This window comes from Sceloporus occidentalis, unplaced genomic scaffold (assembly GCF_023333645.1).
Source record: "Sceloporus occidentalis isolate IW3139 unplaced genomic scaffold, rSceOcc1.0.p SCAF_2, whole genome shotgun sequence".
Taxonomy (NCBI): Eukaryota; Metazoa; Chordata; class Lepidosauria; order Squamata; family Phrynosomatidae; genus Sceloporus; species Sceloporus occidentalis.
The window spans coordinates 270,397,399-270,650,159 of record NW_028316982.1 but is presented as its reverse complement, the minus strand read 5'-3'; the positions used below and the strand labels follow the sequence as shown (position 1 = coordinate 270,650,159).

Genomic DNA, 252,761 nt, shown 5'->3' with positions numbered 1-252,761 from the left:
GAGCTGGAAGAGACCCCAAGGGCTATCCAGTCCAACCCCATTCTGCCATAAAGCATCCCTGACAGATGGCCATCCAGCCTCTGTTTAAAGACATCCAAAGCAGGAGACTCCACTATACTCCAAGGGATTGTGTTCCACTGTTGAACAGCTCTTACTGTCAGGAAGGCCTTCCTAATGTTGAGCTGGAATCTCTTTTCCTCTAGTTTGAATCCATTACTCCAGGTCCTATTCTGTGGTGCAGCAGAAACAAGCTTGCTCCATCCTCAACATGACAACTTTTCAAATAGTCTCTCTAAACAGGGCTATCATATCACCTCTTAACCTTCTCTTCTCCAGGCTAAACATACCCAGCTCTTTAAGTCGGGCGTCATAGGGCATAGTTTTCACACACACACACACACACACACACACACACATATATATATGAGCCAGCATGATGTAGCGGTTTGGGTGTTGGACAATGACTCTGTAGACCAGAACAGGGTTTGAATCCTGGTAAATCTTGGGCAAGTCGCACTTTCTCAGCTTCAGAGGATTGCAATGGCAAACTCCTTCTGAAGAAATGTGCCAAGAAAACCCTTCACGTTAGGGTCAACATAACGGAAATGACTTGATAGCACACAACAACGACAACAGCATATACATATATATATTGCTGCAGTTGTATGGCATATAAGAGGCCATTTACCCGACAGGAGTTTGTAAACACGCTCCCCCACTGAATGCTTATGTACCTTAGAAATGAACCCTCCAGTCGGATTATTTATAGTTAATCAAAACCTTGCTCGATAATAAAGCTGTTTAATAACCACTTGGCAACCCTTAAATACTTAAGCCCTCTATTCCGGCCAGTAGCCTTGCTATCTAAAGCTTCTCTCCCCACTCCCTGCTTCTTGTCATGCTGCGCAGGGCTGGCGTTGGCAAGACAAATCATCAGAAGGAATTAGATTAACCCAGCGACATGCCAGTTGATGACCGGGGGGGGGGGGACATTGTGGCTGCAAGGAGGAGGGGCTGTTATCCCTTCCTAAACAATCCAGCCTTGTGCTATATATACAAATGCCTGGTTTGGCATTAAGCGCTGGCCCTGCTCCTCCTCATCCTTAAAATGAATCTGTAATAATGATCATAATTAATGTTGCTCCCACAGGCAAGGAAGACTGAAGTGTGAGCAGGAATTTTCATCCGCTCCAGGCGATCGGCTAAGTATTTGCTCAGAAGGCATCAGGGCAATGTATGTTTCTGCAGAGGAGTCTAATTATTCTCACATTTTCCCACTCCTTTGGCTATTGCAAGATTTGCCAGTGGTCCAGTATCTCTGCAAACCTGACATTGGTTTTGTCTACAAGAATCCAATCCTACCAGATTTTCTCAGGTGTCAAAAGCCACGGTGGACCACTGGTTGGTTTGGGTTGGTTGCTGGAGAAAGAAACATCCTTTGAAAGAGAGAAGGCACTAAGTGTGTTCCAAGACAAAGATGTAATAAAGTCACCAAGAAATGAATTTATGGTTTTAAAAGCAATCACGAAGGTTTTAGAGCTTGGAAATGTTTTGTTAAAAATGCATTTGTTGCCCTGGTAATTTGTTAAATTGTTACACTTGTAATAAATTTGAGATAAAAAATTCCATAGCAGTAATAACAGAGGGCCCTCTGTAGCTGCTGGGCTTTGGCACCAAGACTGCCATGGATACCAAAATCTGTGGATGCTTAAGTCCCATTGTAGACAACGGGGTAGTCAAATGCCGTCCCTTATATAAAATGGCAAAATCAAGGTTTGTTTTTTGGAATTAAAAAAATATATATTTTCAAGCTGTGGATAGATGAATCTATGGATGCCGAACAAGTGTATATAGAGGGCCAACAGCAGTTTCTTAACAGTTCCTCAAGTTCTTTTCAAACCTTTAATTATATTAGCATTATTAAATATCTTTCCCCTTGCATTTTAGGCACCCTTTAAACACATAACTTGAATGCACTGATGGGGATAAATATAACATAGATACTGCAACTTCCTACTACCCATATTTCCATTTATCCAATCTATACAGTTTTATCTTATTACTAATCTGTCTGCAATATCCATAATTTATTCTAAAAGTGTAAATCTTAATTCAATTAATGCACTATACCTTCCTTATTATATGTGTTCAGTAAACAAAAAATGTACACCTTTACTCAGTTCAAGACATTAGCAATTATTAATTTTCTCTTATAAATTTGTACCTTAAATCTTTTTTTTTTTTTTACTTTAAGATTATGGCATCCTTCCAATATTTTCCTATGAAGTCATGAAATAAACACCAGTCCTTTAGTATGGACTCCTCAGTTTTCCCCTTCACCAAGCATGACATTTTGTCAGGTCCTGGCATTTCATAAGATTTTATTAACCATTAAGAATACTGAGCTATTGTTGGGGTTGTGTCTGTCTTCCACTTCTGTGCAAACACTATCCTTGCACAAGTCAGTAAGTAGAAGAGCAACTTTCCATGGCTTTCCCCCCTGCTTCCCTGTCAATCCTTCCCAACAGATAAATCTCTGGTGCAAAAGATAGTTTTATATTGAGATCTAGCGTTAGAATTTTATGGATATCTAACCAATTTTTTTTTCTTTAAGGATTTAAAGGACATAAGGCTTTTGATGTAGGGCCTGCAGACAATTTGTTAGGCAAACCACCTTTGCCCAAACAGCACTGCTAGTCTAGTCATTTCTGGCATTTTTCTACATGTGAATATTTTCAAGCCCTGGATGGTTGAATCTGCAGATTAAAAAAATCTGTGGATACAAGGACAGTGTGAAGCTGAGAAATACCCAGAAAACCATGTGAGTCCCCTCTGCTCCAGCTATTAATTGGAGATAATAATAATAATAATAATAATAATAATAATAATTATTATTATTATTTCTATCCCACCTCTTTAACAAGATCGAGGCGGCTTACATCAGTAAAAAAACATATAATACAATAAAATAAATCCCACTGTATTCTCCCTCCTTAAAACAAATTGACATAACAATTATAACTTAATAATAACTATAGTAAAATACAGTTAAAATAATTAAAACAGTCACAACAAGAACAGGACATTGTGAGATAAGGTAAAGGCACATTGGGAGTAGAGGTGAGGATCGTGCAGTTTTGCAGATATTGGAGGCATCATCATCATCATCATCATCATCATCATCATCATCATCATCATCAATGTTTATTTATATAGCGCCATAAATTTGCATGGCACTTTACAGGCATCATCAGAACAGCATGTAACCTGCAAATGGCATACAATCTAAAAGTCAGAGAATAAAAATAATACAAAATTAAGCAAGTTTTGCAGTTAACATACAAACTATAAAAACAACTACTACATATAATCAAATGTAACATTATAAAACAAGATTAAAATGCAGTCCCAAATGCTTTAGAGAACAAGAAAGTCTTTAATTTGGATTTCAAACGATGTTCAGCGAGGCAGTTGCAGGTGTACGGTGCAGCATGTGAAAAATGGACACAGTCAGACACTCACGCAAACACATGTAAATAAAACACACACATCCCTACACCATTGTTAACTGAGGCTGCATCCACATTACAAAAATAACCCAGTTTGAGACCATTTTAACTGCCGTGGTGCAATGTTTCAGAGGTCTCAAATGCGAAGGAATTTTCAGAATTGTAGTTTTGTGAGACATTTAGACTTCTCTGCCAGTTTGGCCATGAAACCCACTGGATGACTTGAGCAAGTCACATACCCACTGCCTCAGAGGAAGGCAATGGCAAATCTCCTCTGGACAAATCTTGCAAAACAACAACAACAACAACAACCCCAAAACCCTCTGATAGCATTTGCCTTAGGGTTGCCATAAGTCGGAAATGAATTGGAGGCGCACAATAACAACAAAGCAGCATATACCAGGACTATGCAACCTCTGCGCAGAATGGAAACATTGGACAACAGCATGTCAATGACTAGGTGCCATTTCATGATGCTCAATGTGTAACTGTAATATGCAGTGTGCAACTGCAGTGTGCAGGGTGCAACCACAACAAGCGCTCCCTCAGCAGTCAGCAGAATACCTCCATGGCATAATGGTGAATAATTCACCCACAGGCATAGTGCCACTTATTCATGCATATGTCACTAATAGGATGAGAGCTTTTGTCTGAACTGAAGAGCCAGCAGGCGCCATCCTTCTCTGTCTGTCAGGCCTGTAATTTCCTTAATAAATACTATTACTTCAGACGGTCTTTGATGAGTGACGTCAAGCTTCCAGCTTCCACACAAAGCCCCCAGCCCAATGCAAAACACTTTTAAAGACATTTCCTGGAAATGCTGTGGGCGTTCTGAACCTATGTCTCAAAAATGTTTTGGAAGGGACTGTCAGCTTTATGTGCAAGCTGGAAGCTCAAGATTAGCAGCAGACCGAAAAATACCCCAGCTCCCATCTTCAAAAGATCATAGAATCATAGAATAATAGAGCTGGAAGGGACCCCAAAGGTCATCCAACCTCATTCTGCCATGCAGGAATACACAATCAACGCCCTCCTGACAAATGGCCATCCAGCCTTTGTTTGAAAACCTCCAAAGAAGGAGACTCCACCAAAATCTCCAAGGAGTGTGTTCCACTGTTGAACAGCTCTTACTGTCAGAAATTTCTTCCTAATGTTGAGGTGGAATCTCTTTTCCTGGAGCTTGCATCCATTGTTCCAAGTCTTATTATCTGGAGCAGCGGAAAACAAGCTTGCTCCATCCTCAATATGACATCCCTTCAAGTATTTAAACAGGGCTACCATCTCATTCCTTAAGCTTCTTTTCTCCAGGCTAGACATACCCAGCTCCCCAAGTTACTCCTCATAGGACTTGGTGGTTTCTAAACCTTTTCCCATTTTGGTTGCCCTCCTTGGGACATGTTCCATCTTCTCAACACCCTTTTTGAATTGTGATGGCCAAATTGGACACAGGATTGTTCCAGGTGAGGCCTCTCCAAAGCAGAATAGAGTGGCATTATTACATCCCTCGATCTACACACTAGACTCCTATTGATGCAGCTTAGAAGTTCACTACACTGTTCTTCTGAGCTTAACCTAATGTTAAATTTCATAGAATCATAGAGTTGGAAGAGACCACAAGGACCATCCAGTCCAACCTCTTGCCATACAGAAGCATTTAACAGTGTTGATTCTGTGATCTCATTTGACATTTAACTTGGCATCAGTCCCTGTTATCTATCTCATTATTTGTTCATCATACAATTATTGCATTGGATTTCTTAGCTGCTGCACCATCACTATTGACTCATGTTCAGCCTGTGGTCAACTAAGACTCGTAGATCCCTTGCACATGTACTGCCATCAAGCCAGATGTCACTCATTCCATATCTGTGCACATCATTTTTACTGTCCAAGTGTAGTACCCTACATCTCTCCCACTTGAAAGATCATTTGGCTGGTGGTGCCATGTAGATGTCTAAAGACGTGGAGGATAAGATGGATGCTTGAGGCTCCCTATAAGCCAAGAGCCATAGAGTGGAGTCCAGTGCCTCCCAGTGGCTTCCTTAGCAGGGCAGCTGTGAATTGCCACCACTTCCTAGCTGAGATGTTAAAAGAGCTGTCCTAGGTGCTGAGCCTAATGCCACAAATAGGTTCAGCACATTGAATAGCTCATTTTGGGCTGAAAGCTGGAGTGGGCTCACTGCTCCACTAACATGGAAGCCATCAGCTACCACCAGTGGAAAGCCATCCTCCGTCCGAACCCATCTTCTGTATCTCTTTTGGGAAGACTGCAGCCACATTAACACTGTGGCCACAGTGTCACATTGGGGTTCTGTAGCATAAATCCCCCCCCATGTGAAGACATTGTCTTTTTTTAAATCTATTATTCCAAGTATTGCCATACAAGTACTACAGTTTGTACCTTTCATATAATACATTCTATAAAAAGTACTGTTAAGCTATACGTATAAGGTATATACAAAACATAAATGATTTTGTGTTAGACTTGGGTTCCATCTCCAAGATATCTCAGTATGTTTGTCTCCGACTTATGGTGACCCTATAAGGGGTTTTCTTGGTGAGATTTGTTCATGGAAGGCGTGTTATTGCCTTCTCCTGAGGCTGAGAGTAATATGTGCAAATGCAGATACTCCATAATCTAATTTTTAATAATAATAATAATAATAATAATAATAATAAAAAAGCTGACATCTCAAACACTTCTGGTCCCAAGCATATTGCATAAGGGAGATTCCCTTCACTTGCTCCAGTCAACACCAGAGAATTTACTGGTGATCCCTCAGCCTTTAAGAAATTCTGGCAGATACTGTCCAGCAGGTCATTCTATAATTGAACCATTTACTACCAAACTCGGAGCTAACTTCCAAAATCCTCATACAATATATACTTTTTAAAATGCTTTTCCCCCTCTCCCACTAACCCCCCAGAAAATAGTCTACAGTGGACCCTCCATATTTGCTGGCATTAGGGATACAGGACCCCCCCATGAAGGTGGGAAAACCTCAAATAACCCTGCTCATACACACACACACACACACACACACACACACACACACACAGAGCTAGAGATTCCTAGACTGTTGTTCTCTCTCATAGGTTCTCCAGGTCAAATCTATGGCCAAGATCTTCCAGAGGTTGAAGCCGCAAATGTGGAGGGTCTACTGTATTTATTTATTGTAATTTCCTTTACCTTTCATATGGAGTATCCTTTTAGTAGTCCTGTTCACATCCTTGTTCACATCACATCTCTTTTATATTCTCAGCCAATATCATCCAGTTTCTAAACCTAACTTCTTCCTTCAATTGCCCCATATAAACCACTCTTTTTTCTACTAAATAGTCCAACACATATATTCTGAGATATAATACTGCCATTTACTAAGGTCCCATCTTTCCTTTTACACATGGAAACTGAATGGATCTTGGGGTTTTCTTGGCAAGATTTGTTCAGAGGGGGTTTGCCTTTGACTTCCTCTGGGGCTGAGAGAGTGTGACCGAGTGGGTTTCCATGGTCGAGTGGGGATTTGAACCTTGGTCTCCCAGTGTCCTGGTCCAACGCTCAAACCACTACGTCATGCTGTCTCTCTGTGGATTCCACCTCCAATAAAACCTGGAGGGGTTCAGAGATGGAAGATTTCTTTTGCATGGACCTAATTAAATCAAGTATTTCATGTTTTATCCCCTTGAGAAAATCACATTTCCAAGATGGGTATTTTCACAATGAAGCTACTAAGAGTTTAGACCTGCACTGAGTAGGGGGTGAAACTCGATGGCCGAAGGCGACCTTTCTAGCACTATGATTTTACTGAAATCAAGAGCATTGTTCTTCCTGATATATGGAAATGCTTCTCTCACTTTAGTTTCTTGTGAAATTTCCATCTGTATTTGATGGGTTTTCAAGCTAGCAGTTATTTATCTATCGTGGCTTTTTAGAGCAGGCAGATAGCAACCGGCTCAGTCAGAAGAGCCCAAAATATATTCTGGAGACAATTAGCACAGGAAGGAAGGTACGAAGATGGCAACACTTCACATTGCCTTTGCAACCTGCCACTTAATAAAACATGATTGGGAGATTGCATGAGAAAAAACCAAAAGGAGGGAGGGAGAGAAAGGAAAGACATGTATGCACAACCGAGAGCCCTGCTTAGTTGCTGCATTTATTTTTTGTTGAGTCTGTAGGCTTGGCATGCCTGGCATACATCCTCAGTAATGTTAGTATATCCTGCATACCCCACACTGTACTGTGGGGTCTCCATATTTTCATATCTCATATCTGGAGACAGCAGGTTATTGAGACATCAGTGACATTTCAGGAGGCTCAGTGGTTAAGATGCTGACTCTGAGGATTGCAAGATCAGCAGGGTGGCCGTTCGAGGCCCAGTTTGAAAGCATGTAAAAGTGCAAGTAGAGAAATAGTTGTTCTTGTTCCCAACTTATGGCGACTCATTCTCGACTTATGGCGACTCTAAGGTGAACCTATCATGGGGTTTTCATTCATGGGGTTTGTTCAGAGGAGGTTTGCCATTGCCTTCCCTTGAGGCTGAGAGATGTGACTTGTCCAAGGTCCCCTGGTGGGTTTCGTGGCCGAGCTGGGAATCGAACCCTGGTCTCCAGAGTTGTAGCCCAACACACAAACCACTAGGCCACACTGACCCTCAGAACCTTGGATAGTTACCTTTAAAGAGAGCAAAAACCTGGAATGGAGTCACCGCTCCATTGACATGGCAGTCAAGAGTTGTCACTGGCCAGTGAGAGTCTGGGAGATGTAGTCGAAACACCTCCCATTGCCAAGCTTTGATTTTGTTGTGATCTTTCAAATTTTCCCTTTCTGATTTGAAGACCAAAATGGTATTTATCAAAATGGTGTTTAGTGCACAGCCCAGCATCCAATGTGCGGCGGGTGGCACCTTCTCTCCTCCCTCCTTTCCCTGTTCTTGAGTCGGAGTAACAGATGTTTGTACCCAAGTTGAACTCGGTGTGTTCTTGTTTCGTTCGCTGCGCGACGGATCCTCAAGGGCTGTATTTAAATATTTCATGGCTGTTGCTTTATTAAAAATTCACAGCAAGGGGTGCGATGCTTTCTTGGAGGCTACAAGCTGCAAATGACTGCGGTTCTTATTCAGTGCTTTTGCCAAAAGGAGAAAGGAGTGAGACTGTGGCTGATTTATTTGGCGGATCCAGCAGCTAAATTTATTTGGGGTAAATATTTTATTGGGAGAAAGGCCTTCAGTGTACATCACCCCTCTTCTGTTGTGCCAGATCTGTGTGTCGCAATGTGTTGTGGACCAAATGGGGCGTCCGGATATTCAACCCCAATTTGTGGTAGGAAAGGCATCCACCTTCAGTCCATGAGCTGGTTGCTTGGGGCAATATGACTATGGTCCAAAACAAACTGCAGAAATAATCCAGTTTGAGACCACTTTAACTGCTCTGGCTCAATGCTAGGGATTTCTGAGAACTGTAGTTTTGTGAGACATTTAGCCTTCGCTGTCAGAGAACTCTAGTACCACAATAAACTACAATTCCCAGGATTCCCTAGCACTGAGCCAGGGCAGTGAAAGCACTCTGAAACTGGATTATTTCTGCAGTGTGTTTTGGACCTGAGCCATCAATTCTATTTTTAGTGCCAAATGCATCTCAGAAAGTAGACTTTAGGCTGCATCCGCACTGCAGAAATAACCCAGTCTGACACCATTTTAAATGCAATGGCTCAATTCACCTGAAGGTTACTACCTGCATTCCTCTATTCCAGCAACCTCTGTATAAAAATGGGAAACAATTCCAAGAGGGTTCTTGCAGGAGACCCAATGCATTGAGCTAATTAAAATCCTCCCTAGAAGGACCCATTGCTACACTATGGAATCCTGGGAATTGTAGCTTGTTTTGGCCCCAGAGCTCTCTGGCAGAGAAGGCTAAATGTCTCACAGAACTAAAAATCAATCCCAAAATTCCATAGCATGGCAGTTAAAGTGGTGTCAAACTGCAGTGTGTTCTCTCTAGGTCCTTCAGTGCGACTTTTGGTTAAAGTTGACCATAGAGTTGCGCTGGAGGACCTAGATATTCCTAGAGAGAACATACTAATACAACCAGTGAATAATCAAATCCGCAAAAGCCAAATCCGCAAATGTGGAGGGACAACATTTATATATATATATATATATGTATGTGTATATATATATATATATATATATATATATATATGTAATATTTTCAAGCTTTGGATGCTTGAATAAAAAAGATCAGTGGCTACAGAGGGCTGGCTGCAGTCAAACCTGCAAAAGTCAAAACTCACAAACTGTTCAATAAAGAAATTGAAATTAGGCATGACTCGAGTCCAACAAGTTTTCATTTTTGTTTGAACGTCAAGCAAAGTAGGTGATGCAAAACTGATCCCTGGCTGCAAGACGAAGTCCCCAGTAAAGGAGAAAGGACCCAAGATAGGTATAGGCATGCTGCAGATCTTCCTCCCAAATGCTGAGGATGCTGAAGGCCTTTGCTGCTGCTTTTGGGGCCAGCTGCTGCTCTCTGCTGCCCCCTCGAGGACGGCTGAGGAAAGCGCCCAAATAGGGAACTACAGCTCCCAGCATTTTAAGTTGTGCTAGGAATAGGAGAGAGGAAAAAAGAGGGGCAGCAAGAGCAGTGACCTCTATGGGACTTTGTGTCCCGCATGTTCAGGAACATAGAATCAGAGAATCGTAGAATCATAGAGTTTGAAGGGACCCCCAAGGGACACCCAGTCCAACCCTCTTCTGCCATTCAGGAATACTCTTCCCCCCAGTTTCTGTGAAATCACAAAAGGTGCAACATTTTTGTAAATGCAGCGAACGCACACTCGCTTTTTGCAAATACTCTTCTCCCCCAGAGAGTGTTCAATTTCTCAGAAATCGCAAAATGCGGATCCAGTTTTCGCAGATGTGCTCAATGCACATCGTTTTTGCAAACGCACCAAACGCGCACCCACTTTTTGCAAATACTGTCCCCCCTCCAGAGCTTATCCAGTTCCTACGAAATCACAAAATGCGCATTGTTTTCGCAAATGCGCTAAATTCGCATTCAAACATCCCCTCAAGAGTGCATCCTGTTTCTGCGAAATCACAAAATGCGCATCCAGTTTTTGCAAATGCACCAAATGCGCATTCATTTTTTGCAAATGTGTGTGTGTGTGTGTGTGTGTGTGTATTAGTGCTGAAACAGAGGCACTTTTTGCAAATATCCCCCCAAGAGTGCAGCCAGTTTCTGCAAATGCACTCAATGGGCATCCACTTTTTGCACACACACACACACACATATAAATATTTAATGCTGAAACAGATGCACATGGTTATGCCTTTGTATATTATGCACCATGTAGTAGGCTGTGGGCATGCAAGTCTACATTATATCTAGTTTCTAAGGCAAGGTAACCCTTTGTTACTACAATTCCCACAATCCCTCACTTCCAGCCATGCTTGCAGGGGCTGATGGGAGTCTCCAGCAGAACTGGGCAGTTTTACAGTGCTTTCAAAAGATAAAGAAAAAAAACCTACAACTCCCAGAATACCTCAGCTCCTGCTTTGTCACAAATATATATATATATATATATATATTAGAAAGTAACTGTTCATTTTAAAATAGAAAAAATTAAAAATAAATGATATTTTATTATTATACTTCTGTTGTAATCCGCCTTGATTCCCCAAGGAAAAGTCAGAATATAAATACATTATTATTATTATTATTATTATTAAATTTAAATAATATTAAATTTAATTAAAAACAAATTTTTAAATTTTTAAATTTTAAACAATAAAATAAAAAATTAAATTTAAAACATTCAAATAATAAAATAAATTTTAAAATTTTAAATAAAATAAAATAAAATAAAATTTTCTGCCCTTTGCAGCATTAATGCCAGTTTGACACCACTTTAAACTCCCAATGGCTGAATGCTGTGTAACATTTGGGTTTTCTTCACAGTCTGGTGCCACAGAAAACTACAAATCCCAGGATTCAATAGCATGGGGCCCTGGCAGTATCAAAGTGGATTATTTCTGCTTTGGTCCTTTTTTGGACTCCATCTCCCAAAAGCCTTAGCCATGTTGGCCAGAGGTCAGGAATCATGGGAGACGAAGTCCCAAAGCCTTGGAGGACCAAAAAACCCATTCTTATCCTCACTCTCCCAGCATGCACCTGGCGCGCCCACTTCCTGGCAGAGGAGAAAAAAGAAAATGGCGGCGAGGAGGAGAAGCAAGAGGGACTACATCCCCCATGGGGCCCTTCGCCCCACCCACCGCCCGTCGAGGTGGCTCTAACGGCGCGGGGCGTCTCGGGAGCTGTAGTCCGTGTGACAGTCGGAGCGGTAGCAGCTGCTGCTGGCGAGCGGCGGTATCGACGGCGGAGGCGCGTTCAGTCCCTTCATCCGAGCGAGAGAAGGGTCGGCCGGCGGGGCTTCTTCCCTTTCCCCCGCAGAAGGAGCCAAGGCTGCCTCCGTTCCCCGAGGCCTGCGCCGCCTCCCCCTCGGCTCTGAGGCCGGGAGCAGGTTGCCTCCGGAGGAGAGACCCAGGTCTGTGTGTAGGAAGAGTGGGGACGGGTTTGTGTGTCTCTGTGTGTGTTTGTGTATGTAGGTGTGTGTATTAATGTATGTGCTTTTTGTGTGTGTGTGAGTCTGTGTGTGAATATATGGTGGCGTGTTTGTGTGTATGTAGATGTGTGTTTGTGTGTGTAGATATCTGTGTATAGGTAATATATGGGTGTGAGAGAGAGAGAGTGTGTTTGTATGAATACATGCTTGTGTGTTTGTGTATGTAGGTGTGTGTGCATGGATATATGTTTGTGTGTGTGTGAGTGAGTGTGTATGGATATGTTTGCCTGTGTGTTTGTGTGTGTGTTTGTGGATGTAGATGCGTGTGTGTATGAATATATAGAACCATAGAACTGGAAGATGTTTGTGTGTGTGAGACAGAGTGTGTGTGTTTGTATATGAATATATGCTTGTGTGCTTATGTCTGCATTTGTGTGTGTGTGTTAATATGTTTATTTGTGTGTTTGTGTTGTGTTTGTCTGTGTGTTTGTGTATGTAGACGCCTGTGTATGAATATGTGCTTGTGTGTTTGTGTGTGCATTTGTGTGTGTGAGAGAGGGAGTGTGTCTTTGAATGTGTGTGTGTATACATATTTGTGTGCCTGTTTGTGCATGTAGATGTCTGTGTAGGAATAGATAGCATCATAGAGTTGGAATACGTTTGTGTGTGAGAGAGTGTGTGTGTATGAATATATGCTTGTGTGTGTTTGTGTGTGCATTTGTGTGTATGAATATATGTTTGTGGTGTTTGTGTGAGAGAGAATGTGTGTGTGTGTGTATATATATCCTTGTGTGTTTGTGTGTGCATTTGTGTATGTAGATGTGCATTTATGTGTGTGTATTTATGTAGATGTGTGTGTGAGAGAGTGTGTGTATGAATGTGTAGATGTGTGTGTATGAATATATGTGTGTGTGACAGAGAGTGCGTGTATGAATATCTGTATTTGTGTTGTGTTTGTGTACGTAGATGTGAGTGTGAGAGGGAGTGTATGTATGTGTATGTATATGTGTGTGTATGAATATATGTGTGTGAGAGAGAGTGTGTGTGTATGAATGTATGCTTATGTGTTTGTATGTGCATTTGTGTGTTTGTGTATGTAGATGTGTACGTGAGAGGTAGTGTGTGTATGTGTGTAGATGTGAGTGTCTGTATAGATATTTGTGTGTCTGTATGTAGATATGTGTGTGTGTGTGTGAGAGAGAGTGTGTATGAATGTGTGTTTGTGTGTGCATTTGTGTGTGTGTTTGTGCATGTGTCTATGAATAGATGTTTGTGTGTGTGAGTGTGTGTGTGTATATGGATATAAATTTGTCTGTGTGTGTGTGTAAAGAGAAAATGTGTGTGTGTGTGTGTTTGAATATATGCTTGTCTCTGTGTGTATTTGTGTCTGTTTATATATGTAGATATGTGCATATATGAATATATGCTTACCCTTTTGTGTGTATTTGTGTGTGTGCTTGTGTATGCAGATGTGAGTGAGAGTGTGTGTATGAATATATGCTTATCTGTGTATTTGTGTGTGTGTGTGTTGATGTACATAAATGTGTGTGTATGAATGTGTGTCTGGATATATATGTGTGTGAGAGAGTATATGCGCTTATATGTGTAGATGTGTGTGTGTGTATTTATGTATGTACATTTGTATCTTTAGATGCGTATGTAGATGTGTCTGTATGTGTATTTATGTCTGTATATTTGAGCGTGTCTTTGTGTATGTGTCAATTTGTGTATGTAGATGTGTTTGTGTATGTGTGTCAGCATGTGCATGTATATGTGTTTATTTATTTGTGTGTGTGTGTGTGTATTTGTGTATCTGTATGTGTTCCTCTCCCCTCCCAGAGCTTTTTTTTATGGATGGGGTGAATTAATATGTGTCTTTTGGGGGGGGGGGTTGTGGTGTGTGACACTGTTTTGTGTGGTTTTGGGGGAAGAGCAGTGGGGCAATTTTGGGGAAGGTTGGAAGAGAAGGATTTTGGGGGCTGGTCTTTGGCACTTTGCAGGGCTGGTGTGGTTGTGCGTTCACCAGTGGGGATTGTGCAGAGAGACAGTACTGATAGGCCAACCTGTGTGTATACACATAGACACACTACATGTGTATGGCACTCTGTGTGTGTGTGAGAGAGATTTTGCATTTGGGTGCGTGCATCTAGCCATCTCTGAGCAATTAAAGGGAATATATGGATATTGTAGCTTGACATTTCGGCTTCTCCCTTCTTCAGGTGCTCTGAAATACCTATATCTACAAACACACACACACAAGGATTTATAACAGTTGTGGGGGAAGAAAGCAACAACACTGTTTTCCTGATACAACCTGCCTCTCTGAAGGATGCTTTGACATTTGAAATTGGTAACACAACATTTGATCAAATGATGGGGAAAACGGGTTTATTTCAAAGCATCAGATGTCTCAGCTGCTGCCTTCCTTGGTTATTTCCAATGGATACACAGCAGTTTGTAAAGCCAAAGTGTTTAGTTAATATATTTAAATCTTTCTGTTTGTGACTCTTATGGGTGTGCGTGTGGTGTTGTGTATTGCACTGCTTACAATATTTTACTTGCCCTGCTTATAATATTGTGATATATCTATATATATCTGACTTATGGTGACCCTAAGATGAAGCTATCCTGGGGTTTTCTTGGCAAGATTTGTTCAGAGGAGGTATGCAATTGCCTTCCCTTGAGGCTGAGAGAGTGTGACTTGCCCAACAGTGCCCAGTGGGTTTAACCTTGCCAAGCTGGGAATCGAATCCTGCTCTCCAGAGTCCAACACTCAAACCATATCTATGTCTATGTTTTAATTTGGGACTAAATGACCATTAGGACCCCCACCACACTTGTCACACATGTATATCACACTGCATTGTGATCTGTATGTGTGTGACAAGTGTGGTGAAGGCTCTGAAGGCATTTGGCCCCAAATATAGCAATGGGGGTTGCAAGGACCTCTGGGATTTCACAGCCACTCTCGATGGTGGTGTGTGTGTGTATGTGTGTGTGTGTGTGTGTGTGGACAGGGCTCATTGTGTTTATTCTATTAAAAGAGCAATTGTTAAAGGAAACAAAAAGAGTAATGCAGATGTACAGTGGGCCCTTGTTATATACTGGGGTTTGGTTCCAGGACCCTCCATGGGTACCAAAATCCGTGAATGCTCAAGTCCCATTATATACGTTGGCACAGTAAAATGGTGTCCCTTATATAAAATAGCAAAATCAAGATAGGCTTTTTGGAATGTATATTTTTAAAAAAATATTTTCAAGCCATGGATGATGGATAAGGAATTCGTAGATACAGAGGGCTGCCTGTATCAGGTATTTGGAGGATTGTTGCTGATGAGAGACAGATGACAGGGATGGAAAGAAAAGCAAGCAGTGTGGAGATGGAGAGAGGATTTGGGATGGGATGTTCACTATATCACAGTGTCTGTGGTGGGGCTCCTCCTCCAGGTTGTAGCGAAGAGCTTTTGAAGGAATGATTGGGAAGAGTGGCATGTATGGTAAGACAGCACTGAGAAGATAAAAATACAGGAGTGACTGACTGTGAATGGTGAGTGTCAAGAGCGCAAAACCAGCTGGAGGTGATATCTGCGAGGGCACTGTTTCAGTGTAAATCTGTCTGTGCCAGCTCAAAATCAAGTTGCCTTGAGTTCATTGGGACTTCCTCCCAGGTGAGTGTGCATAGGTTTTGTTGCCAAAAGGTATGCCTCCTCAGCTGGGCTTCTGTCACAATCTTTGTTTCATCTGGAAATCTTGTGTGCTGTGCTCCATGCAGAGTATTGGCATTCAGGCAGCTGGCAACAGGGTTTCCTAGGGATTATGCACTAGTGGGCAATAAGATGCTCTAGGAGTGATGTACACATCTAGGATAGGGGAGATGCACCTGGCAAGAGTGTGGAGAAGGTAAGAAAGCGGATTCCAATTTGACCTCTTCCCATTTTTCTCCTAGGAGGAGAATTTTAAGCTCACGAGGACTTGCTTAGGACCACTTTTTACAAACCCATCGGAGATTTGCATAGGGCCGCTCTCAGATGTGACTTGGGATGTGTGGAAATATTAATTTTAGACAAAGCGAGGGTTGTATCTGTCCTCTAAGATGCATGGGATGTTGAGTGGGTGATGGAGAATGCAGCATATAAAATAAAGTATTTCTAGTTTGCATGCATGCATTAGAGCAGAAGCTAGGGTAGAGGCATCCAGAGCCTCCGTGGACTCTATTAAACTGGATCAGTTTGAGTTGGTCAGTACCGATGATGTGGACAAGATCCTTGGAAGTGTTCGGAAGACAACCTGCTCTCTCGATCCCTGTCCCTCATGGCTAGCGGCTCAGGGGGGACCGGCTGTAACCTTGTTGTTACACCGGATTATAAATACATCACTGAGGGATGGGCAATTTCCAACCAGCTTGAAATTGGCCACCATAAAACCGCTGCTGAAAAAGCCCTCCCTCGACCCCCTGGTACATAGTAATTATCGGCCAGTCTCACTGCTGCCATTTTTGGGGAAGGTGATCGAGAGGGCGGTTGCAATCCAGCTTCGATCGATCTTGGATGAAACGGATTATCTGGACCCATTTCAAACTGGCTTTCGGGCGGGCTACGGGGTTGAGACGGCCATGGTCGCCTTGGTCGATGATCTCCGTCTGGGCATCGACAGGGGAAGCGTGTCCCTGCTGGTGCTCTTGGACATCTCAGCGGCTTTCGAAACCATAGACCATGGTATCCTTCTGGAGCGCCTGGCAGAGGTGGGAATCGGGGGCACTGCGCTCCAGTGGTTCCGGTCCTACCTCTCTGGGAGGTCCCAGATGGTGCAGCTGGGAGACGTGTGCTCCGATGAGAGGGCCCTTAAAACAGGGGTCCCTCAAGGAGCCATTCTGTCTCCCATGCTATTTAACATTTACATGAAACCGCTGGGAGAGATCATCTGGAGACATGGGGCACGGGGTTGTCAGTACGCTGATGACACCCAAATAGTTTTCTCTATGTCTCCGACTGATGCAGTGACTGAGGATGGCGTCTCTCCTCTCGTGGCCTGTCTGGAGTCGGTAATGGGCTGGATGAGGGAAAACTGACTCAGTCTGAATCCAGAGAAAACGGAGGTACTTGTGATAGGTTCCCCTGGTCCAGGAATGGCGGTGGTTCCACCTGTCCTGAACGGGATCACGCTTCCTGTGAAGGACTCCGTGCGCAGTCTGGGGGTGCTTCTTGACTCGTCGCTCCACCTTACAGCTCAGGTGGATGCGACGGTCAGGAGTACCTGTTATCAGCTTCGGCTTATTCGCCAGCTGCGCCCATACCTGGCCCAGGGAGACCTTGAGACGGTGGTACATGCTCTGGTAACCTCTCGATTGGATTTCTGCAACGCGCTCTACATGGGGCAACTCTTATACCATACCCGGAAGCTACAGATGGTACAGAATATGGCAGCCAGACTGGTCACTGGTACTTCCAGGGCCAGTCATATTACACCTATACTCAAAGATCTGCATTGGCTGCCCATCCGCTTCCGGGCACAGTACAAGGTGTTGGTGATAACCTATAAAGCCCTATATGGCTTGGGCCCAGGATACCTGAAGGACCGCCTCTCTCCATACATTCCGCCCCGCACCCTCAGAACTTCTGGGCAGCAACTACTGAGGGTCCCAGGGGCTAGACTAACCTCCACAACGAGGAGGTCATATTCCATCGTCGCCCCGGCCCTCTGGAATACGCTGCCCATAGAGCTCCGCTCGGCCACCTCCCTGGCCCAGTTTAAGAAGGAACTAAAAACCTTCTTATTTCAATCTGCATTCCCCGAATGAAGTTCCAACTGGTCTCCCCCCCCCCCCAATGACAATGGTGATTGGCTGATGGTGTTTTAATTTTGTTTTTAATATGACTATTGTATTTTTATGGTGTTTCTGTATTGTTATTGTGTTGTTCACCGCCCTGATCAATGGAAGGGCGGTATACAAATAAAATTTATTATTATTATTATTATGCTTAAAATGCATCTAGGGTTATGCATGTATGAACTGGGAGTACACAAATGCATTGATTGGTGTTGTGTAAGATGAGGCGGTAGGGAAAGAGCGATTTGTGTGGTCCTCCTCTCCCGATCACTGGAAATTGGGTTTTAAGATGACTAGGATTTTGATGTGATTGAAAATGTCATCATGCAACCTTTGTGGTCTGAAAGCAGATATACTGCAAGCCTGAGAAATGTTCAGCGGCATTAATTTTCTATCACGAATGCAGGTGGGGGGACGGATGGGGGTAAAGGTTTTTTCCCTATTCAAAAGGATTGCTTTAAGAGTTCATTTATTGGGACTGCAATAATAAGGGCAATTAAGTTTATTATTATACTGTGGATTAATAGTGTCAGGTAGGAAGTAATCCTGAATTCATTCTTCAGTGTAAATAGAGAGGTTGTGAAACATGGTAATACAATAACCATCTCATTGCTGAAAGGCAGGGTAGCTTTTTTTGTTCTAGCTGTTCCCCCCCCCCCCCCTTTCTCCTTACCCTGTTTGGTGATAAGCATTCAGGTTATAGCTTGTATTTCCCGTTGATTGAATTTCATCCAGAATGACTTCAGTTTGTGCTGAAAACTGTCAAATGTGACAAAATGAGCAAGTTGAGTTTTCCCTCTCTTTTCTCTCCTTCCCATTCTTTAGACAAAGGCATGTTGTGTTAAGCAAAAGGGAGAAAATGCACTTGGTTGCATTTATGTTTTTAATCAAAATGTAACTTTAGATTTATTCGTGCTCAAAACTTGCGATGGAGAAAAGCAGGACTCTTTTGTTTTTGAGGAATGCACATGATGGAAGCATTTTGAAGGAAAGATTTTTCTGAGGCTGTTTGAATCCACAGCGTTGTTTAGCAAAATATTGGCAGTGAAGAGGCTGATGAATAGAGCATGGTCCTGGTAGAGAAAGAAGGAAGGATGATGAGAAATCATGCTGCTAAAAGAGATCATGCCTGCTTTAATTTTTCAGATTTTGTGCTCCCCTGTGCAACAAAATCTGCCTGGTCTACTGAATTATATACAATAACCACATAAAGGTTTTGAATCTTTTACTTCATGTTTTGAGGCTTTCACAGCAGTATTAATTGTGATGTTTAAATACAGTTTTCATTTGCACAACTGAGCTTCATCAGTCTGCTTAAATTATGATGGGTACCAGGTAACCCAAATGCAGTGGATCCTTGGTACACAAAATGGCTCAAAAGACATTTTAAAACAATACAAATGTTTGGATATATGTATAGTGGTCCCTTAGTATCCACTTGGTTTTGGTTCCAGAACCCCCCTGTTGATACCAAAATCCATGCATGCTCAAGTCCCATTAGATACAGTGGATAGTAAAACGGTGTCCCTTGTGTAAAATGCCAAAATCAAGACTTGCTTTTTGGAATTTATATATTTTTTCTATTTTTTCAAGCTGTGGATGCTTGAATCTATACATAAAAAAGCATTAGTGGATACAGAGGGACAACTGTAATAATGTGTATCAATTAGGAGACTTCCCCCTCCTAATGCATACAGCTTGTCTTGTAAAGATGAAGATGGAAGAAAATTCTTTTGGTAAAGAGCACACAAGGTGGTATTATTGGACTGCAACCTCCAGTAGTCTGAACCAGCCATTGGTGAGGGATGCTGCGAGTTGCAATTCAGCAACATCTGGAGGCATGCACTTTGCCCATGCCTCTCCTAGAACTTGGAGCCAAAATAATTAATCAGGTAGTGAGTTCATTTTATACCTGAAAACAATTCATTTATTCCTGATAGTGATTAAGCTTTTCCTGTTGAGCCAACAGCTAAGATATCTGGGCTTTAGCTGTTTAGGTGTCTGGTTTTCAGATAGTGGGATACAGAAGACTCTCCTTTGTTGGAGATTGGGTGGCTATCTTTTGGGGTTGTTTTTATCTGTGGATTTCTTCATGGCAGGGAGCTGGACTGGGAAGTCCATTCTTTACAACATTATGATTCTATGAGTCTTCTGTTATCATGTTTTCTGGACTCACTGCTCGGAGCTTCAGCTGTTCTTAGTCCTTGTTATAGCAGCCCACCTTGGTCTTTGATGTAGCACTTTTGGGATGGAGGTAAATGATCTGAATCTACTTGAAAGCTTCTCCCTTCAAAGCTTCTCCCTACTTGTTGGTTACAGAAGGACTTCTCTTTCTGGGCCCTGGGCCTTTTGTACCTGGGACTTTCTGATTAGCCTCCTCTTGCATTATTCCTCCTAATGTTTCACCTGCAAGGATGTCTGTGTGCTGGCCTCAGAATAACTGCAATGTCTAACTGACCATGGTGACCTTGTGAATGAGACATCTCCAAGACCTGCTGTCCTGGTCAAGTCCCATAGAGTCAATCCCTTGACTTCCCTGATGGAGTCTAGCCATCAGGCATGTGGTCTTCCTCTCTTTCTGCTACCTTCTACCTTTCTGCTACCTTTCCACTACCTTCTATCAGCTGTCATTATCTTTTCTAGTGAATCATGTCTTCTCATGATGTAGTCAAAGCATGACAGCCTCCATCTGATCATCTTGGCTTCCAGAGAGAATTCAGGCTTGACCTGTTCATGGACCCATTTGATTGTCCTTTTGGCCATCTATGACAGTGTTTCCCAAACTTTAGGACTTTAGCTCCCAGAATTCCTTACAGTTGGCTAGCCTAGCCAGGGCCTTTGGGAATCACAGAATCATAGCTTTGGAAGAGACCACAAGGGCCATCCAGTCTAACCTCCTGCCATGCAGGAACTCTCAATCACAGCATCCCTGACAGATGGCCATCCAGCCTCTGTTGAAAGACCTCCAGGGAAGGAGACTCCACTACACTCTGAGGAAGTGTGTTCCACTGTCGAACAGCCCTTACTGTCAGGAGGTTCCTCCTAACGTTGAGGTGGAATCTCTTTTCCTGCAGTTTGCATCCATTGTTCCGCGTTCTAGTCTCTGGAGCAGCAGAAAACAAGCTTGCTCCCTCCTCAGTATGACATCCCTTAAAGTATTTAAACAGGGCTATCATATCACCTCTGAACCTTCTCTTCTCCAGGCTAAACATCCCCAGCTCCCTAAGTCCTTCCTCATAGGGCATGGTTTCCAGACCCTTCACCATTTTAGTCGCCCTCCTTTGGACACGCTCCAGTTTCTCAACATCCTTTTAAAATTGTGGTGGCCAGAACTGGACACAATATTCCAGGTGGGGCCTGACCAGAGCAGAATATAGTGGCACTATTACTTCCCTTGATCTAGACCAGGGGTAGGCAACCTTTTTGAGGGTTGCTGTCCTTCAGACAACTGGGGGGCCGAAGCTGGGGGTGGAGCTTCCACCCTCCGGGGCCGCATGCTCCACCCCCGGAGTGATAATAATAATAATAGTTTCAAGCATGGAAACTACTACAAAGAAGAAAGCATGCACACTGTCTCAACCCAGAAAGGCACAAGGTGCTGAGAGGGGATTTTGCACAGAGAACACCAAGGGCTCCTTCCCGGCTTCTGAGGGGCCTCGAGGCCCTCAGAGGACCTGGAAGGAGGAGGGGGACACCTGCGCGGATGCGGCCTGCGGGCCGGGGGTTGCCGACCCCTGATCTACACACTATACTTCTATTGATGCAGCCTAAAATTGCATTGGCCTTTTTAGCTGCAGCATCACACTGTTGACTCATGGTCAACTTGTGGTCCACTTGGACTCCTAGATCCTTTTCACATGTAGTTTCATTCAGCCAGGTGTCCCCCATCCTATATCTGTGCATTTTATTTTTCCGCCCTAAGTGCAGTACCTTACATTTCTCCACGTTGAATTTCATTTTGTCAGCTTTGGCCCAGCTTTCTAGTCTATTCAGGTCATTTTGAATTTTGATCCTGTCCTCTGGAGTATTAGCTATTCCTCCTAATTTGGTTTTATCTGAAAATTTGATAAATATGCCCCCAATTTTGTCATCCAAGTCATTGATAAAGATGTTGAATAACACTTGGCCCAGGACAGAGCCCTGTGGGACTCCACTGGTCACTTCTCTCCAGAGTGAAAAAGTGCACTTGTTGAGCAACCTTTGGCTTCGGCTGGTCAACCAGTTACAAATCCATGTAGCAGTTGCCTTGTCTAACCCACATTTTACAAGCCTGTTTGCAAGAATGTCATGGGAAACCTTGTCAAACGCCTTACTGAAATCAAGATACACTCGTCCCCCGGGTTACGAAATTAATTCGTTCCGGCGCCATTTTCGTAACCCGGGGGACTTTCGTTAGCCGAATCCCCATAGGCGCTAATGGGGAAAAGCCGCGGCTCCGCCGCGGCTCCATTTAAAACAGCGCCGGCTTTTTTTCGCAAGCCGGGGAAACCTTCGTAACCCGGAAATAATTAATTAATTTTTTTTTTTTCGTATCCCGGGATTTTCGTATCGCGGCGCGTTCGTATCCCGGGGTACCAGTGTATACTATATTCACAACATTCCCTTCAGCTACCAAGCTAGTAATTTTATCAAAGAAAGAGATTAGATTTGTCTGGCATGACTTGTTTCTCTGAAAACCATGTTGACTCTTTGTGATTATGACATTGCCTTCTAGATGTTCACAGACTCTGTTTAATGATCTGCTCCAGAATTTTTCCTGGTATTGATGTCAGACTAACTGGACGATAATTGTTGGGATCCTCTTTTTTTCCTGTTTTGAAGATGGGAACAATGTCTGCCCTCCTCCAGTCTGCGGGGATTTCTCCTGTTCTCCAGCAGTTCTCAAAGATTATTGCCAATGGTTCTGATATTTGCTGGTTCTTTTAATACCCTTGGATGTAGTTTATCTGGTCCTGGAGACATATTCTTTTAGGTTAACCAGGCATTCCTGTACTATCTCTTTACTTATTCGGTGCTGAAATTCCCCTATTCTGTCCTCAGCTCCATTATCCTCAGGTTGAGCACCCTTTGCATTTTCTGAGAAGACTGAGGCAAAAAAGGTGTTGAGTAATTCTGCCTTTTCTCTGTCCCCTGTTAGCATTTTGCCATTTTCTGCACTCAGCGGCCTTACCGTTTCTTTCTTCTTCCTTTTGCTGCGGACATATCCAAAAAAGCCCTTTTTATTGTTCTTAACCTCTCTAGCAAGCCTAAGTTCATCTGTGCTTTAGCTTTACCCTTACATGTGCTTGCTATTTGTTTGAATTCCTCTTTGAAGGAATTTCCCCATTTTTCCATTTCTTATACATGTCCTATTTAGGGGACATTGATCTATGGTATCCTCAGCACTCTTCTTCAGCCCTACATCTCAAATGAGTTGATGTTATTTTTGTCCTCTTTTCCCCCACTGTCCAGCTCTCACATCCATACAGACTGATGGGGAACACCATGGATGGTTCCAACTTTAGTGCTCAGTTATATATCTTTACTCTTTAGGATCTTTTCTAGTTCGTTCATAGCCACACCAAAAGGTGTGTTGTTTTGGATTAAAATTCATTGTATGAGAGACCTGAATGAGAGAATGAGGAACCACATTGTGTTTGGTCTTTTTAGGCTGACAAAAGTGGCTTTGCTATCTCCTGTCCACTCTTCCCCTTGATACACCAAAGGATTACCTTGGTCAGGCTTGATGCATCTTGGATATTGTATTTTAAAAAATGAACCAAGCATATCCGAAGGGTAGGAGCACTTTATTAGACGAGTACTTATTAATTTGCCATGAAATATTGCTCTGGAACAGCTCAAATCTGCAAAGTGCAGTACCCCCATAATTATTTTACTCTAGTGAAGCTGGAATAATGCAGTTGTCAGTTTCTTTGTTCAGATGTTGCTTTGCCAGTTGTCAAACTGAGCAGTAGCTGAAGAACATCCAAAGAGAGAAACTGACTGTAAAGCAAGATTTTGTTTGCATGTGCAAAATACTTAACGGTTCATATGCACACACTATCACTATAACACCGAAGGCCTTCTGTGCCTATCCAACATGGAGAAAGCCAAATGAGAAATAATTGTGGCTCTCTGAGAACACAAGATATCTCTTAGGCAACAGGCTAGGATGTATCAGAAAACGGTCCCCTTTCTGTCTCCCCATGGTATGCCATCTGAAGCATAGCTAAATTTCATCCACTTTAATCAGTCTTGGAAGTCCAGGTAAGCCCTAAAATGGCCAGAATTGCAGAGGCACCCTGCTTAGGCATGCTGAGTGTATGCTTCAGCCTAACAGCCATTTCTGACTCATTTTAAAGCATGGCAATCATGGCTGGATTTTTGATCTTCTTTCATAAAATGCTGGCTGGCTGGAGATGATGAGCTTGTTAAAAAAGAAATGCTGTTTCTGAGCCTTCTCTCCCCGTGTTCTCTGTCTGCCCTTCAGTCCAGTTTATGATCTTCATTTGTCTTCACTTAATGCCTTTCAGGCTTGATTATATCTGCTGACGCTTTTGATTCTCCTTTCCAGCACTTTCGGTGCTTCCCTGTTTTCTCTTTAATTTGGAGATATTGCTCTACCACATAAGGTCCTTTGTGTTGCTCTAGAAGAGTGCTTCGTTTTATTGGCTGTTTGCAGGCTAAAGGTTTTGTGGGCTTTGTGAAACTAGGCCCTAATTAGGATCCAAGTGATAAATAAGAACAATATTGTGGCCTGGTTGCAGATTTTTTACGTGGAGATTGAGGAAGAAGGAAAAAAACCCTTGTAAAATGTTTTGCTGTTTATAACTTCTAAAATGTCTAGCCAATAAAACAGAGGACCAAATGTAAAGCCGTATGTTTGATCATAAGCATAACGAATGAAATACAGGTAGCAGAATCAAAGCATAACTGTACAAGATAACAGGAAGATACATTACAGTGACTGTTAAATAATAAATCTGTATAAAAATGCATTCTGCCACACTGCAGCCTAAGTAAGAAACAGTGTGGGGATGAGGTGCAAAGAACTGCTCATGTGAACAGACTTGATTCTCAGTGTTTGGGTTCACCAGGAACAGGAGCAGATCTAGGACTCATTCACACCATACACAGTTAAAGTGCTTTGAATGCACATTAACTGCCATGACAACATCCTATAGACTTCTGAGATTTGCAGTTTTTGTTGTTCCATGGCTTCAGGTTCTTTCCAACTTAATGGCAATCCTAAATGAACCTATCATGGATTTTTGGGGGGCTAAGATTTGTTCAGAGAAGAGGTGTCACTACCTCTCTCTGAGGCTAAGAGAATGTGGTTTGCTGAAGACTACCCATTAGATTTCTATGGCTGAACAGGGATTCAAATCCTGGACATTTAGAGTTCTAGTTCAACACTCAGACTACAACACCATGATTTGCACTTTAGGGAGGAGTGTTCATAATTTTCAGGCCTTGTCTACATTGGCTAAACACCCTGTTTACACAATACAGGCTCAAAACCATGAATCGGGTCCAGACCCAGTTCAGTATTTACACCCCCTAACCCACATTTACTTAACACATGTTTTGCTACAGGTTTTCCAATCTCTTCATGGTGATAATGGCGGCTGTCTTCACTAGCGCAGTTCTGAGCTGTTTGCCACCTCAGGCACATCATTCTGAGTAAGAACAAGGTGTTCAGTGTTGTTAACAAATGGGTGGTCACCTTGCTTTGGTCTCAGAGCGACAGCCTACAAGAGCAGCAAGCAGCTAGGGGCTGTGCAAGTGCTGCCGTTCCTTGCTGCAAAGAGACCTGAGCTGTCACCACCGCCACTGCAGGTGCATTGCTCTGAGATCAGAACAAGGTGCCCAGGTGGGTGGGCATCTTGTTCTGGCCTCAGAGTGACATAGCCACAGCAACGGAGGTGACTGGCGGCTTGGAACTGCTAAAGTGAAGGTAGCGTAAAGCAGGTAAAGGGGAAATTTGGGGCCAGAATACTCTGGGGACACCTTAGAGCAGGGGTAGGCAATCTTTTTGAGCCAGGGGCCGGGTTGCTGTCCCTCAGACAACTGGGGGGCCGAAGCCAAAAAATAAATAATTAAATATTTTTAAAAAAACTTAAATATATAAATAAACCAGGACAAATGTAGGACAAAATTTTCAAATGGAAGACACTTTTTTTTAAAAAATGGAGGACACGTGAAAAAAATTGCTGATTTTTTAAAAAATGTTAATATAAATGCATGTTTCTGAAGCTTCTATAGACAATTGCCCCCCAAAGGCCCCGGCGGCAATCGGCGGCAGGACCAGGCTGGGGCTGGTCCCAAGGCCTCGCCGGGCCGCAGGTTGCCTACCCCTGCCTTAGAGTATTCTGGAATGTGTAGGCAAGCCCTCAGCAAGCTCTAGTTCCGCAGCAAGCTACAAATCCTAGGATTTCATAGGATGCAATCATGGCAGGTAAAATGGAACTGTAGTGCTCTAAGTGTACACTGGGCCTTTGGTATCTCCTGGGATTTGGTTCCAGGACCCCCTGTGGATACCCAGATCTGTGGATACTCAAGTCTCATTAAATACAGTGGGATAGCAAAATGGTGCCCCTTATGGAAAAGGACAAAATCAAGCTTTGCTTTTTGGAATTTATATATTTTTTGAATATTTTGAAGCCATGGATGCTTGAATCTATGGTTAAAGAATCCACGGATATGGAGGTCTGATTGTACATTGTGACAGGGATGTCCAAATGGTTGCCATTCATTCATACTGGGAAAAAGCAAAGTGTTTTGAACAGAGTTGCTCAAAGACAAGTCTGGCTTCCTAATCTAATAGAAAGTGGTGTGGTCTACATGTATCGCACATGTTGAGCACCTACCCTCTGTTTAATAAATAAAACTTCTCCCCCACAGATTAGTTAGAATGTGAAAAGCACAGAGGAAGAGCAGACTTTAAATTAGTGCTTTGTAATTGGAGTTGGCGCCTAGGTTGGCTAGGAACATCTAACACTCCTGCACAGAAATATTAACAATGGGGATATTCAGTGTTTTGAGTGATCATTTGCCCTCGAAGCCAGGTAGTCTGTTTAGTGTGAAAAGTTTAGGATTGTGTGTGTCTCTGTGTTTCAGAAAAACAATTCTTACAATGCAGATAGCAGGATTCTAATTAACAACATTTTTCCTTCACAAAGCATGTCGATAGCAAGAGCAATGTAGGTAACCTTTGCAGTGACCTTTATTGCCCACAGCATTGTATAGGTTGTTTGAGTGTTGGATGGCAACTCTGGAGACAGGATTCAATTCTCTCTCGGCCATGAAATCTACTGGGTGACTTTGGGCAAATCACATGTTCTCAACCTCAGAGGAAGGCAATGGCAAACCTCCTCTGAACAACTCTTGCCAAGAAACCCCCTTAATAAGTTCACATCAGGGTTGCCTGAAGTCGGAAGTAACTTGAAGGCACAGAGCAAGGCACCCTAGTTTGAAAGGCACCCCAGTTTGAAATCAGGTGAAGTCTTTAAGTGGGGAGTTCATATTCAGAGCTTCTTTCCCCCTCACTTGCTCAGCAGTTGCTTCTCCTGCTGGAAATGGAGCCCCTATTCCAGGAGAGGCAATATGGCTTGAAAGAAGGTTGTGGCCATCCTTGGTGATGTGTAGATTGGACCAGATGGGCATTTTTAAGGGGAGCATCTTGCTGCTTCAAATCACAGCATAACCTCTACTGTGTCTTCTAAGTAAAGAGCCAATAAACTTTTGAGATGATCACACTAACCTTTGTTTTGACATATGCTGGTGTATGTCTCCCCTCTTTGAATCGCTGCGATAACAAAGATGTATTAGAAGTGTCCTCTAGAGAGCTGTGAATAAACAGCTAGCATATCTTAGCGTCTAGCAGCATTTCAAAGTGGGAACAGTGGAGGACGTCTGGGACAAATGGCTTGAAAGTGGGATCAGTGGACTCTATTTTTTGTTCCATATCCATCCTGACGAGTAGGCATTCTTTTCAGAGTACTGAGGGTACCTTTATTGGGGGGAAATGCCTCTAATCAGCTCTTTATTTAAATAAATAAGAATTGAAACCTACGTATGTGCAAACTATAACTTAGTAACTTGACGTGTTAAGGGTCTTGTTGACTCTCGGCTGGGTAGGACTTCACATTCTTACTAGGATGTCTTAATAAGCTCTCTATTTTTGTCTTGTGGTTCCTGGATGGTATAGTCATATAATGCCACAAGCCAGTTAATTGATTCACAATCCAGTTAAGAAAGCATGCTTAAATGTACACAAAAGTTTACATTTAATGGTCTGATTCTAAGGCTTACAGGGATTCTCAAGCTGAATTGTTATTGGACTATACAGGACTACTACCATGCATGCCACATTTGTTGAGCCATTTGTGTTGTGTAATGAGTTACAGCAGTGATTCCCAAACTTTGGTCCTCCAGCTGTTTTGGACTTCCACTCCCAGAAGCCCTAGCCAGTTTGACCAACACTCAGTAATTCTGGAACTGAAGTCCAAAACACCTCTAAGACCAAGGTTTGAGAACCACTGAGTTACAGTATACAATCCTCCTTCCCCAAACAACAATTATATTACAGGCAACAGTCGGGGGTAGACGTGTTGGTCATATAGCAAAAATAGCATTAATGTAAAAAATTCACCAAACAGTTATACCTTTATTGGGCCAACCAAAATGCACAATATGTGTGTGTGTGTGTGTATTGCAACATGTTTATTGTGCGTTTTGGTTGTCCCAATAAAGGTATCATTGTTTGGTGGATTCCTGAAGTTATTATATTACAGGTAGTAACTCTCTCTCTCTCATATATATATATATATATATATATATATATATGAGAGAGAGAATGTTCAGAATAGTTTGTATTGGATCCAGGTAATAGAAATTATCCTTATGAATTATGTTGCATTGGTTTTAACAATACAGTATCTACAACCATTATACCATGCATCTGGGGATATGTCTTCTTGCACAGAAACCTACGTTGTCCCATCTAGAAGCTCATTGTTTTTTATCAATGCGACTACAGTGGGCCCTTTGTATCTGCTGGGGTTTGGTTCCCGGACCCCCTGTGGATACCAAAATTTGTAGATGTTCAAGTCCCATTATATATAACAGGGTAGTAAAATAATTTTATCTTATATAACATGGCAAAATCATGGCTTGCATTCTAGAATATTTTGGCGGGAATATTTTCAAGCCATGGATGGTGGAATCTGTGGATGCAGAATCTGTGAATAAAGAGGGCTGACTGTACAACCTCAGATTAGCAGACATTTTAAAGATGAATAGACCGACTTCAGGGGACATTTTGATGCACTTTTTGTTATGCTGTGATAGGAGTTTTTGACAAGTGCTATGGTGATGTGATGTGACTAGAAAGGTTACATGGTGAAGAAGGCTTTAGTGTAGAAGAAAGGGATTTGGCAGTGTTTGATGAAGCATTCTGTGGTGTGAGTCAACTCCCCTCCCAGGCCAGCAAGGAGTATAATAGATTGAGAGAACTAATAGTTTCACTCTGTTCTGCTTTGGTCAGGGCTTACCTGGAATAGTGTGTCCAGTTCTGGGCATCAAAGTTCAAAAAGGATGTGGACAGTGGTGAAGAGTCTGGAAACCATGCCTTATGAGGAGCAACATAGGGAGCTAGAGATGTTTAGCCTGGAAAATAATATATATATATATATATATATATATATATATCCCTCCTCTCCCTATGGCTTGAGGCAGGATTACAATAAGAAGTAAAAATACATAGTACAACATCAGCAATATAACACAATCCCCCTAAACCCTTCACCGTACGTAAGAATAACAATCAATTACTGTTTAAAATAATAAATCCTAAAAATTATTTAAGACCCGCAGAATGAGAAGAGAACAACCAGGGGTTATCCTTTATGGGAGGTCAGTCCGGGAAGGCCTGTTGGAAGAGATCTATCTTGAGAAGAGATGGTTAAGAAGTGATATGACAGCCCTGTTTAAATATTTGAAGGGGTGTCACATTGAGGATGGAGCAAGCTTGTTTTCTGATGCTCCAGAGACTAGAACATAAAACAATGGATGCAAGCTACAGGAAAAGTGATTCCACCTCAACATTAGGAAGAACATCCTGAGGGTAAGAGCTGTTTGGCAGTGGAAGATGCTGCCTCAGAGTCTGGTGGATTTGCCTTCTCTGCAAGCTTTTAATTAGAGACTGAAATGCCATCTGGCTTTCATTGTGTCTTCCAACATGGCAGGGGGTTGGCCCTTGAGGTCTCTTCCAACTCTGTGATTCTGTGATTCTATGATTCTCCTGCTGTAAATCTCTAGTCCATGAATATGTGATAGCTGAGTGCTATCAGTGTCCCTTTAGGCTCTGCACACATGAGAGGTCATGCTACCAGCCAATATGGAGCCCTGGTGGCGCAGTGGTTAAATGCCTGTACTGCAGCCATTCACTCGAAACCACAAGGTTGCGAGTTCAAGACCAGCAAAAGGGCCCAAGCTTGACTCAGGCTTGCATCCTTCCGAGGTCGCTAAAATGAGTACCCAGATTGTTGGGGGCAAATTGGCTTACTTGCTAATTAGCTTACTTGCTGTTCACCGCTATGATCTTTGGAATAGCGGTATATAAATAAAACAAATTATTATTATTATTATTATTAATATGGGCCCTAGGACACTGTTGTATTTTGGTGCACTGAAAGTGACCCCACACCACTTCCATCTGCCATTTTGGATGGTTTTTAAAGTTACTGGGCAAATCTTTGAGGCTGCGAGACCATAACCACCACATTTGTGACTTGTCTTGATGGATTTAGGATTGGTTTGGTTGAAAAAATAGGGGATGTAGGCTTTGGAGGAAGCAAAAATGGAGTTTGGGATTTGCGTGTAGTTCCCCTGTCCTAAATCTTTGGAGCTGCAAAATTATGGTGGCCAGGGATGGGTGAAAAATTTGTCTCAATTATTTTACCAAAAATAGCAACATTTGAATGTGGGAGGGAGTTAAATGGATAGATTTGCCCATCCCTAGTAGTGCCTTGGAGAAAAGCAAACATGGATTTTGTTGTTGTTGTTAACTGCCCTTGAGTCGATCTTGAGCCATGGTGATGAACACACAATAGGAGGGTTTCACAACAAACACAGAAAGAATAGCAGGGAGAAACTGACAATGTAATGAACTATATCACAACAATGTACCAAAGGAATAAAACCACAACTCTAACATATGTACAATGATCATACATTTATATGTAGTAACCATATTGCAGTAATACTGCAAAATACAGAATACACAATCCAAAGTGCTGTAGAGAACTATATGTCCCAAACTATGTCCGTGTGCTTCCTCTTGTCCTGACAGCCTCTGTTCCAGTAAAATTATTTCCACAAGCAGTAGATGGCAAAATGTTCCAACAAATTGATTTCCACAAATGGTAGATAGGTAGCAGACGAAAATGGAATGTGCTCTCTCAGATCTTCACAACCTCTGATTCAGAAATATTATTCATGGACAATAGTCCACAACATTAATGGTTGTAGCAATACAGCAAACAGGTTGTAGCAATTGTAGACAGTGATGAATAGCAATGATAGCAGAAAGATGACAACCTCCAGAGTTTTTAAAAGCCATTTTGATACCTTTTCATCAGTAGTAATAAACTGGATATTCCAGATAAGTATCGACTCCAAAAATCAATATCCAAGGTGCAGTTTTTCCAAAAACGTTCCAACAAACTTTCTCTTGGAAACAAGCTGTTCCCCATTGGATATAATAAGACTTTGTTTGCATTGTGGTCCCTAGTGCCTCTTCCTTTCTTGAACCCCTACTTGGACCTCTGGGATCTCTCTCTCCATGTATGGTTGCAGTCTCTGTTGAGGAATTTTGAGCATGATTTTGCTTGCATGGGAGATTAGTGCTATGATCCTATAGTTGTTGCAGTCTTATGTGTCTCCTTTTTTTGTGGATGGGCATGTACTGTATATTGATAGTTTCTGGCCATCATTTCCCCCCCTGCCCCCTCTACCTGTTGACATGTTGGTTAGCACTAGAGTTGATTCTGTCAATGTGGACTGCAGCAGTTAAATTGGAATATTGTCCTGATGATTTTTTTCTTTTGCTTTTCCTCTTATGGTAGCTTCCACCTCACTTTGCAGAATTTGGGGCTTCCAGGTTCCTAAATGGAGATGTGGTCCTCATACCCTGAAGGATCCTGGGCTGGAAAACAGCTGGGCTTTCCTGTCAGTTCCTGCTAGCTCAGATCCCCTCTCCCTTTGTCAGATGCCTACAAAGCAACTGGGATCAGACTAAATATGTCCCTTTGTACTTACCAAACATATTTTAAAAGTTTTAATAGCTATAACTCCACTTCTATATTCATCTTAAACTGTGTGGGCTGCATGGGCTTCTTGCACTAGGCTTTGTTCTGTAGCGTTGCTATTCATTTTGGGATCTGTATCACACCATTAGTGTCACGTCGTGGTACATTAGCAAATCAGAGCAGAACTAAGCCCAAGGAAACAAGATGATAATTGTTCTCAAGTGTGAGCAAGTGATTCCTCCAACCCTTCTTATCGGAGATAATAATACCTCCTAGCAATGTCCAACAGCAAATTGAGTTAATATCTTGCATCTTGGGTTAGAAGACTAGAAATAGTAGACTTCAGCACATTATTATGTAGAGCTGATAATAGAATAAAGAACATTTCCACTGAATTTGGACTGGAGTTTTAGTTTCCCAAATCGTTTATCTGTGATGCTGCTTTTTAAGAACATAAGAAGGTCCCTGATGGGTTCAGCCAAAGACACAACTAGTCCTGGAGTCTGTTTTCTCCAGTAGCCATTCTGATGCTGCTGGGAAGGCCACAAGCAGGACACCAACTCAGCAGAAAATTAAGGAAATGACTTAAAATACAATTGCCAATATTGAATCACTTCTACACCAGCCCTCAAAATATTCCATCAAGTTCCTACCTTGCTAATAATAATAATAAAATTTATTTATATCCCACCCCATCTGCACTCAGTCAGTCGGGGCGGCCTACAGCATTCAAAATTATACAAGTCATATCCTCCAACCCTCCCTCCCTTAAAATAGAATTAAACATTTTATACTTCGAAACATGTTAAAAGATAAATAACAATTTAAACAATAGTTAAAATCAAACAAACAACAATAGACAAGCAAACAGTAAGTGGGATCGATCCATTACTTTCTCTCTTTGGTGGCTCAGTGTCTATTCAGGAAAGGCCTGCTGGAAGAGATCCGTCTTAATGGCTTTTTAAAAGCTGTCTAAGGTGGTTATATGACGGATATCATCCAGAAGGCCATTCCATAGTCTCGGAGCGATAGCCGAAAAGATCCTCTGGGCAGTTGTTGATACCCTGGTTTTTATTGGTTGTAGCAGATTTCTCCCAGAGGACCTAAGTGTGAGGGGTGGATTATACGGAAGGAGGTGGTTCCAGAGATATTTTGGACCCAAGCCATTTAGGGCTTTAAAGGTAATAACTAATACCTTATATCGGGACTGGGAACTGATGGGCAGCCAGTGAAGAGATCTTAAAAATGGTGTAATATGGTCTTTTCTAGATGTACCCGAGACGAGTCTGGCTGCCATATTCTGTACTAGTTGAAGTTTCCAGACCAAGCACAAGGGTAGCCCCATGTAGAGTGCAGAACAGAAATCCAGACGTGAGGTTACCAGCGTGTGTACTATGGTTTTAAGATCCTTGACTTCTAGGAAAGGGCGCAGCTGGCGTATCAGTTGGAGCTGATAGCAGGCACTCTTGCTAGGGGTTGGTAGAGGAAGAACATTTGGGCACAGCATGGAGAAAGTTCAAAATATTCTATCCTTCTCACTTGACTGCATGCAGTTTTTGGGTTGCTTGTAAAGGGAAGGGTGCTTTATACAAATTACTGTAAGATTGCACTTGGAAATACTGTGTGTAGGTCTGGTCACCCCACTTCAAAAAAGGCTATTGCACAGTCGGAAGAATTGTAGAAGAGGAAAACCAGAATGCTCAAGGAGCTTGACCTAATTTGCTATGATGTAAGGCTTAGAGGATGTAGGATTCAATAACATCCAAACCTTTATTCTGTTTCTGGTCATGATAGAATTGCACAAAGCTATGCAAATTATGGAGCAAGTAGACAGAGGCTGCATCTGCATAGCAGAAAGTAATCCAGCTTGACACCACTTTAACTGCCATGGCTCACTGCTAGGGAATTCTGAGAATTTGTGAGACATTCTCTGTCAGAGAGCTCTGGTGCCACAGCAAACTATAATTCCCAGAATTCTATAGCATGGAGCCATGGCAGCTAAAGTGGTGTCAAACTGGGTCATTTCTGCTGTGTGGATATAGCCAGGGAGATTTTTCCTGCTCTCGTTGCACTAAACGCAGTACTTCTCTGAGCTCAGTTTAGAAGTATCTAAACTTTTGACAGAGAAAGACAGCTTGAAGAGTTTGAGTCCTCATCCATGTAATGTTTTAGCATTGAATTAGAGGGTGGGAATATGACCAAGTGTGGAGTTTTCCTGGAAACAGACTTTCTTCCAAACAGTGTCTTCAGTAGGCAATCCTGCGAGTCTTTTGTCTGCCATTTGGAAGAGAAATGATCATAAAGTTGGTGGGGAAAAAGCTTTGTTTGGAAGCACTCTTAGTTGGGAAATACATCTTGAGGAGAATATTTTCAAATACTCTCATCATCTCTCTTATGAAGATTGAATAAATTAGGGTATTTTTCTCTTGTCTCTTTAACGCTGTTGTGTACCTTCAAGTCATTTCTGACACAGGATTTTCTTGGCAAGATTTGTTCAGAAGAGATTCAGCATTGTCATCCTTTTAGGCTGAGAGATTGTGGCTTGTCCAATGTCAGCCAGTAGGTTTCCATGGCTGAGCAGGGATTTGAAACCTGGTCTTTGGAGTCATGGTCCAACATTCAAATCATTCTGTTACGCTGGCTCTCCGTTTTGATACAGCCTTCATCAAGTGTAGTCGTTATTTAATGGATTCTTTTAGTTAGTTTTCAGGATGAATTACCTTCTCAGGAGGTTACGATAGTCAGTAAAACAATATAAGATTACAGGGACAACATTAATATAGTAGTGGCAGCGCATAAACTGGATCAAACAGTCGGATAAAAATGTCAGAAGGAGTTAAAGCAACAAAAATAAAACAGCAGTGGCAGATAAAACAGTTAAGGAACTACAGTTTAAGAAGTTTATAGGTCTTGCAAAAGGCTGGTTAGGAGAAATCCAGATTGGTTTCAATATACCTGAACAATACCACAAAAGGCCCCAGTCCCTAGTTGTTTTAATTTTTTCTTTCTGTCGAAGCAATGTATAAATAGTTTTTTATGGGTTTTTTGGGCTGTGTGGCCATGTTCTAGTACAGCTTATTCCTGACATTTTGCCAGCATTGTGGCTGGTGAAACATCAGGAATAAACTCTTCTAGAACATGGCCACACAGCCCAAAAAACCCACAAAAAACTAGAGATGCCAGCCATGAAAGCCTTCAACTTCACAATGTCTAAATACTTTAAATAAATAATAATAATAATATCTGCCAGTTGTGATGCCAGTTGGATCAGAGAACAGGGTCTTGGATGCTGCCATTGAAGGTTCAGGCAGATATGGATTAATGGAGGGAGTTCCTTCATTTGTTTCGTCCCAAACCACTTAGAGTTCTGAAGGTTAATGCAAGCATCTTAAACTGGGCTTGGAAACAAACAGGCAGCCAGTATTCACTTTGAAATTTTGTGTAATGAAAATGCTGGTATTGATGTAGTAGAGTTAAGTCCTTACTGTTGCAGATGCTGAGACATAAGAGACTCGTTCATGTATGCTGCTGTGTGCATTTTCCCTCTTTTTTCCCAGGGACTTTCCCTGCATATCACAAAGGGAGTAATAAGATGGAGGCCTGAACTGCAATTGCCTAGAAATTGCTCCTTCTGGTAAATGATCACTCAGTCTCAACCTCTCTGCAGCATTGGATGGAACAATAAATACAGTAATGTTCCTTTATTGTATAAGAGTTGCTTAAATGGGTTGTTTGTTTTTTAATGATGGTATGATCTGCAAGACTCATAAATGCCTGCGATTTTATTCTCACTGAAATAGCTCTCTGTATTTTGACTCAAAGGTCTCCTGTTGCGATTAATTTATGTAATATGCATGCTAATCTACTTCTTTTTTTATCCTCTGCAGATATAGTCTAGTGTTTCCCATATGGCTGGATGATTAGCCCAGTACATAGCCAATTCTTTCTGGCTTTGGGCTGCCAGGTGGTTACTAGGTAATTTGAAGGTCTTCCTAAGCATGAATTCATAATAAAAAAATTCCATTGGCAGTACTTTAAAATCTTTATTACAGTGTTGTTAGGAAGGCATTAAAGATTGTCTAGTGCATGTGTATGCATCGGGATTAGTTGTGGATGTCCTGACCTGTAGTGTTGTAGCTTCTTTGCACAATGTAGATGTTCCATAGGTTCCGAAAAGGAATTGATAGGGCTCGTGCCCATCTTTATCCCAGCATCGCTCAAGCAGTGAGAAATGTACTTGGGCAGCAAAAATGACAGGCACAGATACAGGGTGGGTGACACTGGGCTTGCCAGCAGTGCATGCAAAAGGGATCTTGGAGTCATAGTGGACCACAAACTGAACATGAGTCAACAGTGTGATGTGGCAGCTAAAAAAGCCAATGCGATTCTAAGCTGCATAAATAGGAGTCTGATGTCTAGATCGAGGGAAGCAATAGTACCACTCTATTTTGCTTTCTGATCAGATTTCACCTGGTATACTGTGTCCAGTTCTGGGCACCACAATTCAAGAAGTATGTGGACAAGCTGAAATGTTTCTAGAGAAGGGCAACCAAATTGGTGATAGGTCTGGAAATCATATCTTACGATCAGTGGCTTACAGAGCTGGATATGTTTAGCCTGGGGAAGAGAAGGTTAATGGGTGACATGATAGCCCTGTTTAAATATTTGAAGGGGTGTCTTATTGAGGATTGAGCAAGCTTGTTTTCTAATGCTTCAGAGAATAGGATACAGAGCAGTTGGTTCAAACTACAGGAAAAGAGATTCCACCTCAACATTAGGAAGATCTTGCTGATGGTGAGAGTTGTTTGATAGTGAAAGATGCTGCCTTGGAGTGTGGTGGAGCTGCCTTCATTTGAGGTTTTCAAGCAGAGGCTGGGTGGCCATCTGTTGGGAATCCTTTGGTTGTTTATTCTTTGCCTGGCATTGTGTTGGACTGGATGGCCCTTGGGGGTCTCTTCCAACTCTGTAGTTCTACGATAAGCATTCTATATTTAAGATGGCCTTTCCACCTGAACCCATCTATTGATGGATGAAGCCTGAGCTTTGGCACAATGTTCTGGGTCATTATCTAGGTTGCTTGGATCTTTCTCAGTTTCTATAAAGTGAAAGGTGGACATTCAGAAGCAGACTGTACACTTAGCATGTCGAAATTCTCAGGTGCAGTCTTAGCCATCTGGTATTAACATAATGGATTTGAACAACTTAGAGCTGCCTCCCCAAACTTGATGTTTTTCAAATGAAGTGTTTTGCCCTATGATCATCAATCTGTATCTAGCTAGTGTTTCTTAGAACGTATAATTTTGGTCACCTGTGCACCCAAGATTGTGAGCAACAGTATTGTGTAGTAGGCAGAGCATAAAATGCATCAAATAACGGGTGTTACTGATTGGAGTTGTTTAGATTCTATCCAAGAATCTAGGAATCAATGAGGTACTGTCATAAAATGTGGCATATTCCAAGCAGTGTTGCTTTTCTTAATTGTGATGTTGTGCTCCTATCTGTGGCAATTTCATGCAGATATATTGTTGGTCCATTTGGAATTATTCCCTGAGCACCACTCTCTATTGAAATAGCTGTTGTTTGCTTTTCCCTGAAGCACTGAATCTCAATTTGTAGGTCTTGCTATTTCATAAGCTTTCCTCTCTCTTTTTCTTCAGTTCTGCTGACCCCTGGAATTGCCACACCTGTAAACAAAGCTTTCTTTTTCTCAACCACAGTTATGTTTGGCATATTATGCTCTAATTGTTGGTCATTTTGAAATCTTAAAGTCCTAGTTGCTTGTTTTAATACTTCTTTCAGACTGAAAAAAAAATCTTGGACTTGGTGTATTTGCCACCATAAATTAAGATTACTTGGTATTTTATTGATTGACCTGTAATTTGGATTCCATTTGGATAAAAACCAACCAATCTATAAAGTCCATTGTTCTTCCAGTGAGCAAATTGTGCAAATAAAAAATAAAATAAAATAAAATAAAATGATAAAATTAAATCTTAAAGTCCCACAGGTCACCATTTTAAACATCTTTTTCAGGTTTATGTTGTCACATATTCTTTGTGGCTGGCCACTTTATCACAGCATTTTTTTATATTCAGTCTGTGTGACTTTGCTGCGCAAACTGATAAGGTCAACAGTTTTATCTTTTTCTTTGCAACGGCATTTATTATTTTTATTCCTTCAGTTTATTTTTGATGCTGTTTGTCAGGAGTGCCTGTTCTTGAGATGAAAATACAGGTTTTTATTTTCTAGATTTATATTGTTCTGGATATTGAATCCTATTGTGGGAGAAACACAGGATATAAATCCTTGAAATAAATAAATAAAAATAAATATTTTTTCATATTTTAGATGTTGTTGTTGGCAAATCAAAATGGATTTCCCATGACAATGTCGACGACCTTCAGATATTGTTGGATTATCCTAACCAGTATATCCAGTCATAAGGGATGTTAGGAGTTACAGTTCATCTGGAGGGCCATTCAGGTCCTTCCCTTCCCTTGAACTAATAAACAGGGGCAGGCAAGTGAGCTGGACCTGGAACTTCACATGCTCCAAGACAAAAAAATGAAAAGTGGCCAGGAATCTAGTTCTGGTTTTGGATAATGGTAATTTTTAAAACGTATGTGTGTGTATGTGATTTTCAGTGAGGCCAACAACTTATTTAAAAGCTGAATTGCCACTCTTGGAGGCTTCCAGGAGAGCAGTTAACATTTTAATCCCCAAAGGGACAGTCCAGGGTATTTGAAGGGCTTGAGGGCTACAAAAACAGCTTTCGGGGAAGCCACATGTGGCTCTACGATCAGCACTTTGCTGTCCTTTGGCTTCAATTCTTGTCATTGTGTGACATAATGGTTTGAGTGTTGGACTGTGACTCTGGAGACCAGGGTCTGATTCCCAGTTAGGCCATGAAACCCACTGGGCGACCATAAACCAGGGGCTGTATTCCACAAAGACCTATGCTTTTATATTATGTCTACTATTAATAAAAAGCAATTTAATAATCCTCAGTGCATCTTGCAGTCCAGCACACAGCTCTAATAGTGATCGGGGGCAACTACCAATACCTACTAGGCAAGTAGTTTGTCAATTTTCCATTCTCAGAATGCCTTGAATTTGTTTTTTGTTTTCTTACTATTCAAGAGAGTTAGTTTTATCATCTGTGTAAAATTAAAACTACATGAACTGTATCATCAGTATTTCAGTGTCATGGCTGAAGAATGGTGTGTATGTGTTTGGTAAAGCTGATAGTTTTGCATTAAGTTCTTCCCGTCACTCATTTAATTGCTAAACATTATTGAGAAAAATGCATGCCTCTCAACTGAATTGCCTTTCCAGACTGCTGCTTTTTTGTAATAGTTAATTGTGTGATAGCTTGAGTGCTTTTAAGGAGGAATAAAACTCCCCTGCGCTACCTTGGGATTTGTCTGAGGATGCACATATGGGAAGGCTGGCTGAAGACTTTCCTTATCAATTAGAAGTGCTGCTCAGGGGCCATTATTTAATTGGGAGCCACAAGCACTTGATGCCATTATGTCATGCTCTTAATTCAGGGCAGGGGAGATATAGCCCAATGGCAGAGCATTTGTTTTCCATTCAGAAGATTCCTGGGGCAGTCCTCAGCATATTTACTTTAGAATCACAGAATCATAGAATTTGAAGAGACCACAAGGGCCATCCAGACTAACCCCCTGCCATGCAGGAACTCTTAATCAAAGCATCCCTGACAGATAGCCATCCAGCCTCCGTTTGTAGACCTCTGTTTGAAGAAGGCGACTCCACCACTGTCTGAGGGAGTGTGTTTCACTGTCAAACAACTCTTATTCCTCCTAATGTTGAGGTGGAATCTCATTTCCTGCAGCTTGCACCCATTGTTCCGGGTCTGTTCTCTGGAGCAGCAGAAAACAAGCTTGCTCCCTCCTCAATATGACACCCCTTCTAATACAGTATTTAAACAGGGCTATCATATCACCTCTTAACCTTCTCTTCTCCAGGCTAAACATCCCAAGCTCCCTAAATCGTTCCTCATAGGGCATGGTTTCCAAACCCTTCACCATTTTAGTCGCCCTTCTTTGGGCATGCTCCAGTTTCTTAATGTCCTTTTTTAATTGTGTTGCCCAGAACTGGACACAATATTCCAGGTGAGGTCTGACCAATGCAGAACAGATTGGCACTATTACTTCCCTTGATCTAGACACTATACTTCTATTGATGCAGCCTAAAATTGCATTGGCCTTGTTAGCTGCCGCATCACACTGTTGACTCATGTTCAATTTGTGGTCTACTTGGATTCCTAGATCCCGTTCACATGTAGTCTCATTTGGCCAGGGTATATATGTGCATTTCATTTTTCCACCCTAAGTGCAGTACCTAATAATAATATTAATATTAATAATAATAATAATATTTATATCCTACCTCTCTGTCACATACAACTGTGGCGGCTTACAGTCCCAAATCCCAGTATCCCACCCTCCCCTAAAATAACAATTAAACAATTAACAGTTTAACATACCTTAAATACCATAAACAAGTCAGGTAGTGGGTATAGCAGATTTCTCCGTGTTGAATTTTCATTTTGTTAGCTTTGGCCCAGCTTTCCAATCTTTTCAGGATATTTTGAATGTTGATCCTGTCCTCTGGAGTATTAGCTATTCCCCCTAATTTGGTGTCATCTGCAAATTTGATAAGAATGCTCCCAATTCTGTCATCCAGGTCATTGATAAAGATGTTGAATAACACTGGGCCCAGGACAGAGCCCTGTGGGACCCCACTGGTCACTTTAATTTTTTTTTAAAAGCCTTTTTCAGGTACTAAGGCTGGGAAAGATTTCTGGTAAACTGCTACTAGCCAGAAGAGACAGGATTGGACTCAAAGGATGTATCAGTGGTAGAATATACAAGTTGGGGGAAAATGGATTCTAGAAGGGTTCATTAACCGCCGATAAAAAAAGTTCTGGGCCAAAAGACATTTGGCAATGCAAATATATATATATATATATATATATATATATATATATATATATAAAAAATATCCTTTCTGGCCAGAGTTATACCTCCTCAGTATGACATCTGAGCTCCATACAGATGATGAAAACAAATATTGGAGGATTATTTTATATTTAATTACAGTGGCAAGATTAACACTGGCAAAAATCTCCTTTAATAGATGAATAGATGCTGGAAGTTAGTGGCATGCGGCTGACGTTTCTATTGAACAAAAAAATTAACCAGATCGCCAGACAATTGACCAGGCAAGGTAGAAAAAGGACTGACTACCATATATTGAATATTGGGAGGCCAGTTGGGGCATCAAACAAGTATTTCTTTTGAATTATTAGAGGTCTGTTTAGATAACAATGATCCATTGTAATATAAGTGTAATAAATATACAATAATAAAGATTCCCAGCTCAGTCATGACAAGTCACATGCTCTCAGCCTCATGGGAAGGCAATGGCAAACCTCCTCTGAACAAATCTTGCCAAGAAAAAACCCATGATAGGTTCACCTTAGGGTTGCCATTAGCCAGAAGTGACTTGAAGGCACACAACACCACCAACAAACTGCCCACCATGCTGTCTTCCCATCTTCATGCCCAAAATGGTTTCAGGAAGGGTGTTCCAATACCTTTGGAAGATTGATTTTCAGTGTTTCAAGATTCACGTTGAAGCCACTTTACGGGGACCAGCTTAGGATTTTATGGCCATCACAACAACCATGGAACTTTCTCAATATATTTAACAGGGCATATTTTAGAACCAGTGTTTTAACCACTTCCTAATAAAACCCTCTTTGTACAGTACCTGGCTAATGTGAACAACTAGCACCTACTTGCAAAAATCCCCTTTTAGGACAAGAGTTTGGAGAGTATGATGGCAATGCAGCTCCATACATTTTGTGGTTTAGTGAATTTTCTACATCCATTTCAATCTGATTTAGGCCTGTGTTTGCCTGTGAAGTAGCTTTGGTTGCCCTTATAGCTAACTTTTGCTGGGAGAGAGAGAGCAATCCTGTTCAAAATGTCTTGACATCTTCAGGGTTTTTGGCACCATTGGTCTCTTCGTGGATTCGTGTTGCAGCTTGGTTTTGGGCAGCATGATGGTGCAGTGTCAACGAACACAGATGATTTCTCTCACAATCATTTCATATAATCCAAATGCAGTTTATATGATCCGATGGCAGAGAACATCCTCCCCAGGGGTATGTGATTGACACTGACATCATACTCTTTTTGCATGAGGCCAAAATCAATTTGTTTGCCCAGGCATTTTGAGTTGGGTAATGTGAGTTGTCTATTGTACATATTTGATGCCCTTAATTGTTATATTTTGATGTTTGATATGTTATTGTACAATATTTGGATTATTGCTACATATATTTTTGTCTAAAGCCTTGATATCAGTGAATGAATGGCAATATAAAGCATGTTAGGTTCTGGGGAAATCCACATAAAATATACAAGTCTTGTTTAAGGCAATTCACATTACCATTCTACCAATGATGGCAAATTACATTTGTTACTGGATCTTATGTGATCTAACACACTGATTTGGGATTGAGAGCTGTGGGCCAGCATGGCATAGTGATTTGAGCATTGGATGACTGGAGACCAGGGTTCGATTCCCAGCTCAGCCATGAAACCCACTGGGTGACCTTGGATAAGCCGCATGCTCTCAGTGTCAGGGGAAGGCAGTGGCATGGATCTCCATAGGGTTGTCGTAGTTCAGAAATGACTTGAAGGCACACAACAATGATGGACTGGATCTTTTGTGATCTGATGCAGTGACTTATGATTGAGAGTTGTGGTACAGACTCTCATAAGTACAGTGGTGCCTCCTTATCGACAGGCTTGTCATCCACGGATTTAAGCAAGACTCCGTTGTCTGCAATGGCGGTGCACATGTTGGGCTGCCATTATGGAGAACGGGACTCAAGGTCCTGTGTTTTTCGGTATCCGTGGAAGGGTCTGGAACAGATCCTGCGCGGATACCAAGGTCCCACTGTATAAACCTTGCATTGGCCATGAACTTTATGCATGGCTTTAGCAAGCTCTTCATTTTTTGTTTTGTTTTGTTTATTTAATTTATATCCCACCTTTCTCCTTGCACAGGACCCATGGTGGCTTATAGCCAATTCAAAACAAGCTACAGCTTAAAAAGGTTAAAAAGATAAAATAAAAACACTGCTGTATTAAAAACACACAAGCTTAAAACATGTTAAAACTCATTTGAAACATAATAGAAAAGATAAAGGCATAGCAGCTACATTAAAAGCTCACAGGGCCACATGAGTTATAACCCAGAGGTCCAAGTTACTGACTTTTCCCGGCCTCTAATCCTTTCTGTATTCTCATAAGACAAGAATAATAGTATTGACCCAAATTTAGAGGGCTGTAAAGTGTGGAGGTGTGTGAAATGTTAGCGCACCCTTTCTGAGCCTGTTGAGTTCCAAATGTATTGGGCTGTGATTCACGTTAACACCAGTCAGCTTGGCCATCCTGGTGGTGGATGATGGGAGCTGTGTTGATCTCAAGGGCACTGAGTTGTTATTTTTCCACCATTGATGGGAGCCATCAGTCTTCCTGACATTTTTGTACTCCCTTCTCTCACACATCTTAAAAGACGGCTAATCCTCTTTGTGTAAATCTTTATAAATCCAGGGTATTTCTCCCTATTTAAAATTTTTGAAGAAGAGGAAGATAGTTTCCTTGGGCTGCAGCCACTAATTATGGTTTCATGAGGTTTCACAGTTACATGAGGAAAAGAAATGTCATGAAGCTTTGCAGTTATTGAGAGAAATAGAAAAAGGTTGTTAACAAGTGTATTATGGAGATATCAATATGTCATGTTAAATAACAAAGAGCATCTGCTTTGCAGTTTGTCTTGGGATTTCAGGAAGAGAGGTTGATGAGGAATTTTGCAGCTTAAAACTTCTGCATACTTTAAAAAATCAGGAATGTGCAATTTTGTCTTCTCTTTCCAGGAAGAAATATTTGCAAGGGATAATCGTTGCCCCGCTGTGACTGATTTGTGCCACACAAAGCCCCATTATTGCTCAGAGGTACTCTGTGAAAAATACCAGCATTGGACTGATAAGAATGCTGTACATTAATATAAATAACATTAATGTCGACATAACAATATGCACACATAATATCATTACTTTGATAAAACCAAATTGTGAGCAGCCCTAGAAGTAATTTTATCTGGCCATCAGAGGGATTTTAGATGGTAGACCTGCATGTGAATAATGCTTTTTGTTCATTTTGAGACCTTTACCCCACCCCGGAAAAGAAATAATGCATTCAGTGGGAAAGCTCTCTGCATAGCTATCATGAAATGTATGTCTTGGATCTTGAGCTATCTGGCTACAGCAGCCCTCCTTCCTGTAGAGATCTAGTTTCTTGTGAGCTACAGCTCAGCAGAAGCTTCTTTAGGCCAATGATATAAGAGTAGAAGATGGAGAACAGATTCACCTATTTCACAGATCTGCCATTGATACACAAAACATTTTATATTTATTCATTTGTATTCATGTTCAGTGGACCCTTGATGTCTTCTGGGGTTTGGTTCCTGGACCCCCCATGGATACCAAAATCCATGGATGTTCAAGTCCCATTATATACAATGGCATAGGAAATTGGCGTCCCTTATATACAATACCAAATCAAGGTTGGCTTTTTGGGACTTAGATAATTTTGGAATATATTTCAAGCTGTGGATAGTTGAATCCATGGATAAAGACTCTGAGGATATGATAGCCTGTGTGGTATAGTGTTGGCACGTTGGCCTAGGACTCTGGGGACCAGGGTTCGAATCCCTGCTTGGCCATGGAAATCCACTGGGTGATCTTTGGTGAGCCACACCCTCTCGGCCTCAGAGAAGGACAAAAGGAAAACCCCTCTGAACAAATTTTGCCAATAATACATGATAGGTTTGCCTTACGGTTTCTGTAAGTTGCAAATGACTTGAAGACACACAACAACAGTAGCAAAACTTTTTTTGTTAAATGTTTATCCTGCCATTATCAGTGTTAGACAACATGAGCCATTACAAAAGATGATAATTTTGTGGAAGGTGGAAGGCAGTAGGATCGCATTTACAGGTGTCTAAGGCCACGGTTGCCCTGACTTTGCAAGACCAGAGCAGGGCTGTTCATAACAGGATCTCTTGGAAAATTCATTGGGTCACCATAGGTTGAAGCCAATTTGATGGCAAACAACAAATATGCAAAATGAATAAAACTAATAATAATTACTGTTATATATTTATTTGTTTCGAAATGTTTATCCACCCCCCCACCCTCCTGGTGCTCAGGGTGACTAACAGCAATTGAAAATTGCTGCTAATTATGATATTAATAATTAGTAATAATTCCTGAACAGCAATAATATATAAAAAGAAATTAAACAATTTTTTTTTGATAAAAAACCTTCCCATCCTGTATATCAATGCCTATCCTCACAAGAAAATTGCCATTTTGAATAATCAGTATTGGATTCTTATTGTTGTTATTATTATTAACCTTTATTTATAAAGCGCTGTAAATTTACACAGCGCTGTACATACAGTCTTTTTAATTGGAGGGTTCCCTGCCCTCAGGCTTACAATCTAAAAAGACATGACACAAAAGGAGAAGGGAGTGTTGGTGGGGAAGGGGCCTCTCTAGTAGGATAATACATATAAAATACATAGCAGTATAGGAAATGATTCAATAAAACAGGCAACAAAAGAACATCAAATAGCAAGTGACAGTTATGCAATGCCTGGGAACGCTGCCCTGAACAGGATGGTCTTCAACTCCGTTTTGAAGCTGGTTAAAGAAGTGATGGCCCTTGTGTCTCGCGGGGGAAGAAGGTTCCAGGCGTGAGGGGCAGCGAGTGAAAAGGGGTTGAATCCGAGATGGGGCAGAGGAAATCCTGGGCTGAGACAGGAACCCTTGACTACCAGAACGGAGGGCCCTAGTGGGAAGGTGAGGAGAAAGAAGGTCTGATAAATAAGGAGGGGCCAGTCCATGGAGGGCTTTAAATGTCGACAGCAGGAGCTTGTACTGAATATGGAAAGGGAGGGGGAGCCAGTGAAGGGATGCCAACACAGGAGAGATGTGGGCAGAGCGGTGGGTGGAAGTGATAATGCGTGCAGCTGAATGCTGGACAGAGATTAAAGGATGGAGGTGAGAAAGAGGAAGCCCAGCCAGGAGGATGTTACAGTAATCAAATTGTGAGACCACTAGGGCATGAACCAGGATCTTGGCAGTAGAGGAGGAGAGATATGGTCGGATTTTGGCAATATTGTATAAAAAGAATCTACAAGCCTTGGCTGTGGTCTGGATCTGAGGGATACAGTATTGGATGGAATTTGTCATGTTGAAAAGGATTTTCTTCAGCTTTATTGTTTCTGAGAGGTTTTCTAATTTTTCACATTTTCCTACACTCTTGGCCTCCTCCTGCAGGGGCCCAACACTGAGATTTCCTGTCTGCATCCTTGCCCTCTGTTTTTATTCTTAATTACATCCCCGCCATATTATCTGCTCATGCTTTCCATGTTCAGGTGTTCATATGGGCTTGTGTCCTCTGGCAAAACCATCCTAGCTTCTCTGTCACCTTTCATAGAATAGAAGTATAGAGTTGAAAGATAGCTCAAGAGCCATCCAGTCCAATTCCTCTTGTGCCATAGAAGAAGACACAATGAAAGCACCCCTGACAGATGGCCATCCAGCTTCTGCTTAAATACCTCCATAGAAGGAAACTCCACCACCTTCTGAGGCATCAGTATCTTCCACTGTCGAACAGCCCTTACTGTCAGGAAGTTCCTCCTAATGTTCAGGTGGAATCTCTTTTCCTGTAGTTTGAATCCACTACTCTGTGTCCTGTTCTTTGGAGCAGCAGAAAACAAGCTTGCTCCCTCTTCACTCTGACATCCTCTTTAAATACTTACATAGGGTTATCATATCATCTTTTAACCTTCTCTTCTCCAGGCTAAACATACCCAGCTCCCTAAGTCCTTCCTCATAAGGCATGGTTTCCAGACCCTTCACCATTTTAGTTGCCCTCCTCTGGACACACTCCAGCTTCTCAACATCCTTTTTGAATTGTGGTGCCCAGAACTGGACACAGTATTATTCCAGGTGAGGCCTGACCAAAGAAGAATAGAGTGGCACTATTACTTCCCTTGATCTAGACACTATACTTCTATTAATGCAGTCTAGAAGTTCACTATGCTGTTCTTCTGACCTTAGCTATAGCAACTGTGAGACATTTTAACCTACTGTTAAATTTAACAGTGCTGATTCCGTGACCTCATTTGACATTTAACTTGGCATCAGACCCTGTTATCTAACTCATTATTTGTTCATCATACAATTATAATGGTCATGGAAGGTTTATGTTCAAGGAGCATAATTGATTGTAGCGCTTCTGCTGGACTATACTTCTTTTTGGAAAATCAGAGAAGTACTATGTGGTAACAGTATCTTCTAGATACAAAATAATCAGTGTGTTTGAAATCTCTGTTTTGTGCGTTATGAGCAGCAATAGATAATTCATTTAATAGAATCAGAGAGTTGGATGAGACCAGAAAGACTCTAAGTTCCGCACATTGATATCTAGACTATCTAAAAATGTCTAATTTGAGTTGAATTTTTATAATTACGCGTGGTGTAATTTTTGTGAGCTTGGTAATCTTATAAGATTGCTACATTTTTAGACTGAGAGAGAAAAATTGTAAGAAAGTATATTGCCTAAAGCAGCAAATAGCAGTTCACCAAGAATCTGAGTAGAACCACATGTGAGAAACATTCAGGAACTCAATGAGGTTCTCATTAAGCCAAGAGGCTTAATGAGTTGCTGTCTGCTATGCATGGCACACTTTTTCCCCTCTTTCTGCACCATAAACTTTAGGACTAGAAATGTCAGTAAGGTAGAAAATTCCTTCAGATTTCAGTCTGGAACAGCGGAAATGGCTACAGGTTTGGTTAAAAAAAAATCAGAATTGTTAAAAACATGGAATGTTTTTTGGCATCGGTTGTACTCCCATTCCCTTAGAAGTGAAATGCATATCTATAAATAATGGGCAGCATCCCTCTCCCTTTTTACTTTAAGGTTACAAATAATAGAATAATTCCTAATTTTTAAGGTGTTGGATATTATCAGTTGGGAGCCATTGTGGGAGCAAGTGCGGTATAGTGGTTTGAATGTTGGACTCTGGGAGACCAGGTTTGAATCTTGGTCATGAAAACCTAGTAGATGATCTCGAGTATGTCACTATCTCAGCCTCAGAGGAAAGCAATAACAACCCCCCTCTGAACAGGTCTTGGCAAGATACCCCCACCATATGTTTGGCTTAGGGTCTCCATAAGTTGGAAATGACTTGAAGGCACCCAACCACCACCATCAGCACAACAGAAGCTGTTGCAGAAACGTGTTGTGAGACCTTAGTTGTTGATATGAATTCATGGCTGTGCTAGCACAAAATGCCATGCTATGGTTCAGCATTACAAGTGTGAACCTCAGGTTTGTCCAGCCTCCTTTCAATCTTTCTGAAGAGGTTTGAACCTTTATTTTCTATGAACAGCCTATCCTGACATTATTATTATTAACCTTTATTTATAAAGCGCTGTAAATTTACACAGCGCTGTACATACAATCTTTTTAATTGGACGGTTCCCTGCCCTCAGGCTTACAATCTAAAAAGACACGACACAGAAGGAGAAGGGAGTGGTGGTGGGGAAGGGGCCTGTCTAGTAAGATAATACATATAAAATACATAGCAATACAGGAAATGATTCAATAAAACAGACAACAAAAGAACATCAAATAGCAAGTGACAATTATGCAATGCCTGGGAACGCTTCTCTGAACAGGAGACACCTAGTCCCTGAGGGACAGGAACATCTGACCCCAGGCACACTACAGTTAGTCCAAATGACATATTGCCATGTAAAACTCTAAATAACTTGAACATGAGTATTTGAGAGGTGTCTTCCTACCTTACAGATTGATTCATTTTTTTGAGGTCATCAGGAGTGGCCCTCCTGGTGGTGCCATATGTTCCTCAGGTGCACTCTGTGGTTTTTTTGAAGCATGGCATTTAACACTGTGATGCGGAAATATGTGGAATACCATCCCCTAAGAAAATTGAGATGCTCCAAGTATTGGTTTTTTAGGCGCATGTTGAACATAAGCCAGTTTATGCAAACTTTCCCTCTGTAGTCTAATCATGGACCACATAAATTGTTCTAGTAGTAGTGTACTTTCAAGTCAACTCCAGCTTGCAGTGATCTTGTCATTGGGTTATCTTGCCCAGATTGATTCAGAAGACTGATTCTTGTCCAGATTGATTCAGGTTCATTCCCCTTCACTAAGGCTGAGAACATGTGATGTACCTAAGGTCTCCAGTGGGTTTCCAGGGCAGGGCGAGGATAAATACTATATTATGAAAAATATTGTATGTTAATTTGTGTGTTGTATAGATTTTATGTTTGGTTATAGCTGTATGCTGCTTTTTAGATCTTTTTAGATTGATAAATCCTCATCAATTAAAAACAAATCTGCTTGTAATTAAAGGTTTCCAATTCTGTAGTAGTGTAAGGAATTCAAAACATAATATGCTGATTATTTCACTATGTAGCTTTATTTTACCAGAAAAAAAGTACGGGTAAATAGGAGTAGAAATACAGTGGATTGGTTCTTCTGTTGTGGCTTTTGAAGGTTTGTTAATACATCAAATGCTCACGAGAACTCATAAATCTGTCTGCATAGTAAATCTGAAATAAATTGATTTCATATGAAATACAAATGCTGTTTCAGTGCAGATCAGGAACAATGCTTCATGTTAATGAAGTGCTCATTTTTGAAGGGAGGGGGGTTGAAGTAGTGAAGAAATATAAATATTATATACCAGATAGAGTGAGGCAGTGGATAAATTTTTGATCTGTGTGTGGTGGGGTGGAGGGAAGAGAGAGATCTGTAGATTTGGCTCTGGAGTGTGTGTGTATATCTGCTTGAATGAGAAAGAGTTATGCTCCATTTCTTTCAGAGGTCTGGCATGTGATATCAGATTATACTTTTTAAACCGGTTAGCTTTCTGAAGGTGACAGAGAAGTCAGCTTGCCTCATGGCCTCATATTTTAGGAGGAGGCTTTATCCCTTTATCTCTATCTGTTTGAAAAATATTTAATTTATATCCTGTCTTTCTCCCAGTATGGGACCCAGTATGGGAATTCTCTCCAGAACCTGGCGAATGGTGTCTTTCCCCCTAATTTGAACAAAAAGCAGGTTTTCTTTGGCATCTCACAGATTTGCACCAATCGACCTCTGACTACTATGACCTGCAGGGTGAAAACAGACATATAATAAATACCATATATATCTACAGATGTGATGGAGACACCTAGTCCCTGAAGGACAGGAACAAAATACACAACGTGTAGTTAGTTTTTCTTTATTTTAAACTCCAAAGCGCTGGCAAATTTGGAAAGTAGCCTCCAGCCTGGAGGCCCTTTGCTGACTGCCTGACATGATTGTCCTCCATCCTGAAGTTTCTTTGGGTTCAGTGGAGAGGGTTTTCGTAAAACCCTTTCCACTTTTGGTACCTTCTAATATAGCTAAGTAAGATTTTTGGTGGCAGCTCTGCCCACCTTCAGCTCTGTCCCTCAATGTTCCCACTCCTTTGCCTCAGTCCCTTATCATTTGCCACATGCACAGCATCTAGACCTTTGCTAGTGTTTTCTTTTTCTAACAGTTTGATTTGGCATGTTTACAACATTTCTCCTCTAAATCCCTCAGCTTGGTTGGTCTTTGCAGCTCTTCTAGTTTATCATTTTGATCTGTAATAGCTTTTTCTTCTTCATGTTCCCTTTGGTTAAGAGTCTCGCTTGAAGGCTTTATTCCAGCGAGTTGCATTCCAGGACCCACCCAACCCATATAGCAAAATCTGTGGTTGTTCAAGTCCCATTAAATATAATGGCTTATTAAAAGGGCGTCCCTTTTACCTGCGTCATACATGGCTTTTAGCTTACATTGAAGGCAGTATGCTGGAAGAGGCAATGGCGTGCCACGCCACGTGCACGAGCCCCATTTCTTTCAATGGGGCTCAAGCATACGCAGTATTTCCCTTACATGGGGGAGGGGGTGGAACGGATTCCTTGCGTAAGTGAAGGGGGCACTATATATAATGGCAAAATCAAGGCTTGCATTTGGGAATTTATATATTTTTTTGAATTAGCCTTGGATGGTTGAATCCGTTGACAAAGAATCCGTGGATACAGAGGGCCAACTGTATATGAACAGGCCCTGAACCTTTAGCTGCCAACGGTGACTTTCTCCACTTTACCCAGAGACACTCCTGGGCTGATGCCTGGTCAAAAGCTGACAAAATGCCAACTTGAACCATGGAACCATAGAATCATAGAGTTGGAAGAGACCACAAGAGCCATTAATCGAACTCTCTGCCATGCAGGAATACAGAATCAAAGCACCCAGGCAGATGGCCATCCAGCCTGTATAAAAACCTCCAAAGAAGGAGACTCCACCACTCTCTGAGGGAGTGTGTTCCACTGTCAAACAGCTTTTACTGTCAGGATGTTCTTTGTAATGTTGAGGTAGAATCTCTTTTCCTGTAGTTTGAATCCATTGCTCCATGTCCTATTCTCTGCCACAGCAGAAAACAAGCTTGCTCTAACCTGAATGTGATCCCCCTTCAAATATTATGTTTAAATATTAACATGGCTATCATCACATCACCTCTTAATCTTGTCTTCTCCAGCTAAACCTACCCAGATCCTAAAGTTCTATGAACTTTGCTTGCATCTTTAATCTGTTGTCACCGTTATCATAATCATCTAATAAGATTTTAAAGTTGGACGATGACATGATCAAAAAAATCAAATATTGAGCCAAATCATAATTTGACTGACTTAGGGATGGGCTTTTTAGTTGTGGATAGCCTCCTCCACTCTGTCTCATTTCATCATTTCTGGTGAATATAGTTTGTCATTGTGTCCGACTTGAACATATGATGGTAACTGCTAACATAGTGATCTGTTCTAGGGCCAATTTGTTTGGCGTTTTGGCTGTCCACAGTATCCTCAGCACTCTTCTTCAGCACCACATCTCAAATGAATTGATTTTCTCTGATCCGCTTTCTTCACTGTTCAGCTCTCACATTCATACATAGTGATGGAAATACAGTGGCTTGGATGATTCTAACTTCAGTGTTCGCTTGTACATCTTTACTCTTTAGGACCTTTTCTAGTGCTACATAGCTATAATGTAACCTGTATATTTTTGGCATCTGAATGTTTATCAACAAAGATTTTTAAATCTACACTTTGAAATCATGGTTCTCGGTGTAAATGTTTCATCTGTTTGTTTGATATGAAGGAGATGGACAGATTAACCTTTTTGCTGAATCAAAAAGATATTGAAAAAATAGAGGAAGAATGGTTTCCTATATCAACATTTTGTAGAAAAAGATGGCAGTAACAATTCAAGTACTTTAAAGAGAGAAGGATATTTAGTTTGTATTTAGAAATGAGAATAAGAGATTTGACAAACTCAAGTTGAAAAAACTTTTTATTTATGAATTATAAACAAATTAATGACAGAAAGAATATATACTTTGATAAAATAGAGGGTTTTTAATGCTAGGAGAACATTGGAAATAAGGTGAGAAATTATTACTACTGCTAGTAGTTTTGTATTGGAGTTTGGATGCTATTCTGACCTGCAAGGTCTAGCATTGCTTTATATAGTCTTGGTCAGCAAGTCATCTCTCAGTTACTCACATCCTTGCTTAACTTTGTGTGTTGTTTGCATTTGCCCAGTACTGAAAATTAAGCTTCTAGCTGTGCTGGGATTCAACATGCCTGCACCATGTGCTTCTGCATAGAAAGATCTAATATTACTTTCTGTAAAATTAAATAAGGGCTTTATCTCTGTTAATGTGTCCCTAGGGGTGTGCAGCCTTTGTCCTTCTCTATGGTAATTTCTTCTCCTTCTTATGTATGCTCTCCTCCGACCCCTACCCACCCCCTCAACAAATCTCTTTTCATTGTCTCCAAAGTGCCAGCTTGCTTCTACCACTTGTAAATCTAGCCAGGCGGCATCTGTGGGAAAAGTACACATTTCAGGCTGGGCCAGTAGTTGTGTTCCCAGCCTGTGTGTCAAGAAAGAATTTCATTAAGTTGCAGATTCTTTTAGAAGGCATAGGTGAAGAAGCATAACCAGATCAAATGTATGTTTTGTGTCCATCAAATATTCTTCCAGTAAGCAAAGTTTAGTGCTGGAAAAGTGGGGTTCTGTGAAACAATTTGCTTTCAGCAAATTTATCCTACATTCAAATTTTCCATGTTTAAAAAAATAAAAGGAGGGCTGAAAAACAGAACTTGGATTTAAGAGTCAATTGCAACTTTCATGCACCACAAAATGCACACAGAGTACATCTCCTGAAAACCGGGTAAGGAAAATGCTGATAAAAGGGGAGAAACTAAGTTACTGTCACACATTTCTAATAGTAAATGTTCACGGGCAAATAATCTCCGGATGTCTTAAGGTTGCCTTAACAGCCATACCACTGGAAATGCTCTTCCTTTCTCCTTATAGCTGATGAGTAAACCTCTAGAATTGTATAGCCTTAGAATTAACAGGAGCCCTGGCATTCTGTTCTCGCTGATTCAGAATAGCTTCTTTAACAACCCGGTTGTGATGACAGCAGGTTTGTTAATTAAGGAGCAACCTGACAATCTGGATACATAATCAGGACTTTTAATTTATACGTAGGGATCTAAGATAATTGTTTCTTCACTGAGTCTTGGGGACTGAATGCGTGGGCCAAAAGGCCTATGATCCCACTGGCCGGGTGTCGTTCTATATGGACAACGCAGGTCAATAGCCCTGGGCTTGGATCGTCCAGTCCATATGCTGATCTGGCGGTTCTGGACCAATCCTGACCCAAAAGGCCATTGTCCCAGTCTTTTAGAGACCAGGTGTTTGCAGTGGAGTTTCCTGTTAGCTGTGACAGCTGGCAGACGGCATGGCCCCTTACCTGTCACCGCCATTGCATTCTTTCTTCAGGCCCGAGTGGAAGGGAGCACCTGTCCATGCAGTTGAAGCCGTGTGCCCTGTTTCTACACTTATGGGCCGTGGTAGGGCACTACAAGTTGATGGGATGGCAGCAGCAGCTGAGGGACGCGTGGTGGTAGTGGTTCCACAGTATGGTGGCATACATGCATATGAACACTGTCCATCAGTGTCTTAGCCCAGGGCTGGGCCATAGCTGCGGGTAAGATGCCATGGGGTTGGCCCATGGTATTTTGTCCATCTGTATGGGCCCTTGGTTGTTAGAAGCATGGCTTTATGACAAACCTTTCTGCAAGCAGAAGTCAAGGGTAGATGACAGTGGTCAGCTCCTGTGCTACCCTAACCCACTTCACAGGGTTGTTTGTGAGGATAAAATGTGAATGGGCAGGCAGAGCCACATAGAGGACTTTGAGCTCCTTGTAGGAAAGGGGTAAATGTATCAGATAAGTAGTCTTCTTCCATCTCTGTATTGCATCAGTAGGATGCAGATATAACTGTTGTCTCACCAGGAGGGAAAAATATTTTAACAAGGACTGGGAGGGTTTTATGTATCCTAGCCTCAGCCTTCACCTTGAGTTATGGGATAGTCAGACAGTCCTCCATTTTGGCTCATATTTTTCTAAGCTCTGAAAAAAGATTCCCTTCTTCACTGTGCCTGCAGCGAGCCTTATTTCCATAAGGAAGATGTAAGAGAGTCTGAAAATCATTTCACTGTCATCCATCAGCATACAAAGCACAGCTATTGACTGGCACTGCAGTCCTCTGAGGAGGGTTTCTAAGGAGAGCTTCATTAAGTGAGTGGAAGGTATAGCTGCTGGGCCTTTCTTACTGATGGGAGAAGCTGCTTCACAGGAAAAGGCTTTCCAAGTAACTAGGACCAAGAATGCACCTTGGCTCATTAATGCCGCATCACCTGTTCTTAGGCTATTTCCATCTGCCCTCATCACTGTAATATCTGAGATCTTTCTGCTTTGATGGGATTGACATGTCCATGAAAGGTTAGTGATGGCATGTTCTCTCTCTCTCTCTCTCTCTCTCTCTCTAAGGTTCTCCGATAACTTTCTTGTAGAAAACTTTTGCCATGTTACCAGTGGACCACTTTATCCTTTACAAAGTGAAAGAAGCTGAACACGGCTGAGCCTTGTTTGCAAAGTCCAGCCTTCTCTGTTCTCAGTTTTATTTTCATGAAGACTAATCTTCTGCAACGTGACACTCCTCCAGATATGCTGGAGTCCACCTTTCATCATTCCCAACCAGTACAGCCACGGATAATGGGACTTGGAGTCCTCCAAATATAGAGGGCTTGGGATGGAGGAAGACTGTAAGCTGAAGAGCAAAGGCTCTTTGTGGTTACAATATTATTACTCTTAAAATATTTATATTCCACCATATCTTATGACCTTATCTATAGTCAGCTTATAGTAAAGTCAGATTTCCCAATAAGGCACATGAAGACTCCCTGGGAGGTTCTTTCTCTTTGCAACACAGTAATTTAGGGCAATAAATGCAGTGATGCTAGTGGCAGTGCCTCAAGCTGATGTGCATGATGGGATGGTTTGCTTAGGCTCAGGCTAGCAATGCTGTTAGGGCAGAGGTAGTTTGCCTCATAAACTGTATACAGGAGCTGTGCTGTTCTGCTCTTGCACCTGTTTATTCTGATTTATCCTCATCAGTGCATTCAAGTTAGGCATTCAAAGGATGCCTAAAGTACAAGGGGAAAAATATCTATAAATAATGCTCATATAATCAAAGGTTTGAAAAGAACATGAGGAATAGTTAAGAAAATACTGTTGGCCCTCCATATCCATGGATTCTGCATCCACAGATTCAACCATCTAATGTTAACAATATATTTTTTAAAAATTCCAAAAAGCAAACCTTGAATTTCCCATCTTATATAAGGGACACCATTATATTACACCATTGTATATCATGGAACTTGAACATCCATGGATTTTAGTATCCATGGGGGGTCCTGGAACCAAACACCAGTGGATATCAAGGTCTCATTGTATTTTTCCAATCCTGTCTAATGTTGGAACATGCCTGGGATTGTCCACATCTCTGGGCATTACACAGAACATGGTTACGAAACCAAACTGAATTCAAGAACTAGAAGGCATACCTGTTCCATCTTCTTTTTCTCTGATAAGCCACTACAGAGCTCCTACTATTGTTGTTGCACTGTGCCTTCATTTGACTCTCCTTCCTTGATGCTATGTTTGTTGTTCATGTTGGTGCTCTTCCCACCTAATTTTCCACAACTTCTTCTGTACAACTTCATCAGACAGTTTTCATCTTACTTTCCTCTTGGATTGCCAGATGAGAACACCCTGCTTGGGCTCTCCAGTGCAACTTCTGGTGCGTCCTGAGATGGAGTACAGATGAGGGGAGGATTGAAGAACTGGTGTTTTCCTCTGTTGAACTGAAGTGGCAACACCTGTGCTTCAATTTATAGTACGGAATGGTACATCTTGCACTTCTGAGTGGTGCAAATGTGACATAACAATTACATTTGTGCATGGTATTAAGCTATACAAGTTGAGTCTCCCTTATCTGAAATTATGAAATTTGAAATGCTCCCAAAGACCAAAACATTTTAATGGATGGCAGAGATAGTGACATCTTAGCTTTTTGATGGTTCATTGTACACAAACTTTGTTTCATGCATAAAATTATTAAAAATAATGGCCTTCAGGCTATCTGCATAAGGTGTAAATGACACACAAATGAATTTTTGCAAGGGTAAGTATGTTAGCCATTTAGCAAATTCAAACAAAAATCCACCAAACAGTGATATCTTTATTGGCCAACAGAAATGCACAATATACCACCAAAGGCATCACTGTTTGGTGGATTTTTGTTTACAAATGAATTTTGTCTGTAGACTTGGGTCCAGTCTCCAGAAAGTATCTTATTATGTACATGTATACAGATACAGGTGTTCCTAAACCCCAAAAAGTCAAAAACACTTCAGGTCCCAAGCATTTTGGATGAGAGTGACTCAATCTACATTATCCTGAGTATGCCGACACACTAGGACTTCGAATTATATTTCATTTTTTAAAAAATAATTTACTATGTATCATTTGTTTTTTAAAAAGTATGACCCCCCTTTTAGGGTAAACCTTGTGTACAATAGTGGCTTAAAAGGAAATTGAAAATCAGAAAACATAGTGCAAGGAATAACAAACAGTCTGGCCATCTGGGAAGTTAATTGATATCCATTGACAAATCCAGTTTTGCTACTGCACTATCTTTCTTATCCTTTCTCATGTACTGTAAAATAAAGTCTCTTTATATTTATATATTTTGGGAATATTTTCAAGCTGAGGATCTGTGGATAAAAAATCTGTAGGTATGGATGGCTGACTTTATATGCACTGTTGCTCACTTCTGTAGCCATAATCTATCTTGAGTAGTTGGGATTGGTTGGGCCTAGATTTATGTAAACTTTAAACTGTAAAATGCTTAGAGGGAGTGACTGGGCATACCATTGCTCCATAATCATTTGGAGTATATCCTCTCCTCTGACTCCCTTGGGATTTGATGGACTCTTTTTCCTTGACCTAGAAAATGGCTTTATCCATCCTTGTGTTTATTGCTGTTCTTTCAAATTCAGGCAGTTTGTTCCGAAGGTCTTGGAAGCCAGCCTGCTTCCCCAATTGCCTTGACAAATAGCTGTGTGAATTTCGGAAACAGAGTTAATAAAATGAATTATATCAGATGGCTTTCTGGTAATTAGGGATGTAACTTGGAACAAGGGAGGTGCCCAAAGGGGAAGGCGCTGAGGGATTGTGGCAGTTGATGCGTTGGTGGTTGCCCAGTTTACAGCATGTGCTTTATCGTTCTTTTTCAAAATACTTTTTTCAGAATGCTGTACTGCTTTAGGTTTTGAGAGGTCTCTGAGCTTTCAACGAAACACCAATATAAGCAAGGACCTTCTGAGAGCATCCTGCTTGTTATAAAATAGACAAATGGAGCTGTTATTGGCTTTTCTCCCTTTCTTATACTTCTAGCAGTGCACTTTCCCCCTGAATCCTTTTAATCATAAGGGTTTCCAGACTCCAATGATTCATAAGAATCTCTCCCTTCCCATTGCCAAGCATTGCCTGTTTCTGAAGTACCAAGGGGTAATGGAAGTTGGGGTGCTATGCTTCAGAGACACTTCTCTTCTGTTTCTGTGGTGCTTTTTTATTCTTGCTATGTGCCTTCAAATCATTTCTCACTTATGGCAACTTTAAGATGAACCTGACACAGGGTTTTCTTAGCAAGTTTCTTCAGGGAGGGTACCATTTCCATCCTCTGAGGCCGAGAGACTGTGACTTGCCCTAGTTCACAGGGCAATGGGATTCAAACCCTACTCTCCAGAGTCATGGTCCAGTGCTCAAACCACTACACCACACTGGCTTTGTTTCTCTAGTAAGAATGAAAAGTTTACAGCTCTTCCGCACTGCAGAAATAAAGTGGTTTGATACCATTTTCACTGTCCTGGCGCCATTCTGTGGAAGCCTGGGATTTATAGTTTGGTGAGGTATTTAGCCTGGTCTGCCAGCGAAATCTGGTGTCTTGCCAAACTGCAACTCTCAGGATTTTGTTGGATAGAATCATAGCAGCTAAAGTGGTGCCAAACTGCTCTATTTCTATAGTGCTGATACATCCTTTATAGTCTCTGTGAGTTTCTCCTTTTATATACATTAAACTCTTTCTCCATGAACACTGTGAATGCTTCTCTAAACTATTATGATTTTTAATTGAAAAAAATAATCTGACAATAATTTTCCAAATGAAAACTTTGAAGAAAATTATGGAAAATAATTAAAGTATTCTATTAAAAGAAATTCTGCAATCAAAACAAACGCTGTTGGTTCTCCTACCCTTGAATGTGCTGTTGCCTAAAGGAAACCTTTTATTTTTATAAACGTAGAAGCTTCTATGTATTTAGGGGTTTCACACTGAGAATTGTGAGTGATCATTCTGTGATAAAGCTGTCTCTTCCCTTAGCTTGCTAGATCTGGTTCAGACTTGTGTGATAGTTTGGCTTAGAAGTCAGATGTCACGAAACATCTGATCTTCAGCCTACTCCTGGATCTGAATTTTATCACCTTTGCGCTACGGTCAGTCTCACAGCTATAACCTTATTTTAGTAGGTGCTTACAGTTCCTTTGTAAGTAAACCCTAATGTTACAGAAGAGACAGCCAAACCACAGAAGTGCGGAGGGCAGACCTATTAGGTTATGCAGAAAACAAGATGGAGTAATGTTAGCCATAGGCAATTGAATAGCTGCATAACCAGCAAGAAATTCTGCATGGGGTTGTTTCTCCCACTTGCAGTCAAGGAGAAAGTTATCTCCTGTGGGTTACACAACTGTTATAAGGGCAGAAGCCTTGCCAGGCAAAATGATGGTGAGCCTAAGATTAAGGCTGCCAAGGCAAACTATTCCCATCAGATGGTATTAGTTATGTTGCCACCCTGGTTTCTAGCCAAGGCTCTGGTTTTACATTGTTACGTTGCTTTTTTTCTGTTTCTAGAGCCAACGTGACATGGTAGCTTGAATGTTGGACTACGACTCTGTAGACCAGGGTTCGATTCCCAACTCAGCCATGAAACCCACTGGGTGATTTTGGGCAAGTCACATGCTCTCAGCCTCAGGAGAAAGCAATGGAAATCTCCTCTGAACAATGCTTGCCAAGAAGATCCTATGATAGGTTCGTGTGAGGGTCTTCATAAGTTGGAAGTGAATTGAAGGAACACAATGATAACTTATGCTTGCCTGTAATTTCTTTAAAAACAGAAATAGCATTCTGTTTGTTTGTTGCTTAGTTACTTACAACTTCATCTTTGTTTGTCATTCTAGAAACTGTGGAATGCTGTGAAGACCCCAGAGACCCCACAATCATAGTCAGAATACGTTTGGGACTATTTTCTGCGGAAGGCTATACTTCATCTGTCAAAGGTACCAAATCCATGTACATTATCCTGCTGTTAAATTTTTCCAGTTCTGTTTTGAAATACAAACATTGTTAGAAATGGGGACTGCAGTCAGGAAATCAGAAGAGGATTAAGAATGGGCAGGGTTGCTATAAAAGAACTAAAAAAGATTCTAAAATGCAAAGATATACAACTGAGCGCAAAAGTTAGAATCATACAAGCCATTGTCTTCTCTATTACCATGTATGGATGTGAGAGCTGAAAGATGATAGGAAGAAAATCAACGTATTTGAGATGTGGGGCTGGAGAAGAGTGCTGAGGATCCTATGGACAGCCAAAAGGACAAACAAATGGGTCCTAGAGCAGATCAAGCCGAAAATTGCCCTTGAAGCCAGGATGACCAAGTAGAGGCTGCCGTACTTTGGACACATCATGAGAAGGACGGACTCATTGGAAAAGACAATAATGCTGGGACAGGTGGAGGAAAGTGATGGAAATTCATTTTTCATGACATAAAAAGTAAATGATGATTTTTTAAAAACATTTGTTTTGCAAAATGTAAGTTCTCTGTGTATAGCTGGTGGGGGAGGGGGAGAAGAGTACTGCCCATGGATCCTAATGGATCCCACAACCCCTTTTCTGAAATACCCAACCTATTAGACTCCCCCTTTAATATTTTTAGAGCAGAAACTGTTGTCTGAATTGTCCCCAAACCTTCATTGACCCCATTGATCAGTGATTTCTGTGTCCCATGAACCACAAGCCGCCAGTTTTAAAAAATGGCTAAAATCACAAGAAATTGTTGTTGGTCCAAAATGCATTGCAGAAATAATCCAGACAGTTTTAGCTGCCCTGGTTCAGTGCTAGGGAATCCTGGGAATTGTAGTTTATTGTGGCACCAGAGCTATCTGACAGAGAAGGCTAAACATCACACATAGCTACAGTTCCCAGAATTCCTTGGCATTCAGCCAGGGCAGTTAAAGCAGTCTCAGACTGAATTATTTCTGTAGAATGTTTTGGATCATTGTTGTTGTTAACTTTAATTCCATCCTATTTCCTACCTTCCCCAACCAGGACTCAAGGCAGATTAAAACAGTGTATTTTAAAAGGTACAAATAGATAATTGAACTATCAGTGTTGCCAAAACCAATGTAAAACATACTGTTAAAGTAACAAAAATCAGCTCAACACCCTGTTAAAACCACTTGCTTTAAAAATATTCCGTTCTTGACTTTGAAAAAGTATTTATCTTTACTGAAGAGGACTGCAAAGACTGAATAATTAATAATCTCCCTAAGAAGAGAGTTCTGGAGCCTGGGAGCAGCCACTGAGGAGGCCTTGTCTTGTGTTCCCACCAGATACACCTGCCAAGGTGATGGGACTGAGGGAGGGGCCTCTTCTGAGGATCTCAGGGCCTGGGCAGGCTTGCATCAGGGGATGTGATCTGTCTGTGTGCCTTCAAGTTCCCTGTCAACTTATGGTGACCCTGGGGATTTCATAGACAAGGAATATTTTGGCCAGCTCCTTCCTTTGAAATATAGCCTACTGCACCTGGTATTCCTTGGTGGTCTTCCATCCATGAAATAACCAGGGTTGACCCTGCTTAGCGTCCAAGGTCAGACACAATCTGGTGCCTTTAGGGTATTTAGGCAGAAGCTGTATAGGGCTTTGTACGTCATAACCATTGCTTTGAATTGTGCCAGGAAGTTGACCGGCAATCCGTGAAGTCACCTTGAATCTCCTTTTGTAAGTTGCTGTACCAAAGAAGTCGTATGGTCCCTGTAATCGGCAACAGTCAACAATACAGCTGCAGATCTTTGGACCTCCTGGTGTTTATTGTTCAAGGACAGTCTCTTGCAGAATGTGTTATGGCAATCCAAGCAGAATATAATTTAGGTATTCGTCACCATAGGATTCACTTCCCAGTTACATTTTCTGTCACATTCCCCTTGAAAGTACAGTGCAACTTTGGTATCTGCTGGGGTTTCGTTCCAGCCCCTAGCCCCCATGAATACTAAAATCTGTGGATGCTCAAGTTCCATTAAAAACAGTGGCATAGTAAAATGGTGTCCCTTATTTAAAATGGTAGAGTAGAGGTTTGCTTTTTGGAATTTATTTATTTATTTTAAGTATTTTCAAGCCATGAATGGATTAATCCTTGAATATGGAATCTGTGGGTATGGAGGGCCAACTGTATAGTGATGCGTCCCCTTCCACAGGAGATGGGGAAATAATTGTTCCTCACCCCACCACAGTTGCCCACTTCTGTTGTGCCAACTAACCAGGCAGCTGATTGCCACTTTCTAAATTTATCTGTGTAACTATGTGGATAAAACTAGATGTATTCAAACAGGCTGGTTTCTTAAATATAACTCCAACCACTGTAGGCAGCTCAGTAGAATCATTTCCCATGAGGTTGCTGGGGAGGGTGGAGGGTGTAATCCAGCACATCTGCAGGGCTTTGGAGCTGGAGAAACTGAAGTAAATTTTGAGTTCTGGTAAGGGAAATGGTTTGTGTGTGTGTGTGTGTGTGTGTGTGTGTGTGTTATTAAAATGACCTGTGTTCTAAGGCACATTGAAAGAAAAGAGAGAGCACAAGCAAGGGTTTGGGACTGGTAGGGGGAAGAGACTCAATTGAGACAGAAAAGGTGGCCTATAAAAAGTGTTCTTCCAGAAAGTGTAGCCCACCCTCTCTATACAGGCTCGCTGTCTTCCTGCCCTTTCTCAGTTCCTTTTGTCCGCCACATGAGCAGCACAGAGAACCTCACTTGGTATTCGCTCCTTCCTTCATTTTCACTTTTGACCACGTTTTGGCTTTGACTTCTCTTTGGATAGTGATTTGGACTTGGTTTGGACTCTGATCAATGGTATTTTTCAGCTTGACCGTTCTCTCATCTTCTCCTTCGGCTTTTGACGATGTCCTCGCACTCTTTCAAGAGGTGCACCGAGTGCAGAGGAAGGCTTCCCAGCCAGGATGGCCACTCTGTGTGCCTCCTTTGTCTGGGCGAGGGTCACAATGTCTCTACGTGCCCTCACTGCAAGGCCTTTACACCCCAGGCCAGGAAAAACCAGGAGATGTGACTTCGTTCTTTGCTGTACACACAAATCCTCAAGCCTCCTGCTCCTTCTAAGGTCACTGCCAAGGCTCCTTCTGCCGAGGGCATACCCACCGCTGAGGTTCCGCATTTTCCTCCTCTGGAGAAATGCAGGGCAACCGATGATCAGGGGTCCCGGTAGCAGCCCTCCCCTAAGCGGAAAAAATATTGAGACAGCTCTATGTCTGATAAAAAAGAAGCATAAGCCTTCTAAGGGCAAGGGCAGAGAGTCCTCTCATCACAAGGACAGAAAGTATCGCTCTTCGACATTTTCAGATGCCAATCGTCGGTCCCGTACCGAACAGCCCTTGCCTCTTATCGATATGGACTCGGTGCCATGTGGTCAGCTCCTCGAGATGGTCTCCAGCAGAGCCTTCAAAATGTTAGCGTTGCAGAAGACCCTGAAGCCTTTCGAAACCTTGCTTCGAAATCAGGTGGTCTTACTCATCACCGACAATATGATGGTGATGTATAATAATAATATAATAATAATAATAATAAGTTTTATTTCTACCCCGCCTTTCCAAAAAATGATCAAGGTGGCTTACAAAAGTTAAAAGCAATTACAATACAAAGTAAAACAATTACAATATAAAAGTTAAAACATTACTGCATAAAATGGGAACAGGAATCAGGAGAAAATACACATGTCAAGGGCAAAAACAATCAAATCATAATAGTCCGGGGTCAGAAAAAGAAAAGCAAGGGGCAGAGGAAAAACAGTTAACTAAAGTGGGAAGGCCAGCTGAAATAGGTATGTTTTTAAATTCTTTTTAAAAGAATCTAATGAGGCGGCAGAGCGGAGCTCTACAGGGAGCTTATTCCAAGAAAATGGGGCAGCGATGGCAAAAGCCCTCTGAGAGGTCCTCACAAGGTGTGATCTAGGAACCTCTAACAAGTTAGTCCCGGATGTTCGAAGAGTGCGGGGCGGACTATATGGGGAGAGGCGGTCCTCCAAGTACCCTGGGCCCAAGCCATTTAGGGCTTTATAGGTCAAAACCAACACCTTGTATTGAGCTCGGAAGCGAATAGGCAGCTAACAAGCAAGGAGGCACCAGATCTTCCACCCTCCTCGATCTCACCCTCCAGATTTGGAACTGGTGTGTCCCCAGGCACTGGTTCTACAAGCCATCCACCTCCCAGGGGAGGAGAATGAGCTTGCAGACAGACTGAGCAGAGCTCCAGACACCTGTCATGAGTGGCAACTCAATCTTCACGTTGTGCGCCATTTGTTCTCCTGAGGAACTCCAGACATCAACCTGTTTGCCTCTCACCTGAACTTCCAATGCAGTCAGTTCTTCTCCAAGTCTCCATCCGACCAGTCATTAGGAGATGCCTTCCTCTTCCACTGGTCGGACAAAATGGTCTATGCATTTCCTCCCTTCCCTCTCATCACAAGAGTGATAGCCAAGCTCTGAACAGACCGCTCGGACGCGATCCTTGTCACCCCTTGGGGCCCGAGACAGCCATGGTTCACTCCTCTTCCCCACCTCTCCAACAAACTGTTTCGGTCTTTGCCTCTTTGTCCCAACTTTCTGACCATTCAGAACGGTCAGGTTCGTCACCCGGACGTCAAGACTCTCCGTCTCGTGGCTTGGAGGATTCTCCCTTGAACTGTCTCTCAGCTCCGGTTCGAAAAGTCATCTTGGCCTCTCATAAGCCTTCCACATAGCATTCCTACTCCCTCAAATGGAACAAATTTCTTTCCTTTTTGACTGATAGGGGACTATCCTCCTCGGAGGTTGATGTCCCCATTGTTCTTGAGTTTCTCAACTCCCTCTCCAGATCCGGCCTTTCCATCTCTTTATTGAGATGCTACCTCACAGCAATTTGTGCCCACTTTCAGTTTTCTGGCTGCCCCTTTTTTGCCGATCCTCTGATAAAGAAATTTTTCAAGGGCCTCACCGATCTCAAGCCTCCAACTGCCGCCCAGCTTGGGACCTTCAAGCCCTGTCTACGGCTCCCTTTGAACCTCTCACTTTCTGTGACCTCAGGCTTCTCACCTGGAAGATGACATTTCTGGTCACATTGACCTCTGCATTCTGGGCCAGTGAAATCTGTGCCCTCCATACTGACTCTCCCTACCTCAAATTTTTCAAAGATAAGGTCGTCCGTAGACGGACATTTCCTTTTTGCAGAAGACAGCTTCTATCTTCCATCTCAATCAAGACATCGTTATCCCAACACTTGCCCTGAACCTGACCACCGACACCAAGTGTTGACTCCACTCTCTTGATGTCAGATGGGCTTTGGCTTTGTACCTCGATAGGACTTTGGTCACAAGGCATTCCCAACAGCTTTTCGTCTGTTACTCCATCCCTAAACTGGGATTGCCTGTCACCCCACAACGTTTCTCCATGTGGGTAACCTCCACTATCCACCTTTGTTACAAACTTCTTGAGAAGACTCCCTTTGTTCGAATTTGAGCCCATTCAACCAGGGCGGTAGCCACTTCCTCTGCCTTCTTGTCCGGCATCTCCTTGGAGGACATTTGCAAGGCTGCAGTCTGGTCACAACCACTGACTTTTATCAAGCATTACAGACTTGATACCAGACACCGCCGTGAGGCAGCCTTCGGCAGACCTGTACTTCTTTTTGCAATTCACTAAGGTTAGTTGACAACTGTTAATGTCACACACACACACACACTGTTTTCCTGGTTTAATATCTTTATTTATTGCCAGGACATGCCCTCCTCTGGGAGCCATTCAGCTTGTCTGTCTAACCCATTTGTGTGTTTTGCAGAGACCACAAAGAAGAAGGACAGGTTGCTTACCTGTAACTGTAGTTCTTCGAGTGGTCATCTGCGAATCCACACAAATTCCACCCATCCTCCCCTCTGTTGTGTCCTGCACTTTCTTCCTTGTCTGCTCTTTTGGCGGACTATTTGAACTGAGAAAGGGCAGGAAGACTCCGAGCCTATATAGAGGGTGGGTGGAGCTACTGCCAAAAAGTCTTCCCTAGCGATTCCAGTAGGATCTGGAAATGCTGCGCAGGTGCAGAATAACCCATTTATGTGGATTTGCAGATGACCACTCGAAGAACTAAAGTTACAGGTAAACAACCTGTCCTTACCCTCCTCTCCCCATGGAACAAGGCAGGGAACAACAACAAATCAACAGTTAACAACATCAGTTAAAACACATTTATTAAAACAGGCAACAGTTTAAAAGGACAAATAAGACATACACATTTTAAAACAATCTGCATTTAAAATTAAACGTTCACTATTTAAAATCATCTGGATAAGTTTGCTGGAAGTGATGGGTCTTCAGTGCTGTTTTAAATTTGGACAGCATATTCAGCTTTCGAATCTCTTCCAGCAGGTCATTCCACAGTCTAGGGTGGCCAAAGAAGAAAGGGAATGTCCCATTGGGGACAGACATTCTGATTTTGAAGGTGATATAGAAAGTTACAGAGAGCTATTGGAGCAGAACCAAGATAACCAGTCTCTATTTAGTGAGCTGAAGATCGACTGGTTTGAAATAGCACTGTGTTTGAAACCAAGACCCCCAAAGCGTTGTAGTTGAAATCTTACTGTATGTCTTTCAGTCAATGTGCTTTATAATGTTTCCTCATACTTTTTTTTTTTGGGGGGGGGGGGGAATTTTCTGATGAGTATTGGAAGGATTGGGAGAAGGGGGGCCAAATCTAAGTTGAGGGCTACCACAATAACTTCTCAAATCTAATGCAAAATGGAAATGCTTAAAAGGTTTTGTTGGTAGATGCCCAATCTTAGTAAAAAAAAATTCTGAAAAATTACACAAACTTTCTCAGCACTAGCCAATCTTTAAATGGATGGGATGAGCTTAGAAATAATGATTTGCTCACTTGTACCTACATTTTCATGGTGCTCTCCTACTGAGCATGTCCTACATAGCTCTGCCTTCAAAAGCCTGGCTGGAAGTATGGGCTCTCACTTCTGATGTATAATTTAATGCTTTTTTCCTGGTGCGCCAGCCTTGTTTGTATTGGTAAGTGCATGTTTCTGTGTACAGCCTGCCGACAGTTTTGTAAGCTGAACATGCTGTGCAGAATATACCTGGGTTTCTGTGGAGTGCTTTTCAATTAAAAGCTTAGTTAATCAGCTAGCTTCTCTTGACTGTTAAAGACTGCCCCCTGGGTTTACTTTTTCAATAGATAGAAAGGTTGCAAGTGTGGTTTACTTGAAAATAATCTCTCACGCATTGGATGTGACACCATTTCTATGATAAAACATTTGGCAACTGTTATTGAATAAAAAACATAAGTAAGTCATCCTTGCAACAGGATTTGGGGGTGCCTGGTATTCCTCATGTCAATCTTTTTTTTTTTTAAATGTCATGCTGTCACAAAATATGAATGTTTCCTAGCCCCTGCAAATTATTATGATTAAGTGCCTCCTCCAGACATGCCCCAGAAAAGCAGTAGGTCAAAGAAACATGCTTTTGTATTTTATTAAGGGGCAAATTAAGACTTCAGCTTTCTTGGCAAGTCTTAATTTAAATTTTAGACAGCTTATGTGGGCGAGCTATTGGAGATGCAGTGCCTGGGGGAGGCAACTGAATGCTGGAGCCGGAAAGACCTTTAAGGCAAGTCAAGGTGAAGCATTAAATAAATCTTGTGCAGAAGAAAGTATTAAATGAGAAAACACAGATGTGCACAACCCTTTCTGATTTCTATACAGAGGATTGACAGGGTTGGCGAACTGTTCCCTATACCTTTTGTGCCAGTTTGGCACATACTCCTGAAGATGAGATTAAGATTGTGGTTCTAGTTCCTATTCAGTCATAAAGGTCATGGACTACTTTTTCCAATCTTACAAGTTCACAGCCTCCCTCACTAACAGCAGGGGTGGGGAAAATGCTGTGCACCATTTTATGGCCTCTGAAGCCTCTCAAAGCCCCCAGGGTTTAATAGCAACAACAACTAGTATTTCTCTCTGGCCTCTCCTCAAAGCTCAGGGCAGGGTTCAGCATGTTAAAATACAGAACATGATTAAAAACACAATTGCCAATTTAAATAAATGGTGATTTATTTACTTTTTGCTCCAAAAGGACCAAAACTAGATCAAACAGATTGGGAAATATGTTTTGGTTTTGTTTTTCTTTTTGCCCTCTAAACACTCACTTTGATAGAATCCTCCTGCACCTGACAAAAGTTAAACTGGAAGTGACATCACTTCCAATAGTGTCAGCTGTGCTTCTGTGGGTCCCTGGGAGGTGTGGGGTAAACAAAAATGCCAATCCTGTCCTCTTCACAATTGCCCACCTTTGCATTACAGGATAGATGTCAAGCTAAAATGGGTAGGGGAGAACCAGAGCTTGAGGCACCTTGTAGCACTGTCGAGACTAACTCAGATACATCTGAGGAAGTAGACTCAAGTCTACGAAAGATCATGCTACCAAGTTCTCTCTTTCAGTTAGTCTCAAAGGCGCTACAAGGTCCCTTTGCAGACTCATTTTCCAGACTAACATGGCTGTGTCTTTGAATTCAACCAGAGCTTGAAAAGTTATTTTTCTAGTTTTTTGTGGGTTTTTTGGACTATGTGGCCACAAAAAACTTTGGAGGCCGGCCATGAAAGCCTTCAACTTAGAATTGTTTTCTGTTACTCAACACAGTGATCACCATAAGAACCATAGAGTTGGAAGAGATCACAGGGGCCATCTAGTCCAACCCCCTGCCATGCAGGAAGATGTACAATCGAAGCATTTCCAACAGATGGTAATCCAGCCTCTGTTTGAAAACCTCCAAAGAAAGAGACTCCACCACCCTCCCAGGCAGCAGCATATCACACTGCCAAAAAGCTCTTACTGACAAGAAGTTCTTCTTCCTAATGCTTAGGTGGAATCTCTTTGTTGCCTTGTAGGGAACTTTGATAGCACAGTGGTTAAATACTGGGACTGCAGCCACAACAATTGGAGTTCCCAGGGCTCTAAGATTGACTCAGCCATCCATCCTTTTGTAAAATGAGTACCAAAAAGGTGCTGAGGCAAGTAGTAGATCCACAACTCAAAAATGAAAATGATATCTGGAGTAGCACTACACATATAATAGGAACATGGAATGTGGGAAGCAGGAGCCAAGAAAATCTGAACATAGTAAAAATAGAAATGGAATGCATGAACTCCCAGTAGTGGGAGTAAGCAAGTTAAAATGGACAGGGATTGGCTGCAATGAATCAGACAACTACACAGTGTTCTACTCAGGGAAAGACACATAAGAAATGAGATGGCCTTCATACTAAGGAGAGACACTGCAAAAGAAGTCAAGGCGTGGATGCAATACAGAATCAGATCGAATAATCTCAATAAGGCTCCATGGAAAATCTGTGAATATGACCATAATCCAAGTGCCTGCACCAACCACATAGGCAGAAGAGGAAGAAATTGACAGATCTTATGAAAGGAAGAAATTGACAACACACCAACCCAGGACATCAAGCTGATCCTAGGTGACTGGAACGCCGAAGTTGAAAGCAAAGAAGAATAAAAAAGAAATGAAGCAGGTGAGTGTCTGATAGATTTTTGTGAGGCCAACAATCTATTCATTGCAAATACCTTTTTCATACAACCAGAAAGAAGGCTATACATATGGACATCACCAGATGGTCAACACATAAACCAAACAAATTATATAATTAGAAGCAAAAGACGGAGAAGCTCCAGGAGCCCTGGTGGCACAGTGGTTAAATGCCTGTACTGCAGCCATTCACTCGAAACCACAAGGTTGCGAGTTCAAGACCAGCAAAAGGGCCCAAGCTCGACTCAGGCTTGCATCCTTCCGAGGAGGGAGCTAAAATGAGTACCCAGACTGTTGGGGGCAAATTAGCTTACTTGCTCATTAGCTTACTTGCTGTTCACCGCTATGATCTTTGGAATAGCGGTATATAAATAAAACAAATTGTTGTTGTTGTTGTTATTATTATTATTATTATTTTGGTGATCAAGACCAGACCAGGTGTTGACTGTGGCACAGATCACAAATTGCTTATTTCAAAAATAAGAGTAAAACTGAAGTGTACCCAGCTTTTGGGGAGCAATTGGCTTACAGAATGTAAACTGCTCAAGGGTGCTGAGTTCACTATGAGGCAGTATAGAAATGTAAATGCTAAATGCTAATGTTGAAAAAAGCCACTTTTTCCATTACTGTTGCAATCTAGGCCTCTTATCCAATTTGATAAGGAAATAGCATCGAAATTGAAAAATTCCTTGTGAATTCATATTTGAAAATAACTAGAAATAGTTACTTTTTGATACCAGTAGAGCAGGCTCAGTCTTGCACCTTACATTGCTTTCAGCATGTAACTTTGTTAAGTCCTTGTTACTCCCAAAGTACCGTAACCAGTTTTACAGGTAGCTACATTACTTGTAACTTATTACTTCCAAACTCTAGGGAGAACTGTGTATTATGACCCTGAACATCTTGGCAGTAGGAAAGCATTAAAGTGAGACATCTCAAAATAATTATTATCGATGGCAATTCCAGATTGTAAAAGTAGTTCAGTATTGGGGCTAGTATTGGCTCCCTGACCAAAATGCCTTAACTGATCATTTGATGGAGAATGAAATCAAAGAGGCATCCAGAAGAGAATTTGTAGTAATTGGTAGGTTCAGTTGAACTTATCTATACTGGGTTAATTTGTGCTTGAAAACAAAGAGGAAACAAGTCTGGATGCTCAAAATGACTTTGCTTTTGAATGGTCATGGTCTGACCAGAGGAAAAGAGACACAGGACTTAGAATTGTAAGTGTGACTGGTACCTAGTGAAAGATGTAAATTTGAACCAATTGCAAACGATAATCACTGTACTATCAAATGCAATTTATATGTAAATAGGAAAGTACTGGGGAACTCCAGCAGAGCAATATTTGACTTCAAAAGTGTGAAATGTCTTTAAAATACAGGAAGTGGTAAAAAGAAGTTTCAGTGGAAAAGTCAAGGAGGTCAATACAGATTTTTTTTAGGAATTAAACAAAAGCAAAATAACGGGAACTCAGCTGGAATGTATACTACAGGTCAGGAAAGGTAGCACAAAGTTCAGTAGTTCACCGGTGTGGTTAATGAACAGTGTCAAGGAAGCTATTGGAGATTAGAAGGCTTTTTCCAGAAATGAGGCATCTTGCATAAAGAGGAAGAGGAAAAATGTGTGCAGATATGTGCTGAAGAAATGCAAACATACATGATGATAATAATAATAATAATAATTTGTTTTATTTATATACCGCTATTCCAAAGATCATAGCAGTGAACAGGAAGTAAGCTTAATTAGCAAGTAAGCTAATGATGCAAAAAAGTATTTGAGGAGGATGTTCACTAATAATATGAATACCAACAATTAAAGCATCAGAAGCAGGAAACCAGCTAGGGAGGTGATTGGGTGATTTAATGATGGTGGAGCTAAAGGAAGAGAAGGAGAAGGAGAAGGAAGAGAAGTTGAATCAATTCTTTGTCTTCACTAGAGAGTGTTGCTACCCATTCTTGAACCAGTAAGAGAGTCTGTGAAATTGAAGCAAATAGTGGTGACAAGATGAAGATCTATACTGATATCTTCCAGATGTTTTGAAGAATACATCTCATCAATCAGCCAGCATGCCCAGTGATGATCATTCATGGTGATTGTAGAACAGCTTTTGGAGGGCATCAGATTGCCAACTGCTATTCTCTACCTCATTGAAAAATTGAAAACAAGTCACCTTGTTCAGATGGTCTCCATTTTTTGTAAAGACTTTAAACATAAATTTGTTACTCTCAGTTTGATGAAAGGAGCATCCAAGAGTGGGATAGGTCATCTAGTCTTTACAGGATGGAGTGGGGTGTAATTTAATTTGATGCCAGATCTTTTTGGATAGTATTATGTGGCTGAACCCATTGTCTAGGACAGATAAAAACATTAGTTCTTCACAGCATAAAACTGTGGAATTTGTAACCACAAGGTACAGTGCTGTCTGCCTGCTTGCATGATTTTAAAAGGAGGTCAGACAAGTTATGGAGCTTGAGGCTGTCACCAGTTTTTGATAATAGTGGCTGCATATTACCACAAGATCTTTTATTCTTCTCAGTGCCAGTTGGTGAGGAAGACAAGCAGCAGGGTGTTATTGCCCTTGTGAGCTTCCCATAGTAATCTGATTGGCAACTTTGGGAACAGAATGCTGCAGGAAACATGTTTGTGCACTTAGAAAGCAAACAAACCATGGGAGATTGGGTGTGATATATAATACACTTAGAGAAGAAGATGGAGTGATGAAAGCCTTCTTCACATAATGCCAAGGGACATCACGTAGAAGATAGATCAATCTTTTTGATCCACCTAGAGACTAGGACATGAATATTAGCCGCAGCAGCTGACAAAGGCTCTTTCTCCATCCCAAATGCCATTGTTCAGGCCTCAGAGGGAGTGAAGAAGAGACAGCACATCTCCATTGTGCCATAACCAAAATAGTGGGTGAAAGACCCTGTCTCCATCTCAGCTGCCATTGCTCTGGTCTCAGAGGGAGAGAAGAATGAAAGCTAGTGAAAGGCATTCTCTTTCTCCCAACTACCATTTCTCGGGCTTTGGAGGGAGAGAAGGACAGACAGTATCTGGCAACCTCAATCCTTTTCACCACTGCAATTCTCTTTGCCTTATGTACCATGTCTTATTTAGATTGTAAGCACGATGGCAGGGGACTGTCAAATTAATGATTGTAAACAGCCCTCGGGCCCTTTTGGTTGAGGAGCAAGGTATAAATATGATAGATAGAGAAATAGATGGATGGATGGATGGATGGATGGATAGATAGATTCCAATTACAAGAAAAAGGTATTGTACCTAAACAGTGGGAAGAACTTCCAGAGCTGTTTGATAGCAGAATGGACAACCTCCTTCTTTGGAAGTTTTAAAACTGAGCTTCAATAGTTGTCCCTCAGGAATGCTTTAGTAGCAGATTCCTGCATGGCAAGGGTTTACACTAGATGGCCCTTGGGGTACTTCCAACTCTGTGACTCTATGGAAATACACTGAACAGTGTAAAAATGTGAATTAAGTCTTGGCTCATCTCTGTGGAGAACAATGTATAAAATCTGAGCTACATTGAAGATTGGTCCTGGGCTTTTAAGAGCTTTGCCAGAATTCCAGGCACCAACCCCCCTTCTCCCCAGTATTCAATGGGGAAATGTGCTACACTGTAAAGCCATAGGTCAAGAGTGAATGAGAGATTGAAAAGATGCCACTCATGCTTCAGCCAGCACCAAGCACCCAAATGAGCTAATGTTTGGCTTCCATGTTTCATCAGGAGAAAGTGCTTAAGAGGTCTAATTGACAAAGAAAAAGTTGTAGAATCAAATGTTTTAACATTTTCTAATCACATACATCCTTCTCCTAATTCTACCCTCTTTTAGACTGTCCCTCAAGCATGAATTACTTTGCTCTATCCTAGGTACATTAGTGGTGTTATGCTGCAGGCAGAATCATATTATCACCTATCCTTTGGTTCTTCTCTGGATTGCTTCGGTTTCTATTCATCTTAATTACCTTAACCTGCCTGGATTTATCATATCTGTCTAATAATAGTTATTAATGTATTATATTTTCATACAGCCCAGTGGTTGAAGCTCTTTCAGTGGTATATGTGATACTGTGAGTGTGTAGGTGCTGTAAGAAGTAACCTTTTGCTCATTGGAACATACGCACCTTATGCCAGATCAATCTATCCTTCTTATATAACATTGTAAATACTAACTGACAGAAAATCTCTAGGGCATCGGGCTGAGGCCCCCACAATACATGTTAATAAATACTTTTACATTGGGGGTGGAGGTGCTGTGGATCCCAAAGGGCCATACTACCCTGCTGTTGGTTTTGCTGGAGCTCTAGAGGGCCACAGTTGTGCTATTGGGAATCACTATTTGGGTTAGTGGAAATGATGCCCATCACGTCTCATCACCTCTAAGGCCACTGTTTAAAAGCGGGAACTTGGGGCTGTTTGGGTGACTTTGCTACTTAATGATATACCTTTGTTTAATCTATTTAGTTATTTTTTATTTTTAAAATTATAATGATCCATTATTTTATTTTATTTATATCAGTTTATAATGATGTACATGAAATGATTACAGGTGTCAAAATGGCAGGATGGAAGACTATAGGGAAGATGTTACACTGAGAAAGAAAAGAAAGGATTTGAATAAGGAAAAAAGGGTAGCTGCATGAGCGGGTTTGTACTAAAAGTGTGCTTCTATTTGGGATGAGGAGGAATGTTTTAGATTAATAGGGGACTGTAAGATCCCTTGAGAGATCCAGAAGAAACAACTGACTTCAGGATGCTCCACCAGAGAGCAAATTTATATTGGTTCCGAAATAACTTTAGTCATGCAAAAGTTGAAATATCTTCACAGAATGGATGATGCCAAGGTGGACCCAACAATCTCTGAACATCTGATGGAGTATTTGGAACCTGGGAATGGCAAAGTTCATTCCCCCTGTCTTGCTGATAACATCACTGTTGTTGAAAGTTTGTGGAGGAATGCAGTTGGGTGACTTGGAGCAGATGTGCAGTGTTGATATCTTTTGACAAGGAGAGAAAGGAATCTCAGAACGTCCAAAGCCTCTGTTCAGGTTCTGGCAGGTCAAATGTCTGTGGAGGTATGGCATATATGTGCCTGGTTCCTAATAATTGTTATCTCAACATTTTCAAGCAGCAATGCAGCAATGTTGTCTTCGGGGTTAGTGGATAAATCCCTGAGGGAAGCCATAATCAAGCTGATGTTCTTACAGATATGTGTGGGAGACAAACTGCACTACTTTGAGCTTTCTTCTCTGTTGATGCTCAGCCTGCCTAAATATGTATATCCAAAGAGTTGACTCAGTATATCTTTACAATGGCATTTTTTCCTCCTAAGCCAGTGGTTCTCAACTTTTGGTCCTTCAGATATTTTGGACTTCAGCTCCCAAAAGCCTTTACCGTTGGCCATGCTGGCTGCAGCTTCTGGGAGCTGAAGTCCAAAACATCTGGAGACCAGAGGTTGAGAACCACTGTCCTAAGCCATTGTGCTTATTACGCTGACTAGCTTGTTCTGCTCACACAGCTTTGCGTATCCTGTGTAGAGTTAGTGGATGAGCAGCGATGTGGCCAAACTTGAAATTGTTCACCAACTATGAAGAGTTGCAAAGTTTGTAAGTGGCAACAAGTAGTACTGAACAATTGCCTACATTCCCTACGTTGATCAAGTTCAAAGTGATCTACAGTTCATACTATACAGTTACAGTGGTCCAGCCATATTTTCTGGGGTTAGGGGTAAAGGATCCCCATGAATGTAGAAAAATTGTAAATAAAAAAACCCCACACTATTCTTTTTACCGAAGTTAGATTAAGGGGACTGGTCCAAATGGGCCAAGGCAGATGTCATAGCAGATCAGGCATATACTGAAATAGGTTTCCTAGCCCTTTGTATTTACAGTGGGCCCTTGGTATCTACTGGAGTTTGGTTCCAGGACCTGCCGTGGATAACAAAATCCATGTATACTTAAGCCCATTAAATACAATGGCAGAGCAAAATGGTATTTCCAATATAAAACAGCAAAATCAAAGTTTGCTTATTGGAACACCTATATCTCTATCTATATTATTTTAAAGCCATAAATGCTTGAATCTGTGGTTTTAAAAAATCTGTAGATATGAAGGGCTGACTGTATTTATTTTTACTAGATGCTGTGTAATCTGTCTGTAAAAGAAATTCTGTCTTTTAAAGCCTTTGGGTTCTTCAATGTAATTTCCACAGTTGGCTCAACCTTTTTTAATTGCTGTAGCTCTAAGGAAGCATATCCCCCTCCCCCCCCCCCAATTTTGTGAAGTGCTTTTGATTCAGTTTTCCCCACAAAGCAGCTATTGGGATTTTGCCAATTGTTAGCCCCAAGTGTGTCTCGGTTCTCAGTAAGTAAGACGGAACAGTACTGTCAGATTTCTTTAATCCCCATTTTTAAGAGACAAAGAAATTAGTTCTGTCTAGACTTCGGAGCTCTAAAACTTGCTGACTTTAAAGAATGGCATAATTTGGGATTCCCCTTGTCCTAAATCTTCTTCCTACAAAAAAAAAAAAAAAAAAAAAAAAAAAAAGTGTGGAGGATTTTTTGGAGCTGATAAGCTTCTTGTAGTTGGATGAAAAGTGTGTGGTTTGTGTTATTAGAATATCTCACGTTCCCCTTTTCTGCCTTACCAAAGTAGTACTCAATGCAAGGAACAGTTTTCAAACACCAATAAAACAACAATCAATAATTAAACAGTATAGCTGAAAAGAATCCCAACAAGCAACATGCCAGATAATTAAAATATCTGAATCAGCATAATGATGCATAATAAAAAAGCCCACCCTGGGTGGGTGGGGGAAATGATCTTCACCCACGGTTGGAAATCAACAAGACAAAGCACAAAATGAGCTTCTTGTGGAATGGGATTGGACTATATATTCCTAAACCAACACAAAGCATTCAGTAGTCATGTGTTCTCTGCATCATGGTAAAAGGGATGTGCAGTCTCTCTCTCTCTCTCTCTCTCTCTCTCTCTCTCTCTCTCTCTCTCTCTCTCTCTGTGTGTGTGTGTGTGTGTGTGTGTGTGTGAAACAACTGTGTGATTTTGCTCCTTGCTGGTTCTACCCGGCAAAAACCATCCGTGGTTCTCCATTCCCCATTTCTTTGGACAGAGTACAAAGGTGAAGTAAACTCACTGAGAGAAAAACAACCAAAGGGGGCTCAAATGCTGAGTACAGGAATGGTGAATCTCCTCTGCAAATGTCCTACACTTCCTTGACAAATAAAGGTTTGAGAAAACATGCTTTGAGACAATGTGCGATCTAGTCTTTTATTGGGATATACGATGAAGTGTGTGTTGTTGCATGCCCTCAAGTCATTTCTCACTTGTGGTGATCCTAAGGCAAATCTGTCATGGACCTTCCTTGGCAAAATTTGTTCAGTGGATTTTGCCATGGCCTTTTTCTGAGGCTGAGAGGGTATGACTTGCCCAAGGTAACCCAGTGGGCTTCCATGACCAATTGGAGATTTGAACTCTGGTCTCCTGGAGACCTTGTCCTATACTCAAGCCATTTTACATTGCTCTGGCTCTACCATCTGTCACTTTTTAAAAAATAGGTACCATTCTGCTACCAAGGCTGCCTGCTCAAACGGAAGGACCTGATCAAACCCTAGCTGTTCTGAGCTAATATTCTGGATGTAGGCTTGTTCCTGGACAAAGGCTCTTCAACACAAATGTGATCTTTATGCTAGATGTCTTAAGAACAGAGGAAGCAACCTTATACCATGAGACTCTTGGCTTGATATTGCCAACTCTGATTGACAGTCATGGCTATCCATGGTTTCAACCTGGATGCTTACCTAGACCTACCTGTCATTTCCTGTTGGTCACAAATCATAACTAGCTCTGACCTTTTCCAGCTTCCAAAATTAGATGAACAGGAGTTTTAAGAGTACACTTGGCTCTCCATATTGACGACTTTGACTTCTGCAGCTTTGATTATTTGCAGATTTGATTAATATGTTCATCCTTTTGAAAGGTTATCATGAGGATGGAACAAGCTTGTTTTCTGCTGCTCCAGAGAATAGGACACAGAACAATGGATGCAAGCAACAGGAAAAGATATTTCACCTCAGCATTAGGAGAAACTTCCTAACAGTAAGGGCTGTTCAACATTGGAACACATTCCCTCGGAGAGTGGTGGAGTCTCCTCCTTTGGAAGTTTTTAAGCAGAGGATGGATGGACATCTGTCACAGAGAGCGCTTTAATGTTTTATTTCTGCATGGCAGAATGGGTTGGATTGGATGGCTCTTGAGTGCTCTTCCAGCTCAATGATTCTGTGATTCTCTCTAGGAATCTCTAGGTCCTCCATTGTGACTCTGCTGGAAATTGACCATAAAGTCACACTGGAGAACCTAGACACTCCTATAGAAAACAAATCTTCAGACATTTATAGGTCTTCTGGTGGAATTTTATAGTCAGCCTTTGCTGGATATTGGTCAGAGTAACACTGGAGGAGCTGAGTCCTAAAGAGGTAAAAGGTCTCTCAGGTAAAAAAGAGTGATTTTTAAATTTGCATTTCCCCCCACTTTTACAGGGGTCCTGCACTCCCAACCCCAGTGAATGTGGAGGATCCACTGCAGTATGTTGGAATAGTCTGTGTCAGCACATTTTTTTCTGTCTTTCTCTCTTGAGATTTCTTCTGGGTATGCATCTGGTCCAACCCTCTTTGCACATACTACTACAGGAGAGCATCTTGTGACCCCATGTAGCTGCAATGGAGTAAAAAATTAAGACAGCTGCTTGTGTGGATTTTTCCTTCTTGGTTACCATCCTAGCAAGAAGAAGAAGAGTGTTGGGATGAATGGGCAAGACCCTTATTAGTGGCTCAATCTAACTTTCGGTATTAGTAAAATGGAGAAAAATATTTTGACTCCACTTGTTCCCCATGGTGCCAAGTAAACAGAAGGCGCTCATTCCCATAAAAAGAACTGAGAAAAGAAAACTGAGATCAGAATTTAAAATGAGCTGATACAAAATCTTACATAAAAGTCTTGCTCTTATGTAATTTTTAGAAATGATTTTAGGACAGTAAATATGTGGTAGGCCCATGTGGTGTAATGGTTTGATGGTTGGACTATGACTCTGGAGACTATGGTTCAAATCCTTAAGGATAAGACCCATATTATCCATGATCTCCTCATGGATGAGAATGCCGACCTGGCTTGTTTCACAGAAACCTGGTTGGGAGAAGATAGTGCCATCACTTGGAATCAAGCTGTCCCAGCTGGTATGCTGTTGTTGAGCAGGTAAGGGAAAGTGGGTGGGGAGGCGGAGTGGCTCTGGTTTATAGAGACAACCTCACTTTGACCAGGATACCTGTCCGGAAGACTGACCACTTCGAATATATGTACCTACGCCTGAAGACCAGGGACAGTATAGGGATTCTGTTGGTATACCGTCCACCTCGTTGCTTAACAGACTCCCTATCTGAACTGACGCAACTGGTCTCAGAGTTGCTGTTGGAGTCGCCCAGACTTTTAGTCCAGCAGAGTTGTTCAGGGTGGTCAGGGAGCTAACTCAGCTCCCTCCCGCCCTGAACCAGATCCTTGAACCCTCTAAGGCCTGCTGCGACTTGTTTAACGACTTTTTCGTGGATAAAACTTCTCGTATAAGCGAAGGTCTGAACGCCGACATTATGGCAGAACCTAGGGTAGAAGCGTCCAGAGCCTCCGTGGACTATATTATACTGGATCAGTTTGAGTCGGTGAGTACTGAGGATGTGGACAAGATCCTCGGAAGTGTTCGGAAAACAACCTGCTCTCTTGATCCCTGTCCCTCATGGTTAGCGGCCCGGGGGGGACCGGCGGTGACACTTTTGTTACGCCGGATAATTAATACATCTTTCAGGGATGGACGATTTCCATCGGATCTTAAATTGGCCATAGTAAGACCGATCCTAAAAAAGCCCTCCCTTGACCCCCTGGTTCATAATAATTATCGGCCGGTGTCGCTGCTACCATTCTTGGGGAAGGTGATTAAGAGGGCGGTTGCGATCCAGCTTCAGGCGGTCTTGGATGAAACGGATTATCTGGACCCATTTCAAACTGGCTTCCGGGCGGGTCACGGGGTTGAGACAGCCATGGTCGCCTTGGTCGATGATCTCCGTCTGGGCATTGACAGGGGAAGCGTGTCCCTGTTGGTGCTCTTGGACATCTCAGCGGCTTTTGATACCATAGACCATGGTATCCTTCTGGGGCGCCTGGCTGAGGTGGGAATCGGGGGCACTGCGCTCCAGTGGTTCCGCTCCTACCTCTCTGGGAGGTCCCAGATGGTGCAGCTGGGGGACGTGTGCTCCAGCGAGCGGGCCCTTAAAACTGGGGTCCCTCAAGGAGCCATTTTGTCCCCCATGCTATTTAACATTTACATGAAACCGCTGGGAGAGATCATCCGGAGATATGGGGCGCGGGGTTATCAGTACGCTGATGACACCCAAATCATTTTCTCTATGTCTCCGACTGATGCAGTGACCGGGGATGGCGTCTCTCCTCTCGTGGCCTGTCTGGAGTCAGTAATGGGCTGGATGAGGGAAAACCGACTCAAGCTTAATCCAGAAAAAACGGAGGTACTAGTGATAGGTTCCCCTGGACCAGGAATGACGGTGGTTCCACCTGTCCTGAATGGGGTCACGCTCCCCGTGAAGGACTCCGTGCGCAGTCTGGGGGTGCTTCTTGACTCTTCCCTTCACCTGACTGCTCAGGTGAATGCGACGGTCAAGAGTACCTGTTATCAGCTTCGGCTGATTCGCCAGCTGCGCCCATACCTGGCTCAGAGGGACCTTGAAACTGTTGTACACGCTCTGGTAACTTCGAGACTGGATTTCTGTAATGTACTCTACATGGGGCAACCCTTATACCAAACTCGGAAGCTGCAACTGGTGCAGAACATGGCAGCGCGGCTGGTCACTGGTGCTCCCAGGACCAGCCATATAACACCTGTGCTTAAAGATCTCCATTGGCTGCCCATTCGCTTCCGAGCGCAATATAAGGCGTTGGTTATCACCTATAAAGCCCTAAATGGCTTGGGCCCAGGATTCCTGAAGGACCGCCTCTCCCCGTACATTCCGCCTCGCACCCTCAGAACATCTGGGCAGCAAATCCTGAAGGTGCCTGGGGCTAGGTTGGCTGCTACTGCCAGAAGATCTTTTTCCACAGCTGCCCCAGCCCTCTGGAATACGTTGCCCACGGAGCTCCGCTCATCTACCACCCTGGCCCAATTTAGGAAGGGCCTAAAAACCTTCCTATTTAATCAGGCATTCCCCGACTAAACATCCTGTGGGCCTCCCTCCTCTCTCGTGGCCGTGAGGTTGGGCTAAGGGGTTTTTTATTGTTTTTAAGGATTGTTATTGTTAATGTATGTTTTTAATCTTGTATCTTGTTTGCGCTTCGGTGCATTTTGTTAGCCGCCCTGATCACCCGGAAGGGCGGGGTACAAATAAAAATTTTATTATTATTATTATTTATTAACATCCCATTTGAGACCAGTTGACAGATGCGTCTCGGGAGTTCATGGAATCCATGACAACCATGGACCTTTCCCAGTTGGTTGACGGGCCAACACATTATGTGGGTCATACTCTCGATGTGGTCTTCTGTACGGAACAGGAATATCCGTGGGGAGAGGTAGTCAATACCTCTGCACTGTCATGGACGGATCATTTCCTGGTCAGGGCAGAACTAAGAGCCTCTGTCTGCTCCCTCGGGGGTGGAGGACCCATTAGAATGGTCTGCCCTTGAAAGCTAATGGAACCGATCAGATTCCAGAAAGCTCTAGAGGGTTTGATGGTTGATAATGCCGGTGATTCTGTTGAAGCCTTGGTGAATATGTGGAACACTGATCTTACTAAGGCCATCAACACAATCGCTCCTGAGCGTCCTTTCCGACCCACCTCAAATCAGAAGCCCTGGTATACCGGAAAGCTGAAGAATATGAAGCGGGTGGGACAACAACTAGAGCGCGATTGGTGGAAATCTGGACTCTTATCTGACAGAACTCACCATAGGAAATTCCTTTTTTCTTACAGAGAGGCAATTAAAGCATCAAAGAGATCCTCCTTGTCTGCTCGTATTGCGTCTGCAAAGTCTCGTCCAGCAGAGCTGTTTAGGGTGGTGAGGGAACTGATGGTGATGCCATCTACCCAGAACCCTCTACTTAACCCAACAACGGCCTGCTGTGATGCTTTCAACAACTACTTTGCAGACAAAATCTCTCAAATAAGAGCCCATTTGGATGCCAGTGTTGAAGCAAAATTGACTAATGTGGTATCCAGCAAACTGGTTTATGAGATTAAACTGGATCAGTTTGAGCTAGTGAGTACTGATGATGTGGACAAGATCCTTGGAAAGATAAAAAAGACAACATGCCCTCTTGATCCCTGCCCATCATAGCTGGCCATCCAGGGGGGTGAGGCATTGATGGCACTTCTTAGACATGTCATCAATGCTTCCCTTGGGGAGGGTCATATACCATCCACTTTGAAAGAAGCGATCGTTAGACCACTCTTGAAAAAACCCTCCCTTGACCCCCTTGACATGAAAAAATTATAGGCCTGTTTCTCATCTGCCATTTTTGAGCAAGGTGATCGAGAGGGCAGTTGCTCTTCAGCTCCAAGTGGTCTTGGATGAAGCCGATTTACTTGATCCATTTCAAACGGGCTTCAGGACCGGGTATGGGGTGGAGACCGCCATGGTCGCTTTAACTGATGACCTTCGTCTAGCCATCGACAGAGGGAGCGTGACCCTGTTGGTGTTGCTGGACCTCTCAGCGGCATTTGATACAGTAGATCATGATATCTTTCTGGAACGCTTGAGAGTTAGGAATTGGAGGCACTGCTTTGCAGTGGTTCCGCTCCTTCCTCTCGGGCAGGTTCCAGAGGGTGATGCTCGGGGACAATCGCTCTTCAAAAACAGAGCTTAATTTTGGTGTCCCTCAAGGCGCCATCCTTTCCCCAATGCTATTTAACATCTTTATGAAGCTGCTGGGAGAAATCATCCGTGGATATGGGGCTGGGTGTTACCAGTATGCTGATGACACCCAAATATATTTCTCCATGTCCCGGTCAGAAGCGACAATGACAGATGGCATCTCTCCCCTCAGCCAGTGTCTTCAGACAGTAATGGATTGGATAAGGGAAAATAAGCTCAAGCTGAATCCAGACAAAATGGAGGTAATTACGGTAGGGCCCCCCAAACCAGGTATTGGGCTGCAACCTCCAGTCCTAGAGGGTCTCACGCTCTCCTTGAAGGACTGTGTTCGCAGTCTGGGGGTGCTTCTTGATCCGTTGCTTCAGATGAGGAATCAGGTGAATGCGATATCAAGAGCGCCTGTTATCAGCTTCGGCTGATACGCCAGCTGTGCCCTTTCCTGGAACGGGGTGACCTCAAAACCGTAGTACAAGACTTGATTTTTGCAATGCGCTCTACATGGGGCTACCCTTGTGCCTAGTCTGGAAACTCCAGTTGGTACAGAATATGGCAGCCAGGTTGGTCACAGGAACAGCAAGGAGTGACCATATAACACCAATACTGAAGTCACTCCACTGGCTGCCTATCAGTTTCCGGGCATAGTACAAGGTATTGGTTATCACCCTTAAAGCCCTACATGGCTTGGGCCCAACACTCAGGTCCTCTGGGAGGAATTTACTACAGCCCTTAAAGACCAGGTTGACTGCGACCTCCCAGAGGACATTTTCTGCAGCCACTACCAATTTATGGAATGGCTTGCCGGACGAGATCCCAAATTACCAATCTAGAGAGCTTTAAAAAGCCATTAAGATGGATCTCTTCCGACAGGCCTTCCTGGAATAAAATACTCGGCCATGAATAAGTCCTCCCATCTATCAAACTCTGCCCATGCTTTTTATGTGGTTTTTTTTTTTTGGGGGGGGGGGGGTGTTATTTGGATTATTTGGATTTTAGCATGCTAGTTTTAATCTTATAATGTTTAATCTTGTTTTAAGGGGGGTATTGTGTATATATAGATGCATTTTAGTTTGTTGTATGCTTCTTTGATTGCTTGGCAAAAAGCGGGATAAAAATAAAAAATATATTATTTTATTATTATCCTGCTCAGCCTTGGAAATCCACTGGCTGATAAAGCCATACTCAGGCTCAGAGGAAGGCAAAGACAACATCCCCTCTCCACCCCACCAAATTTGCCAAGAAAACCCCTGTGTTAGATTGGAAACAACTTGAAGGCACACAACAAGTTTATAGCATGAGGCTTGATTTGAAGCTTGATAGTTTGTAATATGTTAAAGAACCTGAGTGGTGTAGTGGTTTCAATGCTAGATCAGGACTCTGGGAGTATTTATTGTTGAGTCTCCAAGCCTCCATATCTTCACTGCCCTGCTTAGGTCCTGCAGATTCATACCCATGACCTCTCTAACTGAGTCTATCCATCTGGCATGTGGTCATCCTCTCTTTCTGCTGCCTCCTACCTTCCCTAGCTTTATTCTCTTTTCCATTGAGTTGTTTCCTTTTGTGATGTGACCAAAGGACAACAGCCTCAATTTTGTCATCTTGGCTTCCAAGGAGATTTCAAGCTTGTTCTGCTCAAGGTCCTATTTGTTTGTCTTTTGGGGCCTCCATAGTATCCTCAGCACTCATCTCCATAACCACATTTCAGATTAAGTTATTTTCTTTCTATTATTATTATTATTATTATTATTATTATTATTATGTTTTATTTATATAGTGCTGTACATACAAACAATAAAATAGATAAAGTAAACTTGTCCATGGTGTACAATCTAAGAAATAATACATATAACTAATACATAACAATACAGGAAAGGATACAATAAAGTAAAGAAGGCAACAAATTAAAAACGTCAAGTAACAAATAATAGTCTGTTGGCTTTTTTCACTGTCCAGCTCTCACATGGGGAATATAATGATTGGACGATTCTAAATTTATATATATATATATATATATATATATATATTATATATCTGTACTTTTTAGGATCTTGTCCAGTTCTTTCATGGCTGCCCTTCCCATTCTTAGCTGTCTTATTTCTTGACTGCAGTCTCCATTCTGTTCAGTGTTTGATCCAAGTTATGGGAAGTCTTTGACTATTTCAACTTCTTCCTTATCCTCCATGGTCATTATTTTTGTTTTCTTTATATTCAGCAATAAGCCTGTCCTTGCACTTTTTCCATTGACCTTCCTTAGCAATTGTTCCAAGTCTATGATGTTGGGAGACAAGGGTTTGAATCTCTGGTTGGCCACAGAGGTCCACTGGAGCAGCCCATCCTCTCTCAGCCTCAGAGGAAGACAATGGCAAATCCGCTGTGACCAAATCTTGCCAGTAAAACCTGTGATAGGTTTTCTTTATGGTCACCATAAGTTGCAAATGACTTGAAGATGTACAACAGCAACAAAATATGTGAATATCTTGTCTTGAACACTTTATTCATTATCGTAAAAGAAAATATTCCATAGTTTATTTTTCAGGGTTTCCTTTTTCCTGGGGGGGGGGGGAGATTCAGAAAATGAAAATGTGACTCCCCCTTAATTTTGCTATTTCCCTCCCACTTGGGCCTTCACATCTCAATTCTGGCTTTACCTGTCTTCAGTTTATATTTTGGATGTTGAATTTGCCTGCACAGAAGCCATTTTCTCTCTCTTTTCTGCTCTTCCTTCCCCATCTATCCATTCATATTAGATAATTTCCTATTTGATTTTGCTTTCAGTTATACAGTTTTTCCACCCAAGGCCTTGTTAATGTTCAGACTTGTTGGTTTGCCCTAAATATCATTCTGTTGTCACCTCTGTGTGACTTAGCCCTTTTCCACTCTATTCCTGCACACAATAGTTTTCCCAAACATGCTGATCCCTCTCTTTCTTTTTTCTCAGCAGCCCAGTTTTGGCTCCAGTCCCATCAGCACTCACCACGCGAGTTTGTTGGTAGAGAGGGTGACTGATAACGCAATACAGCCTCCATGTTCAGAAGCAGTAAACAGCCAGAAGCTGTTTGTCCCCAAACGGCTGGGGGAAAACAGCCTATGAGTACAAGTACCTTTCCCTTGCTTGCATTGTTGGCTTGTTTCATTTACACCCCGTCTTTCCATAGAAAGTGTTCAAGGCAGTGAACACTAGTAAAACCCACAGTGGAAAATAACCAGTCCTTTTTGGTATGCAAAGGGATCTTTTTAAAAAATAATAATCTTCACAAAATTTCAACATGTTTAGATGCATGAGGAAGTAGACTTAAGTCTATGAAAGTTCATGCTACCAACTGCTTTCTTTCCATCAATCTCAAAGGTGGTACAAGATCTCTCTACATACTGATTTCCCAGACTAACACAGCTATCTCTTTCAGTTCTTTTTGGTGTTTCTAGATTCTTCTAACTTCTGGATTGGCTTCTGGCACTGTTAATTTTTGCTCTTCCACAGTAAGCCTCAATTCTCTCCATATTTCAATGCTAGTGTTTCTTGGTGTTCACATTTCATTATATGGATGGTGGGTGCTATGAAGTATAGCTAAAGAGGGAACAATGTTTTCCGCTTGCTTTTCCTAACCGCTTCTGGTTGGCACAAGGAAGTGTTGGCAGGGAAGTGTTGGAAATGTTACTCCTCCAAATGAGTCCCGGCGCCACTCATTCACACACCATAAGGTTGCGAGTTCAATACCAGCCAGCATCCTTCCAAGGTTTCTAAAATGGGGCAATTAGCTTACATTTGTAAACTGCTTAGAGTGATATGAAGCAGTATATAAATGAAGCTGCTGTTGCTGTTATTCCCAACTCCATTTCCTCATAAGGAGGCCCCACATGCGAAAGGCATCTAGGAGTCCTAGAAGAACACAAGTTGAACATGGGTCATAGAATCATGGAATTATAGAGTTGGAAGAGACCACAAGGGCGATCCAGTCCAACCCCCTGCCATGCAGGAACTCTCCATCAAAGCATCCCCGAAAGATGGCTATCAAGCCTCTGTTTAAAGACCTCCAAGGAAGGAGATTCCACTACACTCCGACGGGTCAACAGTGTCTTGTGGCAGCTAAAAAGCCCAATGCGATTCTAGGCTGCATTGATAGAAGTATAGTGTCTAGAACAAGGGAAGTCGTAGTGCCACTCTCACCTGGAATAGTCCTGTGTCCAGTTCTGGGCACCACAATTCAAAAAGGATGTTGAGAAGCTGGAGCATGTCTATAGGAGGGCGACCAAAATGGTGAAGGGTCTGGAAACCATGCTCTGTGAGGAGAGACTTAGGAAGCTGGAAATGTTATGTCTGGGGAAGAGAAGGTTAAGGGGGTGATACGATAGCCCTTGTTGAAGTATTTGAAAAGGTTTCATATTGTGGATGGAGCAAGCTTGTTTTCTGCTGCTCCAGAGACTAGGACACGGAGCAATGGATTCGAGCTACAGGAAAAGAGATTCCATTTAAATATTAGAAAGAACTTTTGGATGGTAAGAGCTGTTAGATAGTGGAACAGAGACCCTCAGAGTGTGGTGGAGTCAGCTACTTTGGAGGTTTTTAAACAGAGGCTGGATGGGCATCTGTCACAGGTGCTATAATGGTGTCTTCCTGCATGGCAGAATGGAGTGGGACTGGGAGGCCCTTGTAGTCTCTTCCAGCTCAATGATTCTAGGCCCACAGTTTGAACATTTCCTCCATCGTGACTCCACTTTTTTCGTCATGCCAGCAGATCATCCTTGGTTTTCTTTCCCCTTCTTCTGCTCTGTGAAGGAAAGGTTGAGCTGTTCTCCTCAACAGCACGTCCCTTGCCTTCCAGAGAGCCTAGCTGTAATTCAGTTATGAATCATTGCTTTATTTGTCATGTCAAGCTTCAGGAGGATGGTTTAAGTGCTTTTAGTCGGCAGTAATTTGAGGCACTCTGCCAAGCTGCGTTCAGCTGTTGTCAGACTTGGCAGTGGCTGCAGCTGATATGGCGATAAAAACACATTCTGACTGCAGATGAGTTCAGTGGCTGCTGGAATCCTGCTTGTTTTTACATGTGGCAGGCAATAGGTGCTAATGAACAGGCATGTGAATGGAGAGAGGTGGGGTATCCTTGAGGATTATGGAAATGCTGGGGTAGTGGAGCTTGGGGAATATATGTTAGGCTCTGAATTTTAGAAAAAGGTATAAATGCGATCCCCCCTCCCTGTTTCTTTTCACATTATCAGCGTAATTTTGGTCTCTGGAGCAAAATTAAAAATGTAGAAACTCTTTCATTCAAAGAGAACGCTTTGCTTGACTCTTTCCTTGAAGGGAACTGAAGAGTAGCTTAAGGAAGATATGTTGGAGAGTTTTGTAAAAAATAATCAAATCATCAGAAATTTGATCTGAGCATATCCAGATGTGGAGTTTAAATTTCAGGCCCTTTCTTAAGTCCTTCGGCGAAGCCCTGTTGCTTAAAGGGAAAATAGCTCAGGAAATAGAGCTACAGCCTTGCTGGTCCATGAAGATTGGGCTGAGAAGAACGACTTTATTATTGGCAGAATCAGTACGTAGAGAGATCTTGTAGCACTTTTGAGACTCACTGAAAGAAAGAAGTTGGCAGCATGAGGATGTAGACTGAAGTGTACGAAAGCTCATGCTGCCAACTTCTTTATTTCAGTTAGACTTCATTACTGTGTATCTACAAAACAGTGTTAGATGATAACTTTGTAATAAGGGAGCCAGCATGGTGTAGTGCTTTGAATGCATACTTTCCTTTAGTAATGCTTACACCATTCACATACAAAGTGATAAAATACAACACAACATGAAAGAGCAACAATATAAAAATACTGCATAAAAATCTTGCATAAAAAAAAGTAAAGTATAGTTAAAACACATGAAGTATAAAGGAATAGTGGTTTGATTGTTGAACTGCAACTCTAGAGACCAGGGTTCAGTTCCTGACTTGGCCATGAAACCTGCTGGCAAAACGTCAGGAATAAACTCTTCTAGAACATGGCCACATAGCCCAAAAAAACCCACAAAAAATCTAGGTTTTGCGTCAGAGGCAAGCACACACAACGGCATGGCTGGCTTGTCTTCAGCTCAGGGTCTCTTGAGATGGAAGAGCTGATGTCTGAAATGAAGTGAGCTGAAGATGCCTGTGTGGTTGACTAGGAAAGGAGGCTGACTTTCTCACTTCTACTTCATCTCTCAATTTTGTAGACAAGCAGAATTGCTTCCATGCAGCAGATAACTAGATAAGAATGGCCAACGTAACACATGGATGAAGGCCAGATATAATTCCTGAACTTATGACAGGGAGTGTTGGTCCATCATGGGCCCGAGTAGCCATTTGGAAATGAAGGTGGAATATCTAATCAGTTTGTTTGTGTGTTGTATGAATGACTGATAATATTCTGGAAATAAAGATGGAACTGTTTTTAGCCGTGCAGTAAATATATCTGATAACATGCCTAAAAGTTTCAGAATATTTACTTCAGCATATTCATTTAGAGAATGGCTGACAAATCAGTCATCACCCAAACACCCAAATTATTAATCAGGTATAATACTGACTATACCCATGATCATTATAACAGATCATGTCTGATTGTTTTGTGCTTTCAGAAATTAGGGTGAGGGTGGGGATAAAAAAATGTATATAGCTTCTTTGCCGAATGTAAAGTGAAACATGAAGTATTTTTTCTCTATTTGCCTCATCAGATTTCCTTTAAATTTTGAGCGTCTGCAGGCACTCTCTGCTCTGCGCAAATGACATCAGTGCTTCTTACACAACTGCCTTGTTTTGCAGTTTCTGCTGTTGATGAAACAAGAACACTGCTGAATTGCTAACAATTCTGCAGTATCATTGCTTTATTACTTGTGTAGTTTGACAGAGACCCCCCCCCTTTTTTTTGCTTTTCTCTTTTGAAAGACACATTGATAGCCGTCAGCTGCTCTCATTCATGTTTCTCAGGTCCACCGTTTCTTTCCCAAATCCTCATTGTCAGCGGCTGAATTGAAGGTAACTTCAAAACAAAACAAAAGTGTGTATTTTTACAGGTTCCATTTTCTGGAAATATGTGACTGCTTTCCCTTTAGGTTCTGGGCTCAGGGAATAACAGGGTTCATTTCGAGCCTCATGATGTGCTTCAGACCGGCATGAATGTAGAAGCAAGACCATAGCCCCATAATATATATTCCAGAGGAATTATGAGAGATATACAATCAGAAGGAAGTGCAAATAATAGTTTGTTACCAAAGCTAGATAAAATTGAGAGCCCTACTTTTAAGTATCCAGATTTTAGGAAGGTTAATGTCTGTTGTCTTCTTAGTTTCTTAGCTGCATTTTTGAGAAATGCAATAGTTGAGCTTGCAAAAGGGCTTTCATAAGTTCTCAAAGTATTAGGAGCCTAGGTGAAACTAAGGTTTATAGCTAGGATGGGCAGAGGCAGAATACAATCCCAGGGGTCAGGAGGCAGGTGGGAGTAGAAAATGGGTTTGCTTTGTGCAGAATATGAGATTGAAGTGACAATGGGAAGCATCAGGTTTCTCATCCAGATTTTGATTACTTGGCCATGTCCATACATTTTGGATGGCCTGTACGTCAAGGACATTGTGCTCATCAGGGCTTGGTTAGTGGACTTCCTCCATTAGTAATCTAACATTGTACTTTGGCATGAGGTCTGGGAGAATCTTGTTCCCTACTATAGCGCCACATTTATAGCTGACGGAAATGTTCACTTGATACTAGTTGGCCAAGATGTTTCAGGCTGCTGAAGTGGGAAAGCATAGCAGCATCTTCCTCATTTGGACACCAGTTCCCACCTTCATCTAACTTGGGGAAAGAAATCATTTGACCTTCTAGAAGATCATTAGGGAAATTTCAGTACAGAATAAATAAAGAGATAGTAGAGGAATACCTTGTTAATCTAAATGAATTTAAGTCTCCAGGACCAGATGAACTACATCCAAGGGTACTAAAAGAACTGGCAAATGTAATATCAGAGCCATTGGCAATCATATTTGAAAACTCCTGGAAAACAGGAGAAATCCCCTCAGACTGGAGGAGGGCAAACGTTGTCCCCATCTTCAAAAAGGGGGAAAAAGAGGATCCCAACAATTATCGTCCAGTTAGTCTGACATCAGTTCTAGGAAAGATTCTGGAGCAGATCATTAAACAGAGAGTCTGTGAACATCTAGAAGGCAATGCCATAATCACAAAAAGTCAACATGGGTTTCAGAGAAACAAGTCTTGCCAGACAAATCTAATCTCTTTCTTTGATAAAATTACTAGCCTGGTAGATGAAGGGAATGCTGTGGATACAGTATATCTTGATTTCATTAAGGCCTTTGACAAGGTTTCCCATGACATTCTTGCAAACAAGCTTGTAAAATGTGGGCTAGATAAAGTTACTGTTACACGGATTTGTAAGTAGTTGACTGGCCGAACCCAAAGGATCCTCAACAATGGCACCTTTTCATCCTGGAGGGAAGTGACCAGTGGGGTCCCACAGGGCTCTGTCCTGGGGCCAGTGTTATTCAACATCTTTATCAATGATCTGGATGACAGAATTGGGAGCATACTTATCAAATTTGCAGATGACACCAAATTAGGAGGAATAGCTAATACTCCAGAGGACAGGATCAAAATTCAAAATGACCTGAATAGACTTGAAAGCTGGGCTAAAGCTAACAAAATGAAATTCAACACGGAGAAATGAAAGGTACTGCACTTACGGCAGAAAAATAAAATGCGCAGATAGGATGGGAGACACCTGGCTGAATGAAACTACGTGTGAAAGGGATCTAGGAGTCCAAGTAGACCACAAATTGAACATGAGTCAACAGTGCAATGCGGCAGCTAAAAAGGCCAATGCAATTTTATGCTGCATCAATTAAAGTATACTCTGTATAGATCAAGAGAAGTAATAGTGCCGCTGTACTCTGCTTTGGTCAGGCCCCACCTGGGATACTGTGTCCATTTCTGGGCACCACAATTCAAAAAGGATGTGGAGAAACTGGAGCATGTCCAAAGGAGGGCGACTAAAATGGTGAAGGGTCTGGAAACCATGTCCTGTGAGGAACGACTTAGGGAGCTGGGGGTGTTTAGCCTGGAGAAATATTTGAAGGGGTGTCACATTGAGGAGGGAACAAGCTTGTTTTCTGCTGCTCCAGAGAACAGGACCCAGAACAATGGATCCAACCTGCAGGAAAAGAGATTCCACCTTAACATTAGGAGGGACTTCCTGACAGTAAGGGCTGTTTGACAGTGGAACGAACTCCCTCGGAGTGTAGTCGAGTCTCCTTCTTTGGAGGTCTTTAAGCAGAGGCTGTCGGGAATGCTTTGATTGGGATTTCCTGCATGGCAGGGGGTTGGACTGGATGGCCCTTGTGGTTTCTTCCAACTCTATGATTCTATGAAGATCCAGATGACTGCAACCTTCAGCATTCCTCCCCCTTGACTGTACTGGCAAAGGGTACTAGGATTTGCAGTTGAAATACATCAGTTACAGTTAGCCCTCTGTATTGGCAGGCTAGCCATCTGCAGATTGGAGCAAGCAGCGATGGCTCCACTCCATTGTCGTCAGTGGTGGCCTGTACACACATCTGTGCCAGTGTGGCTATGTGCATGTCAGCATGCATTAATGGCAATGGGACTTGAGATCCCACATTTTTGGTACCTGCAAGAGGGTACAAACTCCTCTGTATCTATACAGAGGACCAACTGTACTGTAATCATGGGAAGCCCTCCCATTATCTGAACCCTTTCCCTGGGTAACAGAGGATTAAAATGTATGATGCAGCTCAGATACAATTTAATGAGACTCAGCATCACTGATAGATAGATGAGATAGCCATTGCCCAGTGAGATGAGTTGTGGGACAGAAGCAGGAACCTTTGAGATGCTTCTGAACAGAGGGTATAAAACACCAGAAGCACCATGAGGATGCTTTCTCTAAAAAGACTGGCAACTTCTAAGAAAGGAATATCTGGAGCCAAGAGCTCTGGTTTGGGAAAGCTGGTGGAAGCTGGACAATGGAGTCAAGACTCCCAGCTACTCCTGAACATCAAGGACTACAAATCCCATCTGATCTGTGAGTAGAATTAGGAGAATGTGTTAGACAATGAAGAAATAGGAGTAGTAAAAGAGTTCTCATACCTGGGATCAAAAACTGATAGAAATGGGGACTGCAGCCAGTAAATCAGAAGAAGATTAAGAATGGGGAGGGCAACTAGGAAAGAACCAGAAAAGATTCTAAAATGCAAAGATATACAACTGAGCACAAAAGTTAGAATCTTACAAGCCATTATATTCCCTTTTACCGTGGATGGATGTGAGTTAAGAAAGAAGATAGGAAGAAAATCTATTCATTTGAGATGTGGTGCTGGAGAAGGGTGCTGAGGATCCTGGGGACAGCCCAAAGGACAAACAAATGGGTCCTAGAGTAGATCAAGCCAGAAATCTCTCTGGAAGCCAAGCTGACAAAACTGAGGCTGTTGTACTTTGGACACATCATGAGAAGGAAGGACTTATTGGAAAAGACAATAATGCTGGGAAAGGTGGAGGGAAGTAGAGAGAGAGAGAGGAAGACCGCATGCTAGATGGATTAAGGAGGTTATGGGTATGAGTTTAAAGGACCTGAGCAGAGCAGTGGAGGACAAGAGGGTCTTGGTCATGTCCTATCCATTGGGTCGCCATGGGTTGAGTTAGCAACAAATTAACTAGTTGCATCAGGGCTTTTTTTTTTGGGGGGGGGGGGTTACTTCTCCTGATTTGGCTGAAATGATCTTATCAGTACAGTATGTAACCTGTAATTTCTAATCTATGCCTAGGAAAAATGTCCTTCAAATAAGGGATAATCATTTTCCTGTGGAAATTCTTTAAAAGTACTCTAACCTCTCTTGCTCCTTTTCATGTGCCTTGACTCAGCCTGGTCTTTTCCCAGCTTTGGGAAAGAGAGAGAAGCATCTATGCAAAGTCAGAGGCAGAAAGTGCCAGTGGAATCCCAGCAACACGTTGTTGCATTACTAAAGGGGGAAGATTCACATCAATGGGTGGTGGCAGTGATCTTATTATATAGGAAAGGTGGTCTCAAGGCTCAGGCAGGAGCAAGAGGGGGCCCTGGGAACCCTCATAGTGCTGGCTAAAGTAGGTCACTTCACCCTACTGTGCTAGGGTGCTTTCCAGTAACCTCAGCACCACAGTAGCATAGCAAAAGCCAGCCCTTCTTGGGTGATCCCCATCTCTGTAGCTTCAGGTTTGGGAGAAGATCTAGAGCACTTCATCCTCCGCAGAGGATGGTGGTGCACTCTTGACTCAGAGTATAGTGAGAAGGAGCCTTGGAGCGGAGTAGTGGGAGCGGTGTAAATGCTCCTTATTTCTATTTGTCTTCTGGGCAGAAGCTACAGGAATCACATATTTAAAGGTTACCATTTAAAAAACAAAACTCAGTCTCATCTTTTTGCTGTGTCCCACAGCAAAAAGACAGCATAGCAACTGGGGCATATGCAGTCTCTTCCCTTGCACAATTGGAACTGTCATTTTTGGGGGAGAAAAACCATGCTTGCAATTAAATGTTGCCTTAGTTTTCCCTAAAGTGTTAACACTGGCACATTTATCTTCCTGCCTGTGTTGTTAATGGCCATGATTACTTTATTGTGGTGTCAGGGGGCTGTTTGCATCTCTATTAAGAGACATCATATTGGTTTTCTTTTTCTCTCTCTGCCCCTGCCCCCACTTGGGAATGGAGAAAGGATTATCTGATGTCAATTAACGTTTCTCAGATTACAGCCTTCCAAGCCTGTGCCTGTTTGCCAGCCGCTGATGGACCAGATAGGTACATCTTCATTCTACTGAGCTCTTGTCAAGGCAAATACTAAATTTCCCAGACAGGTACATTTTTAATAATGTATGCAAGGCTAGTTGAAAAGGGGTTCATCTCTCACATTCAGATGGGAATGCGAGAAGAGAGATGTTTGATGTTTGAACTCTTGCTGTTTCTCTGACTCAGAGTGAGAAACTAGTTTAAAAATGCAAAATACTATAGAAAAAGCATAATTGATGTAGTTAAATAAATATTAAAAAGCATAGCATATCCCTGACCACTGAACACTTTGGGTTTTTTTGGAGGAAAAAAAAATCCCATAAAAAATTATCTTTCAGCATAACGAGTTTCCCAAGGCAACTCACAATTTAAATAATATGACTTTGCATATATATCTATAGCTATCTATATCTGTGTGTGTGTATGTATGTATGTATGTAGAGAGAGAGAGTTGCATTTCTTCAGAAGACATTCATGTACTTTGGATAGATTTCTGTCTTCTGTTTTGTTCTTGTGTACATAGAATGCTTGCAAGAGCATAGTGATAGCTGATTAAGGTTATGTTGGAGTAGAAAGCAGAATCATAGAATCAGAACCATAGAGTTGGAAGAGCCCCCATTGGCATCCAGTCCAAACCCATTCTTCCATGCAGGAACTCACAATCAAAGCCCTCCCAATGACAGATGGCCATCCAGCCTCTGCTTGAAAACCTCCAAAAACGAAGACTCCACCACAAGCCTAGGGAGTGTGTCCCGCTATTGAACTGCTCTTACTGTCAGGAAGTTCTTCCTAATTTTTTTTGTGGGTTTTTTGGGCTATGTGGCCATATTCTAGAAGAGTTTCTTCCTGACATTTCGCCAGCATCTGTGGCTGGCATCTTGAAGATGGTTGCTAAGTATATAGGTAGCCCTAAGAATTTTGCTAAACACTGGGTTGAAACTGCATGCGTTCGAACAATAAGGTAATGTGAATAGTTTCCTGATCTTCTTCTGTTAAATAACTTTATTTTTTAAAATTTTTTATTATAAACAAAACAAATAGTCCAAATCGAGCAAGATAATTAAACAACATTCCATGCCCCAACTCCACATTTACACATGTACAGAGATATATATACAGCTATATATATATATATATATATACATACAATTATACATAATAGAACAAACAAACAAACAAACAAACAAAAGAGAAAAAAAGAAAAAAACCCATCTTATTGAAATTATCACAATTACCTGTTATAAAGGCTTCCACAAAGTTATTGTATTCATATATAATCTATTGTACTAACTATGCTTAAATTATAAGGCTTAAAAAATAATTCATTTATAACTCCTTATAATTCTAAATCTCAATTAATTTCCTTATATCTTTTCAAGCATTCCCATTCTTTCTCTCTCTCTCTCTTCCATCTTGAAGTCACTCATCAATGCGGTTAATATGTCCATTTGCATTGCCTCCTCCAATCTATCTATCCATTCCCCATCCGTTGGAGTTATTTCCTGTCTCCAGTATCTAGCATATGTAAGTCTGGCTATTGTTACCATATATCGCATAATTCGTCTGTATTTTTTTTCTATTTTTCTTTCTATCATACCAGTCATATTCAAAAGAAACAATAGAGGACTAAATGGTAATGTCAATTCTAAAATTGTTGACATCAAAAGGTGTATTTCCCCCCAATATTTCTTTGCTTCTTCACACTCCCACCAAAGATGGTAGAAAGTACCCCTAGGTTTACCACATTTCCAACAGTTTCCGCTCCCAGCCTTACACATCTTATTTAACCTACCTGGAGATAAGTACCATCTATGCTGAATCTTAATGTAGTTTTCTTTATAATTCTGATATAAGGTAAATGAGTTAGTATCACGCCATGATTTTCCCCATAGATCCATTTCTATCACTTCTCCCGTGTCTTGGGCCCATTTCACAATACATTGTTTAACACTTTCATTATACAGATCTCTTTGCTTTAATAATTTATAATATTTTGAGATGTGTCCTCTTCTCTGGTCAAAAATAATACTGTCGATCTCATTTCTTTTTTCTGAAGTGTCTCTGGGGGCAATAGCCTAGAGAATTGGAAGGGGGTTCTTACAAGGGCTGACAATGGTAGGGCAAGTAGAGGTCTCCATAGGGATTGTTCCAGGAAATTAGAGAGACTAAAGATTACTGGGTTTAATCTTCATCACTTGAGAATAGTGAAAAGGGGATAAGAGAGGGTAGTTGTTGTAGGAGGAAGTCAATATAAAAGCAGGAGGGAGAGGTGACAGAAACTGAGGATAGGAGAGAAGTTAAATATAAAGGGAATAAAAGAAGACGACACTGGATGAATAAGAATATTTTAAAAAGCATAAGAAGAAAAGTGGGTAAAATATAAAAAGTATGTTCTATTTAGAGTCTGGATCGGCAAACTCCTCCTGAAATGGGGAGAATGAGTCATGATGCCTCCAGAGCCAGTGTGTGCACTTTTACTTGAGGAAAACTGAATTATGGAAATCCCTGCTGCAAGGGAATGGCAAAGAATGCAGGACTTTCCAGCGAGGGATTAGATGGAAATGTAAAATTATCTCAGTAATTACCAGATGATTGTCCTAAACTCCACCTGCCACCATCTTGTGACTGGCTTTGCTCTGTGCTACCATTTTGTGACTGACAACCCTCAGTCCTTTTCAGTTTTCTTGACTCTGTGGAAAATTTGAGAACCCTGCTATATTAGGTATTTGAACTTATTTAGAGTATTTATACCACAATGTGAAGTCAAAGGCTTTCATGGCTGGCATCCATAGTTTTTTGTGGGTTTCTCAGGCGATGTGGCCATGTTCTAGAAGAGTTTGCCTCTGATGTTTTGCCAGCATCTGTGGCTGGAATCTTCAGAGAATTCTCTGAAGATGACAGCCACAGATGCTGGTGTAACATCAGAGGCAAACTCTTCTAGAACATGGCCACATCGCCCGAAAAACCCACAAAAAACTATTTATACCCTGTTCTTCAGCCACAAAGGCTCTCAAAAGTGCTTTATGGAGTCCATGACATTTGAAGAGGAGTCATCCTGGCTCACTCTTGAGTCAGGTATGAGAATGAGTTCTATTGGAATAGTGTTTCTAATAAGCAATATCAGAAATTTTTGATCCGCCTAATTGTCAAACATGATTAAGCCACATTACAGCTCAAGAATGCATCACTAAAACCCCATTAATTTAATTCACAAATCTGTCAATCATATCTTGTGAAGGCCTTGATACTGTAATGGACTCCATAAAGAGACCAAATGTGATTTTTACATGTGTTCCAAAACATCTGGAGGGCACCAGATTGGGAGGAAACTAAGTTATAGTACTTGTCACACTGGTACGGTGCTTAGTAATACCATTTCAAAGCAAAACTGTGTCCCACCAATTTTTATCTTGAACAAATGATATCAAACTGGAAATTGAAAAGAAAGATTAAAGTGAATTAATGGTATAGTTTCTTTGTAGTTGTTGCCTAAGCAATCAGCAAAATATTGGGGGCAGTATGTTGGAAACATTACTGCTTCTTTTTAGTCCCAACTCACTAGAGATAAGATACTCAACAAATGCAGAGTCACCAGTCAGCTTTTTACCCTAGTCTCCTCTTTGCTCAGGACAAAGGCCCAGTTCACATATCCTTGATGATGGTCCCTGATAACAAGTCTCTGCCCACCTTCCAGGTCCCAATTTTGATCTTTTTCTTTCTGGGACTCTGCCCCGTCAAACACAGCTATATTCAGACTTGCTCTGTGCATCTACCCCTTGCATGACCTCTTCTTCCTCCTTGTCCTTGTCTTCCTCAATTTCACAGTCTGCCAGGTGTTCCTGGCTGGAATTTTGGACCATCGGCGATTCAGATTCTATCTAAGAATCTAGAAATCAGTGAGATCTCATTTGATATGTGACATGTTCCAAGTAGCAGTTGTGGTACTGTGATCTTGTTTTGTTTGCCTTCAAGTCATTTCTGATTTAAGATGACCCTAAGACATCTTGTAGGGATTTCATTTACATGTTTTACCAGTCTGTTTGGAATTGCTCTGGAGATCATCATCATTGCTGTTGTTGTTGCTGTTTTCCATGCCTTTCCCTCAGATCTTGGTCTCAAAGAAACTTACGTAAATGAAAAGAGATACCAATAAAAGTTCACATCCAACAGTAAATCAGTAGAATCAGTTGTGCTTAGTAGTGCTATTTTCATACAAGGGCATTGCTCCATAGTATGGAGTCCATACTATTACTGTAAGAAGAGCTGTTTTAAGAAAGAATTGTTGTTCTTTTTTCGGGGGTGGATTATTTGGGAAAAATCTAACTTTAAAGATCAAGAACAGTGTCTTATATATTTTTAACATGGCATAAACCAGCACAGTTATGCTTGGATGCCATGGTTATACAGTTAATCGTAAAACAGGCATCATAGCCTTAGGCTCACCTTTTGTGCAATGGTTCATGCTCCCCAGCCACCAAGACAGAAATGAGAAGTGAGAAATGACAGAAGTGAGAAAGAGCAATGGGTGTGCCTGTGGCACAACCACTAAAACAATGTCACTGCTCAAGCCACTGTTTTCACACTAGCGTAGTTCTCCAACTGGATTTTAACCTCTGCACTCCTATAGCTATAGTAGGAGGTATGTGCTGGTATTAATACAAATCAGGCATGAACTCTCCCCAGAAGCCAAGATGACTTAACTGAGACTGATGTACTTCGGCCACATCATGAGAAGGCATGACTCACTAGAAAAGATGATAATGCTTGGAAAAGTAGTAGGAAGGAAGTAGGAAACTTGCCAGATAGAAAGACTTAATCAGGGAAGCCACGAGCCTGAACCTGCAAGACTTGAGTAGGGCTGTTGAAGATAGGGTGACTTGGAGGTCTCTCATTTATAGGGTCGCCATAAGTTGAAGTCTACTTGAAGGCAGCTAACAACAACAACAGAATTTATTTTGATTAGATGTAGTTTTTATAAGCTGGTAACATTACTTTTTAATGTGGCTGCAGGCCATCTGGAGGTAATTAAACATTTCTACGAGATATGCTTTAATTTCACCCAGAGACAGTATGTTTGCCACATGGAAGTAGTCAATTGAATGTGTACCTTTAAGCACTGAACCTCTCTGAAAAGGGAACACTTGTTTCCCTCTTCAAATAATATTGAATAATAATGAACCCACAGGAATCATAACATAAAGAAATACTGAAGGATCTGGATCTAGCACACTGGCTTCAAACGTGCTTTGTACGGCAGAATTTCCTGAACATCTCCCTTCCTCAGTGCCTATTCTTTAGGTAGATAAGCAAATTTAATTCCGTCTCTCAGTCCATTCTAAATCCCAAGGAGAGTACCATACTGGTAGACTACTAGCTCTACAGCTGCTCTCAGTTCCTGCAAAATCATGAACAGGGAGAGTACGGTTTTGTAAATAAGGTCAGTGCAACCTTCACATCTGCTATAATTGTTTGAAAAATTCAGTGAGACAGCTGCAATGATTGTTGAAAGCAAGGACTATATTTAAAAGGTACAGCCACACTCATTTTCAGGGCAAGTACCAACCTGGTTATGCATGATCTCTCCAGGGTGGCCCAGTGTGTTTTGTCATAGCTATACAACATGGTTGTGCATCCTACTTATGTAAAGCCAGGTATGCTAACATCAACCTATAGCTTTGGCTCAACACTGATAATGATGATGCATGAAAGGCTTCTACAGAGCTCAATAGTTTCCTCTTTTGCCGAAGGTCATTCTGAGGACTGGGGTTTGGTATCATCAGTATGATGTGGCTCAGTCCAGAGGTTTTGTGGTCAGTAGGAAAGCTAATCTAAGGTACTGGATTATACTTCTGAAAAATCAGGTTTGGAGGGCCAGATAGCTGTTGTGAGTGACCCATGGTGACCATGGTGCCTCACCATCTTTGGTTGGTGTGCCAGCTGCTCCCTTTCCTAGAAAGGGCAAATCTGGCCATAGTGGTTCATGCCTTATTTACCTTCTCTTTAGACTGCTGTGATGCGCTGTATGTGGGGCTGCCCTAGAAAAATATTTGGAAGCTCCAGCTGGACTAAAATGTGGCAGCAAACTGTTGTCACATATATGTTTTAGACACCATATAACAACAGTTTTAAAAGAACGACATTTGTTTCTGAATAGCTGAGGGCCTGGTTACCTGAAATATAACTTCCTCCTATATAAATTTGCCCAAAATTTGAGATCCTCAGCAGAAGCCCTATTGTGGTCCTGACCATGCCCAGTGGCTTGGTTGGCAGTGACACATGACAGGGCTTTCTCTGTAGCAGCACCCTGATTATGGAGCTTCCTCCCCCCAAAAATCAGGCGGGCTCTGTCACTTTTTGAGTTTCTTGTGGGCGTGAAGAACATGTGGTCTCACATGGCCTTCCTTCCTGAAAACCAGAGATGCCTGTTCTGTTTGTTCTAGATGTCTGTGACTTTTAAACTATTTGTAAAGAGTGTTATAGTATGTTTTTTAAAAAAATTATTCATGTTTTAAATATTTTAAAATCTGTTTTATGTCAACTTGCGGGGGGGGGGGGCTGATGAGCATACAGACAGACAGAGGTATTTCCATTCAGAGACAGAGGCCTTGCCATTCACTAACAGACCAACACAGAGATTAATACGTAAATCACTTCCTTTCAACCAAGGGTCAGACAATATATATACCCCACACACCTCCATGCCACTATTTTCTGAAGATGCCAGCCCCAGATGTAAGGGAAACATCAGGAATAAATTCTTCCAGAACACAGCCACATAGCCAGAGACACCCACAAAAAGCTATGGGGCAGCTCTGGTTCTCTAGGAGAGAGTGCAAGTATTTCACTGAAAAATCTTTTTAAAAAATATTATACAGGTGGCCCTCTGCATCCACAGATTCTTTATCCACGGATTCAAGAATCCATGGTTTGAAAATATTTCAAAAAAGTATGAATTACAAATAGCAAAACTTGATTTGTGCCATCTTATATAAGGGACACCATTTTACTATGCCATTGTGTTTAATGGGACTTGAGCATCAATGGATTTTGGTATCCACAGGGGGTCCTGGAACCAAACTCCAGTGGATACCAAGGGCCCACTATAGTCTCCTTCACAGGATAGAGAACTTATAGAATCATAGAATCATAGGTCAAGGATTAAAATATGCAGTGGATAAGCTTGAGAAGACAAGCCAGCACACCTTTCTTGGCAGTTGTCAGAAATGTGATGTGCTGTGTTTGTGTGTGTGCACATGCACATATATGCATCCATGCAAGCACAAACCTTCCGCTGCTGTCTTCATAGCTCATAGCTTTTTAACAGCTCTGTGGAGTCAAAGGCCTGTCAGGTGAACAAGAAACTAATCTTCTGTGAGATTAGGTAAGGCATAAATGCTAATTTTCCAAGTTCTCAACATGCTGTTGCCACCTAATTCAGAAAATCTTCTGTAAACATTCACTAGAACCAGACAAATCGAGCTCCCTCTTCACTTTGGTTATGGTCTGAAACCTCTGTTGCAAAATGTTAGCAAGATGTCAGGTGTGCAAAAATATTTCTCCAGCCATTTCAGCAGTGCAGTTGTACAGTTATTTAGGTCACCGGAAAAGAATTGCTAACCTACCTGTCTAAAGAGTCACATATTACTTCTCTATTGCTAAAAAAGGAGGGGTGGCAGTGGTGGAAAAAGCAAACCAGCAAATGGCGTGTAGCTTTTCTGCCTAGCCAGTTGGAATAGTTTTTCTCTTGCCACAAACAAGAAACTATTCTCCTATCCTGGCTCCTCTGGAGTTGAGTGCAAGACTGAGCAAAGCTCCAGTGGAGAGGGAGCAAGACAAAGATCATTTGGAGACAGAAAATACCACCACCACCCCTCCCCAAGGCTGTCTTACTCTCATCAGCAGCAGTCAATGCAAAGTCCTGGAGGAAGATAATAGCATTATCTCACCATGGGTAAGTGTCTGGAGCAGCAGAAAACAACCTTGCTCCATCCTCAATATGACATCCCTTCAAATATTGAAACATGGCTATTGTGTCAACCCTTAACTTTCTCTTCTCTAGGCTAAACATGTCCAGCTCTCTAACCCACTCCTCATAGGGCATGGTTTCCAGACCTTTTTGGTCTCCTTCCTCGGGACACGCTAGAACAGTGGTGGTGAACCTATGGCATGTGTGCCAGAGGTGGCACTCAGAGCCCTCTCTGTGGGTACGTGTGCCATCACCCCAACATAGAGTTTGCCAAAGTTTGTTACTAGAAAGCCAGAGGGACACGGCACTTTGCGATAAATAAGTGGGGTTTGGGTTGCAGTTTGGGCACTTGGCCTCTAAAAGGTTCGCCATCACTACGCTAGAACATCCTTTTAAAATTGTGGTACTCAGAACTGGACACAGTATCCCAGCTGAGGCCTCACCAAAGCAGAATAGAGTAGTACTGTTATTTTCCTCAATCTAGAAGCACCAGCCTTACCCACTAGAAAATCCCTGGAATCCTTTGAAATCAAGAATTTTCTTTGGGTGAACCATTATAAGTTGAAACAGGCATGGTTCCCTACCACATCTCATTAGACTGAAAGAATGAGGGCCTTTGCCATTTGTCACCTAATCTATATATGGGTTATCCTTTATCTTCCAAACATGGTAAAATCCAGTCAGGCAGAGTGAACATCAACATTCCACTTAAGCATTCTGAAAGACTGGAATTTCAGAATATTTGTAGTGTAGAATGAGCAGACTCTCTGTTAACCTTTAAGGCTATTTCTTATATGCAATAATAGATATACACACATACACACTCACTTTAGGGAGAAACATAGGCATGTTCTAATTATATTACATTGCATATAAGACACCATCTATTCTTTACTTAACAGTGTATGGCAGATAAGATGTTTAATCTTTTGCAAGGCCTAAGAAAAACAGTGAAGGATGGTGGGATTGGAGACGTCTTATCCACAGGGTCAGCATGAGTCAGGGTTGGACGGAGGGCAGTTAACAACAAACCATCTGCATCTCTTTAGCAGACTTCTCTAGTTAAATCATAGAAGAATAAACATTCTATTGGAGCCCTGGTGGCGCAGTGGTTAAATGCCTGTACTGCAGCCATTCACTCAAAACCACAAGGTTGCTAGTTCGAGACCAGCAAAAGGGCCCAAGCTCGACTCAGGCTTTCATCCTTCCGAGGAGGGAGCTAAAATGAGTACCCAGACTGTTGGGGGCAAATGAGCTTACTTGCTCATTAGCTTACTTGCTATTCACCGCTATGATCTTTGGAATAGTGGTATATAAATAAAACTTATTATTATTATTATTATTATTATTATTATTATTATTGAGAAACTGTACATTTCTAAACAGGAATTTGTGAACATGCAGGCATCCAAGTTTGTAATATCCCTGGTCATTGGAACACCTAACAGAATGGGAAATACATCTATTTGGCATAGCCTCGTGGAGAGCAAAGATTCTCTATCACAAACATGGTCTATCTTCATGAGCATATCTTTGTTCTCAGCTCAGAACATCAGTTGCTTATCAACAGTGTTCTTCTTGGAGATTGTCAAGCAGTTAGAAGTCAAATCTATCTCCCTTTGGCATTTCCTATCAGTATGGTTAAACCCAAAGACAAGTTGGTGAAGGATCCATGGACTATCCTGTTGCGGTGGTTGGTGCTCAATGATCAGAAGAAGAACCCAGATACAAGACGTCTAATTGCTCTTTTTCTCATTTGGGCCATCATCCTTCCAGTGTCATTTATATCCTATGCTAAGGTGTCCCTAAGTTTTGTTGTGCAGAGATCTTTTTAAGTAAAAAAGTGAGCAGAAGTCACTTCACAATCACTTCCAGCCCCCCATGTGGTGAAAATGCCTCCTCCCACTCCGTAAAAGGCATTTCGGAACATTTTGAAGGAGGAAATGTTGCCCCCCCAGTGAGAATCAACAGCCACAAAAACAGCCCTGGGAATCTGTCTGTGACTCATGGGCTATACTTTACCCTCCCTTAGTTTGCTCACTTGTGTTCTGTGTACAAGAGAGCACATAATATCCCCCACTGGGAACTTAGGAAAGTCAGGAATATGTGTATATTCAGTTTGTAGCTGAAAAAGGTCTAATGCAGTTTATCATTGTTCTTGTACCGGTAATTTTGCATTTTTACAGGATATATGGTGGATAAAATGACCACTGATATAAATAACAATTATTTATAGATTGCTCTTCTCCTGCTAAAATGTGCCCAGTGAACACAGCAGACTTGGAAATCGCATAATGCAGATCATAAAAAGTACAAGTACAGGCGGCAGCCACGTTTCTTCAAGAAATACCCAAGTATGTGTCATGTAGCCAACACTTTATAAAAGAGAATGAAAGCCTAGCTGCAGCAAGAGTTGAAGATGGTACAAGTTGCACTTAAACAAGGAGTTACACATTAAAAACCTATGGAAATAAGTATCTTTAGGTTTATTTTAGATTTATAATGAAGTGTATTTGTTTGGTGTGTTTTTTAAATTGTGGATTTAATCCAGTCTTTCACTGTAGAGTTGTACAGAACAGTTTTCCTCCCGATGCTTCCCCAATACTGATTCATGAAGAGGGATGTTCCTAGCTTTCTAAAGCTGGTTTTGGGGGCTGCCCAGGGGCTGTTCTTGGGGAGAGAGATTATCTCTTCCTGGATTGGATTCCTCTGGTGCAGTGATGGATGGATGTCCAGCAATGGATTCTGCCCCATTGCACCTATTGCTTTTTGCTATCTCCTGTGTCCCCTGGGGTCACATATGTTTTTGAAACTCTGGAAAAGACTGATTGATGTCTACTTTAATTGCTATGCTTCAACAAAAAATGAAGGCCAAATGTACATTCTTAGTGCAGCGTGCAGATAAAACAACACATTTCTAGTGTATCATAAATGTTGTTGCGTGCCTTCAAGTCATTTCTGACCTATGGTGACCCTAAGGTAACTCTGTCATGGGCTTTTCTTGTAAAGATTTGTTCAGAGTAGGTTTGCCTTTGCCTTCTTCTGAGGCTGAGAGAGTGTGACTTGCCCAAAGTGATTCTGTAGGTTTCCATGACTGAGCGAGAATTTGAATCTTGGTTTCCAGAGTTGTAGTCCAGTGCTCAAACCGCTATGCCATGCTGACTTTCAGCATAAATATTGTTGTTAACTCCTTTTGAGTGGTGACCCTGTGGATGAGATGGCTGATAGACCCCCTATTGCCCATTGCTCTGCTTAGATCCTGCAAACCCAGGCCCATGCCATCCCTGATTAAGTATATCCATTTGGCATGCATTCTTCCTTTCTTTTTACTACCCTCTACCTTTCCTTCCATTATTGTCTTTTCTTGTGCCTTCTCATGATGTGGCCAAGTATGTCAGCTTCAATTTGGTCATCTTGGCTTTCAGAGGGATTTCAGACTTTACCTATACACATGCCTAATTGTGCTGAATCCCACAGTTGTGGAACTGATGCTGCCATGATCACCATGGTATTCACCTTACTTATTGTGTAGTGTCAGTTAGCTCCCTATTCAAAAGGTTAAAAGGTATAAGACAGAGAAAGACAACATCATAGAATTAACACAAATAGCAAATAAAGTCTGTATGGAAATCCAGGAAGTATATATTTCAATATGTGTAAATGTTGGTCAGTGTGGTCAATATGTATTGTTATGTAGCTATTTGGAATGTATTTGTTTGTAGCTCTGTGTATTTGTTAATTGTTTTGTGTTTCTTTTATATTAATAAATAAAGATTTTTTTAAAAATGTATGAGAGAGAAAGAGAGAGAGAGAGAGAGTGTGTGCTTCTGTGCTCTTTGAGAAAGTGGAGCTGCTTGCACCGTTTTTTCACTGGTGCAGTGACCCAACAGGATTCTGACCATAGGTAGATTTAATCTTTGGTAAGCTTTCCATTTGTATGGATACAAATGTATGGATATGACCGTCCCCATAAAACAGAAGTGAAAACTGAGTTTCTCATAATAACGCAGGGTCATTGCTGGAGGGAATATCACATTCCTGACAGGGCCTTTTTGGTAGCAGCATCCTGTTTGTGGTACTACACCTTAAGGAGCTGAGATTGTTTCTGTCTTTGTTCATTAGAGAGACTGTAACATCTAAAGACTTTTCAAACAGCTTCATTTATATATTGCTTCATACTGAACTAACAGTGTCTAAGTAGTTTACAACTGTAAGCTAATTGCCCTTTTAATGTTTGATGCTGTACCTTCAGTGTTTAAGTCATAGCTCAAAGTACAGTTCACTTTGCAGCTTAAGTCCAGGAGCCTTATCTCATGATTAAACAAATCCATGCATGGGAAACCATGCATGTACAGTGGTGCCTCGGGTTACGAAATTAATTCGTTCCGCTGTCAATTTCGTAACCCGAAAGGCTTTCGCAAGCCGAATTCCCATAGGCGCTAATGGGGAAAAGCCGCGATTCCGTGTGAAATCGCGCCGAAAAGCACCAAAAGTTTTTTCGTAACCCGAAAAAACTTTCGTAACCCGGAACAATGTTTTCCAATGGGATTTTTTCGTATCCCGAAAATTTCGTAACCTGGGTATTTCGTATCCCGAGGTACCACTGTATTTTGTTTCCTCCCCATGGCACTTGTTCTCTTCAGATTGTGAAAGCATGGGAGAGCATTGTACAAGCATCATTGTTGTCAAACGGATTATTTCAGCTTGGTAAATGGGACACTTTTATGACACTGTTGAACCTCATAGTATGCTTTGTGTGGATGTGCTACAGGGCCTTCTCAGTGGCTGCACCTAGACCAGTGATTCCCAAATTATGGTCTTCCAGGTGTTTTGGCCAGTGGTCAGGTATTCTGGAAGCTGAAGTCCAAAACACCTAGAAGACAAGAGTTTGGGAATGACTGGGCTAGACTCTGGAACTCCTTTCCTAGTAAGACCAGCCAAGTCCCTCCATGTTGTATTTCTGCTGACAGTCAAAGGTGTTTTAGAGGCTTTTAAGAACTGAATGTTTTTTAAAGAAAGTGCTTTTAAGAGGGTGCTGTACAGCGTTACTTGGACAGTTGGCCCTCTATATACATTAATCCTTTATCCACGGATTCAATCATCCATGGCTATATATATTCCAAAATGCAAACCTTAATTTTGCCATTTTCATGTAAAGGACACCACTTTACTACACCATTGTATACAATGGGACTTGAGCATCCATGGATTCTGGCATCCATGGGAGTGTGTGTGTGTCCTGGCACCAAACCCCTGTGGATACCAAGGGCTCACTGTGCTATTCTCTGAACTGCATTTAGCATTTTTAATTATATGTTTTACACAGTTTTTTATGTTGTTAATAGCTGAATTCCATTTTAATTTTGCTTTCTTGTATGTTTTAATGATACTGCTGGAGATGCTTTATTTTGTAAGCAGCCTTGTGTCCCGCTGGTTTTAGACTTAATGTATAATTTTTTCTTCTTTGTTCTCTGTTTTGTGTGAATTTTTAATGTTTTTATGGGGCATTGCCTTGAGCTTCTGTTTGTCAGAGTGTAATTTTTTACATGGAATAGATGATGCTGAAGATAGAATGTCTAACTCTGCAGTGAGTAGTTTTCAACTTTACCATATGTGAAACCGTCCTTTCTCAGCGTTGTTCAAGCAAGAGATTGGGATGAATATCAGCTGCAGAACCCCGGACAGCTCTGAGGCTGAGATCTGGTGTGAGATCTTACAGATTCAGGCAGGGCTTGAAGATGCTTCTAGCTTAATGCCTCAATCCCTCTGGCTGAGAAATGCCTTTGGCCTCAGAACCTTGCATTCTTTAAGTGTCATCTTTTGTGTGGATCTCTGGAGTAATTTAGGTGCCAAGTCTCTAGTTGGCAGATGTGTCAGGATCAGCTGGGCTGTTAAGGCTCTGAGGTCCAAATCCCATGTCATTAGTTCTGGCCAAATGCTCCTCAGTGGAACAGACTTCTAGTTTGGCTGGGCTTTTAGGGTCATAGAATGATAGGAGTCAGAAGAGACTACATGGACCATTCAAACCCTTGTCGTGTCACAATCAAAACACTCTAGACAGATAGCCATCCCGCCTCTGTTTAAAATGCCCCAAAGAAGGAGACTCTACCACTCTCCGATGCAGCATATTTCATTGTTGAACAGCTCTTACCATAAGGAAGTTCTTCCTAATGTTTAAGTGGAATATTTTTTCCTGTAGTTTGAACTCATTGCTCCATGTCATAGTCCCTGGAACAGCAGAGAGCAAGCTTGCTCCATCCTCAATATGTTCTTGTTGTGTGCCTTCAACTAATTTCCAACGTATGGCAACCCTAAGGTTAACTTATTGGCAGATTTCTTCTGAGGGGAGTTGCCATTGGCATCCCTGAGACTGAAGCATGTGACTTGTCCAGTGGGTTTACATGTCCAAGTGAGGAATCGAACCTTGGTCTCCAGAGTTACAGTCAGACCACTCCCATACTGACTCTTATCCTATATCCCTTCAAATATTTAACATGGCTAACATGTCGCCACTTACCTCTTCTTCTTCAGGTTAAACATACCCAACTCTCTTAGCTGTTCCTCATAGGGCGTAGTTTCTAGACCTTTCACCATTTTGGTCACCCTCCTTTGAGCATGCTCCAGCTTGCTCACATCCTTCTTGAATTGTGGTGCCCAGAACTGGACGTAATAGTCCAGTTGATGTCTGACCAAATCATGTGTCATCCATGCTTGCCTCTTCCTAGTTGGCACCAGGGTCTGGTCACAGTATTATCTCCATCTTCTTTTTTCATTCAGGTTTCTGAGTGGCGTATGTCCCAAACATGGATCTTCCTATGTTGGTGTAATATCTGCAACCATGGCAGAACCTTGTTTCATTGCATAAATTAGGACTGGCTTATATTGTGTTGCTGTTAATGTTAATAATAATAATAATAATAATAATAATAATAATAATAATTATATACTGCCCCTCTACGAAACGCAATTGTGGCAGCTTTAATGTTAAAATTATTCATTCCCCAAACCATCCATTCCCAGCCCCCTTAAAACACAATTAAACAATATTAGAGTTAAAACATACTTAAAAAATTATTATAATTACAAAGAACAGGGGCTGTAGCAAGGTAGGATCCAAGCTGGAATCCCTATTTTAGTGACCGGGGATTTACTCAGGAAAGGCCTGCTGGAAGAGTTGTTTACCTTCAAATCATTTCTGAATTATGAATACCATAAGTTGGTCTTTTCATGTGGTTTTCATATGATTTATTCATAGGAGATGTGCCATTGTCTTCCTCTGAATCTGAGAGAGGGTGATTTGCCCAAGGCCACCCAGTGGGTTTCCATGGAATTCAAACCCTGGTTTCCTGTAGTCCTAATCCAACACTCAAACCACTGCACCATGCTGGCTGTGGCTCATGTTGTATTGGATAGCAAAGTGAGGAGCAGAGCGTGAGATGGACTTAGCCTATGGTCATGGTCCACAGGGAGGTTCTCCTGTGGGTGCCTGAAATGAATCAGAGATGAGGAAGAACAGGAAGACCTCCTGATGAGCCATTTCTCATGTTCATGGGAGAAGGAGTGCCAGTTTATCCTCTGGTTTGCAAAGCACCGCATTCCCTTCCATGCCTTCCTTCCAAAATGCCCTGAAGCTGCAAGAAGAAAACTGAACCTCTGGTGCTTGTAGATCCCCACCTGCCGCTGTTGAGGATTGTTAAGTTTTGCTTCCATTTCATCCTGCCAACTTTTGATGCTCAACTGTTTGGCAAGACAAGAGCATCTGAGCATGATGCTGCAGCCATTTAATAGCGTGGAAGGTTCAGCTCAATCGTTTGCAGGGCTTGCTTCCCCCTCTTTCAGAGCAGTGCTCCTTTCCCTCCTCCTTTCCTATCCCTCTTTGACTGACATGTTGGCCTGTTGAGTGATGGATGCACAGTCTCGGAGAGCCAGCCTCTGCTGTGTCACTATTTACACTTCATCTGTAGTCATTTCCCAGTCCAGATGAGGCTGGTAAGGGCTTTCACAGCAAAGATACAACCGATAGCATGTAGCCAGGATATGATGGGCAAGTATCCAGAGGGGATTTTGCCAGCAGGAACCTCTCAGACCTCCTTGCTGGAATTCCTCCCACTTTTATTTCTGTTTGGCTGCTTCTAAGCAACTGCGTCTCTTGCTGTGAGGAATACAGAATTCTCCCCCATCAAGCCCCCCAGCTCTCTCTGCCATCAGGGCCTTTCCTTTCAGTTCTGTTCAGTCTTTTTTTCTTTTTTCACTCAGTGTCATCTTTGTCATCATGTCCACAGTGGAAACTGCTGTAGTGCCCTAAGGTTTCATGCCTTCTGGGCTCTGCTCAGCTCTCACCACAATAACAAGTGTCTTGTCTTTAAGGTGTTCCCAAGCTCTTTGCTGTGCTTGCTGCAAAACAGGCAGCCAGTTTCTCTTCTGGATTTCCTTCTGTTTTCAGTTGGGCTCCCTTCTCATGCCACTGTACAACTGAAGCAGCCATTTGATTGGAATTTGTGTTCTGCAAACCATTTGGAGCAAACTCCTCATCTGCAGATATGTGCTGTCTCATTTGCCCTATGACTAAGTGATATTCACTCCATCGTACTCCCCTGAGAACCACCCAGGAAAATGCTCCAAATCTAGATCACATAGGTAACTGGTAGGCCACTGTGTGAACAGAATTGAGACCAGAATGTGTGACCAGACAGGCTTTTTGATCTGATCCAGCATCCATTTTGTTGAGTCCTGATCATCCACAAACTGGATTTCAAAAAGCAGTAGCTTTTTGTCTTGCTAATGGAATTTAAAGTTTATTTCCTGGACAGAAGGAGGAAGGGCCCACCTACAGGAATACCCTTCCATACCATCTGAACTGGGGGTAACAGCCACAACATCTTGACCAGGTTCAGGACTATGACTAACATGATCATTCCTACCCTTCTTTCTCCTGTATGATTTTTAACACCTTTGCCAGATGAAGAAGCCAGTGGAGCATTGAAAGCTTGCAACAGGTATAATGTGCATTTTGGTTAGCTCAATAAAGGGATCACTGTTTGGTGGATTTTGGATGATACTGTACTTTAGTATATGGTCAGCATGGCTACCTCGGGATATTTTTATTAGCTACCCTAGTAATGCTAAAGTTGTTCATGAAGTGAATGTGCATTCAACAGAAAGAATGGCAAGCGGACACAGAAAGAGAGGGTTCCTGTGGTACTTTTGTGACTACCAGATTTATTTTAGCACGAGAGCTTTCATGGCTTGCAATCCCTTTACACAACTATGTCATCGTGCACATACAAGCAAGATCTGAACATTGTAGCTGGTGTATCTGATACCTGCTTGTTTTTATATGGAAATAGACTGACTGTTGCTATTGTTGTGAGCCTTCAAGCTGTTTCTAGCTTATGGTGACCCTATCATGGGGTTTTCTTAGGAACATTTATTCAAAGGAGGACTAACATTACCTTCTCCTGAGGCTGAGGGCATTTGACTTGCCCAGGGTAACACAGTGGTTTTCATGACAAGCTGGGGATTGAACCCTGATCTCCAGAATCATAGTCCAGCACTCAAACTGCTATGCCACGCTTGCTCTCTAGTTGTTTTTTATTTGCCATCAAGACGACTTTGACTTACACAGTCAGGATTCCACATCCACAGACTCAACAATCCATGGCTTGAAACTATCTCCCCTTCCCCCCAAAAAAATCCAAAAAGCAAACTTTTATATTACCATTTTAGGGGTGCCATTTTTACTGTGCCATTGGGATAGTAATGAGACTTGAGCATTCATGGATTTGAATATTCCTGGGGGTGGGTGGGTTGTGAAACCAAGCCCCACTGGATACAGAGGCCCACTGTAGTGTCCTGTTAATGAGAGACCCCCAAGAATACTGGAGATCAAGAGCCCATCTCATGTCTTGCAAATTCAGGGCAGCTGTGGGCATCCTTGATTGAATCATACACTTGTAGTGTGGTCTTCATCTTTTCCTACTGTTGGCGGGATACAGATCGCCCCTTTCCCCGATGGATCAGGGCCTGAGCTACCACAGCGGCAGCCTCGGAGGCCCCGATCCACCGCTTTTCCAGGCCTCGGGGAAGTGGCAAAAACGCCGCTTCCCCACGGCCTGGAAAGGGGTGTCCTTGGGGCTTCATGCTCCAAGGACACCCTGACAGCGGCGGGAAGACGGAGAAAGGGGCTACTTGGCCCCTTTCTCTTCAGTATCGCTGGCATGGCCATGTAAAGGCCGCGCCAGCGATACGCAGCGTGAAAGGAGCTTCATTTTGGAGCTCCTTTTGGCGCCATTGGAAGGGGGCCACAGGCGCCCTGCAGCTGCCCATGTAGACAGGGTGCCACCATTTTGATGTACTGAGTACGTCCTAGGGTTAGGGAGCGTCTGAAAAGGACGCTCCCAGGCAACCGTAGCACGTACTTAATGGCCATTTGTACAGGGCCCTTGTCTCTTTAAAAGTTGTGTTTAAATGAAGTGAATTTAGAGTAGATGTGTAGTAAAATGGCCATGAGTTAGAGATGTTTAGCTTCAACAAAGAATTTGTTTTCAGTAAATTACATGTGACAACCATGAGAATGATGGAAGGCACCAGGTGTTTATGAGATGGTGGGAGAAGGGACTTGCCTGCACTTAGTCTGCCATTGGAGAGGGAGCATCTCAGCCAGCCCCTTCGTAAAAATGCAAACAAGGCTTCATGGAATCTGGTGTTTTCTTGTTTCGAACCAAATGTATGGTTGAGTAGAGAGCTGACTTAAGTGGAAATATAACAGATTTCATTCTACACACCTCTTTATCAAGTTAATGTTTATCTTCTTTAATGTCGTTTTGACAAAATGATTCAGTTACTTCTAGTGTGATTTTTTCCAACCTAGCACCTTTGGCACATTGGACTACAACCCCATCATCCCCAGTGATTCCCATCATTTCCATTGTCTGGAGGGATCGAGTTGGGGGAGGCTGCTCTCTCGAATCATAGAGCTGGAAGAGGCCTCAAGGCCCATCCAATTCAACGCCTTGGCATGCAGGAATTAAACAGTTATCACACTCTAGGGCAGCATCTTCCACTGTCAAACAGCTCTCATGAGACCAGTTTTGGGTTTTGGAATATTTAGATTTTCAGAATTCCAGACAAAGGAGACTCAGCCTGTAAATTAAAGTATAATAACATCAGAAACATGGTGCACATATGGCATATGTGTTGGTTTTATAAATGTAATGGCTCCATAAATAAAGTAACAAAAAGTACTGCAGATGAGCAAGAGTGCCAAGCTACAAATGCTGGGAGGACTGTGTATAATTATAGCGCTTTAGAAATAAAGTTTAATAATAATAATAATAATAACTCAGCTGGTGTGACATGTAAATCTTGCATCGCAGCATTGTGTGGCGGAGTTGTTTCCAGTAGCTCAGTTTGCAGTAGCTCAGGCCGGAAAGTCTTTCATCAAGTTTTGAGGAGACTTTTGCAAATATCCCCCTCCCAGTTGTTGGATCTTCTCTTCTACAACTCACCCCCCCCCCCCCAAAAAAAGCCTCATCCTTTCTTTAAAAAAAATACCCTGCATCTTCTATCTCTTTGAGAGCAACTAGAACAGTGTTAGCTTGGAAATGGCTGGAAAACATAATTAATTAAACACTAATTGTCAAACCAGTTGTTGTTAGGCTTAACATTTGACTTGTTTATTATCTGGAGGTTAAAAAGGAAGAATTAATGATCTAACTAATTGCTTGTTGCTCATAAATGTCCACCTTGTTGCATGCTTGAATTATTATTTTAGGAAAAGAGCACCTTTTAAAAAGTAGTCCAGAAATGGTGTAAGCATGATGAGCACCATGTTCAAAATTGTCTAGGTAGCTGTGGAGACAAATGGCTTGCTTAATAAAGCTTAATGGCTGATTTTTCCCTCCACTAATCAAAGCGAAGAATGTGGTTCATTAAGATAATTAACTGAGCAGTTGCTTAACTGACAGTACTAGACGCAAAGTCCCAGGTTCTTTGCTTTTCTTCACATAAAAGACAGAGAAGAAAGATCTTGGCTCTCTCAAATCATCTTTATTAGTGAGATAACGGACAGAAGGGTTATTAATTTTTTAAAGGCGGTTCTCTGCCTGGAGCTGCACCATTTTAGATAGTACTGAACATGCTGTCAGTGTGCCAGCCAGGGAGAATATTTCAGTCAGTATCTTGGTCTGGGAGCAGAGAGATAAATTTTGAAACCAGCTTTTGTTACAAAGAACTGAGCTGTATACCACAAAACAGTGATATGTTTATTGGGACAACCAGAACACACAAAATACATGTTGCAAGCTTTCGAAGCTCCACTGACTTCTTTGTCAGGCAAAGACGTTAAAAATCATACAGGAGACAGAAAAAAAAATTGATGATGGTAGTTATAGTCCTGCATTTTGTCAAAATGTTGTGGTTGTTGTCCTCAGTTCAGATGGTATGGAGGCAGGCCCTTCTCCTTCTGGCCATTTGGGTGCTGGGAGATTCTTAAAGTCCAGGAAATAACATTTAAATTTTATTTAAGGAGGAGGAGCATGCCTGCATAAGATACAGTGGGTCTATGCAATGATACACATCATACTACAGCACCTTTCACTTACTCCATTTCACATGCAATTTAAAAAACAACAAGATTTTATGTATTTTTATTTAGATGATGTTTTTCTGTCTCCACTGCTTGCTTCACCAAAATTACTGATAGCTCTCAAGTATTTATTTATTTGTTTATTTTTATTGTTACTGTCCTGTTGTGAAGGAGGGGGAAATGGGACTGGTTTTTCAAGATTCTTCTTTCTTTTTTTCCCCAGAGTTTCCACGTCTTCCACAATGAATCCCGTTTATAGCCCCGTTCAACCTGGGGCTCCCTATGGAAACCCTAAGAACATGGCCTACACAGGTAAGATGTGGAAAAAAAAATACCTGGTTCTTGCTCAGGTGCTACACCTGTGTCTGGCCTGTATCACTTCAGACTGCAGCTGAAGAGGTTTTGCACATGATGCTTCTACATATTTTTAAGAAAAGGAAAAAAGGACAACTCCCCCTCTCCCACAGCATATGTCTCAGAGAGATGGATTTTAGCCTTGCCTTCTTTCTGACAAGAAGGCATTGGGGAATTTATAGTGGTTGGAAGCCATGCAGGCAGCCCAGACACAGTTTTGCCATGCAGACAGAACTAAACTATAGTTAGCATAAGTTAGCTGTTAAATTTGGATTAACAGCCTGAACAATTCTGTGATGTAATATTGCTATAGCCATATTTTTTGCTGTTCCAGAAACTCTGCCCCAGGTTTTGTTTGATGCGACTTCTGTCTCCAAGCATGATGCCATCTGACACTTCAACTGGTGTATAGTACATGGTGTGTCTTGTTGTTTGGGATCTAACAGCTTTATTTTCAGCTTGCACAGTATAAATGCTAGTGCATTCTCATTCCACTGAAGGTGGCTGCTTTCAGCATAAGCAAATACAACTTTTCATCAAATTACAATTGTGAACTTTGCTGTGGGTTGCCACAGAGGAAATTGTAAATTCTGCATAAGGCAAATGATGCATGTGGTTGTAACTTAATGTGCTGAAATTTTATAGATAAGCCATAATATGTAAGCAGAAAGTATTTATTTCTGGTTCAGATCCACCCCTCTGTAACAGCCTTTCTCAGACCTGCAGACATAGAAGCTACTGGGCTGCAGTTCTAATAATCCTTGACCATTGGCCATGTTGACTGAGTATAACAGGAGTTGTAGTCCAACAACATCTGGGAATCCAAACTTGGGAACAGCTGCTTAAAGCTCTTATGTTTCTTTATGTGTAACGAGTTTTTCATGAAAGTTTCTTAATGGACTAGATGCCCCCCACAAGATTTTCCCCCTGTAATTATTGTGGTTTGTAGTGCCTACTTGAAGTTGTCTTTGATTTATAAATTTATGGATGAATCCACAGTTAGATTTGGTGTATATGGCACATTTTTCACAATGCCTTATCAGTGACATGAAACTTAAGTATGGTCACAATCCCTCCTTACAGTTTTTGGTTGGGGGTACTTTGTACACAAGAAGTAAATGATGAACAGATCTGAAGATCCTATTTTTCCTGGACCAATTCACTATGTGTTTGAAAATGCAGATTTTGGAAGAAATTGCTAGATGTGTCGATGAGCCTAGTTCTGTTTGAAGGCACCTTAGTTTCTGCCATAGGAGCCAGTTGAATGAATCTCAGCCCTGAAAAGTCCTTCCACTAAGTAGTTAGTTAGATGGGCATATAGGCCGACTTCAGTTGATGTTCAGAGACCTCAAATGTGAGACAAGCAGGTTGTGCAAACAAAGGTGAAGGATTAGGGCAGATTAAAAGTGAGGCGAGTCAGGGACACCTAGACAGAAATTGAGAGAGATGTGGGGAAAGAATGAAGTGATGGCTTATGACCCGTATGAATTGTATAAAAGACAATGTTACAGAGGCTGTAGAAGGAGAACGATATATTAGAACAGACACAGACTGTTCCTGCAGAAAATCAGAAAATTGCTATAAGGAAATAAAAGGTCAGGAGAGGCTGAGGATAAGTATTCCTGTCATATCTGAGCGTGATTCTTTGTGTGCGTCTGTATAATGTTCATGAGGATAATGTTCAATAGCATTAAAATATGCTACCTTGTAAACAAAGAAGGCATGCGTATGGGCTTGTGACATGGAGGTAGACTGGAATCTTCTTAATGTCTCATGTGAGATATCAATCTTTAAAATTAATAGCAGACCTGTAAGGCATGATCAGAAAGGGAAAAAAAAGAGGTTAATTTCATGATGTTCCTCCTTCATGGAAGCAAAGAGCTCTTTTGCTTTTCTAATGAAAGGTTTTCTCACCATATCTGTAGCTTGCAGATCTACTTAATAACCATCTTGACTCGCTGATTAGCAGATTGTTTCTTTCTTTTTCACGTGGTGCAGTGTAAAGTTTTCCAGAAGTTATCCTATTCTGGTTGAGGCTGTTCATTAAGCTGTCTTGCTTGCTTTTGCCATCAAATGGAAATCATGGTACCCATTCAACCTCTTGGGAGCTGGGATGTTTAGCCTGGAGAAGAGAAGAGAGGTGATATGATAGCACTACTTAAATATTTGAAGGGATGTCATATTGAAGAGGGAGCAAGCTTGTTTTCTGTTGCTCCAGAGAACAGGACCCAGAACAATGGATGCAAGCTACAGGAAAAGAGATTCCACCTCAACATTAGGAAGAACTTTCTGACAGTAAGGGCTGTTTGACAGTGGAATGCACTCCCTCGGAGGGTGATAGAGTCTCCTTCCTTGGAGGTCTTTAAGCAGAGGCTGGATGGCCATCTGTCAGGGATGCTTTGATTGGGAGTTCCTGCATGGCAGAATGGAGTTGGACTGGATGGCCCTTGCACTCTCTTCCAACTCTATGATTTTGTGATTCATTTGTTAAGAGCCAAAGAGTTAGACTCATGCATGCCCTTTCAGTCAGCTCTAATACTGGGAGAGAATTTGTGATTTGTTTTCCTTTTCTTCCACAAGTATGGTACAGAACATTGGAAAATGGGAGAGAATGCTACTGCCTTTATGGCATGATAGGTAACTGCACTGGGGGCCAGTTTTCACTTCCATGCACCCACAGATGACTTGCACTTGTCATTTCCAGTTTTTCACTTTGTTCACTTTTGTCACTTTCATCTTCATCCAATTTTCAGCTGTCATGGGATATGTGGGAAGTGAGACTGTCACATTTGGAGATGGTTTTGCATGATTTGTGAGGACTTCTGGCTTGAAAATTGGCTTGATCTTTTTTTAAAATATTGGAAGGCTGAGGGCTTCAGAGAATCTCTTAGAGAGTTTGGGGGCACCTTGCACTCTCTCCACCTCTGCTATGTTGGATTGGAAGATTGTATGTCATGTTGTGCTTTGGCTTGATTGCTAATTAATTTTAAAAAAACAGGCATTTGGGCTTGCTTTTATTTTTTTCAGTTAGTCTCAAAGGTGCTAAAAAAAACCCTTTGTGTATTGGTTTAAGCTAGTTCGTTTTGCATTGATGCGTAGGACTACACAATCCTGGGATTTGTAAATCAGAGAGGCACTGTCTCTGGCCAACAAGGCGGAATAGGACTCTACAGGATGGAGCCATGTCAATCTGCTTTATTTCTGCAGTGTGCAAGAACTGTGAATGGCATTTCTTGCAGTATAAAATAAAGAGATAAGAAAGAAGCAACTGTCACTGAAAACTAGTCTAATAGTGAACATCTGTCCATAAATTGTTAAAGTTAAAATGTTTAAATTCAAATAGTCATTGTTGTACACTAAGAAGGTTGGAAAATAGTACAGTGGGTCCTTGTTATCTGTTGGGATTTGGGTTCCAAGATCCCTTATGGATAACAAAATCCATGGATGCTCAAGTCCCATTAAATATAATGGCATAGCAAAATGTTGCTGTCCCCCCCCCCCAAAAAAAAAAAAAAAAAGGGAAAATCAAAGTTTGCCATTTGGAGTTTATACTTTTTGTGTGTGAATATTTTCAAGCTGTGGATGCTTGAATCTGTGGATAAAAAAATCAGTGGACAAGGAGGGCTGACTGTAATGATAACCATAGTTTAAGAATATATATGTTGTTGTTGTGTGCCTTCAAGTTGTTTCCAACTTCTGGAGACCTATCCTGGGGTTTTCATGGCAAGATTTGTTCAGAGGAGGTTTGCCATTGCCTTCCCCTGAGACTGAGAGCATGTGACTTGCCCTAGACTAATAATAATTAAAAACAAACCAGGAGTGGCAATTTGGTTTAAACCATGGTTTAAGCCAACCTGGTTTAAACCAGCCAACCTTGGCCTTCAGTGCAAATTTTAGGGGGAAACACACCTTTAGAAAGTATCCTGTGCAGTTGTAGGAAAGAAAGCTAAAGTTTTGCACATACACGTGCTTGTATATATACATAGGAGCATTTCTATGTTAATTCTGGAGTATTTAGTAATTGAAACACTACAGTTGTTTAGGCTCTGAGAGAAGATTTCAGCGTGTGCAATAACTCCCCACTCCACTCCTCTAGTACCAATTCAGCAAAGATTGTGTGGACTATCAGCCTTTCTGTTCCTTAGGGCCAGAGGAGTAACTTGGGTGTAATGAACTCAGAGGTGCTCCCCAGGGTACCAGGTAATGTAATTTAGCACTTCTACTAGGAGCCACAATTTGATCTATTCCTCTTTGGCACGGTGTGGCAAGAGTAATTTAGTAGGGTTTTTTTTAAAGCCAAAGGAAATAACCTAGCTGGGGAACACATTCACCAATAAATGCACTCATGATTTTTCTCACCATTGACAAAAATGTATTCTTCAGTCAACAGGAAAAAAAGCAAATTGACAAGGGTTGAAAAATAATTTCAGGTTTTAAATAGATGTCTAGCATCACTCTTCTGCACATCACAGTTGCAGAAGCCTGAATATTCTAAAATAGTTAGAGTCAGCATTAAAAATAATATGGTGCCCATGCACCTGGGATTTTTCTCATGTTGCATATTGAGCAACTGTGACCTTCCTTGCCTAGTAGCATTTTGTGAATTTAGTCTGTGACATTGTGTGTAGTGCATATTGTAGAACTGATATCACTTGCTTTAGGTGGTAGCAGAGGTGTATGTGTGGCAGAAAGACCAATATTTAAGATTTTACAGTGGCCTTATACATTCTTTGTTACTTATTAAAAAAGGTATATCTCACTCTATATCATGAGAGCCTTATTGTTTTGCAGTTAATTTCTAGTCATATTTCAGGTCCTCTGCATTCTGTAAAACTCTTAAGAAAATCCTTTTATGTCCAGCAGGTCTGTAAAAGTACTCCAGATTCCTAGATATTCAGCCTCTGTCTTTGGGGATGCACCATTAAAATTTAAGGCACTAGGCCTGCATATAGTGCAGTTTCCAAATTTCTAAATTCCAGTATCATATTTGGTAGTCTGGGTGATATTATCTGTTCTTGACAAGAAGTTCACACATAGGCTATGTCTGGGTCAGGTTGCTTTCTTGCTACCAGTTGTACGGACCAGTGGTTGTAGCATCTAAATAGAGAGCCAGTGTGGTGTAGTGCTTTGAGCATTGGAGTATGACTCTGTAGACTAGGGTTCACATCCCTGCTCAGCCATGGAAACCTACTAGGCGGCCCTGGGCAAGTCATACTCACTCAGCCTGAGAGGAAGGCAATGACAAACCCCCTCTGAACAAATCTTGCCAAGAAAATGCTGTGATAGGTTCATCTTTGGGTTACCATATTTCGGAAAAGACTTGGAGGCACACAACACACACACACACACACACACAAACACACAGCATCTAAATGGCCTAGTTCTGTAATGTTGACTGAGAGCTTGATAACTAGAGCTTTCCTGGTTTGGCTCTTCTAGAACCCAGGGCATTAGTTCACTTCATGCCTCTGAGGAAGTAGACCAAGTCTACGAAAGCTTATGCTACAACTTCTTTCACAGAGTTAATCTCAAAGGTACTACAGGATCCCTTTGCATACTGAGAAAGAGCTGTTGACCAGTTTGTATCCCAGAAAATGCTGACCATTTGGTCAGTCATACTAGTTTTTGTGGTCTGCACTTCCCAGTTTGATAAACCATACTACAGTTGGCCCTTGTCTTACATGGGGATCCGTTCCGCCCCCCCCCCCCCCCCCGTGTAAGGCGAATTCTGCCTATGCTCAAGCCCCATTAGAAACAATGGGGGTCGTGTGCAGCGGTGCGGTGGCGCACAGAGCACCACGGTCTCACACACCCATTCATTTGAATGGGATGCGCCACCTTGAGCCCGTACGCTCAAGACTACATATAATGCAGGCGCACTGTATATAATTGGCTTTTAAAATAAAATCTGAAACATGTTTTGAAATCGGGTTGCAAACAGTAGTTTGAACTTCAGTAATTTGGTGGGTTGTCTGAAATGAGAAACCATTGCTGAACCTTTTAATGGAAGCTATGCTCTGAGACTGGATGAAAAAATTTACTGTGGCACACTTACTGGAAAGTGAAAAAATAGCTTAGGCTCCATGTCCAAGGTTAGTGTAAACCCAAGTATGGTGCAGTATCTGAATTAAGAATGAGAGTTGGGATGTAGACTCTGTCCTTAAAAAACAACCCATCCAAAACTGTAAATTCCAGAAAGTGTATTTTCATAGAGATCATTGAAGATAACATTAGGTCCCATTGAAGTGCATGGAACACGCTAGTTGTGGCTAAAGTCCCATTTATTTCAATAAGGCTTGAATGACTTCGTCCGGGATTCAACTAATTTTAAAGTGTGGAGCAGATTTCTAGACTCTGTCCTACTGGAAACTGAACACATCTCCATGGTACACACTGCAAGATTTAATGAGTCAAAATAACATAGGTGCATTTAGAAGAGGTATTTTGAAGACTCCTCTCCCATCTGCTGATTTCAGTTATTTACAATTTACAGGCTTATTATTTCCACCCATGGCTGCTATATCAGTCCGAAGTTTCTTTTGCTTTGACAAGCCAAGTAAGAGGTAAGAGTTTTGAGGAAAGGTGGTAGACTTGGGCAGCTGGAGTGTCTAGGAACTAAGCTTTCCTCTCTCTCTCTGTCTCTTTCTGTTAAATAGAATTTTGAGCAAAAACAGTATTGAATTCAGCGAGTGAATATGTGCACCAGCTAATCAGGTACTCAAATGACCTTTCTTTGCCCCATTGGAGGTCCCAGGGAGAGCTAGAAACTCTTGAAAAGGACATGGGAAGCAAAATTCAAATGCAGAATTGCTTAACAAGGTCCCCAGGAATGTAAGTGAATGCACAAAAGGCAGGAAAACTTAGATGTTGCTGGTGTGAGAGCCCATGTAGCAGCACTGATGAATCAATTGAAAGTGCTGCAGTCCTTAGATGTTTGTCTTGGCTGCCCAGGAGGTAAAGAATTGTTATAAGAGTAGCTTTTATTTTAAAAACCCTGAAACAGAAAACTTGAAGATGGAGAAGAAAAGCCTAGGCACAAAATATATCAAAAGCTGCTCAAGTCCTGTTTTGTCCTTCTCTCTCTTTGTATGGGGTGAGCTAAATCTGAATTGTAGGCGAGAACAAAACCATTTTTGTTGCCTGAAGATGGCTCAAAATTTTAATTAAAAAAAGCACTCTTATTATTCAGATGGGAAATATCTGCTGTTTTTTCATGAGACATCTGTTCACGTTGGGCCAGACCGGAAGCTTAGAGAATCAGTTCCATCCAAGGAGTTTCATAACCCTCACCATGGCACAGTTTCTGTCTTTTACCAAGTCTCCAGAATTCTACAAAACTAGAAATCTGGGACAAGAGAGCCCAGACCAATGTTGGGATGGAAGGGGAACAGCAGCAGTTGTGGAAGCAAGAATAGTCATAGAATTATAGACTTAGAATGGAGCACAAGGGCCATCTAATCCAATGCCCTGCCGTGTGGGAAGACACAACTAAAACACTCCTGAAAGATGCCATCCAACCTCTTTCTAAAGACCTACAGAAATGGAGACTCCACCACCCTCTGTTCAACTGTCAAACAACTCTTACAATCAAAAAAGTTCTTTAGGTGGAATCTCTTTTCCCAGAGTGGGAAGAAGTTTTTGTATGATCTCTATCCCCTGTGTATCAAACAAAGCCCTGTCCACAGAGACCCAGTGAGCAGGCTTCTCCTATCATCTCTATGCCCAGGAGCTGGAGTGCAGGCCATGTAGGCCAGAGCAGAAGGTGTGACTTCCAGTTGAACTGATAGTCCCACCCTTTGACCCTCTGCAGTGATAGTGCTGAAATATTCTGCTGGAGACTGTCCATCCTCTCATCTGTCCTGCCACCACAGTGCCTCAGTGAACAAGGCATCCCAAACAATGCTGCTATGTCCTCACTGCTTCACAGCATCTGAGCTAATAGGAGCAGGATCTGGAGAGGAAATGTGGCTAATGGTAAAACAAAGTGGCAACAAGCTGAGCTTCTGAGATACTTGGACAAGGCAAGTCTTACTCAGAAACTTTTTTTTAGTTCAGACCTCCTCAGAACATCTGTAAAAATGACGTTCACTATTTGCCCCAGTGGACAAGACTCTTATGTACCAGTCTTAATAACATGCAAAATTGTCCATGGTTAGCCCTTTATGAAATGTCACATTTGCCCCTGATTTTCCAACAGCTCTCTAGTTAAAGTTTAGAACGTTCACATCTGTTCAGCAGTTGTGAACCTGAAGTTTCAAGAAGAAAATTTTACAGCTACCCATTTGAAAGGGTGGGTTCCTAAAGACTTTTGTGGAGAGATTGAGCCAGGAAAATTCAGATGATACAGTTACAGTTAGTCCAAAGAGAAATACAATAAAATGAAGTTGAAAAGTGTAAGCCTCACTAGGAGGGAGAAAAATAAAGAAACATTTCTATTTTTGTGAATAACCTTTCTATTTTTAAAAAGTTGAACTTTCCAGACCACGTACTGGAAAACCTGACTAAACCTTTTCTCAAATTAGGGCATAGGAAAAACCAAGGGTGAAAAAAGCAATATCTGCAACAAGTAAAGTTAATGGGAGGAAAAGGAGAAGAGAGCTCCCATCCCAAGTTGTAGCGGCTTTTTGAATTACAGTCAGACCTCCACATTTGCAGCTTTGACTTTGATTATTCATGGATTTGATTAATATGCTCTCTTTAGAAATCTCTAGGTCCTCCAGTATGACTCTATGGTCAACCTCCACCAAAAGTCACACTGAAGGACCTAGAAGTTCCTAGAGAGAACACTTGCTTAGGCATTTTTATTCTTGCAGACTAGCTACTAAAATATGGTCTGAACCCAGCTGAACATTGGCTCCTTTTCATCCTGGAGAGAAGTGACCAGTGAGGTCCCACAGGGTTCTGTCCTGGGCCCAGTGCTATTTAACAGCTTTATCAATGACTTGGACGAAAGAATAGGGGGCATGCTTATTTGCAGATGACACCAAATTAGGAGGTGTAGCTAATATCCCAGAGGAGAAGATCAAAATTCGAGATGACCTTAATAGATTAGAAAGCTGGGCCAAAGCTAACAAAATCAATTTCCAGAGGGAGAAATGTAGGTACTGCACTTAGGCAGAAAAAATGAAATACCCAGAGGACCTAGAGATTCCTAGAGAGGGGTTCTCTCGTGTTAAAAAAGAAGTCTTTTTTATTTGCAGTTTTTCCACTTTCACATGGGTCTGGTGCTCCTAACCTCAGCAAATGTGGAAGGTCCACTGTACGGGAATTCAGTGTTCCCACCCACCCAATTTTCCTGTGCTCTGATAATCTCTTGTCACTGAAATCCATTTTTGTAGTGACCAATGGTAAGTCAGGGGGGAAAAGCGTATTAAAGCAGTTTTCTTTACTCTTCAGAAAACAGAGTCCCCTTTTCTTGGGGGGAAAAGGCATTATCTTTGGGTCTTAACAGGGTACATTGTAGGCATAGAGCCATTGAAAGTATTTTGAAGTTGGGAATCTTCTCCATAATTAGTTTCATAGTCATCAGGACAAGAACAGACACCCCCCCCCCCGCCCCCGGTATGCCTTAATCCACCTGTCCCAGCCGAGAAATCTCTTTCAACAGGAAACAGTTGTTGCCTTGGGTCCCATATTGGGAGAAAAGCAAGATATAAATTAATATAAATAAATAAATAAGAACTGAGCCTAAGATTTCTTCCCTTCCCTAAATGTGCAAGCCCTTCTTGTCCCCCTCCCCACCCTCCAGGTAGGACCTGAATAACCTGCATCAGGTCAGTTGCTGTTTGAGGGGCTCAAACTGTTCTTTGCTGGTCAGGGGGCAATTTTCTCCTTTTTAGCCAAATTTGGTGCTATTGATTTATTTGTTTTAACACAGTCTGGACCCCCAGCTTAGTCATTTTCAGGTCATCAGTTTAGGATCCCTTGCAGACCAGTGTCTTGAAAGAGAAGAAAGATGGGGTTGTTTAGGGTTTGGAGCAGATTGTATAATCCTTGGCATGGTGGCAGCTGCGGAGAATTCTTCCCTCTCTGACCTTGGTTCTCTTTAGCATATGAGAGTGGCTCTTTGCATCTGTTTTTCCCAACCTTGCAAAACAATGCTGTGAATCTGCTTTGCATTGTAACTCCCCTTCCTCCAAATATTCCCCAAGGGAACTTGTTGTGTTGGCCCCAATTAAAACAGACAGCAAGGGAGAGAGGGAAGTGCTGGCTCGCATGCCAGCTCACACTCAAATGGTAAGAAACAAGAAGCATGATTTGGGGGATCTTGTGGATGCCAGGACATTATGTTTCTTCCACTTATTATCCATAAATTTACTCTTACATCTTGAAATTTTACATCTTAAAGTAAGTGCATGTAAACTTGTGTGTGAGAGGGAAAGAAATAGAGGGATCTTGTGCATTCTGTACCTAGAAGATGGCTTAGGCCAGTGCTTCTCATGCTATCTGATGTGAGGGGCTAATAGTTCCCCCATGACATGCAATGGAACAATGCCATACTTGTGCCCATGGTGTAGTGCTTTGAGCATTGGACTATGATTCTGGAGACCAGGGTTCGAGTCCCATCCCAGATATAAAACCCACTGGGTGACCTTGGGCTAGTCACATGCTCTCAGCCTCAGGGGAAGACAATGACAAACCTCCTCTGAACAAATCTTGCCAAGTAAACCCATGATAGGGTCTTCATAAGTCGGAAAAGACACAAAGGCCCATAACACACACAGAAATGACTTGAAGGCACACAACAACAATAATTTCTTTGTCCTTGGAAACTCTCCAGGGACTGGCAGCCAATGGCTTGTGCTCTGAAGACCATCACTTTAGGCACTACTGGCTTAGGCCACTGCTAGGGAATTAAATTCCTCCAGCACCTACTGTATATACTCATGTGTAAATCTAGAAATTTTAGTCAAAAAATTGACCCCCCCCCAAAAAAAAAACCACGGGTCAGTGTAAGTACTCTGCTTTAACTCTCATTTAAAAAGGAACCATGTCCTGGTGAAAAACAAGAGCATAATCTGTCCTGGAAGCATTGATTCCCCCCCCCCTCCTCAATTCTCTCATCCATCCAGTCTTTAGGATGAGTGCAAACAGTTGTGCCTGCTGAAATTTTGTAAGTTGTTGGTATTGTTTTCCTTGCTTCATTCTTTAGATCCTTTGTCACATGCCCCTAAGTTTTACCCTCGACTTATCCATGGGTCATATAAAAATCCATAATTTTCGCCAAAAATTTACCCTTGACGTATACATAAGGTCAACTTATAGTCGAGTATATACGGTACTCCCACATCTCTAGCTTGCTATCTATCCTTGTTTGTCAGGACTACTTATCACTGAAGTGGTCAACTGCTGTATCTTAATTGACAGTTGGAATGTTTTCTAGGTGAGATTACTTTTGTTAAGAAAGTGTAGCCAGGTCAAAGTACGACCATTTTGTTGTTTATTAGGACCAGTTGTTAGGAACGTCACAATGGACTGAAAATGGACTGATTCACAGTTTGTTTTTGGGTAAGCTCCAGGTTACCTACCTGCACGATCACCTTCTCCTGTATAACCCACCAGGTATACTCAAGGCCTCTAGAAGACATCTATTTCAGTTAGCCAAAGCTGAGCTGATCGTTGCGCAGAGGACCTTTTCTTCGGCTACCCTCAGATGGTGGAATGACATGCCGGAACAGATTTATCAGTCAGAGACACTGTCTGCATTTAAAGCGGCAGTATAGACCAGTCCCTTCTGACAGGCCTATCCAGATTATTTTTAAATTATGAATTTGAAAGTACTTACTGATGGATTTTAATATGTATTGGTTTTATATGTTGACGGACGTATGTTATGTTATTTGTTGCTGTTCCCCACCTTGATCCATAACCAGAGATGGGTAAGAAATAACCCTTCTCTTCATTGAACCCAATCCACGTTGCTGGTGCTTATTTCAGGACTCAGATATGCGTAGGAATGCCACCTGCTGCATCAACCTGAACACATGCTAAGAGTGATCTTTGGAGATTCAATTCCAGGCAGTTGCAGCTGGTGCCTTCAACATTAGTGGGACAGTGAATCCATTCTTGGGTTTAATAAAAGGGATTTCAAAACCAGTTATAAAGGATAACTCCTTTAAAATTCAGACTGGAGCATCCTACTGACATGGTTGCTGCCCAGTCATCACTGTTTCTGTTACCAGAGAGTAAACTTTTAAATACATTATACCCCATTTATGTTATACTTTCTGTAGAGAACTATGCCTAGCACCAAAATGGTTATTTCTGGGCATCTGGCAAACATATCTTTATTCACATATGCTTTTAAAGTCAATTCATTTTAACTTGCTGCTATGACTTTCTATATTTTCTTCTTCTTCTTTTAATTTTAAAAGGTTCCAAAAATTCATTTAATATATAATCCTCAAAGCTGTTTCCTTCAAAATGGAAGGACAAATGTTCTTGAAATGTATTTTTATTATAATGGATCTTTACATTGTCTGTTAAACCACCCCTGAAGCACTTCTGCAGAGTGATACATAAATAAGAAGTAAAGGAAGGCAAACCAAACCTATGTTTGGTTGAAATTCAGAGACATAGCCATGCTAGTCTGGAATATCAGTATGCAAAGGAATAGTAGGTCTGTGTTTTGTAGACCTGTGTTTTGTAGATGTAGTGGGGAGTAAACATAGTCTGTAAAAGTTTATGCTACCACTTCTTTTCCACTGTTAATCTCAAAGGTGCTACACTCGATCCCTTTGCGTACTGTGTTTGGTTTGTACCACTTGAAAAGGCAGATGGAGGCTCACGTGTCAAACTACTGTTTGATACAATAAAATAAAAGTAAGGAACTAAACTGAATTGGGGATATCTGCAGATTAAATGGCTTTTGTTGGCAGCACTGAGAGGGGGAAATCTCCCTCACTGCAGCCCTCTGGATCTCCGAAAGGTTCAAAGAGGTAGAAAACCCCACAGGAGCTAGTTTTTTGAGGACGGTGAGAAATACTTCTTAAATTCTTACTATAAGTTTTTTAAATGTTTTTATCTTGTGAGCTACCTTGGGTCCCATTCTGAGAGAAAGGCTGCATAAAAATGAAATAAAATAAATAAAACTGCACTGGCAAGGAAGGGGAGAGATATTTTGTTGTGCTAGACCCACAGTGCCAGCACAATGTTGGATTTAATAAAAAAAAACAACCCTTAACTAGTAGGTTAGGGAACAGACTCCTAATGTGAACTTTTCCTTGAGATGCTACCTTTCCATATGCAGTAGTAACTGTTGTTGCTGGTGAGTCAACCTCAACTCATGGCGACCCTGGGATGAGACACTTCCAAGATCCCCTATTTTCCACTGCTCTGCTTAGGTCTTGAAGATTCAGGCCTGTGAGTTCCCTGATTGAATCTATCCAACTGTCATGCAGCCATCTCTTTCTGCTGCTTTCTGCCTTTCCTAGCTTCCAGTGAGTCATAGGATCACAGAATTGTAGAGTTGGAAGAGACCACAAGGACCATCCTGTCCAACCCCCTGCCATGCAGAAACTTTCAATCACAGCATCCCTGACAAATGGCCATCCAGCCTCTGCTTAAAGACCTCCAAGGAAGGAGACTCCACTACACACCAAGGAAGGAGTGTGTTCCACTGTCGAACAGCCCTTACTGTCAGGAAGTTCCTCTTAATGTTGAGGTGGAATTTCTTTTCCTGTAGCTTGCATCCATTGCTCTGGGTCCTAGTCTCTGGAGCAGCAGAAAACAAGCTTGCTCCCTCCTCAATATGACATCTCTTCAAGTATTTAAACAGAGCTATCATATCACCTCTTAACCTTCTCTTCCCCAGGCTAAACATCCCCAGCTCCCTAAGTCGTTCTTCATAAGGCATGGTTTCCAGACCCTTCACCATTTTAGTTGCCCTCCTTTGGACACACTCCAGTTTCTCAATATCCTTTTTGAATTGTGGTGCCCAGAACTGGACACAGTATTCTAGGTGGGGCCTGACCAAAGCAGAATACAGTGGCACTATTCCCTTGATCTAGAGACTATAATTATATTGATTCAGCTTAAAATTGCATTGGCCTTTTTAGCTGCTGCATCACACTGTTGACTCATGTTCAACTTGTGATCTACTTGGACTCCTGGATCCCTTTCACATGTAGTCTCCTTATGCCAGGTGTCACCCATACTATATCTATGCATTTCATTTTTCTGCCCTAAGTGCAGTACCTTACATTTCTCTGTGTTGAATTTCATTTTGTTAGCTTTGGCCCAGCTTTCTAGTCTATTCAGGTCATTTTTAATGTTGATCCTGTCCTCTGGAGTATTAGCTATTCCTCCTAATTTGGTGTCATCTGCAAATTTGATAAGTATGCCCCCAATTCTGTCATCCAGATCATTGATAAAGATGTTGAATAACACTGGCCCCAGGACAGAGCCTCACTGAACACCCCACTGGTTACTTCTCTCCAGGCTGAAAAAGAGCCATTGTTGAGCACCCTTTGGGTTCGGCCAGTCAACCACTTGCAAATCTGTGTAACAGTAACTTTGTCTAGCCCACATTTTACAAGCTTGTTTGCAAGAATGTCATGGGAAACCTTGTCAAAGGCCTTAATGAAATCAAGATATACTATATCCACAGCATTCCCTTCATCTACCAAGCTAGTAATTTTATCAAAGAAAGAGATTAGATTTGTCTGGCATGACTTGTTTCTCTGAAACCCATGTTGACTTTTTGTGATTATGGCATTGCCTTTTAGATGTTCACAGACTCTCTGTTTAATGATCTGCTCCAGAATCTTTCCTGGTATTGATGTCAGACTAACTGAACGATAATTGTTGGGATCCTCTTTTTTCCCCTTTTTGAAGATGGGGACAATGTTTGCCCTCCTCCAGTTAGCTGGGATTTCTCCTGTTTTCCAGGAGTTTTCAAATATGATTGCCAATGGCTCCGATATTACATTTGCCAGTTCTTTTAGTACCCTTGGATGTAGTTCATCTGGTCCTGGAGACTTAAATTCATTTAGATTAACAAGGTATTCCTCTACTATCTCTTTATTTATTCTGTGCTGAATTTCACCTATTCTGTCCTCTGCTCCACATTCCTTCTTGTGATGTGGCCAAAGTATGGCAGCCTCAGTTTAATCATCTTGGCTTCCAAGTAGAGTTCAGGGTTGATCTGTTCAAGGACTGCTACTGTAATAATTGCTGTTGTTCCTACTATGATGGACTATGATGTAGTGGGACTCTACCTCCCTGAGTAGCTGTCCTAACCCTCATTCTGTGGGATTTGAGTGTGTACCTAAAATTGGGTAGGTTAGACAGATTTGCCCACCTCACTGTTCAACAGCTTTCCTTCTTGAGCAAACTGGATTAGTCTCAAGGGTAGTGTTGAACCTCTGATGCTGGGAGATGTTTACATCTGCCATAACAGCCATGGATCAGTCCCTAGTGATATCTGGCCCCACTCTAGACCTTGCTTTCTGTGCTGGATGGGATGGTAGTAATCTTGGAATGGAGGAGCTTTCTGCTGTTTGGTAGATATAACCCTCGCCCCTGCTTGTCCAGTGAAAATCCATACTTTTCCATGTGTGCAGCCTGAGAGTGTGGGTGGGATCACACGTGTTGCAGGATATAAATGAAATAAATGATTTAATAATAATAATAATAATAATAATAATAATAATAATAATAATTTAATTTAATTTATAGCCCTCCCAATCACTAGGAATCCGGGCTGTTTACAACAGTAAAAATACATTAATAAATCAGATGGGAGCATTGCAGCCAAGGAGGGAGCCTCCACTACACTTCGAAGGAGTTTGTTCCACTGTCGAACAGCCCTTACTGTCAGAAAATTCCTCCTAATGTTGAGGTGGAATCTCTTTTCCTGCAGCTTGCATCCATTGCTCCGGGTCCTAGTCTCTGGAGCAGCAGAAAACAAGCAATGGATGCAAGCTGCAGGAAAAGAGATTCCACCTCAACATTAGGAGGAATTTCCTGACAGTAAGGGCTGTTCGACAGTGGAACAAACTCCCTCGAAGTGTAGTGGAGGCTCCCTCCTTGGAGGTCTTCAAACGGAGGCTGGACGGGCCATCTGTCGGCGATGCTTTGATCTGGATTTCCTGCATGGCAGGGGGTTGGACTGGATGGCCCTTGCGGTCTCTTCCAACTCTATGATTCTATGAGCCCTCTTCTGCTGTGTGAAGTATTGACAGCCCAAACATGTCTTTATTATGCAATGAGAGCTTGAACTCTGAAGCCATGTTTCCTTGCAATATTGATCAGACGTGAGGAGAGAGACTGGCAGGTGAGTTGAGGGGTCCCTCTGGCCATTAGGAGCAGACGTAACTGATGATGGGAAAGATGCAGCAGCCTCCCAGTGGGCTGATTTACAGAAATTTGGGCAGCCTTAGGCTTCCTATAACAAAACAGAAGTTCAGAGATTTGCTGGAGGCATGTAGTAATTGGATTTATTCTTGGAAAAAGGAGGATGTTTGCCTCCAGTCATCATCTTAATTGTTTTTATTGCGACAACCATGTTTATGAACAATGTGGAGCAAAGCTTGAAAATCTCTAAACCGTGTGTGTGTGTGCTCATTTACTTAAAAATCAATTTTCATGGTCTCATGTAGGCTTGCAATATTTTTATTGCTTACTTCCTCCAAGGCAGCCCAGCACTTGAGGAGTGACTTGGCCCTGAAGTTCTTAGCATTCAAGAGAGAGAAACACACCAGACGGTTGCTGTTCTTGAAGGAACAAGGAGTTTTATTTCTTTATATACAAAAAGGCCAAACGCTCCTTGTTTGTTCTGGAAATCTCTCCATGTGTAGCTACTGTTTCCCTTATGGCTCTTTCTCTGCTTTCCTTCATTCTCTGCCTAGTCTTCTTTTCCCTGTGCTGGAATATAATTTTGGAGAGGTATCTTGTGCTTCATTGACTATAGCAAAGCCTTTAGTTGCATCGATCATGAAAAGCTATGGAATGCTCTCAGAGAAATGGGAGTACCACTACATTTGATTGTCGTAATGTGTAGTCTGTACTCAAGACAATAAACTGCTGTCAGAACTGAATATGGTGAAACAGTCTAGTTCTCAGTTGGCAAAGGGGGCAGGTAAGGCTACACACTGTCACACTATTTATTCAACCTGTATGCAGAAAATATCACATGCGGTGAGGCTTAGACGGTGGTGAAGTGAAGATCATGGGAAGGACCTTTAACAACTTAAGATACACAGATGACATAATACTATTAGCAGAAACAAAGACCTGGAGCAGTTACTGAAGAGCTTGGTAAGGTAGAAGGCCAAGGTGGAAAGTGTCAAGGCAGACTTCATGTTGAACATTAAGAAAATAAAAGTAATGACCATGGAGGAGCTACAAGAATTCATCCTAAATAACAAGAAAATTGAAATAGTGTATGAGTTCCCATACCTTGGATCAAACATTGATCAGAGACTACAGTCAAGAAATTAGAAGAAGACTAGGACTGGGAAGGGCAGCTATGAAGGAACTAGACAAGATTCTAAAAAGTAAAGATATAACTCTGGACACTGAAGTGAGGATTGTCCAAACCATTGTATTTCCCAACATGTGATTTTATCATGTGAGAGCTGGACCGTGAAGAAAGCCGACTGTAAGAAAATAAACTCATTTGAGCTGAGGTGTTGTAGCAAAGTGCTGAGGATACTGTGGACAGCCAAAGAGACGACAAATTGGTCGTAGAACAGATCAAACCTAAACTCTCCCCAGGATCCAGGATTACTAAATTGAGGCTGTCACATTTTGGACACATCATGAGAAGGCATGAATCATTAGAAAAGACAATAATGCTAGGAAAGGTGGAGGGAAGAAGAAGGAAGGAAGGACCACATGCTAGATGGTTGTGGGTATGAATTTGCAGGACCTGAGCAGAGCAGTGGAGGACAGGGGTTCTTTGAGATGTCTCATCCATAGGATCGCCATGAGATGAGGCTGAGTCGAGGGCAGTGAGCAAATTTTTTTGGTAAAAACTTAGCATTAATCCCACACAGCCAGTTTCCCCCAGAAACTTGCCAGACCTTTTCTTTTGTCTGTCCAGAGCACATAGAGGGCATTAAAATGTCTGTATTGTACTTTGATCATATCATGAAAAGATAGGACTCATTAGAACAGACAATATAGCTTGGTAAGGTAGAAGGCAATAGGAAAAGAGGAAGGCTTAGTTACAGATGGATTGATTCAATCAAGGAAACCACGGCTGCCCTGAATCTGCAAGACCTGAGCAATGCTGTTGATGACATGGAAACTTGGAGTTTTCTCATGGATTGCCATAAGTTGAAGCTCCCTTTAAAATAGTTAACAACAACAAACAACTAAAAGCAGCTTTGTTGTCCTGAAGAAGGCCCTTCTGTAACACACTTAGATGTTGCATTTTTTTAATCTCACAAAGTAGAGATGCCTTCCTGTATATTGTGCAAACTCTGAGATCTATCGTATCAATACAGTGCCACCAGTCAGGCATTTCAGCTTCCTTGGCAGTAATGTTTAGTAACCATGATCTAACTGAGGCGCGGTAGAGAGCACCAAAAAGAGGCACCAGGGAGGCGCCTCTCCTTGTTCCGCAGCAGTGGCGCAGCAACCAAATTGTGTGGTGCTGCTGCGCAGCAAGAAAGGAGCATGCGGAAGTGGCTCCTTTTTTGTGACGCACTTGTGTCACGCCAAAACGCCAGTGACGGCGTGATGATGTGCCAGCAGTGCAGCACCATTTGGACGCTGTGCTGCTGGCACGTCATCACTGCACGCACCACTGCCACACCCCTGAGCAACACTAGTATGTCATGGGTGCGCCGCAAAGGGCCCGTCTGTACCGGGCTTGACTTTCCCTGAGGCTGATTTCCATATTCTTATTTCCAGATAAGAGATTATTTCTGTACATGAGGACAGGGGAACCAGTTGTACCAGGGGTAGGTGCGCGCAGGGCTACAGGAAGGTGCGGGCGGTGGCACCACACTGTCTGCAGCCCGCCCTCCTCGCCGCTGCCGCCACCACCACCGCGGTACCGCCTGCGGCAATCGGTGGCAGGACCGGGCTGGGCCCGGTCCTGCCGCCTCCGCGGGCCGGATGTGGCCCGCGGGCCGGGGATTGCCGACGCCTGAGTTGTACCAATGAGGGCATGATGATGATGATGATATTTATTGATATTCTGCCCTTTTCCCAGCTTGAGACTCATGGTGACTGTTAAAGCAAATGTACAGTTTGACCCCTGTATCTGCAGGAATGGTACCCGTTGTTTCACTTACCCATGTTAAAAAAAACAACCCCGTTCTCTAGGCATTTTCTAGGTCCTCCAGCATCATTCTGTGGTATGCTTCCACAGAAGATGGCCATAGAGTCATGCTGGAGGACCTAGAAATGTCTGCAGAGAAATCTCTAGGTTTTCCAGCACAAATCTATGATCAATACAGCTTTCTGCTGGAATCAATTGATTTCAATGGGATTCACTATTACCACGGTTTGCTTCTACAGTAAGTCCAGGAACATATCCCTAGTGGATATGTGGCTTGTACTGTAGTGAAAAATTAGCCACATATAAAAGTTATAGAGAAATTAAACCAGAAATTGAAACCAATTAAAGCAACAAATAAAAGTCCAAATTTTTAAAAGGGAAAACAGGCCTTGTGTTATAAAGAGAAATTAAAGCATTATAGAATTTATAACCAATTAAAACAACAAATAAAAGTCCTAATGCATTTTGTTGGACTTTTATTTGCTTTTTAATTGGTTTCAAATTCTGTGATGGTTTCATTTCTCTTTATAACTTTTATACAAGGCTTGTTTTCCCTTTAAAAAAAAACAATTCTCAAAGGCCAGCTTGTGGGAAGAGAGTAAGGAGTGTGCCAGTCTAGTTTCTCTTGGGCCCTGTTCACACTACGAAATAACCCGGTTTGGAAACCAAATTATTTCTCTGTTGTTCAGACTTGCATCGATTGTACTTGGTGCAGTTTGTGGGAGGAGGGGGGGACCTAAAAGCCCATTTAAACCTGTACATTTGGCGCTGGATCCCTTAGCATTTTTTTAAAGAACCACAATGATCTCCGATAGTGTAAGTAAGCTATCGGTTTGATTCGGATTGTGCAACCACGATTCAAGAAATGGAGGTGCCTCCATTTTGATCCAGAACGGTGGTGAATGGAAACTTCAGATGCCATGGAGAGATCCACTCGTGTTCCTTGATTCATGTTTGAACACTACATTTGGTGGTCCCTATGTAGAATTGCCCGCAGCTGCACGATATGCGGTAAACTCCTGCGGCTGTGAGGAATCAAGGAACACGAGAGACACTATAGACTGGGTCATGTCAAAATGTACCAGGAAGCCATTGAAATCCACAAACATCAGGAAATCCCTACCTAGACAACTTCAGCAGGAAAGAAGAAACCCTGAAAGTAAACAGAGTTGGGCTACCAGTCGTGAAAAAAAACCAAAATCAAGACCCATCACATGCAAATGAAAACCACCCAGGGTCGGGGGGGGGGGGTTCCCAGCAGACAATGGACCATGAATTAAAGAGACACAAAGCCTTCTTGCATATTCCTTCCACCTTGAGGAATGACTTTGCCATCACAGATTACTGTAACACATAAATCACTTCCCTCCAACCAAAGTTCACACACTATATATACCCCCCACACCTCCACGCCTGCATTCTCTGAAGATGTCAGCAGCAGATGCAGGTGAAATGTCAAGAATAAACTCTTCCAGAAAACGGCTGCATAACCCGAAAAACCCACAAAAATTTATGAATACCGGCTTGAAAGCCTTTGAGTAAACCTCGACCTGAGTCTGATAGCACTTTATAGCTCATCACCAGTACTTAGAGTTCTGCCCAGGAATGGATGGACAGTCAGTGGAGCTGTTGCAGCAAGGGAGTTGTGTGCTCCCAGTCTCAGTTACTAATAGGCATGCACAGAATGTCTTTCCTGATACAAACCAAGTTGCAGTCTCTGTTTGGGAATCTGAGAATCAGCTCTGTGGCTGTCTGGTGAAGGAAAACTATCCTCTCTTGGGCTTGGTGCTTGCATAATTTGCGAGTGCTGCGCAGTAGCAGCTGAGAATTGGCTTGTGTTCTGTGTGCAGTCTGCCAAAATGACTTCCAGTCTTCAATTCATTCAGGCTTAGCAGTGAACCATTTGAGTGATGTTTGCATTGTTCCTTTCTGAAGATAGTACATTAGAATTTTGTGTTTGGATGTTGGGAAGGATGTACATTAAATACTGAATTCTTTCTCCTCCCCCAGGCAAGCACAGAGAATGCATATTTGTACTAGTGTTTTTTGAGAAATGTCCCCCCTTCCTGTTTTTTATCCGTTTATCTGTTACATTACAGTGGACATCTAATTATTCCACAGCTATAATCTTTGTGTTTGGTGGTTTAATTTGCTGCAAAAGGGACTGGCTCACCCCTTGGATGAATGGGACTTTTATCTTTAGTGTGAGGAATAAACAGCCCCAATGCTGTGGTTTGTCCTATCCACTACTGTGATCCACTCCCATGGCAGTTGCAGCGCCATTGACTTTTCTCTGTTCAGAGAAGATGGGAATAACAGACCAGATTAAATTATAAAACTATAAGCAGCCATAGTTTTAGGAAAATGCTTGCATGGTTCTTTGAGAAGGGGTTGGGGTTAAGATACACTACTTTCTGTAGGACAGGCTCAGTGGTGAGTTTGTCCCTATCTTTGCAAAAAACAAAACAAAACACCATGCTGTATACCTCTCCATCTTCAATAAGTTCTGATGCTATTGTCTTGCAAAATGTGTTAAAATACAAGGCATTGTTTTGACTCTTCCTGGACAAGAGAGGATCTAACCACAATTACCTATGGCCTGATAAACTCTTGATGAGATTGTGTTGTTGTTGTGTGCTTTCAAGTCATTTCCGACTTATGGCATCTTAAGGCACACAGGATGGAAACACTCTGTATACATTCCAATTACCAAGAAAGGGGACACCAGGGATTGCAGTTACCACAGGGCTATTGTATTAATTTTCCATGCAAGTAAAGTAATGCTCAAAATTTTACAACAAAAACTATGGAGTTCGAAATGCCAGATGATCAGAAAATGCAAAGGCACTACAGATCATATTGCAAACATATTTTGGATAATGGAGTGCACCAAAGACTTTCAAAAGAAAATCAGCCTGATCTTTATTGATTATAGTAAAATCTTTGATTGCGTAGATCATGAAAAATTATGGATTGCTTTTAAAGAAATAGGTGTGTCAAATCAAAGTCCTGATGCATAACCTGTACTCAGAACAAGAGGCTACAGTTAGGACAGAATATGAAGAAATGGAATGGTTTCTAATTGGCAAGAGAATCAGGAATTTGATCACCCTATCTGTTTAACTTGTATGCTGAACATATCGTACTTAAAGCAGGATTAGACTGAGGAAGGAAGCATGAGAATTTTAGGAACATCAGCAAGATATACAGATGACACCATATTACTAGCAGAAAATAGCAAAGACTTGGAATGATTACTGAAGAAAGTCAAGGAAGACAGTGCAAAGGCAGGTTTGCATTTGAACATTAAGAAAACAAAAACAATGACCACTGATGATTTATGTATCTTTAAAGTAAAGGTTTCCCATATCTTGGCTCAGGCATTAATCATAAGAAGACTAGGACTTGAAAGGGCAGTTGTGAAGGAACCAGACAAGATCCTGATGTGAAAAGATAGATAACTGAATACTAAAGATGGGATTGTCCATGCCATTGTCTTTCCAATTTCTATGTATGGTTGTGAAAGATGGACAGTGAGGAAAAACAATAGGGAGAAAATAGACATATATAAGGGTCTAAGAACAAATCAAAATTGAACTCTCCTTAGAAGCCAAGATGACTTAAGTGAGACTGTTGTATTTTGGCTATATGACGAGAAGATGGGACTCACTAGAAACGACAATAATGCTTGGTAAGGTAGAAGAGAATAGGAAAAGAGGAAGACTGCATTACAGACGGATAGACTCCATTAAGGGAGCTTTGGTACTGAGTCTGCAAGACCTGAGCTGATGAAGATAGGGTGAACTGTAGGTCTCTCATTCATAGGGTCACCATCAATTGAAGTTGACTTGATGGCAGTTCACAACAACAAGGTGATCTTATCATGGAGTTTTTTTATTGTTTTAAATACATAAAATTACAGTTGTTCACATGCTTTAACAGAGTTATATATTTAGACCATATATAAACTCCTTACCTAATATTCTCCTTTTAATACCTTCCTTCCTGCCCTATCCCTTCTTTGTGCTTAGCATATTCTTATTGTCGGTTTTAATATTTATTTACATAGTTTCTTGCACTGTACCTCTGGATTTTTATTCTTAAATGTATTTGCTTTGTCTTGGTCATAAAAGAAATAAAGGTAAATAAGTATCATGCACAGAAGAAAATAAGCCAAAAAAGAGTGAGATAAACAAGTTGTACAAGTACATGATTTTTCAAATACATTTAGGCTTGTGTTTGAACCCCTTTGATAAGCCATCTCAATTTACAAAACTGTATTATCGGGTACCAATCTTTCTCTGTCTTGTCTGTATTTTTATGCTTTATGTATGCTGTAAGTTTGTCCATCTCAATTACGTCCAGTAACTTCTGGAGCCACACATCTAAATCAGGTATGTTACTTTCCTTTCATCCATGGGCTATCAGTATTCTGGCTGTTGACATCAAATACAGTAGTATATGCCCATGTTTGTTTTCTATTTCCAGAGTAGTTTTATTCAACATGTTTAATAAATAAATTTCAGGTCTAAGTTCGAATTTTATCTTTAACATTTTTTCAATTGTTATGTGTATTTGTTTCCAGTATGTTTTCAACTTGGGACAACGCCACCACACATGAAACCAAGAGCCTCTTGCCTTTTGGCATTTCCAGCATAAGTTTGATTTCTTGTTGTCTGTCAGAGCTAATCTATTGGGAGTATCATGGAGTTTTTTCAGCAATACGGATACTGTTCACAGAGGGTTAACTGTTGCCTTATTGTGAGGCTGAGAGAGTGTGATTTGCCCAAAGTCACCCAGTGTGTTTCCACGGAGGAGTGGGGATTCAAACCCTGGTCTCCCAGATTTCTAGTCCTATCACTCAATCCACTATACCATGCTGGCTCTCTGATGAGATTACTGTAGTGAATTATACAAGAGGCTGCTCTTCAGGACTTTTCTGATCCTTTGGCTCCTCAAGCACAAAATTCAGTTCCATCCCCAACTGCTAGAATTGTCAACTAGGTACACCCAACAGGCTTTAAAGGATCTTCACTGGAGAGTTTCTCTGGTGTCAAATACCATGGTATTATAAAATACCATCATTTTATAAAAATTCTCCTTTAGGTCATAACTCAAAGTAAATTTTAAATCCTTTGGCCACATTCTTTACCCATTATCATGGCCTATATTATAGCCCCATTTTATCATTTATTTTTTGACTTGTTCTTCCTCCGTTTCCATTCTCAACCAAAGTTTTCTATTTTAGCACTTAAATGATCATCTATACACAATAGAACTTCAGAATCTGATTTTATTGCTTCCAAACCATATGAATTCCTGCGCATCTTAAATATCTCAAATATATAAAAGTACCACTGAAATCCATATAACTCCATTTGTAACTTTTAATATTTTCATTGATGTACCTTTTAAAAAATTAACTGATTGTGAACTACCGTTAGATTTGTTTAACTGAAGTGTTTTCTATTTTTTAATGTCCAGAGAGGGGATGAATTTGAAATTTAGGAGAAAAACAAAGAATCTGTGAAGACAATAAACAGTGATAAAGTATTGATGGATGGTAGGGGGATAATGGCAAGAGAGAGCATTGTTTGGAAAATAGAATGAAAGGTGAGGGAGATTAAAAGGGAAAGCATCCAGATAGTGTGTAAAAATGAAAATGTCTTTCTCAATTCAGTGCTATCTAATTGCCAGATGCCATTTACTCCCAGTAAGTTGCAAATGGCAAGTGAACACATGGTTACTGGAAATACTCCTTCAATTGAACGTATCCAGGGGTAGCTGTGTTGGCCATATAGCAAAATACAAGAACATCCAAAATCCACAGAACAGCGATACCTTTATTTGGACAACAATACATTTTGTGCATTTGGGTTGCCCGGATAAAGGTATCACTGTTTTGCGGATTTTGGATGTGATTTAGATTTGGATTTTGGAGGCCATCCTTTAAAAGCAAAAGAAAACCCAAGCATCTTTTCTACAAAGCAGTTTCTAAGGATTTCTTATATGCAGTAGTTTGGTTTCTACCCTGCTATGAATTCCTTGGGTCCCTAGCATAACCACCCCAAGCCTTCCCATTTCCCTCAAATTTTGGAAGACAGGAATGGTTTGATTTCCCTCATTCAGACAGAAAAATCCTCTCTCTCTGCTCTGGCTGGCTTTCGTCCTCATTTCATCTAATACAGTACTGGCCTGGAATGTTAATGCGTCCGCAGCCAGAGATGATTTATCAGTTCCCAGAGCTCTGGCGAGGACAACAGGAAGAAAATATTGCCTCAGTGAGCTTGTTGGCACTGTTCAAATACTGGAGTCCGGAAAGACCTTCCAATGCTTTGGCCTTTTCTACCAGTTTTCCATTATGTGTCTGAGTGAAAGGGGCTTTTTAAAAAAGCAGAGTGTTTGTCTACTGATTCAACGCAAACCTACCATCATTTTGCAAATTCAGGAGCTAAATTACAGGGTTGGTTCCCAAGTCTATTAGTCTTCATCACAATTGCAGTGGGTGACCCTGGGATTCGTAAGCACTTATCCTGGAATGTACACCAATAGCACATACCATGTTCCTGAAAACAAACACAGTGTATAACAATACAATTACATTTATTTGGGATTTATTTGTAAATCTGTATTGGCATTTGGTATTGCCATGTGTTCAGGAAACCCAATAGATTGCTGTATTTGTTTTGATGTTGCACCATTTAGTGATAAGTAACGCACACCGCCTGCTAGCTTTCTGCCCATTTGGATTTAGAATGAGGTTGGGTAAAAAGATTTTTTTTAAAAGAGAAGGACTGAAATATTTGATTTCTGAGACCATTTCAACCTTGGATCCTGTCACGATCAATATTAGGAAGACTGTGGGTCCTAGAAACCTTCTTTAATTCCACGTACCAAGAGCCTAATCTTCTCATCTAAAACTTATCTAGTGGTGATGAATGCAGCAAGACTATGCAGTTGGACTACAGCTCTTCCACAACATCCAGGGTGCTGTGGAAAATGTAACCCCTCTGATTTCTACCAGAGCTGAAAAAAATTGCTTGTTTGCTCAGCATCATCCAGAGTTCATCAGTCAGTATGCTAAATGGATTCACAGAATCATAGAGTTGGAAGGGGCCTCATAGGCCTTTGAATCCAACTCCCTGCTCAATGCAGGATCTCTAGCAAGAGCATCCTCAGAACTGTCCAGCCTCTTTTTGAAGACATCCAGAGAAGGAGATGCCACCACCTTTCTGGGCCATCGGTTCCATTGCTGAGCCGCTCTTACCACCAAGAAGTTCCTTCTAGTGTTCAATTGACATCTACCCTCCTGTAATTTATTAGCAAAATCCAAAATCTACAAAACAGTGATAGCATTACTGAGCCACTAAAAAAGCACAAAATACATCACACAGGCTTTCAAAGCACCACTGGCTTCTTCATCAGGAAACAATGTTAAAAGTTATACATGAGAAATTAAAAAAGATTTATACATGAGAAGAAAAAGTGATGATGTTAGAATTACAGTGCTATATTTTGTCTCAGATGTTACTTCTGTTGTAAAGTTAAGATGGTTGGGACTATACGGAGGTCATTCCCGTTCTTGGCCATGTGAGGACTAAGGAGACTAAAAGACAGGCAATAAAATACCAGCTCCATTAGCAACAGAAAAGTAACTATAGGGGTTTTTTTGGTGGGTTTTTCGGGCTATGAGGCCATGCTGTAGAAGAGTTTATTCCTGATGTTTTCCCAGGAGCTGTGGCTGGCATCTTCAGAGAATGCTGCCATGGATTGAGAGGATTTATATCCCACTCTCTTCCATGCCAGCACTCTCTGAAGATGCCAGCCACTGCTGCTGGTGAAATTTCAGGAAAAAACTGTTTGCCCCCAACAATCTGGGTACTTATTTTGGAGACTTTGGAAGGATGCAAGCCTGAGTCAAGCTTGAGCCCTTTCGCTGGTATTGAACTCGCAGCCTTATGATTTTGAGTGAGTGGCTGCAGTTGTTAAGGAAAAAGCAACATGGGACATACAGTGATTGAAATAAAACATGTATGTGAGAGTCAGGATGACTCAGCAGAAGCAAATCAGAAGCCACACAGGTGTAGAAGGTAATGCAATTAACAAGTCCTGAATGCCAAGGACAGAAATGCTAAGTGGATAATTGAACACACCTGAGAATTGTTAAGTGGTCAAGACTGAGATGATGAAATCATTAATTCTGGGTAGAAACAAGAGAACCAATGAAAGTGGATGTACACGCCCACTGGATGGAAACTGACAAAGAGTGGGTGGTATGATCCAAGGACTATATTAATGACTATGAATCCCAATGTATTTTGTGGGTAGTAGTGGATAGTAGTGAGGAGTATTATTGGAGTTGTGTTGGATAGTTTTGGAGCTGTATATAGTAGAATAAAGTAGATCTTTTATATAAGACTACAGTACTGAGTTGTCTGGTGTCTTGGGTGAAGATACAAGAACCAGCAGGATCCTGAAGAAGTGGGAAGACTTCTGTGGAAGCAAGAGTGAGAAGGCTTGGAGAGTTTGTCAGGGTCTTCAGCCTATTCTCTGTAACTCTGCTGCTTTAGAGCAAAGCTTTATCCACTGGCCAAAACTGGTCAGCATCGGTGCGCAACAAGGTGGTGAGTTTGAGCCAGAGGTGAAGAGCTACAACTCCCATCATCCCTGACAGCAGTACAGGCATTTAACCACTGCGCCACAAGTCCAACCCCCTGACATGTAGGAATACACAATCAGATGTCTTTTCCTTTTAGCTCATGGATATCTCTATGGATTGTCTCACCACCCCTGATGCTACTGTGGGAACACCAAGAACCTTGCTGTAGCCTGTGATGTTTTGGAAAAGGGAGAGGTAGTTCCAATTGCTGTGTGCAAAGAGATCTTGTAGCACCTTTGAGACTAACTGAAAGAAAGAAGTTGGTAGCATGAGCTTTTGTAGACTTGAGCATATTTCCTCAGATGCATTTAATGGAGTGGAGAATCCAAGGACAGATCTATATATGCTGGTTCTCAAAGATGCTACAAGATCCCTTTGCAGACTGATTTTCCAGTCATGGCTGTGTCTTTGAATTCTATTGCAGTAGTAAGAGTTAGGCGATGCTGGGTAAACCTATGATAAACTGATCTTGAGATCAATTTGCAATGAAATCAGGAAGGCAAATCTTAGTGTGCGGACGGCATTTCAACACCCTTGGTTATGGATCCTAACAGCACATTCAGTAGGCAGAGATGTTCTTCAAGTACAGCAGACCTGATCTCACTCAGAGCCTACTGGTTTGATCTGGAATTTCATATCTTTCACAGAGCACTGAATCCTTCTCCATTTTTATGTCAAGTGGATTTAAGATATATCAGTAAAGAAATGAAACAATGGACACTTGATATGAATTTTCACCTTACTGACTCCATAGGTTTAATTGAGCCTCTTGGAACTGAGAATAAACATTTCCTTAACCTGTGCTTATCCCCTTTGACACAGTAATTGTCACTGTGCAGTTACTGTCTTGCATTTGATGTATTGCCTTCCTCATCCTCTTGAGGATTATGTTCCTGCTTTTCCTTTATTAAGTGCCTAACATGTTGTAGGAATGAGCATTCTTCTCCAGGGAGAGGGATTTAGCTGCTTCTTTCATTGGTGTCCCCAGGAGGTAAAGTACATGGTAATAACCATCAGTGGGAAGTGAAGGCAGGAAGACTTCTGTTAGCAGCTTAAGGGGAAGAAAGAGCCACATGTGTGGCACTGGTGTGATTCTCCTTATCTGCCTCTGATCCTTTGACTCAAAGCTGAGCTGCTTTCGTTTCAGCCCCTAGCTATCTTTCCCCAGGTAAGAACCATTCTTTCCTATTTTTGGAGAGGTGATAGTGCTTGCTTCCCAGCATGGTTGATGGCTGAGGCAAGGCAGTTCCACAAAAACACTCACATTTTGACACAAAGAATTTCTAGATTTCATAAGCAGAACAAAACTGTGCAATTGTGTCTGTTTAGCAGATTGTTTAACTTGCCTGTGGTGTGCTCTATAAAAACAAAAAAGGTTAGCCTGGGAGCACTTAGGTGCTTTTCCGGCCCTCTCTAAGCTGCCTATCCTTGGCACAAAATCACAGTGATTTTTAAATGACTCCTGTTCAGAACTGAACCCTGGTGGCCCTATTGCGCCTTCCATAAACAATGTAAATCCATTCCACGTGCATCAGGCTAAAATCTGAAAATGTAAAAATCAAGCAGGAATGGGTTGCTTTCCCATTCGTCTTCAATCTTTGGTTAGCATGACAACATGCTAACAGGTCGTAATCTCTTTGATTGCCATAATAGTCAGCTCTGAGATTATTAAACTGTCAGTTCATCTAGTTATTTTTAGTGTATTTGCTTTTCCCATGGAGACCACTTTGACTCAAATGGTGAACTGACTTTCCTATGTCTTTGTTCCCTAATGACCGCTGTTAAAATTGGACCTGAAACTTCATTTCCATACACAAAGGATTTGTAATTTGCATTGACATCCTCACATACCAATGGCATATATAGGTTTGTGCCTGGCTTCCACTCCACCAAATGCATCTGAGGAAGTAGACTGAAGGCTAGGAAAGCTCCTGCTGCCAATTTCTTTCAGTTAGTCTCAAAAGTGCTACAAGATCTCTCTACGTACTTACTCCCCTGTAAGCACAGTGACAGGTTTGTTGCTTGTTGTTGTTAACTGCCATCAAGTCTTCCTCTCTTGCTGCTGTTTATACTCATGTATAAATCTAGAAATTTTTGTCAAAAAATTGACCCCAAAAAGCTGGGTCGACTGTTCTAGAACTGATTTGTTTGTCTTTTTGGCTGTCGATGGACTGCTTAGCACTCTTCTCCAGCACCACATCTCAAATGAATTGATTTTGCTCCTCTCTGCCTTCCACATTTTCCAGCTCTTGGAACTGACACGGTAATAGCGAAAACAATAGCTTGTACCATTCGAACTTTGGTGCTCAGTTGTTTATGTTTATATTTTAGGATCTTTTCTAGCTGCCCTCCCCATTCCTAGTATTCCTTTTTATTTCTTGACTTCAGTCCCCCTTCTGATCAATGTTTGACCCAAGATACAGGACCCTCTTTAAGGCAATGGGCAGCAGCTTTCTTTGACACCCTTTGGGCCCATCTTTGAAAAGAGAACAGCAACCGAACACTTTAGTCTTGAGGGGGAAGTGATAACCTCCAGCATGGCTTGATGCCATAATCGGAATGGTGTGAAGATGTCTTAGTCCTCATTTTCAGTTTTTTATAATTAATTTAAGTTTTTGAAGAATGATTATGAAGGGGGAAAAGCTGAAAGGAAAGAGAAAGAAAAGCACTATAGACCAGATGGCCAATCCTTTCTCTGAAATCCTTGCTAGCAAAAGCAGATGGCCACATTTTGTGGGCCTAAACTTAACATGGCAAAGCAACACTCTTTGGGAATCATATGGGGAAGAGTGTGCGATAAATGTTTGTAAATGATAAAGTGGACAACTGGTTTGTCAGTTATTGCCTTGTTCCCTGAGAATATTCCCTGGCGGCACTGAATGGCTCTTTTAAGACAGCTGGAGCCAAAGCTCTGCAGTGAACCTGTCACAAATTTTCCTTGGCAAGATTTCTTCAGAGGGGATTTTTCCTTGTCAACCTCTGAGGATGAGAGAGTGTGACTTGCCCAAGGTCACTCAGTGGGATTTTCATGGCCAAGTGGGGATTCAAACCCTGGTCATAGTCCAACATTGAAACCTGTACACCACACTGGTTCAGCAGCCTGGGTTTACCTTAATGTGTATTAACTATTCTGGCCCAGTTTGTTCCTGGTCAGAATTCAAAGTGCTGGCTCTTGCCTAAAACACCTTAAAGCAATGGGGGGGGGGGGGGGGAATCATAGAATCATAGAATCATAGAATCGTAGAGTTGGAAGAGACCACTAGGGCCATCCAGTCCAACCCCCTGCCATGCAGGAAATCCAATTCAAAGCATCCCTGACAGATGGCCATCCAGCCTCTGTTTAAAGACCTCCAAGGAAGGAGACTCTATCACCTTCCGAGGAAGTGCATTCCACTGTCGAACAGCCCTTACTGTCAGGAAGTTCCTCCTAATGTTCAGGTGGAATCTCTTTTCCTGTAGCTTGCATCCATTGTTCCGGGTCCTGTTCTCTGGAGCAGCAGAGAACAAGCTTGCTCCCTCTTCAATATGACATCCTTTCAAATATTTAAACAGGGCTATCATATCACCTCTTAACCTTCTTTTCTCCAGGCTAAACATCCCCAGCTCCCTAAGTCGTTCCTCATAGGGCATGGTTTCCAGACCCTTCACCATTTTTGTCGCCCTCCTTTGGACACGCTCCAGTTTCTCAATGTCCTTTTTGAATTGTGGTGCCCAGAACTGGACACAATATTCTAGGTGGGGCCTGACCAGAGCAGAATACAGTGGCACTATTACTTCTCTTGATCTAGACACTATACTTCTATTGATGCAGCCTAAAATAGCATTGGCCTTTTTAGCTGCCGCATCACACTGTTCACTCATGTTCAACTTGTGGTCTACTTGGACTCCTAGATCCCTTTCACACGTAGTTTCATTCAGCCAGGTGTCACCCATCCTATATCTGTGCATTTTATTTTTCCGCCCTAAGTGCAATACCTTACATTTCTCTGTGTTGAATTTCATTTTGTTAGCTTTGGCCCAGCTTTCTAGTCTATTCAGGTCGTTTTGAATCTTGATCCTGTCCTCTGGGGTATTAGCTATTCCTCCTAATTTGGTGTCATCTGCAAATTTGATAAGTATGCTCCCAATTCTGTCATCCAGGTCATTGATAAAGATGTTGAATAGCACTGGGCCCAGGACAGAGCCCTGTGGGACCCCACTGGTCACTTCTCTCCAGGATGAAAAGGAGCCATTGTTGAGCACCCTTTGGGTTCGGCCGGTCAACCAATTACAGATCCATTTAACAGTTCCTTTGTCTAGCCCACATTTTACAAGCTTGTTTGCAAGAATGTCATGGGAAACCTTGTCAAAGGCCTTACTGAAATCAAGATATACTATATTCACAGCATTCCCTTCATCTACCAAGCTGGTAATTTTATCAAAGAAAGAGATTAGGTTTGTCTGGCATGACTTCTTTCTCTGAAACCCATGTTGACTTTTTGTGATTATGGCATTGCCTTCTAGATGTTCACAGACTCTCTGTTTAATGATCTGCTCCAGAATCTTTCCTAGAACTGATGTCAGACTAACTGGACGATAATTGTTGGGATCCTCTTTTTTCCCCTTTTTGAAGATGGGGACATTATGGGAGAGAGTAGCATTGGCTGAGATTTTTTTCAAAAATGACTTATTCTTCTCGATTCTTTGTTCTACTTCTTTAGTTTTGTGCCAGATTCAGATCCAGATTTTGGATTACCAAAATGGTTTATGAAATACAGGAAAAAGCAAAATTTATTCCTCGCTGAACATTGAAAATCTTTTGATTCATCAGTGCTTGAATGGCAGATAGAAACTTGGAAGAATTTCTGTGGCCAGGGTAACCAGATGTCCTTCTTTTCCAGGCCATGCCCTCCATTTCAAGCTTCTGTCCAGGAGGAATTTCAAAATGTCCTCGATTTTGAGCATGACTACGAAGCATGAATTTATATTTATATTCGTGTTTTAAGTTTTTATTTGGTAATGGCCTACATTTTTCTTGCATGTCCTACATTTAGCCATGCCTTGTCCTCCTTTGTGGTTACGACATCTGGTCACCCTGTCTATGCCTGACTCTGGCATCTAATATGACACAATTAAATAATGACATAATTTATTAAGAGGGACTGTAATTCATATCTGTTTCTTTTAAAATTCCTTAGTATGAAGACACTTCGAAACAGGAGAATTGTTCCAGAAGTTGACCATAGAGTTGTGCTGGAGAAGTTCTTAGAGAAAACACTTCTCTAGGCATTTGTAGGTCCTCCAGCATGATTCTATGATCAACTTCTGGCAGATATTGACCGTAGAGTTGCACTGGAGGACCTGGAGATTCCTAGAGAAGTGTTCTCTTAGGTAAAAAGAATAATGTATTTTTCATTTGCGGTTTTTCTACATCCACGCAGGTCCTTCACCCCTGACCCCAGGAATGTGGAGGGACCGCTGTAATTCCCTTTTTCCCCTAGTACATGTTGTGTATCTGCCTTAAATCTATCATTTAGGGAGAAAAGATTCCAGACAGGTTCCGAAAAGACACTGTCTACTTGCCTAAAGCAAAGAAGCTGTTGGCTATTAACAAGCCTGATCCTTTGTCTTCTGGAGGCTGGAAGCAGGTGATAAAGAATCCCAGATATTTCAGCTGTGAGTGGTGTTTAATGTCGGCTGCCTATCCTTCTCTGCTCTTCTTCACACAGCCGGTGGCTGCCCTGCTAGAGAAAAGATCAATCTCAGACGATGGTAGCATCCAGAGCATCAGTGGCTGTCTTCTGCTTGGTTCAGCCTCCTTTTCTGTCATTTCCCCCTCCCCTCCTTTTTTATTTTCTTAATACACAGAGAAAAATCCAATATATGGCATCCTCTAAAACAGGAAAAGCACTGCATCCACCAAGCACCAACAATAAATTGCTACGATTTCAGTTGCTCTCCAGCAACCAGTGCAAATAAAACGACGCGTTTAACAGACATCTGAGAGTCTCGAGGGGATAATTCCGTCCGGCATTTAATTGAGGAATTTCATGCTGCCACAATAGAATTTAATTTAGGTTTTTACTGCCCTGTTAAACACGCAGTCTTTCTTTTGCTGATTTTATAGTTCCTTGTCAAAAGGGGGTTTGTTCCATGACCAAGTGGGATTTCTTTTCAGGACTATATAAACAGCACAGTGCTATCCAGATAGTGAGCCAGTATGGTACTGGTGACTCTATGACTCTGGAGACCAGGGGTCAAATCCCAGTTCAGCCATGTAAACCCACTGGGTGACCTTGGGCAAGTCACATGCTCTCAGCCTCAATAATAATAATAATAATAAATTTTATTTGTATGCCGCCCTTCCTTCGATCAGGGCGGCTCACAACAGTAAAAGCAAACAATTTCAATAAAAATTACAATAAGAATACAATAAAAACATCCAATACACAATCCTACAGTAGAGGAAAAAAATTAAAAAAATTAAAAAAGCCCCATGACCCAACCTCTTGGCCACGAAAAGAGGAGGGAGGCCCACAGGATATCTATTTGGGGAATGCCTGTTGAAAAAGGAAGGTTTTTAAGTCCTTCCTAAATTGGGCCAGGGTGGTAGACGAGCGGAGCTCAATGGGCAGCGCATTCCAAAGGGCTGGGGCAGCTGTGGAGAACGTCCTCCGCGAAGTGGAGGCTAACCTAGCCCCAGGCACCTTCAATAGCTGCTGCCCAGTCGATCTGAGGGTGCGAGGCGGAATATACGGGGAGAGGCGGTCCTTTAGGTATCCTGGGCCCAAGCCATTTAGGGCTTTATAGGTAATTACCAACGCCTTATATTGAGCTCGGAAACAGATGGGCAGCCAATGGAGGTCCTTTAAGACCGGTGTTATATGGCTGGTCCTGGGAGCACCAGTGACCAGCCGGGCTGCCATGTTCTGCACCATCTGCAGTTTCCGAGTTTGGTATAAGGGTTGCCCCATGTAGAGTGCGTTGCAGAAGTCCAATCTCGAAGTTACCAGAGCGTGTACAACAGTTTCTAGATCCCTCTGGGCCAGGTATGGGCGCAGCTGGCGAATCAGCCGGAGCTGATAACAGGTGCTCTTGACCGTCGCGTTCACCTGAGCAGTCAGGTGAAGCGACGAATCAAGGAGCACCCCCAGACTGCGCACAGAGTCCTTCACAGGGAGCGTGACCCCGTTCAGGACAGGTGGAACCACCGCCATTCCTGGGCCAGGGGAACCTATCACTAGTACCTCCGTTTTCTCTGGATTCAGCTTGAGTCGGTTTTCCCTCATCCAGCCCATTACTGACTCCAGACAGGCCGCGAGAGGAGAGACGCCATCCCCAGTCACTGCATCAGTCGGAGACATAGAGAAAATGATTTGGGTGTCATCAGCGTACTGATAACCCCGCGCCCCATGTCTCCGGATGATCTCTCCCAGCGGTTTCATGTAAATGTTAAATAGCATGGGAGACAGGATAGCTCCTTGAGGGACCCCAGTTTTAAGGGGCCTCTCATCGGAGCACACGTCTCCCAGCTGCACCATCTGGGACCTCCCAGAGAGGTAGGACCGGAACCACTGGAGCGCAGTGCCCCCGATTCCCACCTCTGCCAGGCGTCCCAGAAGGATACCATGGTCTATGGTATCGAAAGCCGCTGAGATGTCCAAGAGCACCAGCAGGGACACGCTTCCCCCGTCGATGCCCAGACGGAGATCATCGACCAAGGCGACCATGGCCGTCTCAACCCCGTAGCCCGCCCGGAAGCCAGTTTGAAATGGGTCCAGATAATCCGTTTCATCCAAGACCGCCTGAAGCTGGATGGCAACCGCCCTCTCGATCACCTTTCCCAAAAATGGTAGCAGCGAAACTGGCCGGTAATTATTATGTACCAGGGGGTCGAGGGAGGGCTTTTTTAGGATCGGTTTTACGATGGCCAATTTAAGATCCGATGGAAATTGCCCATCCCTCAAAGATGAATTAATTATCCGGCGTAACAATAATGTTACCGCCGGTCCCCCCTGGGCCGCTAACCACGAGGGGCAGGGATCAAGAGAGCAGGTCGTTTTCCGAACACTTCCGAGGATCTTGTCCACATCCTCGGTACTCACCAACTCAAACTGATCCAGTTTAACATAGGCTCTGGACGCTTCTACCCTAGGTTCTGCTATAACGTCGGCGTTCAGACTTTCGCTTATACGAGAAGTTTTATCAGCAAAAAAGTCGTTAAATAAGTCACAGCAGGCCTTAGAAGGTTCAAGGATCTGGTTCGGGGTGGGAGGGAGCTGAGTTAGCTCCCTGACCACTCTGAACAACTCTGCCGGACGCGACTCAGCGGACGCAATACGAGCACCATAGAACGAATTCTTTGTTGCTCGTATTGCCTCTCCATAGTCCTTTAATAATTGGTCTAGGAGAGTCTTGTCGTCTAAGCGAAGGTGCTTGCGCCACCGGTACTCTAGCCGTCGCAGAGCTCGCTTCCTTGCCCGGAGATCTTCCGTATACCAGGGCTTACGTTTGGAAGCGGGCCTGAGAGGGCGCTTGGGAGCGATCCCGTGTATAGCCCTAGAAAGACCGGTATTCCAGATACCGGTGAGGGCGTCAACAGAGTCGCCGTCATTTCCAACCGTGAGTCCCTCTAAGGCTTCTTGGAACCTCTCAGGTTCCATCAGCCTTCGAGGGTGGACCATCCTAACAGGTCCACCACCCCCGGGGGGGATCTGGGTAGAGGCCTTGAGTTTCACCTCTACCAGGAAATGATCCGTCCATGACAGGGGGGAAACATTAACTATTTCCGCCCACGGATTCTCCGCCTCCGAACAGAAGACCAAATCAAGAGTATTACCCGCACAATGCGTAGGACCCTGTATCAGCTGGGACAGGCCCATGGCCGCCATGGTCTCCATGAATTCCCGAGCCACACCGGGTGGAACATAGCTGGCCGTGAGGGAGATGTTGAAGTCGCCCAGGACAAGAAGCCTGGGCGTCTCCAGCATCAGCTCAGCGACCAGCTGTGTCAGCTCGTTAAGGGAGTCCGCTAATGCATGGGGTGGCCGATACACTAACAGAATCCCTAGACTGTCCCTAGCCTTTAGGGTCAGGTAAATACACTCGATATAGGAAGTCTGTCGGATGTGGTTCCTGGAGAGGGACACGGTGTTCCTATGTACCAAGGCCACTCCCCCCCCCCGCCCACCTAACCTGCGCTGGTCCTTCACCGAGTACCCAGCAGGCAGGGCCTGAGCCCACACAGTATCACCTTCAGGCCCCAGCCAGGTCTCGGTAATGCAAGCCAGGTCACACTTCGAGTCCTCCAACAACTCCTGGAGGATGTGGGACTTGTTGTTGAGAGACCTGGCATTGCACAGGAGCAGCGACAGGGTTTGTGGTACGGTTGGAGAGACCCTCAGGTCCTTCAGGTTGGGAGGGGGACAGGAAGGTGAGATAGATATGACGCATCTGTCACGCCTTCCCCTGGAACGCAAGTCCCTTCTCCCACCGCCATACCTCCCCCTCCTCTGAACCAATCTTGCCAAGAAAACCCAATGATAGGTTTGCCTTAGGGTTGCCATAAGTCAGAAACGACTTGAAGGCGCACAACCCACAGACACAAATAATATCATCGGGGTCTGAGTCTGTGACATCACCAAGGGATAGCTATAATCCTCAGGTTTGACCATGATATTTCAATAGCTAGGATGCTTGTATCCTGGGGCGCTTTCACCTTATATAATTTAGCACTGTGATTTCACTGTAACTGCCATGGCTGACTCTTCTGGAGTCCTGGGATTTGCATTTTAGGGAGGGATATTTAGAATTCTCTGCCAGAGATCTCCTCTAGTGTCCTCAGTGGCTTTCCATGGTCTAGCTGGGATTCAAACCCTGGTCTCCCAGAATTCTCATCCAACACTCAAGCCACCACATCATTCTGAGGATGATATGAATGGGGAAAAAAGGGAAGGAGGATGTTATGATAAACCATTTTCATATTGATTGCATGCATTGTACCCATAGAGAATAAAAAAGCAACACAGGATGTGGTTGAACTGCCAATTTAATCTTGGCTTATTATTTTGTTCACCAGGATTCCCACCCTCCCATCCCTCTTAGTGAAATTTCAAGAAGAACCTCTTGCAGCTGTAAAATGTGCTCCTCTTGCAAAGTGGGTTTGCAAAGCTGAGACATTTCCCTCGAAGGCCAGTGAGCATCTCTGGTCTGCACCAGGTGCCTTCTTTCTGCCGTGCAGCATTTTACACTGCAGTTTTCCAGGAGTGCTAGAAAGCACCTGATGCTACTATATCTCTCTACTTCTTTGCCTGCAGGCCTGCATTTTAAGAAAAATCTACTATGGAAAGCCTCTCTCAATACAGTGTGTGTGTTGGTGTGTATGTGTGTGTGTGAGAGAGAGGCTTGTTTTAAAATTATTTATTCTGATTTTAATGTGTTAGGCATGGAGCAGCTTGATCCTCTGAGAGACATTTTTTCACAGTCCAGTTGAACTCACGGCAGTGGAACATTTTCCCAGTAGGCATGCCTTCTGTTCGTTTCATTTGATCCTTTATACCAAACATGTCTGATGGCTTGTCTGACGCCATCGCTGAAAGTCACCCTAAGAGGTTAAGAGTGTGATGCACCTCCTTCCAAAATGGAACATGGATCACCTTCCTCATTGACTGTTTATTTTTAAACTGCTCATTGTTAGTACTGTATTATTATTGTTGATATTTCTTCCCAGCAGTTTCCCCAGGGTAGGGAAGGCCTTTTTCACAGAGTGGTTTACAGGCAGCATCTAAGAATGCCACAAAACATTTATATAAGCCATTTGTTAAGAATAACTAATGTTTATGGTAAGTGACTGCATAACCAAGAAAGATAAGGTCCATGCATCAAGGAGCTGACAGGGAGATAAAATAGAAGGAAGAATGGTGTGTCTGTGGTGGTGGTGTGTGTGTTGTATGCCTTCAAGTCGTTTACAACTTATGGCAACCCTAAGGCCAAACTATCATGGGGTTTTCTTGACAAGATTTGTTAAGAGGAGGTTTGCCATTGCCTTCCCTTGAGGCTGAGAGAGTGTGAATTGCCCAAGGCCACCCAATGGGTTTCATGGTCAAGCTGGGAATCGAACCTTGGACTCCAGAGTTACAGTCCAATACTCAAACCACTACGCCACACTGGCTATATCTGGGTTGGGCTGGGGAGCAATATGTGCTGTAATTAATTATTAAGTAGAAATGTGATTCTTCTCTTATTTCCTTCTCAAAGGAAGTGAAGAGTAACTGTGGTAATTTTCTTCCTGTTGTAAGAAATTCTTTGAAAGCTGCAGTTTTTGAGGACTTTTTGTAATCCTGTGTTATTTTCTGTATGATTTTTAACATCTTTGCCTGCTGAAGAAGCCAGTGGGGCTTTGACAGCTTGCATCATGTACTTTGTGCATTTTGGTTGGCCCAATAAAGGTATCATTGGCCCCATACAGACAGGCCAAAATAGAGCTGCTTTGGATCACTTTGGAGGTATGCTGTTTCAACAATGCATGCATACTAAGAGTCCAGAAGCTGCACCAAAGCTGCGCTCTAGTCCTTAGGACTGGATTGTGGCTTTGGCACAGCTTCCGGACTCTTAGTACACATGCATCATTGAAACAGCGTGCCTCCAAAGTGACCCGAAGCAGCTTTATTTTGGCCTGTATGCATGGGGCCATGGTTTTGTGGATTTTGGATGTTATTGTACTATAAAGGAAGTGTTGCCATTGTGAGTGTAGAGGGTTTGATAACAATTCAAAGGGATTCCTTGCAGCAAGTCAGAGCTGGTGCTGTAGCAGATGGTTGTCTTGATGGCACCAGCAGATATATTGAAATGAAAATGGAGTAGGGAGGGACACATGCAGAGATGAGTTGCTCAGGATCCTCATCATAGGTAATAGGGCAGCCTGAATCAATGGTGGCAGCAGGAGTGCTGACTCTCACTTGGGCTATTTTCTCTCTCTGAAGATGAGGTTCTTTCCTATTGCTTTTTAAGATTGTGCTTTGTTCCTCTCTCTAGCAGTCAAGCGCAGATCTCTATGTTTAGTGGTTTTTTTTTTATGTTTCACAATCTTTCAATATACATCAAAATGGCGTTTTGCCCTCCTGAGCATTTCACTTTTGCATTAAAAGGCCAGAAATGCAATGGTCCTCCTGCACTCCCCCCAAAGCACAGCTTTGAATCTATAACCTTGAAAATGTAGATTGCTTCCATTGCTCCCCCCCCCCCCTTTTGTTTTGTTTTCTGTTTTATCTGTGGAAGAAGGTGGCTACCATCTCTTTAAGATTTGCTTCCGAAGCTTTTCACAGCATTATGTGAACGTGCTATGTACCGATACAGCAGCGAACGGTGGGGTCAGAATGAATTAAGGTAATTTTTCGTGCTAGTGCTGTGTTCTCTGCTTCGGAAGGAGCAATACAATCTCCGCCTGGAGGACAGTTAATATTTTTACATTCCTGCAGAGTGATGCAGTAATGAGCTGGTGCATGAAGAGAAGGGGAGAGACGCGGAGTCAAAGGGAGATGGTTACTGCTCCCTGCTTCCAGTGGTTGGTGTAAAATGAGACGTGAATAACAAAGAACACCCTTATGTATTTCTACATTGGTGCATGCCAGCAAAGCTGACCCAGAAATCATTGCTTAAAACCACACTGATGGTTCAGTTCTACATAACATTTTACCACCATGGGGGTGGGGGGTGGGATACAGGTAATGGTCTTGTGGTAATAAGTAGAATTTCTTTGGACTTTTCCAGGAAGGATCTGTGAACAGAAATGGGCAGGAGTCTTATTTCCTGCATGCCAGCCATGCTTTTGAAACAGACACAGATTTTGAGTTGCATCATGTTGGTAGAAATGATACAGCCTCTCTTTCCACCCAACACTTATTTATCATGCCTTGCCTTATTTGCATTATTATTATGATTTCTTTCCCACCTCTCCTGAAGCCTCAAGGTGGGGGTACAACTTATTAAAATACAAAACACAACTAAAAACATATAAACCCACAATTAAAATACAACACCATAAAATCATTAAAATACACTAATAAGAGTACATATACAATCAGCCCTCCATTTTCGCAGGGGATCTGTTCCAGACTCGCTGATATTCAAGCCTCATAGGTTTGAATGGAGTGTGTGCCCCCCCCATGCGTGCCTCATTGAAATTAACAGAGGTCGCCCCTCCATGAATATTCAAGAACGTGAATCTCATGTCTGCGAGAACAGAGGGACGACTGTACAATTAAAAAGTCATGATTTAATAATATTGACTGAGTAGACCCAGGATGGCAACTTAGATTTGACAGGGGTTTTCCAGCTTGGCAGCAACATTGATAATGTGCCTATAGTCACTGGTTTTACATTTTCGTCTCTACAAAACACATTATCACACATTTAGTGGAGCCCTGGTGGCGCAGTGGTTAAATGCCTGTACTGCAGCCATTCACTCGAAACCACAAGGTTGCGAGTTCAAGACCAGCAAAAGGGCCCAAGCTCGACTCAGGCTTGCATCCTTCCGAGGAGGGAGCTAAAATGAGTACCCAGACTGTTGGGGGCAAATTAGCTTCCTTGCTAATTAGCTTACTTGCTGTTCACCGCTATGATCTTTGGAATAGCGGTATATAAATAAAACAAATTATTATTATTATTATATGATGGAGTCATAGGAAATCCTGCCGTGTCCCTGCACTCTTCCTGCCTGCCTATGGATTCCTTATTTCAGAGCTTCTCCATATCTCAGGATGGGTGACTAATTTTCCTCCAACCTTCCGCAGAGTAAGGTTTTCATTGCAGCAGAATATTCCCTATGGCTACAGGAGCTCAGCCAACAACTATATTGAGATGCACAAGGTCACAGCAAATAAAGATATGAGTTTTGTTTAACATAAGTTTATATGTTAGATGCATTTTTGATTCATCTTGATAAGGAGATGCGTAAAGAGATCCCTTCCAGAGAGGTTAGATTGGCACTCTCTCTGCTCTCTTTTCCTAATTAAATAGAGAATTTTCTGTTTCAACAAGCCTTTGAGAACCAATTGCTTAAACAGAACAGGACTTGTACAATGTGCTGGCTTTTCTATTTGCTGCTGTTGCTGTTGTGAGTGTGCCTTCAAGTCATTTCCAACTTATGTTGACTGTAAGGCTACCACAGGGTTTTCTGGGGCTGAAAGTTTTTGACTCTCTCAAGGTGACCCATTGGGTTTCCATGGCTGACAAGGAATTGAACCCCGATCTCCAGAGTCCTAGGCCTGTGCTTAAACCACTCCACCATGCAGCTTCTCTGTTTTTTGTTGTACAGCTGTGTTTTTTTTATGGTTTTTGTTTTTAACTGGTAAGCTACCTTGCACCTTGAACTAGGGAAATGGTGTTATATAAATAAATGTAGTGACTATGATGTGGTGATTATGAGGACCAAATTTCCTAACAGCAAAGGGGGACAAGAAAACACAAACTATAAGACATTCAGGAACAATGTAGGAGATTAAAAAATAAAAGTTAAAAACACTAATATAAATATAATTTCATTTCACAGGGATTATTTTCAGCAATATTAGTTATACTGTATTTTATTATGTACTCAACTGTATTTTTCTGATGAACTTGTCTTTGTTAAAATACCTTGTTGGCTTGCAATATACTTACAGAACTCTGAGCAAGACAAATACTTAAAATTGCACTTTACTAGCAACAAACCCTTGTTTGAATCTTCATTTAAACTGTTCCTTTCATTTGTCCATTGTGATGAAATTAAGGGGAAAAAACTTTCAACGTTTGCAGTGTATCCTCAAGCAGCCCATTGCCTAACATGTTTGCCATCCTTTTCTCCCCTGAGAAACAAAGGCACCTTGAGCTGTGGGAGCAAGTCTTGTCTGCTGCTACTCCTTGGAAAAAAGATCTTTGGAAGGATCCATTTGCAGCAAGGCCAGGCTGCCAAGTAGACACATTTCTTAATGGAGATCTGCAAATATGGTGTTGCTCAATGGGCTTCTTAGTCATGCTAAAAATGGAGGACACTTTGAAATTCCTCCTGGACAGATGGTTGAAATATATGTCTTGGAAAAGGAGGATGTCTGGTCACCCTGGGTGTAATCAAAGATGGAGAGCCTGAAATGTAAGGCTGATGCAGACAAGAAAAGACGTGAGGAGAAGAAAAAACAATCCCTGTTTATTGAGATAGAGACTGTCTTTGCTCTTGGATGGATCTATGTGTATTGCTGATAGCAAGCCAGAGCATTGGGTCTAGCCTAGTCCTAAGTAATCGGATTGGCAAACACTCTCCAAGCATGTTCCCAACTCTTCTTCCTGGAATCCATTTAGCTAGATATACCAAGGTAGAACTTGAGACTTGTTGAATGTGAAGCCTGTGCTTTGCCAAGGAGACAGTGAATACTCTGTGTCAATATTCGACTGACATGGTTGTGAGATTCTTTACCACCTCAGATCATCCCAGGGAGCAATGTGTTCACACTCCTTCATCTGTCTAAAGCAGCAGGGAAATCTTGGATTACATGGGGTTTAAGGGAGATGATTGAGTGTCACCACACCATTCCCTAGGTCCCACGATGACCTGAGGAGGCAAAGAGCCCCACTTCAGAGCTCCTTTGAAAGTGTTCTGGAAGTTTGCACCTCACTAAGTCTTAAGGCATGACACGGATGAATGGCATGAAGCAAAGAGTCAATTAAAACTAGCTAGGCATTCTTCTTCTTTGCCATTTGCAACTTCTTGCACTCTCTCAAACACTCCTCCCAGTGTACCCTGTCAAAAGAAAGGATACAGAAAAATGCACGGTGAATAGCACTGTAAAAATGTAAAGCATGCTGCAGAAATTTAAATTGTTGGAAACTTAACTTGCAACTCATCTTCCTGGAACAAACTCGGTATCATTTGTAGCCACTGGAAGTATGCAGGACTGGCACTGCTCAACAGAGGGTTCCTGCTGAATGTTTTCTAGTTTGGAGTCATATTGAGGAGGAAATTACTCTGTAAAAAAGCTAATAATCCATCTATCCCGCCCTCAAATTAAAAATTATTAAAAGCAGGAGTGTACCATGACTGGCTCTCTAAAAATTTAGCTTCTTTCATTCTTGCTTTTATGGAACACTAGACAATCTACTTGACATTGCATGGGTTGACGTGGATGGCTTTTGTGTATCCTTTGAGTGAATCAAAACTTCAAGTGGTAGCACTTGCAATTCTTAATAGAAGTAGGAACTGTGCAGCCCTCCTGATGTTAGTGGACTGCAGATCCCATCCACCTTGGCCAGTATATCCAGTACTGAGAAATAATGAGACTTGCAGTACATTGTCCCATGGACAGCTGCATGATTCCTGCCCATCCTTAAAATTTGTTTCATGCAAAGTGGACCAGTCCTAGCAAGTTTTTGTGAAAAAGGTGAAACTTTGCCAGTCTGTCCTCAACTTGACAACCACCGTATTTCCCTTGAATAATTTCTGCATCTTCCTTCCTACTTTCTCTCTGATTTTAATTTAGTTATTGTCACTTCAATCTAAGAGCTGTCAATATTTGCATGTCTGAAAATATATACTTGCTCATAGTTGCTCTTGAGTCAAACTCGACACAAAGTGACCCTATGGATGAGACATCCTCAAGCCCCCCTGTCCTCCACTGCTCTGCTCAGGTCCTGCAAATTCATACCTGTGGTCTCTTTAATAGAGTCCATCCATCTAGCTTGTGGTCTTCCTCTCTTCTTCCTTCCACCTTTTCTAGTATTATTGTTTTTTCCAATGAGTCCTGCCTTCTCATGGTGTGACCAAAGTATAGCAGCCTGAATTTAATCATCTTGGCTTCCAAGAAGAGTTCAGGCTTGATCTGTTCAACGACCCATTTGTTTGTCTTTTTGGCTCTCCACAGTATCCTCATCCCTCTTTTCCAGCACCATATCTCAAATGAAATGACTTTCCTCTTAATCTGCTTTCTTCATTGTCCAGCTCTCACATCTGTAGATTGTGATGGAGAATATAATGGATTTGGACAGTTCTAACTTTAATGTTCTGCTGTCTTATCTTTACTCTTTAGCATCTTGTCTAGTTCTTTCATGGCTGCCCTTCTTTCTGATCAATGTTAGATCCAAGATATGGGAAATCTTTTAACTATTTCGATTTCCTCTTTGTCTAGGTGGAATATATGTAGATCAACTGTGGTCATTATTTTTGCTTTCTTTATGTTCAGCTACAAGCTTGCTTCTGCATTTTTATCCTTGACCTTCCTTAGTAAATGTTCCAAATTCCTGATGTTTTCCACTAGTAGTATATACCTCTTTCTCTCCCCCCCCCCCCACATACACGCACACACACACACACCCCTAAAATATATACTGTAGTGGTCCCTCCACATTCACTGGGGTTAGGGGTAAAGGATCCCTGTGAATGTGGAAAAACCACACATCATCATCATCATCATCATCAACCCTCCTGTTTTTGCCTAAGAGAACACCTCTCTAGGAAACCCCAGGTCTTCCAGTACAACTCTATGGTCAAAATCTGCCAGAAATTGATCACAGAATTATACTGGAGGACCTAAAAATGCCTAGAAAAGTGTTTTCTCTAGGAACTTCTAGGTTCTCCAGCACATGTCAAAACTACAAATGTGGCAGGCCAACTGTACTATATACTTTTACTTTCATATATACCATGACTCCTTGTGTTGTTGTGCCATTATGAGTTTATACAGTTTGACTGGAGATATTAGTAAACTACACATGAGGCTGGGTTTTAAATCAGTGCACAACTTTCAGGAGAAGATAGTCCTCTCATAGAATCACAGAATTAGAAGGGGTCCTATGGATCCACACCTCCAAACTCCTGCTAAGTACAGGTTCTCTAGCTAAAGCATCCCCAACAGGGAGCTGTCCAGCCTTTTTCTGAAGACATCCACCATTTTCCGCAAGTTGATGCCTCCAGTTAAGTTAGCCTACATCTTCTATCATCCCCAGGGTGGGCAAGACTGCTCTAGCATCACGTAAATACTGCACATTTTACAGCCCAGTTAAGGGGGTTCAGTGGGGAAGAAGAACTTATTTTCCAGTCCAGATAAGACTCACTTTAAGCAGATGCACCCTCAGGCATTTCCTGGCTGTGAATCAATCTTCAGTGTTTCTGCTGCTCATGGGAACATTTTTTGGCCTTCTGGCATCTCTGTCTCTGACTTCTTCTGTTGATGTTTATACTTGCCAGATAAAAAGTCAACTCTTCACACTTTGTCCTGTGCTAACAGATCTGACACTTCTGCCATTTCCTTTCCCTGCTCTTTGCTTGTGTGTGTTTGAAAGCGGCACCTACCTCTATTGTTGTATGTATAGCATCTACTATATATACATGCTTCGCAAATAACAGAACCTCCCAGTTACCTATCCCTGAAATATACAAATACTTGTATGGTCAGCCCTCCACATATGTGGCTTTGACTTTTGCAGATTTTATTATTTGCAGATTTTATTTATATGTCCTCTGTAGGAATTTCTAGATCCTCCAGCATGACTCTTTGGTCAACTTCTGCCAGAGTTGTTCAGGAGTACCTAAATAGCATTTAGCATTTACATTTCTATACCGCTTGTCAGTGAACTCAGCACTCTCTAAGCAGTTTACGATCTGTAAGCCAGTTACCTCCAACAAGCTGGGTTCTCATTTTAACAAACTACGAAAGGATGGAAGGCTGAAACAATCTTAAGCCCTGGCATTGAACTCACAACCTTTTGGCTGCAGAACTGGCATTTAATCACTGCACCATCAGGGCTCCTTCTGTGTTCTCCCAAGTAAGCAAAATAGTGTTTTTAATTTGTAGTTTTCCCATTTTGATGGGGTCCTGCGCCCCTAATTCCAGTGAATGTGGAGGGACCACTGCAATTGATCATGGATGCATTCAGTCTAGGTTGAATTTATGTATTTCTTCCATGGGCATTATTTTTGCTTCAAGTTGAAAATGACACAACACACACACAGACACAAACACAGACATACACAATGTATATGTCTACCTTGCCAAGCTAAACCTCTGTCTAGCTCTTCTTTCACTGCTGGGGCTTGACTGCAGAATTCACCTTCATAAACAAATCAATAAAGATGCTTCTCTTGGTTTATGTGATTAAAATATTAGTGACTGTATATACTTGACTACAAGTTGACCTCATGTATAAGTCAAGGGCAGGTTTTGGGACCAAAATAATGGATTTTGATATGACCTATGGATAAGTTGAGGGTACAACTTAGGGGCCTGTAAGAAAAGATGTAAAGGATGAAGCAAAGAGAAACAGTGCTAAAGAACTTACAAAATTCCGGTAGTTATATCTGTTTGCACTCACCCTAAGGCTAGATGGATGAGAGAATAGAGGAATGTCAGAGTTTCCAGGATTGAGAACACTCTTACTATTCACCAGAGGACGGTTCCTTTTTTTTTTAATACGAGTTAAAGTACAGTACTTACATTGACCTGTAAATAAGTTAACTCGGCTTTTGGGCATCAATTTTTTTTTTACTAAAATTTATAGACTTATACAGGAATATATACAGTAAATGTCCACGTGTGTCCTGCACTGCAGTCTACCTTCTCCATGCCTCATCAGTCTTTAATGATGGTGGGGTAAGTCCACGGCACTCAAGCCATAACAAAGCAATTTCACTCTTAAATAGAGATGTTAGGTTTTTCTGACCAGCATCCTAATGGTTGGGTAATGGGCTTTATATTCTTCTTGGCCCAACAGGGCAAAATAAGATTTAACAAAACCAGCATTGAGCAAACAATATGCATAAGGTATATCAGCGTAATAGATCTTTCAAGCTCTCCATGCCAGGGTGACAGTGGCCGTTTGGTTTTTAGTAAAGTGTTTAGGAACAGCTTTCTAGGATAAGCTCTTGAATTTGCCATCTGCCCCTGTGTTTCTGCTCTGCAGTTGCAGGGCAGGTTGTGTAGTTCTTTCAAAGGACATGTATATCCCTGCTCCATGATTTTTTTACTCAGCTTCTAAGAGCCACATTGGAAATGATCTCACCAAGGGTCATCTCCTGCATAAAATCTTACTGTTAAGGAAAGGGGGGAAATGTTGATATTTCCCCCCAATTTGCCAACATATGCCTTAAGTCCAGGCTTCTAATGAGAGGCCGGGAGAAGAAATCTTGAACCTACTTCAATGAAATGTTAAGTGATTTCAAATGAAGAGCTCTGAAGCTTTGAGCAAAATATGGCATGTTTGAAAGAACCAGAAGGTGTGGTAGCTAGTATGTAATTTATGATTTTATTAAAATTTCTATCCTGCTGTTTAGTAAAATATCAAAGGCAGTTTACAACGGGAACATACACAAACAATAGGAAAGGCACAAGATCTTTTTTTAAAACACCAAACAAACCCAGCAATGCCAACAATCAATCAAAGAAAAACTGGAAGTTGGTGGGAGCATAAAAATGTGTTAAGAATGAAACACTGCCAAAGCCTGCTGGAATAAATCAAGAGGCAATGTATAGAAGGATTTAAAGAAGGAGTTTTTCATAGAATCATAGAGTTCAAGGGGCCTTATGGGCCATCGAATCCAACCCAATGCAGAATCTCCATACTCCCAGCATAAAGCATCTCCAGCTGTTCAGCTGGAAGACGTCTAGAGAATTGGTTCCATTGCCAACCACTCTCACTGTCAAGATGTTCCTTCTCATGTTCAATCAAAATCTACCCTCCTGTAACTTCAGACCATTAGACCCAATCCTACTGTCTCTGGGACAGCCCTGGAGTTATTTAAAGAGTGAAATCGTGTCTTCTCTCAGCCTTCTCCTCACCAAGCTGAACATGCCCAGCTCCTCCAACATCTCCTCATACGTAAAGTCAAAGGCTTTCATGGCTGGCATCCATAGTTTTTTGTGGTTTTTTCAGGCTATGTGGCCATGTTCTATAAGAACGTTTCACCAGCATCTGTGGCTGGCATCTTCAGAGAATGCTAACCTGGAAAAAAGTGGGTATATATATACTGTGTGACCCTGGGTAAGGAGGAGTGATTCCAATGTTAATATGTGTATTGTTCTGTTGTTGATGGCCTCCTCAGGGTAGGAGGATATGCAAAAGAGGATTAGTCTCTGCTAAATGGTGATCACTGTTTGCTGGGAAAGCCCCTGATTCTGGGTGGTTTCTCATTTGCATTTGCTGAGTCCTGGTTTTGGTGTCCTTCAGGACTGGTAGTCAGACTTTATTTACTTTGTATAAACCAACCTTTAGTACTTTATCAGCTCCGGCTTATTCGCCAGCTGCGCCCATACCTGGCCCAGGGAGACCTTGAAACGGTGATACACGCTCTGGTAACCTCTCGGTTGGACTTCTGCAATGCGCTCTACATGGGGCAACCCTTGTACCACACCCGGAAGCTACAGATGGTACAGAATATGGCAGCCAGACTGGTCACTGGTACCTCCAGGGCCAGTCATATTACACCAGCACTTAAAGAGCTGCACTGGCTGCCCATTCGCTTCCGGGCACAATACAAAGTGTTGGTAATAACCTATAAAGCCCTATATGGCTTGGGCCCAGGATACCTGGAGAACCGCCTCTCTCCATACATTCCGCCCCGCACCCTCAGAACATCTGGGCAGCAACTACTGAGGGTTCCAGGGGCTAGACTAGCCTCCACAACGAGGAGGTCATACTCCATCGCCGCCCCGGCCCTCTGGAATACGCTGCCCATAGAGCTCCGCTCGGCCACCTCCCTGGCCCAGTTTAGGAGGGAGCTAAAAACCTTCCTATTCAAATTGGCATTCCCTGAATCAAGTTCCAGCTAGCCCTCCCCCCTCCGACAGCAAGGGTTGCTGGCTGATGGGGTTTTAATACTGTTTTTAGTAGTGTTGTTTAGTGCATTGTATTTTAATATGTATTGTATTATATTGTATTATTAACTTGTTGTTCACCGCCCTGATCATTGGAAGGGCGGTATACAAATAAAATTTTATTATTATTATTATTATTATTATTATAAACCGAACAAGAAAATCCAGCAAATGCTGTGCTCAGCAAAGGGCAAGAGAGACCCTCTCACAGCCGCAGGACCTTACAGCATACCATGCAGCTGTGGACAAATCAACATAGGGACCACCAAACGCAGTGTCCAAACACAAATCAAGGAACATGAGAGACACTGCAACTGGGTCAGCAGTAGCAGAACACACTACAAACCATCCTGGGCACAAAATGCTCTTTGAAAACACTGAAATTCTGGACCATGCCAACAACTATCGGGTCAGAATGCACAGGGAAGCCATTGGAATCCAACCCCCTGCCATGCAGGAAATCCAAATCAAAGCATCCCCAACAGATGGCCATCCAGCCTCTGTTTAAAGACCTCCAAGGAAGGAGACTCTATCACCCTCTGAAGGAGTGCATTCCACTGTCGAACAGCCCTTACTGTCAGGAAGTTCCTCCTAATGTTCAGGTGGAATCTCTTTTCCTGTAGCTTGGATCCATTGTTCCGGGTCCTGTTCTCTGGAGCAGCAGAAAACAAGCTTGCTCCCTCTTCAACATGACATCCTTTCAAATATTTAAACAGGGCTATCATATCACCTCTTAACCTTCTTTTCTCCAGGCTAAACATCCCCAGCTCCCTAAGTCGTTCCTCATAGGGCATGGTTTCCAGACCCTTCACCATTTTTGTCACCCTCCTTTGGACACGCTCCAGTTTCTCAATGTCCTTTCTGAATTGTGGCGCCCAGAAGTTTGGACAACTTCAACAGGAAAGAAGAAGCCCTCAAAGTAAATAAAGTTTGGCTACCAGTCCTGAAGGACACCAAAACCAGGACTCAGCAAATGCAAATGAGAAACCACCCAGAGTCAGGGGCTTTCCCAGCAAACAAGGATCACCATTTAGCAGAGACTAATCCTCTTTTGCATATCCTCCTCCCCTGAGGAGGCCATCAACAATAGAACAATATACAGATTAACATGGGAATCACTCCTCCTTACCCAGAGTCACACAGTATATATATACCCACTCTCTTCCAGGCAAGCATTCTCTGAAGATGCCAGCCACCAATGCTGGTGAAAGGTCAGAAATAAACTCTTATAGAACATGGCCACATAGCCTCAAAAACCCACAAAAACTACGGATGCTGGCCATGAAAACCTTTGACTTCACGTATGAGGAGAAGTTTATATCTCTTATTATCCTTGTTTCCACTCAATCTGCCCCAAACTGAATACAATACTCCATATGAGGCTGGCCAGTGCTGAATATAGGGGGACTATTACTCCCCTTAACTTGGAAACTATGCTTTTATTCATGCAGGCTAAAATAGCATTCTCCTTTGGTGCAGCATCACGCTGCTGCCTCGTGTTCAATTTATGATTAACAATCACCCCAAGCTCCTTTTCACATTTAGTACTGCTGAACCAAATTTCCCCCAACTTCAACAGGGCCCAAATGCTGCAACCAGAATACTGACTGGAGACAGCCTTTGACTCTGGGCAGCCTGGAATATTCTTGCAAGTGTTGACCCACCCAAATCATTTGGTTTTTGTGGTCTTTTGTGTGCTATTTTGCAAACTTGGTAACAGTATTACTGGGAAGAGGCTAAAGGTAGTGGTATCTGTTTTTGAACTCTTTATTTCTCTCTTCCAGGTTCCCTCTCCCCCCAAATCTACAGCTTTTATCTCCATGTTTCTCATATATATGGCAAAATATCCTATACTAACTAGCTAGGCTAGTTAATACCACAGTAGGTGGTACCAGGTTGTTTGCTTCCAACTTCTGCACAGAATTTGAGGAGTATCTGGGCAACTGGGATTACAGCAAAAACTGGGCTGAATTAATGCTTTTTCAGCTAATATTCTTCAATAATTTATGTGGAACAGACATGGGAATAACAGATCTGTTATTTACCAGCTTCCCTAGATTTTGCTCTGTATTTTTAAATGATGTTTCATGGCTTACCTTTCAGCTCTCCAATAAGGAGCCTGGTTTTAATGATAAGATGCAGCCATGTTGAGTCCCTGTATCAGGAGGAAGGCAGGATGATGATGATGATGATGATGATGATGATGATGATGATAGCAGCAGCAACAACAACAACATTCCAAATGACTACTACTCTTTGGGTTATCAATACAAATTAATACTGAAGCCTAACTGATTTCATGGACCATACAAACCTGCTTGGCCCACGCCAATTTGAACAATTTTAGCAATTATTAAAAACTACATTATAATACACTTCTGCAAACAAAATAGTGCACATTGTGCAAGACAAAAGTCTATACTGGTATTATTTCATTTCTCTCCCCCCCTCCCTGCTTTTGCTTTTATCATCCACCATCAATATTCTGTGTTTCTTAACCCACTGGTAGAAATGGTTATTTTATTGATGAATTTTTGTCCCATGCTTGCCCATTGTCCCATTCATTACATTGTCCCATTCTGTACAATGTTGTACAGACATTTAAGAGCCTTCGGCTTTCATAATTTTTTAAATCCTGAAATTAACTCTCATGGAAGTGGTCCAGGATATCAAATGTATAGTGGGCACAGACAGTGACTTTGGCACTGTTGTTGTTGTTTTTGTTGTTTTTATTAATGACTCTTGAGAACTTCAGCTCATGGTGACTGTGTGGATAAGACATTTCCACGCCCTTCTGTCCTCCATCTCCTTTCTCGGGTCCTGTAGGCCCAGACCTGTGTCTTCCTTGATTGACTCTACACATCTGGCATGTGATCTTTCTCTTTTTCTACTTCCTTCCACCTTTCCTAGCAATATAGCTTTTCTAACTCAGCGGTTCCTCCATATTCGCTGGGGTTAGAGGTGAAAGACCCCTGTGAATGTGGGGAAATCGCAAATAAACAAAAACACTATTGATTTTACCTAAGAGAATACCTCACTAGGAATCTCCAGGTCCTCCAGTGCAACTCTGTGGTCAGCATCTGCCAGAAGTTGACCATAGAATCAAGCTGGAGGACCTACTAATGACTAGAGAAGTGTTTTCTGTAGGAACTTCTAGGTTCTTCAGCGCAACTCTGGTCAGCTTCTGGCATAGTTGCACTGGAGGACCTAGAGATTCCTAGAGAGAACATGTTAATCAAAACCGTAAATAATCAAATCTGCAAAAGTCAAAGCCGCAAATGTGGAAGGCCAAGTGAAATTCATATTTCCTCACTATGGTTATACAGTTGGCCCTTCTTATACACGGATTTCTTATACATGGATTCAACCATACACAGTTTGAAAATGTTCAAAAAAAGTATAATTTCAAATATCAAACCTTGATTTTCCATTTTTATAAGGGACACCATTTTGCTGTCATTACAGTGCGCCCGCGTAATTTTCAGCATATGATGAAAGCCGTGTGGGAGCGCGCAGGGCACAAGGGGCAGCATGTCCCATTGTGACTAATGGGGTGCGTGCCTGTGGCACGCGTGTGCCACCATGCCACCACACCACCGCATGCATGAACCCCATTCAGTTAAATGGGGCTTGAGCATGCACGGTTTTTGCTTTATGTGGGGGAGTCTGGAACGGATCCCCCGCGCGGACTGTATATTTAATGGGACTTGAGCATACATGGATTTTGTTATCCACGGGGGATCTTGGAACCAAACCTCAGACTATAACAAGGGCCCACTGTAGTTCTATGATATGGCCAAAGTACGGCAGCCTCAATTTAATCATTTTGGCTTCCAGGGAGAGTTCAGGCTGGATCTGTTCAAGGACCCATTTGTTTGTTTTCTTGGCTAGCCATGGAGTTCTCATCCCTCTTTTCCAGCACCACATCTCAAATGAAGTGATTTTCTTCTTATCTTCCGTCTTCATTGTCCATCTTTCACATGCCTACATGGTGATGTATGGACGATACTCACTTTAGTGCTCAGAGTTATGTTTTTACATTTTGTAATCTTATCCAATTCTTTAATAGCTACATCTTTCCAATCCTAGTCTGCTTCTGATTTTTTTATTGTAGACTCCATTCTGATCACTTTGGCACTGCTATCATATTAATATAGTGTTTCACTTTTCCATTAGGCATCTGTGAGCCTTGTATGATTAACTTAATTTTTGCAGCTAAAACACTGGAATGCTGTTTGCCAAAATCAACGAGGTTGTTGGGAAAGCCAGAGCTGGGAAGTGTCTTTGGCAGGATCTTTCTCTTGCTTTGACATGTCTCTAATCTTTGGGCCCTGTTTTTGCGTTCACTCTTTGTATCTTAAAGATAATGCCAGAAATTGACATAAATGCATCATTCATTCAGGAACCAGTCATGCTTAGGCTTGCTTACCTCCAGGTGGGGTGCTGCCCCATCTGCCATCAGTCCATGCCATATGTATTTCATCCTTTATTCAAGGGTGTACATTTTTCTTACTCCTGGAGCTTTGAGCTATTCTGTGAGATGAATTCTCTTTCTGTTAAATAACACTGCCTTTTGTTTTCGCTGTGTGGCACCATCCAACCCCTGAAAGAGAATCTGGGGATGGAGTGTGGGAAGAAAGAGAGCAAAGAAGTGTCTCAATTAAAAATCTAATTAGGATCAATGGTGTGGGTTTTCTGGAAAAACAAACCAACAGAACTAGAAAATTGCCAGTAGTGTCATAATATATGGCTTAGCACATTTGCACACTCCTTTCCAGATTTTTGTGTGGCTGGAGGGGAGGGTTGGGGTTTTGGGGTTGTTTCAATTGTAATTTTTAACTGTAATTTTAACAATAATGTAAGGAGAATAGCATACACTTCCCTTGTATTTAATTTTAAATATATTTTCAATTTTAAATTGGCTGTAGCATAATTTTAAATTAGCTATACTTGGAAGGCACTTTTTTTTTCTTTCATGATACGTGCTAGTTATACTTGATATATGTCTTATATCAACAGTTTAACCTGCTTTAGTTGAGACTAACTCTAGTAACTTCAGCTTCCATGACTTTGCACTGCTTATGAGTTCCATTTCAAGTTGAGAAAAACCTGAGTTAATACAACTAGTTAAAACATTCAGTTTCACTAAAGGCTTGATTGCAGCACTTCACAACTGGGGAGGAATACAGATAGACAGCGTGGAAAATTTTCCATGAAAACACATAGCAAAAATTTACCACAGAAAATTTTCCAGCCTACATCTGTGATTATGGTAATGCTTGTTTTCACATTAGTTTAACATCCCTTTCGGAATGGTCTTCTTTGATGTCAGTATTATCGGGTGGGGAGGAAGGGAGTTAATACTGTGAAATAAATACTGTGCTGCATTGGAATGAAGGTGCTCCCTTAATGTTTAAGAATTTCATGTGGGGCAGATGGATTCTTTTCAAAGAGTAACTAAACACCTATCCATTATATAGGGATGGTTTGGTTGTCAAGTCGTGGTGACATATCATGAAGTCTATTACACTGTTCCCAGTTTTGGCAAAACCCTTTCTCTGCTTTATTGTGGGGCCCCTCTTGAGTCATATACAATGGTCCCACTAAATGTTTGATTAGCTTTATATTCTACACATTTAAGAAGGCCTGGGAATTCCCCAAATCCAACCGGGACAGTAAGGAAAACCTGGCACTTACAGAAACATTCATTGAATCACAGAGTTGGAAGGGACCCTAAGGGCCATCTAATCTAACCCACTACCTAAAGAAAAAACTGACAGGGAGCTCATTTGCCCATGCAAAGCTTACTTTTTGGAGCAATCCAAATTGTGGAAGACTTTCAGACTAAACTCAACCTAAAACTGTCATTTTCCTCATTTCTTTATTTTGGATGGAGTTACCAAATTAATTTGGTATTCCAGTTAATTTTATTTTAGAAATATCCTTTAGGTTTAATGATGAGCATGTGTTACTGTATTGATGTCCTGAAAGGAGACAAAGGGGATTATAAAAGAAAGGAGACAAAAGGGATATAGCAGCAACTACAGGAACCTTGTAGTAATATCCCTTGGAACTAAAGTGATGCTCAAAGTTCTACAAGAAAAAACTCTTACCATACATGGAAAGAGAAATGACAGATGTCCAAACTGGGTCCAGGAAAGCAAGAGACACTAGGGATCATATTGCAAGCATATGTTGGCTGATGGAATGTACTAAAGAATTTCAAAAGAAAATTAACTTGTGCTTTATAGAGTATATAGCAAAGCCTTTGATTGTATAGAACATGAAAAGCTATGGATTGTTCTCAGAGAAATAGGGTGCCACAACATTTGCCCTGATGGTACTCTCAGGAGGGATGTGTAGATAATTCCAGCTGCCTGCTTGAAGATGCTCTTTGTGGGTATTGAAACACTTTTTTTTTACATTCCCATATTGCATTTCCAGTGGGACCTATTAAACATTTTAAATGCACACCAGTAAAAAACAGTATACTGGGAATTAATTGAAAGAGGATGACTAAACCCTTATAATAAACAAAATTAAAACTATATCTTTAGAAGACTTGCATAAAAGGTTTGCTTGGATACCAGCAAAAACAGAAAAGACTTCACTCTTGCTCCCACTTGTTTTAAAGAACAAAACATTCCCATGGTTTTCCTTTGCAGTGCAGTAAAGATAATGGCAGAGATTGTTCAGTGTAGTTATTTGAAGGAGGACCAAAGGAAAGGCGATATCAGAACTCGAAGCTGCCATGACAACTGGTAAAGCTGGCTTATGGAGAACATGCTTCGATGGGCTTTTCGCTAACCTGGGAGAAGGCGGGCAAACAATAGTTGAGGCATCACCTTTTCATGACTTACCTCAGCCTTGAGTTTAGCCCTGTCACAAAGCAGATGTGGGATTTTATCCTGTAATTAATGGTTTTAATAATCACTGGGTACGGAGATGCATCAGCGAGCAGAAGATTACGTCTCCAGCAGTTTAGCATAGTCTGAGTAAATGACTGAACTCTTCGGCCATAATCTCCTGGTTCACATTTGACATTGCATCGCTTAACACAAATAATTAGGAAGAACTAGGCTAGTTCTGCTTCAAGTTGAGGCTTTTGATATTGCGAAAATGTCGGCACTGGGTTAGTGGCCATGCATTCATGTTCACTGGGTATAAAATAATTGACTGTCACTCCAGATAATTACTAATGTAGGAGCTTATTATTTGAATAATAATATTCTGTGCTGCATCATTTCTTATATTCAGACTGATTCGGTTCAGCTTGTGAACGGGAATGTGAAGAAGTGTGGATAGACACTTGCAGTTGTCTATCTGGAGATAGGCATGTGGTTTGTCAGCAGCAGAGGCACAAAACTTGACTCCTTTTCTTTCTATAGTTAAGCATCTGAACATGTTGGTAGGACATCCTGGCAAAAATGATCCGGAGGTCATAGTAGACCACAAGGTAAACATAAGTCAGCAGTGTGATGTGACAGCCGACAAAGCCAATACAATTTTAGGCTGTATTAATAGGAGTATAATAAAAAGACTGAGGCAAATCATAGTCCTGCTCTTTTCTGCTTTGGTCAGACTTCACCTGAGCACTACATCTAGTTCTGAGCATCACAGTTCAAAAAGGAGACTGGTAAACTAGAATATTTCCGCAGGAAGCTCAGGAAGCTGTTAGATCTTGGAACCCATGGGAAATGGCTGGGGGACTGGTTAGAGATGAAGAAGATGGAGAGGTGATATTGTAACTACCTTTAAATGTTTGAAGAAAAGTCATGTAGAGGATGGAATGAACTTTTTTTCCTGCTCCAGAGACAGAGAGAGAGAGAGAGATTCCACCTAAACATTACGAAGAATTTATTGACTGTAGGAACTGTGTGACAGTGAGAAGGAAAGCAACAAAGATGAGCCAGTTCTAAAGAAGTAGAGCTTCCATGGTTTTCGCCAAGGAGCACAATGACGCTAGCAGTGCTGTTCTGTGAATGCCTTTTCAAAAATAAGATTGACTTGGTGCACCAGGGCTTACTCAGGTAACTATGAATAGAATTGCAGGGTCTGAATTAGGATCTGGGGCTGGTGGAGGTGGTATTTTCTTCCAAGTAAGGAATTACAAATTGCTGGGCAATTGATAGGAGAGACAAGACTTCACTAAAATTGTGAAGGGTCTGGAAACCATGCCTTACTGGATGGCCCTTGAGGTCTCTTCTGTGATTCTTTGTATGCAGATTTATTAACTAATTAATTGAATCCAAAGATATAGACATGTTAATGTGTAGAATCAGTATGTAGAGGAAGCTTGTAGTACCTTTGAGACTAACTGAAAGAAAGAAGTTGGCAGCATGAGGTTTTGTAGACTTCAGTCTACTTCCTCATAATAATCTGTGGAAGTTGACTGAAGTCTACAAAAGTTCATGCTGCCAACTTCTTTCTTTTAGTTAGTCTCAAAGGTGCTACAAGATGCTTCTACATAACTCATTGATTGTTTCTGTCTATTAAAGATATGTGTTTATTGTCTCTCAGCCTGCCAGAGTTCTCAAGATGAAGCACAGCAGAGTAAAACTTCCTTTTAAAATAAGTTGAAATAATTATTAAATAATCAGTTTCACAATGCAGGAATGAAAAGGGCTCAGTAGGGTTAGGTACGGGCTTGTTTCCCTTGAGAGGGAATGCCACAGCAAGGCTGTCACTAAAGAAAAAGCCCTGTCTCATGTGCTCACTGACTGAACCTCTCCAGATGATGGATCATGCAAAAGATTCATTCAGTCTTCCTCCATCTTGCTGTCCATATACACACTCTTCTTCCCGTACCCACAGCTCAACCCACTCACTTTCTCCCCATCTCCACAGGCATTTTACACACACACAAACACACACTTTACACCAGCTGGGCTGTGAAAAATGAGTGGGGTGCATCTGAGGAATGGGCATGGATTGTGTATCCTCCTACTATTGGGTAGGAGGCTAGGATTTCAGTGGAGTTTACAGATCCAGGCATATTAGAGGAATGAGAACTTAGAACCTGGTTTCGGACACAATGCTAAGCTTTCCTACTCTCTGGTCAGTTTCTGGTCACTTAAACCACTATGACTTTTGTCAGGCCCAAATGGGAACAATCGGGCAGCATGAGCCAAGATTCCTCTCACTAGGATGTTGCAGAAATCTCAGCACTTTTGGCTTAATGTTCTGTACAAATGTTTTCAACGAGAGTCTTAATTCTGTGAGAGGTTTAACATTCGACTTCTGTTCGTGTTCCTGGTGTAGGCATGTATTCTACTGATAGTTACACTTGGATGTGAAAACTCTGTTTTTATATTCCAAGATGAAGAGGAGCACTGCTTGATCTTTATGTGATGTTGGATGGTATCCTAAATTTGGGAGACTCTAGTCTTTGTAAGATGCATCTCATACCAAGGGTTGGCATGCTGAACAGAATTGTTGATTTTCTGTGGGGGTTTTTTCATACTATGCGTTGTGTTTAGTTCTAAGAATTGCATTTTTTGTTTAGTCCTTTCAGTTGTATATTTTGGTTGGATATTTGATTACCTCTGCTCTTTTGCTCCAGTCATTTCTCATTGGTTGGTTGCATTTAAGTTTCTTAATGCTATAAATTGAAGGCAAACATTCATAATTTGAATAATTTGTCAAATGTGTGTGTTTATATGCCTTTATGTTTCCTGTCAACTTATGGCAAGTCCATGACATTCATAGGGTTTTCTTAGGCAAGAAAGACTCAGAGTTGGGTTTGCCAGTTCTTCCCTCTGAAACGTAGCCTGCAGCACCTGGCATTCGTGGTAGTCTCTCCCATCCAAGGCTGATCCTGCTTCACTTTCAAGATACTAGTAGCATTTACATTTCTACACTACTTATCAGTGAACTCAGCACTCTCTAAGTGGTTTACAGTCTGTAAACCAATTGCCCCCAACAAGCTGGGTACTCCTTTTGCCGACCTTCGAAAGGATGGAAGGCTGAGTCAACCTTGGAGCCCTGGGATCAAACTTACATCATTGTGGCTATAATACAGAGCTCCAATGGGATCTGGGGCCTTTAGACTATTTGGGCCCTAATTTGCTAATTATGCACAATTAAAAACAGCCACATGCAAATATTGGCTCACATAGCTAGTTACTTCTGTACCCTCACCAAATTCATGGACTTCCTACACCTAATTCCAAATCAGCCACCAGTGAATTTGGTTTGTCCATTGACAGAGAGAGTTATATTGATGAGAAAATCTGAACTAGATGTGGGGCAGGAGCCAAAAGAAAGTTTGCATTGATCTAGGCTTACAGTGGTGTTGCTGGGACCACATTTTCCTAATAATGCTTCTATTGATTGTTAGAATAAAAGGAGTCCTGGTGGCACAGTGGTTAAATGCCAGTACTGTAGCAGCCACTGACAGCCACAAGGTTGTGAGTTCGATCCCAGACAGGGCTCCAGGGTTGACTCAGCCTGGCATCCTTCTGTAGGTCACTAAAATGAGGACTTGTGGAGGGCAATTAGTTTACACAGTGTAAACCGCTTAGGGAGTGTTTAAGTGCACTGATAAGTGATATAAATATGTACTTGCTATTGCTATTGATTTGATTAATACTTTGGGATACTTGTTATTTTGAGAGCTAGCATGGTACAGTAGTTTGAGTGTTGGACTCTAGAAGACAAAGGTTCAAATCCCTGCTCAGGTTCTACTCTTTTAGCCACAGAGGAAGATAATGACAAATCTCTTATGAAGAAATCTGGCCAAGAAAGCCCCTCTAATAGGTTTTCTGTAAGGTTGCCCTAGGTAAGGATCAGCTTGAAGGCACACAGCAATAACAATGCGTTATCTATTCTCTGGCTCCTGGTGTTTCCCAGTATTCAGGTTGTCTGCTTGCCGTTCATTTCAGAACGTCCTCTTTCTTCATACTGTGGTTGCAGTTCAGTGAGTATAGAATCTTCCACTTTAGCTTCAGCTTTTTACGGAAGGGTCAAAGGGGTTTGGCCATTTGCTCTTGGCTATCTATCAACATTTACAAGCCGTTAACCTCCCATGATTGATAAGGTCACATTCTTTATGAATTCATCAAAGACCAAGCTGTGTGACACTGATGTATTACATGAATGGGAATAATCACACAGATGGCAGAAGGCTGGAAGTGAGATAAAAAATTGCAGTATTAATCCCCCCCCCACTTAAGTTCTGTCGTCCTTCAGAATTAATTATCCAATCTGCTTAAAATTGAGCATCCTAATGGAATTTCACACCCCTTAAATTTAATCATGAAAGACTCATGGGTTTTGATTCAGATAAAAAGAATGCCTCATATTTGATGGTATTTTTCAAAAAGAAATGTAGGTTTTTTTAAAAAAAACCCATCATGGGTAATTTTTATTTACCAGTGAATAAAAGAGCTGGGGGAGATATACAAACATATACTGGATGAATATAGTTTCCTTGCTCTCTTCTTTTTGTTTATGCTTTTTCAAGGCATATAATAAAAATGTTGTTGCTGTTGTTGCTGTTGTTACTACTACTATTATTATTATTATTATTATTATTTATTAACCTTTATTTATAAAGCGCTGTAAATTTACACATTTTATGTAAATTTACTACTACTACTATTCTTATGGACCTTCAGATCGATATCAACTTAAGGTGATCCTGGGGTAAGAAATGAACAGATATAGCATGGGTGACACCTGACCTGACAGCAGTACTTGTGAAAGGGATCTAGGAGTCTTAGTGGACTACAAGCTGAATGTGAGTCAACACTGTGATGCAGCAGCTAAAAAAGCTGATGCAACTCTAGGCTGTGTTAGTAGGAGTATACTGTCTATATGGAGGGAAATAATAGCACTGTACCACTCTCTTCTGCTTTGGTCAGGGCCCCACCTGGAATACTGTGTCCAGTTCTGGGCATCACAATTCAAAAAGGATGTGGAAAAAGTAGAGCATGTCCAAAGGAGGGTGACCAAAATAGTGAAAGGTCAGGAAACCATGCTCTATGAGGAGCAGCTTGGGGAGCTGGGTATGTTTAGCCTGGAGAAGAGAAGGTTAAGAGGTGATAGTAAAGGCCTTGTTAAGTATTGGAAGGGATGTCATACTGAGAATAGAGAAAGCTTGTTTTATGCTGCTGCAGTGATTAGGACATGGAGCAATGGATGCAAGCTACAGGAAATGAGGTTCCACCTCAACATTAGGAAGAACATCCTGATGATAAGAGCTGTTCGATAGTGGAGTAGGCTGCCTCTGAGTGTGGTGGAGTCTCCTTTTTGGGAGATTTTTAAACAGAGGCTGGATGGCCATCTGTTGGGAGTGCTTTAATAGTTCATTCATATACGGCAGAAGGGAGTTGGACTGGGTGACTCTTGGGATCTCTTCCAACTCTGTGATTCTACGATTCTAGGTTTTCTTGGCAAAATTTATTCAGAGGAGGTTTGCTATTGCCTGCCTCTAGGGCTGAGAGAGTGGGACTTAGCCCAGGTCCCCTATTGTGTTTCCATTGCTCCATGGAGATTCAGACCTTGGTCTTTCAGAATCCCAGTCCAACACTACACCATGCCGGCTCACAAAACATTGAGGGTAAATAATGCATTTTTAGGTGATATCAGACAATTTTCTTTTCTTTTTAGTGCTATTTTAAAGAATAATTTGTGAAGGTATAAGCCATCTTTGCTGCAAAATTTTACCAAGGTCAGTGACAGTATCAGATAGCAACTATAATATAGTTTAGGCAACAGTTAAACAACAATGAAAATCCTGGCACTCTTACCTGTACTCAGACTAAACTGCCCATTGAGTTTTAATTCTTCATTTTGGAAGTGATTTATATAATAATAATAATAATAATAATAATTTATTTCTAGCCCGCCTTTTCAAAGATCAAGGCGGGTTACAACACTTAGACCATACAACAATACAGTCCATGAAATACAATAAAATGCATTAAAACATCAATCATCAGTTAAAACATCCTACAATGAAAATAACTGTCCAGACTAGCACAATTGTGCATCAATGAGGGGAGAAAAGGGGATATCTCGGGGGTATTAGGGGTATGCCTGCTGGAAAAAGTGTGTTTTGAGCCCCTTTTTAAATTGGTCCAGAGAGGCGGCCGAGCGGAGCTCTCTGGGAAGCGAGTTCCAGAGCTTGGGGGCCGAGGTGGAAAAGGTCCTCTGTATGATGGTAGAGTATCTCACTTCAGGAACTCTTAGCAATTGCTTCCCAGCCGATCTGAATGTGCGGGGCGGATTGTATGGAGAGAGGCGGTCCTCCAAGTACCCTGGGCCCAAGCCATTTAGGGCTTTATAGGTAATAACCAACACCTTGTATTGCGCCCGGAAGCGAATGGGCAGCCAATGAAGGTCTTTAAGGATAGGTGTTATGTGACTGGCCCTGGAAGATCCAGTGACCAGTCTTGCTGCCATATTCTGAACCAGTTGAAGCTTCCGAGTATGGTACAAGGGTTGCCCTATGTAGAACGCATTACAGAAATCCAATCGAGAGGTTACCAGAGCATGTACCACCGTTTCAAGGTCCCCCCGGCCCAGGAAGGGTCGCAGCTGGCATATCAGCCGAAGCTGATAACAGGTGCTCCTGACCATCGCATCTACCTGGGATGTAAGGTGGAGCGATGAGTCCAGGAGCACCCCCAGACTGCGTACTGAGTCCTTCACGGGAAGCGTGATCCCGTTCAGGACAGGTGGACAAATATCCATCCCCGGGCCCGGGGAAGCTATCACGAGCACTTCCGTTTTCTTTGGATTCAAACTGAGTCTGTTTTCCCTCATCCAGCCCATTACCGACCCCAGACAGGCATCCAGAGGAGAGATGCCATCCCTGGTCACTGCATCAGTCGGAGACATAGAGAAATATATTTGGGTGTCATCAGCTTACTGATAACACTGCGCCCCATGTCTCCGGATGATCTCACCCAGCGGTTTCATGTAAATGTTAAATAGCATGGGGGACAGAATGGCTCCTTGAGAGACACCAGATGTAAGTTCCCTCTTATCGGAGCGCACGTCTCCCAGCTGCACCATCTGGAATCTACCCGAGAGGTAGGAACGGAACCACTGGAGCGCAGTGCCCCCGATTCCCAACTCCCTCAGGCGTTCCAGAAGGATACCATGGTCTATGGTATCGAAAGCCGCTGAGATGTCTAAGAGCACTAACAGGGACACGCTTCCCCTATCCATGCCCAGACGGAGATCATCGACCAGGGCAGTCTCAACTCCGTAGCCTGCCTGGAAGCCGGTTTGAAATGGGTCTAGATAATCAGTATCATCCAAGACCGATTGAAGCTGAACAGCAACTGCCCTCTCGATCACCTTCCCCCAAAAAGGCAATAGCGATACAGGCCGATAATTGTTATCCAACAGGGGGTCAAGGGAAGGCTTTTTTAACAATGGTTTTACAATGGCCATTTTCAAACTAGCTGGAAAGTGCCCTTCCTTGAGTGATGTATTAATTATGCGGTGTAACATCGAAGTTACTACCGCTCCCCCCTGAGCCGCTAGCCATGAGGGACAGGGATCGAGAGAGCAAGTCGTTTTCCTAACACTTCCAAGGATCTTGTCCACGTCCTCGGTACTCACAGACTCAAAGTGATCCAGTGCAATTGAGTCCACGGAGTCTCTGGAGACCTCTACTCTGGTTTCTGAAGAAATACTGGCGTCGAGATCAGCCCTTATCCGAGAGGTTTTATCCACGAAGAAGTTGTTAAATTCGTCACAGCAGGCCTTGGATGGTTCCAAAATAGAGTTCAGGGAGGAGGGAAGCTGAGTATTTATTCCTCTTTATTCCCTTTCTTAATTCTGCAGTTACTTTCCTCCATGTTTCTTTCTAATGTCTTTCTAACTGTGTTTTCTATGGTTCTTGAAAGCCAATTGGGACTCTGCTTCTACTTCCCTGACTCATATCAAAAAAGAAAAAGAAAAGCAAACAATATTATTTATTCACCGTTTGTGCAACTACTTTGTTTCTGTACAAAATATTATATTTGGCTAATTGCTTGCAAACTAAGTGTTATTGAGAACCAAATATATTTTGCTCTGTGTTGTTGTTGTTGCTGCTGTCCTTCAAGTTGTTTCTGACTTATGGCAACCCTGAGGCATATCTGTCACGGGGTTTTCTTGGCAAGGTTTGTTCAGAGGGGTTGGCCTTTGCCTTCCTCTGAACCTGAGAGAGTGCAGATTTGATTATTTCTAGTTTTAATTAATATGTTCTCTCCAGGAATCTCTTAAGTCCTGCAGCACATTTCTGCTGGAAGTTGACCATAGAGTTGTGCTGGAGAACTTAGAGAGAGCTTTTCTAATTTTGCAATCTGACGTGCTGTATCTGGAGCAGTGGCGTCATGAGGGAGATGCAAGGAGTGCAGAAAGCACCAGGGGACACTTTCAGAGAGGGTGACACCAATGCTCCCCAAACATTTGCCTTTGGGCAGAAATAGGCTGTATCCTTTTAAAACATTAAAGTGGTGGGGTGAGGGGGGTGAGGCTCAGTGGGAGGAAAAAGGAGAGGCCCCAGGTGTTCAGGGTTTTTAAAAATTAAAATGTCAATTACAAAAAAAATATTAATTAAAAATATGTATTTTTTTTAAAAAAATCACATTTTACCAAAATTTCACTTTAAGCACATGAAACTATATACAATGAAGCCTTGCCTTTGTGGGAGATCCGTTCCAGCCCCACCCACCCCGTACGACGAATAACGCATATGCTCGAGCCCCATTGAATATAATGGGGCTCATGCTTGCGGCGCACATGTGCCACGGACACATGTGCCATTCATTATACTGCAGCATGGCTTCGTCGTAAGCTGAAAACTGCATATAGTGCGCCCACATATGGCGTGGGCACACTGTATATGTAAACACATTTAGGCTGTGTGTATTGCATTGTTTTTTAAAAATATAATTTTAATTGTTGTAGTTGTTTATGTCACAACTATTACCATCACATTCAGTGATATGTGGGAATTGTGATTTATGAGTAACATTAGTACAAAAAACATTAGAATCATAGAATCATAGAGTTGGAAGAGACCCCAAGGGCCATCCAGTCCAACTCCGTTCTGCCATGCAGGAAATCACAATCAAAGTGCCCCTAACAGATGGCCATCCAGCCTCTGTTTAAAGACCTCTAAGGAAGGAGAGTCTACCACTCTCTGAGGCATCAGTATTTTCCACTGTCAAACAGCTCTTAATGTCAGGAACTTCTTCCTAATGTTGAAGTGGAATCCCTTTTTCCATAGCTTCCATCCATTGTTCTGGGCCCTATTCTCTGAAGCAGCAGAAAACAAGCTTGCTCCATCCTCAATATGACATCTCTGCAAATATTTAAACAGGTCTGTCATATCATCTCTTAACTGTCTCTTCTCCTGGCTAAACATACCCAGCTCCCTAAGTCACTCCTCATAGGCCTTTATGGTTTCCAGACCTTTCGCCATGTTGGTCGTTGTCTTCTGGACATGCTCCATTACTAATTCTGTATGGTGTGGTGTAGGAGGAGGTCAGTTGTAGGTGACACTATGAGTTACCATGCCGGGTGACGCCAACCCTAGTGACGCCACTGATCTGGAGGATTGTGCAGATACAACTGAACCAAGAAGGGGCCCTTCATCTGTCCTGTCTGTAACATGGAGGGGTCCCCAAATGTTGTTGGGCTATAAGTCTCATCCAGTTGAGAGTTGTTGGGCTACAACTCTCATAGCCAGTGCAGCCAGGTACCATCCAGCTTAATCCTTGTGGCTTTTCATGTTTGTGAAAACCTCACTACACTCTTACCTCGGGTTACGAAAATAATCCGTTCCGGCGCCATTTTCGTAACCCGGAAGTCTTCGTAAGCCGAGAAAGCCATAGGCGCTAATGGAGGGAAGCCGCGATTTGGTGCGAAATAGCGCCGAAAAGCACCAAAAGGTTATTCGTAACCCGGAATAACCTTCGTAACCCGGAAATATTTTTTATTTTTATTTTTTTCGTAACCCGAAAAGTTCGTATCCCGGCGCGTTCGTAACCCGAGGTAAGAGTGTACTTGAAGGCAGAGCAGCTTTGCACAGAGGCATAACCAGTTTGTGGATTTTCCCCTATACCGAGGAAGCCTTAAAACAGCTTTTTATCATCCACAGCTGCTGAGCTAGGGAGGGGAGCATTGGATGGACATAAATGACCCGCAGAGCTTCAGATCTCTTGCTTCCATTAAAAATGAAGACAATATTTTCTGTCTTTGAGAGACACCGACCTCCAGCCGCCTTCTGAACAATAATAGTTAGGCTGGTTTGGACTCCCGCCATAGCTCCAGCAGGTTCTCTGCCTTCAAAGAGTAAAAACAGAATAGAGTAGTGCTTCAATAAGCCCTGTTCCTCTCAAGGAAAGTCTGAAGTCTGCTGGCAACAAGCTTTGTTAGAGGCTTCAAAGCATTTACGGGTCAGAAACACGACATCTTGGAAGAGGCATTCTTTAACAAGGTAATAGTTTCCTCTGGAGCAGGAAAGCAGGTGCTTGAAACTTAGGCTCCCAAATATCTAGGCCAAGGATTCTCCTCTTCTTTGCCAGAGAATCCCCTTCAAATAATAGCAAGATGTTTGAGTCTCTTGGCAAAGCAAAGGTATTTAAAAGTTCTTCTGAGATGTTGGCGGAGCTGGGCATGTACTTCTGTAAAGCACCATGCAGGCGGGTGTCAGGAGGTCCCCCGGTCTTGCCTTGCTGAGAGAGGAAGGTAGGAAGCAATACTTTTAAAATATACAGGGGAGGGTCTTTAACACTGTTGTAGTTCTGCTTTTATATGTGTGAGAACCCTGTTTCAATTCTGGAGATCTCTCAAAATCTCAAAGAACAGGAACATGAAGTAATGTAGTCAGTGGTGCAGCTGGGTCCTTTTAGACCCTACTCTTAATAGTCTTTCCAAAATGTATTAAAGTCTATATCTGACTTTCCTTTACTCACTACCCCCGCTCTCACAATTATATGTTTTAGATCAGTTTCTACATTCCTGATGCATTAGAGCAATGAAAAATAACAATAAATATATCCTCAGTATGTGCAGCTTTGCATTTTAATCTGTCATCAGTCATAGCATTACCAGACTACAGAATTAAGTTTGCGTCTGCTGCCCTCATGCTCAACACATTTGTTTGGGAATCAGTATCATTTTATTATAGGAAAGGCTAATACTGTTTAAAGTAAACATAAGGAAATTAGCATCTATAACCATATACAAGGACAGGCACAATTTTTTAAATCAAAATAGTGGAAAAATAAGAGAAGGGTGTTCTGGAAGCCATGGAGGGCTTATGCATGTTCATGTTGAATTGTTTCAAACTGTTTCCAGCCATCTGATTATTTGGATAGGAGATTAAAGAGGGGAATGTTACTGAGCTGTAAGGCCCAGTGTCCAACCCTAGTGGTGACACTACTAGTTGTTTGTTTTTGTTGTTGTTGTGTTCCTTCATGTTGTTTCCAGCTTATGGCAACTCACAGGCGAATCTATCACAGAACTTTCTGGTCAAGTTTCTTCAGAGGGGACTTGCCATTGCCAACCTCTGAGGCTGAAAAGGTGTGCCTTGCCAAAGGTGACTTGCCAGTGGGTTTCATGCCTGAGATGGGATTCAAACCCCGGTCTCCATTTTCGTAATCCAACGGTCAAACCACTGCACCATGTTGGCTTCTACTAACCTTGCCCAAACATCTGTATGGTCAGAAGAGGAAGTGACTCTGGGAAAGAGGCAGGTGAAATAATGTGTTGTAAATGAAGAGCAGACCTGCAGATGCAATTCATATACAAACTCCTGAGGATAAACAGGCAGAGTAAGTTGTTGAAGTATCATAGATACTTCTGTTCTGTTTTGGTCTCAGCAAACCACCAGATCTTCAGAAAGGGAATGCAGGAAAATACAAATCCCAGACAAACACGGAGAAGTGTGACTCACCAAAAAGGAGATTGAAGCAGCAAAGTCAGTCCAGTCCGAGTCATACACAGTCCAACAATAAATCCAAGCAACAGTCAGAGGGACGCTTACAAGAGCACAGTCAACAAACAGAGCAAGGTCTAAGGCATGAGCAGGAACCCAAGATGTGAACGTTCAATAGTCAGCAACAAATTCCTGAGGGAGATGCTGGGCTATTGATGGTTTGGAAGCCTCCTGCAGGTGCTGTTTGATTGCTGAGCATTTTAGATATAAGTGCTCAGAGTGTCTCTGCCTCTCCTTCTCTTGACAAAGCTTGACTGGGCCTGATACCACCAGGTCTGTATCTGTGACTATGTCAGACTGTGGCTGCAGAGGGGTCTCACCATCTGTCTCTGGCACTGGCAGGTCTCTCCATCCCTCTATCTCTGTGCCTGAGTATCCACTGCCTGTGTCAGAGTCTGTACCTGAGTCAGAAGCAGGGCATGACACCTTTTCTCGGTGCCAGTCTATTCAGTGGATATTCTTTGTGTAAAGCATGCTTTGTGCTTGTGTTTCTTATTTGTTTTCCCCACCTGGCACTCTCCAAATGTGCTGGGCTGTCCTTGATCTGTGTGGCAACTGGTAGGAGAAAGTGGCTTCAACCCACACCAGTTTTCCTTTTGTATTGCTTGTCTATCCAGGTTAGAATTTCCAAGAGCATCTCCCTTAGCTTAGAAAGCTTACTGAGCTTCAAGCCAGCTTTTATTACTCTCCAGATTCATAATCTTCCAAAGGTGGGGGTGGAAGGAGCAGCTCAGGGACAGTTTCCAAATTTCATGTGGAAGTTAATTTTGGATTTCCATATTAATAAAATACAGCTTTATCTTTTTTATATATATGGCCATAATCCTTTCAACAGCAGGGAGAGAAGATTAGACTGGAGATATTAGAAAAGCAATTAAAATGCTGCATGTAGGAATTCAGAAAGGGAAAGAAGACCCACAGAAGTACTGTAAATGGCTGCATATTGAATGTTGGCTAGAACAAGTACTGCCTGTCAAAGAATGACCATCTCCATCATGTGTAACTGGATGATGGCAGCAGGGGCTGCTTTAACTCATGTAAGGAGGAACATGACCACTCATTTGGCCACCATAAGGACTTTCCATATTGCATTCACACACACACACACACACACACACACACACACACACACACAGAGACTTAGCCTTCCACATTTACGGCTTTGGGTTTTGCAGATTTGATTATTCACTGATTTGATTAATGTGGGTTTTTTAATGAATCTGTAGGTCCTCCAGCATGACTCTGCCAGAGGTTGGCCATAAAGTTACACCGGAAGACCTAGAGATTCATAGAGAAAATACTTCTCTAGGCATTTGTTGCAGGTCCTTCAGCGCAATTCTGTGGTAAACTTCTGCCAGATGTTGGCCATAGAGTTGTGATACAGGATCTAAAGATTCCTTGAGAGGTGTTGTCTCAGGTTTTTGTCTGCAGTATTTTCACTTTCACGGTGGTCCTTTGTGCCTAATGCCAGTGAATGTGGAGGGCTCATTGTATATAAAATCTACTCTAACGATGCCATGGGTAGGTCTCTGAAGGCCCATTATCTAAAGAGCTGCTGGTGTATTCCTATCCCAACAAGATGGTACTACTGAAACACTCTGGGGGCATTTTTAAGTTTAAGGCAAGGATGATTCTTAATCTTTCTGAGGATACGCCTTCCATGTGCCCTTAAAACCTCTAAGAATAGAGAACCACCTTGCCAGGTCACTGTACCTGGCAATGAGGAAAGGCATAACAGAAGACAAATGTAGACCTTGTAACTCAGAGCACTGCCCATGCAGAAGAAAAGAGATTCCACATAAACATTAGAAATAACTTTTTTGGTCCCTTTCAACTCTACAATTCTATGATTCTATGACTTCTAACTAACTACAGCACACCTTCAAAGGGCAGCCTATATTTATTTGGAAGCATACATGCAGTATTTATGTACCTCTTGTCGTCTTCCCATTCCTAGGCTCTATGCCAGGATAACAACAAAATTAGAAATTAAAAACAGTGTATAAAGGTTTTGCCTTTGTCCAGTTTGTTGTGTCCATCTGTAAAGGGCAATGCTCATCTCCGTTACTAAGCCAAAGAACCAGCCTTGTCAAAGGTGACAGTAAGCTAGCATGACTGCACAGAACACTACTGCCTTCCCACGAAAGCGGTACCTAGTTATCTACTTGTATTTACATGCTTTCGAACTGCTAGGCTGGCAGAAGCTGGGACTAGTGACAGGGGTTCACCCCATCATGCGGCAATTGGACCTCAAACTGCCAACTTTCCGATCATCAGAATTGGCGTCATAACCACTAAGCCACTGCATTCATAAAAACTGTATATCAACCTTAAAAACAGAACCACACAGCATTAAAAACCTAATTTTAATTAATTTGTAAAAATCTGATGGCACAAAAATATTTTAATCTGCTGATGTAAGGAGAGCAAGGATGGGGCCTTCCAGGCCTCTCTGGGGAAGGTGTTCCACATTCTGGGAACATCTACCAAGAAGGCCCTATCTCCCTTGTTCCACCAAATCAACCTGAGAAGGTGGTGGGACAGAGAGAAGAGTTTCTTCAAAAGACCTATAACGGGGATGTCCTGGTCACCTGCAAACTGAACCAGCATTTGAGCCACACAGTATACTGAAAACCTACACAGACACAGATACCTACACAAGAACTCCAACCATCAACCAGGACAAAGAAGAAGCAAATAAAATATTGCTGGACCAGGCAAAAATGATCTGTGAACCCCACTTCTTGGAAGATGAATTGAAGCACCTAGACTGGACTCTGCAGGCTAATGGTTATTCCAGCTCAGACATCAGAAGGGCTGCCAGACCCAGAAAAACTCAGAAGAGTGAAGACAAACAACCGATCAAAGGGAAGGTATTTTGACCATATAGTAAAGGAGTCACAGACAGAATAGGGAAACTGGTGAGGAAACACAACCTCCAAATGGTTTAGAAACCAACCAAGAAAATCTAGCAAATGCTGCGCTCAACGAAGGACAAGAGAGAGCCTCTCACAGCTGCAGATGTTTATCACATACCATGCAGCTGCGGACAAGTCTACATAGGGACCACCAAACGCAGTGTTGAAACATGAGGAACATGAGAGACACTGCAGACTGGATCAGTTGGGAAAATCAGCAGTAGCAGAACATGTTATAAACCATCCTGGGCATAAAATGCTGTTTGAAAACACTGAAATTCTGAACCATGCTAACAACTATCAGGTCAGAACGCACAGGGAAGCCCTTGAAATCCACAAACACCTGGACAACTTCAACAGGAAAAAAGAAACTCTTCAAGTTAGCAAGGTTTGGCTACCAGTCCTGAAAAACACTAAAATCCAGACCCAGCAAATGCAAATGAAAACCACCCAGGGTCAAGGGTTTTCCCAGCAAACAATGGATCTCTAATTAAACAGACACAAATGCTCTTTGCACATCCTCCCACCCGGAGGCCTTGCCATTCAACAGCAGAACAATACACAGATTAACATGGAAATCATTCCTCCCTACCCAGGGTCACACAGTATGTATGTGTATGTGTATGTATGTGTGTGTGTGTGTGTGTGTGTGTGTGTGTGTGTGTATATATATATATATATATATATATATATCCCACTCACTTCCATTCCAGGATTCTCTGAAATGCCAGCCACAGATGCTGATGAAACATCAGGAATAAACTCTTCTAGAACATGACAACATAGCCCAAAAAAACCCCACAAAAACCTATGGATGCTGGCCAGGAAAGCCTGGTACTTTAATAGTTTGCACATCTTGGATCCAGGAAGGTTTTCCTGAACATGGAGAGTACAGTGCTCTACTTCGAGATGTTGCCAACAAAAATGCATGGCCTGTGTTCTTTTTTGGTTCCATGGGTTATTTTGCTAGCAGAAGCATTTCTGAATCCGTGGTGTTAATGAAAAAAGGGGAAATAATTTTGTCTTCCAGGCAGGCTGGAGGCTTTCTGTGTCATGGCCAGTGGGTATTAGGACTAGAGTGTAAGTTGCATTTAGTCATCAAATTATTATGACATAGATCAAGCAGCCAAGTTGTCGAGCAAGAATTCTAATTTAATTTAATGTGTTTGATTTTTTTTAAAAAAATACTTGAATGGTTCATGAGTCTGTGAATAAATGCTTAGAAGAAAATTGGTGCTGCTAAAAATCATCTAAAAAAACCTTCTAATTGCATAGGTATATTTCATTCTACTGTCTTGAGACATGTTCCTTGATAAAAATTTATGCCGAAGTGATGTAGTCAGCATGTCTCCTTAATTGTTCTTCTATCTGTCGTGGCTGTACTGTTGTCTTTTCCCCGAGAAGAATGGCATTATGGATTTCAAATTATTCTAGCTGTAATTGTCATTGCTGTGACATTTATTCTCAAGGAGGCCAGTCTGAGTTAGTTCAAGGCAAAAGCTCTGGCCTTGTTGAGGCACAGGGATAATTTTGTGCAAGGTTTTGCTCTGGTCTTCAGTGCTAAGATGAAGAGTACATACTCCAGGGGAAAATCTACTTGCATGCAGATGTATTCACAAAGGAAGGCTGGAGGTCTCTCATTGAGCAGGTCTCCATAAATCAAAGCCAAGTTTAGGGCAGATAGCAACAAATCATACATTTATGGTAAATGCACTTTTGTAGATCTCAAAGGTTTGCACAACTCTTGTAACCTTTTCATTATTATTATTATTCTTTATTTATATAGTGCTGTAGATTTGCACAGCGCTGTACATAAAACAATAAATATATAAGAGAAAGCCTGCCTATGGCGTACAGTCTAAGAGATAATAGGAAAAAACATCATTGGGCTAGTAAAAGTATTCCCTTAATACAGAATTTTGACTTTTTCTTGCAGATCCTGAGCCAATCTTAATCTCCACCTGACATATTAAGAGATTTTTCACCTATTTTTCATTTCCCAAAAGTGCCCAAGACTACCAATATCAATAATGAAAACTATACAACTAATTATTATTTTTCAAGATACAAACAAATAGCAGATTTAAAACATATACAAATCAGTCTGTGGGGAACCAGGGGAAATAATCTCAGACACCAGGGAGGGCTCAGGTTTACCAGACATGTCTTGAACCATCATTGGTGCACCAGTAAAGATGGGACTGACTTTAAAGGGTCTTATGAATTGCAATCTGACCCATATGCTCAGGCCAAATTGACTTTATGGGTGGAATCCAGATTTGAAAATTGGTAAGGAACCATTTTTATGGAAGGTAAGTGCTAATAATGGGAGTGTTATTTTAAATCAGATGAGATTTTACCTTTTTCAGTTTTTCAGGGGCAGTTTAAATTACTTTTACCAGCAGTAAATAGCAATATTTCAACTGAAAAATTTGGTACAATCTAGATTTGGCCCTGCAGCCTTAAGTGCATCTGAGGTTCCCTTAATATTACAGATATCAATTGAAGCCAACCAAGTATCCAAACAAACTAACCACACACACACACACACATGTGATGTGATGTTTACAGCAAGAATGGAATAGAGAACTGGAATATCCAGTTCTGACTAATCAATGGCCATCAGTTTTGACATCTGTTATAACTAGTGTAGCTGTATATTCAGGAGTAGCAGTATTGGCCATATAGCAAAGTACAATAACATCCAAAATCCCCAAACGGTGATACAGTACCTTTAATTGACCAACGAAGATGCACAAAATACATGATGGAAGCTTTCAAAGCTCCACTGGGTTCTTTAGCAGACAAAGGTATTAAAAATCATAGAGGAGCAAAAAATAAATAAATATGAATTGACTCTTAGTCACAGGCCTGCATTTTCTCAAGGTGTTGTTGTTATGTTGTGTGGAAGGATATCTGTGAAAGCAGATCCCTTCTCCTTCTGGCCTATATGATTTTTTAAACTCCTTTGCTTGATGAAGAAGTCAGTGGGGCTTTGAAAACTTTCATTGTGTATTTTGTCTGTGTTTTTGTTGGTCGAATAAAGTTATTGCTGTTTTGTGGATTTTGTATGTTATTGTAGTGTGAGTATAGCTCTCCAACTCTGTCTTATACTGCAGAAGGTACTCTTTCAGGTATATTTGGCACCACAATGTCTGTTCAAGAAAGGATTTTCTATATAAGCAAATTGTTAAGAGATATAATACTGCTAATGCTTCCTCATCACATACGTTTTGGTGCTGGAAGGAAGTGATCATGCAGATAAATTTGGTTTTGAAAAGTTCCTTGATATTCGAGGACATGTTCTTTTGAATTATTTACCTGTTTCATTGAAATTTACAAATGGCCAATGGAAGTGGATTTTTCATACCCTTTTAATGAAAAGATAAATACTGGAAAGATAATTTTTCTCCAGCTGTGATCCACTGGATAGAAGATCTAAGAGAGCATGAAACACTTGAAAGATAATGTATTGATGAAATTTACAAATCAACTTCTATTTGGACATTTTGTGCAAATGTGGTTAATATTTCCTCTTTGTGTGGTTATTTGTCCTCCTTTTGTGATTTTATTTCCCTGCTTTTGTTACACTGGAACATTACTGAATATAACAGAGATCCCTTTTGAATATAAGTACTTTTAAAAAAGATCAGGCTGACTGGATATTTTGGGATAGGATATATCATACAGCATATCCACGCTCTCTATGCAATTCCTTCACCTCACACATGCCTTTGAAAACTACTGTCGGTGCCCCATGTCCCTCACACTGAAAAATACTGGTTATACATGTAGCACTTGCGAAGTGCGAGATTTTTTAGACCGATTTTTATTTAGAATCCAACCAACAGTGTTCCTGTCCCCACTCAGCTTTCACATCTAGTGACAACCCTGCTATCTTCAGAACAGCTTAAAATGGACTGTGCAAATGAGCTGCGGTGTGTCATAATTTCAGTGCCAGGTTTTGCTTGGTCTTAAACTGTCTTCCTGTATTTCTGTTCTTCCCTATGCCAGTGGTTTGTGGTGAGGAAAACTGTTTCTATGTGGTCTGAAAAGGATTCACTGTCTGAAACTGGAAAGAGATACAGAGAGCCTTTGCTACTCTCCCTTGGCTGGACAGGCGCTTGCGTTTGCTTTGACTTAGGATGCTCATGAGAACAGGCTCATCAAAGTCCTTTAGCTGCTGTTGTGTGCCTCCAAGGATGCATCTACACTGCTGAAATAATGCAGTTTGACACCACTTTGCTCCATCCTATGGAATCCTGGGATTTGTAGCTTATAAGACCTTATAAGTCTTTAGCCTTCTCTGCCAAAGAGCGCTGGTGCCTCACCAAACTACAAATCCTGGGACTCTGTAAGATGGAGCCATGGCAGTTAAAGCGGTGTCAAAGTAGTAGTATTTCTACAGTGTAGATGCAACCCAAGTAATTTCTGACTTAGGACCTAAGACAACTTCATCATGGGGTTTTCTTGGTAGAATTTGTTCAGAGGGGTTTTTGAATTGTCAACTGAAGAAGCATTAAGGGGAGCGGGAGGAATAAATCAGGCTGTAATTGTAGGCCCACTTACCTGCAAGTATGGCCCTTTGAGCTCAAGAGGATTTGCTTCTGGGTTGGTATGTATAGGATTGTGCCTTGGAGAAATTCAGCTGAAAATTAAATGTCATCCAAGAAAAAAAATGAAGCGAGGAAATATGCCTTTGTGGCACTAAATACAACACTATTTGATGCATCTGATACATCTGAGGAAATAGACTGAAGTCTACGAACTCTCATGCTGCCATTTTCTTTCAGTTCGTCTCTAAGGTGCTATAAGATCTCTCTACATATTGATTCTATAGACTAACATGGCTATATTTTTGAATTCTAACACTATTTGAGTATATGAAAAGCTATGCAGTCACAGGCCTCCAATCCATATGCAGTGGAGCAATGTTTTGACTCAGTCACAGAGGGCTGAAAAACACCCATGGGGGCAGCATGCAGTCTGCAGGCCACATTTCCCCACTCCTGTTTTACGTCCAAGCACAGATAAGCAGGAAAATCTATGTATGGTAGAGAAAAATCTTTGTCTTGCCCATGTTCTTAATTTGGAAGTGGAGGCATAAAGAAGAAAATAGACCAAATGTATTAATAAAACAGGCTGAGACTTTTTCTAGAGAATAATATTTGCCTTATGTACAACTTTGGCAAAAACCAGCCAGTATCTCTCTTCAAACCTCTGCAAGTTGAGTGGAACTTATGAATGTATCCTGATTCATCTGTCTTTCTTTCCAGTCATTCCTTGAAATTCCTTTGTTCCACAACAGCCACCTGGAGAAAAGTGACACTATGTCTTTGGCTGGGAAGTATACCCTGAAAAATGCTCAGATGAGTAGTATTTGCCAGCCACAGATGCTGGCGAAAAACCCACAAAAAACTATGGATGCCATCCATGAAAGCCCTCCACGCTCAACTGAGTGTTTTTAATCATGTATGCTTTCCTCCTTTGTTCAACTGGTGCCTTGAACTGAATTGTTAAGGAATTCTTTTAGCAGCAGCGCTCCTTACCTTGTGAAACAATTGACTTTTCCTTATGTGACACCACATAAGTTAGTTTCTATTTATGATAACCTTGAGAATGAACGTCCACAAGACCTTGCTATTAACAGATCTGCTCAGGTCTTGTAAACTCAGGGCAGCCATGGCTGCCTTGGAGTTAATACACCTGCCATGTGCTTTCCCTCTTTTCCTACTGCCATCCACTTTATTGAGCATTATCTTCTTTTCTGGTGAGTCGCGTCTTCATGTTAGTCATATTTAGTTCCAGTGAGAATTTCATTGAGTCGCTTTATTTATCTTTTTGCCAGTCCATGGCAGCTGTGGAACTCTCCTCTAGCATTGCATTTCAAATGACTTAGTGTCACCTTAAATTTCTGTTTTACTTAATGCCTCCAAACACAAATATTTACAAATACCAACTTGGCATTCATTTATGCTGACATTTTAATTCTCTCCGGGATTTTATTGATCTCAGAATATGACCATTAATTTCTCCAGTATGCCACCTGTTAGGGAACAAATGACTTATTTTCTTCCTCTCAATAAAGACCCTTCCTGCTTTTCCAGCCCATGAAATTAGACTTCATTTGTGCTGGAATCTTTCAGCGACACAGCTGTGTAGTTTTGCCAGTTGAGAAGCTGTAAATTCCCCATTTCCCCAAAGCATCGTTGCGAAGCTGGTCCAGAGACCCGAGAGAGAGAAGCATTAAGCCTTTTTAACACTCTAAAACTGGTTTTGCTAATATTCTGTGCACGCTCCATCTGCTTTTGTATTTGTCGAAAGCAAATGGATTTGAGAGCAATTTGCTCTGCTGGTATTAGTCCAGAACCATCCAAAATAACATATGGACAGTCTGAAGTTAATTAGGAGACCAGAATTCAGTATCCTTCCTGATCTGAGGCCATGACCACCTTTCTCTTTAATGCACAGAGATGTTGTGATGTCTAATTTTCAGGTTTGTCGACAATTTTTTCTGACAAATAAAAGAATGCAGCCATATTACCCCTGCCAGATTGGCAGCAACTTGCGACTTCAGGGATTGCGTGCTGTCTCCCACAGGCTGCCCGTATGGCATACTGCAATGCTAAATAGCAATTGCCTGACATTTTCTGTGGAACAGGCTGTTATATTAAAGTCGAGCTGCTTTGTGGGGAGTGACATGTTACCTGCTACCAATGTATTGCTTGCATCTATATCTCATCCATGGTGGCACAGGGCCTGCATTCTAGAGCTCTGCATTTTCATTACTTCTTTTGGCAAGCTTGTTTTCCTTTCTGTGCTCTTCCACGCTGGAGGGTTCTTCTGCTTCGGGGTGAATTGGCCGTGAAATTATATATGCAGTAAGAGATGATACTGTAGGATTTGTTTGTTTGTTTCATTTGTATGCTGCCTTTCTCTTGGAGTGGGGTACCCAAGGCACTTCACAGAAGAAGATCAGTTAAAACCTAGCAATACAATTTTAAACTCGATTGGGCAGAAACCATGTCTCCCTTATAAACCAGAAATTGCAATTTGAAGCAGATTTTTAAATCAGGATTGTGAAAAAACCTGGTTAGAACTAACCATGTTTCATGTTGCTGCACATCTAGGACTGAGCCTAAGTTTCTGTTGAGAAACTACATTTGTGTAACAGCAGATGTAGGCTGTGCTGATGCTAAGAGTGGAAAGGCTGTAGATGTACCTCGGCCCTTCACATTTGCGACTTTGACTTTTATGGATTTGATTATTCACGGATTGTATTAATATGTTCTCTCTAGGAATATCTAGGTCTTCCAACACAACTCTATGATCAACTTTAACAACTCTATGGTTGCACTGAAGGACCTAGAGATTCCAAGAGAGAACACTCCACCAGACATTTGTAGCTCCTCCAGCGCAATTCAGTGATCAATGTCTGGCAGATATTAAGCACAGAGTTATACTGGAGTACCTAGAGATTCCTAGAGAGGTGTTCTCTCAGGTAAAAACATAGTATTTTTGTTATTTGGAGTTTTTCCACATTCACGGGGGTCATATGCCCATAACCCCAGCGAATGTGAAGGGACAGATATAGTTGCTGTGAAGATTGGTTGTGTGATTTTGCAAGCCAATCTTCCCAGGGTGCTTTGAGCTCTGGGGACACCCTTCCCTCTGGAAAGGCAACACCAGAGAAATAGCTTCCTTAGAGCTAGCAGCCTTCTCCTCCTGACATTGATTCTTCCATCCTTCCTCTGCGGCCTCTCTCCAGCTCTGCAGGAAATACACTACACTTGTGTAACAGGCGGTTATGTTAGTGTTGTTCGCCAGCAGGATTGAAGCCTAAGTCATGGCCAACAATGGCAACGGAAACCTACCTCTGTGAGGGTGGCCACAATGGTTTGAAGAGGCCACTTGTTGCAACCTCCCAAGACTGCAAGTAGTAAAGAGGACCTTTGACTGTGCAGTACAGCTAACAGTAATTTCTGTTATCAGATAAAAATGATTGCAGCAAAAACAAAAGAAAACAAAGGAAAACGGTGTGGATCACAGCTCTGTAGGTCATCATCAGGCTAATCTCTGCTGTTCTGCCTGACAGTACATTTCCATACAGTCTCTGATGGATGGCTGCTCTTGGGCTGATTAGAATTGGAAAAGGTTCAGGAGATGGAGGGGAAGCCTAGTTCACCAGTCTCAATATGCTCATTATCTGCATGGACTTCAAAAATGCTGGATTTCTTACCTTTCAGTTCACACTTTCTTCAAAAGGATTACCTCCTTTGCACTTAATCCTTTCATGTTGGGCATCTCAGCAGGGATTTAGCAGGTAGATGAAAGAGCATTTAGGGATAAACAAACATTGTTTGGGGTGGCACTGAATCCTGATTTTAAAGAATTTTCTCTCTTCAAAAGTAGACTCAACTAATGAGCAATTCTGAATTCTGGCCTTTGCAGTTCACAGGACTCTGGGGGATCCAGGTGCATGTCTACAGTTTACTGATGGATGTTTTCTTCAATGGGTGCATTGAAGGCATTAAAAAGGAGGTACAATTCTTTATTCACCAGAGTACCTCTATGACAGGGGAAGGCAGAAAGTCTATCAGGGTCTATTGGGAGATCCCCGGTTTATTTGGGATAGGTTGGCAGGAATTTCTGACTTCAAGGTCTTTAATAATAGCAACAACAGCTCTTGATATCTGCTGGGTTTTGGTTCCAGGACCTGCTGTGGATATCAAATCTGTGGATGTCCAAGTCCCATTAAATACAGTGGAGAGTAAAATGGTGAGCTTTATATAAAATGGCAAAATCAAGGTCTACTTTTTCAAATTTATTTATTTTTTGAATATTTTCAAGCCATGGATGCTTGACTTGTGGATACAGAGGACCAAAAACATTCCCACCTAAAATAGGTTGCTGGAATTAAGATGGCTTCCAGCAACCAGGAATAGACTTTTGCCAAAAAGTACTCTTGAGTTCAGCTGAGTTCTAGTGTATAAAGCAATTCCTGACACTTAGAATATTCTCAGATGGATTCTGTTTTTAATAGTACATGTTATATCTATTGTACATGGCTTTGTCTGCTTGATCTGGAGCATTGTAGTTGAAACAACAACAAAATAGGTACCACAACCTTGAAAGCCACCCACTCTGATTCTGAAGCAGGCAAATGCATGCACTTGTGTGTGTGTGTGTGTGGGGGGGATCTCCCAGGTTCCTTTCTTTTCTTTTTTTTTTTCTTCAACACAAAGAGAAATCACACCCTGCATTTCCATTAAAGAAAAAGCTAGTATATCCTGTATGGAAGTTTGGAGGAGATCCTGTCCAGAGGAGCAAGAGGGAGACAGTTTTCAAGGAGAAAAACCCCCAGATAACTATAAAGCAAAAGCAAGGTTTGCAATTGGCGGATGGGAACTCATACATTTCCATGCCTCTCCTTGACCAAGTGGGCACTCAGGCACTTCCAGGAGAGACAATCTCAAGTATTGTTTTGTTTTACTGAAGCCTGTTGTGCTACTTTGGCTAAATGGACACTAAGATATAGTGCTGCTAATTCAAAACAAGAGTTATCTGCTAATTGCGTTCAATTAGTTTCAAGTATCTTGCAGTTTCCCCTGGCAGCCCATCTGTGTGTGTGTTTGCATCTTCTTTGATTTTTTTCAAGACACTTGAATGTTCAAGACTCCTTGAATTTCCATGCCTGGTTCTCTAGCTTTGGGTCTTCCAGTCCTCAAAGCCTAGGGCCCCAGAGGGTTATCCTGCTGAAGCAACTTTGTGCAGCATTTGGTCTTGGTGTCACAGGAACCTTTGCCTGTTTGTGCAGCTACTGCTGTTGCAACAGGCCCCCTGGTATCTGTCCTGAACTCTGTTGCAGGATCCTGCACATCCAATTGATGCTGGGAGAACAACATGAAAACCTCTCTTGTTTCATTAAAAATGCTGCCTTGTCTACAAATTGTTGTGTTGTTTTTTTAAACACAGCTGCCTGTCCTGGGTTAGCCTATGAGTGAGGGGTAGCTGCACGCAGCACAGGCACTCTCTGGTAGTTCTGGGTCATGGCATGACAGACAAGACAAGGCAAGGCATGGTCTTTCAGAACCTGGGACAGTACACAGCAGACAACTCCTGGCTGGAGTCTTCTTCCACAGAGAGAGATGTTTCCTAGCGAAAGCTAAACTCTTACAAAGGCACTGTGCAAAGGGATCTTGTATAGGGTTGCCATATTCCAGTCCCTCATATCAAACTCTTGTCAGAGGAGTGGTCTTGTAGCACCTTAAATCTACAAAAGCTTATGTTGCCAACTTCTTTCTTTCAGTTAGTCACAAAGGTGCTAAAGGATCTGTACATACTGATTTTACAGGCCTACATGACTGTATATTTGAATTCCTGTCATGAGAAACTCTTGCAAAAGCAGTACGCAAAACAATCTTATCTAGGGATGCCATATTCCAGTCCGTCATATCTAGGAATCTTAATTTGTATGTAACAATTATGCATATCATTAATTTGCTTTCTGATTATTCAAACTCAACACATTAATCATTGCACCTTCTCTACTATTATGATTCAACCTTAGCACCATTACCAAGCTAAGAGTTCTTTTGTTCTTCTCCCTCAAGCAGCTCCAGCAAATAATGGGACTCTCTTTACTCTCTTGAGGCTGTTCAGAAGTGAAGGCCTACCCTGCTGCCTAGCCCTAGGCTCAAGGCACCAACACAGTCAACACACAACCCAATGCCATCTCTGCTTGCCTCCTTTCCTTTCCCACTGTCTTGGTCTGTTAGGGGAAATGGGGGACAGGAATGGAAGAATAAGGTGGCAGTGCTATGCCTGCAAGGTGGGATGAGGCTCCCTTGAGTGCTGACCCTCTTATATGATTTCTTGCTTCATCACCATTGCCCTATTTAAATAGCATGTAGAATAGCATGTACATTTCTATAGCACTTATCAGTGAACTCAGCACTCTGTAAGTGGTTTACAATCTGTAAGCTATTACTATTATTTGTTACTTGACGTTTTTAATTTGTTGCCTGCTTTACTTTATTTTGTACCCTTTCCTGTATTGTTATGTATTATTTATATGTATTATGCTATTATTTCTTAGATTGTATGCCATGGGCAGGTTTATTTTATCTATTTTATTGTTTGTATGTACAGCGTTGTGTAAATCTACAGTGCTATATAAATAAAGCATAATAATAATAATAAGCCAATTGCCTGAGTACTCATTTTACCGACCTACGAAAGGATGAAATACCGAGTCTACCTTGGAGCCCTGGGATCGAACTCACAACCTTGTGGCTGCAGTACTGGCATTGTAACCACTGCATCACCAGGGCTCCCTATTTGAACATACCCATTGGCCTGCAACAAAGGAGAAATCCAGGCTTTACTGCTTCAGCTGGCCCAGCTGACGAGGACATTTTTTAGTCTCTTCAATCCAGGATTTTCTGAGACAAATGGCAACTCTAATCTTATAGCATCTTTGGAACTAACATATTAGTCTCAAAAATGCTATAAGATCCCTTTGCATATTGATTTCCAGACTGACATGGCTATGTCTTTGAATTTTACAAAAGCAGATGAGTTTGGCATTCTGGCAGCTCAATTCTGCTAGGTAGCATGTGTATATTTAAGGCAGGGCTGGACAGCTGCAACCACGTTGGGAACCACTTTCGGGGCTGGCCAAGTGTCCAAGAGCCACATGTTAAAAAAAAACCCTTCAAATTTACTGATAACTTGAGGCAAGAAGCTCAGGCACCACCAGGAACACAGTGCGCTTCCTCCTCATTAGCATTCTGTGCTCCATTGCTGGTTCTATAAATAACACTTGAAGATGTTTGATTGCCAGAATCCTCTACACTCTGCAGCCTACTGAACAGCATGGGCTTTACATACTATTAGTGAATCCTTGGCATCTCCAGTATTAACTGTAACCATTTTTAATTAACCTGATTTAGTAGCAGAACACAACACTCTTGAAAATGAGAGGTTGGAACAAATAGTTATTTATTCCAGCACAGTGGTAATGACTGCTGCAATAGATGATTCTAATTAATGGAAAAGAAGAGGCTTTGTACATTTAAAGAAAAAGCAGCCATGTCCCATGGCTACTCACAGAGTTATGTGAAGTCCATGGTTTTTTTCTGCAAACACTTCTGGGGATTGTATAGTTGCTTATAAGGTGATTCAGAAGTTAGGTTGCTGAAAGGCTTGTTCAGGCACACACTGGGTACCTAGATGATCTGGTGGATCAGGCCAAAGACATGGAAGAAGGTTTCCCACTTTGCCACCAGAGCCCTTTATCCTTGGAGCAAAACCAAGGGGTTTTTTTTGTGGGGTTTTTAACCATCTGCACCTTCATTGAGACCAGTGTCTGCTAAGTGTAAACCTGTTAGTCTCTTCTCTGGTTTCTGTGGCTCATTCTAAAATGAAGACAGCTGTTTAATGACACAGAGCCTTTGGACTGAGGCTTGGAAGCCCAGGATCCACCCTAAAAGGAATTAAACCAACTTTATATAGAATTTTTTTTTTAAAAAAACTGCAGTGACAGCAATTGAACAACAAAAGGCTAGACATTCATATAAACTCACCTAGAAGGAGCAAAGGCTATTGCCAAACCATGCAAGTCCAAACTTGTTCATTGTATCTCAGACTGATGTCCTACCTAGTGTAGAAAGCATCACAGTGTTTTAGAACATGGCCTGGAACATTTTGTACATGTTTAACTGGAAAACATACAACTTTTTCTACGTCTAAGCAGATTTTTTCTTTAGCACAGTTCTACCATACTTACACCTCATAATCTTTTTCTGGCTGTCCCTGCTCAGTTCCCAGTGAGGTCTTTTGCTGTTTTCAGTGTGTTAAGTTCTCTCTACAGGTTTTTGCATCTCTTCTTCCTGCCAACTAAAGCCTTCTTTCTCTTCTCTTTTCAGGTTATCCTGCAGGATATCCTACAGCTGCTCCTACCTACAACCCAAATATGTATCCAACCACCAGCCCCGGCTATGCCCCAGGTAAACAGAACTTTATTTTTTGGAAGCCACTCAGCCACACTTGGCAGTATGTAGAGTTGCATCCGGTCCTTGATTTCTTTTTAAGCCTCATATTGTGGCTGGTGTGTTTGTGCACATGAACAGTCTTTTCATCAGGTGTTTCATTCTCTCATCACTATAACCAGCTCTGCTATAATCAACACACCATTAGTTTTTACCAAATGTGCCACGGAACATTTAGCAGCACATTATAAAATCTGTTGTCAGGTGTATTCTCATTAAGGATTGAAATATTTTTGCAAGCATTGTGTAACAGAACCAAGTATACATGACAGTGAGCGTACCTTACTACTATGTAGCTTTGCTTAATTGCTTATTGTCCATATTCTGGAACTGGGCGGTGTAACCGTCCAAATATAGTTTTAGCTGATAGGGAAGTATCTACACTTTGCAGTATCTGCTGGACAAAACTGTGTGTGTAAATTTCATTTCAGGAATGCCTATCACTTCCATCTCATAAGTCAAAATCACAGTAAGTCTTTAGAAAATAACAAATTGGGTTTGACATGGTTGAGGTTGTTAAATGTACTTAGTTTTCTGTATTGTGCCTGGTTACTGGGATACACAGCACTCAGTTAAGCTTGACATTTCCAGTTATGTTCTGGGTGAAAATGGCTAGATTTTCTCCAGAAATAAACCAGCAGACTTTTTGTAACTTTGAATTGCCTACTCTAATAAAGCTATGTCCCTACATGCTTTACTGCCCTGGCCAGTAGCTTCTTTTGAGGGCAAGCATGCTGGGTATGTGAGCACATTGCATCTCTGTATGATGCCCCAGGTTTGCTTAGGTTGGGAATTCTTTCACTCCAAACTAAATCCTTTTGTGGTATGATAAGTTAAACGTATGTATCCCATGTTAATTCTTTTTAAATACATTCTTTTTTAATTTTCTGCTCAATAATACCATACAACATATATAATAAATCATTGCTAAATATTACCATTACTGCACCCCTCCTTCCTCCCATTTTAACTCTGAAGAAAATTCTTCTCTGGTATTTTTTTTAATGAAATGCTTAAGCTGGCACCCTGACATTCCATTAAAGTAAATGTGAGCGAAGGGTGGTTCAGAAACCATCTCTTGGCGTCTTTCCTTCTGCCACTGATGAGGTTTTACTCATATCCTCAGGGTGATGGGAGCGCTGTTGTTCTTAGCAGCTGCAGCAGTGTCTGTTATTTCTAGAGCATGTTTCATAACTTTGGAGGTCATTGAATTTGATGTGATGAGATTGGGGAGTTTCTGGCTTCCAGTGTTTGATAACCTGCTCAAGGGGACAGTTCTCATCAGTGAAGAGTGCATACTGAGTAACATTAGAATCTTGCTTCCAAGTAACTATGAGATGAAATAGGGTTTATTTACTTATTTATTAATCACTTATTTTATTTATATTCCCCAATGCAAGACCTAAGGTAGGTTACAGCAAGGTTAAAACAGTGTACAGTCAGCTCGTTGTATCCACAGATTCAAGCATCCATGCCTTGAAAATACAAAATAAAATAAAATATTATAAATTCACAAAAGCTAACCTTGATTTTGCCATTTTAGATAAGGGACACCATTTTACTATAACATTTCATTTAATGGCACTTGAGCATCCATAGATTTTGATATCTATGGAGGTGGTCCTGGAACCAAACCTCAGTGGAAACCAGTGGCCCACTGTACACCTAAAAACTTGATGATAAGGAGATTTAGAAAGTATTAAATGAGCTTTCATATTTAAAAAAAAAATAATAGAATTTTAATAGTCTAAAAATAACAATGAGAATACAAGAGCAGTACACGCATCTCATAAAAACATCTGTGCATCTAGTTAATTACAACATACCTGTTTACATGTTTAAAAAGTCTTTACCTGGTGGTGGAAGGGAACGCAAAGGGGAGGCCCACCTTCCATCCTGTAGGAGGGAGTTCTATAGCAAGGGAGCAGCTACCAAAAAGGCCCTCTGCCACATCCTCACCAGATGGGCCTCTTTCAGTAGTGAAACATAATCATAGAGTTGGGAAAAAACCCTCAAGGACCATCAAGTCCAACTCCATGCCATGCAGGAATACACAATCAAAGCTCCCCTGACACATGGCCATCCAGCCTCTGTTTAAAAACCTCCAAAGAAGGAGAATCCACCACTTTCCAAGGCAGCGTGTTCCGTTCTCAAACAGCTCTTACTGTCAGGAAGTTCTCCTTAATGTTGAGGTGGACTCTCTTTTCCTGTATTTTGCATCTGTTGTTTCATGTCCTAATCTCCGGAACAGCAGAAAACAAGCTTATTCCATCCTCAATATGACATCCCTTCAAATACTTAAACAGAGCCATCACATCACCTCTTAACTGTTTCTTCCGCCGACTAAACATACCCAACTCTCTAAGTTGCTCCTCATGGCATGGTTTCCAGACCCTATGGTGGGAGCACAAGATTTGGTCAGGATCATGTAGGGAGATCAAATGGGCCCTAAAACAGATCAAACCTGATATCTGCCTGGAAGGCAGAATGATAAAGTTGAGGTTATTGTAGCTTGGTCACATCATAAAAAGGCACAACTCATTGGAAAAGACAATGATGCTAGGAAAGGTGGAGGAATGTAGAAAGAGAGGACGACCACACACTAGGTGGATGGATTCTGTTAATGTCATGGGAATGAGTTTGCTGGACCTGAGCAGAGCATAGGGGGTCTTGGAGATGTCTCATCCACAGGGTCGCCATGAGTTGCGATCAACTCAAAGGTGGTTTACAAAAACAACAAAATGTGGAGAGATAATAGTCTTTCAGATAAAGCATATAAGGCTTTCCAGACAATAACACTTACTTTGAATGCTTCCTGAAAATGAACCGGTAGCCAGTGAAGCTGCTTCAACACAGCAGTTACACATTCCCTGTCTTTCAACGTGATGCAGCATTTACTTTTTGCAGTGTAATTTTTTTGTAGTATTGTTGAGATTCAGCTGCATTTTACCACTTCCACCTCAAGTCCCTTACAAAGTAGTGATCAGCATTCCCTTTTACAAATGTAAAGTTTGAAGTAGTGAAACAGTGACTTATTCACAGCCACCCAGCAAGCTTGTCAGATCAGCCCAGCAGTATAATTTGTTCTCTCACTTCTAGTCCATAAAAAACATGCCTTTTCACCTTTCTCTTATGTAAGAGTTGGCCTCCTTAGCTGGCATTTTCTAGAAACAGCTGGCAAATGTGCCAGTTTCCTAGTTTTTTGTGGGTTTTTTGGGCCATGTGGTTCCATAGCCCAAAAAACCCCACAAAAAACTATGGATGCCGGCCATGAAAGCCTTCGACTATGCCCCTTTCCTCATTCCTTCCTATCACAGTGAGTTGCCATTCAGTGTTACTCAAGAAGTAGTGTCTGGTTGTAACCTGGACTTTATGTCAATGACAAAATGAAGTAAATTGGGGTTCAAGGGAATATTTTAAGTTGCCCTGTGCCAAGTAAGAACACAGAATTTCCCTGGACACTGATAAGGGCTGCTTTTTGCATCAGCTACATGCTTTCACTGATGATCATCCCATTGCGTCTCTCACTTTGGGTTCATCCCCACACTTCAGTGATTCTTTAGCAAAGGCTTTATTGGTATTTGGTACTATACAGTTCTGTGTTGCATTAATCCTGGCTATTTCTTTGATGCACAAAATAGTCTGAAAGGAAGTAGGTAGATTTTTCCATAAACGACATATATATAGAATTACAAAGTTGGAAGAGTAAAAATTCAGTCCGACCCCATTCTGCCTTGCAGGAATATACAATCAAAGCACTCCCACAGATGGCCATCAAACGTTTGTTTAAAAACATCCAAAGAAGGAGACCCACGAAACTCAGAGGCAGCAGCATCTTCCACTGTCACAGCTCTTACTGTTAGGAAGTTCTTCCTAATGTTAAACTTGAATCTCTTTTCTTGTAGTTTGAATCCATTGCTCCAGGTTTTGTTATCTGGAGCAGCAGAAAACAAGCTTGCTCCAGCCTCAATATCACACCCCTTCAAATATTCAAACATGGTTATCATGTCCCTCAGCCGCTCCTCATATATTTTGGTGGTGTTCAGACCTTTCACTATGTTGGCTGCTCTCCTCTGGACTCTCTCCAGACTATCAAAATCCTATGTATACAACATATGTATAATTTGTTTAAATTATGATTATTCTTCCTTAAAACTTAGGTCAGCATGCAGATCATAGTAACAACTTAAACTAATTTAATATAATTTGACAGAATAAAACAGTGTACAAAAATCCATAGTTCACAGATGAGAGCAAGGCCATGACAACAAGGCCCCCAATCTTGGATGAAGAGGCACATTTTAATTTGGTGCCAAAATGAGGCTGGTTAGGCCTCCGTGGGAAAGGATTATTTCCATGATAATTGTTGGGATCCTCTTTTTTGTCCCCATCTTCAAAAAGGGGAAAAAAGAGGATCCCAACAATTATCGTCCAGTTAGTCTGACATCAATACCAGGAAAGATTCTGGAGCAAATCATTAAACAGAGAGTCTGTGAACATCTAGATGGCAATTCCATAATCACAAAAAGTCAACATGGGTTTCAGAGAAAGAAGTCATGCCAGACAAATCTAATCTCTTTCTTTGATAAAATGACCAGCTTGGTAGATGAAGGGAATGCTGTGGATATAATATATCTTGATTTCAGTAAGGCCTTTGACAAGGTTTCCCATGACATTCTTGCAAACAAGCTTGTAAAAGGTGGGCTAGACAAAGTAACAGTTACATGGATTTGTAATTGGTTATCCAAACAGAAAGAGTGCTCAACAATGGCATATTTTCATCCTGGAGAGAAGTAACTAGTGGGGTCCCACAGGGCTCTGTCCTGGGCCCAATGCTATTCAACATCTTTATCAATGACTTGGAGGACAGAATTGGGGACATACTTATCAGATTTGCAGATGACACCAAATTAGGAGGAGTAGCTAACACCCCAGAGGACAGGATCAAAATTCAAAACGACCTGATTAGATTAGAAAGCTGGACCAAAGCTAACAAAATGCATTTCAACACAGAGAAATGTAAGGTACTGCACTTAGGGCGGAAAAATGAAATGCACAGATATAGGATGGCGGACACCTGGCTTAAGGAGACAACATGTGAAAGGGATCTAGGAGTCCAAGTAGACCATAAGTTGAACATGAGTCAACAGTGCGATGCAGCAGCTAACAAAGCCAATGCGATTTTAGGCTGCATCAATAGAAGTATAGTGTCTAGATCAAGGGAAGTAATAGTCCCACTGTATTCTGCTTTGGTCAGGCCTCACCTGGAATATTGTGTCCAGTTCTGGGTGTCACAATTCAAAAAGGACATTGAGAAACTGGAGCATGTCCAAAGGAGGGTGACTGAAGGGTCTGGAAACCATGCCCTATGAGGAAGGACTTAGGGAGCTGGGGATGTTTAGCCTGGAGAAGAGCAGGTTAAGGAGTGATATGATATCCCTGCTTAAATATTTGAAAGGATGTCATATTGAGGAGGGAGCAAGCTTGTTTTCTGCTGCTCCAGAGAATAGGACCCGGAGCAATGGATGCAAGCTCTAGGAAAAGAGATTCCACCTCAACATTAGGAGGAACCTCCTGACAGCAAGAGCTGTTCAACAGTTGAACACACTCCCACTGAGATTTTGGTGGAGTCTCCTTCCTTGGAGGTCTTTAAACAGAGGCTGGATGGCCATCTGTCGGGGATGCTTTGATTTTGGATTTCCTGCATGGCAGAATGATGTTGGACTGGATGGCCCTTGCGGTCTCTTCCAACTCTACGATTCTATGATTCTTTGATTCCAGAATGGAGGGATAGAACATTCTATCTCAGCTTTCCACATACTAGTATTCCACTTTCACAGGGATCTTGCACCCCCAAACCCATTCTTCAGGTTAGGGGTGCAGGATCCCCATGAAAGTGGGAAAATGAGAATATAAGCCTGCTATTCTTTAAAATAAAAACCAGAAAGGACACTTCTCTAGGCATTTCCAGGTCTTCCAGCACAATTAGAATCATACTGTAGGACCTACAAATGCCTAGAGAGAACATATTTTATTTGGCTCCGTATAGGGTAGCAGCGGAGGAGTAAACCTGAATAATCAAATCTGCAAATGTGGAAGGAAGACCATATTTTAAACTTACCTAGGTTAATTCTTCCTCTGGCTCATTTGAAAATAATACTTTCTAAAAGGTGGGTACATTATTAAATAAATGTGAAGGCAGAATTTTGCCTTGGGACTTGTTCTCTGAAAGAAATTCTTGGTTTTCACTTTCTTGAATGGGGATCTTGTTTTCTGAATTGCAATATTTGCTGGAAAGAAATGCAAAGCAGGTTAAAGCAATCAATACAGTATTGGTCTGACAAACTTAATGGAGTCTGGCTGCCAGATATTCTAGCCCTTCGGCCCAGGAGCCCAGGATCTGTGTATTGGGAACCTCCCAGGCACAAAAACTGTTTAAAGAAATGGGTTATGTTTGAATAAAAATTAGGGAAAGAATCCTTCCAAGTCTAGCAGTTCCCTACATTAAATACTAATGATCTATCTGTTCCCTTCCAGGGGTTTCTCCTTTCTGCGGGTAGGGTTTTTTCTTTTCTTTTTTGGAAGATCTGCTTTTGCAGTTTTCATATAACTAGAGTCTACATTTTAATTTCCATGGAGGCTAGTTTTATACCCAATCCATTTCTATCAATAATACACCAGAGAATAATAATAATACTGGCTATCCATTATATCAGCTCCCACCCAGAAAGGATGTTGCTGGGAAGTATAAGCACAAAATTGGCTGCAACTCAATCTCAAGGCTCCATTTTCTCAACCCAGTGCCTGAACAGCCCCCTCCTTCAAGGCTCTCACAGTCTCAGAAGTAGACTAGTTATCTATCTGCTACCTCCTCCATGAAAAAAAAAAGGCTACCATGGTAAGACTAGTGGGAGATACTGAGATGATGGCGAGAACAGAATTTTCCAGGAGACTTCATGTTGGCTTCCTGCATTTCTGGTTCAGGACTTGGTTTCTAAACCATGAACATAACTAGTGGTGTTGTAATTTTTTAGCTTGTAATTGAGAACGAGGATTTGCAGTGTATTCTGTTCACTCTGGCTTTCATTGTATATACTAGCCCCAAGGAAAAGTTGGGCAGCAATTCAAGTATATTAAAAGCTGAGGATGAATGAACTTAGTTACTCATGAAGAATCTCTTGCATAGTCCTGTCTTCACTTGGGCTCACTTGGCTTTGCTTAAGAATTTGGTCCATTGTTCAACACAGACCTTCTATACTTCTTTGTTGAGCTTGCCTGAGAAGGATGTTTTCCTCGGATTTTGAGAATCCTTTCAAAGCTGTTGTAGTGGCATTTGAGACTCCAGAGCTGGAATGGGGAACCCTGGGATCTCTAGATGTTTTGAACTGCAAACGGTAAAGGATTGTGGAAGTTGTAGTCAAAAATTCTGGTGAAACATAGTCTATTCACCATTAGATGATAGCTCATTCTACTTGTATTCATAGCTAGAAATTGGCTGGTGCCTTCCTCTTGCCAACTGTCTTTTGGGAACTCTTCTTTATGTTGTTGTTGTTGTTGTTGTTGTTGTTGTTGTTTTGTACCTTCAAGTCGTTTCCAATTTATGGCAACACCAAGGCAAGCCTATGACAGGGTTTTCTGCATCTGAGAATGTGTAACTTGACCATGCGTCACATGGGTTTCCATGGCCGTGCAGAAAATTGAACCCTAATTTCCAGAGTTGTAGTCCAACACATGAATAACTACACCATGCGCTCTCTTGTTCATTTTACTAGGCTTCTAGCCTACTATTAGCTACACTGTAGTGATGCCATGGAATGTCATCCTAATTGCTTGGGAGAAATTGCCATCAAGTGATGAATGGTGAGGGAAGTGAAATGTCAGCTTGTCTAGGAACACCTTCACTGAAGGAACTGGATGAGGTACTCTCTGAACCGCTTCCCATCATTTTTAAGAATTCTTGGAGAATAGGTGAGGTGCCAGAGGACTAGAAAAGAGCAAACACCTCTTTCTTCAAAAGAGGCAAAAAAGAACATCTGGGAAACTATATAGATCTCAGTACCGGGAAAAATATTAAAACAGATTATGAAGGGAGTCTGTTTGCTGGTATCTGTATGACAATGCAATGGTTGATTAGACAACATAATGGTTAGTTAGCATGACGGTGTCAAGAATAAATCTTGCCATATTCATTCTTTCTCTCTCTTTTTAATTGGTTCACTAGTTTAGTAGATGATGGGAATGCTGAATATGTCAGATATCTGGATTTAAGCAAAGCATTTGATAAAATTCCCCATGATATTTCAGTCAACAAACTGGTAAAATATGAAATATATGGAAACACTCATAATTGGTTGGAAAATTGTGTATAAAGCACTGTTGTCAGTGGCTGTTCTTCAGACTGGAGGGAAGTCTTGAGCAGAGTCCTGCAGAGGTCTGTCCTGGGGCTGACCCTGATCATTTTTATCAATCACTTAAATGATGAGGTAGAAGCAAATTGGTGGATGATACAAAACTGGGAATTAACATTTTGGAAGATCAGAGCAGAATTCAAAAGGACCGCGATAAACTAGAAAACGGGGCCGAAACTAATAGAATGAAATTCAGCCAAACAAAACTTTACATTTGGGCAATAAAAACAAAAACAAAGGTATAGGATGGGGGATACTTGAGTAAGTAGTAATACATGTGAAAAGGACCTTGGTATTATTCTTGTTGACAATTGACCACAAGTGAATGTGACCCAGCAGTGCGGTGCTGCAGCAAACTAGGCAAATAATATTTTAGCCTACATTAATAGAACTCCAGTTTCCAAGTCAAGGAAAGTAACAGTCCCACTATATTCTGCACTAGTCAGACTTCATCTGGAATCCTGTTTTCAGTTCTGAGTGCCTCATTTTAAGGATGTAGACAAGTTGGTGCAGGTTTAGAGAAGTGCAACAAGATAAGAGGTTTATGGAGAACAAAACATAGGAGGAAAGGTTGAGGGAATTGGGTGTATTCAGCCGAGCAAAGAGAATACTGAAGGGTGACATGATTTCACTCTTTAAATATCTCAAGAGCTGTTGCAGAAAGCAGAGTGCAAGTTTGTTCTCTGCTGCCAGAAAGTATAAGACCAGGTCTAATGGTTTTAAGTCACAGGAGGGTATAGATTTGGATTGAACATTAGAAGGAACTTCTTAACAGCGAGAGCAGTTCGGCAATGGAACCATTTGTGTGTGTGTGTGGGGGGGGGGTCTTCTTATCTGGACATTTTCAAAAAGAGGTTGGACAGCTCCCTACTGGGATGCTTTAGCTCAGTGGATCCTAAACTTTGGTCCTGTGGATGTTTGGACTTCAACTCCAAGAATTCCATATTACTGGCTAAAGTGGCTAGGGCTTCTGGAAGCTGAAGTCCAAAACACATGGAGGATCAAGGTTTGGGAATCACTGAAGATCCTGCATGCAAGGGGTTGGACTTTGAGGCCCCTTCCAACAACATGGTTCTCTGAGAGTTGGAGTGGTGTGTGTGTGTGTGTGTGTGTGAGAGAGAGAGAGAGAGAGAGAGAGAGAGAGAGAGAGAGAGAGAAGAGATTCTTATGTTTGGGGAGCTACAGGACAATAAGCTGCAAAAATGATATTGGATTGTGGGTGGTTGAGTTTCATATAAACTAGCCAGCCAGGTTTTTGACTTCCAGTCTCTTGTTGCATGTATATTTCAGTATCCTTGTTATGTACAAACAAGGGCAATGGCTTACCTATGGCTATTTAAAGAAAGCCATGCATGAAATAACTTCTCCCCAAACTGTTCTACATTTGGGAGTTTTTGCTCTATTGAATTTCTAGTAAGTAAGGTTTTATTGGTGTCTCAAGCTCTTCTCGGCCCCCACACTCCATTCATGTAAGTCACTTGAAGGTCAGGCACAATTCTTCCTGATGCCAAGCATCCTTTGGATACACAGCCTTGCAAGGCTTTTGTAGCTGCTGCATTACCAGCCAGAACTGCTACCATTTTAGGTCCTAACAGAAATGAGGGAAAAATACTTGTAATTATTTCTTACCAAGTTGAAAAAGAGATTTCCTGGCAGCTGGGAAACCCCATTGGGAAGATAAGAGACCAGCAAACTTTTTCCTGATTTTCAGCTGGTGTTTGAACATCCCAAAGTGTCCTGGAGGAATTATTCTTTAGAAAAAAACACAAGCTTTATTTGCAAAATAGCCCAGGGCTCAAACCACTATAGCTATCCTGGGGATAAAACTGCCATAATTATCCATGTACAGTACATCTTATTCATGACAACCATATACAGGCTATAGTCATAAAATTAGAAAAATGATTAAAACCTTTTAAAACAGTCACAGTTGGTTCTGTAACATATAAAGCAAAATGTTTACTCTAAAATTACAAAAATGTTTCATGCTAAACACACCACAGTGTTACCTAATCCATTCAAGTTATTACAGTATAATATATTTATTGCAGATTTCCATGCAGGCCTTTATCCTCAAAATCTAATCTAAGTTTAGCTGCTTTCACAGCGAATCTGGCAGTGTTAAACATAACAGACTTTGCTGTATTAGCTAACAAGTAAGTGATTTTCTCCAGATCATTTTGGTTAGCTACAAGTTCTAAACTTCTCCTCAGAAACTTATCTCATGGGGTTTCATATATCCTAAATTATTCATGCTTGTCTGCAACTCCCATCAGACCTACATAGTACAGACAGTGGTAAAGACCACTGTGCATTGCAGTAGTACAACATCTGGAATGCTATTGTTGTCCATTCCTTTTCTAGGCTGAAGTCAGAATAAAGGCCAGTGAAAAAAGAAAGCTTTCTCCATCAGAAAGGGATTATTTTACATGAAAAAGAGATAGATTCAAGGGCACAATAGTCAGAGAAGCTGCTCCTGTGAACTTCACAACCCTGCTTCTGAGCAAGATCAGTCAATATGGCTCAACCGGTTTCCTATACTTTTATGGGACTGGGATTAAATTTAGATCAGAGGTGGCCAAAGTGCAGCCCTAGGGTGACATGTGGCCTCCAACTGCTGATTTTGTGGTTCTTGGTATCTCCAGACTAACCAGAGCAATCTTTTTCTGGCCAAAAATACAGGGTGAACTGTTGTCCCTGGAAACCTCTGGGTGCAATGGTTTACCTTTTAGGTTGCAGAATCTCTCTTTACCATTTTACTGTCCAAAAATAACAGTTTTTGAGAAGCAGAGGTGAACTTCCAGCCACTTGGGTAATCCCTGAATTTACCGCAGTTCTCCACTCCTGGTACAGAAATAAAATAAGGACAGCTACATTCTGATCAATTTGATGACTGCATTTTTCATGGAGACAGTTGGCTTTCACATCAGTGGGTTGGTGAATTTGCTTTGAGGTTCAGTCTGAACTTTCATGCAAGGTTTGGACTGAAATCTAAAATGGATTGAGCTCATCACCACGAGGAAGCTACCAGGTGCCATTTCTTTCTCTTCTTCGTGATGTGAATAAGTAAAGAGATAGTACAGGAATACCTGGTTAATCTAAATGAATATAAGTCTCCAGGACCAGATGAACTATATCAAGGAGTATTAGAAGAACTGGCAAATGTAATATCGGAGCCATTGGCAATAATAATCTTTGAGAACTCCTGGAGAACAGGAGAAGCCCCAGTAGACTGGAGGAGTGCAAACGTTGTTCCCATCTTCAAAAAGGGGGGGGGGGGAGAGGATCCCAACAATTATCGTCCAGTTAGTCTGACATCAATACCAGGAAAGATTCTGGAGCAGATCATTAAAAAGAGAGTCTGTGAACATCTAGAAGGCAATGCCATAATCACAAAAAGTCAACACGGGTTTCAGAGAAAAGTCATGCCAGACAAATCTGATCTCTTTCTTTGATAAAATGACCAGCTTGGTAGATGAAGGGAATGCTGTGGATATAGTATATCTTGATTTCAGTAAGGCCTTTGACAAGGTTTCCCATGACATTCTTGCAAACAAGCTTGTAAAAGGTGGGCTAGACAAAGTAACAGTACATCATGGATTTGTAATTGGTTATCCGTACAGAAAGGGTGCTCAACAATGGCTCCTTTTCATGCTGGAGAGAAGTAACCAGTGGGGTCCCACAGGGTTCTGTCTTGAGCCTAGTGCTATTCAATATCTTTATTAATGACTTGGATGACAGAGAAGGTTAAGAGGTGATATGATAGCCCTGTTTAAATATCCGAAGGGATGTCATATTGAGGAGGGAGCTAACTTGTTTTCTGCTGCTCCAGAGACTAGGACCCAGAGTAATGGATGCAAACTCCAGGAAAAGAGATTCCAGCTCAACATTAGGAGGAACTTCCTGCCAGTAAGGGCTGTTTGACAGTGGAAGAAACTCCCTCAGAGTGTAGTGGAATCTCCTTCCCTGGAGGTCTTTAAGCAGAGGCTGGGTGGCCATCTGTCGGAGATGCTTTGATTGAGAGTTCCTGCATGGCAGGGGGTTGGACTGGATGGCCCTTATGGTCTCTTCCAACTCTATATTCTGTGATTCTGTTTCCATGACTATACTCCAAAAGTTCAGTATATCTGTGGAGTTCATCTTCTCTGGTCCATCTCTGGGTACAACACTTAGCCTTTTAAATAGGTTGGAAGGTCTGTACCATTTTAATGCCCAAAAATAGCAGTTTTTGAGAACCAGAGGAGGACTTCCAGCCACTTGGGGTGGTGGTTGTTTAGAAGCAAAGCTTCCCTCCCCTTTTTGTGGAATATTTTCAGTAAAAAGAATAGCACCAGTATTGTTAGGATTAAGGTACCAGATCAAACCTTCGTTCCATCTCCTGTGTGTTTGATGGCTCATTAGTTTTATTGCTCCAAGTCTATTCAATTTTATGGCTGGGGATGAGAGAAGGGTTTTATTTCTTGTGTTTCAGTTCTTTCTATTCTTTGTGAACCACACAGAAGAATTTTTCAAAGCAGAAGGTAGGATATAAATATTTAAAATAAAAATAAAATCCCTTTAAATTCATGCTTTTTGTGATGGCTGCAATAAAATTCAGTTAATTGATAGCCTGCCTTTCTCCTCACAGGATGTAAGGCACCTTACAACCATTTTAAACACAACACAGCCCATTAAAAGCTCCGTCTGCTGCAACAAGTTAAAAACCAAAGGCCTGCCTAAATTGCAAATTTAAAATATTTAATTTAAACATTTTAAATAACATTCTAAGACAGCAGGGAAGAAGGAGCCACTTGAACATTCTGTGGAAGGAAGTTCCACAATTTCGGAGCAACCACCGAGAATGCTTCTTCCCATCCCCTCAACAAACGTGTCTGTGATGTTGTTGGGACCAAGAGAAATCCCATTGTGGGAGAAAAGCGAGATATAAATCCTTGAAATGAATGAATGAATGAATGAATGAATGAATGAAAACTCTTCTCTGTTAAAACTCAGGCAGGCTCACATAGGGAGCTGTGTTAAAAAGTTGTGTAACAACCACATAGTCATTGACAACAACATAAGTGATGACTTGCATGTGGAAATGGCCCATCACTGGGAGTATGATGACATACACAGAGTTTCTGTACCACCCAGTGTTCAATGTTTTCCAATGGGCTGCATTTTGCAGCCACCCATTATGTGATGTGTACACAACCTATATGATTGAAACTCACAATCCTGGGCTGATAGCACCACATCTTGACCCCTTTGCTTTGAGCTCTACTGGGGCTAGCTTCATGGGGAGTGGAGAAGAAAGACGGGCAGTCAGTGTTGAAAACAAATGGTTGAGTATTCCCAACTCAGGGAAAACTATAGTCAAGGAGAACATTAACCATTGTGTAGGATGCCCAATAGAATAGATGCCAGTGACACATGCCTAAGTATAGCTTATATGGCTACCACCACATTGATGGATGTTCGCTTAGAGCAGCAGTTCTCAACCTGTGGGTTGCGACCCCTTTGGAGGTCGAATGACCCTTTCACAGGGGTCGCCTAAGACCACCAGAAAACACATATTTCTAATGGTCTTAGGAACCGAGTCGAAAATAATGTTATGGTTAATGGTCATTACAACATGAGGAACTATATTAAAGGGTTGCCGCATTAGGAAGGTTGAGAACCACTGGCTTAGAGGGAAGGGCTTCATTTTTCTACATTGCTCGTCCAGCACATGTGCTATTGTTTGAAACCAAAAGCACTTCTTTCAAGGCAGGTGGCTGAGTCATGTACCTGTTTACAGTATGTATGGAAATTGAGAAAAGATTTTTAAGTTACTCTGCAAAACAGAGTAGAATTGGCCCTCCATATCCACAGATTCTCTATCCATGGATTTAACCATCCACAGCTTGAAAATACAGCCGCCCCATGGAACTCGTGGGGGATTCCGTTCTGGACACCCCCACGAGTTTTAAAACTCGCACATATTCAAGCCCCATAGGCTTGAATAGGGTTAATGGCGGTCATCCCTCTTGGATTTTCAAGTCCACGGAATTGCAGGGCCAACTGTATTTAAAAATTTGATTTTTGTATTTTATATAATTATTATGTTATTGTATTTAATGGGACTTCAGCTGCCATGGATGTTAGTATCCACAGGGGGTCCTGGGACCAATCCTTAGAGGATATCAGGAGCCCACTGTATTCTCCCAATAATCCCCTTTTCAAAATAGTTTTGAGAAGCCAGAATCCCCCCCTCCCTGGCGTGCTTTCATACTACCTTTCACTCCATGAAAAGTCTTGCTTTACAGAACTTTCTTTGAGGGATTCTCAGAAGATTTTTCTCTGCAACAGCAGGTATCAAAAGCTGTGAAGAACAGGCCTGCACTCAATGAAAGTGGGTTCATTTCATTCCACAGTCCCTGTTCTCAAACCTGCCCCTTCCTCTCTCTTGTATCGCTCCTGTCTCTTCCCTGCCACCAACACCACAGAAAAAACTCATAGAATAATGGTTGGAAGAGACCACAAGGGCCATCCAGTCCAACCCTCTGCCATGCAGGAACTCTCAATCAAAGCATACCCAACAGAAAGACCCAGGCTAGATATCTCCTCCCCATTCACACACAAAAAATAGGATTTCCAAATGCCCTGGGTTTTTGCTTTGAAACTGCCTTTCCATCTTCTTCCCTGAAGAGCAACTGAAGGAGCTGCCTATGCTCAGCTTGGAGAAGGCAAAGCTGAGAGGGGACGTGACAGCTATCTTTAAATAGGTCCAGGGATTTCATTTAGACCAGTGGTTCCCAATCTTTGGTCCTCCATCACCATTGAATAGACAGTCAAGCAAACTTTTAGGACTAAATAGTCTCTCCTTCACACCCAGGTGGGTCTCCTTATCTGAAGCATATCACCACAAAGACTGAGAAATAAGGCTCTGAACTACACACACACACACAGACACACACACTTTAAGAATGGATAATTGCATCTTCACTGTAATGTCCATCCCTCTGCCTGTTCCCTTTGTAACACCTTCTCTTCTGTCTTCACTCAAGCTACGCTTCTGATGAAACAGGCCTGGCCTCAGACATCGTCCTCTTGTGCCACTGAGGGTACCTTTCACCTCCCAGTGGATACTGGGACCGAGAACAGAACTTACCAAACTTCATCTGCAGCATTCAGTAAATAGCATTTTAATTCTGGGGTTATTAATGGTTGTTTTATTTCTCTCTTTCTATCTCTCTCTCTTTCTCTTTCGCTCTCTCTTTCATTTGGGAAGGGGTTGCACTTCGTATTTGTTATTTTTATGATTATTCCTTTTTAGTGCTGAGTGATAGAAATAAAACTGGGGGCCAACCATGTGAATTTTAAAACAGGGGACACACACCCTCCATTTGGGAACAGTGTGGTTGTCTTTGAAATGAATGTGGGCTGAGCACTTCCGTGTTCCTATTTGTTGTTCTTGGGTGCCTTTGAATCATTTCCAACTCACAGTGACTGTAAGGCAAGTGTGTGTGTGTGTGTGTGTGTGTGTGTGTGTGTCGAGATTTGTTCAGAATGGGGTTTCCTTTGCACTGTCACCCATTGGGATTCCAGGACTGAAGGGGGGTTGGAACCCTGGTTTCCAGTCAAACTCCAATGCTCAAACCACCGCACCATGCTGGTTCCTGCTTCACCCACATTCATTTCAGTAGAATTTGTACATCCCCAGTTGAAAAATGTGCCCAACCTTTAAGAGGTTTCTCCTGGCAGGAAGAACAGTTGGAAGAAATATTCTCACCCCTACTCTAGGGTGACAGTGGCTCTTTTGACTTTAGATCAGGAGCAGAGCCTGTACCTGGTGGAAGGAAGATCCCAGGTTCATGTCTTGGCTCCATTTAAAAGGATCAGGCAATCCTTTTAACTGGGTTGCCTGTTAATGGCCTGGGAATCAAATCTGAGAATTAGAATTTTAGAAAAAGATTGAAACAGTATGTGGTCATTATCTCCAAATAAATCCCAATCTGTCTTAAAAATTGTCCATAAGTGGTGCATTACACACAAACACCCTAGATTGACAATGATAGGATATGAGACATCATCAAAATGGTGGAGAGAGTGTGAGACTTTTGGAACATATACCCATCTGTGGTTAGATTGCCCTAAAGTAAACTCATTCTTGCTTAATGTTTTAAAACAAGTTGCAATAATTACTAGATAAGATATTAAATTTTGCTGTGGACTGTTATTGGTAACCATTTATTCTTAAAATAGACATTTGAAACATAAAAATTGTGTTGGTTTCCTTATTATTGCTGCTTGAATGGAAATTACTACAGTAGTTGCTGGAAAATTGGAAACGTTTCCTTAGATGCTTGACGCAAGAGAGTATGAGATCTATGGCTTTTAGAGAATCTGTCAGATAGCATGAAAGTAAATAAGGGACTAATAAGTCATGATGGTTTTGTTGAAAAATGGCTTCCACTTATTGAATTTGTGAATACAGTACCGCAGACCACTTCAATCCCATTTTAGAGTCTGGTCAGACATTAAGATAATAAATTCTTGTGATAAGGAAAGCAAATCTTCTGGAATGGGCCCACGTCCCTAAGATAAAATTTGTTATGATATTGATTTTATTGTTGTAATGTATTAGATAATTTTATTCACTGAGTGAACAATTTCAGAATTAAAATGAATTTTAGTAAGGGCTTTGGCAAAGTCCCCCATGATATTCTTGCAAACAAGCTAGTAAAATGTGGGCCAGACAATGCAACTGTTATGTGGATTTGTAACCGGTTGACTGTCTGAACTCAAAGGGTGCTCAGCAAATGGCTCCTTTTCATCCTGGAGAGAAGTGGCCAGTGGAGGGCCCAGTGCTATTCAGCATCTTTATCAAATTTGCAGATGACACCAATTTAGGAGGACAGGAACAAAATTCAAAGTGACCTTAATAGATTAGAAAGCTGGGCCAAAACTAAGAAAAAAGCAAATTTCAGCAGGAAGAAATGTGAGGTACTGCACTTAGGCAGAAAAAATGAAATGCATAGATATAAGATGGGAGACACCTAGCTTAACAAGGCTACATGTGAAAGGGATCAATTAACAACAAAATTCCCATCGCAAAACAGAAATCTGAATGCTTTATTTGTAGGTTGCTGACACCTAATGGATTGAGGTAAATAACAACATGTTGAAATCAAAAAGCTTGTTCCAATAATGGAGCCACATTGCTCCTATTTTGACCATTGGAAGTCAGCTGAAATGTCTCCTGCTGTTTCCCCAAAACTCTCTAGTGGAAGGTAAAGAGGAATAGACAATATGAATGCTACTCTCTCCACACTCACAATCCAAAGTGTACATGTACATAGCAAAAGAAAAGGCATTCTGCTTTGCTTTGGGGGGTTCTGATGGCATGTGCAAGGGGAGGTGGTATGTCTTTGGTTATTTGTGCCCCCAACACTCACTAAGACTTCATTGCTGCCAGTGTATTGAACAGAGGCCAGAAGGAAACTGGGAACAGTTCTGACAGATGCTGCTATGCTTAACTCGTTTGACTTTGAAAGCTTCTCCCTGGCTAAAGTCTGACTGCAACATTTTGCACCAGTTAATGTTGCCTTGGTTGTGGTAGCTGTTGGAAACACAACTACATGGCAGTCTGAAGATCTGTACAGTCGGCCCTCGCCTTACGCGTAAGGTGAATTCCGCCTATGCTTAAGCCCCATTGGAAACAATGGGGCTCGTGTGCGGCGGCGCACGGGGCACAACAGGAGTGTGTGCCCATTCAATTGAATGGGATGCGCCGCCCCTTTTGTCCTGTGCGCGCCCCGCGGCTTGAGCGCGTAAGCTCACGTCCACGTAAAGCACGCCCGTGTATGACGCGGGCGCGCTGTATTTACATTTTTAAGGGCCCTACATCTGACTGCATCTTGAATTCAATTTGCCCGTGGGAGCTTCCAGGGGAAAGAAGCTCTAAATTTATAATTTCTCTGAGCAGAGATTACTCAGAATACATTTCTGCAAATGTAGTAAAAAGGGCTGTCTTCCCACCCTCTCCCTATATACGTCCTTGGGGTTTCTAAGCTATAGGGTCATAGCAGGTTGATAGCAGACATACTTCTCTTCCTCTGAGGTGCTAAAGGGCTGTGACTGTGGGTTATACAGTAGGCCCTTGTTATCGAGTTTGGTTTCCAGACCTCCCATGGGTATCAAAATCCATGGATGCTCAAGTTCCATTAAATATAATGGCATAGTAAATTGGTGTCCCTTACCTAAAACAGCAAAATCAAGCTTTGCTTTTTGGAATACCTATATGATATTTTCAAGTCTTGGAAATCCATGGATAGAGAGGTCCAACTGTAGTGCTGCAGGAGAGGATACTGGGGCTGTCTGGTGTGTATGTGTGATTCTGGCATTCATTTTGACTGCTGTGATGAATTGGTACATCTGTAATGCCTGGCACATGGATCTGTGCAGTAAAACAGAAAGCAGCACGCAGTACTGCTGTGGATTTGGATCCTAGCGTGCGGTGAAATCCATATGGCACGTTGAAACATGAAGAATGCAAGATATCCTCTTTCATGGCCACCGCACGTTCAGGTTTAAATCATAATGGCCTTGGAACTAGATGGGTATTGAACCTGCTTCAGGAAGAGTTGCATGCTTTGAGTCAGGGGTCGGCAACCCCCGGACCGCGGGGACACATGCGGCCCGCCAAGGCCGGGGTACCGGCCCGAGCCTGGCCCTGCCACCGATTGCCAAAGGCCCTGCGCCGGCGCAATCGGCGGCAGGACCGGACCACTCGCACGGGGCCTTTGGGGGGCTGCCGGCTAAGAGAGGGAGGCCTCCAGTGCTGGCCCTGCCCCCAGAGGGTGGAAGCTCCACCCCCGGCACGTGGCCCCGCCCCCAGAGGGTGGAAGCTCCCCCCGGCTTTGGCCCCCCAGTTGTCTGAGGGACAACAACCCAGCCCCTAGGCTCAAAAAGGTTGCCTACCCCTGCTTTAAGTCTAAACAGGCCAATATCCAGATAATTTTGTTTTGCTTCAGTATTTGTTTAATAAATGCAACCTTCAGAGACCTTTCTACTCATCCCCTCCCTTTCTACTTCCTTGTTGGCAAATTATTCTCCACAAGGTGACCCTCCTATGGTTTTGCATGGCAATTTTTACCCTTTTGAGGCAAGGTGGAGATTTCTGTTTTTGTATGTCTGTAAAGAGCAAGTCGTCCGTGTTTTTAATAGGAACTGAACAGATGCAGCACTTTTGTCAATAATGCAAATGGGACTGTAGAGAAAAGAGCAGAAGTAGGTACAAAGCTATCTGAAAAATCTCTCTTCCACTAAGGTGACCTTTGGTGATACATTAACAGTCTTGTCTCTGTGAAAGATATTAATGAATTTCCTTTCTCATCGGCTTTAGTACAGTGGTACCCCGGGATACGAATTCACCGCGTTACGAAATTTCCGGGGTACGAAAAAGTTACATTGGAAAAAACTGTTCCGGGTTACGAAAGATTTTTCGGGTTACGAAATTAATTTCGGCGCGAAATTCAAATCGGAAGCCGCGGCTAGCGGCTTTCCAGCGCCTTTTCGGGTTGCGAAATGTATCAGGTTACGAACGGCGCCGCGGAACGAATTAAATTCGTAACCCGAGGTAGCACTGTATTTTGAATGCTATTTTTAATATAATATCGATAAAGCCATGTATCTTAGCTATTTTGCCTTTGTTTGGTAGGGTAGCTAGTGAAAGTCTGAAAGCTGAGATTCGTATTTCAAATGAACTCTGGCTCATGGCTGCTTTAGTCCCCTAAAGAATAAGGCAAGTGTGGTGCTGAGAAGGCTCAAGGGCATTTCATTTACAGGCTAAGAAGGCAAAAGCAATTAATGGCTCTGCTTGCTGTCTGGTTCTGCCAGATCTGTGTGGCTAGAGACATAAATGTTGGAAGAGTTCCTGTTTTTAATTGCAGAGAGTCTGCTCCCTACAAAGCCTGAGTCCTTGGATCATGACCTTGCCACCTTGGGTGGCAAAGTGCTTTACCTGAAAGAGCAGTCCTATGGATGGCAGGAGTAGATGAGCTGTACTCAGTCCCCTAAGCTCTGTAGAGCTACATTTTCTGTTCCAAATAAATAAATAAATAAATAAATAAATAAATAAATCCCTTGCATGGTAGTTTGTGGAGTCAATGTGGTGTAATGGTTTGAGTATTGGACTACTCTGGAAACTAGGTTCAAAACCCCGCTCGGCAATGGAAACCTCCTGGGTGACCTTGGGCTTGTCACACAATCTCAGTCTCAGAAAACCCTATAAGTCGCCATACACCAGAAACAACTAGAAGGCACACAGCAGCAATGAAAGTTTGTGGTCTTCAGTGGGGGACAAAGCAAGGATGCCTGCTGGGCATCCTGTACATGACTTGATTTCACCCATGCGGCCTAAATTGATCTTAGGAAAAGGTTATGGAGAATTTGATTTGAGCTTCTCCCTGTGAAATTCAGTTATCCTTGAATGGAGGACAGAGAAAGGGCATAGTTTTTTGTGGGTTTTTGGGGCTATGTGGCCATGTTCTAGGAGAGTTTATTCCTGACATTCAAGAGAAGATGCCAGCCACAGATGCTGGTAAAACATCAGGAATAAACTCTTCTAGAACATGACAACATAGCCCGAAAAACCCACAAAAAAAAAACTATGGATGCCGGCCATGAAAGCCTTCGACTTCATATTGGAAATCTCTATGGGGAGAAACTGTTCCAAGACACCCAGACAGCAAGGGCACATTATTTGGCCCCCAAATAGTCTTGATTCCACCATAAAGCCCACAAGTTTTGCTGAAAGAGAGCCACACAGGGTCCTTTCCAGAATATGGCAGACAGATAAGCCATGAGAAGCCAAGCTGGTTGAGCCTGCTTCAGAAACGGTCCAGCAGAGAGAGGTTTACTGTAGCATCGCATTTGGATGCTGCCCTTTAAGAGTTCTGTAAAAGAGGAGGGACCTTGATTTAAGCATGCACACTCTTCCACCGGATGAGTTTGAGGCATATTTTCTGGCCTTTCAAGCTGAAGCTAATGTGGTAGGAAGAAGGAACATAAAGGTTTTTGAAGAGGACTGGTTTTTCTCTTCAAGAGATAACAGCTATAATTTTGTTTATGGCTGATATCTGACTCAGATGGAGAACCTGTAAGGGGTTTTAAAAGATGAGAATATTTATCTCCCAGTCTAGAGGAAGCTGGCAAGATCTGGAGTCTTGGGACCATCCCCACTTGAAAATCCTGCCACAGCTGCTTTGCTGACATGAGGCTGAGAGGTTGGTGGGTCTCTTTCCTCTGGAGTGAAATTGGAACCTCTCCCATGTCCATTTCTCATCTTGGCCTATTCAGCTTGCGTACATGATGTATCATCTTGGGCAACAATTCCTAAACTTTCTCCTTCCTCTCAGTTTGGTGTCCTCAGGGGTAACTAATCTGAAATTGATCCATATTACCATTTTCCATATTACCAATACTTCTTCTCTCTTGTTCACCCTGGCAATTCAAAATAAGTTCCTGGTTATGGGGCCAAATTCACTGTTCCATGGCAAATTCTTGTGGAAATATGATTGAAGCTTTCTGATAAATGCTGTATATATTCGACAATAAGTCGGCCTCATGTATAAAGCCGAGGGAAGCATTACTGGTCAAAACTGTGGGTTTTGATATGATGTGTAGATAAGCCAAGGATAAAACTTAGGGGCATACATCAAAAGATTTCATGGTGTAGTGGTTTGCATGTTGGACAATGACTGTGGAACCAGGATTTGATTCCCTGCTCAGCCATGAAACCCACTGGGTGACTTTGTCAAGTCACATGCTCTCAGCCTCAGAAGAAGGCAATGACAAACCTCCTGTGAACAAAACTTGCCAAGAAAACCCCATTATAGAGTCCCCTTAGGGTCACCATAGGTTTGAAATGACTTGAAGGCACACAACAACAACAGAGGGTGTAAAGGATGGAGCAAAGGAAAATAATGCCAACGAACTTACAAGACCCTGGCAGATATAACTGTTGATGCTCACCCTAAAATCTGCTTGGATGTGGAGGGAACTATAGTAAATGGTGGCTGTGAGATGTGTTGGAGAGGCAACCAAGCACAAGCAGGGCTTGGAAAACATGTACATGTCAAAAAGGATGAAAAAGCAAACCAAAGAAAATGGCAGTGCATTTGGTTTAAACTTTAAAGCATTCTGGAAAGGTCTTTTAATGTTGATCTGTTCCTGTATCTTTGTAGATAGCAGGAGCAAAGCAGGTGTGTTGATCAGAACAGGTAACAGTCTAAATTTGCCATCTGGGGTTAAAGAACCTCTGTTCATTGCTGTATTTCAAAAATGCAGCTTTTTTCCTTATGCCCTACTATGTCACTAAGATTTAGCTTCTCCAAGATACTTTGGAGCCTGAGGTCGAAAATTCGAATTCTCACTATCCCACAACAGAAAAAAACCTCAAAGAAATTAACAGGCAACAACAAATTGATGTTCTTCAAATCTGTTGCTCCAAGGAGGCCACTCCATTAAGCTTCACAATAGATAAAGTTCAAACTGCTAAGCCTATTACTGATTTTGTGTGTTTGTTTCCTGTGTTTTCCCCAGCTATCAGCATCAATGGATCATACAAAAATTAAAACAGAGGCAGATAAAAGCTCACATCACTTAAAAACATATAACCATTACAATATAATTATAGTATCAATAGAGTTAAAAGCTTAATTGTTGTTATGTGCTGTCAAGTTGGCTTCAGTTTATGGTGATGCTTCGGTTTATGGTGAGACTTCCAAGAGACCCTGTTATTGACAGCCCTGCTAAGATCTTGCAAATTCAGGGCACCTTTGGCTTCCTTTACTGAGTGAAACCATCTGCAGTGTGGTCTTCCTCTTCATTACATTCCACTTTACTGAGCGTTTTCATCTTTTCCTGCTACTTGTGTCATCTCGCGGTATGCCCAAAGTACGTTAGGCTCAGTTCAAAATACAATAGCCATAGGTAAAGTCTCTTTGGCTTCTTGTGAGAGTTCAGGCTTTTTAAAAAGATAATTTAAGTCCAATCCAACTCCTAATTGTTACACTAGACTAGTTCTCATTTAGCATACTGTACAATAATCTGAGATCTGGTTCCTTCTGGGAGAAATGCATTGGAAGATCCTTTATGTTAGCAATTTGAACTCATCCCATAGTTGAAAAATACTGTGAAAGGCACAATTAAACAAGTTTGGAAATAACAGTAGTGTGTTTACTGGTAATGACTTAATCCATTAGTGAAATTACACATGGCAAACACAATACAGCAAATGCCTCTGGGGAAGTAGGCTCAAGCCTTTGAAAGCTCAGTATGTAAAGAGATTTTGTAGCACCTCTGAGACAAACTGAAAGTTCTCAAAGGTGATACAAGATCTCTTTACATACTGATTTTACAGACTAACACCAAAACTTTTGAATTCTATTTTTCAGTTAGTCTCAGAGGTGCTTCAAGATCCTTTTGCATATCAATACAGCAGGTGAAAGCAAAGTTGGTGTAATGAATAATGCTTTCTAATTAGATTTCAATATTACTTTTAAAAAGGATTTTTAGAATATGTTCACAGGTATATTACCAGTTTTTTATCCATCCTAAGACATGTCTCTGGCTGTAACATAAAATAAAATGAAAGTAACAGCCAGTGGAACGAGTTACTCATCAGTCCCTGTGACAAATAACAGCAGTTAATCGTTTTTTAAAATATCTGTAATAAATAGCAAGAACAAATTACTTTTAACATTGGGAAGAGCATCTTTACTATAAGATCAGTTCAGCAGTGGAATGGAGTCCAGTACCGGACTCTCCCTCTTTGGAGGTCTTTAAACTGAGGTTGGATGGGCATCTTGCAGGAGTGCTGTAGTTGTGTATTCCCACATGGCAGGGTGTAGGACTAAATGCCTTGTTGCCCCTTCCAGCTGTAAGAGTCTATGATTCTAAGTAACTTTCCATGTGAAGACAGGTAGAAACTGCTTCAGCACAGCCCTCCTTGAAATGGAATTAGTAATGAAGATGTGCCTGTGGCAAGCCATTTGGTGAATTGTGGGCAGCAAAGAATGAGTGTGCACATTAGACTGGCTGTCCATCTGCTGCATAACAATGGAGGATTTCAGGGTGTGTGTGAGATGTTCAGAATCAGACCTCTATCAGTCATTGATTCTCCAACTTTGGCCCTCCAGGTGTTTTTGGACTTTGGCCACCAGAATTCCTGACTATTGGCCAAGTTGTCTGGGCCTTCTGGGAGCTGAAGTTCAAAATATCTGGAGGACCAAAGTTTAGGAGACAAATCTCTATCTGATTAGATCCAGGACTCACTTAGTGGCCAATGGTGACGATATAACCTCTCACTTGACCTTGTTTCTTGTTTCTTCACAGGGTATACTGCTGGAACACCCTACAAGGTCCCTCCTACCCAGAGTAACAGCGCACCACCTCCATATTCTCCTTCTCCAAATCCTTACCAAACTGCTATGTACCCCATCCGAAGTGCCTACCCACAGCAGAATCTGTATGCCCAGGTGTGTGTGTGTGTGTGTGCGCGCACACACGCTTATTTATTACTTTCTCCTATTATGCATCAAGTTGCACATCATACCACCTCCACCAGACAAGGTGGTGTACCATAAAAGCAGGTAATGAACAATAAAAAATAAAGAAGGCAGGCATAACAGTAACAAACATTGTGATCAAAACTAACATATAAAAATATCTCCCCCCCACACACACACACACCAAAAGTTCCAGATCTTTTCTAAAAACTGTACTGAAGCTGAGTTAAACTGGGAAAAGGGGAATTCTTTTTATGGATGGCCTAAAGGGGTAAGAAACTGTGGGAGGCTAGGACTGTATTCATACTGCAGAAATAATGCAGTTCGACACTGCTTTAAGTGTGATGGCTCCATCCTGTGGAATCCTGGGATTTATAGTTTGTTGTGGCACCAGAGCTCTCTGACAGAGAAGGCCAAATAGCTCACAAAACTACAGATCCCAGAATTTCATAGCACTGAGCCATGCCAGTTAAAGTGGTATCAAACTGCATTATTTCTGCAATGTGGATACAGCCTAGGCGGTCCCATTAGCCAGTGTGGAGACCTTGAAGGGCAGCACATTCCACCACTACCCCATCACCACTTCTAGTTTACTCCCAAGTTCTTTTTAAATGCCTTTTCTGGGCCTAAAACATCCAGAAGGATGTCCAAAACATGGTATAAGTGTCCCTCGTGACCCCCAGAGAGCGTTTGAAAAAATTTGTGGGCAAAATATTTTAAATTTTTTAAAAAAATCATTTCTTTTTAAACACTGAGGGGTCATGAGTGCAATAAAAATGGTACTGGGCCCATATGTAGCCCATGGATGGCACTTTGCTTATCCTGGGCCTGAACTCAGCAGTGAAGGCTTGGCAGGCTTTCCTGGGCTGGCTCTTCTCCAACCCTTGCTGGACTTTGCCTGTCAAATGGAATAAGGTAAGAGCAATTCCATCTCCACCCCTCAAAGATGTGTATTAGTGTTGTATGCTGTATATTTCACAGGGAACTAAGCCCCAACAGCTCAGCATGTTTGAGTAAGCTTTTGCTGATACTTTCCCCATACTTTTTCATTCACAAAAATCTCCAGGCAAGCAGCAGTAGTTTAAAATGAACTTTTAAATGATCAATAATAGTTATTTGTATAGTTGATTAAAGCTGGCTTTCAACCACTTGTCTGTGAATTTCTCCATCTATGTATGTATTTAAAAACGGATGTCTCTTTCTGCCTCGAGAAGTTACCAGGCTGATCACAACATAATAAAATATGTAGACATCCCTAAAAATGAATTAACTACAAACACCCTTAAATAAATACCTTAAAGCAGAAAGAGTCATTGAGACAGCCCATCCTTTCTCTGCTTCCCACCAGGACTCTCCAGAATAGAGAGTTTTTGCCTGTGTTTGAAGAAGAGGAAGGAATGGGTCAGCTGAACCCCATGAACCAAGGGTGACTAGTGAAAATGTACATCTTCTGGAGGTACTAGTCTCCTTTCTGATGGATGTAGAAGAACTTAAAATGGGAGCCCTGTGGTGGTGATGGGAGCCTATAACTTTCTGAATTCTCTGGAGAAGTCCCCTCTTCTATCTGTTTCCTATCATAAATGCAAAGAGAGAATCCCAAACTTGCTTCTCTTTTACCCTTTGCAAAATGTAGGGATATAATTTTTAGTTATATTGATGTTACACTGGGAGAGAGAATATCAGAGCCTTTTGGAAATCTTCCCTGGTGCAAATATCAGTTGAATAGTTTTGCCCTCTGAAAAAGTAACCAGCATACATACATCTTACAGAAATTACAGCTAGAAAAACTGGACAGTGGATTGATAGTGACCTAAAATTTCCTAGGCATTGATGCACAAACATAAAGTTAAGACAGCTACTGCTTGCAGCTTATGGTCTCTTGAGAAATGTGACTGTCCTTCTTCTTGCCCTGACCTTTCCAAACAGGGAGCATATTACACGCAGCCGGTGTATGCTGCACAGCCTCATGTCATCCATCACACTACTGTGGTCCAGCCAAACAGCATCCCATCTGCTATTTATCCAGCTCCAGTGGCTGCCCCGAGGACTAACGGTGTGGCAATGGGGATGGTAGCTGGGACCACCATGGCAATGTCAGCAGGTGAGAATTACATTTTAAAAAGTCCTGTTTTATTTACTGTTTGTCATACCTCAGCCTTCCCCAGCCTGTCAGCTTGTAGATGTTTTGGACTACAAGCCTCAGTGTCCTCAGTCAGCATTGTAATTGAGTGCCCTATCTGGGGCTGATGGGTGTCACAGTCCAATACCATCTGTAAGGCTTCAGACTGAGGAAGGCTGCTGTAGAATCTGCAATAATCTGGAACTGTGTTGTCTTACTCGTAATTCATAAACCTATGTGTGGAGCTGTATGTTTGCCACAGTGTAGTGGCTGGAATGTTGGACTAGGAGTCCAGAAGACCAGAGTTTGAATATTCACTTGGTCATGCATGGAAACCCACTTTGAGACCTTGAGTTAGTCACCCACTCTCACCCTCAGAGGAAAGCTATAGCAAATCTCCTCTGAAGACATTTTGCTAAGAAAACTCTATGCTAGAATTGACCCAAGTCAGAAATGACTTGAAGTCACACAACGGCATTGCCCCCAAACTGTAAAGAATCCAGGTTCCTACATATGCTATCTTTTTCCTAAATCAACCAACATCTGGAGGGCTCTAAAGCGTAACTCTCCAAATGTTGTTGGGCTCTAATTTCCACTCCTTTCTCATTACTGACTCTGCTACCTCAGACTAATGAGTGTTGTATTTCTGAAGGGCTGCACTTTGGCCACCTGCATCCTGAACATCTCCCCCGCCCCAAACTGAAATTTTCATTTCTCTGGGTTGTGAAAATATGATAGAAAGCACAGGGGACAAGTCTACTGAGATATCTGAAACATGAGGAAGCCACTGAATAAAAATTGTGGTGGCTGGAAGTAGAGCTTCAGTTGTCTGGTAGTCCTTGTCTCTTCCCATGGAAGGAGAATCAATTCTGCAAAAATAGTGAATGGTTAGCAGAGCAGCTTCTCTGCATTGGGCCATCAGCTGGCTCCTGCGTCCGTTACAACTGCTTCTTCCCCTCTGGAAGGAAGATCCTGGAGCATAGACAGAGTCACCAGCTGATAGGGACTGTAACAATCCTTTGCCATGTGTACCTTTGTCTTTGTTGTCCTAGTGTAAATGCTGGGAACTAATCTTAGCTGAAATACAGGAGGCAAATAAATTTAAATGTAGTCAACTTTGTAAAGAGCCTGTGTGCTATACCTTGATTCCCATTTTAGGAGAAATGCAGGATATGAATCCATCCATCAGTCAGTCAATAAATACTGTGATGGCTTGAGTGCTGGACTAGGAGCCTTATTGCATAACAAAAGAAAACCGAGAAGCAGTGGGAGAGAAGCAGCTTTCTCCTTATATACCTGCATGCCATGCAAGCACTTCTGTTTTCTTCACTAGGGAGGTGGTTATAAAACAGTGCCTTTTGTTGTGCTGGAAAAATCCATTTGGTAAAAAGCACGCTTTCATGACTGTTTCCCTCTGGATGGAGAATGGATGTGCTACAATGTCATTTGGAGATGCAAGGCAAAAGCCAGTTCTCTCTTGCTGTATCTTGGCTTTCTTTTGTCATGCAGTAAGGCTTTAGGACATTGTGAGGCCAAGGCTCAACTCCTTGCTTGGCCATGGAAATTTGTGAAGTGACCTCAGACAAGTCCCACTGTCACAGCCCAAGAGGAAGGCAGTGACGTACCTCCTCTGAATTAATCTTGCCCAAAAAATCCTATGAGAAGGTCACCACAAGCCAGACTTGACTTGACAGTGCATAACAACAACAACATTAAAAATCAGAATAAATGGCACAGAACTGTGAAGACTATGCAGCTTTATAAAGTTTCTCTGATTTTGTACCTTTTTACCACCCTGAACATACTTGCTCTTGTGTGATTTTGGATGCTGAGAAGGGTTGGGCCTTTTTAACATTTCGATGGAAGACTACTGGGGATCTTCCAGGAAGACTAGGAAAGAATCCTACCAGAAACTTTTAACAGCCGTGGCTGCTGGTCAGAGTTGACAGTATTTGGTTGACTCACTTTAAGGCAGCCTCCATTGTGCCTAACTTTCTCCAGTTACTGCAACATTTGTTTGGATCACAGGATGCATATTTTCTGAGTGGCTTGCTTGGTTGCAGGTACACACACATACACACACTGGAATTCATACACAGCCCTACTTGTTTGCCACAGGAGCCAGTATAGCCCTGCATCTCCCACAGGTGTGCAGAGAAACTCTCCTGTTGTGTTCTCAACCCTCGGATAAAACTGTAATAAACCACTGATTTCTTGTTTTGCACCAAGTTACCTCACTAGCTTTTTAAAAAGATGGTTTTCCACCAGGACTTTTATGCACAACAGCTATGTCTCATTTGTTTACTTCTTATGCGGCAAGCACATAAACATTTAATTCCTTAGTATCCTGTATTTTATGGATGTGCATCTTTTCTCAGACCACAAAATGTCTGGTTTTTCATAAAATGTAAGAGAGGTGGCCCCCTCACAGGCACAGATGCTGAAGGAGGCTGGTTTTTTAAACATAGGTATTGATATATCAGAAAAATGAATTTATTGGTGTCATAACTTTTTTACTGGGTGCCATTTTATGATCCCACTTTGTTTTTGAATCTATATTTTTATTGTCACTAAAATCAATTATTGTTTTTGTTTTGTTTTCTAATTGAAAGAAAGGCAGAACCAAAATGCTGTAATTATTATTATTATTATTTATATAGCGCTGTAGATTTGCACAGCACTGTACATAAAAACAACAAATATAAAAGAGTAAACCTGCCTATGGCGTACAATCTAAGAAATGATAGGATAATACACATAAAACACATAGCAATACAGGATAATAATACAATAATGTTAGCATTATTTTATTATTGAACCTACAGTGCTGTATTGCTAAAATGAAGTAATTCACATTAGGATTTCTTTGTTGCAGCACTATATCTCTTTTGTTTAAAAGAAAAAAAACTAACTAGAAAAATATCAGAGCAATATTTAAATACCAGATTTTTAAAAAGAAAGTTGAAATCATAAAATACCACCTGGAATTCCCTGCCAGAGAGCTCTAGGGCTTCACCAGACCACAAATCCCAAGTGGGATCAAAGTGTTATAATTGTGTTGTGGGAGAGAGATTTGGTATGAGTATCCTTTGTTTGAGAGCCAGTATGGAGTAGTGGTTTGAGCATTGGACTAGGATTCTGAGAGACCAGGATTCGATTCCCAGCTCAACCATGAAACCCACTGGGTGACCTTGGGCAAGTCTCACACTCTCAGCCTCAGGGGAGGCCAATGGCAAACCTCCTCTGAACAAATCTTGCCAAGAAAATCCCAGGATAGGTTCACCTTAGGGTTGCTATAAGTTGGAATGACTTGAAGGCACACAGCAACAATAATCCTCTGTTTGGGGTCAAAGCTGGGCTCCAAAGTAAGACATTGCAGGCAAGCAATTTCAAAAGCAATTTGCCAGTTTGTGGGTGAAACTGGTAACTCTTGAAGTGTCTCCAGCCATTGATGGATGCAAGCTGCAGAAAAAGATATTACACTTAAACATTAGGAGGAACTTCCTGACAGTAAGAGCATTTTGACAGTGGAATAGGCTTTCTTGGAGAGTGGTGGAGTCTCCTTCTTTAGAGGTCTTTAAGCAGAGGCTGGATGGCTATTTGTCAGAGGTGCTTTGATTGTGAGTTCCTGCGTGGCAGAATGAGGTTGGACTGGATGGCCCATGTGATGTCTTCCAACTCTATGATTCTGTGATGCCATTTTGGAAGTGGAGAGGGAGGCAGAGGAAGAGCCTTTGATGGGAAGCATTCATTAAAATGTGTGCACGTTATTGTCTCTGATTTCCATAGCTAATTGTGCAAAAATGCTTGAGACCCGCAGGATGATTTAAGCTGAAATAAAATGGCCTCCTTTATCTGCCAGCTCCTGCCCCGCCCCCTCCTCCCCCAGTGAAGGTGTGTTTGTTTGGGTACAACACGGGTGCAGCCATGTACATGTTTGGAGGTAAGGGACTGGGTCTTCTGCATGGCCTCTTCAACAGGGGTGTCGAGGGATTGCTCTTGTGCCCTGTTTGTCTTTCCAAATCCATGTCATATTTTAAACTTGGCTCTCCTGCAGGGGTGTAGCTCCCAAACTGGATTCCAAAGGCAAGACCAGTCCATCCACAAACCCCCTCACCTAAACTTGCACCCTAGACTGCTTGCACAGTCTTCTGGCTTCCCACCTTACCCATCCCCATGAACACATTAGAAAGGGGGGCTCTGTCTATGCAGCCTAGTCCACAAGTCAGTGCAGTGAGGAGCCTTCAGCTTGCAGGTGGCTCATGCCAGCGAGCCAGGCCATGGGCATCAACAGAATCCTGTTTCCTCTTCCTTTGGGACCCCCCGGTTCAAAAGGCAGTGTGGGCATGTCTTCTGAGACAAGTGTCGAGTGCCAGGGTGCAGCGTTTTGTGTCTCCATCCTCTCTGATTCTCTTTCTTTCTCTCTCTCCCTGTTTTAGGCACTCTGTTGACCACTCCTCAGCACACTGCAATTGGAGCACATCCCGTCTCGGTGCCAACGTACAGGGCTCAAGGCACCCCTGCCTACAGCTATGTACCTCCCCACTGGTAATCTCATTAGCCAATCCATGTAAGTGGTATCACATCGCTGCTAGTGGGCAAGGGGTTAGAGAAAGGGCAACATTCAGCCATTTTCTTTATAGGCAGATCTGTCTCAACCAGGACTTTAGAGTCTTTGCCTAAGGGCAGGAGCACCACCACCTCCCCCCCAAAAAAAGAATGTAAGAGAGAAAGTTTAACATATGCAGTAGTTATTCTTGCTCTTAGAACAAGGAATACGTTGTTCAAGAGGGAAAGTAGAAACACAGCTTTTACAGAACTTGGAAAAGCTGCTTTGTTGGACCAAAACTCCCAGAAATCTCTTTCTCCAAACCAAGCAATATGGCCAAAATAAACTTTTCCGAGGTATGGCTTTAAGTGGGGGAAAAACGTATATGAATTATGTATAGTGGGGTCATGGTCTTGCTTCCAGTTCAGCTGCAGTGATGTGTAAAGATTTGCTTATTTTGTTCTTGCAAGCAAAAATAAAATAAGAAGTCGAAGGCTTTCATGGCCAGCATCCATAGGTTTTTTTTTTGTGGGTTTGGGGGGCAATGTGGCCATGTTCTACAAGAATTTGTTTCTGTTGTTTCTCCAGCAGCTGTGGCTGGCATCTTCAGAGAAGATTTCTCTGAAGATGCCAGCCACCGATGCTGGTGAAACGTCAGAAATAAACTCTTCTAGAAAATAGCCACATAGCCCCCAAAACCCACAAAAAACTAAAAATAAAATATTTGAAAAGCTTTCTCCTAGCTGGGTGAGTATGTGAGAGCTTCCCACTGTTTTCATTGGGGTTTTGGGTTTTATTTTATTTATTTTTTTGCATTTTTGCTTTGGGTTGAGTGGGAAAGGTGGCATAAAACACAGTCAAAAGACGTTACCTAGTGATGATGAGGATGGTCATTGGCATGATTATGCTTTCCCAAGGAGCTATTTCAGAGCTAGCTCTTTGAGAAGGTGCAGAAAGTGTAGCTGCATGTCCCCCCACCCCACCCTCTGGCAGTCATCTTGTACTTCCCCCTTTCACATTTTAAACTTTTTCCCAGACTGTTTTTTGAGCATCCCCCCCCCCCATGGCACAAACTAAAGAAACTGCTCGTCAATGTGGCTGATTCACTATGCCCTAGACCCTCACAGTCAAACATTCTTGGTCCAGTAGCTATCCAAAATGGCTACTGAATTTGACATGACCTCATTTCCAATTCATCAAGAAACAGCAGTGTAGCCCATGGGGGGGGGGGGGGGGCAGAAACTGGCCACCACCTTGTGTTCAGTTGCCCACCTCTGCTCTAGAAAAGAGCTGGGCAACCTCAACTGAAACTAGCTCTTGTTTCAGGCTTGCCCTCCACATCATCCAGCCCCTGCTAGTTGCAAAGCAGGCCAGCTGGCTGCAAAGTGTGCATAACAGCCCTTCCGTAGCAATCCAGGAGGTATGGGAATGTATATGGGGATGATACCACCTAGTCTGCACTGCAAATATAACCCAGTTTGACACCACTTTAACTGCCAAGGCTCAGTGTTGTGGAATCCTGGGAATTGTAGTTTGTTGTGGCATCAGAGTTCTCTGACAGAGAAGGCTAAATGTCTTGAGCCACGGCAGTTAAAGTGGCGCCAAACTAAGTTGTTTCTGCAGTGTGGATGTAATCATAGATGATGGAAATGGTCAGAAACTTTACAAGTTGAAGTTCTTCTGATAAAAATCACCAAGAATGATTGCCTATTCTTGCCACAGGGCATGTCGATCAGAACAGGGCCATCAGCGTGGGCGGAAAAGGCAGCCCTTAGCACAAAACAGCAAGCAGACAGATGGAGTTGCATATAACTTCCCTGTTGCCAAGCGATCTTGCCTTGATAGCTAACAGGCTTCGGGTGACAGGCTCACAAATTGGCAGAAGCCAAAGATACTCTTGGTTTCAGTTGGATGTCCTTTGATGCCCATTTTATTCTGATCAGGGCCTGTTTTGAAGAACTGAAAAGGCTTTAGTCATCCAAGTAGATGACCTCCATAGGATCCTAGGATAGTGATGGAATCTCCTTCTTTAGTGGTCTTTAAACAGAGGCTAGATGGCCATCTGTCAGGGATGATTTGATTGTGCGTTCTGCATGCAAGAATGGTGTTGGGCTGGATGGTTCTTGTGGCCTCATCCAGCTCTATGATACTACGATTCTAAGCTAAACCAAGGCAAAGTCAACCCTGTTGATTCTGCTAAAACTCTCAGATGCTTTCAGTGCCATTGTCCTGGACTTCCTTACAAGGATGGAGCTGGAGGAAACCACTTTGTCGTATCTCTGCTCCTTCCTTGAAGAAGGACTTCAGAAGTTGGCGCTGTGGGACATCTGCATTGGCTCTTGACCTTTGGCCTCTGGACCCTACAAGATCACATTTTGGCCTCAGTGTGTTCAGCATTTAGATGAAACTGTTGGAAAAGATCTCCCATTGATGGGTAATGAGTCTTCAGACATGTTGCTACATGCAAACACCAAAAGTCTATGTTTCTTCGGCCCACCTTCATGGTCTTCCCATGCTGATACTACTGGGGGGGGGGGGGGATTCCTATGAAACAGAATAAGAAGAAAGGAAAGGGCATTCATACACAGAACCTTCTCATTCATAGCTATATGGTCTGTCCCTCGGCACTTGCACCCTAAAAGGCAGCAGATCCCATCTGATCTTGAAAGTGAAGCAGAGTCAACCCTGGCTAGTACTTGGATGGGAGACTGCCAACAAATCTAAGGTGCCCTAGATTATATATCTGAGGAAAAAAACAGCAAAACCACCTCCAAGTATTCTGTACCTGAGAAAATCCTAGGAAATTTATGGGGTTGCCTTAAATCAACAGCCAACTTGAGTGCACATAAACACACATGGCTGGGGCCACTATTTGGTGGAACAAAATGGATCCCTAGCTAAAGCCTCCCCACCAACAGGTACCACCCAGACTCTTCTGGAAGACATCTAGAGAAGGAAATCCCACCACCTCTCTAGGCATTTGGTTCCATTGCTGAACCACTTCTAATGTTCAATCAATATTTACCCTCCTGTAACTTTGAACCATTGGATGTGGACCTGCTCTTTGAAGCATCAGAGAATAGACAGCCCCTTTTTCTCTCTGAAGCCCTTGAGATATTTAAAGAATGTGATCATGTCACCCCTCCGACTTCCCTTCACCAAGCCAAACATGCCCAGCTCCTTCAACCTTTCCTCCTCTTGACTGTCTAGGAGAGAGAAACCTATGAAGAGCTGAACCTGAGGGTGGGTGGGATTTGAAATGGGCCTTGGCTGGTTCTATGTTGCTAATTCTTACTTCTATGGGGATTCTCTCCCTCTCCTCCCCTCCTCTCTTCCAGATCTGGAGTCAAACATTGTATGCAACAACTCAAGTCTTACATCGGTGCTGGAGCAGCGGTCCCAAGGCACCACAAGTCTGTTAACAAGAACAAACAAAGTGCAAGGGTCACTTTATGCATTCTTAAGGGTTTTCTTTCCTTTTCTTTTTTAAAAAAAGAATTTGTTTTAGTTCATTTCATTTTTTAAAAGCCACTTTCCAACCATTGCACCAACCTATTGCTTCCTTTGGTATCTTTCTTCACACCACCTCCCTGAGAATGGTTTCATGCCAGCACCGATGCTGAGCAAGGCTCAGACTTCCAGGCTTCTCTATTTCACACCCTCCTCCTCCTCCTTCTCATTCACATTTTGTTCTCTCTCAGTTCAAGGGTTGCAGATGTCTTCTAATGCTGTCCATTTCATTCCTAGAGTCCATTTTGGTTTTATGAGCGAGAATGATTGATGTTCTGGGTTAGAGTGAGAGAGAAGGGGGGGAAACACAGTGCTGGCAGGCGTGACTCTTCCCATTTCAGTTTCATTAATATCGTTCTACCTGTCTCTGTCTCTATATATATTCGATTATTTCATCTTCCATAACACACTATGAGAAAATTGGTGTCTTCCAGATAGATGTTGGAATTAGATTTACAGTTCATTATCTCTGCTGAAAGGTGGAACTCGTTCCCCCCCCCACTCCTTTTTTTTTTTTTTTTACAGGAATAGGCAGAAGAAGCCCCTTGTGTTGTAAGAAGCAGGACAGCTGCTAGTCATCTAGAGATTTTGCTTGTGCTTATTTTTAAATTGTGGTGTCCGTATACACACACACACACACCTCTCACACAAAAGGAACAGGAAAAGCCTGATGAGCATGCATGCTAGCATAGGATATTAAATGAACAGGAGCCATTCTCTTGGATTTATAAGAATTGTACTTTGTTCGCAACTCAAAGGGGTGCAGGGAGGCAGGGGGGAAAGTGAGGCAAGAACAGAAAGGCATGTTACAATTTGCTAGGCAAGCACAGCAACTGCAAAAAAGATTTCCAAGTCTGAAAGATGCCTGGCTTGAGCAATTGTTTCCATAGAATGCAAGAAAGAGAGATTCCTGGAAGCCACTGACCTGTGATGACTAGGTTATGTTGCATAGGCAGGCCAGTTTACCAAACTGTATTAAAAGTGGAATTCAGTAAAGTATAAAAGAAGTCCTCAACATGAAACTTACCTTGTCTGATGACCACCGAAACCTCTGGGTTTTGGATCCATGTAGCAGCTTACTCACACATTTGTTCAATAGTTTTCATGTGTAGCAAGCTTTTTATCGATTACCCAAAGCCACATGCCTGACACATGCCAGTACGGTTATGTGAAATGGTCCAGAGATGCAGGGAACTATTTGTGGATTCAGGAGCAAAGCATCTGCACCTTCTTTTTAGAACACACTAGTGCAAATGCAAGTTACCTCTCTCCATTCACAACTGTGGTGAATGGAAGTTAGCGGGGTCAGTTTCTTTAAATTTCCATGTCTAAAATACAGTGCAGATTGGTGGGAAAGGGATGGTCTTCTACCTGGAAGAAGATCTACAGGGCAAAATGGGGGAAATCAGAAAGAAAAGATCAGTCTGTTGCAACAAGGACAAGTTAGGATCCGCAAAGATTACGTTTGGGAGAACCCAAACCAGGGGGTTGTAAACAAGCATTGGTGGTGCTCAACTGACATAACCAGGACTGAACAGGTTGCACAGAGGAGGATCATACATTGAGGTATTATATTGGTGCTGTAAGATCATTGTTGGCTTGCCTTCCATCAAGGGCCAAGGTAAAGTTGAATTAGGGTCTCCTTTGGCCCCAATCACCTCTCATGCCCTTTCAGTGTCCCCAGTACACATTCTAGCAGGAAGGTGCCCCCAGTGTTTCTATGAAGTTTCAGATTTGAATTCCTTTAGGCTGTTCATGTGTGTTGTTTTAGATGTTGCTTAGAGTCTATAAAGGAGCCCTGGTGGCACAGTGGTTAACTGTTGGCACTGCAGCCACAATGTTGTATGTTGGATGCTAGAGAAGGGCTCCAAGGTTGACTCAGCCTTCCATCTTTTCATTGGTTGGTAAAATGAGTACCCAGCTTGTTGGGGGCAATTGGCTTACAGATTGTAAACTGCTTAGGGAGTGCTATACCACTGATAAGTGGTATAGAAATGTACTTGCTATTGATATTTCAGTTCTTTGGTGGGGGGATGCACAAAGGAGGACTTGCAGGGTATTGGGCAATCTAGGATTTCAGCTGGGAGTGAATTCTGGACTTTTGAGGAAAGGTCTTCTTACTAGAAAGATTGCTAGCTTTGCTCCATTTGTCTGTATTGCTCCTAAGATCCTCTTTGGCAAATTCTGTATCTGTGGATTCCACCTGATAAAAGGAGCCTGAAAATTTAGCTGCAGTCAGATTGCAGGAGAGATATTCCAAAACATTAGCGAGAGAGCCAGACAAGTCAGAGGTTTTTGCTGGAGAAAGAAAAGTAGAATTGAAAACCGCTAGACGAATGGTAGGATGGAGCTGAAATATCATATAATGGTGAAGCAATTTGGCACGTCCCCTGTATTTTATAAATCAGTTGCTGGATCCTGAAGATTCAAGATCCTAGCTTGCCATATGTCAGGGTGGTGTGATTAAGCAGATTTCAAGAACTGGTAGCAGAGGTGGCAACTGAAATGGCACTGGTAGCCCTTATGAGGGAGGTGACCAAAGTCATCTTCACAGTAGCAGTGCCAGTGTGTGTTTGGTAGGGCAGGATGGTTAGTTTGAAGGGAAATAGCTAAGGTAACAGACTGCGGAACCCAGTGGGCAGGTTGCATCAGGAGAAGAAAATGGCTGTTTTTAGATCACATTTATTTCTATTCTTGTTAGTTATTCTGTTTGCTATACAGGCCTGAAATAGTGAAAATAGCTGTGAGTCATCGTTTTTAAGACCACCGTGGGGGAAATTACCCTCATCCCATATGAGGAAAGAAAAAATAAGGTTTATTTTTGTTGACCTAATTCTGGCTCTGTAGATTGGTTCTCGTCACACCATTCTTGAGACATGTTTAAAAAAAACACAACACAAATAACAGGTTTTGGAAGATGTTGACTTGGCAGGACCTTCTGTCGAAGAGATATTTCCATTTGCTTTAAGGATGTAGACAATTTTTTAAAAAGTGAAGCTGTTTGTGCTTGTTGGCGTCAACAGCTTGGCCAAGAGACTTAACAATTATTATGCAGCGAACCAGCCACCTAAATGTTGTCTGTTATTTCTAGAGCACTTCCTATGTAGAAAAGTAGCTTTGTATCATTTACTCACCACCCCTCAGCTGTTCTTCAACTCAGAGAAGGCTGCAAAGCAGCGATTTGCAGATAGTTGTCCTAGCATGCAAGGAGGTACAACATCCAAATGATGTACAATAGCAGTTCAGACATACTACAGCTGTGTATCCTTTCCTTGAGACTGATACTTGGGGCAGGGTCATTTGTTCAAGGATGGAAACCTCTCAAAAAGCTGAATTCCACTGTCTGGACTCATGTATTGCTCTGGTTCTGTGCAGGCTGCTTTCACAGGGTGGATGTTCAATGTTAATCTTCTCTTGAGTCGGCTGTTCCCCCACGCACCTTGGAGATCCTCCCTTAACTTTCCCCTCCCCAGTGGACCAACTTGCAAACACTCTCGGTAACCATCATCCAGCCTTAGGAGTTGTGGCTTTGAAGAAATTGGGATGAAAGTCATCTCAGGAGCTCTGTTTGTATATAGCTGTATAAAGTATATACTTTTTAATTTGACTGTAAAGCAGTTGGGCAGAAAGAAGTGAAAAGCTGAGAAGTAATTGGGGTGCATTTTGCATGGCCCCCAATATGAAACAGGCAGTGAAATTGGGAAAGAGGTTTGAATGGTGGCCACATGCAGAAAAGTTGGGAATGGGTTGTCATCTCTGAGTAATTCCTTTGGCAGCAGCTTCTTCAGGAATTCTTGTAGTATCATCTTCATTTACGTTTACATTTTGAGACTCCATTATTGTTCATGTGGGGAGATTCAGTCCCTTCTCCCCTTTGTGACCCACTTCATTGCTGCTGGTGACCCCACTGATACCCTCACCTTAAAACATGTGCTCTAATGCAAGACCTTTGTGGAGGGAGGGGGGAGAATAAAATTCAGTCAATAAAAAGAATGCATATTAATTATTGTACTGGCCCAGAACCACATCGATGAACGTCAGAGGTGCCTCCCAGCCACGACTCCAGGAAAACTGAACTGTGTGTACGAGTATTTGCTTCTGTATTTTATGAACCATAATAACCCGGTCATTTTTTTTTAATTTTTTTTTTTTTTTGCAGTTCAGATATGTAATTTAAAAGGCGCTTTTTACCATAAGTGTTATTTAAGTTTTTGTTTTTAATGATTGATGTTTATTATTATTATTATTATTATTCACTAGAGGAACTTTATGGTTGAACTGGTTGGAGCTACAGGGAGCACTTCAGAACACAAGTCTGTAGGCTTTCACTCGCAAGCAGCAGCACAGTGGCTCTCCCCCCACCTGCCCCCAAAGTCCTAATTGGTTTTGCTTATTTGTTTATTTTAAAACCACCGCTAGTGACTCCGAAGTGGATCACGACACAATTGCCTCAATTGAGATGGCCATTCCATTGTCGCAGCTCTCGTCTTGGCCTCACTGAGAATCCTCTGCCAGCAGAATGGGATGGTGGGTGCCATTAACACCACATGCATCGAAAGGAAGAGGGTGAGGAAAGGAGGAATCCCATTGCATGTTGAAGACTAGCTGATCTATTTTGGCACAGTCATTTGTGCATATGGATCCACTCCCTCAGCTTCCTAGATGGATCAGTGCTTCAAGGTGCTGCAAAGAGTTCTTCCCTGTACCACTTACCCCTTTCCTTTTTTTAATGCTATGGCAGATTAGCACAGATATTTATTTTTTAAAAACTCACACCCCGTGGCCATGTGAATCTACTCATTGTAGACCCAGGCTACTAAAATGGTCCCCCCACCCCTGCTGGTTTCTGGGCCTTTCCACAACATCTTTAACTCCCCCCACAAACACACATGTTATTTTATTTTTTTAAAGCAAAGCATGTTTATGGCTCTCAGTCTAGTGGCAATGTCATCACGGATACTGTGATACCCTTTCCCTGTATTTATGAGAGGGGCCCAGGCCATAAATCAGAAAAACATGTGCTACCGTTGTGATGGTGTCCCAGTCCCATTCCCCTAGCAGCCAAATATTACCTTTTGAGCATTTAAGGAAGGATCAAACCTCCTTATCCGAAAAGAAGCACTCCCTTGAGGGAAGACACTTGAAATCTCTACAGCGACCGAGTTTCATCCATGCATTGCAGACGCATGCAAACTCAGGAGCTGATCTTGCATTGAATTAATGCCACCCAGGGTTCAGTCCTGTGTGTGTACATAGGAGTCCCATTGTGAGCTATGGCAGATGGATTTCTTCTCCATACAGATATGAGGAAGGATCTCTGTTGCTTAGATTGCAATGAGGAAGCAGAAGGAGCGATAACACTCCCATTTGAACAGCAGAGCTGACTACTGTGACCAATCCTACAGTCCATAGTTTTTGTTTAAAGAGATTTCCCCCCCATTTGCTTTAGTGCAATAGTCCAGTTTTCCTGAGGCAATGCTCTTTGTACTTTTTTGTATAGCTTTTTAAAAAAAATAAAATAAAACTGCACGCAGACACAGAACTGTAAGCTAGAAGAGAACCTTTTGAAAAAGTAGAAATAGGAAACAAATCCACCAGCCTAAAGAAGCAATAAGGACCATAAAGTATCGTGCAATTAATTAATTTTATTAAGGAATTCCGAAAGCAGGCAGCTCTCTTCATTCTGCTGGATGTGGCAAAGAGAAGCAAGGGTGGGTGCAGATAAATTAGTTTCGCCTGTTTTAAATCCAGGTTTACATCTCCCATCATCCAGTGGACAGTGTTTTATGGGACCATTCTGGCATGACGCCTGTATGTCATGCCAAATTTGGTGTTGACATTCCTGTGAAACAAAACACAATTGGGCAGATTGTGTTTGGGGGCTTTGGATTGACCCTTATTGGCAGCAATTGATGCCGTGATCCACTGAGTTTCCACTTGTGACAACATAATGTTTAGTCATATCTTTCCCCAAAGAGCTTGGGTCCTATACCAGGAAAGATAGAAATCAAATAAATAAGATGAATATATAGATAAAGGCATGTAGAGAAGTTTATGGAGGAATGGTCTCTTTTAACTTACAACAACCCTGTGAGGTAAGATAGACTTAGTGCTTGCACCTGGCCAAGTGGTCCTTCATATATGTGGACTTCAGCTCCCAGAATTCCTGACCATTGACGATATTGCCTGCCACTTGAGGGGGTTGAAGTCCAAAACATATGAAGGACCAGAAATGGAGAAGGACTCTCTTACACCATCCCCTCCAGCGACAGACAAGCAAATTGACTGTCACTGAAATTCTGGACCATGCCAACCACTACCAGGTCAGGATGCACAGGGAAGCCATTGAAATCCACAAACACCTGGACAGTTTCAACAGGAAAGAGTAAACCCTTAAAATAAACAAGGTTTGTCTACCAGTCCTGAAAAATAGCCAGATGAAGACTCAAATGCAAATGAGAAATCTCCCAGAGTCGGGGTTCCTAGCAGACAATGAGCATGAATTATCCTCTTTTGCATAGCCTCCCACCCTGAGGCCTGCCATTAGCAACAGAACAAGACACATGCAAATCACTCCTGCCTTCCCAGGTCACACAGTATATATATACCCAACTCCTTTCCAGGCAAGCATTCTCTGAAGATGCCAGCCACAGATGCTGGCGAAACGTCAGGAAGAAACTCTTCTAGAACATGGCCACACAGCCTGAAAAACCCACAAAAATCTATGGATGCCGGCCATGAAAGTCTTCAACTCCAAATTGGCTGTTGCTTGTAGATTGACACATGAAGCTTTAACTTTCTTGAGATCTCTAACATTTGGAGATAAATGTTATGTTTCTCCAGTACAGACTATTGCCATTTGAACAATAGCTGTACAGCAGAACACGACTTTTAAGGGAAGGTATGAAGACTGGACCCAAAAAACCCAACATGCATTCACCATGCAGTCAACGAGAGAGCCTGCCCATGGGGGACATTTCAATACAAACTGTTAGCCTCCATGGCAAGAAATACATTATTGATTATTATCTGTGAGACTCAAATCAGAGTTTCACAGATAATTTGAATTTTCACTGGCTGTTAACCCAGAGCTTTGGAAGTGGAAAAGTGGAAGTTACTATTCTTTGGCCTCTTTGGGAATTGCAGTCTAAGAAACTTAATTTTTCCAAGCCTTGCTTCTTCTCTTTTCCCTCTGCCTCTCAGCTTGGCATATTCCTCCATTTGAAATATGGTTCCATGTTTTCTTTATGCAAACTTGCAAAACCTGAGAGTGTTTAACTTAATTTTCCCCATTGTTAGATATGGCTACCAATTAAAAAATAAAATAAAACCCAATCTTATAATGCCTTCCTCTGAAAAAGTCTTGGTTCAGATTCTATAGCACATGACACATTTTGTTTGGGCGACAGGGAGCAGATGGGAGCAGTTTTAGGCCTTTAATTTTATAAAATTAATTATGAAATCTGCAGGTTGGGTATCCTGGCTGTAACATTTTATTCAAACATCAAGTAAGTAAATTGATAGTCTTCCATGCTTTAAATCCAAGGACTTAATGCCAGGCACAGGAAAGAAGCCTTTGCCATTTTAAGTCAAGAGAGCCCCGCAGCCTCAACTTGTGAATATGAAGTGTAAGTCTGTATTATCATTATTTTGTTCCAAGGGTCAATTAGTGATCTCCCTGACAGATTTAAGCCAAGAGTTTGTAACTGTATGATATTTACTGTAATATGTAGAACATTGGATAACTATTAAAATGTTTCCAAAAAAATTCCTTCAAGGTGTTGATCATCCATTTTTCAAAGTAACTTTAAACAAAGGTTTTAAAATGTGACTGGATGTTTGCAGTCTGTTGTCCCTAAGATTCATCCTTGTATACATAAGTTTGTTGGTTTAATTTTATGCATTCTATGAAGAGATCACTCTCAAGTAGCTTATCATGAGATGAAATTCCCCATCCAACTTCACTGTCACACTCGTGTTTAGTAAAATGGGGAGTTTTGGGCGGTTGTTTAAATGAAGAGGGGGGTTTGTCCACCAGCTGCCATGAGCTTTTCCTCATATTTTTCATATTGTTCCAGGAATTGGAAAGCAATACATTTTCCCTCCGCAGCCCAGAAATAATGCAACATTTGAGCGATTCTGGAGGAACACGGTGGCTGAAATCTAGTGATTGTTCAGAAGAGCTCCAACACTGAATAGATCTCACAAACAGTGAATTTTCAAACTTTCAGCTTGACTTGGGTTATAACACAGTTCTGAGGTATCTGATGGTTTCAGTTGACTATCTAAAATTTGTCATTTGTATTTCCCTCTCCATACTACTAGCAACACCATACTACTAGCGGAAAAGATCACAGACTTGGGACAATTACTAAGGAAAGTAAAAGAAGAAAAGTGCAAAAGCAGTCGTACTGCTGAACATAAAGAAATGAAAAATAATGACTACAGAGAATCTACATAAATTCAATCTAGACAATGAAATAGTTAAAAGAGTTCCCATATCTTGGATCAAACATTAATCAGAACAGAGATTGCAGTCAAGAAATAAGGCTAGGAATGGGAAGGGCAGCTATGAAGGAGCTGGATAAGATCCTAAAGAGTAAAGATATACAATTGCACACTAAAGATAGAATTGTCCAAGCCGTTGTATTCCCCATCACCATAAACAGAGGCGAGAGCTGGACAGTGAAGAAAGCAGATGAGAGGAAAATCAACTTATGTGAGATGTGGTTCTGGGGAAGGGTGCCAAGGATACAGTGGGCAACCAAAAAGACAAGTGGGTCCTTGAGCAGATAAAGCCAGAAACCTCTCTGGAAGCCAAGATGATCGAGTTGAGCTTGTTGTACTTTGGCCATATTATGAGGTATAGAAAATACAATAATGCTGTGAAAGTTGGAGGGCAGCAGACTGTGCACCAGATGGACAGACAATTGGAGGCCACGGTCCTAAAATTACAGGATCTAAACAGAGCAGTAAAGGACAGGGTCTTGGAGATGTCTCATCTACAGGGTTGCCATGAGTTGGGGACAACGGGCACATAGTTTGTTGTGGGTTTATCAAGTTATGTGCCCATGTTCTAGAAGAGTTTATTTCTGACATTTCACCAGCATCAATACTGGAGGAGAACATGCCAGCATTCTCTGAAGATGCCAGCCACAGATGCTGGTGAAACATCAGGAATAAACTCTTCTAGAACATGGGCACATAGCCTGAAAAACCCACAACAAACTGGATGCTGGTCATGAAAGCCTTCAACTTCACAACTGGAGGGCAGTTAACAACAGCAAATTTCCCTTTCCAAGCCAGGCAAAACCTATCAATGCCCCCCAATTGTGCTGCTTTTCTACTATTGATTCATGTGCGATGAGTTTCTCCCGAAGCAATTCTGATACACGGGCAGATACATGGTGTGAGTGGGTGTGATTTATGTTCCTCTACCCCTTCGCTATTCCCAAGCAAGCTGTTTATTTTTCCAATTTTCTTTCTTTTTTTAAACTTAATGGGTTGCACTAAAAAAATAAATACAAACCAAAGGGCACGCCAGGAAGGGTATAGGGCAGGCAATTGAAGATTCGTGCATGGAAGACAGAGCTCAGGACAGAAGCTGCACCATGGCAGTTTGGAAGAGCCATGCAATAGTAACTGTCCTCAAACTGATATGTTTACGTTTCCTAGACTTATACGATAGTGGCGCCTTTCGAACATGGTGTTTAAGAGATTCTTTCTGTTTATGTTATCACCATCTGTGGTTCTTCAAGAGAGACTTCAGTAGATGATGGTGACGGTACAAGGCCACCTTTTACTGTCAGGTGGGTGAATGTTCTTCTGTGAGCCTACAGAGTGGGCTGGAGAACTTGAAGTCATCTGGGTGTTGGACACCATATCCCATCAGCCCCAGCCAGTGCGGCTTGTGGTCTAGCTTGATGAGAACTGTAGTCTAACAAAATCTGGACCACCGCTGTTTCTCTAGTCTTGTACATCCTCTAAGTCAAGTTTCCTGGCTCAGTGGCTTCCTGGCACACTATGCAAAATACTGGCTAACACTCCAGTCTCCTGAGGATGCCCTTCACCAGCTTATCATATCTCCTTACAGGTTCTCAACCTGGACAGACCACATTCCAAAACTCCATCCACCATTCATATGGTCATGCATGCACTCTGGCCTCAGGCAACATCTTTCCTCCCTTGATGACTATCACCGCACCACCAGACCCGCATGTTTTGCCTTTCTATACACTGTGATTATAAAAGTCCCATCTTGGGCACTAGTTCACTCCATGCATCTGAGAAAGTAGACCAAGCTTATGAAAGCTTATGTTACCACTTCTTTCAGTTGGTCTGAAAGTTCCTACAAAATCCCTTTGCAAGTTTACCAAATTTAGACACAAGCCATGATATGGTTTTTTATTTTTATTAAGTTACGTAACAACATACTACAACAAATAAGAAACTGAAACAGCGAGCACAAGAAGAGATATCAGCATACAAAGACTTTCCTGGGTATGTAAAATGTTAAAACATGAACTGAAAATCAAAATGGCCTTTTCCAGCATTTCATAGGAGCTAAGGGAGGACCAAATGGGGCAGTTTCAGAGCATGCAAGGAAAATAAATCATTTTTGAGCAAACTTGTCTGGAGTAGTTAATCCTTTAGCTCAATGGTGCCCTCTAAGATATTTTGGACGTCAGCTCCCAGAAGCTTCAGCCATGTTGGCCAATAGTCTGGGAGCCGATGACAAAATCTCTTAAAAGAGCATAGGCCGGTTACAAACCAGCACTTGGGACGTCCGCAGGACGTCCCATTTTAAAAAAGGGGCGTCTCTTCTAGACGCCCCTGGGTCTAATACGGACTCTGTCCATACAGTATGGCGCCGGCCGTTCCACACGGCCAGCGCCATCTTTACGTATCGGACGCTGTGCATCCGAACGTGTCATGGCGCCTGTGATGTCGCGAATGCGCCCCTGGCGCCTCGCGACGTCACAGAGGCGCCGCAGAAAGAAGCTCCATTTTGGAGCTTCTTTTTTGCTCCGTAAGGGAGCCGCGCGGTGTGGCTGCGACGGCTCCCTTACGGAGCAAACGGCGGCGGCGGTCTATAACCCGCCATAGTTTGGGGACCACTGCTTTAGAAGCTTGAATTTGGTGGGATAATTTCTCAGTGAGTTTATTATTAACTGACTTGAGTTGATCGCGACTGATGGTGAGCCTCCCAAGTCACTCTGTCATTGACAGTCCTGCTGAGGTCTTGCAAACTCAAGGCTTCCTTGGTTGAGCCTATCCATCTGGAAGGTGATCTTCCTCTTTTCCTTCTACCTTTCCAAGCATTATTGTCTTTCCGGGTCCTGCCTTCTCCTGATATGGCCAAAGTACAGCAGCCTCCATTTAGTCATCTTGTCTTCTAGGGAGCACCCAGGCTTGATTTGTTTTAAGACTGTTTTTATTTTTAGTCATCCACAAGCTCCACACAACTCTTCTTCTCTATCACTCACATCTCCACGAGTGCCATAAACCAAAACCTAGTTAAGCAAACCGAGAAAGTGAGCCCTTCTAGCATTCTCAGACATTTTGCAATCGTCTGTCCTGCCAGGAACGTAATGTAGCCAGGATTTTAGGAAGGGGGGAGGGTTCCAGACTAAGTGCCACCATTCTAATGGGGCTTGGGCGTGGTGGTGCAGCATGTGCCATTCATTTTTCTACTGGAAGGGACGGGGGTCTGGACCCCGCGGACCCCCCCCCCCCCTTGGCTACATCCCTGGCCCTGCCGCCAATAAAAATGCCATGAGTTCCTTACACTGCAGCTTGCTATTTGTTCCCGTGTAGATGGATAGCAAGAGAAGAACCCCAAAATCATATTGGTTGGTTTGTCATTGTGGAGAGAAAATCAAGGGCCTCTCCCCAAAGGCTTTCAACTGGTGGGAAAGATAACTACTACATATGAAGAAAAAAACCTCCCGCCAATAGAGTGGGGATAATGCCCAAATGGCTGCAGCTTTTCCCCCTTGCCACCCTTTGCCCTTGGCCATGCAGCAACGCTTGTTCTTGAGCAGTAGCTGAGCATTTGGGAGCTCAGAGGAAGAGTCCAAAGTAGTTCATCTGCTCTCAGTGCTTTCTGAATCCAGTCATTTAAATACTCAACACCACCATCTGCTGGATCTTCCAAACCAACGCATTCACGCCGGAGTCTGGTTCACCTCTAGATGTTTTGGACTTCAATTCCCACAATCCCTGCCCGCTGCTCATGCTGGCTGGGGCTTCTGGGAGTTGAAGTCCAAGATATCTGGAGGCCCAGTGTTCAGAAACAAATGGTCTATACTTCTGCCATCAGAACCTTAATACTAAATCTTTCCCAATCCCGTGGCCTCCTCCGGATGTTGTAGATTACAACTCCTGTCATTTGAGGCTGATGGGAGATGCAGCCCCAAATATCTGGAGGTTGTCTAATTTCATGTTCTCAGGTGATGGCAGGTTCTAATCCACATTTATCTCAGCAATTTGGAAACTCAGTTTTTTCCAACATGTTTCATTTTATTTATTTTAGCTTTTTATACCTCTTTCTGTACCAAGTTACAGAAAGGGTGGAGAATATGTGATCCTGTGGGTATTGGTGAAATATAACTCCCATCATCCCTGAGCAGAATTCTCACTTGGGAATTAGATTCCAGTGCGATCTGAATGGCTCCATGTTCCACACCTGTTTTAGAAAGAAAGTTGCCATCTATATTCCAGTTGATGCCAATGGTATACTGTACCAAGGATCAGTTCACCAGATGCAAATGAACCAGAGCTCGGGGAAGTAGTTTTTTGGGATTATAGCTCCCAGAATCCCCTAGTCAGCATGGCCACTGGGTGGTGATGGTGTTCTACAATTACTTCCTACCTTTTCCCTAAATCTAGAACTCAGGGATGGGGTTACCATTTAAATACAACATAGTTTAGCAAGACAAAAATTCACCATTAAATAGAACTAAACTAATAATGATGTCAGAAATCAAGTTTAAAACAAGCAATTAAAATGTTTAAAAGCAGTTTATAAAATCATACTATTTCCAGCAGTACTACACTTTTTCAAAAGTCTTCTCCATGGTGCTGAGCGCCTCTTCAAAACAGGTGCAGCACCCTGGATAGCTCCAGGTTTAAGTTGTTGTGTTGTTGTATGCCTTCAAGTTGTTTCCTATCTACACTGACCCTGTCCTGGGGTTTTCTTGGCATGTTTCTTGAGAGGGGTATTGCCACTGCCGCTTTCTGAGGCAGAGAGAGTGTGACTTGTCCAAGGCCAACCAGTGGGGTTTTATGACCGAATGGGAATCCAAACGCTGCTCTCCAGGGTCAGAGTCCAACTCTCAAACTACTACTGGCACTCACAGATTAAGTAGGGACTTCGAAATAATAATAATAATAATAATAATAATAATAATAAGCTTTATTTATATAGTGATGTAAATGTGCACAGCGCTGTACACACAATTAAAATAGATAAAATAAGCCTGCCTATGGCATACACTCTATGACACCCAGCTGTATCTTTCCGCCCCTGACCTTTCTCCAATGCTTCAACAGCAAGTCTCGTCCTGCCTCACAGCTGTCTCGCAGTGGATGCGCCATCGGCGTTTGAAGCTCAACATGTCCAAGACGGACCTTCTTGTCTTTCCCCCTAAGCCCACCCTTCAACGCTCCTTTTCTGTCTCTGTGGACAACATTTCCATTCAACCAGTCCAACAAGCCCGCAGTCTTGGCTTTATCTTTGACTCTTCTCTGTCGTGTATCCCTCAGATCCAGACCACAGCCAAGGCTTGTAGATTCTTCTTGTACAATATTGCCAAAATCTGACCATATCTCTCCTCCTCTACTGCCAAGATCCTGGTCCATGCCCTAGTGATCTCACGACTGGATTACTGTAACGTCCTCCTGGCTGGGCTTCCTCTTTCTCACCTCCGCCCTTTAATCTCTGCCCAGCATTCAGCTGCACGCATTATCACTTCCACCCACCGCTTTGACCACATCTCTCCTGTGTTGGCATCCCTTCACTGGCTCCCCCTCCCTTTCCGCATTCAGTATAAGCTCCTGCTGTCGACATTTAAAGCCCTCCATGGACTGGCCCCTCCTTACTTATCAGACCTTCTTTCTCCTCACCTTCCCACCAGGGCCCTCCGTTCTGGTAGTCAAGGTCTGCTGTCCCAGCCCAGGATTCCTCTGCCCCATCCCGGATTCGCCCCTTTTCACCCCCACTCCTGGAACCTCCTTCCCCCACAAGCAAGAGCCATCACTTCTTTAACCAGCTTCAAAACGGAGTTGAAAACCATCCTGTTCAGAGAAGCCTTCCCAGGCACTGCATAATTGTCGTTTACTATTTGATGTTCTTTTGGTGCCTGTTTATCAAACCATTTCCTGTATTGCTATGTACTGTATATGCATTATCCTACTTGAGAGTATGTATTTTCCCTGGAAAATGATTAACCATCCATTAAGAACCCAAGCCCTCCCTCCAGTCCATCTGCCTTGGTCCAGGCCTTGGAGGTAGAGAGGAACTGCTGGACCTCTTACCCTCTCCCTCCACCACTCCCTTCTCCTTCTGTGTCATGTCTTCTTAGATTGTAAGCCCGAGGGCAGGGAACCATCTAACTAAAAAGATTGCATGTACAGCGCTTTGTAAATTTACAGCGCTTCATAAATAAAGGTTAATAATAATAATAATAATAATAATAATAATAATATAGCTAAATATAATACATATTAATACGTGTTAACATTCAAACAATAAAATGTAGCAGACAACAAATTAGATAACAATCATGTAAAGTCTGGGAATGTCTATCCAAGGTGCTGATCACCCATTCCCAAAACAGGTCTCGTACCTTGGATAATGTCTGTTCAAACTCAACCCCAGAGCAAACAGTGTCCTAGAAGGCACCATTTTTGTGGCTACAACACAAAAGCACCCCCCCCCCCCAGTGATGAAATAATTTATGGGAAAGCTGGTTTGTTTGGGCTGCAATGACCACGGTTCTGCAGCCAAAAAGAAGAAGGTCAGAAAAACTGGAGTGTGTCCAGAGGAGGGCAAGCAAAATGGTGAAGGGTCTGGAAACTGTGCCCTATGAAGAATGGCTTAGGGAGCTGGGGATGTTTAGCCTGGAGAAGAGACAATTAAGGCACCCCTGTTTAAGTATTTGAAGGGGTGTCATAGTGAGGCTGGAACAAGCTTGTTTTCTGCTCCTCTATAGAACAGGATCCGGAGCAATGGATGCAAACTGCAGGAAAAGAGATTCCACCACAACATTAGGAGGAACGTCTTGACAGTAAGGGCTGTTGGACAGTGGTGTCTCTTTCCTTGGAGGTCTTTAAGCAGATGCTGGATGGCTATCTGTTGGGGATGCTTTGATTGAGAGTTCCTGCATGGCAGAATGGAGTTGGACTGGATGGCCCTTGTGATCTCTTGCAACTGTATGATTCTGTGATTCTAGATACAAAAGGGACCACTGCTCCTATTCTGTTAAGGATTGTACAGGAGACATGTTTCAGTAGCCTCCAGCCCCCAACACCCTACACCTGTTGAAATTCCCTCTTCCATGCAACAATTAATGTCATGGGCCAGGAGCTGCAAGACTGGGACCTGGAGGAAGAGTCGGATGAGGAGGCAGAGGAAGGGACCCAGGCAAGTCATCCAGACAGGAAACAGCTGCCAGCTCTCCCTGTTGCAAAGCAGCCTGCTCATCCTACGGAAATGCAGCCTCAGCCAACAGGACAAGGGCAAGACTCACCTGCTGATGAGACACAAGAGGAGCCAGCTGAGGCCAAGTCCTCAATCAAGGAGTAGGCACAAAAGAATAAAGTGAAGGATACAACAAAGATGTCCAGCCAGGCTGTAGGGCAAGCAGCAACAAGCTAACTCTGATCAGAACCAGGTGGCATCAGGCTATTTAAGAGCTGGGTTTGGTTCAGACAAGTTTTCTGGCCAGCATTCCTGTTCCTAATACCTGTTTCCAGACTCCTGCATTTCCAGATTTCCTGGCTTCTTTGACCCTTGCACTGTGTTGACCTCGATTCCTGTTGCCCATTTTGACTGTTTGTCCAACGTCTTTCTCATAACAGACTCTCACAGGTAAGGACACTTTCTGGCTGCTTGTAATTCACTGTCTCTGCCTGCATTATCAGTTGGTACTTCCCTCCCAGCCGGCCTGTGTGGGTCTTTGGTGAACCAGGACAATTCAATCTGCAACAGCTCTGTGCTTTTCAAATCCCATTTCAAATGCCACCCCCCCTTCCCCCCAGGTCATATTTAGGCACTTGGGACCATAGTGCACTTCCAAAAACAGCCCACCCTCTCTCTGCCTTCAGATATGCATATATTGCTGTTGGAGTGCCAGCTTCATGTGCAAGTGATGCCAGGCCAAGAGGAGGCCTATCAGGATCATAACTCTTGTCATACTTGCTAGCTATGTCTTTGGTATATTCTTTCTAATACTGGATGATGGGATATGCTACCCTAATGATGATGCTGGGTGGAAGGATTGTTTATCTTTCAGGGCACTGGGTATTAAGCAGATGTGAGGGGAGGAAATAACAATACATGAGCTATCAAGGCCAGTTCATGAGAAATGCCGCTCTGAGCCTCAATTTTTCATGGAATCATAGAGTTGGAAGAGACCGCAAGGGCCATCCAGTCCAACTCCCTGCCATGCAGGAACTTTCAATCAAAGCACCTCAACAGATGGCCATCCAGCGCTGTTTAACCTCCAAGGAAGGAGACTTCACTACACTCCGAGGGACTGTGTTCCACTGTTGAACAGCCACATTACTGTCATGATATTCCTCCTAATGTGAAGGTGGAATCTTTTCCTGTAGCTTCTATCCATTGTTCCATGTTTTAGTTCCTAGAGCAGCAGAAAACAAGCTCGCTCCCTCCTCAACATGACATTCCTTCAAATATTTAAACAGGGCTATCATATCACCCCTTAACCTTCTCTTCTCCAGGTTAAACATCCCCAGATTCCTAAGGCGTTCCTTCCTCATAGGACATGGTTTTCAGGCTGTTTTGGTGGTCCTCTTTTGGACACACTCCAGTTTCTCAACATCTTTTTTGAATTGTGCCCAGAACTGGACACAGTATTCTAGGTGGGGCCTGACCAGAGCAGAATAGAGTGGCACTATGACTTCCCTTGATCTAGAGACTATACAGTGGGGCCTTCCCTTTCACAGGGATCCTTTCCAGATCCCCCTATGTAAGGGGAAAACTGTGTATGATTGCGCCCCATTGCAAACAATGGGGTGCATCCTTGTGGCTCAGGGCAAGGTGTGCACCATGGGTGCATGTACCATTTCCTTAATGGCTGCGCATCTTCCACAGCTTCTGGGAGAGAGAGGCAGGCGAGCTCCACCAGGCCTGCCTGGAAGAAGCAGAGCCCTCCCTCCAGTCCATCTGCCTTGGTCCAGGCCTCAGAGGGAGAGAAGAATGCTGGACCTGATCCCCTCCCCCCTCACCATTCCCTTCTCTTTTTGTGTCGTGTCTTTTAGATTGTAAGCCTGCGGGCAGGGAACTGTCTTTTTAAAAATAATAATAAA

At 42.1% G+C, this 252,761-nt stretch overlaps 1 protein-coding gene across 7 annotated transcripts; it reads left to right on the top strand.

Annotated features, from left to right (window-relative positions):
- Positions 1–11,832: 11,832 nt before the first annotated feature.
- Positions 11,833–242,979, top strand: FAM168A (family with sequence similarity 168 member A). 7 transcript variants are annotated; one of them, XM_089513042.1, is made up of 10 exons: positions 11,833–12,051; positions 60,122–60,220; positions 115,333–115,421; positions 199,965–200,045; positions 215,524–215,649; positions 224,858–225,000; positions 226,957–227,131; positions 231,012–231,092; positions 231,589–231,719; positions 235,037–242,979. In XM_089513042.1, exons 3-9 carry the CDS (start codon positions 115,352–115,354, stop codon positions 231,699–231,701), a joined length of 789 nt encoding a protein of 262 aa, XP_089369168.1. In that variant the 5' UTR covers positions 11,833–12,051; positions 60,122–60,220; positions 115,333–115,351; the 3' UTR covers positions 231,702–231,719; positions 235,037–242,979. The 7 variants fall into 7 exon arrangements, with proteins under 7 accessions (XP_089369168.1, XP_089369172.1, XP_089369173.1 ...); XM_089513044.1 differs by lacking the exon at positions 11,833–12,051 and adding an exon at positions 13,971–14,419; XM_089513043.1 differs by lacking the exon at positions 11,833–12,051 and adding an exon at positions 44,166–44,245.
- The last annotated feature ends 9,782 nt before the right edge of the window (positions 242,980–252,761 follow it).

Excerpts from the sequence above, each read along its gene's own strand:
- FAM168A (XM_089513042.1), top strand. The coding sequence starts at position 115,352 with ATGAATCCCGTTTATAGCCCCGTTCAACCTGGGGCTCCCTATGGAAAC. Across the intron at positions 200,046-215,523 it reads CAGCCCCGGCTATGCCCCAG|CTACGCTTCTGATGAAACAG; the intron begins GTAAACAGAACT and ends TCTTCACTCAAG. Across the intron at positions 225,001-226,956 it reads AGCAGAATCTGTATGCCCAG|GGAGCATATTACACGCAGCC; the intron begins GTGTGTGTGTGT and ends CTTTCCAAACAG.